This window comes from Mastigoproctus giganteus, chromosome 10 (assembly GCF_048544385.1).
Source record: "Mastigoproctus giganteus isolate SK-2022 chromosome 10, ASM4854438v1, whole genome shotgun sequence".
NCBI lineage: Eukaryota > Metazoa > Arthropoda > Arachnida > Uropygi > Thelyphonidae > Mastigoproctus > Mastigoproctus giganteus.
The window spans coordinates 182775099-183025305 of record NC_143584.1 but is presented as its reverse complement, the minus strand read 5'-3'; the positions used below and the strand labels follow the sequence as shown (position 1 = coordinate 183025305).

Genomic DNA, 250207 nt, shown 5'->3' with positions numbered 1-250207 from the left:
CTGTTCGTTCAAAATACCTGTCCAGCTGAGCCTTAAACTTATTTAGGCTATCAACCTCCACTACAAGGGATGGAAGTCTGTTCCACCAACCAACCACCCGCTGGCTAAAGGCAAATTTCCGCACGTCTATCCTACATCTGTCCTTCCTCAATTTGAATTTATGCCCTCTCAGGTGGTTATTCTGAGCTAGAGGAAGAATCCCATCAGCATTGAGCATGCTCAAACCATTCAAGGCTTTATACACCTCTATCAGATCACCTCGCTGGTGCCTAGTCTCCAGACACTGTAATTTGCAAAACTTAAGCCTTTCTTCGTAAGAGCACCCCTTTGTTCCATTCACTAATCTTGTTGCCCTTCTCTGTACTCGTTCCAGCAGCTCTACATCCTTCTTGAAATGAGGCCTCCAGACCTGTATACAGTACTCTAGGTGTGGCCTGACCATTGCCTTATACAAGGGAATAATCACCTCCTTATCCCTGCTGGAAAAATTCTTGTATATCATTGACAATACTCCATGAGCTACTCTTGCAGCCTGACTAAGCAAGTCAGATTCTGTTACCTTTAATTGAAAAAGCCTGTATAATGTGTACTGTAAGATTACCATAATTCCCCCCCCCCCATGAAATTTTGCAATATAATTTTCTTTTTAATCCACAAGAATTTCCATTTTACTTAATCTTAATTCACAATTCCCTGTTAAAGATCATATTTCATCAATCTGTTGGGAACTAGTAGTAGCTACAATAGGTGTTACTTATATTCGTATTGGGTTTACAAACATTTTTGTAACATTAACTGGAAATAATCTCTCAAATGTTTGTTTTTAATCCTTAGCAATTAAATTTTCAGTACATTCTTGCAAACTAACAAAATAATCGCACAAGACTTTCTTAGTTTATCACAATGTACACCATCAGGCACCTCTTGTATTGTGGAGTTATACTTTGTAACTGGGTTGGCATAATTGCAACACCAGGGTACCTACCTGCCCACCGATGATGGGCCAATAAGCCTGAAACCGTGCCATCTGGGTGGTGGTATCTGCCGAGAATATGTAACAATAGTCTTCTCTATTAGTGAAGCATTACTTATTCGAGGTATTTCAATATCATGGTAACACGTTGTGAAGGTAGTCACAATAAGAGATACAATTAAACCAATGCCATCCATTATGCTATGTTGTAGTTCACTATGAAAGAAATATTGCGAAGTATCACTGCCAGTTCTATGAATTCTTGTAAACTCTACAAGGGTGTGTACTCATCCTCACTTTCCCCTCCTTTTAAGTATGTATGCATTCTGTAATACTTCAAGAGATTTCTTTTGTTTCTTTCCAATATTAAATATAATAACTTTTAATTAATTTAAAAATTTTATTGAAAAAAAGCAAAAAAAACAAAACTTACTTGTTACACATACAGAATCACAAAGAACTCAAATACAGCTACCCTTATTGAAGGGGAGGGGGGGACTGTGCATGTGCAAGTCTCCCAACTCTCCATAGTGCTGCCAACTGAAATGTTCCATGTTCCACGATTCCTCATGGCAAAGAATAGCATGTCATGAGCAAAAAAAAATGCTTTGAAAACCATTGCTCCACAGGAAATTTTTCCAGTGCATGATGTTCATTTTTATTACAAACTCATGGCAGTTTCAACAGTTGCTCAAGCCTATTATTACTGGAATCAGTACATAAGCATACACAGAACACCTAGTACTCGCTTTTTTTTTTTTTTGATATCTCAAATTCCAATAAAATCAGGAATGCAAATCAAAAATATAACTAAAGGAATATTAAAATTCACACATTACTTTGATGGCATTGATTTTTTTTTTTTTTTTTTTGTGTTTTGCATATGCAGATATGGCCATTGCTGGGTTAAGACATCATGGCATATACAAACTCAACTTTCATTGATACATCAGCAGCCTCCATCCATACATCACCTTCCAAATTAATCAGAACAAAGTTGAGTACACTACTGTTTTTGGGCCTTCTCCTTACCAGAATAAACAGCACCATTGCAACAAAATTGTTATACGATACGTTATATCCCGTACTAGATAGCATAGTATAGTATAGTATATAATATTATCAATTAATCAGTAAAATTTATTGATATTATTATTAGCCATATGGTGCAAGGAAGCCTGAGGCTTATGCTGCACCAGCCAAAAATAAAAAAAAATTCCCGAGTTACCCTGAGAGAGAGAGAGAGAGAGAGAGAGAGAGAGAGAGAGAGAGAGAAGCAGAAAAGAATCACCAAGAAAGAAAAGAATGATGATATCCAGCTCAGGACCCTGGGTTTTCCAAGCCCATACTCACCAGATGTGAGCCCCTGGGGTTGTTAAACTTCACTGTCAATTAAATTGTACTTTAACTAAATACATATAACGACTTACATTTTACAAACGTTAACATTAATTAAAACATAACTTGATACGGAAGTTATATAGCAAAACTCTGAGATAATACTCTATACTGAAAAAATTTATATAGATACAGGTGACCCCCGCTTAACGCTGATAGTTCGTTCCGAAAAACAGAGTGCTAAGTGAATCCGCGCTAAGCGAGCGCCGTATTCCCATAAGGTAACATATGTATTTGTGAGTTGCGGTCTAATCAATAATAAATGGTAGTGAAAATATTCTACATTATATACACATATTAGTTAATTATCTCATAATTATATGAGGTAATTAACTAACAAAAATCATGAATTTATTAATTTGATGGCCCTGTGCTCTCGAGTTTTCGTATCTTTGGACTGAAAAATGTGTTGATTTTGGGTTGTGCTTTGGCCCTCTTCCTCTCATTGTACAACATCATGTAGGGATTCATTTCTTTCTTCAAATTTCTTATTACCTTGCCACTTCGTTCCATGTCAGGGTCGTTCTCCCGGAAATAATCACACATTTTTTCGAAGTGTTCAAAAGCTTCACTAAGTCCTTTTGCAGTCAGCGACTTCATCGGTTCTTCATCTATAGTATCTTGATCATCATCTCCCTCAATAGCAAGCTCTTGTTCTTTTATAATTTCCATTAGTTCTTCATTAGAGAGGCCATCCCTGTCATTGTCGATCATCTCTTGTACGATGTCTTCGTTAATTTTGTGTAATCCTGCTTCTTTTCCGAGCTCAACAATTTGCGTTTTAACATTTTCAACGGAATCATCAGGTCCCTGGTAATGCTTTATGCAATTTTTCCAAACTTTCCTCCACACTCCATTCATGGTTTTCTGAGTCACTTCATCCCAGGCACTTGAAATGTTGTAGATGGCAGTTTTAATGTTATAGGATTTCCAAAACTCCTTTAAGCTCAGTACATTTTCAGTGTTGATGGCTTTAATAGCTTGGGAAAAGGTGTTCCTTATGTAGTACGCTTTAAATGTGGCAATTACTCCTTGGTCCATTGGTTGGATCAGAGACGTAGTGTTTGGAGGCATGTAAAAAAACTTTTATGTGATTGTTCAAGTCTTCTAAGCTCTCTTTGCTTGGGTGTCCTGGCGCATTGTCCATGATTAGCATTGGTTATAAAGCAATTCTATTTTTTGCACAATATTTTTCCACTGCAGGACAGAAGAACTCAGCATACTAATCAATGAAAAGCGGCCTGGTTACCCAAGCTTTTTTATTAGCCTTCCAGATTACAGGTAGGTTTGATTTAGCTAAACCTTTAAGAGCCTTTGGATTTTCGGAATGGTAAACTAAAAGGGGTTTTAATTTGAAATCCCCCGCAGCATTACCACCCAACAACAAAGTTAATCGATCCTTCACCGCTTTGAAGCCTGGCATGTTTTTTTCTTCTTTCGATATGAAACTTCTTTTAGGCATTAGTTTCCAAAAAAGACCTGTTTCATCTATGTTAAAAACTTGAGCAGTATAACATCCCTCTTCAATAATTTTAACAAATTCTTTTTTGAAAGTTTGGGCTCCTTGTTGATCTGCACTTGCAGCTTCTCCCTGTATTGCTACGTTGTGCAGGTTATAGCGCTTTCTAAATCTATCAAACCAGCCCTTACTAGCGTTAAATGGTTCCACATTTTTTTCGGGGTGAGTTTCCTTCAAATCTTCATATAGGCTCTTCGCTTTTTCTTTAATAATAATTGAACTTAACAGAATTCTACGTTGAATGGTGTCTTCAATAAAATTATGTAGAAGTTTCTCCATTTCGATCATAATAGCCGGCCTAGCCTTAGTCAATTTAGTTGCCTGCAGGGGAACAGCTGTTTTTCAGGCTGCTAAAATTGATTATTTTTTTTATGATTGTTCTTACAGTTGAACCTGCCAGTCCTAAATTATTGCACACATCCACTTGTCTTTGACCGGAATCAATTCTCTTCAAAACATCTAATTTAATTTTCAAACTCAATGTTTTTCTTACCTTTCCAATCTTTGCACCGCGTCCAGACATTGTTGCTTTTTCATTCTTATCCGCCATAACTCTCTGCAAATGTAACTGCATTGCACTGATTGTGATACAATGTTCGAATACAGTAAACTGTCTGTATGTCTAACACTGTATGCACTGAATGATATCTAGAATTCCTCTGGCAAGTGAGCTGAAGACTGTGACAAATGTTTTATTTATCTGAAAAGTTCGATTTTACCGTGCAGTAAAATCAAATGGTTGTTTATTGCATGAAAAGTACTGTAATCAATTATGGTGTGAGTCATGGAGAATGTTTATGGAATTTCCAAAACAGTAAAACCGAAGTACAAATTTTATGTACTTCGGGTGACCACAAGGTCAGAAGAATTCAGAAGACAAGAGAATACTGTACAAGAAACAGCACCACATTTAGCACTCATGGGATTGATTGTGTGAAAAACATTTCGCAAGTTATAGTTCCCACAGTAAAACAAAAGAAGAGATAGGGAGTAAATCTATTTTTAGTATCTTTATTACAGGTCAGAACAGAAAATGCAGACTTCGTAACAGCATATGACACTGGATGGTAAATTTTTTCAGCTTGTGTACTAAAAAAGAATTTCTCCCTTGAAAATATCCACACCAAGAAAATAGAGCATATTGAAAGTTTCAGTTTTGTACATAGAGTAGAAATTATAAAAATAATTTCTACTCTATGTACTGTAGTTAATTTCATGATGGCTATTTTCTCCTTTTGCCAAAAAAAAAAAAAAAAAAAAAAGCTTAAAACAGACTGGACTGAAGACGGATTTGCGCCAAAAATTCAATCTGTATGCTAGTAAAATAGCATTACAGTAAGTTTTGACAGCGTTATAGCAAATCAGCGTAAAGCGAACTGCGTTATAACGGAGGCCTGCTGTATATAGTATTATAACTGCATTGGATATAAGTTTAGGGTTATAATTTTGTATTGACTCAGAGCAGCAAAGCAAAGGGCTCAAGCTAATGGGAGTGCTATGGCTCAGGGGAGAACTGAGGGGGGCAGTTTCCCTCTGAATCACAGCCTTTTAAAATGCACTGCTTGTTTGATGTTTTTGGAGCAATCAGGTATGGGACATATTGTCTGTGTTTGCACGATGTAAGGAGTGTGAGGAAATCAGGCAACAACTCAGCGTTGTTATGGGCCAATATGCAAGCTTGAAGGACAGGGTGGACGCCCTCGAAGGATCTAAATTGAGGGGCCCATCAAGCTCTTAGATGCCCACATCAACACCAGAGCGTGCACTTGATCATCACGCAACACAGTGGCAACCCCCAAGGCAGTGTGCGCTGGTCTCACAGGAACTAGTAGCTGTCGGTGACTATTGTCAGGGAAACTTGGTATGTAAAAAGGATAGGTGGAACAGGACATGTCTGCCAGGAGCAAAGGTTGATGACGTAGAGCAGATATCTTTTAAGGGCACAAAAGGTGATATTGTTGTACAAGTTGGCACTAATGATATTAAGAGTAGGAGATGAGCAGAATTACTTAACAAGTACAGGTGACTTGAAATAAGCCGTGAATTAGGGTTGAATTTGAAAGTGTTTGCAATTCTGCCCAGACATGATAGGAGGGAGTATATGATGAGAGTTTTGTCGATCAATTCGGCCCTGGAAAGATTGTACAAGGCTCAAGGGATAGAATTTTTTTCAGCCTAGTCTCTACTTGTTAACAGGAGAGACTGCTTCTACAGGGATGGGATACACTTAAATAGAAAGGGGGCAAAAATATTTGCTGATGCTATCGAGGCAGTGTTAGGTGGCTCGGAAAACTGCTAGCTTGGGGGGATACAAGGACTAATAGATTAACAGTAGCCACTGGCAGAGGTGAAAGTGATTCTTGCACTGCTTCTATTGGAATGAGCAGCAGCCTGGAAAACAAGAAGCCAGATATTTCAGAGACTGCTGGGAGTCATTGCAGTACAAGTAAACATATGGGCTTTGTTAGGTTAGCTAGGAATATGTATACTTGCGTATACACCAATGCTAGGAGTGGTAAACGAATTTGAGGTGTTGGTCAAAACATCAAAGGCAGATATTGTTGGGATATCAGAGACGTGGTGTCACACAGATATAAGGAATGCAGAACTGGAATTTGGGGAGTACAATGTGGGAATTGTACTCCCCAAATTTGGGAATACTTAAATCTTTCTATAAGAGCCAAATATAAAATTCCATAAAATTCATCCCTTGGGAGTAGAGTTATTACATGTGAATGTATATACAAATTATTTATTAATGTTGTTCCAACATTAATAAATGTGGGATGGATTAATCAAGCTTTCTAAAACAACTAAATGTAAAATTTTATCATTGGAAGTTATTATATGCAGATGGACATACATGAAGACAATAGGCACTTTATGCTAATGCACCTAAAAATAATGTCCTGAAGGCTCTCATAATCAAATCCCTCAGATATCACACATTTTTAAAAGCTTGTGGTTATCCCCAAAATTTTTTCTAAAGCAAAATTCTTCAACAATGCTCCATAATCTCTCAGAAGGAAAAACAATTCATAACCATTCCCTGTGTGCTACAAATTGGTGAAGAAATGGCACAAAAAGCTAAGAAAACATTTTTGTCAAATAGACCAAAACTACCATACTTAAAGATAGCTAAAATTTTCAATTCCAGTCACTTCTCTATCCAAGATCCTTGCCACTAAAGGTCCAATATCCCATTATATAATGTGTATATTGCCCAAAGCTTACATGCAACAGAGTAAAGGAATACTTTGTTAGAATTAATGAACACAAAAATAAAAGACATTGAAATCAGATCCAGCCTTTCACATTTGGGATGAATATCACAAATGGGTCTTTCAAAACTTTATTATTCGTATTAGATATCAATTACTGTGGCTTCATAAATAAGCCTTTTCATTAGGTAGTAGTAGTAGCATGTGATGCAAGAAAGCAAGTGTATGAGCTTATGCAGCATCAGCCAAAAAAAAAAAAATCACACCATTCCCTCCAAATGCCTGTCCAGTTCCTCCTTAAATTTATTCAACCTATCAACTTCCACAACGACAAATGGAAGTTTGTTCCAGCAATTAACCACCCGCTGACTAAAGGCAAATTTCCGCACATCTATTCTACATCTGTCTTTTCTTAATTTGAATTTATGCTCCCTTAGGTTCGTAATCTGAACAAGTGGAAGGATCCCATCAGAATTCAGCGTGCTCAACCCATTCAAGGCCTTATATACCTCAATCAGATCACCGTGCAGGTGCCTAGTCTCCAGCCACTGCAATTTGCAGAACTTAAGCCCCTCTTGGTAAGAGGGGCTTAAGACATCCCCCATGGCAATATCCTTATGTAGTAGAATCCTTATGTACAAAGACATCCCCCATGGCAATATCATGTTCCGTTCCAGAGAGTTCGGCAAACATTTCACAAGTTGCACATTTTTTTAGGCTGTGATGTGTTGGAGAATCACTCCCCTCAGTTCTTCCCCGAGTCACAGCACTCCTGCCACTTTGTGCCCGTTGCTTTGCTGCTCTAGTTGGGGCATGATACTTTAAATTAATAAAATCAATAAATTAAATTAATTAAATGTCAATACTACACTATCTAATAGAAACAGTGAAGCGTAATACTATAAATTATACGTTAGAGCTACGTAACTACCTTAATTAAAAATTTGAATTCCCTACCACTATATACAAAAACAATGGCTGCAAGATTCAAACGAAATAACGAATTAAGTATTACATATATCTACAAAAACTGTTTATCTAAATTAAAATAACCAGCGTAACTATAAGACTACATATTAAGTACAATATAAAATAACAATTATGTAAATAAAAAGGCAAACACTTATCGTTTTTTTTCAGAGCCTGCAACTGACAGCTCTAATTTTTAAAGAGAGTCAGCGCCCTCTTTGCAATTAACATTGGTGTCTTGGACAACAATGTTAATTGCAGCAAGGTAATACAAATCAAAAACAGCGATAGCCTCTGATAATGAAATTATAAAAATGACTAGTTTCCCAGGAACAACCTGGTAATGAGATTAAAAATGTGCTGTATATATATTCTTCAAAAATCATGTTAGCTATACCACATATATCAAACCTTTGGCCATTCTGATCTGCGTAACTGAAGTAGCAATGAAAAAGTTAAGATTTAATTCAAATATGGCATTAACTGATAATTTGACCATTTTTGCTGTCTTTGCAGTCACTGAAGTGGTAGGAATATACACAAAATATAAGATTTCCAACCAAGGGAATACAATAACAGCCATATCCAAAATAAACATATTTAGGTCTCATATGGTTAAAATGCTTCATTTTGCCATTTTAACATATTTACATTACCTACACATCACACTACTCAAGCAATATGTTGCTGCTGGGTGAAGATTTTTTTTTTTTTTAGTGCTTTTAAATTTTAATTGAAGGGCAGAGTAGTAAAACTAAATTCTGTTTTAAGTATATGTTTAACAGGTTTTTCCATTTGATTCACCCTTATGTGTGTGTATATATAATTATACAAAATGTATATATTGTAGTATACCAAAGTGTTCGATCTAAATCAAGCACATTTTTTCCCCATTTGGAAAAAAGGCTGCTTTCATATCAGCTATCCTTAACACTGGCAAGGATTGCTAAATGAGGAACTTTGGTTATCATCCAATAAAACCATTTGTGTGTACTGGCAGTAAAAGTGTTAAAAAAAAAATTCTCAAATTATGGATTTATTATGGTATGAATGTATTATTATTTAAAGTTAATTAAAACGAAATTATAAAAAACAAATTGTAATTCTTTCCTTTCAGTTATAATGAATGTTGTATTTAATAAAGGGAATATACATATTATTAAGAATTCTTAAATTGGTAATCAAACAGGTTACGTCTGTCCTTTTTTTCAATCCTTAAAATAGTATATACAAGTTTATCAATTCTAAGGCATAGCAGTACTGAAGACTGGCTTAAATATTTTCAGTTGGTAGGATGCATAACGTGTTATTAAATACAAGGTGTGATCAAAGAGTTGGGGAACTGAACTAATATTTGGGAAAAGAAATTAGCTATTCAAATTAGTCTCCTATAAAGTAGTCTCCTTGACACTGTACGTGCCCATTGCAATGCTTATGCAACTTGTGGCATTCCTGATAGGCTTTCTCTTGGAATTGCTAATAGTTCATGCATTGTATTCTAAATAATTTCATTTGTTGCAGACCTGTGATCTTTTGAGGGAACTTTAAGCGGAGAGGGGGAACACAGAGTTAAATCTAGTAAGTATGCTGGATGGGGGACCACAGTGTAACAAATGACCCTTGCACTTTTCCACAATGTCATTATCTAGATGTCTCTCACAGACCATAACAAAGAAAGTCTCCAGGATTACCAACACAAATCAGTTGGATTGCATTATAAGCTTGTAATCAAGCATTTCAGGGATATATAGAATACATTTTAGTAAAATAAGCAAATGCAAAACCTAACAATACAATTGTGTTTGTGATCAAGTTTATGATAACAAAACATCTGACCATAAATGGCTTGTATACAGATTTGAAGGGAATTTTCATACTACATAGCTGCTGACTTGCCATATTTATGACAGAATATTGTTTATTTGACTGGATTTGATCCCATTATACTAGAGTTAAAAAACTGGATATTCATCTTTTTGCAAAAACACCCTTTTGGGGAAGGAGGATTTTTAAATTCTGTGAATAGGTAGTGCAACACATTGCAGCACAGGAATGATACTCTAAATTTATAAAACAAAGATTAATAAAAGAACTTAAGTTTATTAAAAACTAATATAAACATTTAAAAAAAAACACATTTAACTCCTAACTTATGTCAATAATCTAGAAATAAGTCAAAGCACCACCTTCCCCCATCAATAAACTCAAGGCTACCTTCCTTGCCAATCAATTACAAGTTTAATGAGACAAGTACAGAAACAATATGGCATTAATGTCAAAGCAAGTTGATGCAGTAAAGCTTTAATATAAGCTGTTTTATACATGTGTATAAAAAAAGCATTAGTGCAAGTTTTACACACACCACTGAGGTGATTTATATGCTGATACAATCCAACAAAGTATTACAACTTTAAATATTTAATTACTCAGCAGAAGCTGTATGATTGGAAATAAATTTAGTAATTTGTGACCAACTGACTTTCTATCGAAAAAACTGCAGTTGAAAGCCTGCTAGCCTGATCCAAACAGAATTTATAGAAAAGAAAGTTTCCTGACTGGGTCATTGGAATTGTCAAGTTGAATATTATTTAAATTAAATATAATTGGTATTGGAGAACCAGTTTGTCATCCACTAACACTATTCAGAGTAGTTTATATATATATATATATATACACACACACACACACACACACACGTGTGTGTGTGTGTGTGTGTGTGTGCATGTGAGAATCTGCCTTGTAGAAGACAGAACTGATAATTGTACAAAGAACCGTGAACTTTAAAGTTATCCCTAGTCATTCTAACATTCCTCATAGAATTGCTTACCGTGTGCACGCACACACACACACACTTCTTCCAGTCACATAGCTGTTGTGGCTGCAACAAATTCCTCCAACTGCATCGATCATGTGCTCTGAGTGGCATCACAAAGTGTCATGCCCAGAAGTTTGCTGATCCCATCCTTCCACCTAGTTGCAGTTCTTCCTCTGCACCTCTTCCCCTCGATTTTTCCTTCCATTATATTCTTCAAAGTTTTCCCTTCTTACGACATGACCAAAAAACTTGAGTTTTCTGCTGTTGATGCTATGAAGAAGAATTTTAGGCCTGCCAATTTTATTCAATACCCACTCATTTCTTCTTTGATCCAAGTAAGAATACACAGTATTCTCCTGTAACACCACATTTCCAATGCCTCAGTTTTCTTCCTGTCAACTCTTTTCAGATTCCATCCTTCACATCCATAAGTGGCAACTAGAAAAATTAGCGAATCAGTAATTCTCTGTTTCGTCTTGAGGGGCAGATCTTGATCTCTCCATAATTTTGTCAGATCAGTGACCAATGTTTTAGCAATTGCTTGTTGTCTCTTTACATCATTTGAGCAGTCTATTTTTATTTATTCTTGACCCTAAGTAATCAAATTCATCAACTTCAGTATCTTGCCCATTAACATTCACTTTACTGGAACCGAGATTATCACCAATCACCATAATTTTAGTTTTACACACATTCAGAAACAATCCTTTTTTTCTTACTTGCTTCACATACTCTCCTCAGTTTCTTTAAGATGATCCTTAGAATTGCAAATAAGCACAGTATCATCTGCATAACGAAGTTGGTTTATCTTCACTTCTTCAACTTTGATGCCAGTCTAAATCTTCCAAAGCTTCACTCATATCTTCAGCATAAAGATTAAAAAGGTGAGGTGAAAAGATACAGCCCTGCCTGACACCAAAGATTAAAAAGGTGAGGTGACAAGATACAGTACTGCCTGACACAGTTACCTATTGTAAAAAGTCAGTGTTTCCCACGTTGGTTCTCACAGTTCCTTCCTGTTCCTGGTACAGTAGCTTAATCAGCTGAATTATGTGGATTGGGAAACCCATATTAGTCATCATTTCCCATAGTTTCTCATGTTGAACACAATCAAATGCTTTTCCATAATCTATAAAACACAAAATGACTGGAACATTGAATTCGTTGCATTTTTCAATAATCAGTCGTAGAACCAATCTGATCTTTTGTTCCTCTGCCCCTTCTGAAACCTGCTTGCTATTCTGGCATTTCTTCAAGTTTTCTTGAGATTCTGTTTAATATGATTTTAAGAAGAATCATGCTAGTGTGAGAAATTAGGCTGATAGCCCTGTAATTTGAGCAAATTTTCAGATTTTTTTTTTTTTTTTTGGTAAGGGAATGAAAATTGATTTCTTCCAATCTGATGGCCACCGTCCTGTTTCCCAAATTTTTACAATCATTTTATGATAAAACTCTGTGCCCTTCACACCCATAGCTTTAATCAATTCCGCTGGGATTTCATCAGTTCCAGGTGACTTGCCACACATCAGTTCTCTGATGGGTTTCTCGACTTCTTCCTTCAGTGGAACTGGTTCATGATATACACTCTTGAGAGGAGGATGGCAGATCATTAGTGTCAGCAGGTGCTCTGAAGAGTTTCTCACTATATTCTTTCCACCTTCCTTTAATTGTGTTCTCCTCTGTTAAAATTTCCCCTTTGGAGTCCAAGTTTTGGTTGGAACTTGTCTTAAGGACTTAGGACAAAATTGTAATGTTAGTGTGTGTGTGTGTGTGTGTACGTGCGCACACACACAAATTATAGTATTTTATTATTTCTTTATAGTTTTGTTGAGAATTAATTTGATTTCACATTTGACTATTTTTAATGACCACTGAATTTTTTTTTTTTTTTTTAAATCACTGATTACATCTGCAAACCACGACAAAATATAGAAAAAAAAAAAATAGAGAACAATTAAGTTGAGGAGGGAAAAAATTATAACTAAAAGAAAAGACTCACTCCCATGACAATTTTATAATCCTTTATTAAACAGTTTTGGTATGGAAAAAAAAAAAAAAGACTATCTTTTGTGTGAATTTGAAAAAGGAATACTTCAGAATGTGACCTTCATTAATTTGCTAAATAATTTTTTTTTCCTTTTTTTAAAAAATGGTCAATAAAATTGCTAAAAATTTTATATACAAAAAAATATTGCACATTGCAGTTCCTATTCGGGTACTTTTTTTTTTGTTTGTAGTCTGATCTAATTTATTAACATAACCCCGGGGATTATTTTACAAGGCACAATAACTGGCTTAGTTATAAAATATGAAAGTATACAAACAATTGTCTTCTTTCTTTCTCTTTTTTTTTTACCTAGACAACATATATTACATTTGTACAATAGTCATCTTTTCAGTATTTGATATAAATTAACACTTCACATACAGACTGCATAGCAGTTAGTCTTTAGTATATTCCGTTATGGCTTTAAAACATGCATATATATAATACTGTATTTACAACAACCTTTTTAAAAGTTATTCTTTAACAGCTTTTTTCCCCTAAAGCTGTAGGTTCTCTGACTAGCCAAAACTGTCAACATCTGGTATCCAAGGGTTCTCACAAAAGAAATGTAGAGTGGATACTAAAACTGTTCCACATATGTGGATGGAAACATTCCTATTTTGCCATTTAATTCGCCTTCCCACCATCCATCATCTGACTTCTTATAAATAGTAATTACATCTCCTAAAGAGGGAAAAAATAAAAAACACTATAAGGAGAATGCACAAATTAATTTTGAAATCAGTAGTCAGAATCTGCTACACTTACTAAAAATTGGAGGCCTCATTATGAGAAATGTTTATTCCTGAACTGTTTCAAAAGAATCATCTATTTAAATAAATGCTGTTGAACTTTCCTTAATATACAGAAATAGCAATTTCCAGTTTATTTTACTTACATATTGACTTTAAAATGAATAATAAATAAAATGACTAAATATGTATACTAGAAGAGTAGAAATATTTTGTTCATTTACATTTTAAAAAAATAACCTTTATTTTAATACACCTCACATTTGGTTTCATTATGGTGGTGGCTTTCCTACAGTGGTTGTGTGACAATTAGTCACATGGATGACAATGGTCGTCCATTTTAAATTCATTTTTGTGGGTGTAAATTTCTTAATTATCTCATAATAGGTGTTTTTGGTAATCTATTCAGAGATGTGATATGCAGCTTTTAAGTTTTTGGAACTAAATAATCGGATTGCTTTGTATACAATATTGATAGAAATTATTTTATTATTTCACTGATATTGAACAATGAATAAAAGGTTTAGTTTCCAGCTAATGCCTATAGCCATAAAGAAATGGCTCTTTAAAAATAGTAACTAAGTTATTATTTTAATGGCATAGTGCAAAGGTAAAGTGAAATCTATCTTTAATTTCTTAAAGGAATACAAGGTGATGCCTAGACATTTCATGGTACTATCTATACCACTTCAGTGAATAAATTGCTGTCTTTATTACACTTAACCACACGCACAATAATAAAGACGGCAATGGAGTCATTTCCAATTCAGAAATAATTAAACCAATATAGGGTTGAGTGCTTTATTACCTTCAAACAACAGTTTATCTATACACCCCATGCCACTCAAGGAATAATACCTAACGATAATAATCCAATCACTGAAGTAATACAAGAATCACGAAAACGTCTGACAATTATCTGTAATCCTTGTAGAAATTAAAGACAGATTTCACTCTACATAGGTTGAAGTGCTCAGATTTCCCCTATTCTCCAAAATAATAACTGCACTGCATTTCATTACAGTAAAATTATAGAAATGGTACTTAAGTCAAACAAGAAACAAAAAGGTGCAAATTTTATTTTAAGTTCTATATTATGAAATACTGTCATTATTGTAGACCATGTTTAGAAATATCATTTATGGTCTTTCAGTTGGAGAAAATTCACTAAAACCATTTTTGAATGTTGTCTGGGTATAACAAAATCATGGTCAGTACTGTCAACTTCAACAGTGTTGTCTCCATCTGAATTATTTAGTTTCAAGGGTGTCAAAATCAACATGGCCCTAGGACAAACAGCCCTCACTGAGCCCCTCCAATTTTTCTTTTCTGTGACTTGTGGCTATGGCCTAGGCTCCTACTCAATGTTCAGACCTAGGGTAGCTAAGTCTCCCAGTTCTCCTCTATCCCAATAACTCAAGCCAAGCCAATGTATCCATTTCATAATCTCTACATTAATTAATCCCACTAACAGTTCAAGTTTCAACCCAGCACTAAAATTCATATACATAATTCCTCTACAATGCTACATGGCCATGGCAACATTATTTACATATAAATGAAATAACTGTGATTGTGTAGCAAACAGGAACGACGGACTCTGGAATTGAAACTAATTCTGAAATAACGAGACCAGTATCATGTTGACACAATGGATAAAGAAAGCCATACTTTAGAATCAAAACTGGAATCATAACGAGATTGGTTGCGTGGATGGCTATTATCATCCACACAAGGTTAAGTTAAAATGGAGATATGAAGCACTTTAAATTAGCTATTTTGGGAATTTTTCTCCCCTGAAATAGGCCTTGGCCACATACACAACTACAGATTTGTACAGACACACCTGTGTAGAAGGCACTGCAAGTCTGTCTGTAATTTGGCAGGAATCAAGAACTTTCCTTTGGGAACAACAGTTAAAACAAATGAATGCACAGCTAAGTTCAATGTCTTAACATATTAGACAATGTTTTTCCTAAGACAAATACAGAGAAAGTGATCCTTGACTTGCAAAAAATAATGAAGATGAAGGAATTTCCTCCCATCTAAATCATATTTTTTGCAAGAAAATCTCATATCAATTCCATTCCAGCTTAAATCCTTTATCTTCATAGAAACAATTCATATTACAAGAGAAAATACAATATGTACCAAAAGATATAACGAAGTCTCTGATATTAATGATTATTGTAAAGCCAATGTTATGTTCTCATCACATGTAATTACCAAATTTAAAAATTGTTTTCCACATACTGTTAAAACCTTTACATCAAGGCATTCCCCTTTTGTATCATCGTATATTTAATAACCAATAATAGTTACATAGCAAAAATGACTTATCTAATATAACTTTAAGCAAAGTAACCCCCCCACACACACTTTTAAAACATTATTCATGTACAACACTTAACTATTCATGCAATATAAATGTCCGTAAGTGTGTTTTTACTAAAGCAACTAAAGTGAGAAACTGCATTATTTTAAGTTAATTTCAAGCATTAGTTCTTTTGATTTATTTAACAGTAATAATGACAAAGAATGCAAACAAGTTGGTGTTGCCTTATATGAACATGTTTGGGCATACAGTTTTAAAAAAAAAAACCTACTATATTAGTTCTAGTTATGTTTATAATAAATATCTTTCACTTACCAAGAACAAAAGAAAGTTCATCATCTAACTGTGCCTCATAATTATAAAGAGCTCTACACTGTAGTTGTGACTGGTGATTTAAAGGAGGAAGGTTGGCATAGAGAGAGTCTGTATCATCTGAAAAAAAAAATTGTATTAAATCATGAAGGAAAATTACTGAAGTATACAATAGGTAAACTATGCAGATAACAACATACCTGATTAAAGTAGAAATTCGTAAATATACCAATCCCAATAATAAATAAATATCAATATACAGTAATATCCTATTTGAATGAAAGCTTTTTTTTTTTTTTTTCTGTTAGTTATTGGCGCATTGGCTTCTGTGGCCATAATGCACCTCCCAAAGTTTTTGCATTTTACTCTGATCCAAGCCAGAGGCGGGATTTGAACCCGCGACCTTTGGGTTGCCAGGCAGGCATTTTCCCACCTGGCTAGCCCAGTCAGCTAATGAAAGCTCATTTCAATAAAACAGTTCTGGATATAAATTTAGCAGAACTCAAAGTCTACCTATACATAAAGCATATTGGTTTACGTTACCACAACTGTTAACGAGTTAATAAAATAGGTTAATCTGCTGCCTGTTTTTTGCACTGTTATGTGGGCCATCACTTAATAATTTCTCCAAGTACTTCAACGTAGGCAGTTGTCAATTTTGGAAGACATCCTCTGTAACAAAGCCTACTGGAAAGAACAGTGAGCCATGTGGCAAGTTTTGATGAAATCAAAAAAAAAAAAATTTTTTTTATTTATATGTGCAGACTCAAAACAAGTTCTAAGTCAACATTCCATTAGCTTCTGGTAAAAGTTTTGACTAACTTACAATAACAGGCAATTGTCAGCTACACAGAGATGCATATAGGCAGGTCCTGATTCAGCATTCCAGCAAATATGCCATTAAAAGGTCACTATACAAGTTAAGGTGATGTTGTATAAGAAAGCACTCAACTCCACATTGAAGAAAATTATTTAATTTTACGACAATTTCTTTGGATAATTGGCAGAATGTTCCAAATCAAAAGAATTTGGATTTTGTGAGTGATCTTATTTGGTAAATTATCATTTTAAATTGTTTTCTTCAAATGCAGAGCAAGTGCTTTCCAACCAATATACTAAGAATGGAACTGAAAGCAGATTCTAAATTCAAGTCACATCCTAATTATGTTATATGTTTGCAATCTTAGATATTTGAACAGTGGATTCTGATGTAGGTTACCACAATTAGTAGATAAGTTACCGTTTCATGATACAGATATGGGAGGGGAAAAAAGTGTTTGACTCTAAATGCAAAATAATGTTCCATAAAATTTCCTTGAGACATTTCAACTTGTTCTCATATCTTGAAGTTGCTAACTTCCAGCTGGCTTTCTAAAGAACAAAATTCATCCCTATTAAATGAATAATTTAATTTATATATTGACTTACAGCTTAACATTTTATTTCAAATAAAATGTTAAGTTGTAATAGTCCTGAGAAATAGTCAACAAGATATAACTTACTGTGATCCTGAGAGGTATGAAGACTATCACTGTCTGGTATATCACTGCCACCTGAACCACTGCTTTCTGAAAACCTCCTCTCCATTCTTACCCACTGTGGAACTTTAAGAACAGTTTGTGTAATGCCCTGAGGAAAAAATAAAACTTTGGGAATTAGCATAACTTTAGTGGACTACACTTGTTATAACAACAAAATTTCTCCGTATTTATAAATAATGTGTACTGAATTGCCAAAATATATTTCTGACAGTGAATTAATTTACAGTCTTATCTAATTATTTAAAAAAAAACTCATTCTGGTTTTACTTTAAATAAAATTTTTCTCCTAGTACAAAAAACTATAGCTTCTAAAATTTAAAACAAAATTGATAGAATAAGTTAAAAACCAAATAAACACTAGCCCACACTGGAAAAATACTGCAGGTTAAAACGAACTGTTTTAACTACATTATTTTTTCAGTGTGGGCTAGTGTAAAAAGGCACATGGATGACTGGATCCGGGGTATCCCAGCAGAACACTGTGTAAAAAGCTAGTGTAAATTGTCATAAGTATGAGAAGGAATTTGATGGAGTGGGAGCTTCAACATTAGGAGAAATGGTCCTTAACATTTGTGGCATGCCAAAAAAGAGAGGGAGATGACTGGTCTTATTTTTCTTTGGAATGTGGTAGGGGAAATCAAACATGATACCGTAATAGGTGATATTATTCCCAAGATTTTAAGGAATAAAAAACAGGCATGTGAAGAGTCAATTTCAGTATTTCATTAATGAATTTTCAAGTTCTACAGCAAAATTAAAAGCAAAACCTGTATAAGCAGTACTATATTTGAATGTATTCAGCATAAAGCTGAAATAATGTAAATCAGCTGCAGTGCTTATGTGGGAAGGGAGAAATTTAATTGAATTAAAATATTTTTAATTCAATTAAATGGGCCTGACAAAATATGCCTAACCTGGAAAGAGAAGATGTAGAAAGAATTTCTCTCAGCTAACATAATATATGAAATAAGGTAAAATACAATATATTATAGAAGCAATATGTAAGCAAAGAAAGTTTTTTCTATAGTTGAAAAAAAAAATTTTAAAAAATAGCAGAATCTATATTATACATTTACACCGATGAGCTAAACATTATAATCACTTACTTAATATGATGCTGATCCTCCACGTGCAGCCAAAATAGCTCGTACCCGGCGAGGTATAGATGCTACAAGATTTCTAAATGTGTCTTGTGGTATCTGGTACCAACACATAACTAGCAGATCCTTTAAATCCTGTAAGGTCCATGGTTGAGATGCCACAGATCAGCTGTTCAAACACAAACCACAGATGCTCAATGCGATTGATGTCTGAGGAATTTGGAGGCCAGGGCAATACCTGGAAGTCTTCCTCATGTTCCACGAACCAGTCTTGAACAATCCTGGCAGTGTGGCATGGCGCATTATCTTGCTGAAAGATGGCACCGCCAGAAGGGAAGACTGTTGCCGTGAAAGGGTGTACCTGGTCAGCAATGATGTTTAGATAGGTGGTAGACGTCAAAGTGGCCGGCAAATGGACGACTGGATCCAGGATATCCCAGCAGAACATCGCCCAAAGCATGACACCGCCTTGTTTTCGTACCATGTACCTGGCCATACACATGGTACAACAGGAAACCTGATTCATCGAACCAGACAACCTTCTTCCAATCATTCAAGGTCCAGTTTCCATGCTCACATGCCCATTGTAGGCACTGTCGCCGGTGAACCGTGGTTAGCATGGGCACTCTGGGTGGCCTGCAGGTACGCAGCCCCATTTTCAGCAGGGTTTGATGTACTGTGTGTAGACACATTACTCCTGTCACTAGCATTCTAATTACCAGCTAGTTGTGCCACAGTCGCCCTTCTGTTGCCACGTACCATCTGGGAAAGCCTTTGCTCACCACGAGCATAGATGAGCGGTGGTCGTCCAACACCTCACCGGCGGTTCGTGGGTTCCCCCCTCCTCGGACCACTTTTGGTAGGTACTAAACACAGCTGACCGTGAGCACCCCACCAGCCGTGCCATTTTGGATATGCTCTGACCCAGTTGTCTGGCCATTACAATTTGGCCTTTGTTAAACTCACTTAAGTCTGCTGCCTTTCCCATCTGAAGAAAAAAAAGTAACACTGATTAATGGAGCTCAGTATCAGGTGTTTTTTATACCATGTCTTGACCCGTGCATGCACCGTAGTTCACCTGCAGTTGCTTCAATTTTCATAATGACTCGCCGGTCATAATGTTTTGGCTCATTGGTGTATATATTATACACTAAAGAGAAAAATATAAGTTATTCAATAGAAAAAGATAAGTTCTGTAATTAGTTAAAGAAAAATGCATAAACTAACAGAATTTAACTAATTCCACTATCCCACTTGTAGAAATGGTATATGTACCTGCTTATCTTTATGATGTTCCAAATGACTATTCAAGGGGTGAGTTGGCTTTACACAACCATCAAGTTCAGACATTGCACACTGAAGTTTAAAACGAGTTGCTTCTAAGTATGTCAACATGGCACGCATCTAGAAAAAAATCATCAAAAATGTACACAAAAAATTATACTGAAGTGTCTCTATAAAAACCAAAAGGTACGCCAAATGTATTTATAAAAAAGGAAGTTGTAGAACAATATCAAAGTCATTAATTACCAATAATATTCATTCCACTTTGCACTTCAAAAATAATTTGATTCAAATTATAAGAATCAAAGTTTTGCTTTAATTTTTTTCTTAGCAAAAATTTAAAACTATTGAAAGTTTTTACACATCTTGTTTACATATTTTTTTACAGCTTCATGCCCCACAAAGGATAGTATTCCTTATCAGTAGAAATGCTCTTCAGATTCAGAGTTGCTTTTTTACTTCAGCAAAAAAATCATTTCTAACTTTTTGCCAATGAATGTCAGAAAGTTAGGGATGTACCTGCTTCATCACTCTTCAATGGACCAAAAAAAAAAAAAAAAAAAAAAATGGGAATTTGATGGAGTTGAGATCCAGGCTGTATGGAGCAAGTTTACCCCAGGGGCTCACATCTGGTGAGTATGGACTTGGCACACCCAGGATCCTGAGCTGGATATTATCATTCTTCTCTTTCTTGGTGATTCTCTCTCTCTCTCTCTCTCTCTCTCTCTCTCTCTCTCTCTCTCTCTCTCTCTCTCTCTCTCTCTCAGGGTAACTCGGGAATTTTTTTTTTTTTTTTTTTTTTGCTGGTGCAGCATAAGCTTCAGGCTTCCTTGCACCATGTGGTGTATTATTTTTATTTTATTTCTTTTTGGCTGATGCTATATAAGCTTGCTTTCTTCCAACACGTGCCCTTGCTAATGCTTAATGTTGCTAATAATAATGCAATTCAACAGTTTTGTGATTGCTTCCTTTATTGACAAGCTGATATGCAGTTTTGTACTACCATGCAAGAGAAGAATATCTTCCATGTCTTTTTCTGGTTCAGCCCTCTTAAATGGCACATAAATTTATTAAAGTTGATAATACAGTAAAGTTCTCAACCAACACGATTAATTGGTAATTCATTCTAGCAATTTCCGTACAAGTTGAAAAACTGCGTAAGTTGAATAGCACTTAAATACGATCTATTTTTAATTGTATATTCATTTGAAAGGAAAATTTACGCAAATCAACTTCTATTTATGAAAACTTTGTGGAAATAAAACTATTCAATATCCTATCGAGTACATAAATATCTAATTTAGCTGAAAATACCCATTCTATATTAACTGTTTAATATGTTCTAAGGCTGGAGATTTTGATGGAGTACTTGTCCAATGTGGTCTGCACTGTAGCTCATTTTTTTTCTCATCGTAAATCAGTTTGTAGCATTCAATTGCTACATGCACCACTCCAATCACTTTTTCAAACCATTTGGTGTCTGGATCCTGAACTTTTAAGCCAGCTAGTCCTTCATCGATCATTTTAAAGCATTTTGCCATTTCCTTAGTATCAAACTGTTTTGATGGTTCAACTTCTTGCACATCCTCCAAAACCTCATCTTCAATTTTATGGTCATCAAGCTCCATTTAATCTTCATTGCTTAATTCCTTTCTATGACTTTGCAACAATTCACAATAAAGCCATTTTCCTCAATTTAATTCCAATGTTCTGGTCATTTCCACAAGCTCTCTAATTACATATTCATTTTCTTCACCTCTCAAAGCATCTTGAACAAACTGGGGTTGAGCAAGTTTCTTCCAGATGGCATTCATGATTGATACTGTAATTTCACTCCAGGCAGTATCAATGTTTTTAACAGTTTTGTAAATGTTGAGTTCTTTCCAGAACTGCTTCAATGATCTGGCATTCTGTCCTTCAGTGGCCCTTACACTGCCTGTCTAAATGTTGTTTGTATTAGACCTTGATCCATGAGTTGAATGAGGGCGGTTGTATTTGCAGGCAAAAATATAACTTATGTTTTCGTGATAGTCACACAGTTGTTGGGTGACCAGGTGCATTATCAACTAGCAGTAATATCTTAAATGGTAGGTTGTTTTCTTGGCAATATTTTTAACTTCTTGCACAAAATGATGGGGAAACCAGTCCTGAAAAATTTGTGTCACCCATGCTTTTCAATTGGACTTCCACACAACAGGTAGCAATGTCTTTGAAATGTTTTTGAAGGCCCTTGGATTTTCACTATGGCAAACTAACAGTGGTTTGCAACCTCCAGCAGCATTTCCACCAATAAGAAAGGTTAATCTGTCCTTTGATACTTTAAATCCTTGCATAGTATTTTCCATCTTGCAATATGTAAGAACGATCTGGCATTTTTTTCCAATATAAACCAGTCTCGTCTACATTGAAGACCTGCTGTGGTAGGTAATCCTCATTTTTGATGATTTCTGCCAGTCTTGGGGAACTCCGTAGCTGCTACTATATCTGCACCAACAGCCTCACCTGTAACTTTGATGTTCTGTAGTTTAGCACAGCCTTAAATCTTTGAAACCATCCGTGGGTTTCAATGAATGTTTCACTAGCACGTTTACACTTTAGTTCTTCAAAAAGACTAGGCTTTTTCTTGTATGAGCATAAGACTTATCGGCATTCTTTGTTTCATGTCTTCTATCGAAATCAACAATTTTTCCATTTCTTCTATTAATAAGCCTCTTCTTTTGGATATGATCATAGATTGCATTGGCACAGAACTTTTTACGTGCTACATAATCCAAACTTTATCTTCTATAATGCTTCTAATAGTCGATTCATTCATTTCGTAAACATATGCAATCTCACAAATTTCTTGCCGTTTTCACGTTGTTCAATGATTTCGACTTTAGTCTCCATAGTTATAATGCACCTCTTCTTATCACTATCATTACTATTCTCACCATTTTTTCTTTTTGCAGACATATTTAGGGTTTATATTTATTTTGTTTACAAGTAAAAGCTCACAAGATACAACTTACACTTAAGTGGTTAAGGTGAAAATAAAGTACTGATGCCACTATCAATTCACATTAGCAGGCACTAACACAATGTATTATATTTAAAGTGGTGCTTAATGGATGCTGTGGCTAGTTGTAAGTAGAAGTAGCACAACAGTGTATCTACAAGTCTGCATAAGTCAAGGACCTACCGTATATGCCCCAGACATTAAGGTTTGCCCCTAGTCCATAATGTGCATCAAAATCATATCTTCCAAGTACCAGAAAATGGCAATCACTTTTCCTTTGAAGGAAACACTCTTGGTTTAGTTTTTTTAAAGTGCAGTAGCATCGTGGAACTACAGTGTACCAAGGTTACTCTATGGATTTGCATTTAATTTCTGGCTCAAAATAGTGTAGCTACTTTTCATTACCAATGAAAAAAAAGCTTTCTATTAAAAAAAGCTTCCCACCTACTTGACATCAATACCTCCAACTCAGAAACAATTTCCTTCCTCTGAAGTATTTGGTCATGTGTCAGTTGTGGAGCAAACCATTAAGACATTTTTGAATAACCCAGATGGTTAACTGCATTTACGTTTTCTTCATTAATTTTTCCATAATAAAATTATGCACAACATATGAACGATGTCATCCACATGATGCACGTTATCTAACATTACTGCTAAAGTTTGGTGGCTGATGCATGGTTAGTTATGGGGGGGGGTCAGCTTTTCTTTGTTTTAATATACTCCTGTTTAACTCAGCATCTGTGTTCCTATTGACAGTGTCATCCCTGTAGATATTCTGGTCCATCACAGTGTGCCTTGTTTATGAAGGAAGTATGATAAGTGCTTTTAATTAGAATTTTATTACATAAATTGTTTAGCTCAAGTTAATAGCATAGCTTAATTTTACGGTACTCACCTTTTGTATAATCCGCAGTTGATGCTTAAGATGGGATGGATACTAATTTGAATTTAAAATTGGGGTTAATATATAAATTTAAATTTTGAAACAGAGTTAAAATATGCCCAAGGAAATAGAAGTTCACATCTTCGTCCTTTGTTGTCATAGAATTTAAGGTTGAAAATGATTGAAACTATATCTGTAAACCGAGGAGGCCAATAGCCGTAATGAATTGGCTTTCGTTGTTAAAGTCTTCAGTTGCCGATAGCGAGAAGAAAGTGAAACGCTTGTATTTAAAGAACTATGTTCCCGTGATACTCTTTGATACATGTGGGAATCTCATGTGCGTGAGATTCCAAACCGGAGAGAGGTTATAGGGTAATTTGGCATTTATTACGTTAGAATTAGAATTATACAAAAGGTGAGTACCGTAAAATTAAGTTATGCTATTAACTTGAGTCAATCTAATCTAAATCAGTATCTTAAGAAATTCTACAAATCATTCAATAAATTGTTTAGATAGTAAACAAAATCTAATTTTATTTGCTTTTACTGTGTTTTACTTAGCAGCTTCTGTTTAATTATTGTATACAGCAAAATAGTTTATTTTACTGATTTGTATACTCTCATTTCATTCATGTTTAACTTGTTTACAAATATTCTTGGTTTTGACAAGAATATTTACAATTTTGTTGTAAAACAAGTTTTCAGTTTTAAATTTTCATCAAGAGGGAAAAAAAAAAAAAATTTTTGGGTTACTCATAATCAAAAATTTAATACACTTTACTGAAAATGACGATATAATTTAACTTTACAGATATCTATTACTAAATAATTTATTCTGTAGTTCATAACTATTCTTCAGAAAATTTAATCCATACAGGTGTGAAAAGGACTGTTCTTCCTCTAAGCACATGGGGTCCCTTAGATCCCATATGTCTACATTTGAAAAATAAGCAAAAAATAAATATTTCCTGCTCCCACTGTTAAAGAAATTCCATATTAGATGGCTCTTTCCCTACCCCACTCTCAAACTTAATATTATATTTGAAATGTTTGAAAATAATTTTAATTAAATTAATTTTAATTTCAATTAATTTTAATTGTTTGAAAGGGGGAACAATATATGTTTAGTCTATTAGTAGTTATTTCATTTAACTATTAATGCTTAATATTGATCTTATTTTTGTGAGGATATTAACTATCACCAAGAAACTGTGGGCAATAGTCTCTCAGTATGTAATTTAGTCATGTGTGCGCGCGCGCTCTCTCTCACTTCCTGCCATGTTTATATAATTTAATTATTATAAACCGCTGCCATTCAGAGCAAGTTGCAAGAAAATTATATATATATATATATTTTTGGAACCAGTAAATTGATATTTAACTGTCATTCATTTAAATTTAATGTTAATTTATCAGCTGGAAATATAAGATTAAACACTATTTCATGTAATTTAATTATGAAAAGAAACATGATTAAAAGGAAAAACTCATTCTCCTTGTAAGTATAGTTAGCCCCATCACAATGCCCCGTTCATGATGAGATATGATAGTCTGCAACTAGAAAGATTTTCATTACATAATTTGTTTAAACAGTGAACAATTTAAATTTGATTTTACTACTTCCAAATGCAAGAAACTTTCTTAGCAAGATTAGTATAGTTTTTAATTACACATTTAAGTTACATGTGATCAATGAGAAATATGGAATTAATTCCATTCTTAAGATACATTTTCATGCCCCAAGGGCTTTTACATCATAAAAGCATTCCAATTCTATGAATAAAATTGCTCACATGTTGCAGCTTTTCACTGACATCATTCTGGGCTTCAGCATCACCAAATTTTGGGGTTTCCTGAAATACCCGAGCCAAGTTTTCTACTCCTATAAAGCAATAAAAATACATTAAAGATTTCATATGTCACTTCTGAAAGTATTCTTACAGATATTCTCCCAATTTAAAATAAAAAATTGTTACTTGATATGACTTAATTATTTTTTTTTTGTACCAAACAATTAAGTTACTCTCAAATAATTTAAGTCCTACTTAATCTGAGCTTATCCCTAGCAAAAAAAAGGAAGTTATACTCATGCAATGACTTTCTGGATCACGCAGATATTAAAAAAATAATAATAAAAAACCCTGAAAACTAAACTGCTTTAAAAAATTGAAAGCACTAATTGTATAACCTGCTGTAGAATTAAAGTAATTAGGCTCTAAATTATGCATTTCTGTACTTTCTTTGCATGTGTATTTCATTAATTACATATATTTAATACACTATTTGCATTTTAGAGAAATACCTACAAATACAGTACAGTAGTTTCATGACTTATTTGGAAGGGGTTTAGGTTCACGTCCCATTGACAACTGGACAATTTCTAATCTCTAACTGAGGCTGAAGTTAGCAAAGTTTTCTCACATGAGTTATTCCAGGTTTTTCAACTTGCACAATATTCAAATCATTCAGTAAACATGGTCTAAGTCGTTTCTCCTAAGAATCAACAAGAACTATCACAACGTAGATGCCAGGGATTAATTATCATTTGTGTGTGTGTGTGTGTGTGTGTGTGTGTGTGTGTGTGAGAGAGAGAGAGAGAGAGAGAGAGATCAGCAAAGCCATATAGGATCAGGATTTTACAAAATAAAGAATACAAGTACATTACAGCAATTGATGGTCACATGGGCTCAAACTGCAGTTAATGCAAATGCCCTGATCACTGGGCTATGTCAGGTTTAAAAAGAGTTTAATTTAAGAAAATACTTTTTAATTTATTCCACATAATTCAAATTATCTGGTCCTGTTTGCCTTCAAACACTGAGATACCACAATTATGATGCTTTCTTTTAAAACCTAAACATTTGGTTACCTTGACCAAGTTTTCTGAATGTAATGTTACACTTGTATGGTAAAGGCCAAGGACAGGCAGACAACGCAGTGGAAACATCTGAACAAGCTGCCACTGCAAACTGTTTGGATCGACACTAGACACACTCACTGTAATATTCGTGTAACCTTTTTCATAAGTCTTACTTCGGTTGCACATGATGCTCAGAAATTGCATTTAACAAACTGGAATGCAAAAAACGTGATGCCAGGCTTTATTTATTTTAAGATAAAATTTCTACTTCTATAAACTTACAATGCATTTAATTCAAAAAGGAGTAGCACTAATCACATTCGTATCAGAGCTTCCAAATTTTGACTAATGGCAAAAAAAAAAAAAAAACAACAACGCTACCCCACTTCAGTAGCCATATAGGCTAAAACCATGGTCAACTCAAACATGTACTACTGCACCCTCATGTTTAACTGACCAGTCAAACCCAAGAGTAAAGGACATGCATACAAATTCTGCTTCCAGAATTTACTTTTAAGCAGAAATCTTAAAAACCAAACATCCATGCCATTTCAAAAATTTAATTTCTAGATGTCCATTTTTGGAAATTTTTCTAACGAAATCTTAAACAATGAAGCTGTTGAGTTTGGTTAGGTTAGTGAAATTGACTGACAAAAGGATTAAATGGGAAATCAAAGCCCTTCAAACACAACCATTGCACCCTGTAATAGAGAAATGCATACACACATGCATTTTCCAACTGTTTCTAATCATCATTTAAAATTAAAAATATTTGGGTTATCCTCCTTGGTTGCAGATCAAAATTTGAAGTGACATCCACATAATATTTATTCCTATAAAATTCAATCCACAGCAAAGAGGATACCCATACTTAGGAAAGAAAGAATTCATTCAGTAACCTTAAAATAGGTATTCATTTCCCTACTTCAGGCTTCTCGTTTCAAAAATTTCATTTCTAGCTACCTACTTTTGAAAATTTCTCTAACAAAATCTTAAACTGTTCATAGCAAAACTATTTGGTTCGTCATGTTAGCTAAATTGACTGATGCAAGTATTATATGAAAAATCAAAGGCCCTCATAAGAACTGTTGCACTCCATGATGAAGAAACAAGTACTACATATGTATCTGCCAATTGTTCATTATTTGACATTAAAAGTTTATTTGGGATGTCCCCTTGGACTGTTCATCGAAACTTAGAAGTTGAATTGAAACATTCTAAATTTATTTGAAGCAAAACTTATCTTAAAAATAAATAAAACCCCATATTATCTTAATTATCTTAAAATAAACCAGAAATTTATCTTAAAAATAAATGAAACCCCGTATACACAACTCTTGCACTCCAGTTTGTTTATATGCAGTTTCCAAGCATTATGTATGACCAAAGTGGCTGACAGTAAAATACTTTGGCAACACAGTTGGAACATCCTTGAGTAAGTGGCCTAGCAAATGACTGCCAATGGAGTTGGCTCCCAATGCATTCCACATATTGCTGCCAGGCTGTACTACCAAATTTGCCAAATGGATTGTCCATTTTATCATGTTTGTCCTTTGCCAAAATATTATATCAATAAATTTTGAAAAACAGGTAGACCTTAAATATACAGGCACTCCACGACTCATATACTTAATAGGTTTTTTTTTTTTTTATATGCATGTAAATGTTTTGTACGGAAGTCTAACTTCCGTCTTGTAGATACAAAATACATGTACAGTATATTACAACGCACTGGGATTATAACGTCCAACAAACGATAGGAGGGAGTATATGAGAGCCTTGTTAATCAATTCAGCCCTGGAGAGATTGTGCAAGGCTCAAGGTGTAGAATTTTTTTCAGCATGGTCTGTGCTTGTTGACAGGAGAGACTGCTTCTACAGGGATGGGGTACACTTAAATAGAAAGGGTGCAAGAATATTTGCTGATGCTATCGAGGCAGTGTTAGGTGGGTCGGAAAACTGCTAGCTTGGGGCATACACAGACTAAAAGGCTAACAGTGGCCATAGGCAGAGGCAAAAATGATTCTTGCACTGCATCTATTAGAATGAGCAGCAGCCTGGAAAACAAGGTAATGGAGATTTCCAATGGAGATTTCCAGGACTGTTGGGAGTCATAGTGGAACAAGTAAATATATGGGCTGTGTTAGGATAACTAAGAGTGAGAACAGGTGCATGTATACTTGCATGTACACCATTGCTAGGAGTATAGTTAATAAATTTGATGAGCTTGAAGTGCTAGTCAGGACATCAAAGGCAGATATTGTTGGGATATCAGATGTGGTGTCACATAAGCAGTGCAGAATTGGAATTTGGGGAGTACAATGCGTAGAGGAAGGACAGACGGGACAGGAAGGGAGGAGGGCTTATGCTGTTAGTTAAGAAACTAAAAAATATGGAAGTGCATCCAATTGATGTTGGTGAACAATGCAGAGTTGAATCTGTTTGGTGTGAATAAGCACTGAGAAAGGAAAAATGAGTAGGTGTGTGTTATAGGCCTAATGAATCTGATGAGTATAATGAGCAATTGTGCAGAGACATAGAGTGGGCCAGTAAATAAGAATGTCTTACAATGGGGGATTTTAACTTTCCAGATATTGACTGGAACTTGTAGATTGGTCACTCGCACACTAGCAAGACTTGTGGATTTATTGGATGACTGTTTTCTACAGCAACATGTTCGATAGGTAACCAGAGGGAGTAATACTCTTGATCTGATTATCAGCAGTGATAATGCATGCATTAAGAATTTGCAGATAAAGGAACCACTGGGTAACAGCAATCACAATTTACTGATGTGGGAATTACTTAAAGATGTAACTACCATTAAGGCTAAAGATGATGTTACCAACGTTGAATTCTAAATGGGAAGCCTTCGGGGACTTAATTTTGGAGGCTACTAGGATTTTTATTCCAACTAAGAAATACTGTTCAAGGTTTAGGCCTAAATGGATGTCAGATAAATTAATGAGGCTCGTGGTTGAGAAGAAAAATGTATGGTATGCATATAAAGTATCAGGTGTCACAGAGGTCTATGGCAGGTATAAACTAGTCTATAATAAAGTCACAAAGGAGGTTAGGCAAGTGAAGGCAGATTACAAGAAATCTTTGGCAAAGGAAAACAGCAAAGAGTTCTTTACTTATGTAAACTCTAGAAAGAAAGGGATGAATCTGATTAGACCACTGGGTTGACTATTGATGACCATGCTCAGGATAAACAATGAGTATTTTGCATCTACATTCACACATGAGGAGTTATTCAATGAGGGGAGTGCCAGAAGTTAAACGCTAACAGGGAGCAAGTGATTTTGCAATAACTGGGAGCAAAGTGGAGGAGATATTGTTGACGTTAAACATAAGGAAGGCTGCTAGGGTGGACGGGATCTATCCAGTTATATTAAAGGAGGCAGCAAAGGAAGTAAGCAAACCCTTAATAATTAAGAGAGCTTCCTTGGACTCAGGGAGAGGTCCCATGGACTGAAGGTGTACAAATGTATCACCAATTCACAAAGGGGGTTCAAAAGGTGACAAGTAACTATAGACTTGTTAGTTTAACTTGTCTTCCGGGGAAAATAATGGAATCACTGGTTAAAGCAGCATTGTAGGATCATCTAGACAAGACTGCAATAATAGTTAAGACAGCATGGGTTTGTTAAAGGGAGGTCCTTGTCTGACCAATTTGATTGGATATGATGATGTGGTCACAAAGGAATTGAATGCCAAAAATAATTTTGATATCATATACTTGGATTTCAGGAAAGGTTTTGATACTGTTGCACATGGAAGACTGCTGTACAAATTGGAGTCGTATGGCATTAAGGGTAAGTTGCTAAAATGGATAAAAGGATGGTTGAGTGGGAGATGACAGAGTGGTAATCAACGGACACTGCTCATCGTGGACAAATGATATTAGTGGAGTTCCCCAGGGTTCGGTGTTGGGCCCATTGTTGTTTTGTATATTTATCCATGATATTGACGAAGGTATATCAGGTTTAATGTCCAGGTTTGCAGATGATACAAAGGTTGGCAGAGTTGTTAACGACAGTAAAGACAGTATGCTACTCCAACTGGATCTAGATAGTTGGAAAAATGGGCTGAGAAGTGGCAACTGAAGTTTAACATTGACAAATGCAAAGTACTGCATATGGGTAGCAATAACCATAGAGAAACGTACCAACTGTGTGGTACTACACTCGGGGAAGTGGAAAGTGAAAAAGACCTGGGAGTAATTGTGCAGTCAAATATGAAGTTTGCTGAGCACTGCAGATGGGCTGGCAGGGCAGGTCATGGAGTCTTGTCAATGATATATAGGAATTTTGCTAGCAGGGACAGGGAGGTGATTATCCCCTTGTATAAGGCGATGGTCAGGCCACACCTTGAATACTGTATACAGGTCTGGAGGCCTCATTTTAAGAAGAATGCAGAGCTGTTGGAACGAGTAAAGAGAAGGGCAACAAGATTAGTGAATGGAACAAAGGGTTGCTTTTACGAAGAAAGGCTTAAGTTTTGCAGATTACAGTGTTTGGAGACTAGACACCTGCGAGGTGATCTGATCAAGGTGTATAAGGCCTTGAATGGTTTGAGCAGGCTAATGGGATACTTCCGCTTGCCCAGATTAAAAACCTGAGGGGGGCACAGACTGAAATTGAGGAAAGACAGTTGTAGAATATCTGTGCAGAAATTTGCCTTTAGCCAGTGAGTAGTTGATTGGTGGAACAGGCTTCCATCTTTTGTTGTGGAAGCTAATAGCCGAAATAAATTTAAGACTGAGCTGGAGAATCATTTGGAACGAATGGAGGTGAAATGGGAGGGTTGTTTTTTTTTTTTTTTTTGCTGATGCTGCATAAGCTTGCTTTCTTGCATCACATGCCTCTACTAATGCTAAACTTCATCATGTACAGCATTTTGCAATTTGTAATTGAGTTAAATGAGGCTGAAAAAACATACACTGAATACTATACTTTACACAATAATGTAGAGTATAGTATTTATTCAAAACTAATTTAATCTAAATACGATGTATAATTTAATCCATTAGCATTAGCATTAGTAGAGGCATTTGATGCAAGAAAGCAAGCTTATGCAGCATCAGCCAAAAAAAAAAATAAATAAATAAATAAAAAAAAATAATAAATAAATAAAAAAATTACTTCCCTTCACCCCTCTGTTCGTTCAAAATACCTGTCCAGCTGAGCCTTAAACTTATATAGGCTATCAACTTCCACGACAAGGGATGGAAGTCTATTCCACCAACCAACCACCCGCTGGCTAAAGGCAAATTTGCTCACGTTTATCCTACATCTGCCTTTCCTCAATTTGAATTAATACCCTCTCAGGTGATTATTCTGAGCAAGAGGAAGAAGCCCATCAGCATTGAGCATGCTCAAACCATTCAAGACTTTATACACCTCTATCAGATCGCCTCGCCGGTGCCTAGTCTCCAGACACTGTAATTTGCAAAACTTAAGCCTTTCTTCGTAAGAGCACCCCTTTGTTCCATTCACTAATCTTGTTGCCCTTCTCTGTACTCGTTCCAGCATCTCTACATCCTTCTTGAAATGAGGCCTCCAGACCTGTATACAGTACTCTAGGTGTGGCCTGACCATTGCCTTATACAAGGGAATAATCACCTCCTTATCCCTACTAGAAAAATTCCTATATATCATCGACAATACAACATGAGCTACTCTTGCAGCCCGTCTGCACTGCTCAGAAAACTTCATATCTGCCTGCACAACCACCCCCAGGTCCCTTTCATTCTCTACCACTGTCAGTGTAGTACCACAGAGTTGATACGTTGCTCTGGGATTGCTGTTTCCCATATGTAGTACTTTACATTTGTCAATGTTAAACTTCATTTGCCACCTCGAAGCCCATCTGCTCAACCTTTCCAGATCCTGCTGCAGTAGCATAGTGTTAGTAGTGTCCTTGACAACCCTGCCAACCTTCGTATCGTCTGCAAACTTGGACATTAAACCTGATATACCTTCGTCAATATCATTGATAAATACAGAAAACAATAATGGACCCAATACTGAACCCTGAGGGACTCCACTAATAACATTAGTCCACGATGATCCGTGTCCATTGATTGCCACTCTGTCTTCTCCCCCTCAACCACCCCTTTATCCATAGCAGCAATTTGCCTCCAATTTGTGCAGCAGTCTTCCATGTGCAACAGTATCAAAAGCCTTTCTGAGATCTAAGTATATAATATCAAAGTTATTCCCTGCATCCAGTTCTTTTGTGACTGCATCATAGTATCCAATCAAATTGGTCAGGCAAGACTTCCCCTTAACAAAACCATGCTGTGTCCAAGCTATAACTGAAGTCTTGTCTAGATGATCCTGCAGTGCTTCTTTAACCAGTGTCTCCATTAATTTTCCAGGAACAGAAGTTAAACTAACAGGTCTATAATTATTTGTGTCGCCCTTTGATCCTCCTTCGTGAATTGGGGTCACATTTGCACATCTCCAGTCCATGGGTACTTCCCCTGTGTCCAAGGAAGCTCTCATAATTATGGCTAAGGGTTTGCTTACTTCCTTTGCTGCCTCCTTTAATATAACTGGATAGATCCCATCCTCCCCAGGTGCCTTTCTTGTATTTACCTTCAACAATTTCTCCTCCACTTTGCTCTCAGTTATTACAAGATCCTCTAGCTTACTGCCAGAGTTGAATACACCTCTGGCATTCCCCTCGCTGAATAACTCCTCGTGTGTGAATGTCGATGCAAAATATTCATTCAGTTTGTTAGCTACTTGAGCAGGATCATCAACAGTTGACCCATCGATATCAAGTGGACCAATCTGATTCATCCCCTTCCTTCTAGAGTTTACATAAGTAAAGAACTCTATGCTGTTTTTCTTTGCATCCCTTGCCAAAGATTTCTCGTAATCGGCCTTCGCCTGCCTAACCTCCTTTGTAACTTGGTTACAGATCAACTTGTATCTATCATAGGCTTCTGTGTCACGTGTTAATTTGTATGTATCCCATGCATTTTTCTTCTCTGCCATATGTCTCATTAGTTCATCTGACATCCATTTAGGCCTAAACCTTGAACAATATTTCTTAGTTGGTATGTAAAGCCTAGTAGCTTCCAAGATAAATTCTTTGAATGCTTCCCATTTTGAATTTGCTGTTGGTAACATCATCAGTTGGTCCCACTGTATAGAATTTAAGTACTGTCTCAGTCCATCATAGTTGCCTTTACGAAAGCAATAACCCTTCCCTTTACCCCTAATGGTAGTTACCTCTTTGAGTAAATCCCACTTCAGCACACTGTGATCACTGCCACCTAGTGGTTCATTTACCTGCAGATTCTTAATGCATGAAGAATCACTACTGATAATCAAATCAAGAGTATTACTCCCTCTAGTTGCCTCCCGAACATGCTGATATAGAAAACAATCATCCAATAAATCCACAAAAGCCTTGCTAGTGTGTGAGTGACCAGCCCCCAAATTCCAGTCAATATCTGGGAAATTAAAATCCCCCAATTATTAGACTCTCTGATTTACTGGCCCACTATTTCCCCGTACAGTTTCTTATTATACTCAGAGTCATTAGGCCTATAGCACACTCCTACTCTCAATTTTGATCTCCCAATGCTTATGTCACACCAAACTGACTCGAGACTGCACTGTCCAGCAATGTCGACTGGCTTCACTTCCTTGGATTTTATGTATTTCTTAACTAATAGCATAACCCCTCCTCCCTTCCTACCCTGTCTATCCTTTCTGTAGACATTGTACTCCCCAAATTCCAGTTCTGCATTCCTTATATCTGTGTGACACCACGTCTCTGAAATCCCCACAATATCTGCCTTTGATGTTTTGAGCAATACCTCAAATTCATCAAATTTATTTACTAAACTCCTAGCATTGGTGTACACGCAAGTATACATGCACCTGTTCTTTTTCTTAGCTACCCTAACACAACCTATGTGTTTATTTGTACCCCAATGATTTCCAGCAGTCTCTGAACTATCCTGCATCTTCTTTTCCAGGCTGCGGCTCATTCCAATAGAAGCAGTGCAAGAATCACTTTCACCTCTGCCAGTGGCTACTGTTAATCTATTTGTCCTTGTATCCCCCCAATCTAGCAGTTTTCTGACCCACCTAACACTGCCTCGATAGCATCAGCAAACATTCTTGCACCCTTTCTATTTAAGTGTATCCCATCCCTGTAGAAGCAGTCTCTCCTGTTAACAAGCGCAGACCAGGCTGAAAAAAAATTCTACCCCTTGAACCCTGCACAATCCTTCCAGGGCCGAATTGATCGACAGGGCTCTCATCATATACTCCCTCCTATCATGTCTGGGCAGAATTGCAGATACTTTCAAATTCAACCCTAATTCACGGCTTTTTTTCAACAGTGACCTGTACTTGTTAAGTAATTCCGCCGGTCTCCTACTCTTAATATCATTAGTGCCAACGTGTACAACTATATCACCTTTTGTGCTCTTAAAAGATGATATCTGATCTACAACGTCATCAACCTTTGCCCCTGGCAGACATACCCTGGTCCTGTTCCACCTATCCTTTTTACAAAGCATGTTTCCCATTTCCCTGACAATAGGAGTCACCGACAACTACTAGTTCCTTTGGGACCAGCGCATTCTGCCTTGGGGGGCTGCCTCTGTGTTGCACAATGACCAAGTGCAAGCTCTGGCATTGGTGTGGGCAGCTGAGAGCTTGATGGGCCCCTCACTTTTATTGCTTCGAGGGCATCCACCCTGTCCTTCAAGCTCCCATAATGCTGAGTTTTCGCCTGATTTCCTTGCATCGCACGCACACACAAAGACATCCCCCATGGCAGTATCATGTCCCGTACCTGACTGCTCCACAAACATCAAGCAATTAGTGCATTTTAATAGGCTGTGATTCAGAGGGCAACTGCCCCCCTCAGTTCTCCCCTGAGCCACAGCACTCCCATTAGCTTGAGCTTTTGCTTTGCTGCTCTAGTCAGAGTCATGATTTCGATTTAATTTCAATAAAATTTCATTTTCAGTACAAAATTAAAACCCTAAACTCATATCTCAACACAGTTATAACTCTATATTTATGTTTCAGTATCGAGTGGTATCTACGAAATCCCTTTATATAACTTCCGTATCAAGTTAAGTATTAATTATTTATTTTTTACTAATTATTTATGTTACGTAACCCAAGTCGTTATATGTATAGTTAAAAGTGCAATTTAATTGACAATGAAGTTCAACAAGATTAATTATCTGATTAATTGACAATATTATGTACTATACTATCTATTTCGAGATATTTTGTATCGCGTAGCAATGGCGGCTATTTACGAATGGTAAACACGTGGATTTGATACCCTTTCCGATATTAAGTAATACCTACAAAATCTCTATCTAAGTTACTTTTTAGCATTAGCATTAGTAGAGGCATTTGATGCAAGAAAGCAAGCTTATGCCGCATCAGCCAAAAAAAAAAAAAAAAAAAAAACCCACTTCCACTTCACCCCTCTGTTCGTTCAAAATACCTGTCCAGCTGAGCCTTAAACTTATTTAGGCTATCAACCTCCACTAGAAGGGATGGAAGTCTGTTCCACCAACCAACCACCCGCTGGCTAAAGGCAAATTTCCGCACGTCTATCCTACATCTGTCTTTCCTCAATTTGAATTTATGCCCTCTCAGGTGATTTTTCTGAGCTAGAGGAAGAATCCCATCAGCATTGAGCATGCTTAAACCATTCAAGGCTTTATACACCTCTATCAGATCACCTCGCTGGTGCCTAGTCTCCAGACACTGTAATTTGAAAAACTTAAGCCTTTCTTCATAAGAGCACCCCTTTGTTCCATTCACTAATCTTGTTGCCCTTCTCTGTACTCGTTCCAGCAGCTCTACATCCTTCTTGAAATGAGGCCTCCAGACCTGTATACAGTACTCTAGGTGTGGCCTGACCATTGCCTTATACAATGGAATAATCACCTCCTTATCCCTGCTGGAAAAATTCCTGTATATCATTGACAATACTCCATGAGCTACTCTTGCAGCCCGTCTGCACTGCTCAGAGAACTTCATATCTGCCTGCACAATCACCCCCAAGTCCCTTTCATTCTCTACCACTGTCAGTGTAGTACCACAGAGTTGATACGTTGCTCTGGGGTTGCTGTTTCCCATGTGTAGTACTTTACATTTGTCAATGTTAAACTTCATTTGCCACCTCTCAGCCCATCTGCTCAACCTTTCCAGATCCTGTTGCAGCAGCATAGTGTCAGTAGTGTCCTTGACAACCCTGCCAACCTTTGTATCATCTGCAAACTTGGACATTAAGCTTGATATACCATCATCAATATCATTTATAAATACAGAAAACAATAATGGACCCAACACTGAGCCCTGAGGGACTCCACTAATAACATTAGTCCACGATGAGCAGTGTCCATTGATTACCACTCTCTGTCTTCTCCCCCTCAACCACCCCTTTATCCATAGCAGCAATTTGCCTCCAATGTCACACTGCTCCAATTTGTGTAGCAGTCTTCCATGTGCAACAGTATCAAAAGCCTTTCTCAGATCCAAGTATATAATATCAAAGTTATTCCCTGCATCCAGTTCTTTTGTGACTGCATCATAGTATCCAATCAAGTTGGTCAGGCAAGACTTCCCCTTAACAAAACCATGCTGTGTCTGAGCTATAACTGAAGTCTTGTCTAAATGATCCTGCAGTGCTTCTTTAACCAGTGCCTCCATTAATTTTCCTGGAACAGAAGTTAAGCTCACAGGTCTATAATTACTTGTGTCAGCCTTTGATCCTCCTTTGTGAATTGGGGTCACATTTGCACATTTCCAGTCTATGGGTACCTCCCCTGAGTCCAAGGAAGCTCTCATAATTATGGCTAAGGGTTTGCTTACTTCCTTTGCTGCCTCCTTTAATATAACTGGATAGATCCCATCCACCCTGGGTGCCTTTCTTGTGTTTATCTTCAACAGTTTCTCCTCCACTTTACTCCCAGTTATTTCAAGATTCTGTAGCTTACTGCTAGAGTTGAATACACCTCTGGCATTCCCCTTGCTGAATAACTCCTCATGTGTGAATGTCGATGCAAAATATTCATTTAGTTTGTTAGCTACCTGAGCAGGATCATCAACAGTTGACCCATCAATATCAAGTGGACCAATCTGATTCATCCCCTTCCTTCTAGAGTTTACATAAGTAAAGAACTCTGCTGTTTTTCTTTGCATCCCTTGCCAAGGATTTCTCGTAATCTGCCTTCGCCTGCCTAACCTCCTTTGTAACTTGGTTGCATATCAAGTTGTATCTATCATAGGCTTCTGTGTCATGTGTTAATTTGTAAGTATCCCATGCATTTTTCTTCTCTGCCATATGCCTCATTAGTTCATCTGACATCCATTTGGGCCTAAACCTTGAACAATATTTCTTAGTTGGTATGTAAAGCCTAGTAGCTTCCAAGATAAGTTCTTTGAATGCTTCCCATTTTGAATTTGCTGTTGGTAACATCATCAGTTGGTCCCACTGTATAGAATTTAAATACTGTCTCAGTCCATCGTAGTCGCCTTTACGGAAGCAATAACCCTTCCCTTTACCCCTAATGGTAGTTACCTCTTTCAGTAACTCCCACTTCAGCACACTGTGATCACTGCCACCTAGTGGTTCATTTATCTGCAGATTCTTAATGCATGAAGAATCACTGCTGATAATCAAATCAAGAGTATTACTCCCTCTAGTTGCCTCCCGAACATGCTGATGTAGAAAACAATCATCCAATAAATCCACAAAAGCCCTGCTAGTGTGTGAGTAACCAGCCCCCAAATTCCAGTCAATATCTGGGAAATTAAAATCTCCCATTATAAGACTCTCTGATTTACTGGCCCACTCTATTTCCCTGTACAGTTCCTTATTATACTCATCAGAGTCATTAGGCCTATAGCACACTCCTACTCTCAATTTTGATCTCCCAATGCTTATGTCACACCAAACTGACTCAACACTGCACTGTCCAGCGATGTCGACTGGCTTCACTTCCTTGGTTTTTATGTGTTTCTTTTCTTAACTAATAGCATAACCCCTCCCCCCTTCCTATCCTGTCTATCCTTTCTGTAGACGTTGTACTCTCCAAATTCCAGTTCTGCATCCCTTATATCTGTGTGACACCACGTCTCTGATATCCCAACAATATCTGCCTTTGATGTTTTGAGCAATACCATTTGAGCAAATTCATCAAATTTATTTACTAAACTCCTAGCATTGGTGTACACGCAAGTATACCTGCACCTGTGTCTATTCTTAGCTACCCTAACACAACCCATGTGTTTACGTGTACCGCAATGGCTCCCAGCAGTCTCTGAAATACCATGCATCTTGTTTTTCAGGATTCTGCTCATTCTAATAGAAGCAGTGCAAAAATCTCTTTCACCTCTGCCAGTTGCTACTGTCAATCTATTGGTCTTTGTCTCCCCCCAAGCTAGCAGTTTTCCGACCCACCTAACACTGCCTCGATAGCATCAGCAAATATTCTTGCACCCTTTCTATTTAAGTGTATTCCATCCCTGTAGAAGCAATCTCTCCTGTTAACAAGTACAGTCCCGGCTGAAAAAAATTCTACCCCTTGAGCCTTGCACAATCTTTCCAGGGCCGAATTGATCGACAAGGCTCTCATCATATACTCCCTCCTATCGTGTCTGGGCAGAATTGCAGACACTTTCAAATTCAACCCTAATTCTCTGCTTTTGTTCAACAGTGACCTGTACTTGTTAAGTAATTCTACCGGTCTCCTACTCTTATTATTAGTGCCAACGTGTACAACTATATCACCTTTTGTGCCCTTAAAAGATGATATTCGCTCTACAACGTCATCAACCTTTGCCCCTGGCAGACATACCCTGGTCCTGTTCCACCTATCTTTTTTACAAAGCATGTTCCCCGTTTCCCTGACAATAGAGTCACCAACAACTACTAGTTCCTTCGGGACCAGCGCATTCTGCCTTGGGGGTTGTCTCTGTGTCACGCGATGCCCAAGTGCAAGCTCTGGCGTTGATGTGGGCAGCTGAGAGCTTGATGGGCCCCTCAATTTAGTTCCTTCGAGGGCATCCACCCTGTCCTTCAAGCTCTCATATAGGCCCACAAGAACGCCGAGTTGTTGCCTGATATCGATACACTCCTTGCATCGCGCACACACAAAGACATCCCCCTTGGCAGTATCATGTCCCGTACCCGATTGCTCTGCAAACATCAAGCAAACAGTGCATTTTATAAGGCTGTGAGTCAGAGGACAACTGACCCCCTCAGTTCTGCTCTGAGCCACAGCGCTTCCATTAGCTTGAGCCTTTTGCTTTGCTGCTCTGGTCTGAGTCATACTGCTCTGGTCTGAGTCATACTTTAATCTAATATCGTAAATAAGAATATAAAACTACTCTTGAAAATAAGTTAATATTTTCTAGAGTAGTATGATCAAATCACTTTACGATGGACTCTCCAAAATAAAATACCATTCACTATGATATGTAGAAGCGCTGGTTATTGTGATCACGTTTATAAAATGAATTTTAATTGTATTAAATGGCTATTCTAATAAGCAAAAATAGGAGAAATATTATCCACAGGCTATGAAAGTAAAGATACAGGGCACAGATTTACACTTTACTTCCTCCAATTAACAAAATTAAATGATGCATGAAAATCAAAAAAATATTTCCCACAGGTTAGCAAAATAAAAATAAATTTACGCTTTATTAATAGTGTAATTAATTGATCTTGCTGTTCACTGACATTTTTTTTTTTTTTGTCATAAAATTTAAAACAGTAAGAAAATAAGCAATCAATAACAAAGAACATTGAATGCACAAATTGCAACTAACACGATATGCGCAAATGAGATACAGAGTAAAAACTTTACGAAGCTCAAAAAATAGAAATGAAGAGAAGATTCTGAAAATTTATGTTTATATGATTGAAGATTTCAGTGAAGGGGAACTCATTTCACCATAATACCATAACGTAAAAACCGTAACAGAATTCCAGAATTGGTATTATCGCAAATGCAATAAGATCAAGTTTGCTACCCATTTATAATAGATTGCACTAACAGAAAAGCCCAATAAACCAGAAACTAATTGTTTTATGGTAGTGACCTCCAGAAATCTGCTTTATAAAAATATCATGAAGGCATTCAAAATTGATTCTTATAACCAAACATAGCAACAGCTTTGTGATTTGTATGTATTTACGAGTTGTACATAAGTTGTTTGTACATAAGTGGAGGAGTGCTTGTACTGTCAAGCTTTATTTTGAATTTATTTAACAAAAGTAGTAGCAAATGATGCAAGGAAATTATACAGAATCACCATAAAAAAAAAAACTTCCCACACCACATCTGCCCATCCCCTCTAATAATGTGTCTAGTTTTTCCTTAAATTTATTCTAACCATTCACCTCCAACAACACACACCCAGATATGGAAGTTTATTCCAACAATCACTCTCTGGCTGAAATAAAGTTTCAGTGCATCTATCCTACAACCATCCTTTTTCAATTTAAATTTATGTCCCATTATGTATGTTGTCCAAGCAAGAGATAGAATGCCAGCCACATCTGATTTACTCAATCCACTTAAGGTCTTATGCACTTCAATTGCAGGTGTCTGTTTCCAGACACTGCAATTTTCAAAACTGAGGTCTTTCTTGGTAAGGGAACCTTTTGCATTCCTTACTAATTGTATTGTGCTTCTCTATACCTGTTCCAACAGATCCATATCCTTCCTAAAATGAGGCTTCTAGACCTGTACACAGTAATCAAGATGCGGCCTAACTATATGATGGGACATTCATCACCTCCTTGTCCCTGCTGGACAAGTTACTACATATTGTCCAAACCCCATTGACTCTTCTAGCATCTTGCCTATGCTGCTCATTTATAAGCATAAACCTCTTCTTTTTTTTTTTTCTTTTAAATGTCTACTTTCTATCCCTTCTGCCAAGAAGCAGAAGTCTTTTAAATGATGAATCTGGCTGTGAGAATCATAGCCAAATCCATCGTTCAAAAGACCAGAGTCCATCATTGATTCAATGAAGGATTAAAGTAAGATTACCTTGCCCACTATTCACCTTGCTTGTCCTAATTACTGGTACAGGATTCCATTCATTTTAAATGATATTCTTTGTGAATGTCTGCTCTAACATTCTTTGTTTAGACTTCCTAATCTAGAAGCTCCTCTTTCTGGACCTCTTTTGGTTCAATATCTCTTTACTCCATTTTTTCAATTCATTGTTATTTTATCACTCATGCTAAATGTACAAACTGCTCAAGATAAGCATATAAACGTCTGGCTTTCTTCAAAATTCCCAATTTTATTTTCAGCAGTTGCAAAACAAGTCAATAAGAATCCAAACTTGATTTTTTTTTAAAAGTCCAAAAGCAGAAAAACTAGTCCTGATGATACTTAAATGCTTTCAAGTCTTATACTAATCCCATCAATAATTGCATCTTATATTTATTTTCTTATTTCCACTTGTTTTACACCCTGATGGTTATACTGTAATTTCATAAAAAGATACAACTAATCTACTAGCATTCTGTTTTCCTTTAATTTCTTCACTGATAGTAAAAAATGTTCTCCTAACAAAAACAAGATATCCCACTCAATGCCACAGGATTTTTTCTTTCCCAGAGAGGGAAAGAAGGCAGAACTCAGGACAATCCTGCCACCTGTGAGTTTAAGTCCTGATAGTATTCACTCGAGTTTTTAAACTTATTCTGATGGTTCTCCCCACCCCCCCATATCATGGAAATCTGTTCATATCCATCTTATTCAAAAAAAAAAAGACAATTTTGTGATCTGATTATTATTCTGTTGCCTTTTAAACTTTTTTTTCAAGTAGTGGAGAAATGTATCAATTGTGTAATCCCTTTACACTATCTTAAAACAATCTGTCTAATTAATGATTGGCACTACTACTAATTACACTAAATTGGCTTGCATTACTATCTTGAACAATTTAAAATTAAAGTGGCATAAGTTTTCCATACAGCTTCCATCCTCTGATATATCTTTTGTATTGCAAAAAAGTAGATGTAGCAGATGTTGTATGGCCAATCCCCTCTATGGCTATTTATTCCTTTTGTGATATTGGCAGATGGCCAAATCAAGCCTTTCAACTAATACTGGATTACTTCAAAGATCTGTTCTTACATTTACTCTTTTCCTTTTGTATATATCAATGGCCTTCTTCCACTGACTTTAAATTCTATCTATAAATTTTTCTGATGACAGTACTTTGTCTGATAATACACACCACACCTTTGTCTGACAAACCTTTGTAATGCACAAACTACCAAATTCCTCAAACATCAACTACCAACTGCTTAAAGGTTTCTATACAACCACATCTCTATCTAGAGTAATCCTAATATTGAATGTTTCTTGGGTCAAATAACTTCAATAATTTTCTCTGAATCCTGAAACCTAACCCTATATAACTCCAAAATCTACATACCATGGAATACAGTTCTACATCTCACAAAGTCCTTCATCCTACTAAAATGGCAATAAAATTATTACCACTGTTACCACCAAGGAACTTACAAATACACATTGCAATGATAAGATAAATACCATACTGATATTCTCCAGAAAAATATTGATAAATACAAATCTATCATCCATAGCTCCGAACAAAATATTATATTTTACAGAAAACATTTATAAATATAAATTATCATCTAGAACTCCCAACACTGCTATTAGGAAAAAAAAATCATGAAATAAGTTTTTGTACCTTGCTTTCCTTTCCTTTCTAGCTCTAGATCATGTTTCAGTAGTTGTAGGAACTTTTCAAGAGATTCTTTTCTTCTGTCTTTACTCATTTTACTGTTTGCATCTTCAGCCTATGAATAATGAAATACAACTAATAAACTATAAAGTAACAGCATAAACAATACAGTACAATTATGGATAAAAATAATGAATTTTTTTGACAATGTAAGTTATTCAAGAACAGCTATAAAACATTTCCAATATTCATTATTACCAGAATCGATCCCAGGTCTATCAGCGCCCTGTGCAAGATTTTTTGATGTGCCTTCTCCAACTTCCTATTGAAGACTTTCAGAAGATCGTGACTTGAGATTTACAGCAAATCAGTGAATTTGTTGGGAATTTTGCATCCCCTAAATTTGTTTGTTTGTTATTTGGTTTTTAGGAGCATTAGCAACTAAGGCCATATTGCTCCGGGAATATGCGGTCATTCCCTGACCTTTCCGCATCCTCCGTATTTGGTGGTGACAGGCTCGAACCCCGGTCTAATCAAGAAGCGTGTGCTTCTTGATTAGACTGCTGCTCCTTCCCACCTGGCTATGGAGGCACCCCCTAAATTTGTGTACCATGTGTGGCTGCACAGCTCAATTGCCCCAAAGCCAGCCCTGATCATTACTTCTTGTCTCTTATCAGCCATACACACAAAACATTAAGATACTGTATGATGTATCTCAAATTTCAGCTATAGCTAAGAATATAACATTTAAAATGCTGTACTTTTAGACAGGACAGAAATAAAGTTTAAATTTTTTTAACATTCTAAATTTTTGATGAACTTACAGAATTAAGTATCTATACTGGTTTCTGCAGTTAAGTTGATTGTGGAATGTTTCCAGTAATGATATCTCAGCACAGTTTGACTCAAGTCAAAAACAACGATAGAGCAGGTCAAACGTGCGAGCAATATATATATATGATTTTAGTATCACTTAAGTAATCCTGGATATAAACCAGGATTTCACAGTCCTATCAGAGACATGAAACCTTGGTGTGATCCTCATCCACAAGAAATCCTTTTCAGCCACATAAAGGTTGAAAATAAATGCATAGTGTACTAGAGAATCAGTCGGGGTGTGATGCAACATGTTGAAATATGACATTTACATCCAAGAATTAGTGGATGTAGTAGATAATTCTCATGTAGTAGATAATTCTCATAGACAGCAAACACATACTTAACAGTTAAGTAATTCCGACGGGGGATTCTTCCTCTTGCTCAGAATAATCACCTGAGAGGGCATAAATTCAAATTGAGGAAAGACAGATGTAGGATAGACGTGAGGAAATTTGCCTTTAGCCAGCGGGTGGTTGGTTGGTGGAACAGACTTCCATCCCTTGTCGTCGAGGTTGATAGAGTTTAAGGCTCAGCTGGACAGGTATTTCGAACGAACAGAGGGGTGAAGTGGAAGTGGTTATTTATTTATTTTTTTTTTTTTTTGGCTGATGCTGCATAAGCTTGCTTTCTTGCATCAAATCCCTCTACTAATGCTAATTTCAGCCATTATAAAAATAACAGCAATTGCCCTCCAGATACCTACAAGCATTCCACGTTCAAGGATCTTGTGGATCCCTTGTTATAGTTTAAAATATCTTCTCCATAACTGCAGAGGCACTAACTTGAGATGCAGAGGAACTAACTTGAGATGCATAGTCATGTGTGTTATGTGTTACAATTATGATTTATCATGTCAATTTGCACATGACTGGGGTATACTTAATTAAGTGAACACAGTGTATATAAAAGTTTAAGTAGCTATTTCTACAATAGTTTGTATACTGAAAGTACATAGCAAACTTCATATGTATAAATAAAATTGATAATCTTTGAAAACATGCATAACACAGATATATCTCCAACGAGAAAAGTTCTTTTGTAACAGTTATATAATCATACAGTAATTCCTTCCCAATAGCAGATTTGAAATAACACAAAATGTGAAAATTTTATTATCTGTGTTAAGTATATGGATTCAGTTTAATCTCCTTTAACAAAAGGAAATGACAATTATTGTTTATGCTTCCCATAGATCATGGGGATGGATCTAATAGGCAATCCAGAGGGAGGGGCTATGTTTACACCCCACTCCAGTGGCTTTCAAAATTTTGTTCCTGGAAACAATGCCAATTGCACCTAAAGAGTGACTGCCACTGAACTTAATGAAGCTTTTCCACTCTTGTGGCACACTTGAAGGTTTCAGCACCTTTGTGTGCCATGATATTTTTCAAGTGACAGTTTGAGAACCATTCACCAATGAATGAATCACTGAGAGCTCTCAATAATTCACTCACTCCTCAGTACCATATACAGTGATGCACATGTGTAGCACTGTATATGGTACTGGCACTGGCAACTTTAATGTTTTGGAAACCAGTGCAATTCTTGATCCTGTTGCTTGCCATGAACTTTATTAATTCTTTTAATACAAAAAAATAATAATAAACAGTAATAATTTTGCTCATGAAGTTTAATAGCCTGCCAGAGCAGGTCATGGAGTCTTGTCAATGATATATAGGAATTTTTCTAGCAGGGACAAGGTGAATATCCCATTGAACAAGGCAACGGTCAGGCCACACCTTGAGTACTGTGTATAGTTCTGAAGGCCTAATTTTAGGATGGATGTAGAGTTGTTAGAATGAGTACAAAGAAGGACAACAAGATTGGTGAGGGGAACAAAGGGGTTCTCTTGCCAAGAAAGGATTAAGTTCTGCAAACTGCAGCATCCGGAGGCTAGGCACATGTTAGGTGATCTTATTGAGGTGTATAAGGCCTTGAATGGGTTAAGCAAGCACAATGTTTATGAGACTCTTCCTCTTGCTCAGATTAAGAACCTGAGAGGGCATAGATTCAAATTGAGGAAAGGCAGTTGTAGAATAGATGTGCAGAAATTTGCCTTTAGCCAGCAGGTAGTTGATTGCTGGAACAGACTTACCTCTCTTGTGGAAGTTGATAGTTCAAATAAATTTAAGGCTGAGCTGGACAGGCATTTGGAGTGAATGGATTGGCAAAATCGGAGGGTTTTTTTGACTGATGCTGCATAAGCTTGCTTTCTTGCATCTTATGCCTCAACTAATGCTAATAATCACATAAAATAACTCAATGTGAACACCATTTGCAGTCCTTCAAACAACCAGGCAGTAACAAGATTGCATTCTCACATGCATGCAGTAGAACATGTCTGGAGTGATTGTAGCCACAGCTGAAGAAATTTATGAGAAAAAAAAAATCTCTTCATATATACCCACATAAAAAACCAAATTGTGTGAGATTAGGATTTCTTGAAGGCCAGGCCTTTATGAATTCATTTATAAATTTTACCTAGACAAAAAAAAAAAAAAAAACATCTTATCCTGTAGGAAAACCACATGAAACAGACATTGAATTCTGAGGGTGTTGTGAACTTACTTTAGCATTAGCATTAGTAGAGGCATATGATGCAAGAAAGCAAGCTTATACAGCATCAGCCAAAAAACCACTTCCATTTCACCCTTCTGTTCGTTCGAAATACCTGTCCACCTCAGCCTTAAATTTATTTAGGCTATCAACTTCTACAACAAGGGATGGAAGTCTATTCCACCAACCAACTACCCGCTGGCTAAAGGCAAATTTCTGCACATCTATCATACATCTGTCTTTCCTCAATTTGAATTTATGCCCTCTCAGGTGATTATTCTGAGCAAGACAAAGAATCCCATCAGCATTGAGCATGCTCAAACCATTCAAGGCTTTATACACCTCTATCAGATCACCTCGCCAGTACCTAGTCTCCAGACACTATAATTTGCAAAACTTAAGCCTTTCTTCGTAAGAGCAATCCTTTGTTCCATTCACTAATCTTGAATCCAGCAGCTCTACATCCTTCTTGAAATGAGGATTCCACACCTGTATACAGTACTCAAGGTGTAGCCTGACCATTGCCTTATACAAGGGAATAATCACCTCCTTATCCCTGCTAGAAAAATTCCTATATATCATTGACAAGACACCTTGAGCTACTCTTGCAGCCCGTCTGCACTGCTCAGAGAACTTCATATCTGCCTGCACAATTACCCCCAGGTCCTTTTCATTCTCTACCACTGTCAGAGTAGTACCACAGAGTTGATACATTGCTCTGGGGTTGCTGTTTCCCGTATGTAGTACTTTACATTTGTCAATGTTAAACTTCATTTGCCACCTCGAAGCCCATCTGCTCAGCCTTTCCAGATCCTGTTGCAGCAGCATAGCATCAGTAGTGTCCTTAACAACCCTGCCAATCTTTGTATCGTCTGCAAACTTGGACATTAAGCTTGATATACCATCATCAATATTATTTATAAATACAGAAAACAATAATGGACCCAACACTGAACCCTGAGGGACTTCACTAATAACATTAGTCCACGATGAGAAGTTTTATGGTTAAATGGTTGTGCTTCCAACTTTTACAGTTATAACTGACACCAATTGGACTCATTTCAGGTAATCAGTCACTTAAATTTCATATCTATTTTGTAGGCATAATCTCAGATGCTTATATAAAGCAGTTTGGATAGTTGTTGTGGGTATACCTAATATCTACTGAAAGATTTCTTTGGGCTCCATATATGTATATGATATGTCAGATACATTTTAAAATTCACTTCTAGAGGTGTGTAAATATAAAAAAAAATTATAAAAATACAAGATCAGGTATGTAGTATACCATTGCATACTGACTTTTTTTGAGGGGGCAGAAGGAAAAAAGAAACAGCTTAAATGGGTGTACTTAAACTTTATTCTGACACTAGTAGTAGTAGTAGTAGTGGCATGTGATGCAAGAAAGCAAGTGTATGAGTTTATGCAGCATCAGCCAAAAAAAAAAAAAAAAAGTCACACCATTCCCTCCAAATGCCTGTCCAGTTCCTCCTTAAATTTATTCAACCTATCAACTTCCACGACAGATGGAAGTTTGTTCCAGCAATTAACCACCCACTGGCTAAAGGCAAATTTCCGCACATCTATTCTACATCTGTCTTTTCTTAATTTGAATTTATGCCCCCTTAGGTTCGTAATCTGAACAAGTGGAAGGATCCATCAGAATTCAGCGTGCTCAACCCATTCAAGGCCTTATACACCTCAATCAGATCACCGCGCAGGTGCCTAGTCTCCAGCCACTGCAATTTGCAGAACTTGAGCCTCTCTTGGTAAGAGGATCCCTTCATTCCCCTCACCAATCTTGTTGCCCTTCTCTATACACGCTCAAGTAAATCTACATCCTTCCTAAAATGAGGCCTCCAGACCTCTATGCAGTACTCAAGGCGTGGCCTGACCATTGCCTTATACAGAGGGATAATCACCTCCTTTTCCCTGCTAGCAAAATTCCTATATATCATTGACAAAACCCCATGACCTGCCCTGGCAGCCTGTCTGCATTGCTCAGAAAACTTCATATCTGACTGCACAATTACTCCCAGGTCTTTTTTTTTTTTTTCATTTTCTACCAACTTAAGTGTAGTACCACACAGTTGGTACGTTTCTCTGGGGTTACTTCTACCCATATGCAGTACTTTGCATTTGTCAAGGATAAACTTCAGTTGCCATTTCTTAGCCCATCTGCCCACTATACTGATAAAAAAAAAACAAGTATATTTAGTAAGAGAAGTCTTATTCAAAAACAAATAATAATAATAATAATAATTTCCACATACAGTCTGTCCTCGTATAGCACGATAGTTGCGTTCCTAGAAACCCTCGTGCAATGCAAAATCGTGCAATATAAACAACAGGCCCTATGGGAAAAGTAGGGTTAGGTGCCGACCACCCAAGATTGAACACACATTTGGAACCAAAACATTACCAAACACAATAAATAATCGGGTAATTTTAATCGTTATAAAATGCTTACGTATTTTATAACGATTAAAATACGTAATAAAAATAATATTATATTATAATAAAGTATTTTTAGTATTTTTTAATACTAAAAAAGTATTTTTTACGAATAAAATACGTATTTTATTCGTAAAAAAATTATTATATTAAATAAAATAGTCGTAATAAAATACTTACGTATTTTATAATACGTAAGTATAAATTATAATACGTAAGTCGTAATAAAATATTGCTAATGCTTTTGCTTCTATCGTAAGCAAACTTGTTTTTTGTTTGATTTTCTATCCAAACAGATGACAGCGGTTCCATCTCTTCCAATTCTTTGTGTCTTAATCTAATGGATTTTAATTACACTTTGAGTTGTTCCCGCTATGAAAGTTGTTTTTATTTTCTCCGCATTCTTTGTAATTCTCCGCGTTGCCTCATTTAGGTCTGTAGCACGTGCAATATCACATGGTCTTTCATTTCGCTCAAAGCGTTTCACAATTTCATATTTTTTCTCTATCGACAGAAGCGGACTGGCCATAAGCCTTACGGGGGAAACCACGGTGGGCCGGAGGCCGGTGTGATTTTGGCCATAAACCGTAGTATGAGGTCACTATAAATTTTCCCGGGTAAGAATTTTTGACCCAGTCCGCCTCTGTTTATCGATACATAATTGCTTTTCTTTTTTCTCTCTGAATCTGCAGTGTCTTAACCAGGACGCTTCCTTTTCACACCTTTTAAGTATTTTACTAATTTTTAGGGAATAAAGCACAATTACAAACGAGGTGGCACGCTTGATACACATAAACAAAGCTGCGCGCGTGTAGCAACTGAATGAATAACACCGTAAAGGCCGAGATACACTATTAATTAACACCTCACATTTTACTAAAGCACATTTCTGGGGGTTACTACCATAAAACAATAAAAACAATTTCCAGTTGAGTTTGTGCTAGTGGAATCTGTTATAAACTGGTAGTAAACTCCATCTAATTGCATTTGCGATTATACCGATAGCTGGAATTGTGTTGGTTTTTACGTTATTATGGTGAAATGTGTTTCCCCTTCACTGATATAAAACACATAAATACATTTTCAGAATCTTCTTCGTTCCTATCGTGTTGCGTTCAGTTGGGGTGATTCCGCATTCGACTGCCATTTCTTGTAAACACAAAGGCGAATCGTGTATAAGCGAATTCGGTTCGTGTTATATAAGATAACGTTCCCCTATTTATAAATCGTGTATGATCGAATTCGTGTAATACAAACACGTGTTATACGAGGACCGACTGTACCTCATTTCAATGCAGAGAGAGAGAGAAAAAGAGAGAGAGAAAGAAATCAAAGCCCACCAAACCTATGTAAAATCAATACAGAACAGGTGTGTGGCACATTCTGTACATCAAGATGGAACGCATAAAGAATTTTTGTTCCACCTTTGTGTACCTGAAAATAAACAATAATGCAGACCAAATTAGCATTCCTCCATATGGTATTCCAGAATACCATATGGAGGAATGCTAATTTTTTTTTTTTTTTTAAAAAAAAATAAGAAATAAGCCACAGTGCAGTTTCTTAAATGATGAATTTAAAAATAAATAAATAAAAATAGTGACTTGAACAAATGACTGACTTACTTTCAGTATTCCACACGATGCAATATGCTTTCTTCTGAATAGCCACCATGTTTCTAACTGTAACATACTATTACAGTTAGGCCATGTAATACATGCTATTATTGCACATGCATGGAAGCTTTTAAGGCATCACATTAAACTTAGTTTCTTAACATTTTCTCATAATACTGTTTTTCATTTTGTATTCAAAGATTTCATAAGGTTTGAAATGGTAGCATTCTTTTTTGATAGCCATGCATTTAAAAAAAATAACAAAATTACATAAATAATACCTACATAGAAATTGGGAAGAAGCTGTTCTGGGATATTCTGTCCTGTACCTTTCAACTGTATTGCAGTCTGGAGGTCACTGGCTACATCAACCAATGAAACACCTTTATTTAATTTTTCTGAGATCTGAAATTAAAGCAAATTATGAATTTTAAAATTTAAGGTAGCTATTTTATACTGAAAAATAAAATTAGTCTACCTGCTGAAGCTTAATTGTTCAGCTTGTCTCAGTTTAATTTCATGAAACTAATATACTGAAATAATCCTATTGTGGTTTGTGTAATTGATTCTATACCTATATTGCAAATTTTTCAGTTACTGCATATTCTATTGCTATACAGACACACTTTCCCACCTCCCACAGTGGGAGACCTGAGAGATGAAGTAGTTATGCCATAAGCCCCCATAACTTCACCCCCCAGTAAGTGTTTCAGCAATTTTGGCAAACACTCCATTCACACAAGTTTTATTCCAAGCATGCATTTAAAAATGTACTCATTTTCTCTTAAATTCACTTGGCTCAGCTTTCAATAAAACAAAGTTATTTAGCATCATTGACATGAGTCATGTTTTTGATTTCCACAACTAAAAAAAAGAATTAATCATGAAATTCCATAGTATTATTGTCACTTAATCCACCTTCAGAATAATCACCCCAAAATATAAACACTAAAGTTATATTTCAAGCTATGTTACACACTAACCTCGCAGTTTATAAGCATCCAATTTACAAACTCTCGATCACACAAACAAAAATTTGACACCAGACATTAAATTTATGAACTTTCACGATTTTGTACAGCATGATATCACCTTTGGAAACTGAAAGGAGTAAGAATGAAATTTTTTTGAACGATGCCTTTACACTATGTATGTAGTTACATTTATGGGTAAACTATGGTGTATTTACACCGATATTATATAACAAATTTACACTAAAGCATACTGCTTAAAGTATAATTTTGATGAAATTTATTAATCACCAACTGTATCTCTCATATAAAAGTAATTTCTGTTCAGAACAGGGCTCAGAATAAGTATAAGTGGGCCTGTTGTACTGGGATCCATGATACAATGAAATAAGATTAGTGTAAATCCAGTAAATATCTTTAATTATGAATACTTTGGAGCTTTCGAGACAATCATGTCTCTTCTTCAACAGAGTTTAAACTTATGCGTGCAGTGAGGCGTGTGAAGGCACATTATTCAGTCATTAAACTGGCATTCATTGTTGCTGCAGGGACATGCGCAGTTCTTCTCCAGCACTAGTCGAGGTATAAAACGGTTGTCTCCAAGATGGGGTGCAATCTCATGCCCTTGCAGCGGTTCATGGCTCTCGAATTGCTCAACATATTGAGTGACTCCAACCATAGACGGTGGAAGAAGTGCCTGGAGTGGTCTATTATTTCTTAGTCTCGTTTGGGATTGAGGTCGTGGTGGGTAGCCCAGAAGTGCTGTGCGATTATGGACTGGTCGGTCTCAGCAAGGCAGATTGCTCTGTCATGTTCCGCAAGGCGGTCTTGAAGACGTCTCGAAGTCTCTCCTACATAGCAGCTGTCACACTCTCTACAGGTTATGCGGTATATTCTACAGGGTAACTGTACACATTTTATGCGGTATTCTCTGAGGATTTTAGAGATCTGGCCCGACATGCCTGGATAGTAGGGAATGTAGGCGGTAGGTATATTGTCCTGGGTTGGTGGTCTTGGGTGGACTGTGAGCTCTTGTGCTTGCAATAGGCACTTGTCTAGTACGTGTATTGGGTAGCCACAACTGATTAAGTCTGTCCTCACACGAGAAATCTTGCTGCGCCTAGCTGCATCTGTGCTGGAATGGCTCCAAGCTCTGGAGAATAGTGTGGGCAATTCACAAACTACAGATCTGGCCATGCCCCAGTCATCTCAACAGCACTGCCCGCACTATTCTCCAGAGCTTGAAGCCATTCCAGCACAGATGCAGCTAGGCGCAGCGAGATTTCTCGTGTGAGGATAGACTTAATCAATTGTGGCAACCCAACACACATACTAGACAAGTGCCTATTGCTAGCACAAGAGCTCACAGTCCACCCACCTACGTTCCTACTATCCAGGCATGTCAAGCCGGATCTCTAAAATCCTCAGGGAATACCGCATAAAATGTGTACAGTTACCCTGTAGAAGCCTACGTTCTCTAGTCTCCAGTGTAAAGACCCCTGTCACCCCTCTCTTATGCAGCAGTGTAATATACCACATAACCTGTAGAGACTGTGACAGCTGCTATGTAGGAGAGACTTCGAGACGTCTTCAAGACCGCCTTGCAGAACACGACAGAGCAATCCGCCTTGCTGAGACCGACCAGTCCGTAATTGCACAGCACTTCTGGACTACCCAGCACGACCTCAATCCCAAACGAGACTACAAAATAATAGATCACTCCAGGCACTTCTGCCACCACCTATGGTTGGAGTCACTCAATATGTTGAGCAATTCGAGAGCTATGAACCACTGCAAGGGCATGAGACTGCACCCCATCTTGGAGACAACCGTTTTATACCTCGACAAGCACTGGAGAAGAACTGCGCATGTCCCTGCAGCAACAATGAACGCCAGTTTAATGACTGAATAATGTGCCTTCACACGCCTCACTGCACGCATAACTGTATCCGTTAAGTTTAAACTCTGTTGAAGAAGAGACAATTGTCTCGAAAGCTCCAAAGTATTCATAATTAAAGATATTTACTGGATTTACACTTATCTTATTTCATTGTACAGGGCTCAGAATAGACACAGGAATGACAGTTTGTCATACACATAAGTAATGTCATGTATCACAAACTGCCTTGTTTGTTTGTTATTTGGTTTTTAGGAGCATTAGCAACTAAGGCCATATTGCTCCATCACAAACTGCTTTCTGTACTTATTATCCAGATAAGCATTCTGTTTTATAAAAAGTTTTCATTTTGAGCCCTGGTTCAGAACATTAAATAAATTAATTTTGTTTAATTATTGTTTGTTATTCTTTGAGGTAATTTTACATTTCCAGTGAGTAATTATAACTTTCTGATTATTTTACTGCAGATGTAAAAGATGCAAAGGTTTCCATTCTATTAGTCATACTACAATTTGACTTGCAAAAGGCAAGCTGGGGATACGGGGTTAACCAAGCACAGTTTTAAACATGAGCCAGAAAAGAAAAAAAGAAAAAAAAAAAAACCATTACTTCGACAATTGTTTATTCCCATTTAAATTATACAGTAATAACCATTCACATTCACTGCAGTTTAACACAACTCCAAAGTCATTATGCTAAACTGCAGTGCTATGGCAATTTTTTAAGCAAAAACATTGCATTCTTATACTTCATTAACTTATAGACATGGCTCCTCTAGTGAAATCAGCCTCTACTGTATATTACAATAAATATATTATTATCTTAAAACTTTTTTTTAAAAACAGTTTTATATTTTATTGTTGGAACAGACTTACAGTAAATCCTACATAAACCTTATGACTATCCCACATTTGGGAGTGGACATTATTTTTTGGAATGCATCCTCTTGTTATACCACATATCTATGAAGGTAAAGAAAAAACTCCCAATTTGCAAACTTTTGCTTTATGAACTAATTTTCAGGAATGCATGGTGCTTGTAAATTGGGAAATTACTGTATTTATTACAAAATTAATACAGTAATTTCCCAATTTATGAAAAAGTTATTAAAAAATTTTAAATTATTTTATAAAGCAACACATATTTTTAACTGTAAACTTTAAAAAACCAAAACCATTTTTGTTACACAGTGTTGTTACTTACCTCTGCCATTTTAGGGCCAATTGTGCTCACATGATTGCAATACTTTTGAACAACTTCTAGAATATATGTTAGCCTTTCTTCTTCAAGCTGCTGGAATGATGAACTAGCCCGATAAACAGCACTTTCCCATTCTTGCCTTGCCCTTTCTGCTTTCAAACAGTTGCTGTAGTAGTCATGATCGGCCTTTATTACAGCTTCTTCTGCTTTCCTTCTCTTTGTTTCCAGCTGATATAAACAGAAAATTATTTAAAGTCATTGTTTTTCTATTACTGATATATTGTAAAACTATTTACCTTAACATTTTAAAGACTTACTGAAAACGTTTTTTTTTTTTTTTTTTTTGCTTATATTCTTTGGCTTCACACACACACACTTTAATATTGAAAAAAAAAAAAAAAAAAAAAAAAATCCAGATGAGATACTGTATCAGTTTATAATTTATAAACTATTATATCAAGAAGAAAAGTAAAAATAAAGTTCAGTAAACATTACTGAAAGGCCTTGCAACTGTAGAAAGCTGAAGTGCGTGTGTGTGCTTTAATGTGTGTTCATTAAAAGATAAACTTGAGTCAACAATTGATGACAGACTTAACTGTTCCTGCTAAAAAAGTTCAAAGCCTAAAAAACGTGGTTATAAAGGAAATAACATTTTTTGAAGATAAGTGAATAAGGGGATTAAACCTACAACTCTGCTATGACTATTTCAATATGATAGCACAATCTAGCATAGAATCCAAAAGGGTGTTTTCTGTCGATAATAAAATATGTACCAGAATTAGATCCAGTTTAAACCATAACACTATCGATTGCTTACATTTCTTAAGAGCTCACTTTATGTGGACAGGTAGTCTACATGTTTAAACATAACTAAATTTGCAGTATCAATATGTATATTTTTTTTCAGAATATTTATTATTGCAATAAAAGTTTGATTAAAAACATGAATTCAAGTAAATACTTGTTTTTTCCTTACTTTATTGCACCTAACTGTCATCAAAATTTAATGATCAAATCTAATGATTATTGAGAAAAATGTTTGTTTTTGGAATACCGGTATCCCGATTTCATAAATTAAAAATACTGAAATACCGGTATTAAGATTTTGACCGGTACTGTCAGCCCTACTTCCAACAATACAGTGGCTGAACAAGAGTCATTTGCAAGTGACCTTTCGTGTGACATGTAATTTAGTGGCTACAAAACAATCTTTAGAGTGGGTAAGTTAACTGAAAAGGAAAAAATGTGTATGAAAGGAGTAAATGAGTTTTTAGACATGTAAAATGAAAGCAGACTACTCAAATAAGTAGAATTGTTCCTAAGCATGACTGGCTGTTTCCAAGTTTGCCATTATTTCCAAAGCTGTGCTGGGCATAGATTCACAGAAATGTGGAATATGAGCAATTTCATTGAAATTGGTGCAGAAGTCAGTTGTGATCACATGTCCCTAATTATAATTATGTGAAGAAGAAATAATCAAATAAGAAATTATCTAGTCAATTCTACATATGATTAGCAATGCACTGGTCTATAATTTATTTTTCAAATTCAAAATAAAGGAAAATTTTGTCATTCTCAAAACCTTACCTTGCTAAGATCTTTTTCTGTTAGCACTTTCCCCCTTGCTGCCTTGCTATCCAGGGCCTGTTCCTTCATTCTTTCATTTTCCCTTGCACAGGCATAACTAATTTTTTTAGCTTTATATTCCTCATTCCGTCGATCTGTTAAATTTTTTGTGGCCTTATCTACTGAGTTTTCACACTTGAAATAAATAAACATAAATTTGGAATTTAATTAAATTAACTAAAATCTAAAACATATTTAAATGCAAAATTTTTCTCATCAAAAGGCTAAATTTTAATTTTGGTGATATTTAAGTCATATCTGAAAGCAGCACACTTCAAAATCCAGTTATTCTGTGTGTTAAAACACAAATCCTCTTTTACACTCCACACAAGTGGGCCTGTTGGTGATATCTGGGAAGTGAAAGGCATAAAAAGTCACTTTAAGTATCTAGTATGTTGGAGGAGATCAGGTGGGTATGAAGGCAGAATTTGAGATATGGGTGTATCTCATCCCCAGCCTACAAATTGATAACTTACAGAGGAAATGCTGAGCCCTGTATAGTATTAGGCAAATAAATATATATAAATGTATCATGTAGGCAAATATGTGGTGGCAAAGGGAGCAAAAATTTAAATTTAGGAAGGATGGTTGCAGGATAGATGTGCAGAAATTTGCTTTCAGCCAAAGGATAGTTGCTTGTTGGAACATCTAGTATTGTGGAAGTGGGTAGGTTCGATAAATTTAAGGAAGAATTGGACAAATTATTAAAGAAGATGGACAGATGGTGTAGGAAGGTTCCGCCCTTTCGCTAGTGCTATATAAGCTTGCTTCCTTGCATCATTTTCCTGTACTAATAAAGCAGTAATGAAAAAACAAAACCATAATCTACAGTACATGTTGTATCTGGCATCATGCAAGGGTTGGTTCCAACAGAAAGGATTGCAGATTTTGTAACAGCATAGTAGCAATAAAGATGAGTAAATGTATTGAAACTAATTCAAAAAAACAAAAGGCATACTGAAGTTTTGCATAATGAATAATAATATGAAAATTTAAAAAGTCAGATTATAATTTAGAGCAAGTGTTCTTGTTCTATATCTATAGAAGTGTTTCCCAAACTGGGGTCCATAAACCAGTTCCAGGGGGTCCGCGAAACGTTCAGAAGGTATCAAGTAATATGTGTTTATTTTCTTAAAAAATACAGTTAACCCCCGCGAAAAGCGGGGGTTACGTTCCTGAAAAATGTCGCGAATACCGAAAACTGAGTTATGGCTCCCATAGTAATAAAGGGGTTCTGTTCCAAAGTATGAAATATATAAGAAAAACTAGTCTAAAATTGTCTATGTATGTATTATATGTACCTTCATAATATGACTAGGTCGTAGACAGTACATAGTGAAATGTTAGCATATGGCATCCAAATGAAAATAAGAAACAATTTAATATTAAATGTAATATTTATTAGAAATTTCAAACGAATCTTTCAAACCAGCGTCTTTGCTAGCTAAAAAACTTATCCCGCCAGTGCTATCACCAGTTTCGCTAAAGTGTTGATAAAGGAGTTTTGCCTTTTCACGAATGATGAGTGAACTTAACGGAATTTTATTTTGAGTTCGGTCTTCTATCCACAGATTTAAAGCTTTTTCCATTTTTTCTAATTTAACATCACGAGTTACAGAGCAAATTTTTGAAGCAATTAGCGCATTTTCACGGACACTACGGCGGATTTTTTCTTCCGATTTCTTGATTGATCGTACCGTCGACTCATTGATTTTATAATGTTTTGCCACTGAGGAGACACTTTCACCATTAGAAATTTTATCTAATAACTCAATTTTATTCGCTAATGTTATCACCTTCTTTGATCTTTTCACATTTCCCTTGTTATTCGTAGCCATATTTTTGTACGGGTTAGAAAGAACTTGTCCACAATAAAGTCACTTTCTTCCATTAACACACTCGAAAAAGTCTGTTTTATACTGCAAAACGGGAGATTTATCACTTTTGTAAGCATATCAATTTATAAATTTATTCAATTTATAAGCGCATAAATTAAAAGCAAACGATGAAACCTTCCACGACAAGCGCACAACACACACTGAACAAGGATTAGCGAGAAACATCCACTCGCGATTTTGTCACCCCTCTCCCCTTGACCCACTGAGCGCTGTTTTGACCGAGAAAGATAATTTTAGCCACGCCCATGTTTTTATATGGCGGAAAATATTCACGGCGCTTAAAAATTCACATTTTTTTAGGTTTCATTTTATATTAAATCAGCGACCGCGAATAGCAGGGGTTTACTGTATACTGACAGAATCACAATGAACTTCACCATAGAATATTATTTATTTTCAATAAGATTAGTGTTTAAAATTATATACATATTTCAAATTATTCGTTCTTATGTATAGCAAATTGATGATAAATAAAGTTATGTATCTTTATAAAAATAAGAATAAAGTTGAGTTGTTTCACACATTAAACTTTGAATTTTCTCTTCAGAAAACCCAGTGCTCATACTGGGTTTTCTTTTTTAAGGGTGTCCGCAAACTTGTTTTGATTTTTGAAGGAGGTCCGTAAATCTTAGTAGTTTGGGAACCACTGTTCTATAGTATTATGTTTACTAAAAAGGCTAAACAAGATTGGAAATATGGAAAAAAAGAACTAAACAGATTTCTCTAGATTCTTCTCATTTCGCAAAAACATTTTATATTGCTTTTATTACACTAGCCAACAATTTTAAACTTTTTTCTGATAACATGAACGAAATCAACTGATTTTGACTAAATCGCATGTGCTGAAAACAAAAAATGACAGTAGAAAGTTTGTAGCATGTCACGTTTTCATGTTATGGCATCATGCTCCTTTTTTCCAAAAATTCTGAATTTTTCTAACTATACTTGACTACTTGTAAATTAATACTTGTAAATTAATTGCTTGAAATAGAAATGACAACTAGTAAACATTCCAAATGAATAAAAAATAACATATTTAAACTTTATAAACACCTATTTGGAATTAGGCAATTTAAATTAACCCACAAAAGTGGAGGCAAAAATAGGAAATCTTACTACTTAGTTATTTTTTACTCTTATGAGCAGAATGGTCCTCCCTTATCAGAAACCAGCAATGGTCACCCATCATTGATGGATCCCATCGTCTTTGCTACCTCTGCTCCATAGTGTAGATATCTTGGTGGAATCATTCCCCCTGCTCATCACTGACAGATCCCAAGTTGTACAGAAAGAATTCCATGTGCAAATGTAGGAAGTGTATCTTCAGCAACGTTTGACATCCGAACTTTTGATAGTTATGCAAAAATTCTATCAACTCTTTATAGTTCTCTACTTTTTAATTCCCTAAAATCCACTAACAGCTCTGAAGGATTTCCACGCAGCTAATTCAGTGGCATTAAGTTTAGTTTCAAAGATTTTTTTTCCTTTAAAAGACATCTAATTTGTGGACCTACGAATATATCATCCTTCAACTTTACATCAATAATTTTTGAAAACTGGCTTTTTAAGTACTTGAAACCTTCACTATTTTTGTCCAGAACTTTTACAAAATTTTTCAAGAGACCCAACTTAATGTGCAAAGGCAGGAGAAGCACCATTTCAAGTTTCACTAAAGGTGTGCATTTGATGTTGTTGAGTATCCCCAGAAAGTATTCTTCTCCAATGAGGCTTTCCTTCACAATATAATGATGTTCTACTGCTCAACTATCCCATAAACATAGGAAACAACAATACTTAGTAAAATCACCCTGTAGTCCAAGCAACAAAGCTATTACTTTTAAATCCACACAGATTTTCCAACAATATTTCTTATAGTTTAAGGGATTTAATAGCAATGATATGCTATCATAGGTTTCTTTCATAGACACTGAATCAGCCACTGGAACCAATGGTTTGATAATACCATTGTGTAGCAAAACTGCTTTTAAACTGAGTTTAGAAGAATCAATGAATAATCTCCATTCTTCAGGATTGTGTTCAAACCCTAGTTCTTCCATCAATCTGTTTACATCTTTGCAGACACAAAGAGAACCTTCCATTTGATAATAACCCACAAACTTTTCATTTTGATTTTTAAACACAGAAATCCTCATGATTTTTGCCAGCAAATTCCACTGTTGCAACCTAGATCCTAATAACTCAAAGGTGCCTTGGAAAGATTTAAATCCCTAACAAAATCATTAAGTTCACTTTGCTCAATTAAATGTGAGATTCTGTCATTTTCAGGATTGTAAAAGAGAGATCTGCAGACATTGAGGGGGTGGCCGGTATGGGCTATAGTGACTCTTGCTCTACTGGAATAGTGATTTTTCACAACAAGGTGAAGGAATAGGAATAGAGTTCCGGTGTGTGTAGCACTGGTCTTATTGCAGACAGAAGGTTGGGGCATTTTATTTTAACTCTTTTTCCTTGAAAACCCCTTAGTATTTGTGAGGCAGAAGTAACAATCTTCAAAGTGACTTGTTGGTTCTCTCCAGATCATTGGAACAGCAAAAGGCATTTTAGAATTTATCTCCTTCATCCAATCAGTCAGATTTACATAACACGTTATACAGCACATATGTGGTTCTGATCACCCACATGGCAACCAAAATAAAAATAAACTTGTTTCACTTTGTCTGTGATTGATCGACATTGCGACTTTACTATAAATTGTCCACAAACATAGCAAAAATTGTTTGGCAAATTAACGCATGCACTGTGTTTCTGCTCCATTTTCACAAGACCAAAACAGAACTTTAAAACACCACAACCTACCACTAGATCTTACCAAATTGAAACTAACCCCAAAATGTACATTTAAGGGCTAAAGACAGCTTGTAAACAAGTTGTCTTTCACAGAGGTGCCTGGTCTCCTGAAATATAGAGTTCAAACCTGCTACTGCATAATAATAAGGATTATAGCACTATAACTCAGAGCACCCACTCCTTGAAGAGGCCATAAAACTAAAAAGAAGGTACTAGTATACCTTTAAACTACACAGATATGTCTCTTTTGTTACAAAAAATTCAACAGGGAAAGGTACAGTGTGCACGATTTTTATGCTATTTTATGTTTTTATAAAATTGATTTTGCATTTTTCTAAAAAATGTGATGTGACAGAAACTTATTGTCATATTTGTAACCAGCACATACAAATTAACAAAAAATGCTTGCTTTTGCCCATGTAGCAAATCCTTGCTGACCAGTGTTATCAGAAGTACTTTGCACATTCATTGTATTACCACATGAATAGAAGCAGTCAACACTGGCTGCTGAACATTACAAGCTGTTAGGGGTCACACCTACTGGATAGATATATCTAATAGAAAGCATTTAAATTGCCCAAATGGGGGGAGGGGATCTTTTTAGCGGACAAAGCAGCACTCATCAGACAGCAGAAAAATGGCACAGTTTTAATTTCAGAGGAGTGTCTTGCCTGGAAAATGACACTCCATTACTTGTTTGTCATTAAGGACACTAATGACAGTACACTGCTGCAACAGGATCTAGAAAGGTTGAGCAGATGGGCTGAGAGGTGGCAAATGAAGTTTAACATTGACAAATGTAAAGTACTACATGTGGGAAGCAGTAACCAAAAGTGACGTATCAACTCTGTGGTACTACACTGACAGTGGTAGAGAACGAAAAGGACCTGGGGGTAATTGTGCAGGCAGATATGAAGTTTTCTGAGCAGTGCAAACGGTCTGCAAGAGTAGCTCAGTGTCTTGTCAATGATATACAGGAATTTTTCTAGCAGGGGTAAGGAGGTGATTATCCCCTTATATAAGGCAATGGTCAGGCCACACCTTGAGTACTGTATACAGGTCTGGAGGCCTCATTTTAAGAAGGATGTAGAGCTGTTGGAACAAGTACAGAGAAGGGCAACAAGATTATTGAATGGAACAAAGGGTTGCTCTTATGAAGAAAGGCTTAAATTTTGCAAATTACAGTGTCTGGAGACTAGGCACCTGCGAGGTGATCTGATTGAGGTGTATAAAGCCTTCAATGGTTTGAGCATGCTCAATTCTGATGTGATTCTTCCTCTTGCTCAGAATAATCACCTGAGAGGGCATAAATTCAAATTGAGGAAAGACAGATGTGCGGAAGTTTGCCTTTAGCCAGCGGGTAGTTGGTTGGTGGAACAGACTTCCATCCTTTGTTGCGGAAGTTGATAGCCTAAATAAATTTTAAGGCTGAGCTGGACAGGTATTTGGAACGAATGGAGGGGTGAAATGGGAGCGGGTTTTTTTTGGCTGATGCTGCATAAGCTTGCTTTCTTGCATCATATGCCTCTACTAATGATAATCTCACACCCATTTTAGAACTTAAAAGTCACACAGAACACCCCACACCAAACTAAAATTCAGTTCATAGAAACTATTACATTTATGTACAATCTCAAAATGATTGACATTATTTAAGGATTCTCATTAAAAATGATATTCAGTAGTTTACCAATAGCATGAAAAAACTTCTGTATGCTAGTAGAGATGCTTATGCAAAAGTGTACACTAGGCTACCGTTAAATCATAATTCATCCACTTAACCAGTTGTATTTTATTATTAAAATTTCCATTTTTCATAACTCTGCCTCTAATTTTAAAACAGCAACATAATGGAATGAATAGCTGAACTGTTAACAATTTTCCAATGTATATGAAGCTGATTCCTAGCATTCCCTCTGTAGACAGGCTTGAATTAATATGAATGCCTGGAAGCCACTGCATCTGGGTACCAGCTCTCGAGGGGCAAAACTAGTATTATGGAATTTTTTCATGTAGTGAGAGGGGTAGTATTTTCCTGTTTGCATCTAGGCCCTCACTGCTTGGCACAGTTCTGAGAATAGATAACTGCCAAGCTAGTTATCAGATTTCACAATGCCATGAAACTGTTTATGTATTTTGAACAACATCAAATAAAATCAGAGCTTTTTTTTTTTTTTTTTTATATTCACATCAAGTTATTCTATGCTCTTCAAAAAGTACTTTTTATTATTCTGGCAGATGAACATTATGTAATATTTATAGAACATTATGTATTATTTAAACTTTGCTATTAATAACTTTTTTTGAGGTTCAACAGATGTCCAATGGTCATTGAAGAATGCAAACACAATGGAAAAAAAGACATTGCTTTCAATAACAGAGTGGCTGAACATGAGTCATTTGCAATTGACCTTCCATGTGACATGCAATTTAGTGGCTATAAAACAATCCTTGCAGTGGGTGAGCTAACTGAGAGGGAAAAATGTGAATGAAAGGAGTGAATGAGTTTTTGCAAATGTAAAATGAAAGCAGACTACTCACAGAACAGAAATAAGTAGAACTGTTTATAAGCATGACTCAAGTTGTTTCAACTGGTCCTTTTGGCATTTCATAAGATTAATGTGGAGAACACTCCACCCTTTTCAGACAAATGAACTTTTAATTCTGCTCACCTATTGTCCTCTACTGGCATGATGCATTACTGTCTGTCACTCACTTCAAGAGTCTGGGTTTAATTCCCATTGATGACTGGAGGAATTTTTATAGTTCTCTTCAAACTGAGGCTGTAGTTAGTGGATCTCAGGCAAAACAAGCAGGGTTTCCCCCTGGAAAATTCTACTTGATACGGATATTAGTGTAAACCTTGATGCTATTAAAGTAGGAATTTTGAATTTTATCTTAAAATTAAAAAAAGAAATTGTTTAAATAGTTGCATAGAATAGAAATAACTGACCGATTTTCTTGTTTTATGTTGACCATCTACTACCACTCTGAGAGGTTTTACAATATCCTCCAGTAGTTCAGATCCCAAATCTCTGAAATAAATAGGAGAATGTCACTACAAACACATAACTAGCAATCCTCTATGAACATTAAACACTAGTTATTTGCACAGAATTAATAATTTGAGAATGATTATCATGGTTAAAAGTAATCTTGGTATTAAAAGTATTCAAATCTACTCTGAAATTTAATTACAAAATGTCTATTACCATTAGTTATATTAATAATAAGTAAAGCATATGGAAACAAGTGAATTACTTTACCAAATTACACTAATTAAAGAAGTTTATTATTTACTATTACGTATGGTTTTAAAGCATCATGTAATGAAATTGAATAAGTTGATATTTCCATTACAATTTATTATAAAAATAATCCTGAGAAATTATCCAGAAATGTATGTGAAATAAATATATTTATTACTACTGCCTTTAATAACATGTAAGCTGTGAAAAAAAGTGAATACATCAGCTGTACTTAGATTAGTATTAGATGCACAAACATGCAAGAACTACCTAGTCCAATTGAATGAGAGAATATTCAGAAAGTGCAATCCCAAGATAACTTTTGAAAGGTGAAGAAGTCTGCCAAGAATAAAAACTTTTATTTCAATAGTACAAAATTTCCTCTGCCTTTAGCTTTGATTTTTATCTAGCTAAATTTATCAATTTAAAATGTATGAAACAAAAAGCTGTTAAAAAAATGAAAACATATGCTGAGAGTGCAAGCATAATATTTATCAATCTTTCTGTACATATGGAAACTATGTATGTACGTTCTTGTATGTACTTTAATCTATTCTGTTTTGACTTTAGTATTAGTAGTGGCTAAGGTTTCTGAACTGGATGCATCTGAACTGAAACCATGGTTTTTTTCTTTTTTTTAACGAAAAACAGAAACGAAAATGGCTTATTTTATAAACCAAAAGAGCAGTTTTTGGTTTATAAAATAATATTAATAATGTAAATCTCTCTATACATTAAAAAAGTTTTCTTGTTAGTGATATTTATTCAAACCAACAGGAGAAGAGGGTGGGGCAATTACATCACTACAAATGTGCAGATAAATTACATTGTCTTCCATTGAAAGACAAATGCCTCCATAATGTTCACAAACCTCGTGCATGTGCCCCACTCTGTAATACATGACCACACATAGCATCATTTTGTATTCAGCTGACATTACAATGTGTTCCATTGTAATGTCAGCTGATGAAGGGACCCGATATAATGTTTGTATATTTGTAAATAGTTTAGTATTTTGTAAATATTTGTATAGTTTGTAAATGTTTTAGTCCTGCTCTTTCGAATGCAACAATATTCCTCATGCATTATGGAACCCAAAGCAAAAGGCCTTTTCCTAAGTGACCTATGTAAACACAGGTAAGTAATTACATAGTGATATTTATTCCACCTTGAGAATGCCATGTGGTTGTTGTTATTTGGTTTTTAGGAGCATTAGCAACTAAGGCCATATTGCTCCGGGATATGCAGTGGTCATTCCCTGACCTTTCCGCATCCTCCGTATTTGGTGGTGACGGGCTCGAACCCCGGTCTAATCAAGAAGTGTGTGCTACGCACTGCTGCTCCTTCCCACCTGGCTACGGAGGCGCCTACCATGTGGTGGGGTAGCCAATGGGAGAAGAGGGTGTAGGTCACATGGTACAAATGGGTGGGGAAATTACGTCACTACAAATGACAGGTAAATAATTACATAGGTCATTTCCTGATTAGATAACGATCATAGTGGCATAGTGTTTGGGTAAGGCACCACCTATGGTTTCCCACATCTGCACCATCAGTACTTGTGATGAATACAGAACCTCTGTAAAAGCCAGAAAAGTGTTGTGTTGCATGGGATCACCTGAGCTTCCTGATGAAGAACATAAGAAAAAAAAAAAAAAAAAAAAAAAGCATGAGCAAGGAAGATAGCTGAAGGATGGGAGAAAATGGGGAGGAAGAACATCAGTGCATTTCAAAAGGTGTCTTTAACGTTGAAAAGATTTGACTTATTCCGTTGAAAGAAAAGATTGGACTTGCTCTACATTTTACGTAAAAATGCGTGCATGGGGATGGCAAGCAAAGTGAGCAGGGGGCAAAGCCCCCTAGTATTACATTAAATATGCATATTTTGTTTTCTATTTAATTATTAATTTGCAATTTCAACTTTCAAATCACCATACATTGTGCCCCACCTTTGAGCGAAGTGTGTTCACTAACTGCACAAAAAAAAGAATTCTGAAAAAACTGTTTGACAAATACAAATAATTAAATGGTCAAGATTCTCATTAAAATTCTACTTTATTTAATTTAAAATTATAATAATGAATCTAAGGTAAGTCTGAAGTATTTTTATATAAAATATTAGATTGATATTTAATCAGTTAGTACATTAGTAATAAAGTAAAAAAGGAAATTGCAGCCATTATCAACCCACTGCAGGATGGAAGCCTCCTCAACAATTCATGTTGAGGGAAATGGACCATAATCTGCCACACTGGTCCAGTGCGAGTTGGCAGATCGACCGTATTTAGAAGTCAGGGGCTTGAACCCCGGTCTACTCAAAGACCGTGTGCCACTGCACTCCTGCTCCTGACCACTTGGCTATGGAGGCCATACATATATCACATCAACCTAAAAAAAAAAAAAAAAATCCAAGTTTGACAAGTTTTCATAATTTTTTATAATCACAGATGCCTTGAATGCGTATTTACCATTGAAAAAAAAAAAAAAAAAATACTCCACGAGGAGGGTTCCAAGTTGGATGAATAGTGAAGTTGCCACATTACTTGAGCAGAAAAAGGTGGCATGGAAAGGTTACAGAGCAATAAAAAGTACTGAAGCCTATAACAGCTACAAGATGATCTGTAATAGAGCCACAAAAGGTTCGACAGGCAAAGGCAGTTTATGAGAAATCACTAGCAAGCAGAGCAAAGAGGGGGGGGGGGAGATAAGGAATTCTTCACATATATAAATGTCAAGAAGAGCAGGACAAACCAGATCGGACCTTTACGTAAGGGAAAGGAGATAGTATTATATACACCAGCTGTTGTTGCAGATGAACTCAAGTTATTTTGCATCGATATTTACAAATGAAAAACCTTTTGCGGCAATGGGAAATTGTGGGAACGAAGTTGAAAAATATGTAATTAATGATATTGAAATTTCACAAGATTATTTAATGAAAAAAAAAACTTTCGAGTCTACAGACCAGTAAGGCTCCTGGAGTTGATGGAATATACCCTATAATCTTAAGGGAGGCAGCAAGTGAGTGCATTGAACCATTGAGGCTAATTATGCGAGCATCACTAGACTCTGGGAAAATTCCGTCAGATTGGAAAAGTGCCAATGTATCTCCCATACATAAGGGTGGCTCTAACAGTGAAGTGGGAAATTATCGACCTGTCAATTTGACTTCAGTGGTAAAGAAAATCATGGAGGCAATGATCAAGGGTGGAATTCAGGATCATTTGGATAGAATTGAAATTCTTAAGGGTTACTCAGCATGGTTTTGTAAAGGGAAAATCATGTTTAATAAATCTGGTTCGCTATTTTGAAAGGGTCACTCATGAGCTAGATTTAGGGAATAATTTCGACATTGTTTATTTAGATTTCAGCAAAGTTTTTGACTCAGTCCCACATGAGTGGTTGCTATATAAACTGGAACAGGTTGGAATCACTGGTAAAATCCTTAGATGGATAGCAGGATGGCTTCAGGGCAGGAGGCAGAGGGTTGTGATAAATGGCTATTCCTCAGATTGGGTTGATGTAAGAAGTGGGATTCCCCAAGGATCAGTATTAAGACCACTGTTGTTTTTAATTTTCATAAACGACATCGATGAAGGGATAGAGGGTGTGATGTCTAAATTTGCAGATGTTAAAATTGGTAGAGTAGTTAATGATCACTGTCAAGCTGAGCTTCTTCAGAGAGACCTAGATAGTGTTCAGGAATGGTCAGAAAAATGGCAGCTATGCTTTAATCCAGCAAAGTGTAAGGGGTATTGCACCTGGGGAACAGTAACCCCAAAATAACTTATACACTTGGCAGAGTTGAACTAAAGCCGGTAGTGGAGGAAAGGGACTTGGGTGTTACGATACAGTCAGACATGAAATTCTCTGAGTATTGTAAACAGGTTACAATGAAGGCCCATGGTGTCCTATCGATGATTTATCGAACTTTTGCAAGTAGAGATAGGGACGTGATAATCCCATTATATAAGGCTTTTGTTAGACCACACTTGGTATACTGTGTTCAAATATGGAGACCGCACCTAAAGAAAGACATCGAGCTTCTTGAAAGGGTGCAAAGCCGGGTAACTCACCTGGTGAGATCGGCAAAGGGGCGTCCTTATGAAGAAAGACTTCGAATATGTGGGTTGCAGAGTTTGGAAACTAGGCACCTTAGATGAGATTTGACTTAGGTGTTTAAGGCTCTGAGAGGCATTAGTAAAATGAATGGGGATGAAATTTTCAAGATTATAAATGATACTAGAACTAGGGAATATAAATTCAAGTTATGGGGGGAAATGTTTAGATGTTTAAGAATAAAACTAAAATAAAACTGCAGGAAGTTTTATTTTAGCCAGAGAGTTAAAAATTACTGGAATAAGTTGCCTGCATGGGTAGTAGAGGCTGACAGTTTGGGGAAATTCAAAGGTCATTTGGATAATACCTTCGGGTGAAGGAAGCACGTAGGATGATAGGTTTAATTTCCTTTTCTTTTATTTTTTTTTATCATTGTTCTATTCGGTTTTTTTTTTTTTTTTTTGGCTGGTGCAGCATAAGCCATAGGCTTCCTTGCACCATGTGGCCATTACTAATACTAATAAAAAGAATTCTGAAAAAACCGTTTGACAAATGATTAAATGGTCAAGATTTTCATTAAAATTATACGGTTAGTAAAATTCTACTTTATTTAATTTAAAATTATAATAATGAAACTAAGGTAAGTCTGAAGTAATTTTATATAATATATTAGATTGATATTTAATCGGTTAGTACATTAGTAATATATCACATCAACCTAAAAAAAAAAAAAATTCAAGTTTGACAAGTTTTCATATTTATCAATAATAATACTGTCTAATTTAAATACAGAGACTTAATTCTATATATACTGACCAATCTCATTATTTATGAAATTAGAAATTATAAAAAAAAAAAATTTTCTCCAGGGAATGACAGAAAAAGTGGTGTTTAAGTATTTCAATATAAAAAAAAAAAGAATCAAAAGCCAAATGTATAAAATGCGATGCAAAAATTACTAATTCTGAAGGATTCAAAGGTGCAATGCTGAATCACCTACAAAACATTCAAAACATTAATGCAAAAAAGGTTAAAGAATTTCCAGAAGACCCTTCACAGCACCCAAAAAACAGCAGCTGCCTATTTAGAATTTGCTGTTGGTAACATCAGTTGATCCCACTGCATAGAATTTAAAAACTGTAAGACTACTGAAAGCAAAAGCCCTTCCCTTTACTCTTGACAGTAGATATGTCTTAAGTATAATTCCACAAGTAACACAGTGATCACTACCAACACAGAGGGTATTTTACCTGCAGATTCTTAACGCATGAAAAATTGCTGCTGATAACATAATCAGATCAAAAATATTACTTCCTCTTATTGCCTCTCTAACATTCTGCTGTAGTAAACAGTCATCCAATAAATCCACAAATATCTTGCTAGTAGGCAAGTGACCAATCCACAAGTTGCAATCAACATATAGAAAGTCAAAATTCCTCATCATAAAACATTCTGATTTACTTGGCCACTATCTCTGTATAGCTGTTTGTTCTACTCATCACAACCAATAGGCCTATAACAGGCTCATTCTCATTTTCCTAGTGCTTAAGTCACACCAAACTATCTAAAGTTTGGTCAACCATGTAAACTAGGTGCACTGCCTAAGATTTAATATGCTTCTTAACTAAGACCAAAAGCACTCCCCTTTGTCTTCTTTCTCTACACATTGTACTCCATATTTAAATTGTGCATTCCTTATATCTGAGTGACAGCATTTCTCAAATATCCCTACAATGTCTGCATTTGATGATTTAATCAGTAATTTAAATGTATCTCATTTATAAAAAAAAATTTTTTATATATATATATATATTTTTTTTTTTTATGTAAACCCCAAACACGAGAGGTATTAGAACCTATAGTATTTGTTGACATTGGACTTTAACTTCTGTAGACTGTAATTTTTAGGAAATACGTATGAAGGAAGGTTGTTCCAGAAAACGGCAGTTGAATGAATAAACAAGGAAGACGAAAAGTTGGTTCTGTGAGTTTGAAGTTGGACAGTAAATGGATGTTGGCTTGTGTGGCACGTGTTCAGACTGTTTTGAAAGAGAGAGTGGGAATCATAGAAGCCAATTCAGAAGAACAGTGCCCATGGAAGTATCTGTAGAAGAGGCATGCAGCAGAAACAGTATGTCTATGAGACAGCAAGTGGAGAGACTCTGTTAGAGATGAATCATTAATTAACCTAACTGCCCTCTTCTGAATGGAATCAAGAAGCCTGAGAGGTTTTGGGGGCACAACCACAGATGCGGGAACAATATTCCATGGCAGGGCGGATTTGCGATTTATACAGAGTAAGCAGCTGTTTGGAAGAAAAGTAACGCCGAGAGCGAAAAAGAAAACCAAGTTTTTTAGATGCAGAGGAAGCAATATTTGTAATGTGCTTGTGCCAAGAGAGATTAGAAATCAGAGTAATCCCCAAAAGAGATATCGACTTGCCTAGAAATCAGAGTACAACCAAAGATACGCATAGGAGCAGAAGAATCTTTTTGCGAGATATAAGACAAGACTGAGTTTTAGAAGAATTTAAATCAACTAAGTTGTCTTTGCTCCACTGGAGAATTACCTGGAGATCAGCATTTAAGGAATTGGTAGAAGATATTTGAGAAGTTGAAGCTGATTGAACAGGAGAAGGTTTCTCAAAATGGAAAGTGGAACGCAATGTACTATCATCGGCAAAACTATGGATAGGATTTCTAGTCAATGGAAGAAGGTCATTAATATACAAGAGGAAAAGAGTGCGGGAAAGAACTGAACATTGGAGGACATCAGCATTAGTGGAGAAGTTAGAAGACAGAGAGCCATCTACCATCACCCCTCAGTGAGTGATCAGACAGAAAACTGGATAACCAATTAATAAAAACAGTTGGCAAACCATAAAATGGAAGCTTGTTTAGAAGACCTTTATGCCAAACACGATCGAAAGCCTTTGAGATATCAAGAGCAACTACTTGCGTTTCACCGAACTTTTCCATTGAATTAGTCCATAAATGGGTAACACATAAGCCAAAATATCACCAGTGGATCAACATTGACGGAATCCACACTGGTGATCATTGATCAGACGGAAGGTTTCTAGGTAGTTTAAGAGTTGGCGATTAATTGATTTCTCCATTACTTTAGAAAGAGTAGAAGTAATTGCAATTCAATGATAATTGGATGGGAGGGATTTGTCACCCTTTTTGGGAACCGGCTGGATATGAGCAAATTTCCAAGCAGAAGGAAAAACACCTTTGGAATAAGAAAGTGAAAAAAGCTGGCAAAGAATAGGAGTAAGTTCAGGAGCACAGGTTTTGAGAACAAGTGGAGAAATAACATCAGGACCTTGAATGAATTCTTAGCATCAAGATTCGTCAAAAGCCTTCTAACATCCTTTTGACGGAAGACCACAGGAGGCATTGAATGGAGCGTGTTGGGAATGGTGGGAGGTGTTTTACCAAGATCCTTAATACACGAGTTGGAAGAAAAATGGGATGCTAGCAGGTCAGCTTTATCCTTGGCTGAAGTGACAACAGAACCATCTGGTTTGGACAGAGGTGGGCAAAAGTTGCGGCCAATAGATTTGGCAAGAGACCAGAATGCTCGGCTACCATTAGGGCAAGAAGCAAGTTTTCTACTCTTAGCCTGTTCAAACTCTAGTTTGGACTGATTAATAACTGCTTTACAATTGTTGCAAGCTTTGGTTTAGGCAGAAAATGAAACTGGAGAATTAGAAACAAGCCAATTACGATATGCAACATTCTTCTCTTAAACAGCTTTAGCACATTTATTGGAAAACCAAGCTTTTGATAAAGGAAGAGATTTTAAATTGGAGTGTGGAATAAAGGATTCCATTCCAACAAGAATAATTTCACTGACACGATCTGAGCAAATGTTGACGTCAGAAGTTTTGAAACAGTAATCTGACCAAGGAAAAGAAGAAAAGAAATCTCGCAGGTCATCCCATTTTGCATTCTCTTGTAATGCCAAACAACATGAGGTTGGGAATAGCCATGAGATAAAGGTTCCATTGGAGAATAGACAATCACCAAGTTGTAATCAAAGGTGCCTAAAGGACCACTCAGAATGAGCGTGTACTTAGAAGGGTTGTTTGTGAGAAAAAGATGAAGCGTATTGGCTGTATGATTAGGATTGTCCGGTATTCTTGTAGGTAAATTAACAATCTGTGCAAGGTCATTAGTAATTGCAAAAGCCACAGCATCTCGACCAGCTGGATTGGTGTGACTAGAAAACCAAAGCCAGCTGGAGTTGTGAACATTAAAATCACCAAGGAAAATTACCTCACTGTTAGGAAAATTGGACTGGAGAAAGTCAAGTTGCAAAGAGAGGAAGTCAAAGAGCTCCAAGTGATTAGTGGAGTTGGGAGAACGATAGAGACAACAGATGAATTTGACACAATGAGGTAGAGGTATTTTAAGCTAGAGAAGATCGAAGAGAGGAGATTCCAAATTGCCAAGTCTCTAACAGGGAATATCAGAACGGACATATGCACAAGTACCACCTTTGAGGCGAAAGGAATCATACAGCGAATAATTTGGGCAACTGAGATGAGCAGTAGTTGAATCAACCAATAACTGAGATTCTGTCAGAAAAAGTACATGGGGTTTGGCCGACTGCAAGTGGAAATGGACATTGTTGAGATTAGAATTGAGACCATATATATTTGTGAAATTAATTAGGAAGTGCTTGGGAGGTTTAGATCTTTTCGCAGATAAGCTTGATCTATTAGTTCGACAATTCATGGTGTATTCAAAAGTAAGAAAAAGTGAATGGGACATGCTATATGAAGTAATGAAATTTTTGGATATGGCGTACACACAGTAAGAATATACCCAGATCCTTGCCATAACGTGGCCTCGACAATGCTCCCCGCATACATACTACTTGGACTCCCTCCAGTCACTATCTGGCAGAGTAGGGGTAGCAAGATGATACACTAGCTGATCCAGAAGCCTCTTAGAGAGTTACAAATAGGTTAGGTCCAGTGTACTAACTAGCAGCAGGCCTGCGAACATCGTTTTAGAGCTGTACCCTCGAAATGTAAGGAATATTGGATCTCGCCACAATGTTCATCATAACCTCAAAAGTCATCAATCATACTGCATGATGGAAGAGATAGGAAGTGTTTACCGGACCTTAGCTCTAGAGACTAAACATGGGTTCCACCACTTCAAGCCTCCAATAAGAAAAGTGGTGGTATTGCACCGGTTGATGAGAGTCATCTAATATATTTGGTCCTTTATGTTGGTTGTCACAGACATTCTCTCAGATATGCCAGACAAGCTGTACTTGCTACCTGGGAGTCTAAAACACTGATGGAACTGAGATTCGGGTGACATTCAAGTCAAGTAGACAATTTCGGCAAGTCCGGACTGTCTGTGACAGCCAAATCCTCTACTTGCACCTTCACGATGGTGGGACTGTTAGTAATCCTGGGTATAACCTCAATGCAGAGGCACACTGTGGATGACAACCCAGGAGTGAACCAACGTAAGCAGGAGTCAAGGTGTGGCACCCACACCACATGGAGGAATGCCACCTCTCTGTGTTACCAAGCAATACCAGGTGGTAGATGACTCATCAACCAGTGCAATACCACCACTATGCTTATTGGAGGCTTGAAGTGGTGGAACCCATGTTTAGTCTCCACAGCTAAGTTCCAGTCAACCCTTCCATCTCTTCCATCATGCAGTATGACTGATAACTTTTGAGGTTATGATGAACATCATGGCGAGATCCAATCTTTCTTACATTTCGAGGGTACAGCTCTAAAACGGTGTTAGCAGTCCGGCCGCTAGTTAGTACAATGGACGGAACCTATTGGTAACTCTTTAGAAAGCTTCCGGATCATCTAGTGTATAATCTTGCTACCTCTACTCTGCCAGATAGTGACTGGAGGGAGTCTGAGTAGTGTTCATGTGGGAAGGCATTGTTGAGGTCACATTATGTTAAAGATCTGGGTATATTCTTACCATGTGTACGCCATATCCAAAATTTTCATTACTTCTTACAGCATGTCCCCCCCCAATTTTTCTTACTATTGAATACACCTTGAATTGTCAAACTAATAGAGTTAGCTTATCTTTTAAAAGATCTAACTAAACCTCCCAAACACTTCTTAGTTCATTTCACAAATATATACATGTTCTCAATTCTAATCTCAACGATGTCCAATTCCACTTGCAGTCTGCAGAATCCCATGTACTTTTTCGGATGGAATCTCAGTTATTGGTTGATTCAACTACTGCTCCTCTCAGTTGCCCAAACTATTTACTGTATGATTTATTTCGCCTCAAAGGTGGTATTTGGTAATTTGAGACGTGGAAATTTGGAATCTCCTCTTTTCGATCTTATCTGGCTTACAATCTCTCTACCTCATTGTGTCAAATTCATCTGTTGTCTTTACCATTCTCCCAACTCCACTAATCACTTGGAGCTCTTTGACTTCCTCTCTTTGCAACTTGACTTTCTCCAGTCCAACTTTCCTAACAGTGAGGTAATTTTCCTTGGTGATTTTAATGTTCACAACTCCAGCTGGCTTCCGTTTTCCAGTCACACTGACCCAGCAAGTCGAGATGCTGAGGCTTTTGAAATTACTAGTGACCTTACACAGATTGTTCATTTACCTACAAGAATACCGGATAATCTAAACCATACAGCCAACATGTTTGATCTTTTTCTCACAAAAAACGCTTCTAATTACACGGTCGTTCTGAGTGGTCCTTTAGGCACCTTTGATTACAACTTGGTGAATGTCTCTTCTCCAATGGAACCTTTATCTAATGGCTATTCCCAACCTCATGTTGTCTGGCATTACAAGAGAATGCAAAATGGGTTGACCTGCGAGATTTCTTTTCCTTGGTCAGATTACTGTTTCAAAACTTCTGATGTCAACATTTGCTCAGATCGTGTCAGTGAAATTATTCTTGTTGGAATGGAATCCTTTATTCCACACTCCAATTTAAAATCTCGTCCTTTATCAAAAGCTTGGTTTTCCAATAAATGTGCTAAAGCTGTTTAAGAGAAGAATGTTGCATATCGTAATTGGCTTGTTTCTAATTCTCCAGTTTCATTTTCTGCCTAAACCAAAGCTTGCAACAATTGTAAAGCAGTTATTAATCAGTCCAAACTAGAGTTTGAACAGGCTAAGAGTAGAAAACTTGCTTCTTGCCCTAATGGTAGCCAAGCATTCTGGTCTCTTGCCAAATCTATTGGCCACAACCTTTGCCCATCTCTACTTCCACCTCTGTCAAAACCAGATGGTTCTGTTGTCACTTCAGCCAAGGATAAAGCTGACCAGCTAGCATTCGATTTTTCTTCCAACTCCTGTATTAGTGATCTTGGTAAAACACCTAACAAATTCCCAACATGCTCCATTCAATGTCTCCTGTGGTCTTCCGTCAAAAGGATGTTAGGAGGATTTTGACAAATCTTGATGCTAAGAACTCATTCAAGGTCCCAATGGTATTTCTCCACTTGTTCTCAAAACCTGCATATGGATAGAAGTAACCCCAGAGGAATGAACCAACTGTCTGGTACTAAACTTAGGGTTGTAGAAATTGAAAACGACCTGGGAGGAATTGTGCAGTCAAATATGAAGTTTCCTGAGCAATGCAGACAGGGTCCAAGAGCAGGTCATGGGGTTTTGTCAATGATATACAAGAATTTTGCTAGCAGGGAAAAGGTGATTGTCCCTCTGTATAAGGCAATGGTCAGGCCATGCCTTGAGTACTGCATACAGGTCTGGAGACTTCATTTTAGGAAGGATGTAGATTTGCTTGAGCATGTACAGAGAAGGGCAACAAGATTGGTGAGGGGAATGAAGGGATCCTCTTACCAAGAGGATTAGAGACTAGGCACCTGTGAGGCAATCTGATTGAGGTGTACAAGGTTTTGAATGGGTTGAGCACACTGAATTCTGCTGGGATTCTTCCACTTGTTCAGATTAAACCTAAGGAGGCAAATTCAAACTGAAGAAAGACAGTTGTAGAATAGATGTGCGAAAATTTGCCTTTAGCCAGTGGGTGGTTAATTGCTGGAACAAACTTCATCTGTCATTGTGGAAGTTGATAGGTTAAATAAATTTAAGGAGGAACTGGATAAACGTTTAGAGGGAATGGTTGTGTGAATTTTTTTGGCTGATGCTACATAAGCTTATACGCTTCCTTTCTTGCATCCCATGTCACTATTACTATTACCTGCACTCCTGAACTTACCCCTGTTCTTTGGTGCTTTTTTTCACTTTTTTATTCCAAAGGTGTTTTTCCTTCTATTTAAAATTTGCTCATATCCAGCCAGTTCTTAAAAAGAGTAACAAATCCCTCCCATCCAATTATCCTCCCATTGCAATTACTTCTACTTTTCTAAACTAATGGCGAAATCAATTAACCACCAACTCTTAAACTACCTAGAAACCTTCTGTCTGCTCAACAATCGCAGGATTCCATCAGTGTCGATCCACTGGTGATATTCTGGCTTATGTTACTCATTTATGGACAAATTCAAAGGAAAAGTTCAGTGAAACACAAGCAGTTGACATCTCAAAGGCTTTCAATTGTGTTTGGCATAAAGGTCTTCTAAACAAGATTCCATCTTATAGTTTGCCAACTGTTTTTTGTAAGTGGTTATCCAGTTTTCTCTCTGATCACTCACTGAGGGTGATGGTAGATGGCTCTCTGTCTTCTAACTTCTTCACTAATGCTGGTGTCCCCCAAGGTTCAGTTCTTACCCCCACTCTTTTCCTCTTGTATATTAATGACCTTCTTCCATTGACTGGAAATCCTATCCATAGTTTTGCTGATGATAGCACATTGCATTCCACTTTCCATTTTGAGAAACCTTGTCCTGCTCAATCAGCTTCAACTTCTTGAATATCCACTACCAATTCCTTAAATGCCGATCTCCAGGTAATTCTCCAGTGGGGCAAAGACAATTTAGTTGATTTCAATCCTTCTAAAACTCAGTCTTGTCTTATATCTCGCAAAAAGGATTCTTCTGCTCCTATGCTTATCTTTGGTGACACTCCGATTTCTAGGCAAAATGATATCTCTTTTGGGGATTACCCTGACTTCTAATCTCTCTTGGCACAAGCACTTTACAAATATTGCTTCCTCTGCATCAAAAAAACTTGGTTTTCTCTTTCGCTCTCGGCATTACTTTTCTTCCAAACAGCTGTTCACTCTGTACAAATTGCAAATCTGCCCTACCATGGAATATTGTTCCCACATCTGAGGCAGTGCACCCAAAACCTCTCTAAGGCTTCTAGATTCCATTCAGAAGAGGGCAGTTAGGTTAATCAATGACTCCTCTCTAACAGAGTCTCTCCACTTGCTGTCTCATAGACACTGTTTCTGCTGCATGCCTTTTCTACAGATACTTCCATGGGCACTGTTCTTCTGAATTGGCTTCTATAATTCCTGCTCTCTCTTTCAAAACAGTCCAAACACATGCTGCCTCCAGCCAACATCCATTTACTGTCCAACTTCAAACTCACAGAACCAACTTTTCATCTTTCTTGTTTATTCATTCAACTGCCATTTTCTGGAACAACCTTCCTTCATACGTATTTCCTGAAAATTAGTCTACAGAAGTTCAAGTCTAATGTCAACAAATATCTTCTTTCATCTCCAACCCAAGCACGGTACTAAGTACTATAGGTTCTAATACCTCATGTTTGGGGTTTTCATAAAAAAAAAAAAAAATAATAATATATATATATATAAAAATAATAATATATACATATAAAAATAATAATATATACACACACAGACACACACACTAAGGTAAACATAATCTTACCTATGTATTTCACTCTCATGTTCCATCTGCGTAGCAACTTCCTGCCATACATTGTGAGTTGTACTATAATAAAAACAAAATCATTCAACTTTTCTTTTTTTTTTTTTTCAAGGATGAGAAATAGCTATACTATAAAAACAATGCTTTGTTATTTTACAAAGAGAATTGCAAAAAAAAGCTACTGATTAGAATCCTTCAGATACTAGCCCGAATGGAAAACTGAACTTATGCAACTGATGTTCTAAATAAAATTTCTAGTAGATATTCATGTTTCATCCTTATCCACAATAAGAAAATTATTAAAGCACCACAAATTAACGTAATGTCTTCAAAACTTAACAAAATCAAATATCAACTTCAAGACAGTTAATAAAAGTAATTTTACACCTAAAACATTCTGTGAGTACTATTAATTTTTAATTATCTAATGTATATACAGTACTTATTTTCAACACACAAAAGAAAACTGATGCTAAATAAATATATATTTTTTTATTCTCAAAAAGGGCTATAATTAAGTTCTTTAACTAGGATTGAATACTACTACAATTGTGTTTCTAGTGACTGATTCTACATAAGTGCAGTATTCATTCAGAAACAAACAGAAGCTTGAGAGATGGTGTCAGAGTATAGAATAACACTAATAAAACACATTAAAATTAAATTAAAAGCTACAGAATTATGGATTGTCCTCATTATCCACATAACAGTCAAACAACTGAATACAACTAGAAAATGCTAAACATCCTTCATAATCATAATATCTATAAGATCTTAATGATCCTATTAGAGCTTAGAAAAGGAAAGTTGGGTTACTTTCAAATAAGTATTGAGGTAGCCAAGACTAAGGCATCGTCAAACAGTATATGTATATTGCGTGAGGAAATTTGAAATAAAGTTGAATATGGTGATGACTAATAACACACACACACACACAAAATTATTAGGGGTGTAAAATTTTTAAATTTTGCACCCCTAATAATTTTATAAATTGAAAAATGGAAGGAACTTAATACTTTTTTAAATAAAAAAGTCTTACTGAAAATGACAGGTAAAAAAAGAATTTTAACATTTTTGCTAACATAAAAATGCATAAGGAAATACTTTCCCAACTACCCTGTAATTAATAGTACAGACCATACAGAAAAAGTAATTGTTAAATGGCTTGTCAAAATATTCTTCATTTGTCTTCAAGAAAGGAGATTAAAAACCATAGATACAGAAACTTCAATACACCCAAGTACAATAGAGAGAAATAACTTAATTTTCACAGACTGCATTCAGTGCCCTTTTCATGTTCTTTTTTTAACATGCCAAAATCAACGAGAACAAGATGCATGACCAAAACCACACTGTGAAAACCAGACCATTAAACAGACAGTGAGATTTCTGTCTCACTGACACACCTCATAAGATTTGTCAGTAATGCAGACATACTTCTCATCCTTACTTTTTTTACATGGAAAAAGGGCCATACTTACTAAGCTCTTTATAATTTACTTAAAATAAAGCAAGGGATAAAAGAGGCCTCTTTTCTCAGGATTCATTATGACAAGGAATTTCAGCTTTTACTGAAAAGCAGTTTTAAGTATTGAGGTAGCCAAGACTAAGGCATCGTCACATTGAAAATAAGTTAAAATAAATATTACACCAAGAGCTTTCGGACATAAGTTGCTCTTGCTCAGTTGGAATATGCATTAATACAAAACTAATAAAGAATGCCATAGCCCAGTTGGTGGTCAAGCAAGGTGAACTGCATGACACAGGTGCAGACAACAATTAGCAGTTGGAAGTAGAGGCTTGTGGTTGTAACTGCAAAGCTTGGGTTTGCTGCATGTGCCAATGATTATCATTCAGAAGGATGGTTGGTTCAATAATGGGATGGACACGACCTCCTCTGTTCTGGTTAAAATAATCACAACAACATGAAATGTGGAATGATTCTAACCAGATGCGGCAATGGTACTGATGAGAATGGTCAATAATCTTAATGTCACGCCATGGGTCGATGTCATGCTGGGTCGACCAGAAGTGTTCCACGATCGCCGAGTACTCTAAATCAGTGGAGCAGATAGCTCTCTCTTGCTCTGAGACTATCTTTGAGCCTCTTTGCAGATTCACCAATGTAGCAGCCAGTGCAGTCATGGCAGGAAATGTGGTACACCAAACTGCTCTGCAAGAGGGAGAGGGGAAATCTGTGTCTTTACTCTCGAGACAAGGGACCGCAATTTCCTGCCAGAGGCTGCAAGCACTTTATCCCGTAACTCCATAAGACCTTTGAGAGTTGTGACAAGTTCGGGTAGTATAAAACAAAGGTCGAGGTGGGGTCACCATTATGCAAGGTCCTAGGGTTTGCTGCGTGGTCACGGGTCTGCAGGTCGCATTTATCTAATGCACTGGTAGGGTAACCGCACTTGGCCAGATCTGCCTTTACTCTAGTGATCTCAGCATGCCTCTCATCCACAGAACTGGAGTGGGTCCAGGCAAGGGTTACTAGGGCTTGCGGTGTACTAAGAAGCTGACTGTGAACATGTGCTGACCGATGGTAAATTGGCCAGCAGACACTGGTCTGCAATGGACTGAGGTCCTTAGATGCAGGCCCTCACACTGAACAAGGGTATCCAAAAATGGAATATATTTTTTTTTTAAATATCTTTTTTTATGATGCAAAAAAAGATTTTTGATTTTTTTTTTTTTTTTGATTTGGTAGTTGTTGGCGCATCGGCTTCTGTGGCCATATTGCACCTCCCAAGGTTTTTGCAGTACTTTGATCCAAGCCCGAGGCGGGAATCGAACCCGCGACCTTTGGGTTGCCGGGCAGGTACTTTACCCACTCGGCTAGCCCGGTCGGCAAAAAAAAAAAAAAAAAAAAAAAAGATAGTCAGGGCATTCAATACCTAGAGCCTTACAAGTGTACTGCAGTCAAAACATTGAAGAAATAAACAGTTGCCATCCTACCATAGAATATATATCCAACCAGATTCCCCACATAAAATCATAATTGAAAGAGAAACAAAATAAATTGCAATCTCCCCAACAGCCATTGCTGATAAATATAGAAAAATATAGTAAAGTCACTTAACCATGTCTATATTTTTAAAATTAACAAATCATTAAATATTTCAAATTAATTAGGTATTCATTCTAGATGGTATTTTTATGGCAATCGGTTAAAAAAAAAAAAAAAAAAAAAAAAAAAAAACTTTGCTCACCTATTATTGAGTTTAATAATGAATTAGCATTAGTAGAGGTATACGATGCAAGAAAGCATGTTTATGCAGCATTAGCCAAAAAAAAAAAAGCTCCGATTTCACCCCTCCATTCGTTCCAAACACCTGTCCAGCTCATCCATACATTTATTTAGGCTATCAACTTCCACAAAAAAAGATGGAAGTCTGTTCCACCTATCAACCAGCTGCTGGCTAAAGGCAAACTTCCACACATCTATCCTACAACTATCTTTCCTCAATTTGAATTTATGCCCTCTCAGGTGATTATTCTGAGCAAGAAGAACAATCCCATCATCATTGAGCATGCTCAAACCATTCAAGGCTTTATACACCTCAATCAGATCACATCACAGGTGCCTAATCTCCAGACACTGTAATTTGCAAAACTTAAGCCTTTCTCCGTTAAGAGCAACCCTTTGTCCCATTCACTAATCTTGTTGCCCTTCTCCATACTCATTCCAAGAGCTCTACATCCTTAAAATGAGACCTCCAGACCTATATACAGTAAAGGTGAAGCGTGACCATCGCCTTATACAAGAGGATAATCACCTCCTTCTCCCTGCTAGAAAAATTGCTGTATATCATTGACAAGACATTATGAGCTACTCTTGCAGACCATCTTCACTGCTCAGAAAACTTCATATCTGACTGCACAATTAACCCCAGGTCCTTTTCATTCTCTACCACTGTCAGTGTAGTACAATACAGTTGACACGTTATTCTGGGGTTACTGCTTCCCATATGTAGTACACTGGACTCCCGCTAGTCCGAACTATTTGGGACCGAGCCCTGTTCGGATTAGCAGAATTTCGGATTAGCCGAATAACGTACCCCAGATTTTAAAATGAATAAGGAGTGAGTGACGTTGATAACTTGAAGTAATGCTTCAGGAAATCACAAGCTACCTTTGATGATGATCATTAAATCAGCGAAGCCGAGAGCGCTTTTAAAAATATGAACATTAACAATCTTCCAGTTCATTACAAAAGTCAAAAAAAAAGCTTGGATGAACGGACAGCTTTTCATTGAGTGGTTTCATAATCAATGTCTCAGCAGTGAAACATTTCAGCAATGAAAATGATTTGCCACCTCGCGCCATTCTCCTCATAGACAATGCGCCATCCCACCCAGACGTTTCCGAGTTTACATCAAGGGATATAAAGGCAGCTTTCTTACCGCCTAATGTAACACCGTTATTACAGCCCATGGACCAGGGGGTGTTACAGTCTATCAAGCTTGCATACAGAAAGAAATATCTTAGGTCCTTGATAGAAGATAACACCAATTCACTTTCTTTACATGAGAAAATGAAACATGTGAACTTAAAAGATGTTGTATATTGGGTTGCTGAGCTGTGGGAGAGTGTAACCGGTGGCAAAACATAGAATCTTCTAATCGATTTTCATCGTTACGTCAAAAGAAACTAACAGAGTTTGTTACTTCTGAAAAATGGCTTTTGTTCCTGTTTTGGTGTATAAGTATTGATCTGTAGTTTTAATAGGCCATGTCAAACACTGATTTATTAATTTTGTATTAGTACAGTACTACAATAAAATACAAATTTTTTGTGGAATTCTAAATGTCTTTGTACCATTAATACCATTTAAATTTAACGTATTTAACATATATTTTGCGAACTAAAAAATTTCCTCTCCGCTGACCGAAACGTGTTCGGATTAGGCGGATGTTCGGATTACCGGGGTTCGGATTAGCGGGAGTGCACTGTACTTTATATTTGTCAATGTTACACTTCATTTCCCACTTCTCAGCTCAACTTTTCCAGATCCTGTTGCAGCAGCATACTGTCATTAAACACCCTGCCAACCTTTGTATCATCTGCAAACTTGGACATTAAGCCTGATATACCATCATCAATATCATTTATAAATACAGAAAACAACAATGGACCGAACACTGAACCCTGAGGGACTCCACTAATAACATTAGTCCACAAAGAGCAGTGTCCATTGATTACCACTGTCTTCTCCCACTCAACCATCCCTTTATCCATAGCAGCAATTTGCCTCCAATGCCACACTGCTCCAATTTGTGCAGCAGTCTTCCATGTGCAACAGTATCAAAATCCTTCTAAGATTCAAATATATGATATCAAAGTTATTCCCTGCACCCAGTTGCTTTGTGACCACATCAGAGTATCCAATAAAATTGGTCACAAAAGGCTTCCACTTAACAAACCCATGCTGTGTCCGAGCTATAACTGAAGTCTTGTCTAGATGATCCTGCAGTGCTTCTTTAACCAGTACCTCCATTAATTTTCCTGGAACAGAAGTTAAACTAACAGGTCTATAATTACTTGTGTCACCATTTGATCCTCCTTTGTGAATTGGGGTATTTCCACATCTCCAGTCCATGGGTACCTACCCCGAGTCCAGGGAAGCTCTCATTATTATGACTAAGGGTTTGCTTACTTCCTTCACTGCCTCCTTTAATATAACTAGATAGATCCCATCCACCCCAGGTGTCTTTCTTATGCTTATCTTCTACAATTTCTCCTCCACTTTACTCTCAGTTATTACAAAATCATTTAGATCAATGCCAGAGTTTAGATCACCTCTGGCATTCCCCTCCCTGAATAACTCCTCATGTGTGAATGTAGAGGCAAAATAATCATTTAGTTTGTTAGCCACCTGAGCAGGATCATCAACAGTTGAACCATCGATATCCAGTGGACCAAACTGATTCATCCCTTTCCTTCTAGAGTTTACATACATACATAAACTCGTTGCTGTTTTTTTTCTCTGCATCCTTTGCCAAAGATTTCTCATAATCTGCATTTGCCTGTCTGACCTCCTTTGTGACTTGGTTACAGACCAGCTTATATCTACTGTAGGCTTCCATGTCACACATTAATTTATATGTATCCCATGCATTTTTCTTCTCTACCACATGCCTCATTAGTTCATCTGACATCCATTTAGGTCTAACCTTGAACAATATTTCTTAGTTGGTATGTAAAGCCTAGTAGCTTCCAAGATTAATTCTTTGAATGATTCCCATTTTAAATTTGCTGTTGGTAACATCATCAGTTGGTTCAACCATATAGAATTTAAATACTGTCTCAGACCTCTGTAATCGCCTTTACGAAAGCAAAAACCCTTTCCTCTACCCTTGATGGTAGTTACCTCTGAGTAAATCCCACTTCAGCACACTGTGATCACTGCCACCTATTGGTTCCTTTATCTGCAGATTCTTAATGCATGAAGAATCACTACTGATAATCATTTCAAGAGTATTACTCCCTCTAGTTGCCTCCCAAACATGCTGCTATAGAAAACAATCATCCAATTAATCCATAAAAGCCTTGCTAATGTGCAAGTGACCAAACGCAAATTCAAGTCAATATCCGGGAAACCCAATTATAAGACTGATTTACTGGCCCACTATTTCCCTGTACAGTTTTTTATTATACTCAGGGTCATTAGGCTATAACACACTCCTACTCTCAATTTTGATTTCCCAGGGCTTATGTCACACCAAACTGACTTGACACTGCACTGTCCAGCCATGTCGACTAGCTGCACTTCCTTGGATTTTATGTTTCTCAACTAATAGCATAACCCCTCCTCCCTTCCTATCCTGTCTATCCTTCCTGTATACATTGTATTCCCCAAATTCCATTTCTGCATTCCTTATATCTGTGTGACACCACATTTCTGATATACCAACAATATCTGCCTTTGATGTTTTGACCAACACCTCAAATTCATTAAATTTATTTACCAAACTCCTAGCATTGGTGTACACGCAAGTATACATGCACTTGTTCCTATTCTTAGCTACCCTAACACAACACATGTGTTTCCTTGTACCACAAGGATTCCCAGTAGTCTCTGAAATCCCCTGCATCTTGTTTTCCAGGCTGCTACTCATTCCAATAGAAGCAGTACAAGAATCACTTTCACCTCTGCCAATGGCTACTGTAATCTTTTAATCCGGGTATCCACCCCCCCCCCCAAGCTAGCAGTTTTCCGGCCCACCTAGCACTGCCCCAATAGTATCAAGCAAATATTCTTGCCCCCTTTCTATTTAAGTGTATCCCATCCCTGTAGAAGCAGTCTCTACTGTTAACAAGCACAGACCAGGCTGAGAAAAATTCTACCCCTTGAACCTTGCACAATCGCTCCAGGGCCGAATTGATCGACATAGCTCTCATCATATACTCCCTCTTATAGTGTCTGGGCAGAATTGCAGACACTTTTAAATTCAACCCTAATTCACGGCTTTTTTCAACAGTGACCTGTATTTGTTAAGTAATTCCGCCAGTCTCCTACTCTTAATATCATTAGTGCCAAAGTGTACAACAATATCAACTTTTGTGCCGTTAAAAGATGATATCTGCTCTACAACATCATCAGCCTTTGCCCCTGGCAGACATACCCCGGTCCTATTCCACCTATCCTTTTTACACAATATGTTCCTCGAGGAAACTACTAGTTCTTGTGGGAACAGCACATTCTGCCTTGGGGATTGCCATTGTGTTATGTGATTTTCAAGTGCAAGCTCTGGCGTTGATGTGGGCAGCTGAGAGCTTGATGGGCCCCTCAATTTATATCCTTCAAGGGCATCCACCTTGTCCTTCAATTTTTCACATAGGCCCATAGCAATGCTAAGTTGTTACCTGATTTACTCACACTACTTACATCGCACGCACACAGACATTCCCCTTGGCAATATCACGTCCCGTACCTGATTGCTCCACAAACATCAAGCAAGCAGAGCATTTTAAAACGCTGTAATTCAGAGGGCAACTGTCTCTCTCAGTTCTGCCCTGAGCCACAGCACTCCCATTAGCTTGAGCCTTTTGCTTTGCTGCTCTGAGTCATGATTTCAATTCAATTGCAGTACAAAATTATAATCCTTAACTTATATCCCGATGCAGTTATAACACTATACAGCAAACCCCCGCTATTCGCGGGGGTTACGTTCCTGAGAAATGCTGCGAATACCGAAAACGCGAATACCGAGTTATGGCTCCCATAGTAATAAAGGGGTTCCGTTCCAAAGGATGAAATATATAAGAAAAACTAGTCTAAAATTTTGTCTATGTATGTATTATATGTACCTTCATAATATGACTATGTACACAGACAGTACATAGTGAAATGCAAGCATATGGCATCAAAATGAAAATAAGAAACAATTTAATATTAAATGTAATATTTATTAGAAATTTCAAACAAATCTTTCAAACCAGCGTCTTTGCTAGCTAAACAACTTATCCCGCCAGTGCTATCACCTGTTTCGCTAAAGTGTTGATAAAGGAGTTTTGCCATTTCACGAAAGATTAGTGAACTTAACGGAATTTTATTTTGAGTTCGGTCTTCTATCCACAGATTTAAAGCTTTTTCCATTTTTTCTAATTTAACATCACGAGTTACAGAGCAAATTTTTGAAGCAATTAGCGCATTTTCACGGACACTACGGCGGATTTTTTCTTCCGATTTCTTGATTGATCGTACCGTCGACTCATTGATTTTATAATGTTTTGCCACTGAGGAGACACTTTCATCATTAGAAATTTTATCTAATAACTCAATTTTATTCGCTAATGTTATCACCTTCTTTGATCTTTTCACATTTCCCTTGTTATTCGTAGCCATATTTTTGTACGGGTTAGAAAGAACTTGTCCACAATAAAGTCACTTTCTTCCATTAACACACTCGAAAAAGTGTTTTATACTGCAAAACGGTAGATTTATCACTTTTGTAAGCATATCAATTTATAAATTCATTCAATTTATAAGCATATAAATTAAAAGCAAACGACGAAACCTTCCATTAAAAGCACATAACACATACTAAACAAGGATTAGCGAGAAACATCCACGCTCGCGATTTTGTCACCCCTCTCCCCCCACCCACTGAGCGCTGTTTTTACCGGGAAAGATAATTTAGCCATGCCCATGTTTTTTTATGGTGGAAAATGTTCACGGCGCTTTAAAATTCACATTTTTTTAGGTTTCATTTTATATTAAATCAGTGACCGCGAATAGCAGGGGTTTACTGTATATATATATATATATATATATATATTTTTTTTTTTTTTTTTTTTTTTCAGTATCAAGTGTTATCTCAGAATTTCGTTATAACTTTTGTATAAAGTTATGTATTAATTAATAATGTTACATTGTAAAATCTAAGTCATTATATGTATTTAGTTAAAAAAGTACAATTTAATTAATAATGAAGTTCAACAAGATTAATAAATTTTACTGATTAATCGGTAATACTATATACTATACTAAGCTATCGCTATCTAGTACGGGATATAACGTTGTATTGTATAACAATGGCAGCAAGTTACGAACAGTAAATCTATGGACAATAAGTATTAATTAATTTCCAAAATCTCACTAACTAAATTCAGAATAAACCAAGGATCTTGACTAGGTCTATAAGCTACTTATAGAAAATAATATAATATAACAATTAAGTCAATAAAGCAGCTAAATATAGCTAAAAACTTCGCGTTCGCCAGTGCTGCAAAAACTTGTAAAACACGTGGATTGAATACCCTTACCGATACTAAGTAATAACCTACAAAATCTCTATCGAAGTTAAAAATTAAATTAAGTATCGTACTAGGAATACAAAGCTACTTCTAGAAAATAAATTAATGTCAATTTAAGTCAATAAAACAGCAAAAATATAAAAAAAAAACTTCTCTATTTTCTGGAGCTGTAAAAACTTTACCTGCAGAAGGCTACTCTCGTTCTAATCATCATACTAGAAAGTGGAAACTTTTACCACTTCTCTGTTGTCCAACGTCAAGTATAACAAACATTACTGGACATGCCTACAATGTTATATAGTTTGATGTTGATTGGCAAGTAATGTTCTAAAAATTTTAATTTCATTGACTATCAGAAGTTCATAGGACTTGTTAAAAAAAAAAAAAAAAAAAAAACCACAATGCAAACAAAATTTTGCTTATGTACAAAAAAGAAAGGTGGCAACTGAGGACAAAGTCATGGTCAAATTTCTCTCCAGGTCATTTTCACTCAACTTTTTTTTACAAGTTTAATTATATTCCCACAGTGAAGTGAATTGGCGCAGAAGTTATGCAACACTACTTATGCCAAATTACTGACAAAATTATGAGGTTTTGTAACTGTTTCCAAGCAAACTGTACACCACAGGAATAAAATTTAGCAGGAGATATTTTATCCCAAGACAACTACATATTTGAAAGAGTTGCAGTGCTCAAGCATTCTAGTATCATCTGGCAGTTGAAGTCAGATAACTGTAATCTGCCTCATGCTGAGACCCTTGGTTAACCTTAGGATTGTCTCCTAGAACTGCCTCCATATCAGGATATCACATTTTGGTATAATCAGGACCACAGTTACCTGTATGTGTGATTGGCCTACTTCCCTCCAGCTTGGCATGTGTACATAATTGAACTGAGTGACATATGCTTGTTTGAATCAATTACTTAATCTATGTGACAATATTTGTTCGGTTTACAATATACAAATATCAAATCATTGCTATGGTGCAACTTTTGTCCACAGGTGTATTAATTTATCAACTAAATCTCAGTGTTACTGAAATTGAAATGAACATGTATTCAGTGCTGTAGTCATAACATTAGAAGAGGGTATACTCTATGAATGTTACAAAAATCAGAGTATACTGTGCATATCAGGCTTATTAATTGAATTCACTTTGGTCGCATTGAATAAAACAAGCAATTTTTAAACATAATTTTCTGTATTTTGGTAATCAGCATATGAAAAACTTCTGATAGTTAATGAAATTAATTTTTAGAACATCACTTGCCAATCAACATCAAACTATACAACATTGTAGGCATGTCCAGTAATGTTTGATATACTTGATGTTGGACAACAGAGAAGTGGCAAAATTTTCCACTTTCTAGTATGAAGATATACTACTTCTTAGTCTCTCAACTTAGCTTTCCCATAAACAACATTCCCTGAGATGTTCCAGTAGAATTCTACACTGAAAAATCGCTTGGAGTAAAAATTAAATCACAAGGAAGTCAATTTGTTAGGGTAATAGTAATAAATTAACATTTATGTATAAATGTTATTTATTATATGAAATCTGTACTACATTAATATAATTTTAAAAATTCTTATTTGTTAAGAAGTAAATAATGAAAACTGACTGCATAGATGTTTACGTTTTTATTATTATTTAAAAATATTCCATAAAACCTCGTGTGATGCTTTTTCATCAGAGCAAACTCTTGATCTTGAATCAGTGGCCAAATGATAATTTATCAAACATACTTTTTGGATTGAATTGTTCAATAGGTGGTTAATAGACACGAGACAGGCCACATTTTAAATTAGCAATGATGCCCTTAAATCTGTTTTAATATTAGTCATTAAACTGTAGCCTCTCCCAAACACTCAGTTGTTGAGCAAGGCAACGTTGAAATTGTTTCAAAAACAGGTTTTAAAGTTTCTGGCATAACTCAAACATTTTCAGTGCAGTCTCTCAGTCCTCTAATTGCTCGTATTTTGTCTAGGTCAAAGCAAAGACAGATACATTTTATTTCTGCTTCTCCATAAAGCATGTCTTCTGTTTTTACATTTATTGGATCTAGCACAAAAATATCTAAGAAGTTGTTCATTCTCATTGTTATGTCTTAATTTCATTCTATCAATCATGCTTTGGATGAACTGTTTGTAATTAATAGATATGATTTTGTAATTATAAACTAAAGGTATATCTTTAAATAATAAATCATCATTTGATTTTAATGCTAATTCAGTTTTTTCATCAGGATGATCTTTGAAACTTTGACAGTTCTATTTATTAGATGTTCAGCTTTTGGTAGCAATGCTGTTCAAAACTGAAGTTCTATCAGTAAAATAGACAATTCTTGAAGAATGTCATACATAAGTCCCAAATCTAAAACAAATTCAGGACTTGCAAATCTTTTCAATAAGCCTGTTTAAGTATATTTTAAATTTGGATTGGCAGATGACTTTTTAAAATGGCAATGAAAAGATTCATGATTCCTATATGCTTTTCACAGTACTGAAACTGCTCAAAATCCAGCATACTCCAAGAATACTGTATGTCCACTTTTCTTAAACTTCATTCCTAATTTGTGACAAGCATTTTCAAGAGTCCAACAATTTTTAGTAGACTGGCCATATAAAATGAAAAGTATGTCCAAAAATGTTTTAAAATTATTTATTCTACTTATGTCTTTAATGACATCTGACAGACAATTTTAATCTATGATTAAGGAAGTGTGCCAAGTGAAAATGTTCGGATAGCTTTGTCAAAGCCAAAGCTACTACACCAGAATGTTTTCCTGCCATAACACTAGCTCTATCAGTAGCAAGCAATTAATTTTTTTTTTAAATAGTCTTAGTCTAAACCGTGGATTTTTAAAGTCTGAAAAGGGTTTTTTTTTTTTTTTCCTCTCAATGTGCTCAATCTTGAGATTCTAACTCACATATCAAGAAACATATGTTTCTTCTGGATTTTCTCCACTATATATGCTTTCAGATAAATTAATGTGGATTTGTTGCTTAAGCTTGTGGATTTGTCAATGAGTACACTTAATTTTGAAATTTAAGGAAACAATTCAGGAAATCATCTGTTCTCTCATTTCTTTTAAAATGATTTATTACATTCACTGCAGAATACTGAGAGTGAAAAATTGAACCAAGACCTAGACCATTTATCTTTTGTAATTTAATAACATCTTCTTGATCAGAAAATGGTAGATTTTTCTTCACTATATAGCAAGCAGTTCTAAATTTTTTACTGGGTTTTTCTGCTACAATAACCCTGCATTCACATTTACCTCCAAACATTTTTCTTGTCCTTCCTTAGGTATATTTTCAGCTATTTTGTGACCTTTGAAATTAATATGCTTCTTAATTTTACTTCAAAGATTAGACAGCTTACTGCTTCAATCTTTTCCAGCTGCTTCAATTAAATGGTTACTCTATTCTTCAGAAATTCATGTCTTTTTTTTTTTTTTTTTTTGAAGCACTTTTAATGTTAGTACAAATACTACATCCAAGTTTACCATTTGAACTTTCAAGCCATGTATATTTATTTTTAAACTCAGAATACTGGAAATTCACAATTCATCTGGCCATGTTCCTTCTTGCTGTACAGTTATGTTTGTGCCTGTTGAGTGTCTAATTTCCACATCCACTATCTTTTCTTTTTTATTACTTTTAAAATGTTTATCTTTAGGCACTGTATCAATCCTCAGATTTTCTTTTATTAAAACTTCCCGTTTTTAACCATTGATCCACGCTAAAAAAAGTAAATTTAAAAAATTTTAAAAAATACAAATCTATCAATTTTAATAGAAAAATGTGTCTATAAAAATAATTAATTGGTCGATAAGGGAAAAATTGAATTATAGAAAAACTGGAAAATTCTAAATTCCATAAATTAGCATTAGTAGAGGCACATGACATAAGAAAGCAAGCTTATACAGCATCAGCCAAAAAAAAAAAACCTTCTCATTTTGCTGATCCATTCATTCCAAATGTTTGTCTAGTTCTGCCTTGAATTTATTTAAGGCTCTATCGACTTCCACAACAACAGATGGAAGTTTCTTCAAGCAATCAACTACACGCTGGCTAAAGGCAAACTTCCACACATCTATTCTACAATCGTCTTTCCTCAGTTTGAACCTATGCCCCCTCAGGTTTGTAATCTGAGCAATTAAACCTGCTCAATCCATTCAAGGCCACCTCAATCAAATTGACTCGCAGGTGCTTAGTCTCCAGAAGCTGCAATTTGAACTTAAGCCTTTCTTCATAAGACCACCCCTTTGTTCCCTTCACCAGTCTTGTTGCCTTTCTCTGTACTAATTCTAGCAACTCTACATCCTTCCTAAAATGAGGCTTCCAGATCTGTACACAGTACTCAAGGTGTGGCCTGACTACTGCCTTATACAAGGGGATAATCACCTCCTTATCCCCTTGCAAAATTCCAGTATATCATTTACAAGATGCCATGACCTACTCTGGCAGCCTGTCTGCACTGTTCAGAAAACTTCATATCTGACTACACAATTACCCCAAGGTCTCTTTCATTCTCCACTACCCTGAGTGTAACACCACATAGTTGGTACATTTCTCTGGTGTTACTCCTACCCATATGCAGTTCTTTGCATTTGTCAATGTTAAACTTCAGTTGCCACTTCTCAGCCCATCTACCCAATTTTCCAGATCCTGTTGCAGCAGCATACTGTCATTACTGTTATTAACAACCCTGCCAACCTTTGTATCATCTGAAAACTATGACATTAAGCTTGATATACCTTCATCAATATCACTGATAAAAATATACAAAACAACAATGGGCCTAAACCGAATCCTGAGGGACACCACTAATAACATTAGTCCACGTAGAGCAGTATCCATTGACCACTACTGTCTTCTCCCACTCAACCATCCTTTTATCCATTGTAGCAACTCACCTTTAATTCCATACTGCTCCAATTTGTACAGTAGTCTTCCATGTGCAATAGTATCAAAAGCTTTCCTGAAATAGAAATATATGATATCAAAATTATTCTTTGCATCCAGTTCCTTTGTGACCACATCATAGTATCCAATCAAATTGGTCAGACAAGACTTCCCCTTGACAAACCCATGCTGTGTCTGAATTATTGCTGCAGTCTTGTCTAAATGATCCTGCAATGCTTCTTTAACCAGTGACTCCATTATTTTCCCTGGAACAGAAATCAACCTAACAAGTCTGTAATTACTTGTGTCACCCTTTGATCCTTCTTTGTGAATTAGAGATACATTTGCACATCTCCAGTCCGTGGGGGCTTCCCCCAAGTCCAAGGATGCTCTCATAATTATGGCTAACAGTTTGCTTACTTCCACTGCTTCCTCCTTTAATATAACTGGATAGATCCATCCACCCCAGGTGCCTTTCTTAGGTTTAACTTCAATTTCTCTTCCACTTTGCTCTCAGTTATTACAAAATCATTTGAATCCCTGTTAGAGTTTGATAAACATCTGGCCCTCTCCTCAAATAACTGCTCACTTGTGAATGTAGATGCAAAATACTCATTTAGTTCGACAGCTATCTGAGAATGATCACCTACAGTCAAACCATTGATATCAAGTGGACCAATCTGATTCATCCCCTTCCTTTTAGAGTTTATATAAGTAAAGAAATCTTGCTGTTTTTCTTATAATATAATAAATATATAGTTTTATAATAAAGATCAATTTTAAAATAAATATTAAAAAAATCTAATAATAAATCTTGAAATAAATTAAAATATTATTATAAAAAAATACAAAACATTTTACAATGATTTTTTTCTTTTACTTTTAAGATCAAGAATGAATTTTTACGTACAAATAAAAATTTGTAAAGAAAAAATTAAAATTAGTGAATAATTTCATAAAAGTATTCAAAAGAATGTCAAAGCATTCTGTAGCATTATTAACAACAATGAAAAAATATTTATAACAAAACAACCATCATTTCACTGCTGGCATCGGCCGACCGGGCTAGCCGAGTGGGTAAAGTACCTGCCCGGCAACCCAAAGGTCGCGGGTTCGATTCCCGCCTCGGGCTTGGATCAAAGTACTGCAAAAACCTTGGGAGGTGCAATATGGCCACAGAAGCCGATGCGCCAACAACTACCAAATCAAAAAAAAAAAAAAAAAAAAATGCTGGCATACCCCCACTGCTTCATTTATTGGGAGGTTTATTGTCAACTCATTACTTTATTAATATCATTTATTGGTGCATATTACTCAAGTACAGTATAACAATAGAATCTTTCAACACATTGATAATGTGTAATAATATTACGCAAATACAAAGAATAAAAATTAAAACAAAAAATATTTAAATGAACTTTAGTAAGAGTGATGTATTAGATTACTTATAAGTTTTTAATATATACTAGGGGGCTTCGCTCCCTGCTCATTGCACTTGCTTCTTTTGATAAAAGAAAATACTTATAGACTATAATAATTAATGATACACACCAGCCAAGAAATTAAACTGAAGATTTACTATAAAAGAAAATAAAATAATATACAGTAATGTAAAATAAAATACACTAAAGATTAAAATATAGTTACAATATAGTTAAAATATGGTTAAAAGCAGTAAAATTATCTAAAATAAACTGGGTTAAAAGCGATAAAACAATGAAACCTGGAGCTTTCGGAGACTGCCATCTCCTTCTTCAACAGCATACTACTAGTGCTAAGACACATCCTTAAGTAGCAGGTCCATGGCACTCATGCACGTAGTCATCAGACACATGATCTACATTCCCCATGTGCGTGTCGGAAACGGAAGTGGCTCGGGAGCGTGTCAAACAGAACCGGTTCTGAGGACAACTGCCTCAAACAGGGGGTGTAAACGGGTCCCCCTGTCCCTATTAATAGTATTGTGACTGGATGAACCGATTTGCAAGCTCTCGAGCCACTTGCATTCCCAAAATCCATGGGCGCGGTCATTACTGACCGCATCTTCAGGAGAGATCCGGTGCTGCTTTTCCCAGAAATGCTCTGCCACAGCAGACCTCGCATAGTTAGCAGTCTTGATAGCGGTCGCGTGTTCCCCCTAGACTGTCCTTTAAACGTCGCCCTGTTTCCCCCCACATAACTTAAGGATGTGTCTTAGCACTAGTAGTATGCTGTTGAAGAAGGAGACGGCAGTCTCCGAAAGCTCCAGGTTTCATCGCTTTTAACCCAGTTTATTTTAGATAATTTTACTGCTTTTAACCATATTTTAACCTTTAGTGTATTTTATTTTACATTACTGTATATTATTTTATTTTATTTTATAGTAAATCTTCAGTTTAATTTCTTGGCTGGTGTGTATCATTAATTATTATAGTATGGAATTTACCAGCCCCATAGGCCTGTTTGAAGAAATACTTATAGAAGCTTTCGACTGTGCGTCTCTCTTCCTCAGCTATGAATACATAACTATATCTCTATAATATTGGTGTAGATACATCATAGACAGCTCTTAAAGAAAAACTGCGATCGTAGTGCGAAAGGCATCATTTCATCTGTATCTTGTATTGTGATCATCCTTCACAACGAGTTACCATGTATTGCACTCCCTCCAATAAGTAATGCTTCACTAATAGAGAAGACTACTGTCACTTATTCTCGGTAGGCACCACCACCTAGAAGGCACCATTTCAAAACTAGTTGGGTTTTGATCGGTGGGTGCCTTTCACACTACAATCGTAGTTTTTCTTTAAGAGCTGTCTACAGTATATCTACACCAATATTATATACATATAGAATCTTAAAATAGTATGCCTCATTGCATTTAGTTTATTAAAATAAATACGTTATGGTTGGAAATCAAAAATGGTACCACATGGTCATGTTAGAGAAACATAGCGGGTAACCACACTTAAACAGAAGTTTGTTTTACCACAGTAAAAACAAGCCTCTGTTACGTATTACCACATAGCCCACATCTCTTCTCCCACTGGCTAAATAAATATCATTAGGAGGAAAATTATTTTAATGTATAGAAAAATAAATTATAACTGTACATAAAATTAGCAAAATTAATTACAAAACAATACAAGGTTTTAGTACCTAAGTAAATATAAGAAGATTGTCCTCATAACCACAACAAAATCTTACTTTTTTCATCTAACGAAACACGAGTTCAGGGAATCCCACAAGTACACTTACATTTAGGTAATAGTACTAACTGACTACAAACAAATCTCCAGGCATGAAATTAAAGAATATTACTAGTTTGTGTACACGTGTTAATGAACACATTTAAAAATAATAAAACTATAACTATTGCCTAGAAATCAAATTCTAATAAGTTTATATTTTAATTTTCAATAAATATTTTAATGATATTTGTTTTTTTCAAGTCAAATCTTCACCTAAAAAAATACAGAGGGTATACAGTGCATACCCTTCCACTATAGCCCTGCATGTATTAAATAAAATTTATATTATATTTAAATAATTATTTTTGTACATGAAATTTAAAAATTTTTCATACCCCAGGGAATCTCTGGATGCTTTGGCTATTTTATGTGATAGCTTGAGTAAACCTTTGGCATATGTGGCTTCTAATTCTGATCTATTTGAAAAAAATATATAATAATAATAAATAAATAAATATTACATGAGTTATATAGTATATGTTGATAATCATTAATATACTATACACAGAAATGCATATACACAGAATTTATGGGCTAGTGCCATTGCAGTGGAAATAGATACACTACGTCCATAATTCAGTATATTACATACCATATTAATGACATCAAAATTGATTTTGCCATAGTGCATAATGATCATTACAAAAACAGAGAACCCCCTAGTTGTTTTTTTTTCTTTTAATTTGGGTGGTTGACCCAGGAAGAAATCACCCAAGTTGTAGGTATACAGCAATAAGTTTTTGTATATTATCCTTTGTCTAAATGTAGCATACTTCACTTATGCGTTCTCCATAGATTTATCTAGATGTCTTTTATGATAATCTTTCCCATAAACTAATACACATACAGTATAACAAAATAATAAAGTACACACACACACAGTAAAATCATACAGGACACTATTTTAAAAAAATTCAATTTGGTACAAGTATTAGACATAGTGCAGAAAAGCCACAGGCTTTTAATGCCAGTCAAAAATTAATAAAAAGATAAAAAAATAATAATAATAAAAAGAAAACTATCCATGCATTTTCCACCTCATATAGGAAACAATCCAACTAACCTTTGCATTCCCCTAAGCCATCAGTAGCAACCTATACAGAAAGTTAACTTATCCCAGTAATTAACTTACTGGCCAAACAAATACTTCCTGCAATACAGTCCATACCCTGTAATTTGAATTTATGATCCATAGTTTTTGTATCATTTATAACCATGAAAATTTCACCTTCATTCATTTTACTCTCATGAGATCTACAGATCTCAATCAGATCCTCTCTAAGATGTCTTGTTGCCAAGCTAAGTAAGCCCACATATTCAGTCTTTCATCACATGGGCACCCTTCTATAGGTTTCACCCTTCGATAGGTTACCCATCTTTGGATCCTCCTTTTCAAGATCAGTTTTTTAGGTGCAATTTCCATGCTTAGCCACTATTCCAAGTGTGGGCTTACAACTGCCTTATACAGTGGATCTACAACCTCCCTCTCTCTACAAGTTAATGTTCATCAGATCATTAATAGAATTCCATGGGCTCTCCTAGCCACCTGTCGACACTGAATGGAGAACTTAATGTTCACCCATGTTATAACTCCTAAATCTTTTTTTTTCCCCTCTACTTTTATTAATTTAGCAACACACTAAGTGTACAAGTTATTTTGGGGTTGCTGTTCTCCAAGTGTAATATGAAAATCAATTAAGAATTGTTTTTAACACTAATTTCATAGTAATTATTCTGAATGTTACTTTTTGAAAATGCTAATTCCTGTTATAGATATCTTTTCACTTTTCATTTGTGAATTTCCCCACAGACTAATGGTTCAAGACTCATGAGATCTTAAAGGATAATCTAGAGGACAGTGATCTATCCAAAACAGAGTTCTCATACAAAGCTTGTTATTATTATTAGCTATATGGTGCAAGGAAGCCTGAAGCTTATGCTGCACCAGCAAAAAAAAAAAAAAAAAAAATTCTCCGAGTTACCCTGAGAAAGAGAGAGAGTCAAAAGTAGAAGGGAATTACCCAGAAGAGAAGAATGATGATGACCAGTAAGAAGACTGGAACAACTGTAGTTTGGTTCCCTCAAAAAAGATCACCAGAACTAAAAGGTTCAGAAATATGGCCATATGCAGGTTATCATTTCCATTCTAAGAATTACTACTGTTGCTGGTTTGCTATTATTCATGAAAGTATTACAGCTGTTTTAAATGATCTGATAAAAGAAAGGGGGGGGGAGTGTGTGTGTATATACATATATATACACACACACACACACACACACACAGGGTGATTCACTACCAGTGTGACAAACTTGCAGGAGGTGTAGGGGGCACAAAGATGAATCTGAATCACATAGCATTGCAGGCTCCAAAATGCCTTCGTCATGCGGTAGAGGATGTTGAACGGGAGGTCACGTGAACAGCGATCCTGCTGGAAGTCAGCATTTGCGAACCGTTTCTGTTGAAGAAACCAAGTAGCAAAAGTCCTCCGGAGTGGATAATCTGCAGACTCCAATGATTGGACGCGTTGCAGATGGTATGAACTCATTTGGTATGTTGACAGTATCCTCCATACATTGAATTGGGAAATACCCAATCGTTGGCCTATCACTCGAGTACTCTTACTCGGATTGCCTTCTGCAAGACATAGGACATTCTCCTCATTGTCTGGCATCCTTGTCGTTCGCTCTCGATTCATGGTACCTCTCGTGAAACAACCAGTCTCACGTAACCTTCTGTGCACACGTGCGAAAATCGTATGATGAGGAGCACGCCTGTGCGGGAAACGTTCCTGGTACAAGCGCAGAGCGGCACGCCCGTTACAGTCCGCAGCTCCATACGCGAGGTGCATGCCGGCCAGTTCAACGTTTGAATACTCGTCCATCCTACTGCCTTGGGAACCGGTTTGCAAATGCTGACTTCCAGGTGATCGCTGTTCACGCGACCTCCCATTCAACGTCCTCTACTGCATGACGAAGGCATTTCAGACCCTGCAATGCTATGTGATTCCGATTCGTCTTTGTGCCCCCTACACCTCCTGCAAGTTTGTTGCACTGGTAGTGAATCACCCTGTATATATAAAAAGCATGTAAGTGTAAATAAATCTGGAAAAAAAAAAGTGGCTAAGGAAAGAAAGCCTGCATGAGAAGCATGCAAAAGTTAAATGAAATTTACCGGTAAAAGTACTTTGCGGTAACAGCATTTGTATTGTTGCTAGCTCGGTAAACAGACAATGGGTGTTATCGGTCTGGAGTAGAAGTTTAATCCCACAGGAGCTTGAAAGCCTATCGAAGTGGGGGGGGGGGTTAACCTGACCTTTTTTCGTTAGAATCACTAATTGAATCATGAACAGAGTCATATTGGAAGTTCTGGCATAGTAAAAAAATGTTCGTAATGTAGTTTCCCCAGTAAACTTTTTCGAAGTTCGCTGTGCTTCTCGTGTGGACTTCCTTTGCCTTGTTTTTTCTCTTAATAAACAATTTATCCACTAGTCCACCAGTGATTCTAAAGAAAAAGGGTTAGATTGAAACCCTCCCGAGGCGGAAGGGGTAATCTCCCATGGGATTCAATTTCTACTACTAACTGATAACACCCACTGTATGTTTACTGAGTGAGCAACAATACAAATGCCGTTACGGCAAAGTACTTTCACCAGTAAATTTCGAACTTTTGCGTGCTTCTCGTGCAGGCTTTCTTTACCTTCGCCAAAAAAGTTTGTATAGATGGAGGTGAGAGTTAAAGTGCCAGGAACTAGATAATAGAAAAAAAAAAAAAGTAATGTAGATATGAAAAAAAGGCATGATGAATATGATGAATTAAGAAAACTATGGGCTGAATTTGCAAAGCCAATTCAGAGGTGAAGGAACTGTAAAGTAAAATTATTAATACAAATAAATAAACAAAATAAAATCAAATAAAATAAAAAGTGGTGGAGCTGTCATCAGATATGGGTGGGCAAATTTAGTTATAGGTTGAATAGAGGAAAGGAAAAAATGCAACGTCTAATGCCAGCAAAAGTAAATATTGATACATGGTTAGGTAATTTTCATATCATTGAAACTGCATTGGGACTACCTTGTCCGTACTGTAAAAGAATAGCACAATCTTTTTCTTTTATTTCACATTTCTTCTACTGTTATGGACAAGTATAGAAATGCAGTTCTTGATACGCGGTTGGGTGTAGTTCCCTGTTGAATTACATAACCATGTATCAATATTTACGTCTGCTGCCATTAGACTTTGCATTTTTGCCTTCCCTCAATTCAACCTATAACTAAATTTGCCCACCCATATCTAATAACAGCTCCACCACTTTTTATTTTATTTGATTTTACATTATTTTGTTTAATCATTTGTATTAATAATTTTACTTTACAGTTCCTTTACCACCAAATTGGCTTTGCAAATTCAGCCCATAATTTTCATAACTTTTAGGATATTAACATTCTTTTGCCTTTTTCATATCTACATTACTTTTTTTTTGACTACTATCCTTACCCTTCTAGTCCCTGGCACTTTGTGCAACTCTCACCTTAATCTATACAAACATTTTTCAGATTTATTTACACTTACATGCTTATATGCTTTTGCATCCCTTACTGCTGCTTTGCATGTTTTGATTCATTTTTCATACCTTGTTTAATTCATTTTTGTTTTTTATTGTTATTTTTCCATTAACTGTTACTTTGACTTTAAATAACATTTAATAGATAGATAATTTTTTTTTAATTTATTTATTTAAACATCAACAGTACATACATTTTCAGCAAAATCTATTTACATTCTATGTACAAAATCAGAAAAAAAAAATAAATAATAATAAAGCAAAAAGTAAAAAATAAAGAATTTTAGAAAGAACACAGAAAAAAGAAAAAAAAAATTTTTTTCACTCCAGGAATTAACAGTTTCTTGGCATTGAATCAGTCTCATAGTAAATGTCACATGTTGAAGGTGATGGACTCTTTGGTGATAGTGAAGAGGTGACCACCACTGTTCCATTCGCTGTTAAGATGATCAAAGTTTCTGGTCCTTTACAGAGGAATTTGAGCAGAAGTCTGCTCTGCAACTTCCTCCGTAGACTCCACTTGAGATTTTGCGTTGATATGTCGGCAGGAGGCACGTCGTCACTACTTCTCGTGTGATTCAAGTAGAAGTTGTAAATGACGGCCTTGGCAGCAATGAATAAGAAGTTACAAGTCGTGTGTTTTGTCTGCTCAGAATGGAGCAGGTACCATAGTCCTCCAAAGTGTGGGCATGGTTGCAGGCAAGCTTTGCTGCATCCAAAGTGTATCTGATCAGTTCCTTGTTCATAGGGCATGCCAGGTATGTTTGTTCCAGAGTACATGGAGTGGCACAGAAGAGGCAGTAGTTTGAGGTGTGTATCCCAAAGATTTGTAGCTTGACTGGGGTAGGAAGGATGTTGTGCCACAGTCTCCACTGGATGTCTGCATCCGATTTGGAACACTTAATTCTGTATGGAAGGTTCCACTGAAAGTTAGATGGTGGCTTGTGGTGAGTGGAGATGGGTACGGGGAGAGCTTGGCAGGTGGATGACGGGAAAATCGTGGCTGCATGGCGAGACACGATTAGTTGATACCTTTTTGGAGAGTGCAGGAGATGGGTACCGTATCTTCTGGTGATGTGATGACTAAGGTTAGTGCAGATGAGGATCTGGTGATATTTTCAATCCCTTTTGCTGTTGTGATGTCTGGAAGAGCTTGTGCAATGACTGATTTTAGAAGTTTGTGTTGCTGCTTTGCATTTGTAGTTTTAATGGGCAAGCCTTCTGATCTTTTCCATTCAAGATGTGGTGTCAGGAGGTCGCCTATGGTTCCAATTCCTGCCCAGTTCCACGCAGGATAAATGAGAGGATCACCAGTTGCAAGTTCTGTTAACATTTTATTATAGATGAGTGTTTCTGAGAGTATTGCAGAAAGTGATGTTCCCTCCAGAGTGAGGTGAAGGTTTAGCTTCTTCCGGCAGTGCAGTGCGTCTTTATAGAAGGAGGATAGTTTGAGTGGTGCTATGTCCATTCTTAATATTGTTGACAGAGATAGCCCTCTTGTGGCTGTTGCTAGTAACTTATCTGTGGTGGCTGAATATGGGTGTTTCATTAGCAGCATTTTCAGGAGAAAAGTGATCTGGAAGGCTGTGATTTTGTCTTCAAGATAAAGCAAACCCAGGCTGCTGTGAGTGAGCAGCTGACAGAGTTTAGAGCACGACATCCAATTAGTTTTATTTCATAGGAAGCTTTGGATAGATGCTTGGATTTGGTAAACAAAGCATTCTGTTTCTGCTGCATGCTTTTTTATAGATAGTTTCATGGGTACTGTTTATCTGAATTGGCTTCTGTAATTCACCCCTCTCTCTTCCAAACCATTCAAAGCACGTACCCAACTAGTCAACATCCACTTACTGACCAACTTCAATCTCACAGAACCAATTTTTCTTTTTCCTCATTTATCCCTTTAACTTCTGTTTTCTGGAACAACCTCTCTTCACACATATTTCCAGAAAATTACAATCTATAAAAATTCAAGCCTAATGTCAAGAAGGATTTTCTTTCATCTTCTCAGCATTCAACCCGTACATGGTACTAAGTACAACAGGTTCTAAAGCTTTCATGTTTGGGGGTTTTCATTAAAAAAAAAAAAAAAAAAAAAAAAAAAATAGAAACCATCAGAAAATTGTACATAAAATGTTATTTCTGCTACTGATATGGATCCCTTGGGATTTAGACCACACCTATATTTTAAATTGTCTAAACATTAAAATGGTCTCCACAAAAAATTGCCCTAAACAGTGTGAAACATGTATTGGCACATTATTTTCTTCCTTTGTGATTCAAAAAGGTTGGAGGGGGAGGAGGTTAACCTTTAAATTATCAAATATCATTTATTAAAATGTTAATTTAGATAAAATATCTACCAGCATTTCAGTTTTATTACTACAAGTATTAAGGAGATGAAGAATTTTATATTTCAGAGTCTAAATAAACATTTAAGGATAGCAATGCATTAAATAGTCACAGGTAATTCACAAAAGAAATAGATATTTAGTTGTGCATATGTTTCATCCTGTAAAATATGCATGCATTATATAGTGGACTTTTTTTCTTTTTTCTTTTTTTTAAAAAAAATGTAATTTACTCTGAAAATTTTAAATTTTCACCAAAAAGACTTCAAGACTTGAAGGACTCAGCAAGGCTTTTGAGGATTTTTTTTTTTCTGATCTAACATTTGCTTTTGACCCCAGCAGCAGTGAAGGTCAACAACAACAACCTATTCACCTGTAAATAGAAGGAATATTTTGCAGGGGCAAAATATACTTGAACAAAGATGGTCAGAGTGTCTGCTAGTATTATTGAGGATACCTTAATGGTTCATGGAAACTACCACTTTGGGGGAGGGGAATAATATAGATATTCATTTATCTGATGATATATAACTGCATATGATAAATAAATAACTGCAAGGGTTGTGTTAATGAAATAAACTATACAAGAACACTTAGTCTTAACCATGTATATAGTAAAGTCAAAAGAATCTTAAATAAAATGAGTGAATTCAAACTCCTGGTTAGTAACATGGATATGTGATGTCTCCCTGAAACAGGGGATGATGAGTTTCACTATGGTATATACAATGTATTCAAGAAAGATAGAAGGGGTTGTGATGTCATGCTTCTTATCAACAGTAGCCCGAGTGCAAAAAGAGCTTTTGCTGAGTCTGAAGTTACATCTGCCAGCATAAAATCTGTGTAATGTGAGATAGTTGGAAGCAAAAGGCATAATGAGAGTGGGGGTAATCTACAGACCAGAAGACTGAAAAGTATGAACTCTACATGCAGATGGAATGGGCAAGCAAATGCAAATGTCTTAATATGGGCAACTTCAATCTGCCTCAGATTGATTGGAATAAGTGGGAGGGAAACTCATCTTGGAGAAAAGTTTGGTTTTTTTACATAAACTAGATTATTATTGGTACTAGCATGTTAGGGAAAATACTAAGGGTGAGAATATTCCTGACCTCATCATTACTCATGAAATAGTTAGAGTGATGAAAAGGGCCAGAGCCTACAGTAGGTACAAGTTGATTTCTAACAGGACCATAGATAAGGTTAGAGAAACCAAGGCTTTGTATAAGAAAGCACTGGATAAGAGAGTAAAGAATGGGGCCCAGAAATTTCATATATATGAATACAAGGAAACTAAAAAAGCATATCAGATCTGACCCTTGTACACGGAGTGTGAGAGAGTTCTTAGACAACCCAGCTAACATCACAGATGAATTGAACAGATACTCTGCATCTGTCTTTACTGAAGAAAGGCCCTTCATGCTGAGAAGATTACAGATGACTGTTTATTAGTAAAAACTTTCTGGCATAAAGGCAAGTAAGGCTCCCAGAGTTGATGGCATATACCAAGAATTTTGAGGGAGACCACCGGGGAATGTATTGAACCATTGAAATTAATTATTTGGGCATCTTTGGACTTGGGAGAGAGAGAGTCTTTTGGATTGGAGAAATGCCAAAGTACCATCAATACATAAAGGTGGTTCTAAGAGCAAAGTTGGTAACTACAGACCAGTTATTATTATTATTAAGCTATATGGTACAAGGAAGCCTAAGGCTAATGCTGCACCAGACAAAAAAAAAATAAAAAATTCCCCGATTACCCTGAGAGAGAGAGAGAGAGAGAGAGAGAGAGAGAGAGAGGGAAGTAGAAGGGAATCACCAAGAAAGAGAAGGATGATGATATCCAGCTCAGGATCCTGGGTGTGCCAAGCCCAAACTCACCAAATGTGAGCCCCTGGGTTCATCTGACTTTAGTGGTAAGAAAAATCTTAGAGGCAATGATTAAGAATGCAATCCAGGGACAATTAGATAGATATGGCATTCTGAATAATACAAATGGTTTTGTTAAGGGAAAATCATTTTCCTAACTTAGCAGGCTATTCTGACACAGTTACTAGTGAGCTGGATGTAGAGAACAATTTCAACAGTTTATTTGAATTTTAGCAAGGCATTTGACTCAGTCCCTCACAAGAGGTTATTGCATAAGCTGGAACATGTTGGAATTACTGGAAAATTCTAAGATGTATTGCTGGGTGGCAGCAGGGAAAAAAGCAAAGAGTCGTGATTAATGTACAGGGTGATTCTGAATTATTGTCGGGATTTCCGTGGCCTATAATTTTCTAACCGGAAACAACAAAATAAAACTGCTTACATAATATGAAAGTGTATCTCAAAGTTTTATTACCTAGAATCAATACTGCAGAATGCTTAACTTCAAAATGCACGCCTTTCGTGGCACGTAAGATGTCCATGCGATATTGAAATTTCCCTCCAAGCATTCTCCAGCATTTGCAGTGTAACTGTTTCAATCGCAACAACAATTCTAAGCTTCAGTTCACTGAGGGAGGTCACAAGGGTCTTGTACGCAATGTCCTTCACGTATCCCCACAGGAAGAAATCAAGTGGCGCAAGATCAGGTGAGTGTGGAGACCACAGAATCGGTCCACCACTTCCAACCCAGTGCCCAGGAAAATGCATGTCAAGAAATTCTCGGACAATAAGAGCCCAATGTGGCAGAGCACCATTTTGCTGGAATATCACTTTTTTTTTATGAAACCCCCAAACACGAGAAGTATTAGAACCTATAGTACTTAGTACCGTGCTTGGGTTGGAGGTTGAGAAGACAAAAGAAAATATTTGTTGACATTAGACTAGAACTTCTGTAGACTGTAATTTTCAGGAAATACGTATGAAGGTTGTTCCAGAAAACGGTAGTTGAATAAATAAACAAGGAAGATGAAAAGTTGGTTCTGTGAGTTTGAAGTTGGACAGTAAATGAATGTTGGCTGGTGGCGGCATATGTTAGGACTGTTTTGAAAGAGCGAGCAGGAATTATAGAAGCCAATTCATAAGAACACTGGCCATGGAAGTATCTGGAGAAAAGGCATGCAGCAGAAACAGAAAGTCTATGAGACAGCGAGTGGAGAGAGACTGTTAGAGAGCAGTCATTGATTAACTACCTGCCCTCTTCTGAATGGAATCTAGAAGCCTGAGAGAGGTTTTGGGGGCACAGCCCAGGATGTGGGAACAATATTCCATGATAGGCCGAATTTGCGATTTGTACAGAGTGAACAGCAATTTGGAAGAAAAACGCCGAGAGCAAAAGAGAAAACCAAATTTTTTAGATGCAGAGGAAGCAATATTTGTAATGTGCTTGTGCCAAGAGATATTAGAAGTCAGGGTAATCCCCAAAAGAGATATCATTTTGTCTAGAAACCAGAGTGTCACCAAAGCTAAACATAGGAGCAGAAGAATCCTTTTTACAAGATATAAGACAAGACTTAGTTTTAGAAGGATTGAAATCAACTAATTTGTCTTTGCCCTACTGGAGAATACCTGGAGATAGGCATTTAAAGAACTGGTAGCGGATTTGAGAAGTTAACGCTGATTGAGCAGGGCAAAGTTTTTCAAAATGAAAAGTGGAATGCAATGTGCTATCATCGGAAAACCTATGGATAGGGTTTCCAGTCAATGGAAGAAGGTCATTAATATACAAGAGGAAAATAGTGGGGGAAAGAACTGAACCTTGGGGGAAACCAGCATTGGTGGAGAAGTTAGAAGACAGTCATCTACCATCACCCTCAGTGAGAGATCAGAGAGAAAATTGGATAGCCAATTAAAAAAAAAGTTGGCAAACCATAAGATGGAAGCTAGTTTAGAAGACCTTTATGCCAGACATGATCGAAAGGCCTTTGAGATGTCAAGAGCAATTGCTTGTGTTTCACCGAACTTTTCGATAAATGGGTAACATAAGTCAGAATATTGCCAGTGGATCAACATTGACGGAATCCATACTGGAGATCATTGATCAGAGAGAAGGTTTCTAGGTAGTTTAAGAGTTGGCGATTAATTGATTTCTCCATTACTTTAGAAAGAGTAGGAGTGATTGCAATGGGACGATAATTGGATGGGAAGGATTTGTCAACCCTTTTTAGGAACTGGCTGGATATGAGCAAATTTTCAAGCAGAAGGAAAACACCTTTGGAATTAGAAAGTGAAAAAAGGTAGCAAAGAACAGTAATGAGTTCAGGAGCACAGTTTTTGAGAACAAGTGTAGAAATACCATCAGGACCTGGAGCTTTCTTAGCATCAAGATTCATCAAAATTCTCCTGACATCCTTTTGACAGAAGATCACAGGAAGCATTGAATGGAGTGTGCTGGGAATGGTAGGGGATATTTTACCCTATAAAACATGAATTGGAAGAAAAATGGTATGCTAGCAGGTCTGCTTTATCCTTGGCTAAAGTGACAACAGAACCATCTGTTTTTGACAAAGGTGGGAGCAGAGATGGGCAAAATTTACGGCCAATAGCTTTGGCAAGAGACCAGAATGCTTGGCTACCATTAGGGCAAGAAGCAAGTTTTCTACTGTTAGTCTGTTCAAAATCTAGATTGGACTGATTAATAACTGCTTTACAATTGTTGCAAGCTTTGGTGTAGGCAAAAAATGAAACTAAAGAATTGGAAACAAGCCAATTACGATATGCAACATTCTTCTCTTGAACAGCCTTAGCATATTTATTGGAAAACCAAGTTTTAGATAAAGAATGAGATTCTAAAGTGGAGTGTGGAATAAAGGATTCCTTTCCTACAAGAATAATTTCACTGACCCGATCTGAGCAAACGTTGACATCAGAAGTTTTGAAACAGTAATCCAACCAGGGAAAAGAAATCATGCAGGTGATCCCATTTTGCATTCTTGTAAGGCCAAACAATGAGGTTGGGAATAGCCACGAGATAAAGGCTCCATTGGAGAAGAGACAATCACAAGTTGTGATCTGAGGTGCCTAATGGACCACTCACTTCGACCAGGTACTTAGAAGGGTTGTTTGTGAGAAAAAGATGAAGCGTGTTGGCTGAATGGTTAGGATTGTCCAGTATTCTTGTAGGTAAATGACAATCTGTGCGAGGTCATAGTAATTGCAAGTCTCAGCATCTTGACCAGCTGGGTCGGAGTGACTAGAAAACGGAAGCCAGCTGGAGTTGTGAACATTAAAATCACCTCACTGTTAGGAAAGTTGGACTGGAGAAAGTCAAGTTACAAAGAGAGGAAGTCAAAGAGCTCAAAGTGATTAGTGGAGTTGGGAGAACGGTAGAAACAACAGATGAATTTGACACAATGAGGTAGAGAGATTTTAAAGCCAGAGAAGATCGAAAAGAGGAGATTCCAAATGACCAAGTCTCTGACAGGGAATATCGGAATGGACATATGCACAAGTACCACCTTTGAGGCAAAAGGAATCATACAGCGAATAATTTGGGCAACTGAGATGAGCAGTAGTTGAATCAACCGATAACTGAGATTCTGTCAGAAAAAGTACATGGGGTTCTGCAGACTGCAAGTGGAAATCGTTGAGATTAGAATTGAGACCCTGTATATTTGTGAGATGAACTAGGAAGTGTTTGGGAGGTTTAGATCTTTTTGCAGATAAGCTTACTCTGTTAGTTTGACAATTCATGGTGTATTCAATAGTAAGAAAGTGTGGGGGGGACATGCCGTATGAAGTAATGAAATTTTTGGATATGGCGTACACATGGTAAGAATATACCCAGATCCTTGACATAGCGTGGCCTTGACAATGCCCCCCCCCCGCATACACTCTACTCAGACTCCCTCCAGTCACTATCTGGCAGAGTAGAGGTAGCAAGATTATACACTAGCTGATCCAGACGCCTCCTAAAGAGTTACAAATAGGTTTGGTCCAGCGTACTAACTAGCAGCCGGCCTACAACCACCATTTTAAAGATGTACCCTCGAAACGTAAGGAGGATTGGATCTCGCCATGATGTTCATCATAACCTCAAAAGTCATCAGCCATACTGCACATGATGGAAGAGATGGGAAAGGGTTGACCGGAACTTAGCTCTTGAGACTAAACATGGTTTCACCACTTCAAGCCTCCAATAATGCACCGGTTGATGAGTTATCTGCCACCTAGTATTGCCTGGTAACACAGAGGGGTGGGATTCCTCCATGTGGTGTGGGTGCCACACCTTGACCCTTGCTTACGTTGGTTCACACCTGTATGGTCACCCACAGTGTGCTTGTGCATGGAGGTTATACCCAGGATTACTAACAGTTCCACCATCGTGAAGGTGCAAGCAGAGGATTTAGCTGTCACAGACCATCTTCGCCGAAAGTGGGTCCACTTGACATGAATGTCACTCAAATATCAGTTCCATCAGTGTTTTAGACTCCCAGATAGCAAGTGCAACTTGTCTGGCATATCTGAGAGAATGTCTGACAACCTCAAGGACCATATTTGGATACCACATTTGGCTGATGATTTTCCAACTGGGGTAACAGATACAGCTGTAGCATGTCCAGATAGGTCACCGCTCACTTTTTTTCCGCAAAGAAAAAGGGCCCCAAAACTTCTGAACATGACAAAGCACACCAGACATTGACACCATCTCTTTTGAATTCTCAAATGGTGTGAGGGTTTTTCTGATCCCCATTTTCTGCAGTTATGATTTATCCTCCCTGATAAGTAAAATGTTGCTTCATCACTAAATCTCCATAGGTAATTTTCATCAGCTTTGACGTTTGAAAAAAATGTCTTGGACAAAATGGAAACAGTAGGATTTATCGTTTGGCTTTAAAGCCTGCAGAATCTGCAGTTTGTAGGCACGGAGGTGAAGGCAGTTATGAACAAACCTCCAAACAGTCATTTGTGGTATATCTAACTGCAAAGAAGCTCGTCTAGTTGATTTTGTGGGCTTTGAGAAAACACTTCATGAATTTGATGAACATCTTCCTGCTCCTTTTCAGTACAGAACACTACCAGTCTCTTGAAATTGCTTTAACCCACGTCAGATAGCATTATCTGAAGGTGGATCTTTTCCATACTGAGTTCTGTAATGGCGTTGCGTTGTGATAACGGACTTTGTTTTGAAAAACCAAAGTATGCACATTGCCTTCTCTTGAACAGTCGCCATTTTGAAGTAATGCCATCAATATCTCCCAGACATAAATGCGGCGAGTATAGAGTTGCCAAATAAAACCTTTTGAGTTATACTTTCATATTCCGTAAGCAGTTTTATTTTGTTGTTTCCAGTTTGAAAATTATAGGCCACGGAAACCCAGACAACAATTTAGAATCACCCTGTACATTCTTCAGATCGGTGTGTAAAGTCAGAAGTGGAGTTGCCCAAAAATTAGTTTTGGACCACGGTTTCAGACTTTCATAAGTGCCAGCAACAAAGGGATAGAAGGCGTGATATTAAAATTTGCAGACAATGTAAAGATTGGTAGATGAATTATTTGTAGCAGATAAACTAATTTGTAGCAGCATGTTAGGGAAAGTATTGGTGGAAAAAATATTCCAGACAGTCATCTCCCATTAACCAGATGACATTATAGCTGACACTAATACATGTATCATTAGCATGAGTGATCGTGGAGTTCTAATGAGGAGAGGGGTAGTAGTTGTTAAAGAAAAGAAATGGGTTTAAATTTCAGGAAAGGAGATTAACAACTTGTCACTATAGCTGCTATCAACTGGGAAGATGACTCACAAGATGCAAATACATTAAAATTAACTTTAGAGCCATATTCACTGCAGCTTTGGAAGTGTGCATACCACTAAAAATATAACACAAAAGTGATTCCACGATGAGTAAACAATGAAATAGCCAGTTTAAGAGGGCAGAAAAAATAATGGCACAGAAAATATACAGAACAATAAAACATACTGAAACCTATAACAGCTACTTTTCCGTGGTATTGTTACAGATCTAGCTGTAACAAAAACACAGAAAAGGTTGGGTGCAAAGACAGATTAAGGGAAATTGTTGGCCAAGACAGCAAATAACAGGGACAAAGAGTTTCTCTCATGTGAATATTAAGAAAGAGCAAATCAGAATGGACTCTTGCATAATGAATGCAGGAAAGTTATTGATAACCCTGCTGACATTGGAGATGAATTGAACAAGTACTTTGCATTGATATTCACACAAGAAAGACCCTTTATAATGAGGAGAAATGGAGGTGCAAGTGTGTAGGCAATACATAAAGGTGGCTCTAAGAGTGAAATGGGTATTGGATGAGTAAAGATGGAAAGCATGGAATTAGCAATAATGCAATTTCAGATTATTTATTGGAATCTTTTAGTAGTGGCAAATGATATAAGAAAACAAGTTTATATAGCATCAGCAAAAAAAAAAAAAAAAAAAACACCACATCACACGCTTCACCCATCCACACCTTCCAAGAATTTGTCTAGTTCTTCCTTGAATTTATTCAAACCATCCACTTCCACAACAGATGGAGGCCTGTTTCAACAAACAACCACTTGTCCAACTCTATCCTGAAACCACTTTCCTCAACTTGATTTACTTATTCCCCCCTCATCTGTGTAGTCTCGGCAAGAGGAAGAATGCCATTAACATTTTGCTTACTCAATCCATTCAAGATCTTAAACACCTTGATCAGATCTTCCCACAGGTACTGAGCCTTCAGATGCTGCAATTTGCAGAACTGAAGCCGTTCTAGGCAACAGCACCCTTTTGTTCCCTTCACCAGTTCTACATTCTTCCTAAAGTGAGGCCTCCAGAAATGTATACAGTAAAAACTTTCAAGCCTAACTTTTAATGCCATCAACTTCACTGGGCTTGTGGATTTGACGGCATATACCATATCCAGTAATTTTGGAGGGACAGCAGAGTGCATTGAACCACTGAGGTTAATTATAAGGTCATCACTACACTCAGGAGTCATTCCCTTGGATTGGAGAGCTGCAAATGTGTAGGCAATACAAAGGTGGCTCTAAGAGTGATGTGGGTAACTACAAACTAGTCAGTCTGACTTTAGTGGTAGGGAAAACCATGGAGGCAATGATAAAGAGCGCATTACAGGATCATTTAGATAAAAATTGAATTCTGAAGGTAAAAATCATATTTAACCAACCTGCTTAGCTATTTTGACAGAGTTGCTCATGAGCTGGACATAAGAAATAATTTATGAAAATGCAACCATTTTCACTTATGACGGGACGTTCATGAAGAGAACAAGCACCCCATACTTTTGTCACTGTGCTGTACTTCTAGAGCAACAACTGCTCACGGGGAGAAAGCGGAAATATTTCTGGTCCCCGCACGTGCAGTGGAAGTCACACCCATGGAGCGTCAGCCCTCCGCCGGTCGCCTGTTATCTAACAGCCGGAGGTAATTTGTCCGAGCGGAGCGGACAGACGTCCGGGTGCATTGTTGACAAAAACAGCAAAGGAACGTGACTCTCGTGTGAGGATACATCTTCCGAATGACACTTATAGGGTAAGCAGAATGAGACATCCATTGAATGTTTGTTATTTTGAAAGTCCCTTTTGAGGTAGTGGAAGAACTTGTGTCAGTCAGGACTTTGTCTAGTCTGAAGGCACAACCCTACCAAAATAAAGTTTCGTCCGTACGACCTCCATAAATCCAACGTTTTATATGAGCAGAGCTCGAAATCGACAGTCCCAAAGTTGTTGTTTGAACCGTCGAAATTAACCAGAACAGTACACAGGGGTAAGCAAAAGGGGAGAGGCAGATACATATACAGATCTAGGGGAAAAGCACAGTGAGTTCTGTTTCTGTGTTTGTTGGAGTGAAGTCTGAGAGTGGAAGAGAATAAAGAGCGAGAGAAAAAGTAAGAGAAGTTTTTTGCATCTCCTGAGTAAAAAAGGCACAGAGTCCCGATTCCAGAAAACGGAGAAAAATAGAAGGAGCAGATCGAGAAACAAAGACAAAAGAAGAAGAAATGGTCCTGATGGATGCTCTCCCCAGAGTTTCAACTTCGGAAGGGATGCAGACTGAGTCCGGTAAGTCAACCTTCTATGCCTAATTAGAAAACTGAACCAGACAGTGTAAAAAGCGAACCTATTTTCCTTTACATAGACTTCTCTCCTCCTAGTAACTTACCTTGTTAAATTTAGAGAATAATAATATCTTGAACTTAAGGAATATGCATCACATTATAATTTTAACATTATGATCGCTTTATAAGTGATCTACTACAAACGTCCATATTTACTTATATGAACCACTGAGATGTTACGACCTCGATGGGATGTACTTGGAGTTTCCTACAACAGACAGCAAGCACGAAACTACACGAAGAACAACACTACCATTACTAGTTAGCTGGTAAATTTACATTAAGAGGCTAATTGTATGTTAATCTAAAGAGGAGTAAGCCCAATGCTACGAGCCATATTCTAAAAACTGTATGTTTATTAACCTTTGCCTCATGATTACTCTCTGATGACACATGATTTCTTTGAAGGGATTACTAATAAAGAACCATAGTTAAGGCGGTGCTTTTGGTTCCAATCTAATAGAAAGGGAGCCGAAGGTGAAAATCACAACGCGATCCTTGATGTTGCAGGCTTGCTCAACGTCCATCTGAGTAAGTTTTCAGAACACAGGGTCTTTGTCCTAATTTAACTGCTAAACAATCACCTGAAAGCCAGGGTTCTCCAGATGTAAATGTTGTGTAACTCTTGCAAAGACCATTTAATTCCCAGCTAACCTTGACCAACTATCACATCACAACATAACTGAGAAGCTTTGGAACATTGGCAAGTATACGCTAAAACGGAGAATAAGCCTGCACAACAAATTTCTACATTGTTTACTTAGATTTCAGCAACGTATTTGACTCAGTCCCACATGATAGGTTACTGTATAAGTTGGAACATATTGGAATTTCAGGAAAAATCCTTAGATGGATTGAAGGACAGGAGGTAAGGGTCATGTTAAACTGTTATTTTATAGACTGGGCTAACATAAGAAGTGGGGTTCCCTAAGGGTCAGTACTGGGAACATTCTTGTGTTTGCTTTTTAAATTATATTAACAAAGGGACAGAGGGCATGAAATCAAAAGTTGAAGATGTTACGAAGATCTGCACAGTAGTTAACGATTAGTGCCAAGCACAGTTCATTCGGGATGACTTGGACTTCAGAGATGGTCAGAAAAGTGATAACTACCTTTTAATTCAGCAAAATCCAAGGTCTCAAATTTCTGGAATAACAACACCAAAATAACTTACACACTTGGCAAGGTTGAACTAAAAACAGTAGAGGAAGAAAGACATTTTAGAGTGATACAATCAGACACAGAAAAGTTGAGCAGATGGGCTGAGAGGTGGCACGTGAAGTTTAACATTTTCAAATGTAAAGTACTGTATATGGGTAGCAGTAACCCCAGAGTAATGTATCAATTGTGTGGTACTACACTCAGGGTGGTAGAGAATGAAAAAGATCTGGGGGTAATTGACCATCTGCACTGCTCAGAGTTTTCTGAGCAGTGCAGATGGTCTACAAGAGTAGCTCATGGTGTCTTGTCAATGATATACAGGAATTTTTTGAGCAGGGACAAGAAGGTGATTATCCCCTTGTATAAGGCAATGGTCAGGCCACACCTTGAGTACTGTATATACAAGTCTGGAGGCCTCATTTTAGGAAGGATGTAGAGCTGCTGTTGTTGTTGTTACTTGGTTTTTTAGGAGCATTAGCACCTAAAGCCATATTGCTCCCGGGATATTCAATAGTCATTCCCTGACCTTTCCCCATCCTCCGTATTTGATGGTCACGGGCTCGAACCCTGGTCTAATCAAGAAGCGTGTGCTACACACTGCTGTTCCTACCCACCTGGCTACAGAGACGGCAATGTAGAGCTGCATGAAAGAGTACAGAGAAGGTCAACGAGATTGGTGAATGGAACAAAGGGTTGCACTTACAAAGAAAGACTTAAGTTCTGCAAATTGCAGTGTCTGGAGACTAGGCACCTGTGAAGTGATCTGATTGAGGTGTATAGGGACTTTAATGGTTTGAGCAAGCTCAATGCTAATGGGATTCTTCTTCTTGCCCAGATGAATCGCTTGAGGGGACAAATTCAAATCGAGGAAAGACTGTTGTAGAATAGATGTATAGAAATTTGCCTTTAGCCAGCGGGTGGTTCACTGCTGGACCAACCGTCCATCTGTCGTCGTAGAGGTTGATAGCTTGAATAAATTCAAGGCAGAACTAGACAAACATTTGGAGCAAATGGATGGGTGAAATGAATTGGGAAGGGCTTTTTTTTTTTTTTTTTGACTAATGCTGTATAAGCTTGCTTTCTTGCATCATATGCCTGTACTAATACCAATGAAGCTCTTCGAGTAGTGTGGGTAGGTGGCAAGGAGGGTTCATGGTGCCCTCTTGATCAAGGATCCTTAAACTGTGGGTCTTGACCCCTCCAGGGGTCTCAAAAGATTTTGCGGTTTTCAGCAAACATTAAAAACTTGAGTAAATTAAATATTATAGAACTATTGAAATTATTATACACGTTCTTAAACTATGGTCATGACCCCTCGAGGGATCATGAAAAATATTCTGGAGTCGCTAATAATTTTGTCTTATGAAAAGGGGTCATGGATAAAAAAAGTTTAAGAACCTATGCTCCTGATGACTTATAAAAGATTTGCTTATAGAGACAGAAAAGTCATAATACCACTGTACAAGGCATTTGGAATACTGTGTCCAGATATGGAGTCGGCACCTAAAAAAAAAAAAATTCAACTTCTTTGAAATGTTTCAAAGGATATTGCACACGAGATTAGCAAAAAGGTGACTATGAGGGGACTTCATAGGCCCTCTTTGCTACCTGTCTGCACTACAAGAACTTTGTGTGTTCTCCTTTATTATAACTACCAAATCCCTTTCTCAGTCTACTTTTTAAATTCAACTCCATGAAGTGAGTAAGTTATTTTGGGGTTGGTTGCTATTCTCCAAGTGTAAAACCTTGTACAGTGGACCCCCACTTTATGATATTAATCCATTCCAGAGACACCGTGTCGTGAAAATAACACATTGATTTTTGGTAATTTGTTCCAAGACCTCAGAAGTTGAAATTCTTTCTATATAACTAAGCTATTTATCTCTCTAAAAGGCAATTTTTATAATGGAAGTTGTACTTATTGATTAAAAAATTTATTAAAACTAACGTATTGATTAAAGCATAATACAAAATCACTTCATCTAACAGATGCAAAAACAAAACACTCAGCCAAAACTTTTACAAATGCTGCTATTGGCTGAGAGGAGGGACCATGTGGTCCAGTCGGAGACAATCTTAAGCCCATCCATACCATCGCAAAGTGAAATAAGTACGGCGCCAGTTAACATAATCACTGGTTAGCAGAATCAGCCACTTTAAATTCAAAAAACCAATTTAAATCATTAAAATACAGTACACTTTCATATGTTCAGTTATAAGAATCAATTTTGAACGGCTTTTGTGATATTTTTCTAAAGCACATTTCTGGAGGTCACAACCATAAAACAAGTTGCTCAATGAAGATGGGATTCTTCCTCTTGCTCAGAATAATCACCTGAGAGGGCATAAATTCAGATTGAAGAAAGACAGATGTAGGATAGATGTGCGGAAATTTGTCTTTAGCCAGCAGGTAGTTGGTTGGTGGAACAGACTTCCATCCCTTGTTGTGGAAGTTGATAGCCTAAATAAATTTAAGGCTCAGCTGGACAGGTATTTCAAACGAACGGAGGGGCGAAATGGAAGTGTTTTTTTTTTTTTTTTTGGCTGATGCTGCATAAGCTTGCTTTCCTGCATCATATGCCTCTACTAATGCTGATGTTTCCAGTTTGAGTTTTTCTGTTAGTGCAATCTGTTATAAACAGTTATAATCTGTTAGTAAACTCAATATTATTGCATTTGCAATAATACGGATAGCTCGAATTCTGTGGGTTGTTACATTACGTGAAATGTGTTTTCCCTTCATAGAAATCTTCAATCATATTATAAAATTAAATTTTCAGAATCTTCTCTTCATTCCTATTTTTTAAGCTTCATAAACTTGTTACTCCGTATCTTACTTGTGTGTATCATGTCAGTTGCAATTTGTGCATGCCATATTCCTTGTTATTGATTGCTTATCTTTTTCACTGTTAAGATTTTAAAACAGTTTCCCCTCTCCCCCAAAAAGTCAGTGAACAGAAACATCAACTAGTTAATATGTACATATATTGCAGTACTTAAGCAAAAAAAATAAATTTACGTAAGCATAAATTTATTTTTATTTTGCTAATCTGTGAAAAATATTCTTCCGATTTTCTTGTATCATTTAATTTTGTTAATTGGTAATGTGATAAAGTGTAAATTTATGATCTTTACTTTTATAGCCTGTGGATAATATTTCTCTTATTTTTGCTTATTAGGGCTACACTAGACGAGTGCTTGAAGCCAGAGCATCGTGAAAGCCTCCAAAACAGCAAACTACATGTAGCGCTCCTAACATCAGATCGTTTCAAACTAGACATGGTGCTTTAACATTTCATTGGATATCACCAGTGACTCACTTTTTCTATTCCCAGTTTCAAAATGAATTTATTTATTATTATTAGCCATATGGTGCAAGGAAGCCTGAGGCTTGTGCTACACCAGCCAACACAAAAAAAAAAAAAAAATTCCTGAGTTACCCTGAGAGAAGTAGAAAGGAATCACACCAAGAAAGAGAAAAAATGATGATATCCAGCTCAGGACACTGGGTGTGCCAAGCCCACACTCACCAGATGTGAGCCCCTGGGTTAAATGTTGTTTAAGTTGGACGTATTGTGCATTTATGTATAGTGTTGATTGTGAGTGGGGGAGAAAAAAAAAACGAAGGTGTATTTATCCAGCAAATTCAAATAGGTTAAAAAAAAAAAAGTTTTCATATTGTTTGAAACAGTTTCCCGAAATTTTTTTTACTTTACAGAATATCGATACAGAGTTTTGATGAACTCTGTATCAATACAGAGTTCTAATGTTAAATAGTGAAAAAAATGCAAAATTTAATACCGTGATGCAGATATTAATATCAATGTTTACATCTATGCTTTATGTGCTGTACCAACAGGCCAACTCCCACTAATTGAAATATTTCTGAAACGTTGTTTCCTTTGTTTGTAAAATTATTTTTTTTCTACCTGCTATTATTATTCAGAGATTAAGGTATTTTTAAGACTGTCTTACAGAATTATTTTTGGTAACATAAAGGGTAACTTCCTGTTTGATTTTACAGCACAGAACTTCTCAGAATAAAATACCTGCAAAATGCCTGCATTTTACCTACATCCCTACACTTTTGTCCCTCTACTGTACTTTTTGGGAAAAAAAAGTGTTTGGTCATTTTATCGCATTAAGAAGAAACTGAAAACAGACTCTTACGGCATAACCCTAATCTGATAACTGCAGAGTAGACTGTACAATCAGTTCTTTTCGCAGAAACTGGATTCCAGAGTCCGGAGATTCTGAATCCACACCACGAACAAATAAGTTTCATTTTCACACGGTTGCAACTTCCCTTCCATTGCTGATTTGATCCCCCAGATATCAGTTCCTTTCAAAGAAATTAGATTCAAGAGTCCAGAAATTGTGAACCCTCACCCCAAACAAATGAATTTCGTTTTCATATGGCTGTAACTCCCTCTCTTTATTTTAATTTATTCTGATTTTGTTATCTTTCAGTAGTTCCATCAACCCCCTTTTTTGGTGATATTTCACGTCTTTTGGAACTGGTACCTCTCGGGGGGGGGGGGGGGGTACCGCTAAATTAACAAGTAATTGGCATTATTCTAAATTTTTGTCATGTTAATTGGATTTAAAGTTCGAAATTATATAGGGGTTTCTGGGCTATTATTGATGTCTAACTTTATTCTTTTTTCCGTTCGTTTGTTTATTTGATTATTTTTATGTTCATTTTCGCTCTACAGTTTTTGGCCATACTACTGGCTTATGTTTTATTTTATTTTATTTAAAATATATTTCGGCTTCATATGGAGGAATTGCAAGTCGCTGCCTCTAATGAATGCTCAATTATTTATTTATTTATTTATTTTATTATAATTTAACTTTTGTCAATATTTAATGATAGTATATATATATATATATATATATATATATATATATAAGGCAGTATAAGTTTAAAAATAAATGATCCAATTTATATATGTGTGTATATATTAATAGCTTGTAAAAACTTAAAAATTGCTGACACGTGGTCGTTGTCTGATAAAATCTGACTGAGTGTATAAGGCTCAGTCAGATGAGTAAAAGCGGTAAAATATATATTGCGAACATGGGTAAAATTAACGCAATCTATTAAAATATGCTTTATTGATAAAATGGTGTTGCAAGACTCACACATAGGAGGGTCATCCGCCCTCAGCAGAAAAGAATGTGTCAGATGACTGTCCTATGCGGAGTCGAGCAAGAACAACTTCCTCGCTCCGATTCCTGCGTAGACTAGACTGCCATGTTTCTATTACAGGCTTTATTTGGTATAATTTATTTGTTCTCTGTCTGTGCCATAGTTCTTGCCATTGGGAATATATCTTGTTGCGTATTATTTGCCTGTAGTCTGTATAGGGGACTGACAGGCAACGATTATTAGTGGGTGTTGCTGATTTGGCTGCAGTGTCAGCCAAATCATTTCCCTTTATCCCAATGTGGCTAGGAATCCAGCAGAAGCTGATATCAAACTTGTATTCATGAAGAGAATGTATCTTCTGCTGAACCCGACAAAGAACTGGATGAGAATTGTGTCTCAGAGATAATAAAGCCTGTAATACACTCAAAGAGTCAGAATATATTATTGACCTTTGGAATTGACAAGTTCGAATGTGATCCAAGGCTAGCTCTATAGCATACAGCTCTGCAGTGTATATGCTGGATTCAGGAAGAATCTGCTGAGATATTATAGTGTCCGGAAACACAACAGCAGATCCTACGCACGATTCAGACTTCGAGCCGTCTGTGTATATGCTGGATTCAGGAGGAATCTGCTGAGATATTATAGTGTCCGGAAACACAACAGCAGATCCTACGCACGATTCAGACTTCGAGCCGTCTGTGTAAACGGGCAGGAAGTCTGAGTACTCAGCTCGGTGTGCAGAATAGAGCTGCTGGTAGACAGATGAGGTCTCAGACTTTACCCATTTCTTAAGGGAAAAATCGCACGATGGGGTATGAGCATGCCAGGGTGGAAGAGTTTCTTTTGGTGTTTGTGCAACCTTGTCTACCATGATGTTAAACTCTCTGATTAGCTCTTGGACACAAATACCAAAAGGTCGGTTGGCAGTCTGACGGGTATTGTACAAGTTTTCCCAACGTGGCTCAAAAACGGATGTCCACGTAGGATGGTCTGGCAGGGATTTCAACTTTAAAGCATAGTTTAAAGACAACTGCTTACGTCGAAGGGATAACGATGGTTCGTTTGCTTCGACGTATAAGCTCTGGACAGGAGATGTTCGAAAAGCTCCAGTAGCGATACGGATAGCCTGATGGTGGACAGGGTCCAGCCATCGGAGGACACTATCTCTAGCTGAGGAGTATACCTGGGCCCCGTAGTCTAATTTGGATCGTACAAGTGCACGGTAAATACGTAGTAGGGTGCACCTGTCTGCTCCCCAACGCATGGAGGAGAGAGAGCGAAGAATATTTAGTCCCCTAGTGCATTTTGTATGAAGTTGACGAATACGTTCGAGAAAGGTCAACTTTTTATCAAACACAAGTCCCAAGAATTTTGTGTCTGACACTACTGGAATAGCATTTTGTCCGAGCCTTAATTCAGGTTCAGGATGAAGATTACGCTTACGACAAAAGTGTATGCAAACAGTCTTCTCCGGCGAGAACCTGAAGCCATTTGCAAGTGCCCAGGAATTAAGGCAATTGATGGCTTGTTGCAGTTGTCTTTCAATAACCCTCATGTTGCATGACTAACAAAATATGCTAAAGTCATCAACATAGAGGGCACTGTTTACAGTTGGAGGAAGTTGTTCAGTGATGGAATTTATTTTGATGGCAAAAAGCGTGACACTTAAAACTGATCCTTGCGGTACTCCCTCCTCTTGGCAGAAGGGACAAGAGAGTGAGGATCCCACACGAACTTGGAAAAATCGATTGGCTAAAAAGTTTTTTATAAAAATGGGGAGTTGCCCTCTAAGACCAAGGCTATGCAAATCTTTTAAAATGCCAAATCTCCAAGTTGTGTCATATGATATCATCTAATTTGTGGGCAATGATAATGTATAGACTATTCTTACCCCTAGTACTTTCCCTAACATACTGATACAAATCTAGCTTAAAAATTTTGCTCCCTACAATGAATTTCCCTCACACTTGCTCCAATCAAGGGAAAACTGAAATCATCCATTCTATCTGCATAGATGCTCTTGCAGTAGGAGAAATTTACAGACCATCTAGTTGCAAATTACTCCCACAGGATTGTATACTGTACTTCCACATAACTTCTGAATCTGCAAAGGCTTTTGTCATGCTCATTCTACTTTTAACAAGTTTAGCCCACTAACCCTTCTATCTTCTAAACAGATAACATATTGCAGGGGTGGCCAACTTAATTTGTGATGCGACCTACTTTTTTTCCTTCAAAATGTGCCGCGATCTACCATCTCAAGAATTTCATTGCATATGGTTAAAAAAGTTAAAAACACATTGAAATATGTTGTTTATAAATTTTAAAATTAAATACAATTAAGAATTTTTAAATTTTGTGACTTCATGTCATCTTCCAAGCTTTCAAAAATCAGGGATATACTGTGATAAGGTCAACCGTAAAGAATCTTCTGTATACAAGTCCATAAGAGTAGAGCAATTCTTCATCTTTCTTTGTTTCAAATACAAAAAGGCTGATTCACATAGATACGTGGAACCAAAACAGGAATTTAAAAGTTCACTGCATTTTTTTACATTTGGGTACTTTTCTCGGCAAACATATTTCCAAAAGTCCTTTTTTGATGATCTGGCTTTTAGGAAGATATCATTTTGCAATGTAATAATTTCATTTTCAAGTAATATTTTCTGCAATTTGTTTCATATCTAAGTCGACATTAAATATATTGAACAATGTCTTCAATTGTTTTAAAATCAATCAATCTGTTTTCAAAATCATCCATAACATTCTCAATTTCAGAAACATATTTCACTATTAAATTCAAAAACGGATTTTTGAAAATTACCATGCATATTTGTAAAACGACCGAATTTTTTTTCTTTGAAATCCTTAGTCGTTGCCAAAAATTGATATTTATATGCAGAAATACTATTAATCATGTCACCCACATTTTTATTTTTTCCTTGTAATTCCAAATTCAGACCACTTAATTTACTGGTAAAATCTGCCAAAAAATCCAGATCACACAACCACTCCATATCTTGTAGTTGCTCATAATCATCACCCTTTGATCAACAATTTTTTAATTTCATTCAGCAAATTTCGAAATCTCTGTAGAAACTTACTCCGACTCATCCACCTCACATCTGTGTGTAATATCAGATCTGGTTCATCGAGTTGCATTTTGAAAAGTCTCCTTTGAAGAGATTCTCCTCTGATGGAATTCACGATTTTGAAAGATATATCCATAACACTTTTAGTATTTAATCTTTTGCTGGCTAACACTTGGTGGATGATACAGTGGTAACTCAAAAAATCTGGTAATTCATCATCCTTTTGGCACAATGCGATGAATCCGTTAAGATGCCCCGTCATTATTTTAGCTCCATCTGTTGTTATTGATACGAGCTTAAATGGTGGCAATTTTATTTTTTCTAAAGTCACTATTAGGTGGAAAATCCGATTGGTATTTACCATAGAGTGCATTGAAGTGCACTTTCTAAATTTCCTTTTTTGGGTATAACCACGGAAGCATTGAAAATCAAACATTTTTCTTTTATCATTACAAAAAGTATTCTAGTTCCGACTCTTGATGAAAATGATACGTTTTACTATTTTTTGTAGTATTCATTTTAAATCAAAAAGGTATTAAATTAACGTATAAGTACTGTCCAGTTATTAATATTAAGTAAGCTAAATAAGAATTCGACACATACACCATGCTCTCCACAACATAACTGCCTGAATTTTCGCTACACAAGCCTAGCGGATGCAGGGTGGCAAAAGTAGTCACGTAGTTCAACAGATTTGAAATAAGCATATGCAGTGGGGCGCATAACAATAATAACCTTTAGATTTTGACTAATCTATTTTTTATAGATATTTAAAATTCGTCGTGATCAACCGAAATTAAAGCAGGGATTGACTTTTAGATCACGATTGACCTTTTGGCCACCCCTGCCATATTGCAACTCATTACCCCTATTTCTGAGTAACTTTCTGTTAGCATTTTCATGTCAGGTTATTTTTCGAAACCAAGAGTTCAAATTCAATCATTTTTATTGGCAACACTCCTGACATTACTATTAACACAATTAAAACAATGTTCTTGCATACATGAAGTGTACTTCCCTGACACACTCCTTGAAGTTAAACTTGTTTCCCATTCGTTTGAAAGATCACTATCCTTGGACTATCTTGCCAATATCAGCTGTTGTGGACACAAACAAACTCTGTTAATATACTCAGATATTTTGTTACTCTGTTAATGTACTCGGATATTACTTTTGGTTTACAAGTTAAACAAAAAACTTGATATATTTGAGTTTTTCGGATCTTTTGATATAGCAGGCTTTACCTCCCCTCCAACTGGTTGGGACTAAGTCACCGGGGAATGATTACAGCCAGTTAACAGAGCTGGTAAAGGGTATATCAGAAGATGCAAAAGAGGTGAATAAGTATTTCTGTGCTCTCCACTGGGCCTAATATGGGAGAAGTTACTGTTCTCCGTGATCAGTAATATGTTTCAGCAATGATTGTGAGAAAGAAACATGTTACACTCCCAAACATTGTTTTTAAATTGGTTCATATATCAATTTTTTTTTTTTTTTTTTTTTGACCAATGCTGTATAAGCTTGCTTTCTTGCATGCACTAATGCGATACCAATTTCACTAGCCACTGTGTATAGCTAAACATAAACTACTCCTAACCAGATCACAAACATGATTGATTGAATTGCTGGTTTTTGAAATTAAAGGACAGCCACAGCGAGAATCACCTAGGGGGGGGGGGGGAAACACCTTCTTTAAACTTTGCAAACCACTAAAAAAGTCTTTGAATATAACACGCATCCTCTCCAAAAGCTGTTTTTAAACACATGGATTTCTGCCACAATTTCCCTAATTTGAAACAAAATTTGATGCAAATTCACTGCTCAATAATATCAAGCAACTTTACTGAGCAGCAAGTTGTTGTTGTTATGTGGTTTTTAGGAGCATTAGCAACTAAGGCCATATTGCTCCGGGGATATGCGGTGGTCATTCCCTGACCTTTCCGCATCCTCCGTATTTGGTGGCTCCCGGGCTTGAACCCCGGTCTAATCAAGAAGCATGTGCTATGCATTGCTGCTCCTGCCCACCTGGCTACAAAGGTGCTGAGCAGCAAGTAATTCAATGTACAAACTGACTGCATATCAAAGGGCAAATGTTAAGCCGAGTCACTGAACCTGTTGCAAATTGTGACAATTTCAAGATATGAAGTCATTCCTTGAACTTTTTGATCATACCTCCCAACATTCAAGGCTACCTTAAAGCTCTCACAATGACTTCCATGTAAAAAAAACATGAAATTACTTGAAACTTTCCATAAGCCAAAAGCATTACGGTTATGGGCAACAAATGCAAAACAATATCATAGCCCACAAGAGTATAGCCATGGGATATGCACATACTTTGGCTTGTAAGGTCCTGGTGTAGAGTACACATTATCACTAGTATGCATGTTACTAGTTTTGCTCTATATGATACCATAAAAAAATAATAAAATAAAACAAGCAGCTTTCTTTAATTAGAATGCTGATATGTTGGCATCTATTAGCAATTACAACGAATGTGTAATAAATTCTTCTGGCTGCAGACAATTGTACTGAGTTTAAAATTAAATTTATTTACTAAATATGGAATGCTCCAAGCATATAAATTTACTAAGTAGAGCTTGTGATCGGATTTTTCTTTTTTGTTTTTTTCTTTCATTCAAAATTTTGAATTTATGCATAAATTTATCCATAATAAACAGGGTTGACAGCCATCTTAGGCATCACAGACCCTATTCAGATTAATAAAATTCCCTACCCTTATTGTTAACAACTGGGACCTCACTCATCATCAACCACTGTTATTATGGGTGATCAGATCCAGTTTATTATTGCCCCTGTACTTTACCTAAAATGCTGATAGATAATAATCAGCTGGTTGATTTAAAAACTTTCATCACCATGACAAGTTTTCTTTCCAATTCTCCAATCAGTAAGGAGCAGGTTAAAATCTCATCATGCTCTTCAGGCTTCTGGTCAGATGCATAACCCACTCATTTTTCCTTTGCTTCCTATTGTTAAATCCCTGTGTACTGAGTGGGTTAATAATAAAAACTAACTTTATGGAATATCAATACAGTAAACAATACCCTCACATCCCTTAAATAAATAAACAGTATCTCCAATTACCTGTAGTGCACAGGCTACTTTTGACAAGTAATACACTGCCATCCCATCTATTCTTCCATACATTGCACATCATAATGAAATTCCCATTCCCTATTTCTTGGCAACACAATGATTCAATTACCACTATTATATCAAAATGGGAAGTTCACTTCTCATTCTAATATAATAGTGGTAATTGAATCATTTTGACTCATTTTATTAACAACACCCCTGACCATTACAGGATCACAGAGTTAGCTTTTTACCTTGAACAGTTTGGGCTCGTTAAATCCCTGTAAATCTGAGATGATATTCTTTGAAGCCAACCAAAATTCTACCTTCTTTTATGCTACAAGCACAGTTCAGACCAAGTGTTCTTATACTGTTTACCACCTTGATATTCCCTAAAGTTATTCAGTCTGCTATTTTTTATTTATATACTTGATTATTTATTTTGTTAATTTAAGTTTATCTTTAATAGATAGTGGAGACGTCCTTAGATCTGGAAGAATGCAGATATCTCACCCATACATAAAGGGAACTCAAGAGTTATTTGGGCAACTATGTCTGAAACTGACTTCAGTGGCAAGAAAAATTATGGAATCTATGATTAAGATTTCAGTGATATCATCACTTTGATAGCAATCAGCAGCAGTCCCAGGATTTATTGGATGAAAGAGGGGGGGGGGGGGGTAGAGAAGTATTTGGGGAACCATTAAGCTTTAATCATCCTGCAGAAATTAAAAATCCCACATGATTTTGACCATAAGGGGGCTATAGCCCCTACCTAGGATTGCCACTGATAACAATGATATTATAAGTCAAAATATACACTAAAAGTTGCAATATCCATCACTAGATGATCTGGGAGGTTTATTAACTAGAAATGGACTGAGGCCAATAAAATAAAGAAAAGACTACAGTATTTAGAGGATAGCACTCCATAGCAGCCTAGTCAACACAATACATCACCATCTGCCACTTGTTTTAGAGGTCTGGATTCAATTCACATCAATGATTAGCAGAATACCACTTGTAGCTGCAGTTAACCCAACCTCAGGCAAAGAGTGTACAACCTAATACTGTACCTTTATAAAAAAAAAAAAAAAAAAAAAAAAAAAGTATTTACATTGTAAATTCACACAGAAATTTAATTCATTGTTGTGGATAAGATTATTAAAGAATGAAATACTGGTGTCTTGCTGAGTTTTTTTGAATATGCACACATGTTATGTAAGTAACAATGAAAAGAGAACATGAAGTGAACCAGGAATATATATATAGGTAAAACAGGAAAAATTACGATACGTGGAGAACCTTTGGTCCCCATAGATGCCAGATATCGCAACTTTTAATGTTAATAGAAGAATAACTTGCACTGGTCACTTGAGTGACCAGTGCAAGGTATGAGGCAGTCACAGTGAAACTGTGTGCAAGGAATAACTTTGACATCAACTTACTTAGATCTTAAAGATTTTTGATAGAGTCCTATACGAACATTTCATGCATAAGTTGAAGTGTCGAACTGGCATGGGTTGCTACAGTGTGTAAAAGGATTGATATCGCTTCCGACGAAACACTTAACTACCATTTCCATCTTATGCATTTCCCAAGTAAACATAAATCCAAGTCTAGTATCAAAGTTTCAACTAGCCTCTCAACTCAAATCAGAGTACTTAATATGTTCAATATTTTGGGTTGCTATAAAAATGTAAAGTAATAACATAACAAACAAAAAAGTAATCTAAGGCATTTAATTTTTGCTCATAGAGAAATATTACAACATGGTTCAAAATATATATTAAATAACTGATCACAGAAATATGCAAAAACTTTCAAACTCAAAGTCCTGATAATCATCAATTTCCTTTCCTTTTCATTCCCATTTGCCTTTTGCAGCAGTCAGAACAAACAAGTTCCATGTGCTTATGGCAAATATACTGGAAACATTTGCAACACATATGCTGAGCTTTTCTTTTTGCCTTCTTTGGACATATACTACACAGACGTACATTTGTTTTTGATGGCAAATCAAAGTGATTTGAAGAGTTATTTTCCTTCCCACTGTCTTTCAATTCAGATGAATGCTGATACGGTACAAAAGCCTCTGCTTCTTTGTCAGATAACACAGCTGTTTTCTCTACACATTTTGATAGTCTGCACTGATGTGGCTTCACCAAATTGAAACCAATCTCTTCTAAAAACTTTTTCTGCGAAATACGCAAGCCAGTATTACTATGGTACACAATTTGGGCATTGAGGCCAGCAATATCGAGGAATTTGCAAAATAAAACCAATGGCCATTTTTTGCCAGAAATGAAAATAGAGCAAGTGTTATACAGTTCAATTATGCTGTCCCCTACTTGTTTAGTTTTATTGTAGAATGAAACTATTTCTGGTATCTCACTGTCCTCAGTTTTGGAATCTGTAGTGTTATTGGAGTGCATTGTTGATATTAGGATTTCATTTCTGTTTTCCCTTGGCACATAAGAAACTATTGTCATCATTTCCTGAAATCCAAATAAACTACTCTTCGATTTCCGATCCTTCACTGTTACAAATTTTTTTGGCAGCTCCATTTGATTCTTTTGTAGCACACCAACAAACTTGAGCTTTTTATTTAGTAATTCTTTAGCCAAAGTTGTACTGCAAAACCAGCTGTCTGCTGTCACACTTCGATCAGATCCCACAATTGGTTCAACCAGCCGGTGAACCACGTCACTAGGAGAGTTCGAAACACAATATGGTCCTTGGGGCCGTCTCCCAACATAAATTTCCATATTCAGTGTATACGCTGTTTCTGCATCACATAAAGTAAAAATTTTCAAACCGTACTGAGACTTTTTCTTTGGTATGCGCTGTCTAAATGAACACTTTCCTCTGAATGGGACTAGCTGTTCATTAATTATTGTGTATTTTGAAACAATGTAGGTTTCTGAGCAATTTGCAACAGAGTTGAAAAATTTCCCTGATTGGAGCCAGTCGGTCCTTTCGTTTTCTTTGCCGTCTGTCACTAATATCATCAAAGCGCAGACACCGCAGTAAAAAATTAAAACGCTCCAAAGGTAATGTAGTGTAAAGTGGCTCACATTCAAGACATTTCTCCTTCCACAATCTTTCCAGAGAACTGGTGACACCCTCTAAAATAAGAAGTCCAATTAGTGCTTTTATTTCGATCTCATCAGTTAGTGTGACATTCCTGTCTGTTCCACATTCAGGTGCTAAAGTTCCTATGAAAATATTAGTGTTATCTACAATACTCTTTATCATCCGATCATCAATTAATAACGAAAAACATTCTAGTGGCAATTTGGCTTCCTTTGCTGAACACGATGTTCTTGGTTTGTGCTCTATGACGCGAATATCGGAGCTTACGTTTCTTAAAGGAATACTGCTCCATTTCGTTTCTTTGTCCCTACCAAGATAATATTTAGAATTGGAAAAATCAGAATCATCTTTATGTTCGTTTACACTCGAAGAATCAGTTTCTTCTCCCGAGGTTTCAGTGTCACTGTCATGATCGAGTTCCTCACAGAAATCAGATTCTTCACTATCTAAATGAAGCTGTTCGTAATCAGAAATGTCTTCTTCTGAATAATATGATATTGATGGCGGGATGAACGGGCCGGAAGCACTACTCATTTTTTTATGAGTATATAACTCTAAATAAAACACAATATAGTTGCAGCGCTCGCTCGCACACACAATAAATATAAAATACCGTTATTAACGCTCACAAAAGTAAATGTTACCAAACCACGTGTAGCTCCAAAACAGTCCAGGGCAAAGGCAACGAATCAGCGCTTCTGAAAGCTAGTGGCAGAAGGGTTTCGATTTTACCTCCAAAAATGAACTCTATACTTACAGTGACCTAATACACTGCGCGAAGAGGCAGTTGCGGTTAGAGCGCATGCGTACCATTTCCCAGCAGCTACGACGGAGATAAACAACGAACTACTGATATAAAAAGCTGTAGTCTTCCGCGATAGGTTTCCTGCCTATCGGGAATATTGTAAGAAAAGAAAAATGGGTTGGTCTTTACATTTTGGTTCAGGTTGATTACTGCGAATAGCGGTGATTGATATGCCTAGCCCGCTGTAGTAGAATTGGCTAGAGTTTTAACCCCTCCCCTGTTTTGAAAACGGCGGTAAGGAGGGGATAAACATCCTAAGACTACCCCACAGAGCGGACTAGGCATATCAGTCACTGCTACTTGCAACGATCAATCGGAAGGGGTATCAGATAGTAAAGACTAACCGAAAAATAAATTAATTTATAGGAACACAGCGGTATACTGAGTTGAACTTAAATTAAATATAGTTGTCACTTTTTATACACTATTTTGGGAAACAATACGACATTCGCAATTTAACGACAGAACCACTGACACGAGCGGATGTGCTAATACCCATGCGCGGAACTTACACAGAACGCATGGAGTCCATTGACAAACAATTTCAAAGAACCAGAAATGGGCTAACTATATAGAAAACTTTATATCAATAACGACTCCCAAACTCACGGATAATCCTTTGTTGTTCAGAAAAACTCCTCTAGTCAAAAATCAATTACAATCGTCCAAAACAAATTTCCACATTTTACTGTTTTCAAACTGATAGGAGTATGCTAAGTAATTTTATGGTTCGTTCCTGCTAACAAGTAAAGAGTAAACAACTCCAACCCAATAATGTTTGTATTGTTCATGTGGGAAAATATAGTTGTTACCACAAAAACGGACTACCACTTGGAAAGTTTGGCACGAAAAAAAATAATAAAATAATGGTGGGAACAGATTATAGCATGAAATGCTATTCCAAAATATAATGGAACTAAACTGTAATTTAATTCAAAATAATCTATAACTTTTAATTCAAATCAATTTTTTTCGCAGTTTTAATTCTGTTTGTAGAAAAATCATCTTTCACATCAAGTTACCAGTGCAATGTATTAGGTAGACACAGTGCAAAGAATAACTTTGACAACTTACTGAGATATTAAAGATTTTTGATAGAGTCCCACGTGAACATTTTATGCATAAGTTGGAGAAGTGTCGAACTGGTCATGGGTTGTTACGGTGTGTAAAAGGGCTGATAACCTTTTCTACAAAACATTGCCCATTTCCATCTTATGCTTTTCCCCAAGTTAACATAAATTCAAGTCTAGTGTCAGTTTCAAATAGCTTCTCAACTCAACTAAGAGTATTAGATTACTTAATATGTTCAATAATATTTTGGATTGCTATAAAAATATATAGTAATAGTATAACAAAAAAAAGTAATCCAAGGTATCATTTAATTTTGCTCATAGACAAATATACAGTATATTAAATAACTGATTGATAACTGATCTATCAAATAACTGATCTCAGCAATTTCCAAACTCTCAAAGTCCAGCTAATCACTGTCTATTTCCTTTCCGTTTAATTCCAACTTGCCTTTTGGAGCAGTCAAAACAAAGGGGTTCCATGTGCTTAGAGCAAATATACTGTAAACACATGCGACACGCATGTCGAGCTTTTCGATCCTTTCTTTTTGCCTTCTTTGGACACATACTACACAGACGTACATTTGGTTTTGATGGCAAATCAAAGTGATTTTCCTTCCCACTGTCTTTCAATTCAGATGAATGCTGATAAGGTGCAAAAGCCTCTGCTTCTTCATCAGATAGCACAGTTGTTTTCCCAAGTACACATTTTGATAGTCTACACTGCTGTGGCTTCACCAAATTGAAACCAATCGCTTCTAAAAACTTTTTCTGCGCAATACGCAAGCCAGTATTACTATGGTACACAATTTGGGCATTGAGGCCAGCAATATTGAGGAGTTTGCAAAATAAAACCAATGGCCATTTTTTACTAGAAATGGAAATAGAGTAAGTGTTACATAATTCGTTTATGTTGTTCCCTCCTTGTTTAGTTTTACTATAGAATGAGATTATTTCTGGTATATATTTGTCCTCAGTTTTGGAATCTATGCTGTTACTGGAGTGTATTGTTGATATTAGGATTTTATTTCTGTTTTTCCTTGGAACATAAGAAACTATGGTCATCATTTCCTGAAATCCAAATAAACTACTCTTAGATTTCCGATCCCTCACAGTAACAAAATTTTTTGGCAGCTCCATTTGGTTCTTTTGTAACACACCAACAAGCTTGAGCTTTTTATTTAGTAATTCTTTGGCCAAAGTTGTACTGCAAAACCAGCTGTCTGCTGTCACACTTCGATCAGATCCCGCAATTGGTTCAACCAGCCGGTGAACCACGTCATTAGGAGAGTTCAAAACACAATATGGTCCTTGGGGCTGTGTCCCAACATAAATTTCCATATTCAGTGCATACCCTGTTTTTGCATCACATAAAGTAAAAATTTTCAAACCGTACTGAGACTGTTTCCTTGGTATATACTGTCTAAATGAACACCTTCCTTTGAATGGAACTAGCTGTTCATCAATTATTGTGTGTTCGGAAACAATATAGGTGTCTAAGCAATTTGCAACAAAGAGTTGAAAAATTTCCCTGATTGGAGCTAATCGGTCCTTTTGCCTTCTTTGCTTTCTATCATTAATATCATCAAAGCACAGACAACGCAGTAAAAAAAGAAAACGCTCCAAAGGTATGGTAGTGTAAAATAGCTCACATCCAAGACCATCCTCCTCCCACAATTCTTCCAGAGGTCTCTCACTGGAAGTGGCGACACCATATAAAATCAAAAGTCCGATTACTGCTTTTATTTCTACCTCATCAGTTAGTGTGACATTCCTGTCTGTTCTACAATCAGGTGCTAAAGTTTCTATGAAAATATTAGTAGTGTCTACAATACTCTTTATCATCTGATCATCTATAAATAATGAAAAACATTCTGGTGGCAATTTGGCTTTCTTTGCTGAACACGAAGTTCTTGGTTTGTGCTCTCTGATGCTCATTTCGGAGCTTACGTTTCTTAAAGGAATACTGCTCCATTTCGTTTCTTTGTCCCTACCAAGATATTTAAAATTGGAAAAATCAGAATCATCTTCAGCCTCGTTTTCACTGGAAGAGTCAGTTTCTTCTCCCGAGGTTTCGGTATTACTGTAATGATCGAGTTCCTCACAGAAATCCGATTCGTCACCATCTGAATAATCAAACTGTTTTTGAAAGTCAGAAATGTCTTCTCCTAGAAGATATAGGCGGGAAGCACAACTCATTTTTTATGCTTATATAACTCTAAATAAAGCAAGATATAGTTGCAGCGCGCATGCACATATACACAATAAAAATAAAACCCACCGTACTAACACTCACAGAAGCAGTCTTACCAAAACACTTTTCACCAAAACATTCCCGCGCGAAGTCAACGACAGAAGGATTTCGATTTTACCCCCAAATTTTAGCGCGAAGAGGCAGCTGCAGCTAGAGCGCATGCATACGAGGGACACACCAAACAACGAACTACTGATATAAAAGAGTCTTCCGCGACAGCAATGAATTCGGCGGTCGGCTTATTGTAAAGAAAAGAATTAATTTATAGAACACGGCGATATATTAAGTTAAAAACTTAAATTAAATATAGTTGTAATCACGTTTTATACAATATTTTATGAAACAATGCGACTTTCCTTTTGAGAAACATTCAAAATTAACAACCACTCACATGAGCGGATATGCCAATACGCATGCGCCGGAACTGGCATAGTAGTACTCCTGGTGTCCATTGATAACTTCAAAGGAACCAGAAATGGCCTAATAACTGCTAATATATCAAACTTCCCATAATAAAATTCCTTATTCAAAAATTTTTTCAAGGATACAATTCCCGTTACAGGCATAGAGAGGAATCTAACAATCTAATTGGATACATATTTACTTACATACAAACTGCTAAAATAGAGAAAAACTGCATAGAACATCCATAAAATGCATACATCTTTCACTTGGAGTAAGTTTTAGTTTTAATGACAGTTACAGGAATGATGACGGCACGTGAATATGGATTTTCTCTCTTTTTTTTTTCGTATAGCAGAATCACTAGACCACAGATCAGAATCGATTACAACCATCCAAAACAAATTTCCAAATTGTAAAACTATTGTAGATAACTATTTACTGTTCTTTTTATTATTATTAGCTATATGGTGGAAGTAAGCCTGAGGCTTATGCTGCACCAGTCAAAAAAATTTTCTGAGTTACCCTGAGAGAGAGCTGTTTGTTTGTTATTTAGGAGCATTAGCAACTAAGGCCATATTGCTCCGGGGATATGCGGTGGTCACGGGCTCGACCGCGGGTCTAATCAAGAAGCGTTTGCTACGCACTGCTGCTCCTGCCCACGGAAGCGCCAGGAGAGAGAGAAAAAAAAGTTGAAGGGAATCACCAAGAAAGAGAAGAATAATGATATCCGGCTCAGGACCCTGGGTGTGCCAAGCCCATACTCACCAAATGTGAGCCCCTGGGTTTGGAGCGTGCTAAGCAATTTTATGGCGCGGCCTGTTAACAAGTAAGAGTAAATTACAGTACTCCAAAGCTGCCCCATTAGAACAAAGTTCTAAGGGTCGAGAAAAAAAAAACATAAAATGATAGGAGAAACTGGGAAGGGAAAAAAAGATAGTTACCGTTTGCCGTGAGTTTCGTTTTATTCGGTCCATACAGTTTTCGAAAACATATGTAGATTGAACTCACTTGGGGGGAAGGAAGATACGTTACAAAGAGCACCGATTTTTTAATCACCGAGTCACGCATTTTTTTTTTTTTTTATAAAAATTAAAAACAAAAGTTTACATTTGTTATACGTACATCTGTAAATTACAATGTTTGCGTTGTTTGTGGGAAAATGGTTAAGTATTGAACAGATGATTAACAAACGTTTAGCACAACCTTCCTTTAGGTAAAGGCCCGAGTGGTTTAGAAAGAGTGCAGTAGCACGCGCTCTTTTGGTGGACCGGGATTTAAACCCGTGACTGCTAAATACGATTAGTGTTTGTATTGATGATTTATTGTAAACTCTACTGGCCGAAGTATAAACAAGAACATATATATATAGGTAGGGACTTGGTATATATTTTATTTTTCACTATATAACGGAGTTTCACGTAATGAATTTTCGCACTTACGTAATTAATAAATTAAGGAACCAAGCGTGTTTCACATTTAAAAAATTTCTAGAGTCAAAATTTGGAAAGCTAGACGGTTGCCATTTTTTGGATGTGCAGTTGTCAAATTTATTTTTCAAAAATCTATAACATCGATGTTCTCAAAAATCATGTTTAAAATAAAATTGCAATGTCACTAGGGATATCATAACTAAAGACCAAAAAGAGTGCATCTTAAAATTTGTCAAAACTTTTAATCCAGCAGAAGTGTAAACACGTACGGTTGCCAGGTGACCAAAGAAACCGAACAGCTACAGTTTCACTTATCCACATCTTTTCAGTTCCGTTTATCCGCAATTTCCAGTTTCCAAGTAGCGTCAGCCAAAGGATGAGGGGGGGGGGGATTGTTTATACTCCGCGGCACGACCACTAGGTCAGTGGAGTTTACAATAACTCGATCAATACAAATCGTATTTACCAGTCACGAGCTTGAACCCCGGTCCACTCAAAGAGCGTGTGCTACTGCACTCACGCCTGACCACTCGGTTACGAAGCTTGTTGGACGGTACCCCTAAAAAATCGAACCACCTACCACGTGGCAAGTTTGGCATGAAAAAATTTTTAAAAAAATAATAAATAATAATAAATTAATGGTGGGTGCAGATCATAGTAAGAAATACTAATCCAAAATATTAATGGAACTAAACTAATTTAATTCAAAATAATATTCTACAACTTGTAATTTAAATAATTTTTTCCCAGTTTTCATTCTTTTTACAGAGAAATCATCTTCTCTGTAAAAGGTTATCCATTCATGGAGTAGCATATTAAAATGATGGCAAATCGTAGGAAAAGTAAAGTTTATTATCCTAAACTGTTGAAGATTTTGAAGAATTGGCAGAATAGAAGTGTCAGAAAAATATCAAGTAAAAAAGTAAAATAAATATTTCTCAATCGTTGTTGACTCAATTCCCGATTTCTCAAAAGAAGGTCGACTCTCCTTGGTAATCCAATACCGAAATGAAAACGAAGAACCAACATTGTAATTTAGGATTTATTTCTTTAGAAGAAAAGAACACTGGAAAACGTTTGTGTAATCCTATTTCAAAACACTGGGGGGGGGGGGATATATCGTATTATCAGACCGTGTGGGGCCGACTTGTGGTAATGATTTATCTGGTATGTATAATGGAGCTCAAAAGTTCTTTAGAGAGTATGCAAGCCATACATATATACACTGATGGGCCAAAACATTATGACCGGCGAGTCGTTATGCAAATCGAAGCAACTGCAGGTGAACTACGGCGCGTGTGCGGGTCGGGACACGGTATAAAAACCACCTGATACAGAGCTCCGTTAAACAAGCTATAGACGCATTATATTCGAATACTGGTTATAAGAAAGTAGTCTGTTTCTGGAATAGTATTAGTGGCATATCATGCAAAACAGCAAGCTTATAAAACATCAGTAAAAAAAAAAAAAAAAAATTCCATCCGCAAACTTAGACATTAAGCCTGATATACCAATATCATTAATAAGAATATTATCCTTCATCAATATCATTAATAAGAATATTTTTTCTGTAATTACTTTACCTAAACAGCTGTTTGAATTCACTCATTTTATTGACAACACTCTTAACATGAACTGTAGATACAGTGAAGAAGAAATGTTCTTTTATACTGTAGTTTACTATCCTGGCAAACCCTTTGAAGTTATTTAGTAATAGTAAATAATACAATCTAATACAGAATCATAAGTGGGGGATCTGCCCCCACTCCCATCTCTATATAGCCTCTAACAATCTGTCTAATTCTTCCCTAAATTTATTAAAACTACCCACTTCCACAACACCAGATGGAAGTTTCTTCCAGCATTCAATTACTCTCTGGCTGAAAGCAAATTTCTGCATACTATCCTGCAACTATCCTTTTTCAACTTAAATTTATGTCCTCTCAAGGGTAACAGAGTAAGAATATCATTAGAATTTAGTTTACTCTAAATTAATGAAAATATTAAAAATTGTGTATTACTTCAAAATCCAAAAGGTGGTGCACTTCCACCACCTTGCACCATACTGCCGGCGCGGCCATAGTCTAAAATTTAGATTAATCTAAACCATCCCTTTATAACTAAATAATAAAAAATAATAATAAATGTAGTGGAAGAAAAGAAATGTAAATACACTGAAACCTCGATATAACGCGCATCTTGATACAGAAATTCCGAATGTAGTGCAGATATGATCATGTCCCCATAACAAATTAAGAAAAAAAACAAAGTAGGTGTTCAAAGAACTAGTAGTACCATAATTGGACACTGGAAAAATGAATGACGTATCTACTGTATTTCCAAGAAGGTAAATTAACTAAAAATTGGTTGTTTATTCGCTTCGATATATCGTACTATTTTTTTTTATATGCATTCAGTAGCAGAGTAATTTTTGTAAACCGAACTCGTGTAGACGAATTACTATAGACACCCACTTTCTCCCCCCAGCTAGAGGTGCAGTTGAAGTGTCTCAGGGGAACGCTAATTACTACCTCTGGAGAGGAATTCAGCAACCACTCGTAAGTGTGTTACATTCCTTTTTGTAAACAACGGCACACGATATCCTTTCTTCGACAGCAGTTACACCGGAATAACAAAAATTGTAAGGGCTAAACTAGACAAAAATATAATGTAACCAAGTGACTTCACATCAGCACTATGATAGGCCGGACAGTTTGATTTAGTTTTCTCAAAACACAGTAAATTCATAGAAATGAATACACGGCAAAATTGGTAGTACTGAATGAAGTAACGGCCACCAAAAGAAAAAAAAAAATACAGTTAAGTACAATAGCCAGTCTTTCTTTTATTTTTATAGATAAACATATTTTCACTATAAAATACATTAATAAGGCTGTCTTGCAGCGCACTTCCCGGCACACCAATTTAATTAAAATAAAAACTTTGAAAATGGAAACGAATAATTTTATCTAAATATACATATATAGTAGAACCCGGATAAGAAGTTTTCAAAGGGAGGGGAGGTTTAGAACTTACGAGGGGAAACTTCTTAGAAGGGAAAATACCTTTAAGAGTATGAAATATTAACTACACAAAAATGAAAAGATACACATACATATGTTAAAGACGATTTTTAAGTACATGTATTTTACACTGCCTATGGGAAACATTTAAACTGAGCACTTCTAATGGCTTAACATTCTTATTATTAAATTCATTACTAAATACTCATTAGCAAGTTGGGAGGATTAGCTCCTTTGGAGTTTCAACATACCTGAATAGGTCACAATTACAAAGGACAGAGCAACAGTCCACTAAGTAATTCAGAACTGTCCAGAACCTAACCAGTAAATTCTTCATATGGTCGCACTATCCAGTTATGAATATCCATGAAACCAATTGCAATATGTCACTTCCATTATATCAAAATGTTTATACTAAAAAGGCTTTATGCAATGAAAGCCTCAGACTACGGAAAATTCACTAATCGAACAAGTTAGCGCATAGCATCATTTTAGTTCGTAGTAAATCACCAAAGTAGGTGAAATGATAGAGTTTTGTTATATTCCCATTGTGAATGTCTTCACAACGAGTTGCCCTGATATTGAACTAGCTCGAATAAGCAACGCTTCGACAGTGAATTCTCGAACAGTTCGCCAGTGGTATCAGCCGAGATAAGTAACTCTTAGTCTTCTCCATAGGCGAAGCGTTGCTTATTCCAGGTAGTGCAAAGCAGGCCAACCCGTTGTAAAGGCATTCATAATATGAGATGTAACAAAAACGATGCCATTTCACCACGAACTAAAATGATGCTATGCACTAGCTTGTTCGATTACCAAAATCATTATATTGTTTTTTTTTTTTTTTTTTTAAATATAAAATTAAAGAATTTCTATGATCGAAACACATTAAGTAGAAAAACGTCATTATAATAATACACCGTGTATTCTTCATCGCGAATTAAGCACAAATTTACTCTTTATTACCTTACCAATTAAAAAATACGTGAAAATCGGAAGAATTAATACGTACTGCAATAATGTGTACATACTAACTAAACTAGTTGACATTTCTGTTCACTGACATTTGTGGGTGGGGGTTAAAATTTAAAACAGTAAAAAGATAAGCAATCAATAACAAAGAACACGGCGCACACAAATTGCAAGTAACACAACATGCGCAAGTGAGAACGGAGTAACAAATTACGAAGTTTTAAAAATAGGAATGAAGAGAAGATCTGAAAATTAATTTTTTTATTTGATTGAAGATTTCATGGAAATGTAAACACATTTTACCATAATAACCCACAGAATTCCAGCTGTCGGTATTACCGCAAATTCAATAAGATCCGAGTTTACTGTCCGTTTATGATTGATTGCACTAACAGAAAAGCCCAATAAACAGGTGAGTGCTAATTGTTTTTATTGTTTTATGGTTGTGACCTCCAGAAATCCGACCGAACTACGTGGTACGGTCGGAGACAATCGTAGGGTAATCTCCAGTGCTGAGGTCTCCTGCCCTCAATTATTGGTTTTTGCTTTTTTAAGATTTGCCCCAAATAAATGGCTCCCCGATTAACCGGTGGCCCAAATAACCGGAATCCACTGTATTACAATACAGCACATAGAGTTGAAATTGGGAACCAAACCTAGTACACAGGAAAACTTCTTATCCGGGTTCTACTGTATGTTTAATTTTTTTTCTGTATTCATATGCACGGTACCAGAAATATGCGCTTGCACACGTTTAAAATTTCGCGCCTTTGACTGTTTTTAAACCTTGTCAAGGATTCATAATACATTTAGGGCAACAGCCTCAGGTTAAAGGTAAACTGCAGCCATTATCAACCTACTGCAGGATGGAAGCCTCCTCAACAATTCATGTTGAGGGAAACGAACCATAATCTGCCACGCTGGTCCAGTGTGGCTTGGCAGATCGACCGTATTTAGCAGTCAGGGGCTTGAACCCCGGCCTACTCAAGGAGCGTGTGCTGCTGCTGTTTTGTTGTTGTTGGGTTTTTAGGAGCATTAGCAACTAAGGCCATATTGCTCCGGGGATATGCGGTTGTCATTCCCTAACCTTTCCGCATCCTGCGTATTTGGTAGTCACGGGCTCGAACCCCGGTCTAATCAAGAAGCGTGTGTGCTACGCACTGCTGCTGCTCCTGCCCACTCGGCTACGAAGGCCCTTGTGACGATTTGACTTTATCCCCAACATCGGAGACAACTCGAAATCTTATTTAAAGATGGCTTATACAAGTAGTTTCTACAGAAGCGTAGCGAAAGAGTACCGATAAATTGGGTAATTTTGAAAGCACAGGCACTTAAATTTCATAAGCTACTTAGGGGACATTATGACACATTTAACTAAAGTGACCAGACGTCCCGAATTATGCGGGACAGTCCCGGATTTCAGTCGTTTGCCCCGCATAGCAAAACCGTCCGGGAAAAACACCGGGGGTTCACATCTGGTGAGTATGGGCTTGGCACACCCAGGGTCCTGAGCTGGATATCATCCTTCCTTCTCTCTCTCATTATGTTTGCCGGGAACAAATGGCACAACGGAAAGAGTTTTTTCGGTAGTAAATAAGTTGTGGACGTCAACAAAAGCACAATTGACCACAGAAACGATGAAAGCAATACTAAAAGTGCAATTTTGCTAATTATTGTGAAGAATTTTATGAATAAATGCAAATAATGAAGAAAAAATTCACTCAGCGGAAAAATATTTAATTTCTCTTCTTTTTATTGTTAAAAAAAGTATGTATTTTTACTAGTAGTATTATTTCACAGAAAAAAGCTAACTTTTTTTTCACTAAACACAGATGAAAGTCGATTAAAAACATAACCCCTCTAATAAGTGGTTTTTTTTCCCTTCTAATTATTTTTCTCAGTTCACATCCTTCCGTACGTTACGTAGCGTAACATGATGGCTACCGTATACTGAATTTCACCCTTTCTTTAAAAAAATTAAAAAAAAAAAAAATATATATATATATATATAGGCTATATTTGTTTTTTTTTTTTTTTAAGAAGTGCGATTTTTTTGTTTAGTTCATAGAAGTATGTGTATTTAATTTATATTTTGTATGTGAATATTTTTTATCAAAAAAATGTGTATATTGTTTATAGGGGTTGTAAAATTCCCCTCCTAGTTGTCCCTCATTGAAATACTAAGGATCTGGTCACTTTACATTTAACGCTTCCAAAAGGTGGCTTTGAAGATGGAAGGCTCGTTATGGGCTATCCCAGGTTAACCTTGTGGGAAAATCTGCATTTGGTGACATTACAGCAGCGTTTCCTAAATTTCTGCATAATGTGATTCAAGATGGTAAACCAGGTGATTACTGATTATTGATCACCTGATTATTGTATCAGTTGAATTCAGAAATTTCTAGAATATCTGAAAACACTGAAACAAGTTGCATACAATATTGGATTAGAATGGGAGAAAGTACAGCCGTGAAGAAACAGCGCTATTGTCAAATTTCTCCCCAACAAGTCACTGGATATTAAAAAGGCACCATGAAAACTAACGTAGAGAATTATGGTGTTACTGCGCGCGAACAAGACTGGTAATCACAAGCTAAATCCATTGTGCATCGGTACAATAAGTAAAAGTTTCCGGTGTTTTCAGCACGTCAACACGAAATCTCTATCTGGGATTTATAAAAAAAAAAAAAAAAAAAAAAAGCTCCAGTGAGTGATATTTTTGCTCCATGGTTTGGAAATGAGTTTATGCCATCAGTGCGACGCCACTTGCTTTCCAAAAACTTGAAGAATAGGCACTTTGACATCACTGCCCAACTCATCTTTCGGCTGATGTCCTGAAATCGAAAGATTTCAAAATCAGAATTGCTTTTCTACCATGGAACACAACTGCACTAACACAGCCCATGGATCAGGGCATTATTTCAGCCTTCGAAGCCTACTATCGTGTTAAGCTACTTGCTGGTGTTGTGAACTCAGAAATTTCTAGAATATCTGAAAACACTGAAACAAGTTGCATACAATATTGGATTAGAATGGGAGAAAGTAAGCTCAAGAGCAAAAGAAAAATTCACGATCAAATGTCAAAATGTTGCTGTAACTGCTAGAAAAGTCTGTATTATTTGTCCTTATCTACCAAAATAAATATTTTATTGAAAAACAGATTTAAAAATTTGGGATCTGCTTCGCCTTCACTACAGAAACAGGTTGTTCGCACGTGAATACTTGACCCGGAAATGGGCCACTAATAAGCACTGTCGACCTCTTCAACTGAGAACCACTGACATGTCTGAAGAGCTTAAGTTTAATGAGTACTGTAAAAATATTCACAGGAGTGGTATCAGGGTGCCATCACATTGCCAGTGAGCGATATCGCTTTGAAGCCGATTCTTATTTTAGAATCAGCTTTTAGAATCTTTTAGCGATTATTCCAGCGAGAAACGTTTTGCGATTGTGCGGTGGACTTCCCTCTCCCTGCCTTGTACAAGTGTTGCTCTTTTGAAGGATGCCAAAATTAAACAAATAAATTTTAATTAGCGAGGGGCAGTCTCAACCTGTAGTTTGAAGAGAATATGAAGTCAATTTTAGGTGAAAATATATTTCAGACAAGTTGTAGAATAGTGAAATTTTTGGATCTTTTAGAAAAAAATTTGTGGAGTCATTCCAAAATTTCACTAAAACCAGGCTAATATAGGAACTTGTCAGTCAACGTGTCAGAAACCACTTGTATTTGTCTACATCACGGTTTTCACGAAGTCCAATGCCCTTTCTTTGGTGGCCTATTCCCAGGGGCTCACCACTGGTGACTATGGGCTTGGCACACCCAGGGTCCTAAGCTGGATATAATCATTCTTCTCTTTCTTGGTGATTCCCCTCTCTCTCTCTCTCTCTCTCTCTCTCTCTCTCTCTCTCTCTCTCTCAGGGTAACTTGGGAATTTTTTTTTTTTTTTTTTTGGCTGGTGCAGCATAAGCCTCGGCCTTCGTTGCACCATATAGCTAATAATAATCTTCCTCGGAGTCTAAATGAATGCCATTTATCTTTCTCTCTCATCCAACCGCGGATCGTTCCTTCTGAAATTCCGCACTGGCGAAATATGCCGTGTTTGTTTCGCCACTCTTAATTCTTTCGATAAATTTCAACTTTTCTAAGAAAAACACGGTTTGCTGCTATGATTTTTCGTCTCTGTCTTCGGCGCTCCCTCGAATTCTATGAAAAATCAAGTGTAGCGAATAAATGTTAGGATTAAGTTTTGGGAATAAACAAATAACAAAAGGCGGAGCGGAGAACTTTGAAATCTTAAAAGTGAGAAGAATAAGACTAAGTAGAAAGAATGGGCAATTTTAAATGGCACTTAAGGAGGTTAGGCAGCGGGACATCTTAATGTATAGCATACACCGCTACTTTAGGATGCCGCCACTTAAGGTGTTTTGGGTGGGGCGTCGGAATTCGGCCGTTTCAAAGACGCCGTTCCTTTTGTAATTTATGGCTGATTCGTTGTACTAGAAAGTCAAATGTCACCAACGATATTCTCACGTATGAAAAAAAAAAAAAAAAAAAAACTGAGTGACTGCCGGTAAAGATGATGGAATTAGTAATAGTACATAGACCGCTCTGGCTTGGTTTATTGGGTAGACACCACATCTTGATTTCTATTTCTTCCAACGTTTGTAACGAAAATAAGAATTATCCAGAAAAATTGCATACTCTAGTTGCTTCGACAATGCCATTTTTAAAACTGTCGCTCGCCAATGTGAAAGCACCCTTAGTGGGACAACCTTCCGCCATCCTTGATGTCTAACCCCATACTTATCCTGAAATACAATTGTCTGAAACTATGCAATTGTTTCTTAGCTGCCCAAAAATACTCCTGCGTCTTAGAATTAACCTGCAGGAAATGGCTAGCAATAAGAAATGCAGTTTCCTTGAGACTGCATTTCTTATCGGTAGCCATCCAGCTGGAGTGGCTCGCATCTGTTCAACTATAACAACTCTTTCCTAATCTTGTTGTTTAAACTGTACCACATTACCAAATGATGAAATCGGCCATCCACACGCCTATTCGTGCCTCGCTGTGAATTTGAGTTGCAACATCAATTGTTTTCTCATGCGTTGTTTGTTAGATCAAAATCCTCAATTTGATTTACCTTTCCTCTCATTGTTTTCAGTTGTAATGTGCAACGATGTTCATATTTGTTCTCTTTATGTATTTTATATGCATTTTTTTCATATTGTGACAATTTCTTATGTAACGTTTACGTTTTCCCAATTTTATTTAATCACGTTTATCATTCTACCTAAGTGTAAAACTTCTGGCCATATCGCTGGGAGTATCATTGTTTCTAGTACCGTGTACCTTACTTAGCAGCAATAAAGATTAGATCCCCTTTGGGAATATTGGTACTTACCATCTATAAAAGTAGAAGACACTAGTTTTCTACCTTAACGAATTACTTCCGGTACAATAAAGGGTTGCGACTACAGTATTTGATTAAAGCGAGAACATCAACATCTGGTCAGGCAAAACGACCTTTGCATTACAAAAAAAAATAATAATAAATAAATAAATAAATAAATACATTTGAAACACTGGTGCTTGAAATTCATAACCGTAGCTTCCAATAGCTAAACTGCTTTGAATTTTTCTTAATTGTTTTTAAGAAAGCAATTGGTACAGCATTCTTCCTGGATGTATATTTGATCTTCTAATGAATTTCAAGAAAATATATATTTCTATTGTTTCAAGAAAATATATTTCTATTGCCAGCTGTGTTATAAACTTCTGAAAAGCGTCTTGCCTTGTGTGCAAAAAAAAAAAAAAAAAAAAGCACAACTATTGCCATAATCTATTTATCGTTACCAAATTTGCATATAATCGATAATTTCGATTATGCCAACCAATAGTGGACAAATTGTGACTTCTTGAGCCAAAAGGGAAAATCACCATCGAAATTAATTCATTCAGCTCTGAAAGAAAACTAAGGTGACAAAACAAAAGCAACACACAAAACGTAGCATTACTTGGGGGGGGGGGGAGAAAAGAGGGAAAAAAGTGAAACTTCATTAGAATTTTCTCCAAAACTGTCTGTACACCACGAGAAAACCAACGCCATATTAACGATCTGGACAAATTCATAAATAACTGGCTGCAGCTTTCATTTGAGACAAATTTAAATAAATACAAAATCTAGAACTGGAAAATCAGTACAGAAATAAAGACAGCCAAGTTGTAAAATGGGTGCGTTATTTGGTTTTTCTTTTTAACTTTACCTGAAATAAAAAAAACTATTTCATCTTTAATTTCGGGGAATTCATCCCAAAGGTGAAGATATAAAGAAACTGGTCGATTACTTTGTTAGACTATATAGCCGAAATGAAAGTATTTCTTCCTGGTATCTTAGCCGCAGCAAGTTTTTGGATGTGGAAATTTTCATTCACGATTTAATGTCAGCTTCTATATCATTATATTATTCATAATATTTATAGCATTGTGGTCCTTAGTGCTTCAATGGAACTGTTTCCTAAAACATTAGCAACAATTGTCAGAGCGGACAATACCAAAGTGATGGGTATACGAGATAGGGAGGGAGGTTGAAGAGTTTAGTTCAATATAGATCGCAAAGAATTTCGTGAGAGACAATATTGCCAATTCGCACTGGCAATATTGTATTGCCAGTACGAATTGGGATACAGTCAACAACTGGATTGATTCAAAATCTTCAGAATTTTATTTGAGCGGATTACAGAAGCTAGTGGATCGTGTGAGAAAGCTTGTTGACTTATGGGGGGACTATGTTAAAAAAAAACAAATGTTTTCGCAGCTTTCCAGTATTCCTTCTGTGAGGCTAGAAACTTTTCAACCTCCTCTCGTATACAGAGAAAGTAATAAGTAAATGGAGTGGCATATAAAATAAAGATTACAAATATAAAAGAATGTTTTAAAGAAAATATTTCCCCCACTGAACAGCACAGCATTTGTAGAGGTGCGTAACAATAATGGAGTCAGTGGTTAAAGATGCATTGCAGAATCATCTAGACAAGACTGCAGCAATAATTCCGACATAGCATGGATTTGTTAATTAAGGGAAAGTCTTGTCTGACAAATCTGATTGGATACCATGATGTGGTTACAAAGGAACTGGATGCAAAAAAAAAAATAAATTTTGATATCATATACTTGGATTTCAAGAAAGCTTTTGACACCGTTGCGCATGGAAGACTACTGTACAAATTGGAGCAGTATGGTATTAAGGGTAAGTTCCTACAATGGATAAAAGGGTGGTTGAGTGGAAGAAGAATGAGGGTAGTAATCAATGGACGCTGCTCTTCGTGGACTAATGTTATTAGTGGAGTCCCACAGAGTTCGGTGTTGGGTCCACTGTTGTTTTTTTTTTTTATTTATCAATGATATTGATGAAGGTATATCAGGCTTAGTATCGAAGTTTGCAGATAATACGAAGGTTGGCAGGGTTGTTAATGACAGTAATGGCAGTGTGCTACTGAAACAGAATCTAGAAAATTTGGGCAGATAGGCTGAGAAGTGGCAACTGAAGTTTAACCTTGACAAATTCAAAGTGCGACATATGGGTAGAAGTAACCCCAGAGAAACGTACCAACTGTGTGGTACTACACTTAGGGTGGTAGAAAATGAAAAAAGACCTGGGAGTAGTTGTGTAGTCAGATATGAAGTTTTCTGAGCAATGCAGACAGGCTGCAAGTACAGGTCATGGGGTTTTGTCAATGATATACAGGAATTTTGCTAGCAGGGAAAAGGAGGTGATTATCCCTTTGTATAAGGCAATGGTCAGGCCACGCTTTGAGTATAGGTCTGGAGGCCTCATTTTAGGAAGATGTAGATTTGCTTGAGCATGTACAGAAAAGCAACAAGATTGGTGAGGGGAATGAAGGGATCCTCTTACCAAGAGAGGCTTAAGTTCTGCAAATTGCAGCGGCTGGAGACTAGGCACCTGCGAGGTGATCTTATTGAGGTGTATAAGACCTTGAATGGGTTGAGCACGCTGAATTCTGATGGGATTCTTCCACTTCTTCAGATTACGAACCTAAGGAGGGCATAAATTCAAATTGAGGAAAGACAGTTGTAGAATAGATGTGCGGAAATTTGCCTTTAGCCAACGGGTGGTTAATTGCTGGAACAAACTTCCATCTGTCGTTGTGGATGTTTTTATAGGTTAAATAAATTCAAGGAGGAACTGGACAAACATTTAGAGGGAATGGTTGTGTGAATTTTTTTTTTTTTTTTTTTTGGCTGATGCTACATAAGCTCATACGCTTGCTTTCTTCCATCACGTGCCACTATTACAAGAGAGAATAAAGTTTATTTTGAAAAAATTTCCTTGCACCAAAAGCATTAGTGCCACTGATGAATATCTTCAGAGAGCTACACCAAATATATTAGAAACAATAAATGTATGTCCGCATCCAGCAACATTTTGAAACAATTTCAATTAAATTAAATTCTGTATTTGTTTTAATAAAATGTGTTGTACTACAAAATAGGTTGCAGTTTAATTGAATAACAGTTCATAAGCTATATATGTCATCCAATTACCGTTACGACACACAATTCAGTTTATACAAATCTATTTATCACAAAAAAAAAACAGACCGACAGCGTACAAAGCATCAAGAAGCCTTATGCTACCAGCTGATGTCCGAGTTCCTGTTCAGACTACAGTTTTGAAAGATTCTCCAACTATAAAAACGTGGTAATATGAAATGTGAACAGTACATTTAGAACATCGTGTGGCATTTCCTTACACATCACTACAAAGTTTCACACGGAAAAGAAAAGAGAGAGAGAGAGAGAGATTAGAGAGGGGGGGGGGGGGCAAACAGGGGCAGACGTAAAATTCCAGGATACGAACTATGATGACAGAGCATCCGGGTCAATGACTGAAAAACAACCATGATTACTGACATATGTTTACGTATTTACATATATTTACTGTTAAAACAACTGCTATGAAAATGTTCCCAGAAGTTTATTAACTAGTTTAAAAATAAATAAATAATAATAACTGGCCATGTAAAAAGAGGGTTACAGAATTTCATACATTTACATTTTTAAACGCATAATCAAAAATTGTACATTGAATAGAAACAGGCCTTTTTTTCCATATATGTTGAAATAATTGAAAACAAAAGAACAATAAATAAATATATATATATAAATATAAAAAAAAAAAAATTCCATTGGTATTCAGGTCAGATTTATAAATAAATACAATAGAAAACTTTACGGTGAATAGAAAATGCAAAACCGTCATGGTCACACGTTTCGTCCAGTGTTCAGGAAAGGAATCCTGAATCGGATGGCTTCAGACAAGGATACGATGTCACTGGCAATTTTTAATTATTAAGCATCAACAGTGTCTCGTGAACAAATTATGTAGACCATGACAAAACGTATAAAAGGGACGATATGAACTTTCATAGAAAGAAGATACAAAGAAATCACGGACATAATAGTTGAATTCCAGACAATTAGAGTATAACCTTAATTCAGACGCTTGTATGTAAAACATAAAAAAAGGCAGTTGGCGACAAATGACAAGTTGTTTAAGTTAATGGTCGCTTAAGAAGAAAGAGATAAAATATTCAAGTGAACTTCAAGAACCAAGCTTGCGTGAGAAAATTAACACACACACACACACACACACACACACACACACACACACACACACACACACACACACACACACACACACACACACTAGAAAGAGTAAAAAAAAATAAAAAATAAATAAAATAATGCCAGCAGTATGGCAAGACAAGAGCGAAAAAGTCTAAATTAAACTTAAGAATCAAACGAAACAGGTAGGGAAGAGAGGAGTAACAAGAGTAAAAATATTGCAGCAGAAAATCTAAGATAATTTAGAACATTAATTATAAGAATAATAATTCATTAAATTTTGAAAGCCAATTAAAACAAATTTAACGGCGCCCCCTCTGACGGGCACCAGGTCCAAATTTATGTGAAATATCACCAAAAGAGATCTAGACCACTATAGTAAAATAAAACAAAAATAAACCAAAAAATAGACTGACCATTATGCCCCATCTCAACAGAGGACCACAAGGCCAATAATGGTCAGGGAATCGCTGCATTTCGATCGCTAGACAAATCGCCGCAAAGGCGAGTCGATCGGAAGACAGTCCACCACCCGATCCATAGATCGAACCGCCAATGCAGAGGATTTGAATAGCGGTGGTCCTGATGCAGCGAAAACTAAAAATAGAACAGATACGAGCACTCCAGTGCAAAGCCACACTGCTGACAGAATTAATCTTAACCAGTTTATATAGACGAAAATTGAACTATAAAAATAGAACAGATACTATGCACTGGAGTGAATAGGTATCTGGTCTCCCGACATCGCAATTTTCAGAACTGAAGACTCTCCTGGTACAACCTTTATTCCCCTCACTAATCTTGCTGATCTTCTCTGCACTCCACTCCAACTGAGCCATATCCTTCCACCAATGAGATTTCCTGACCTGTATGCAGTATTCAAGATGCAGCCTAACCACTGCTTTGGACAATGGGATAATCACCTCCTTATCCCTACTGGCAAAATTCCTGTATATCACTGACAAAATCCCATGAGCTGTCCAGGCAGCCTGTCTGCACTGCTCACACAACTGCATATCTCACTGCACAATTATCCACAGGTCTTTCATTTTCCACTAAGCTGAGTGTATTACCATGGAGTCTGTACATTAATCTTGAACTGTTACCCATAGGCAGTACCTTGCATTTGTCAATATGCAACCACAGCATACCTTTATTCAGTGCCAGATTAAGATACGGCCTAGCAAGGCTTCTACCCAGGGCACCATTTTTTAAGGGGCGCCAAAAACAGAAGAACAATTTGGTAAAAAATATATATCCTCAGTAAAGGGTGCCGAAAAATCATTGTCTGGAGAACGGGAATACCTTGGTCCGGCACTGCCTTTTTTTAATATACAGAAAACAAACCCTGTGGGATTCCACTAATAACATTAGTCCATAAAGAGCAGTGTCTATTGATAACCACTGTCTTCTCACATTCAACTTCTATCTATAACCTCTAATTTAATCTGCAGCAGTTAATGCCAACAATACACCAATCTTTTATGTGTAACAGTATCAAAAGATTTCCTAAAATTCAAGTATATGATATCAAAATTATTTTTTGCATCCAGTTCCTTTGTGACTGCATCAAAGTATCCAATGAAATTGGTGGGAGAATATTTCCCCTTAACAAACCCACATTGTGAGTGAAAAGTAACTGCACTCCTGATTAGATGGTCCTGCATTACTTATTTAACCAGTGACTCCATTTTTCCCCTGAAAAAGAAGGTATATACTTATTCCTATCACCCTTTGATTCCCCTCTGTGAATGGCAGATACATTCCTACATCTCCAATCCACTGGAACTTCCTCTACATCCAAGGATGCTCTCATAATTATGGCTATGGGTTTGCTTACCTCCTTTAACTTCTCCTCTTAATATAATTGGGTAGATCCATCCACTCCAGGTGCCTTATGTTTAATACATTTTTTTTATTTTCTTCTTGAGTCATTACAAAATCATCTAGCTCCGTGTTAGAGTTTGATAAACTTTTGGCATCCACTTCCCTAAAGAAGTCCTCACGTGTGAATGTAGATGCACAATATATATTCAGTGTCAGCAACCTGAGCCTGGTATTCAACAGTTGAAATATCAGCATGAAGTAGAACAATGTGATCCTTCTAGTATATATACTAGTCTGATGTTTTCTTCACATCCTTTGCCAAAGATTTCTCATAATCTGATTTTGCTTACCTAATTTTTTGGCTTGATTACGGATTAGTTTATATCGACCATAGGCTTCAGTATCACTTTGATAATTCATATGCCTACCACGAGTCTGATTAATTCATCTGACATCCCTTTAGGTCAACGCCTTTAACAGTATTTCCACCATATAGAATTTAAAAATTGTCTGTGACCATTGCAGTCACCTTTAAAAAATCAAAAACCTCCTCTTTACCCTTGCATTGTTTTACCTTTAAAGTTTTATCTTTAAGTATATCTACAGAAAACAACATTAATACACTGAGATCATTGCCACATCTAGTTCTTTAAGGTGCAGAGTAAAAATGCATGAAAAATCACTGCTGATAATCAAATCAAGAATATTGTGCTCGCTCGCTCTCTCTTTAGAAAACAGTCATCCAATAAATCAACAAAAATACTGCTACTGTGTGAATGACCAACCCACAAGTTTCAATCAATATCTGGAAAGTTAAATATCCCACCATTATAATACATTCTGATTTACTATCCCACTTTGTTGAACTAGCCCCATTTGTAGTTGATAAGGAATAGTGTAACATACATATCGAACTAATAGCACAAGAACATAACTAGATAGCGTAATGGGAAACACTGTATTAGGAATCTGTTAGCTCATAGTATTATCAATAATCAAAAATATTAATTTTATTAAATTTCATTGTTAATTAAATTGTATTTAAATGGAAATCATGACCAGACTAGACCTGTGAAGTAAAGATCACAGACTAGCAAGAGTACTGTGACTCAGGGAAGAAACAAAGGGGGCAATTCTCCAACACATCACTCTCAAAAAGTGTGCGAAATGTGAAATGTTTGCGAACTTTTCTAAAAGGATATAGTCTAGACAAGGAGGATGCCTTTGTGTGTGCTAGGTGTCTAGAGTGTCAAGAAATTAGGCGCCAATTCAGCATTCTGATGAGCATCTACGAGAGCTGAGGTGTAGGGTAAATGCCCTCGAAAAAATTAATGAGGGGCCCCATCAAACTCTCAGCTGCCCAGCTCAATGGCAGAGCTCACTATTGTGCATCGGGAGTGGGCAACACAGAGGCAATCTCCAAGGCAGAATGCACTGGTCCCACAGGAACTAGTACTTGTTGGTGACTATTGTCAGGGAGACTGAGAATGTACTATGCAAAAAGCATAGGTGGAACAGGACCAGGGTATGTTATTTGGTTTTTTTTTAGGAGCATTAGCAACTAAGGCTATATTGCTCCGGGGCTATGCGGTGGTCATTCCCTGACCTTTCCGCACCCTCCGTATTTGGTAGCCAAGGGCTCGAACCCCGATCTAATCAAGAAGCGTGTGTTACACATTGCTGCTCCTGCCCACATGGCTATGGAGGCACCTTCCAAGGTATGTCTGCCAGGGGCAAAAGTTCATGTTGTAGAGCAGATATCATCTTTTAAGGGCACAAAAGGTGATATTATTATACACGTTGGAACTAATGACATTAAGAGTAAGAGATGTGCAAATGTGAATGCGAAAGAAAGTGTTGGCAATTCTGCTCAGACAGAATAGGAGGGAGTATATGATTAGAGCCTTGTCGATCAATTTGGCCCTGGAGAGATTGTGCAAAGCTCAAGGATTAGATTTGCTTACTTCCTTTGCTGCCTCCTTTAATATAACTGGATAGATCCCTTGTGTTTATCTTCAACAATTTCTCCTCCACTTTACTCTCAGTTATTACAAGATTCTCTAGCTTACTGCCAGAATTTGAATACACCTCTGGCATTCCCCTCGCTGAATAACTCCTCATGTGTGAATGTCGATGCAAAATATTCATTTAATTTGTTAGCTACCTGAGCAGGATCATCAACAGTTGACCCATCGATATCAAGTGGACCAATCTGATTCATCCCCTTCCTTCTAGAGTTTACATAAGTAAAGAATTCTTTGCTGTTTTTCTTTGCATCCCTTGCCAAAGATTTCTCGTAATCTGCCTTCGCCTGCCTAACCTCCTTTGTAACTTGGTTACAGATCAACTTGTATCTATCATAGGCTTCTGTGTCATGTGTTAATTTGTATGTATCCCATGCATTTTTCTTCTCTGCCATATATCTCATTAGTTCATCTGACATCCATTTAGGCCTAAACCTTGAACAATATTTCTTAGTTGGTATGTAAAGCCTAGTAGCTTCCAAGATAAGTTCTTTGAATGCTTCCCATTTTGAATTTGCTGTTGGTAACATCATCAGTTGGTCCCACTGTATAGAATTTAAATACTGTCTCAGTCCATTGTAGTCGCCTTTACGAAAGCAATACCCCTTCCCTTTACCCCTAATGGTAGTTACCTCTTTGAGTAAATCCCACTTCAGCACACTGATCACTGCCACTTAGTGGTTCATTTATCTGCAGATTCTTAATGCATGAAGAATCACTACTGATAATCAAATCAAGAGTATTACTCGAACATGCTGATGTAGAAAACAATCATCCAATAAATCCACAAAAGCCTTGTTGTGTGCGAGTGACCAGCCCCCAAATTCCAGTCAATATCTGAGAAATTAAAAATCCCCCATCATAAGACTCTCTGATTTACTGGCCCACTATTTCCCTATACAGTTTATTATTATACTTATCAGAGTCATTAGGCCTATAGCACACTTCTACTCTCAATTTTGATCTCCCAATGCTTATGTCACACCAAACTGACTCGACACTGCACTGTCCAGCGATGTCGACTGGCTTCACTTCCTTGGATTTTATGTATTTCTTAACTAATAGCATAACCCGTCCTCCCTTCCTATCCTTTCTGTAGACATTGTACTCCCCAAATTCCAGTTCTACATTCCTTATATCTGTGTGATACCACGTCTCAGAAATCCCAACAATATCTGCCTTTGATGTTTTGAGCAATACCTCAAATTCATCAAATTTATTTACAAAACTCCTAGCATTGGTATACACACAAGTATACAGGCACCTGTTCTTTTTCTTAGCTACCCTAACACAACCCATATGTTTACTTGTACCCCAATGATTCCCAGCAGTCTCTGAAATATCTTGCATCTTATTTTCCAGGCTGCTGCTCATTCCAATAGAAGCAGTGCAAGAATCACTTTCACCTCTGCCAGTGGCTACTGTTAATCTGTTAGTCCTTGTATCCCCCCAATCTAGCAGTTTTCGGACCCACCTAACACTGCCTCGATAGCATCAGCAAACATTCTTGCACCCTTTCTATTTAAGTGTATCCCATCCCTGTAGAAGCAGTCTCTCCTGTTAACAAGTACAGATAAAGAAAATTGATAGAAAAAAAAATAAATCAGCATGTTGAGGACTAATAGCAAGCATTGTAAGGTATATAGAGCACGTATACATGCAATGCAACCACAAAACCACCTCCATTAAGTACAAAGGAGGGATCTAAGCTATTTCAACAGAAGAAGAAATTACAGCGTGCGATGAAGTTGAACAAAGAAGCCGAACAAAGTCCATCCATATCTTCAGCACATTACATCTCCCCAAAAATGAATTTGGAAGGAGTCATGGAAGTTGATACTGCAAATGAAAACAATGAAGAGTCATCGAAGCCCAGTTGTAAACGTAAAGAGAAGAAGCCAAAACCAACCACCAGAACTAATCTATCAAATCATTCAACAAGTAGCGGGCATAATACACAGCAGGAGAAGCAACAGGATTTTAAGAAACACCAAAACATCCATGCACAGTTTAAAGATACATTTCTGGATAATGATTTCTGTCCAGTCTGTTGTGTGTGTGTTATCGGCTTTGGTTCAAGCACAAGGTGAACATTGTAGCAGCTTGAGATGACGCTCTTCTTCAAACAGCATTTCCAAATGACGATGCAAGTCAAATGTTGGCTTGTAACAGCTGTTGTGGCTCTCTCAAGAACAAAGTGATTCCGGCTCCATCGAAGTCAAATGGTTTTAAATATCATCCGATGCCACAGCACTTGCCGAAACTAGATTTGGTAACGGACTGTCTCATGTCTCAGAGGCTCATTCATGCATATTTGTCACCTGCAGAATTCATATGGTCAATACAGGATCCTCAATCAAGAGATAAATGCTTGCCTAAAGACATTTCACTTAGCTTCCACTATGCGTGTTTGGCACACACATTTTTTTTTTTTTTTTTTTTTGGTTGTGTTGGGCAAAACGTATTCAAAATGATCACTAAAATGATATTTTACTCTGAAATAAAAATAATTATGTTATTTAAAAATAAACATGTTAAGAAGAATAATGTTATTCGTAACTTACGAATAGTTTTGTTTGTAGCGTTATTCAAAATAATTAATTAATGAGCATGACAGTTGCAAACTAATTGAAAAAAATATGTATATTTACCAATTTACAATTTGAGGAAATAGAATTTGTTTTAAGTCCAGTACACAAATCACACATATCTGTTGCTGCATCTAATCCATCTTCTGTAAATTCATCTTTAGCACAACCTTTCCCCAAAAATTTCATCACTAAGTTTAGTGATTTAGGCATAGTGATCGTGGTAATAAGGTAGTACTCAGCAGAACGTGTTAATGGTATATTCTACTTTTGTATTTATTATTTCGGATATTTTTAAAGATTAGTTAATTCCTGACCTTTGTAATAATGAAATTTAAAATTATATACAGGATGATTCACTACCAGTACGACAAACTTGCAGGAGGTGTAGGGGCACAAAGACGAATCGGAATCACATAGCAATGCAGGGTCCGAAATGCCTTTGTCATGCGGTAGAGGACGTTGAACGGGAGGTTGCGTGAACAGCGATCCCGCTGGAAGTCAGCATTTGCGAACCGGTTCTCGAAGCAGTAGGATGGACGAGTATTCAAACGTTGAACTGGCCGACATGCACCTCGCGTATGGAGCTGCGGACTGTAACGGGCGCGCCGCTCTGAGCTTGTACCAGGAACGTTTCCCGCACAGGCGTGCTCCTCATCATATGATTTTCGCACGTGTAGAGAAGGTTACGTGAGACTGGTTGTTTCACGAGAGGTACCATGAATCGAGAGCGAACGACGAGGACGCCAGACAATGAGGAGAATGTCCTACGTCTTGCAGAAGGCAATCCGAGTACGAGTACGCGAGCGATAGGCCAACGATTGGGTATTTCCCAATCCACTGTATGGAGGATACTGTCAACAAACCAAATGAGTTCATACCATCTGCAACGCGTCCAATCATTGGAGCCTGCGGATTATCCACTCCGGAGGACTTTTGCTACTTGGTTTCTTCAACAGAAACGGTTCTCAAATGCTGACTTCCAGCGGGATCGCTGTTCACGCGACCTCCCGTTCAACGTCCTCTACCACATGACGAAGGCATTTCGACAGTGCAATGCTATGTGATTCCGATTCGTCTTTGTGCCCCCTACACCTCCTGCAAGTTTGTCGCACTGGTAGTGAATCACCCTGTATATATAAAAAATGCAAAAAGAAAGAAAACGATATTCATTCTCACTGCATTCGTTATTCTTGTATGACTGCATTCTCAGTCATACAAGAATAACGAATTAACGGAAGACTGAAGTTAAACCATGTTGCACGTGGCATATACTACATGTTATAACTAGTCTTTAAAAAAACCCTTGTATTTCAAATAAAAACCGGTTTGTTCGTACATAATTTTTTTCACTTCATGCACGATCCTCCAAAAGAAGGAAGGCAGAAGTATTACGTCATCTAGTGCGCGGTCAAGAAAAAAAACTGCTGTATTCATCATCTACTGTCATCTGCCACACACGAAGCACAACTCATCGGATGCAGTAGACAACAGCGATCAACTGTAATAATTTGTTCTAATAAAAAAAAAAAAAAAAAAAAAAAACACGAGTAATGCCTTCTCCAAGGAATAATAATTAACCTGAATAACAAATAATAATACCAACAAACTGTGTGGAGGTCATTTTTCAAAAATGCTGCAAGGGCCGGATCCAGATGTTGTTGAATATCAATTTCCATTGCATATACTATATAAATACTGTACTGCTACACCTTTTAAAGTGAGTGACTTGGGGGTGTAGCTTTGATGAAGCAACTGGTGCGATATATGATGAAACGAAACATGAATGTCAATCTGTCATACCCTGCGTCATGTTATGATGACTTGGCAAAAAAAAGAATGAGGAAAGGCGAAAAGCAGGTGAACCAGTAGAGACCTCGAAGTATAAGGCTTTCCTCTTGATCATCGCTAAACATTAAGAAAAAAATAAAACCCTCAAGATAAAGTACCGGTAGTGTTATTCCTGTTTACTCTAGAGCAAGGTATAAGTTTCTCTGCATTTTGAAGCACGTCAGCAAAAAGAATGAAGGCCAAGAGACAATACTCTTCTACATCAAAGAAGACGCAAAATCAACAATTGTGAATATCGCATTAAAAACAAATTACGGTTCAATGGCACTATTTTTCCATGGGTGCTCGGAAGTTCATGAGATGTCTGTAGTTACATTTGTAAAATTCACCTGGCCCAGTATTATCATACGCCACAAGTGTTGGAGGAGGGGAGAAAAGCGATTTGAATTTTTATAACACTTGTCCAATATTGTAGGTCAGTGTAATACCTGTTGCAGTCACGTTATGGTTGAAAGTCTTCTACCACGGAAATATGATGTTCAAAGAACATCTTAAAAACATTCCAAAAATATCAACGGGAACAGATTTGAATATACGAGTCTCGTTTGTAGTGGAATATCAGGAAGAGTATTTGAGAAAACCAGATAAGGCTTTCAATACTAATCAATCTTTGACAAAAACCTCCGATTTTGACGATAATAACTGGAACCCGATTTGTTCGTGCATATTTTTTTTCGTTTTATGCACGATCCCACTGAATGAAGAAAGCCAAAAGTCGAAATATTACATCATCTAGTAGGCAGTCATGAAAATAAAACTGCTACATTTATTCATCAATCTACTGTTGTCTGACACATACGAAGAACAAGTCTTACACGCGACCAACAACTGTTCCAAGCACGCGATTTATCACAGTTCAGACATTAAAAAACAAGGTCGTCAGGAATAACAAGTTTATTTCATGAAGTCATTCCGCAATTCCTGCTGGTACTAGGAAGAGATCATGGTATAAATGCGAAAATGAGTCCAAATGAATTAATAAACATTTTGCCAACATTTAGGAACAAAAGCAGTAGTTTAGGAAACAGGAACGTTCTGCATAATGCTGGGTGTTAAAAAATATTATATACATAATAACATGACCTTGGGAGTCAAACAGAACAAGGAAGTTCAAGTAACTGGCAAATGTCGAATCGTTAATTGCTCTGCATAATTATCACTGACACACTTTCTACATCTTAAAAATGAACCACATTTTTTAAGTTTACCAGAACAAAATTCTTCGATCATAATTATTGTTACAACTGGACAGCTACCGGGGCCGGTCCTAGAATCCAAGTGACCCTGATGAGAGAATTAATGTTGGGGAAAAGAACAAGAAGAATTCTCTCTCTCTGAACTGAAGTGGGTCCCCTTTTCAGTTTGGGTCCGGATGCATTTCGCTCTTTGTACCCTCTCTAACAACCGGTCCTGTCAATTTTTACATATTTCCATTTACATTTAATAATTAAAAATCTGAAGATTTTTAATTAATGTTAGAAAATCACCCCAGAGGGCGTTGCAATTGTAATACTGAGTTGTATACTCACGTTAAACAAATTGCGGTTAAGAATAGACGTAAGAATAGATATCAGAGGGGTGGGGAGGAAACGAGAGGGACTGTAGCTTATATTTAATGAATAAAAGTAAAGAGAATAAAAAAAATATTAAAATAAACCACGTTTGTGAAGATCGCAGAAAATGTTTCAAAGAGTACTGAACAACAAAAAGGTCAAAAATAAGTTGACATTATCAAACAATAAAACATCTCTTAAGTCTCAGCGCTGCTTAAAAGTTAGATTAATTAATTGTATTAATTAGCGAAACTTATTGGGAATATTTTTAATATTGAAGATACAATATTATAGATCAGTCAAACGTTTTTTTTTTTTTTTTTTTAATTACCTAATGAAAATTTAAACTTCCGGGAAATCACATGGTGCAGATTTAAAACAAGTAAAAAAAAAAAAAAAAAAAACACTTCTGCCAATCTGTACGACAAGGAAAAGCGAGCCAAGTTCCACATCACTAGTTCTTTACTCCCGGTTGACTGACTTGGCTAGGATACCGTACAACTTCTGATATGCATGCAAGGCAACGTATGCTTCAGGAAGCAAGGATGATGTTATGGGGAAGATATAACTAATAACAGGCATCATGTGTGGTATATTTGCAGCCATGCGTAATGGTTAGTGATGTGAGAATGACCTCGACAACATCTGGGCGCACAAAATATTTATAACAAAAATAAATTCGATCTCAGCATTACTCACTGTAAAAATGTCAACGGAAACGTTGTCACATAAATGGGGTCAACGTGGCGTTGGGTTCAGTCTTTCTTCAAAATCAGAGCGTCCATGCCTCCCGATCGGAACTCCCACTGAACTGTATAATTACTGACGGGCTATGTAATTAAGAGTCATATCATAAGTATATGACTACTTTACTTGCCCTAATCACTTGTTTCTAGCCTAATAAGAACATTTCATCCCAATTAGCAAATTAATGAATCACACGTGTGTCAAACTTCGGATCAAAAGGATTCGTCAGACAACTGGGTTTTTCCCGAAAAAAATAAAATAAAAATGTGGCAGGCTTCATTTCATCTATTTTCTAACAATTTGCAATACTATTTAACTTGTATTTTGCAACACGCCAAGTAATGACTGAAATGGTAAAACGTCATAAGGAAGAAATTAATGATACGAGTATTTCTCGTCCAAACTTGGAGGGGTGGGAGATGTTAATCGATACGGCCAACGAACGTATTGTAGCAGTAAAGTTCTCAGACTGGTGCAATAAAAAGAACACAAAGTGAAGGGTGTCAAAAATGGTTAATTTTTATTCAAAATAATTACAACTTGATTAATATCATCATTCTTCTTCTCTTTCTTGGTGATTCTCTTCTACTTTTGACTCTCTCTCAGGGTAACTCGGGAATTTTTTTTTTTTTTTTTTTTTCTCCCCCTGGTGCAGCATAAGCCTCAGGCTTCCTTGCACCAATATGGTTATTAATAATAATATTATTTCTGAAAATAGTCAACGAAGGCATCCAAAGAGATGATGTACAGTTTGGCAGCCACATTTTTCCTTATGTCCTCAACATCCTGAACTCTTTGCTTTGAGGGCAGTTTTTACCATGGGAAACAAGAAAAAGTTTGCTGGTGCTAGATCGGAAGAGCAGGGTGGACGGTTGATCAATGTCATGTTTCGTCAGAAATGTCTTCACAAGAAGAGCGGAATGGGGGGGGGAGAAGAATTGTCGTGCAACAAGAACCAGCTACCTTTATCTGAAATTGCGGCCTCACCAGGAAAGGTTCTTCAATAGTCTGAAGCAACTGTACGTAGAACGCAGCATTCAACTCACCCCTTCAGGTGCAAACACCTGAAGAGGAGAGACTCAATGCTGCATTATGACAAATTCCTTGGGAATCACACCCTGTTTGTCGAAAAACATCAGCATCATCTTCGACTACTGTAAACGATAATTTTTGGACCTTGATGATTTTGAAGTCCACTGCATGCTCAGATGCTTCGTCTCTGAGTCGTATAGAAAAACCCAACATTTCTAGTGACAATACAGTTGAGGAAATCAGGCTTGTCTTGACAAGCCTGGATGGCTTCTTCGCATTATGATACGCTTCATTGTTCTTTCTCATCCGTGAGGCACAAATTTCCCACAGACCATCCTTTTCCTTAAATATTCATGCAGAATTTGACGAATCGTCTTCTGATTCATATCCAACTCATCAGCAATCATTCTAAGGTTAAAACGACGATTTCTTGCCACAATTTCCAGAAATTTGACGGACGCCCTCTCCTTGGGTCGTCGAAGATTCCCAGATCCGTCTTTGAACCGCTTATACCATTCAAACACACTGGTAAGACTTAACATTTCATCACCATAAACATATTTTAACATTTCATACATTTCTGTTGAAGATTTTTTCCAGTTTAAAACAAATTTGACATTCGTTCATTACTCCATTGCAAAATCGTGATACCGGTTATGAATAGTAACCACTCACCTTTCTTGTAAGATAGCAGCTATATCCTTGCAGAAGTCGCCGCCCTGTTTGATAAATCGGCGAAGCTCTTCGAAACCGCTCGGACCCTAAAAACCAACATTGAAATGGATTTAAACGCAAAGTTCGAACATTTTGCTTTGTTAAATTAATTAAATATTTTAATTATTAATTAAAAATGATTGAAATGCGTTATGCATTGAAGTTAAGTTTTAATGGCTCGTGTGTTATTCAGTTCAAAGGAGTCCTTTTCCTGGGGATGAAAAAAGCAGCATTGAGGAAGGTTCGGCCTTCATCCAAAAAATAAACACTTGGTACTTAATAGAACCATGCAAGGCTGTTATTGTTAGGTTTTAAAAGCGCATCAGTGACTTGGACCACTGTGGTATTTTGCCTGTACAAGGGTGTTTCAAAGATCAATTTATATGTTGTACAGGATGAAAAACCTTGAATGACTGAGAGGGGGGGGCATTCCTTCTGCCTGAGATCGGCTGACTAAAGTCTCGATTAAAGAGGACCCAGACCTCCCCAAATTAGTGATCAGTATAATCGAGAGCTATCAAAATAATGGATTAAGCAAATAATTCGATTATGAAATTGAAAATAAAAGTTAAAAAAAAAAAAAAATTTACAGTGCAGGGATTCGAACTGATATCAAAACTAAAGCTAAAATTACGCAGTCTTCTGCCAATGCAATTAGTCTTCTCCTATATATACTTGTATATATTATTTATTTCATGGCCATTTCATAAACGGTCATATGAGTACATATTGAGTTGAATAGCACAATACAATATATCAACATTAAGTCAAATAAACATGTCCCCCCGAGCGAGAAGCTTCCTTAAGCACCGCTGGTATCGACTGGTCTCCCCCCCCAACTGCACGTCCCGAAATTGTACTACAAAGCGTAGGCACGCCCAGCAAATGCGCAGGGCGCCTGCATTTAATGCCGGTCCTGCTACCGCTATCCGTTTAATTCGATAAAATCAAAAAAAAAAAGATTTGCGCAATGTCACTAACAGACATTGGAACGTCGAGCGCCTTGTTGCTGAAAGTCTTATGAAAAACCATTTTTAATTTATAGCAGTTACTGAAAGGTTTCGAACTTCTCTGTAGGGCTTCAAAGGATTGAATAGATGAAAGGCTCAGCAATTACTGTCACCAAAACAGCATGTAAGGTTTCAGAGTGAACGGTTATTAACCCACTTTCCCCCTCCCCTGAAGGCTAAGATGAAAGCTATCATGTTTGATACCAGATCTGAAACCTCCAACGAAGCGACAATTATAGCTTCACTCTTAAAGCGTATACTTGCTTATAAGTAGTACAAGAGCTGATGGTTTAACTGACAGCGACGAGCATCTTGAAATTCATGTAGAGCAGAGGGCAGGTAGCATACAGTCCCAGGGATTAGCTTTGACCCTTTGCGCGCTGCAAGCACATTAATCCCGGCTGACAGTTAAAGCTGAACGCAACTTTGGAAAAGCACTGACTATTCTCTGCCCACATGTGTAGGTACTGCGGGTACTTTTTATTTTATTATTTTATATTTTTTTTGAAAAGGGAATACTTTGCACAAAAAGGTTGAGAAACATTGCTTTACGCGATGTCCACTTTATGGAAGTTTAGAATAAGAACAAACACGCCTTCAAAACACCACAATGTTATCCTTATTGAAGACCGCATTAAGAATCTATAAATTATATAAATCAGAGAATAATACTCAAAAAAGTTATATACGTATACCCAAAAACAAACATAATATATACAGCACAATTTAAAAAAAAAAATTAATGCGCAGTGCGTTACTATTGAGGCGGGTTAGCAAATACACGTAGTAATACGGTACGTCATGATTTATAACAAAAAAAAAAAAAAAAAAGCGCAACGACTTTTATACACGAATCGAGAATAGCTCGTTTCTGCGCATTCGCCACATTTTCCAATTTTGATGAAATTTGGGAAGGCTCGACAAATCGTCCTATTTTTATTTCTAAGGGAGAAATTTTCTCCACCGGGAGTCGAGTCGTTACATGCAGATGGACAGAGTAAGAAATAATTGTCGATTTTTTATTGGTTCGATATTAATGAAATTTGGAATAGCTCGACAAATTTTTTTTTAAAAGGCCTAAATATAAAATTTCATAAAAATACGTCTACTGGGAATAGTTGTTACATGTGGGCGGGCGGACGGACGAACATTGTGATTTATAGCCATATTAAAAATCTGTAATATAACGCTAATTATTATCCAACTCTTGGGAATTTCTGTTTCTATGTGAAAGCAACACCTCAGTAAAGAAATGTTATGGCCTTGACTGGTACGACTCGGTAAGTGTTCGAAAATTATTTTATTTAGATACAAGCTTCGTAAGAAGCAAATTACACTCAATCAAATTATATAGAACTTCCTGTCGGCTGCTTCCTGTTCACGGTTAAACAGCAACATAAGAGTACCAATGATACCGATATTACTGCATCGATATGCAAAATAAATTCGCCATAGTCGTTCACTTTATTTTCTCAAATTCCAAAATTTAGTGTTTATTAGTGAAAGTCATTCTTAGTAAATTCATATTCTCGCCTGATGTCGGTAAACTCAGCATCCCAGCTCTTCGTTTTCATATAAAATTGGTTTTCATGTATTTTTGTAGCTAGCAAGATTTAAACTGCTTCGATAATGCAATGGTCTTAATGCTCAGAACAACACACAAATTGACTTTGCCTTGGTATCCCAGAAAGGTTAACTGGCAACTTCTTTACATCTCTCCTGTCTAGATTTGTCACTAAAGACCACCTGCTATCTGATGTAGGGAATAGGGAGTCCTGAAACACGCTATCATAGTTGTCTTATCTTTTAACCCAGTGGTTTCCAAACTTTTTCGGCCTCCGCCCCCTTCGTTTCATAAACTCATCCCCAGTTTCCCCCTACCCCATAAAAAGCATTATTCAGAATATAACAACACCATAAAATTCAAAACATAATTAATTGTGCATTTATTCAAAATCCAATTAATTCAAGAAAATTGATGATGAACTTGATCCAATGATACCATTTTTTCAGTCTGATAGTCATTTAGGAAGAGTCTTAGATACCACATTTAGTAACTACTTCAAAGTTCAATAAATTCTTAACGCGATAGATAGGCTTGATGAAGTGATACCAGTTTCCCAATGTCTGGTTTAAAGTCACTTACCGGGAGTCTTAAATTACCACATTTAGTAATCTGGAGTTGATTTCTTCGCTTGGAGAGAAAAGTTGGATGAAAACACTAAAACCACGTTCCACCAAATATGATGTTTGAATTGCAACAAGGAGCTCATTTCCATCGCAAATACAAAGTGATCAAACGAAATAGCTTTGAAAGCGATGAGTAGTAAATTTTAATTACGACTCTAGGACGGTGTTTCACCGTAGGCTCTAGCCTAGTCAATCGTAAATAAGCGATCAACTGTGTGCTCGGAGGGCCCCCTCCTCCAGCACACCCCTGCCTCCCGCTAGGTAATTCCACCGCCATTTTGGGAACCACGATTTTAAACAGATAACCAATTAACCTTTCGATGAGGCTATCTATTTGACAGTACAGTTTATTCTGGTTTTAGCATTGAGACCATTACATTTTAAGTTGTATATATCATTCTTCCTGCAAAAGCACATGCAAGGAAGTCTTACAATTTCTTTGAAGACATACAGCATTAGCTATATTACAACTTTTAATCCGGGATTGTTTGGTGTTCGAATCGCAACATCGTGACAAACCCAGTATGAAAATACCTCACCCAGACGAAGAGCCTGCAGGCAAAAAAGAATTTAAAATTAGTTTCATGTCCTGAATCTATCCTGAAAGATACAGTTCATACATAATGAAGCCTATATTATATTCATACACACAAATATAATAATAAAATTGGAAATTAAAGAAATATGCATTAAAAAGAATAATATAGTAAGCAGATGCTATATAGAGGGTATTTCACTTAAAACGTACCGGAGTCTATCTCGTTTATTTTTAGTTGTACGCAGTTTGTCATCAGGACTCTCATATTTGAGCTGAAATTTTTGAATTTGATGTTAACATTAAAGTATTTACACAAAATGTTAAACTAACTGTTACATTTTTTACGATTTTTAAATCAATTTTGCCTAATAAACTTTTTTTCCCCCTCTCAATGGGAAAGTTGTTCCACGTCCTCGGTTTAGTCGAAAAACACCATCCGTGTACTTCTGAAAAAAGCGTAAACCATTTTATTTGAATGAAATCAAAATAAATATAATATAACGATCGTAGAGTGCAGAGACTCGACCGACAAACTCCTAAACGCCAGTGTACTGAAGAGCTAATATCACATACAGCCATATGTTTTTGTTTTTTTTTCAAATAAATTTGGTTTACATTGGTTTCAGAATTACAGCGATGACGTTTTTAGACTAAACCAATGGGAAAGTTTACCCCCGTTTTCAAAAAGGGGGTAAACTTTCCCATTGAGAAAGCAGTCAAAATTGTAATCTACACGGTTATACTCAATCCAGTTTTAACACCAAATTCAAAAATTTCAGTCCAAATATGACTAAAAAAAAAGACGACAAATAGACTACACCTAAAAACAAGCGAGATAGACCTACCGGGTGCGTTTCAAGTGAAAAACTGTGTGGGAGAGAGAGCAACGAACTACCAGTACGTCTCCACATGTCCAAACACAGCATCCTTTGCGGCTATTGCTAAAGTTCAGAAGTTTTGACACTAGTACGTATATCGAAAGAGTTTTCAATCCACTACTGGCCATATTGTAAACCGATATTAAACAGTCAGCAAACTGAGCAGTACGTTGAATAATTACTGCACACCAATGCTATCTTTAAATCTCTTCACAAATACACTAGGGTTTCAAAGATTAGCAATCATTGCTGCTTTCACGGAAAAGCTAAAGAGCCTGCACTACTGAACTAAATAAACAATCTGCGAAAGGATCTTGTATCTATGTTGTAATGTATATTACGTAGTAACTGACAAATCATACATTATAATGAGATATTTTTTTTATTCTTTTTAATAGTGTCATCAGCATCTTAGGCCATACTGTGCTAATGTATTAATATACGTACAAGTGTATATCGATCAGAGGTATTGTGAATCATCATAAGACTTGTTTGTGCGTCTGGTATCCATTGCTTACCAAGTAAATATTGGAATTGCATATCCACTGAAGAAAGAAAAAATTGAATGCTGAAAAATGCGAAATCTAAGCAAGGTCTAACAGAAATATGAAAACAGTTTGCTGCTGATCGGGACAAAATTTATATTCCTAATGTTGTAGTAGGGTTTTTAGGAGCATCGAAGACTAAGGCCATATTGCTCCGTATATATTGTCAGTAAATTGAGTGTGTTCTGATGTCGATTTTCTGTTTGCTGGACGAAAAACCATGCTACCCTCGCCTGAGACCAACTAACTCAGCCACGTTGTGAAAAAGGCCAATAAAAACTCGTGTCATCGACGAGAATCGAACTCGGCTCTTTTCCACCCAATATGGGGAGGAAGACGTCCTACCCACGAGGGCCCTATTCCTAATGATGAATTCAGAGCTACATTGTAAATTTATAAGCTAGAGTTTACTAACCTAGATCTCTGGATTTAGTATCACTTCGCATCTTTTATTAGAAACACTGGTTTTCATAGCATAGCCAACCTCTAACAGCCACAAAAATCTTTGGTAACATTCATAAATAGCTAACAAAAAAAGCAGTAGCGTGTATTTCATCCAGTTAGTTTTTAAACTGGCCCATTAGAATTCGTACTTGGCGAAGGTAACCATCGAAAATCCGGTTTCACGACCTCCAAGGTTGCAAAATAAACTCAATGCTTAGTTATCAATCACTACAGCTACATATACACTGAACCTTCAGACACGCTTATTTTGCACCACTGAAATTATCTATTTACAATCATTAATCATTTTATTACCAATGACACTATAATTTATGCATGCGAATGTCTCCGTACTCGTTGCAAACAAGTAATTAAAACAAGGGCAACGCAATAAAAAAAAATAATAATAAATAAAAAAAAATTTTAAAACGTTCATCTTTTCCCAAGTTGGCACGCTAAATGACAAATGAGGGGAAAACATGGATCAGAAACATTATCCTTTTTAACAGAAGTTAAAACTTGGGGGTGGGGGCAATGCAGCATTTTAAAAACAATGAAAAAACGCATAATTTTAACATTACCTACAGATTTTAAACTTAATAACTGTGATAAACATGGCGGCTACTTTTAATCAATTTATTTTATTTTTTGAAGTTTCAAAGGCCCAGAAAGTTAAGAGGAAGAAAATCTAACGTGTGGTAGATTAATTTGCAAAGATTGTCATCTTTGATAATATTTGCAAACTCTGTAAAAATTGGTAGTCAAGTTTTAAAATAATAAAAATAAGTCTATTATATTATCCCAGGGGCTCACATCGGATGAGTTTGGGCTTGGCACACCCAGGATCCTGAGCTGGACATCATCATCCTTCTCTTTCTTGGTTATTCCAGTTAATCCTCCACATTGTTGCACATTAAAACAGATAAATGGTTTATTGTGTGTTGCTAGGAGGGGGCGTTAAAGAGGAGTAATTTTTTTAATTACTATAACTTATTGAATGATAAAAAGTGATATTTTTTAAATTAAATTTCCTAACTCTGTACAGCAACCAAACAAACTGATACGGTGTTTCTGACCTCTACATCAAATCAAAAACCAGTATTCCGTTTGTAACTTCTTGGTTTTCAACTCCTGGTCGGAATCCAGAAACAGTTGCCCGCAATTAATCTTATCTTTTACTAAGTGGTTGAACAAAAAAGGATCCAGGCTCCGGATCTAGTGAATTTCACCAAGTGTGTCAGCTAAGCAGTTCTATTACCTCCCACCTCCACGGGAAACACGCAAATAAAATGCTGCTGGTATACAGGCGCTGTAAGTACGAAGTGATAGGTATTAAAGAATGGAAAGGATACATTTTAAAAAATAAAATTAAAAAGGGCGGTTAACGACCTACAGTTTTTCAGATTGCGGATAACAAATATAACCTGAGGCAAACGATCTGGAAAACGAATGTAGACAGGTAAAACCACTTCAACTTCGCATTCCGATTTGTACCAACTACTTCTAGTTAAGCTGGAAAAGCACTTGATATGACAAGTTGCATTTCCCCCTAAAAAGAACGTCTGATGAATTAAATACTTTAATTGACATTCAAATCACCTTGTTTCATTTTAATTGTTCAAGGTAGTACCAGCTTTCTACGTATACTTTTACTTTTGGTCCAGAAACCAAGGTATGTAACCATCTACATAATATCGGTGTAGATAAAACTACGAAGGTAGTGTGGGAGGCATCATTTGCTTTGTGTCTCATTGTGCTCTTCCTTCACGAGTTGCCATGGTATTGCACTACATCGAATAAGTAACGCTTCACTAATAGAGAAGACTATTGTTACTTATTCTCAGTGAGTACCACCACCCAGACGGGGACATTATATATATATATATATATTTTTATGGCAATATAAAGCAGTCGCCTAGCTGTTCACTGCGATTCCTTTCACTTCAAACGAGGTACTTGCGCATATGACCGCACTGATATTCCTTGTCAGAGACGTCTAATTTTAAATTCCTCTTTTTGATCGCCTTAAACTAAATATCTCTCTGCCACATCCATTCTGTCAAGTTCATATGAATCCTTTATCGTTCTCCCAACTCCACTAATCCAACGAAACTCGAATTCCCTTCTCATAACCAGTCTACAACTATCCTCTAGTTTGTATTACCTACCAAAGGAAAAAATATATATCCCCATTATTTAACGAATTCAAGCCTTGCATATCAAGCCCCCCCCCCAATCCCCATAAATCATGGTCGCATGATTTTAAAACTACGAAACTAAAATCTCACTCAATAGAAACACTTTTTAATATCATTAACCTTTTAATATACCTCTGCCAGCAGATCCACATTCTACTGAAATGGGATTCCAACCTGTATATAATACTCAAGATGTAGTCTAACAAAAGTTTTAATACAATTAAAATGATTACCTCTTTTTGTTTACTAGAAAATTCCTGCACATCATACATAATAAAAACATCTGTTCTAGCAGTGTACACTTCTGAGAGAAGTTCCGGTAGGACTGAAATCACTCCTAAGCCTTTTTCATTACTTCAGGTATCATACACTCATGAGCCAAAACATTATGAACACCCCTATATCCACGAGTGGATGCATCCTACAGCACCTAGGAGTAACGTCACAGCATATAGAGTAAAGGCATGGGTAGTGCCTGTCAGTACGAAGTCTCTAATGGGTAGGATGGAATGGTCCGAAGAAGGGCACAATCACCCAACGCGCCAGGACGGGGAGACTACCACTTGTTGACAAGACGGCGAGTAGGTTAACAGCTAGCTGCAACCAGACAGCATGGTTGGACGAAAATGGATCAGCGGCGGTGGTACCATGATTCGAGAGATGTTTTCATGGACATCGCTGGGTCCCCTCATCTCCATTGAGCACACCCTCACTTTCACATCTTACCTCGGCATTGTTTCGAACCAGACTTTACATGGTGGCTGTGTATCCAGATGACACTACTCCATCAACAAGGCAACGTCCTATGTCACAAGGCCGAATTGTGCAGGAATGGTTCGGGGTTCATGTCCAAACATTAGGTTGCTCCCCTGGCCGCAAAATTGCTCCAACATCAATCCCATTGAAAATTTGCGGGATGCAGTGGAACGCAGCATTCTCCAGTGCCATCGTGGGTAATCATCGTCCTATCCACACAGTGAAAAAAAACCGCGTTCCAATATCGTTAATAACGCGAGGAATTTGTAATTTATTTATTTATTTTACCCACCACGTGGCCTAGTTAGTCGGTCTCAGGCGAATGGTATGGTTTTGCCCTGGAAATTTGATTCAGCAAACAGAAAATCAACAAAACGCACAATTTACAGACATAATATACACAGATGAGCTAAAACATTATGACTACCTACCTAATATGATGTTGGTCCTCTACATGCAGTCAAAACAGCTCATACCCAGCAAGGCATGGATGCTCCAAGATTTCTAAATGTGCCTTGTGGTATCTGGTACCAACATGTAACCAGAAGATCCTTTAACTCGTGTAAGATCCGTGGTTAAGATGCCACACAGATTCTGTTTAAACACAAACCACAGATGCTGGATGGGATTGATGTCTGGGGAATTTGGAGACCAGGGCAATACCTGGAAATCTTCACGTTCCGCAAACCAGTCTCGAACAATCCGGGTGGTATGGCATGGTGCATTATCCTGCTGAAAGAGCACCGCCAGAGGGGAAGGCCGTTGCCATGAAAGAGTGTACCTGGTCAGCAATGATTTTTAGGTATAGAGTATTTTCAGGTCTAACGGCGCCAGGGATTTACCCCATCTCCGCGTATGTTCTTTGTATTGAGGATAGTACTCTGTCAAAGCCAGAGATTATGGTTCATGTGCTATGTGGCGTGTTGTGCCCTTTTTTTTCATCCAGCCTAATAGCCGCCAGGCCCCTGGCGGGACCTGACGTTTCCATACCCTGCCACGTGGAGGCTGGACAGGTGTACCTAATGAGACTATTTTACTCTGGCTGGTCCTGCCACTTACTTTCCTGAGATTTCAGTGGCTAGGACCTAAAAATAAAAATAAATAAATTGGATAAGTCGCGAGCGTAGTTTACTTAGTTAAGGTTCTTTTAAACATCGTTTGGGGTTTACGCTGAAAGTCTGCAAGGTATTTTATTATTTTTTATTTACATAAATATATAACACTATTAACAACCATTTGAACCTGCGTAAGAAACTCCAGCAGAAAGTGGAGCTTGTCTTACAAAATTGTAAAACACAACAAAACTCAAGTAACAGAAATGCATGTATGCACACCCAATAACATTTATGTATTCGTGTATGTATGTTGCCTGTTTCTGGCGGCTCGAGGACCTGGGTCCATCTCCGCAAATTGTCTATCTTGACTACAGAATCTGTGTAATGCGGGATTGAAATGTGAGCAGCCAACACCTGAGAAACTGCTGCCTGATGCCTGTCCCAAGGCACGTGGAGCCGGACATAATCAGCTATCTACGCTTCAGTAGTGCGCTAAAATCCCGCATCCACTGGAAGTAATGCAATACCACTGGATGCCAGCGATCCCGTACTCAGGATGCCCAGTCCTGAGTACCAGCAGGGGAAAAAAAAATAAATAAAAATAAAATAACTAAAATATATCAATTAATAATAATAAATAAATAAATCTGTAAGGTAGGTGGTAAACATCAGAGTGACCGGCAGATGGATGACTGGACCCAGGATATCCCAGCAGAACATCGCCCAAAGCATGACACCGGCTTGGGTATGTCCTACGGTGCATCCAGGCGCCATCACTTCCCCAGGTAAATGATGCACACGTACCTGGCTGTCCACGTGGTTCAACAGGAACCGTGATTCATCGGACCAGACGACCTTCTTCCAATCATTCAAGGTCAAGTTTCGATGCTCGCATGCCCATTCTAGTCGCCGGTGAACCGTGGTTAGCTTGGGCACTCGGAGCGGCCTGCGGCTACGCAGCCCCATTTTCAGCAGGTGAACTACAGCGCACGGGCCGTAGTTCACCTGCAGTTGCTTCGATTTGCATAACGACTCGCTGGTCAATGTTTTGACTCATCGGTGCATACGGCACAATATGGTCTAAGCAGCTGACGGGTCTAAAACCCCACAACCAACCAAACATTCTCCAATAGATGCCATTGACTCGCTCCGTTCCTGAACTCCGAACGTCCAGCTGGTCCAGGTCACCTTCCACGGTTTGGTAGAGTCGATGCCACGCTGGGTACAAGCAAAAAAGAAAGGCGACCCAACACTAGTGGCAGATGGTCAATGTTTTGGCTCATGAGTGTATGCAATAGCCTGTTTCTTGATGGCATCCATATCTTTATGGAAGATATAAAATATACAAAATGGAAACTGTTTCCTAATTATAAGCCCCCTGGCTAAACAGCCGTCAGGTGCACTTGTACTAATATGCTGTTGTACAAATAAAGATTCAATATAATATTTACGTAATTTTTTTTTTTTTTTTTTTTTTATTAACCACTACCATAATAAAAAGATAAGAAATACAGGGTGTCTCAAAAATATTGGTACACACGTTTAAGGGAGTTAGGTAACATAAGGGAATGTGAATCGCATAGGAACCCATAACCGGAAACGTCACGGGAAAGTAATAGCAGAGGCACAAGAAGCAGAAATGACACACGACAGTAATTAGTGGCAAACATTTATTTGACATAATATTAACAATGGAGTACGAGATGGATGCATTTCATGATGTTACAACAGATGCTCGAAGGTTCCGCCATGAGACGCGATGCATGCGTGACACCGACGCAGCATGGATTGGCGGACACGGTCGCACACACCTGGAGTTTCTTTGACAGTAGCAGCAGCGCAGAGGAGTCTCTCCACGAGATCCATTTCCGTCTCCACAGGTGATTCATACATGATAGATTTGAGAACCCCCCCACAGATAAATCAGGTGAGCGTGGGGGCCAGGCAACAGGTCCACCACGGCCAATCCATCGACGGCCAAAACGCCTGTTCAAATGGTCACGAACACACCTTCCATAATGGGCAGGCGCCCCGTCACATTGAAACCAAATGTTGCGTCCCATATTTGCTGGAACATCGTCAAGTAACCCTGGCAGAACTTGTTCAAGAAAGATCCGATATTTAGCGGAGTTCATGCGGGATGGTAACAGGTACGGACCGACAAAGCAGTCACCGACCAGACCTGCCCACACATTTATTGCGAAGCGATGTTGTGCCGCAGGGGGAGCACACCGTGTGGGTTGTCGTGATCCCACACATGAGCATTGTGCTGATTGAATAAGCCTTCCCGAGTGAAATAAGCCTCATCCGTGACCAAAACATAGGCTGGAAAATTCAAGTCTTGAACACTTTCTTGGAGAAAACACTGCACAAAAGCCACACATGCAGGATGATCTTGGGGGAGCAGTAACTGAACCCTTTGAAGATGAAAGGGGTGTAAGGAATCGTCGTGCCAGACACGCTGTATACTGCAACGAGACTCTCCTAAGGCAGAGGCACGTTGCTGGTAGTAGGTTATTCTGGACGGCATTCAACACACTTTCTTCCATGGCGGGAGTTCGCGTCGAACGTGGTCTGCTCGCACTACTCCTGTTACCTCTAAATGACCCATAAACGCACAAATCTTGATGCACACGCGCAAACAAACGGTGGTCCGGTACATGTCTGTCTGGGAAGCGTTCTCCATAAATTCGTTGAGCAGCTTGTCCATTGTCCTCTGCTAATCCATACACTAGGTGCATGTCTGCCAGCTCACAGTTCGTATATCGATGCATGCTCTTCGTGCGGCTTGAATGAGTAAACCAGAAAATTTCCCTCTAGCGAACTGATGAACAGCGCCGTCTACCGACTTACGGTGACGTTTCCGGTTATGGGTTCCTATGCGATTCACATTCCTTTAGATGTTACCTACCTCCCCTAAACGTTTGTACCAATATTTTTGAGACACCCTGTATATTCGAAAAAGCAGGAGAAAGAAAACTGCCCTGTTCCAAGGCACTACTTCTGGCCTTCTTAACAACATACGATAATCGGACGAAACATAATTCACACTTTCTTTAAAAACAAAGTCAGTTTGAAACATAATTCAAACTGACCTTTTGCTTTATTTCGGTGGGTTTTACAGCGTGAAATTTAGAACAAATTTATACTAAAATTTATACTAAATATTTTAAATAAACTTTAAAATTTAAATTAATCACTTAAAATAAAGCTCAGTTTGTTATGCAAATCTACAAAAGTTCAATTAGTATATGAAAGAAACTGGAAAAATTGATTTCCATTCGAAAAATAGAAAAACCTTGCCATCAAAATCATTAGCTGATTGAACCTAATTTTAACGGTGGAGTATCCAGTTAACGGGGACATGGCGACCAGGTTTTGATTTTTTTTTTCCTTTAGAACGCCTCCTGCGGTTTTTTCTTAAATTTCAAATTTTTAGTTAAGAGGGGCATATGCCCTCTCTGCCCACCCCTAAATTTAAGAATGGATCTTCGTAAATCCTTGTTTGCGATGCTAAAATTGTCTGCTCGAAGCTGACCTTTAAAGCGTGCAAAAACCTGTTTACACTAACGGTAGAAGCTATCTGTACAATAAGAGTCTGCCCTAGTTTTTTCTGGAAACAGAAGTCACCCTAAGGGGCCGAATAAACCTGTGCCATACAAAGGCCAGCAAACGCAACCCTCCCCCCTTTTTTCCATCTTAAAATTCACAGAAGAGCAAACTACTATGTAGCTCTTATCACACTTGATATAACGTGACTTGGTTATATATACAAGATGGTTAAAACTCCTTTCATGGAATTTATTCACAACTTGAAATTTTGAATTTAATAACCGACATGTCGAACTCCATGTCGGCGATTAAAGTTCGACAATCTTTTCTCTTGTTTCTGGAGCCGAACTCAGTTGATGTAATTCTGAACAGATGTAAAGTGTTAATGTGGTTATGGCAAAAAAAGAAGAAAAAAAAAGAGTAAGCCGAAAGCCACTGCACGGCCCTAGATATAAAGTCGTGTGTGTGTGATAGACAGACGCTTAAAACTAGTTTAAACAGGCTGGTTTTAAGATTTCGTTTTATTATTTGGAAAGAGTGGAAACTTGTGAATAAAATACTCTTTTTTTTTTCACATTTCAGGAATGTAATAACAGTTCACATACCTGTTGAGGTTAAGCTACCTTGAAGCGTCAACTGAAATCTGTGTTGCATACATCTTCCTTCCACACCTCTAAAACGACTTGCATCAGTAATTAACTCTCTAGGTCACAGTTTTGCAGACAGCTTCCAGTCATTCTCCCGTGACGGCAACGTGCCTTCAGAAGGTTGCAAGAAAATTAGTTCGTCCTGCTGAAACTTAAATTACCACTGCATCTGCTTCGGTCGTGTGTAGATTTAAGGGCTCCTTTTGTATGTACAATTCTTTGTAATTTTAAAGGCAGTGAAGGAACTCCTTTATACATGTCAGATATGTTAGTTTAGGGTCATTATTCAGTGCTGCCCGCTGGTTACTGAACTGGAAAAAGAAATGACCTCAAACACCACGAACTCGGCATCTGCATTTGGTGCATGCACGCCTTGAGTCCAGGTGTTGCTTCTACTTTGCATTTGATCTAATATTTAAATACTGCTCGATTATTGACCTTGAATACTCAAGGTGCAATTCATGTCGAAACACTGCTCCAGCTAACCTTCCATGGGGAAAGAGAGGAAAAGATGGACCGATTCGATCTATAACTTCCTTCCTCATACTGATGATGGCTGCCTAAACAAATGAAAAGGGTGTAAACAGAAGAATGCAGCCCTCTATAAAGATAGCTTGGAGGCAATAACTGAGCTGGCAATAATGCCAAGAGAATTAAGTTTCTTCCACGGTTTCCTGTTCTGTATGCTTTCAGGACCGACATTCCGAGTTCACTACCTGAATAAATTGCCAGATAATCGCGAAATCTTACTTGCTCAAGGCTGTCACTTTGAATCTCATGTAAAGCTCCAGTGATATCGTAGAAAACAAAGATACGGTACATTGGATTCTTTAAAGCCGTTACAGTAATCTTTATAAAACTGTAAGCAAGTCCATTAAAATAAAGTTCAGTTAATGGCAGGGAAGCTTTCCTCATGCCTCAAATATTTCAAAATTTTTTTAACTAGCTGTTAAAAAGTACCTAAGAATATTTTTATTATTAATCTAAGTTCGGCGTTTTGCTTTAATCCTCAATTTCTGGATTCTCCACGATTTTGTTTCAATCTAAAAAAAAAAAAAAAATTCCCACTTTAAAATTGTTTCGCTTAATACTCCGGGATATCTAAGCAAAATAAGGTTACAATTTCATTCTTATAGCAGTTAATACGAGTCCCTACAACAGCACTTACGTAGTGTTCTTGATAAATAATAACCTTAGAAAAATTTTGGATGAAATTTTTCCTGGCGTGTTGAAAAGGAGATGGACACAATTCATAATCAACACCGCTTAAAAGTTTGGAAACTCAATACTATGTACTTTAAGAGGTCTGAATTAAGCTGAAATTCAAGCAATGCTAAGTCAAGGTTTTGTGTCTGTAAATAGCGTTCATCTGTTTGACTACGGGCTGAAATCTCCTCGAACGTCATCAGGAACAAAACTCACACGTCACAAGCTAGGTTTTTTTTCAATACAAAATAGTTTATCTACAGAAACACCGGTAACTTTTGTCCCTATAACTGAACTAAGTTCACACCTCTCTAGATGGGTAAAATATTCTGAGTTCGATGTAACTGGAACCCGACTAACAAACAGTCCAAATTTAAACCAATTAAAATATATATTTTTTTTATTAAGAAATTAAAAAAGATATTAGTGCCTGTATCATATACAAGCCACCACATCCCATTTATTAGAGTAACCTAATCAGTATTAATAAATGCACTATATAATTTAAGTTATTACTTGACATCCTATTATGTCTGGCATTCTAGTCTACAGGAAACTATCTTGTAAAAATGCAAATGTCATTTTTTTTCCTAAAACAATTCCATTGTCAAAAAAAAAAACTTAACGATTCACGTAGTTATTTTATTATTTATTTTTTTGGGAGGACTGGTAAATATCACTTATGTTCTTAGGATGATACCTCCATTAAGCCACAATACAATTAGCCCAAATATCCTACTCCTCCTTGCAGGGAATCTATATCTATTCTGGGAGTGACTATAATTAGAAAAGTAAACTAGAAATTACCCCAATGTCGTATAAGAAAAAAGCAACTCGAGCATTACTTCAACGGAAGATCACTAGGACTATTTCTATAAATATAAAACTTTCAACCCCCAACCTTTCACAACCATTTTAACAATGTATCAAGGCTAAGATTTGATTCGAAACTTTTGAATGGAAGCTTCGTGATATTAGAAAGAGACCAAAGATCAAACCGAGGTGAAAATGTACATGAAAATATAAACTGAATATTTCTCATAGTTAAATGTAGCATAAAAAGTGTGACAATTCATTCAGGTCTATTTACAGCAATAATTCTTTCTACCAAAAGAGGTCCTCTTACAACATTTAAGAGTTATTTATATAATCTGGCCTTCTACATTTAGACGGAATTCTAATTTTGGATAAGATGGCGCTGCATTTGGACGCTAAAATTTAAATCCGTTGCCAATGTCAACATCATTCATTCGTTACCGCTGAATCTGTTTAGAAGCAGAAAAGATAGGATACTATTATCAAAATAAAATACTATACATGTAGCAAATGGTAACAACAAATCAAGGTATATGCTTTTAATTAATGTAAGTTGCACGTTATTCCTGACTGAAAGTCTGGCCGCTATTCTTGAGACTTTTAGCTTTCTCAATTTGACTTGAGTTGTTGCGTTTGGATACAGAAGTAAGACGTATGATTTTAAGTGAAATTTAAAAAAAGTTATTAAAAAGGATTAGGCGCTATCTATCAATCAATATGTTAATAAACAAGTCACTGATCGCATACTCAGCCTAGAAGAATCCTCGGAAGGAATAGGACTTCGACTGAATTACGATACGAGTGAACAGATTACTTTCATTAAATAAAATAAAATTACACAGTTGGGTGAAAGGCATCCTTCCAATGCCACTTAGGTATAGTGTGCATAATGTTAGAGTCGGCGCCACCTGTTGTTTCCCACATCTGCGCTGTGAAGGAATACAGTACTACTGTAAATGCCAGAAAAGTGTTGTGTGTTGTATATGACATATTGCGTTAGGTTCTGTTGTGTGTCCTGGCATTTGGCCGCAGGGTTCCTGGTGGGACTCCACGTTGCCCGCACACACCACTAGGAGGTAGCCAGGCTGCTCATTATTCTCGGGCTTGTCTCTGCCAGGGTCGCCAGAGCTTCCTGGACGGAGACAAAAAAAAGGTAGAGTCGGGGAAGTACAGAGTGTACGCAAGAAAGGAGGGTATAGCTAGAAATATGGAGGATGTAGGCGAAGACATCCTCCACGTTATCAATGGAGCAATAAGCGCCATCAGTTGAAAGCGGAACCCGGGAAGGACGATAAATAAGACACAGCAAGAGCTGCGTGCAAGTTGCCACTGAGGAATCAGGTGGCCCGTACGCCAGTTGATCCTATCCAGGTTAAGATCGGTTGGCCAGTTAGGTAAGGATCAGATGTTTGGGTTGTTCCTATTTTGTGTTGGCAATAAAGTGCTCCGTCTTGTGAAGAGGGCTTGTTGAAACTTGGTAAACTCATAGTAGTAGTTTTCTTCTGTAATGAAGAAGTGTTCATTTCCTTGAGGGTTATCTTGTATACGAGTAAACAGGATGCTGCGGAGGTCCTCATAGTGTTGACAGGTATATACTAGATGGTTCCAGTCTTCTATTTCACCATATGCACAGTAGGGGTTGTCAGTGATTCCCATGGATGTTGGTTTGTGGTTTATTGATCCGTATCCGGTAATGAGGTAGGTGGAATAAAGACCAGGAGAAAACCAATTTGGAGATTTGGGAAATACTGCATTCACATAAGGTATAAATTTCTTGGTGATGGGCCCTTGTCGGTAGCAGTCCATCTGTCCTGTCAAGTCTGAAGTAGTAGGATGGCAATTTGTTTCTTTTCCTGCCTGATTTCATTCAGGTTATTGATGGAGTGTCCAAGGATAGTTGCTGGTATACCCCTGGATAGACAGTAGTGAGGTCCCTTCGAATAACCTCCAGATCAAGCGGAAGGACGCCCGCAAGAACCTGAAGGGCTGGGTTGCTAACTGTGCAGCATGCCCTTGAACTGCCGCCGTAGCCTAGTGGTCAGGCGCGCGGGTGCATAAGTACACGTGCCTTGAGTGACCGGGGTTCAAGCCCGTGACTACTGAATACGGTGCTGTTTCTTGTATTCTATCTATCTTGTGAACTCATCTGACCGTTTGGTCGTCCCGGAGTATAAACAGAAAATTTATTTATTTATAGATGTGCCGCTGTAGCCTAGTGGTCAGGCGAGCGGGTGCAATAAGTACACGTGCCTTGAGTGACCGGGGTTCAAGCCCGTGACTGCTGAATACGGTGCTGTTTCTTGTATTCTGTCTATCTTGTGAATTCCTCTGACCGTTTGGTCGTCCCGGAGTATAAACAGATTATTTATTTATTTATTAATTAATAGTAAGAAGGATGGTGACTTAGGCCACTTAGGTATATGGGATGAAAGACTCACCCTTACTGATCACTTAAACATCAGAAGAAAATATAGCGAGTTATTACTTTATCCGTGTTTAAATTAAGCGAATTTAAAATAACGCAACCATATTTACGGAAAGCGCAACTGGGGATTACACACCCAAACCGATATTCAACCTCGATGAAACAGGTTTATATTGGGGGGGGGGGGGGATGCCTGATCGAACTTATATTTCCATTGCTGAAAACACTGCGCCTGACGGCGAAAGATCGGCTAACACTTCTGTTTGGTGCTAATATGGAGGATCAAACTGAAACCTGTGTGCATTTACCAGTGTCAAAACTCTCGTGCCCTAATTAAGTTACAAGTCGTACATGACCGTGTAATAGTACTCAAACCCTAAAGGCCGGATGACTGCTGTTATTTTCAGAAGTTATCTTGGATCTCAGTTACGACTAGAATCAGAAGTGCAGTGCAAGGCAGAAGGAATTCCGTTCAACATCTTACTTATTCTTGATAATGCCACAAGCCACTCACCCAGTACTGTTGTCTGTTCCAATATCAAGGTTGTTTTTTTTTTCCTGGCAAATACAACCTCAATACTCCAGCCTATGGACCAATATATGATTAAAGCTTTTAAGGCTCAGTATTTAAAGTAAATTCTAGCTGATCTAATTGACAAAACTGACTACGACCAGATGGGTGTGCAGCAATATCGGAGAGCCTTCAATAAAAGAGATGCTTTAAAATTCATTGATGCTGCAATGGCGTGAAGTTCCGCATAAATGTATTCAAAGACCGTGACATAAGTTATGTCCAGATCTTAGCAAATCGTTCAAAGGCTATGATATCAATGAAGATCATGTACAAACGCGTGAAACTCGCTAAAAAGACAGTTTACTGAAGAGGAGGCAACTGATGTTGATGATTTAATTGATTCGCATCATCAGGAATGTCAAATGAAGATCTGTTTGCACTGGAGCAGCATCCCAATTCAAGAGGAGGCGGCGGCAGCGAGCGAAAGCCCAGAGGTTAAAGAAGAACTGAACCAAACAGTGAAAGGAATATCGAAAACATTAAATCTTACGATGAAGACCCTAATCTTGAACGAAGCTCTAAAGTTCAACGTAAAGTTGGTTGCTACTATGAGTTGTTACGTGAAAAGAGGCAACTGCAAAGCAACTAACTCTGGATTCCTTTTCAAGCGCTCAAGGGAGCAGTCGAGTAAACCCACCAACTCCCGGGTTAGCGTAACACTCCCAACCCCCACCTATCTGGTCCTAATCAAAGAGAACGAAAACTGACCATGACGATCCCTCTCATCAACCTGCCTAAGGCACAATCTCTCTCCCAATTGTTTTGTATATGTTGGTTATAGTAAACATACTGTTTCTTACTGTACAAAAATATAAAATAAATAAATCAATAAATATGAATGAATTGTAACGTAGCTAGATGCGAGGGTTATTCTCATAGGCCTATTATCGCATTTTTTGGTGATTATTTACATTAAGCGTGAATTGACGTACAAGTTAGTGCAATTGCATCATTTCTGTACGTAGCCAACTACTTAAGTAGTTATAAATTGGCATCAAGTATATCTCATATTGTGAATACCTTCACAACGAGTTGCCATGATATTGCACTACCTCGAATAAGTAACGCTTCACCACAGGAGAAGACTAGTTATTTATTCTCAGCAGATCCCATACGGCACCGTTTCGGAGCTTACTGGCTCCTCATCCTATTCTGTAACCTAAATTACTCCACACCATCAGGCATCTCTCATTGTGGAGTTATACTTCGCAACTGAGTTGTCATCATTGCAACACCAGGGTACCTGACCACCCACTGATGAGGAGCCAATAAGCTCTGAAACGGTGCCGTATGGGTGATAGTGTAAGAACTATTCTTACATATATTTTTAGGAATTTATAATTTACAATATCTAATGTTTTTAACAGATAAGCACTCAGCAGATTTGCTTGTGCGGTGCACCTTTCAATACTGAGAGATTAGCTTAACAGCAGGGGGAGCGCTGACCGAATGGTGATACAATGGGTAGGCCAGTTTGACACAGTTCTTGTGTACAGAAAAAGGGCTGTGGCCTGCTGACGGTAACGGGGGACAAAAGAACGCCCACACCCCTAAAGTGGTTTCGGTACTCCATCCAAAGGGAAGACCCAGATCAGAGAGCTCACCGTGTCCGTGCTGTAAACAAAGTACAAACAGGCCGACACGAGAGGCACTCTCACAAATTTCACAGGCGGTGTCTTGGAAGGAAGCGTGACGGAAGAGGTAAGTGGTAGCGGGCATCCCAAAGATAGTTCTACAGATTGCTTAGTGCCCGGATGTTCTCGACACAAAGAAGGGAGCTCGACCTACAGACGCGGGTCCGGACGACGAGGAAAAAAAAAAAAAATAAGCGAATGAAATTAAAGATGAAGAGAGAGAGAAAACTATGATTGGACGAAAAATAAGGAAGAGTTGGAAACAAAAACTCGGATGCAGGAAGAAGACGGGGGGAGAGCCAGAAAGTCAGAGTCCCGAAGCCTGGAAGGAGGATCCGGAGGAAATTCCGGGGAGAGGTGTGAGAGTGGCGGAAAGATATTTTTGGGAGTGCGGGAAGCGCATATAGAAAGTTCCGAAAAAAATGGAAGTATAGTGGGTAGAATAATAGCAAAAAAAGGCGGAAGGGTCAGAGTAAGGAAGGTCGTTCGAGTTATCCACCGAGAAAAAAAAAAGCAACAGTGCTGGAGGAAGATCCTGTGCGCAATAGGAACGTCTGAGGTCGAGCCGGGAGCACATCTAGCGAGTTTGCGGTGGCCAAGTCCAGCGAGGAAATAGCTGAAGAAAACTCATCCAGGTGGTAGAAAAGGAAAGCAAGTAAGTTTATGTAGAATATTTATTAACAGAAACGGTGTTATAAAGAAATAAACGAAAGAAAAAGTAATGGACAGGACAGTCAGTAAAGAACTGAAACCAGATGAACACTATCGTAAGTGATAGAAATTAGAGTCACTAACTAGGGAAAAGAGAGAAAGAAAGTGTGTGAGTGTTACTCATCTGTGATTAGAAGTATCTGGAAAAATAAGGAAAGTTGTTAAACCTGAAAAGGGTCAAGTTTATGGAATGTATAACTAGTAATAACAGTGTATAATATTTATTCTGTAGAACATTCCTCTCTAGAGGATATAGGATGAAGGTGAAACTTAATTGAATCACCCCTTGTATATTAATAAGTACTGTAGTAGTAAGAAATTGGATATTATGAATTATATAGTGTGTGTAAATATCTTGTATAAACAAGTAAATAAATCTAGTTTGTTTTATCATGAGCTTTATGTGTGATATTGACACTAAGCATTAACTGTAAGTCACGGGAACTATTCTAGCACGGGGAGATAATAACACAAATAAGAGAAAATTAGTATTTCCTCCAACTTGGATCTTCTGATACAAAAAAAAAAAAAAACCTTAATGACAAAGGAGTGAGTAAGAAGGGTGCCGATTAACTGCGCAGCAGATAGCTTGTGGGTCTTGGAAGGGAAGTGAGGACCCCCTGTTTAAAGGAATAAAGAAAATAACAACAACAGCCTTTATGGTTCCAAGGAAAAGGGGGAAAGAAATAGCTAAGGGATAGATTAAAATAAGGTCTAAAATAATAATAAAAAAATATAAGAAGTAATAATAATAAAATAACCCCCCCCCCCCACAATAGTATCCGCTGAGAATAAGTAACAATAGTCTTCTCCTATGGTGAAGCGTTACTTATTCGAGGTAGTGCAATATCATGTCAACTCGTTGTGAAGGTATTCACAATATGAGATATACTTAATGATGCAAATTTATAACTACTTAAGTAGTTGGCTACGTACAGAAATGATGCAATTGCACTAATTTGTACGTCAGTTAACTCCCTACGTAACCTGAGGTTTTAGCCCTAAACTATTCTGTAATCGAAAAAAATAAAATAAATATTGCTATTAGCCGCCCCCCAGCGTGCGCTAATAACCGCGAGTGCATTATGTTGGTAGAAGTGTTCACGGGCCGAAAAACCTGTTATAACTTATGGGGGAACACTACACCCTTCGCCTAATTTCTGCCAACTACAGTCTCAAACGAATAGCTACTTTAGAAATTCCTCCAGTCAAAGACGGTAATCGAAACCAGACATCTCCAAACGAGTGGCAGATGGTGATGTATCATACCAACTAGGCTGCCACACAGGGCTCAAATACACGCGAATGATTTCGAATACAGTAGTTCGAAAGCACATACGAAGCAGAGGTGTCTAACCCACATCTCTCTCATACTTGCGACATCTTGTCATCACAGTGACGAAACTAGCATAAGGCCAAGTCTGCCACCGCTAGACAGCCCGAATAATGGGGAGAGGAGGGGCACGACGGTTGGTTTCAACTAATTATTAGGCCACATGGACCAGTCAACCTCGAGGAGAACCTGGAATTTTCAGTTTCGGGGGGGGGGGGATAGCCGGAGCTTTATTTTGAAGACTTAACATGGATTCCACCAATTCAAGCCTCCAATAAGCAAACTGGTAGTATGGCACCGGTTGATAGTAATCTACCACCATCTATTACCTAAGTCCTGTCTGATATCTCGCAAAAAGGATTCTTCTGCTCATCTTCGATGGAACTCAGATTTCTAGACAAGATCACATATCTCTATGTGATCTTTACTGGCAGTTAATCACCCAGACAGTTTTGTTGTTTTTTTTTTTTTTTTTTATTCCCATACGGGAGAATATCAGTGGGGTCATTTGATTTTCTACAGTAAAGAATGAGCCACAGACTACAAAAGGAAGTTTCGAAACAGCAAAATTCCGATGCCCTACCCAAAACACTTTAAGATGCTAAACTGCCTAACCACTCCTTAAATGCCCTTTTAAAGTTGGCTATTCTTTCTACCCACTCATATTCTTCACGTCTTATTCTTCCCACTTTTAAAATTTCAAAGTTCTCTGCTCCGATTTTTGTTAGTTGTTTATTCCAAAAACTTAATTCTTACCTTACTTCCCAACACCTGCCCATACAGAGTTTCTCTTTTTTTTTTTTTTTTTTTTTTTTTTAAGTACAATACAGTATAGCCAATCTTTCCTTTATTTTTATTGATAAACATATTTTTACTATAAGATATATTTGTAAGCCTGTTTTAATAGTGCCTTCCCGGCACAACAATTTAAAATAAATTATGAAAAAAAAAAATTTTAAATGGAAGTAAATAATAATAAAAACATACATGTTTAATTTTTTTAAAAACTATTCATACGCACAGTACGCATAAATCTATTTTCTTGGACACGTTTCAAATTTCGCGCCTTTAACGATTTTTTAAACCTTGTCAGAGACTAATAGAACGTAAGCTGAAAGTGATGATCTGACTTTTTGTCCGAAAATCGGAAACACTTCCATTTATTTAAGAGAACTCGAAATTTTATTTTAAACTGACAAGTTCCCATTGCTCCTTTAAGTTTTTCGGTAATTTCTTTACGGGTAAAACATATGAATAGGTCTATACAAAGAAATGCATACAAACATTTTACATAGCGCCTATTTTATTTAAATAAGCGCTATGTACAATGTGTCTGCAGGCAACTGCCACTTCAACCCAGAAATTGTCTGCAACTCTTCTCTAAAGAACAGAACGAGACTGCGCCTCGCTCATTAAAATTTTTGTTAAATTTTGGCATGTTTCACAAGATCAACACTTGCTGAAGGGATGGAGGAAAAGTCCAGCGCGCATGCGGAAAACGTTTCTCGCTAGAGAATTTCTTGTGTTTTTAAACAAAACCAGCTTCAGAGCGACATCGCTCTGCAGATTCTCCAAATTATTATTATTAGCCATATGGTGCAAGGAAGCCTGAGGCTTATGCTGCACCAGCCAAAGAAAATTCCCGAGTTACCCCGAGTGAGTGAGAGAGAGGGAAGTAGAAAGGAATCATCAAGAAAGAGAAGAATGATGATATTCAGCTCAGGACCCTCCTGGGTGTGCCAAGCCCATACTCACCAGATGAGTCTCTGGGGTGAAATTTGAAGGGTTTCACTTAAACCAACGTGTAGCAAGACATTGCTCGCTAAGATGAAGACACCCTAAGAGTGGTTATTCAGAGAGAAAAATTATGCAAAATCACCACGTAAAGTCAATCCTAATCACTACTCCCATTTTCAGAATATTACCGTACTTAACTACCTGAGGGGGGGGGGGATATTATCCATATATGCCCTTGTCTACAATTCAATGGGTATGGGTGAGCGCAGAAGGGCCAGGCAGATATTGCTTTTAAAATAAAATTAAATGATTACACACTTCAGTACAGTTATTTTTATTATAAAAATTTCGAATTGGAGTAAGGCCATAAAGAGATACGTGCCCATATACAGGGCATAATACAATTTGTATTTGTTGTTATGAGAGTTTAATAGTTGCATTTAGTAAATCGGAAATTTATTTTTCACGTTAAAGCTCTCCTAACCTTCTGATATTTTAAATTTGTTTTGTAGAATTTGCTTAGCTTATTATTTCAAATGGCTTATCCATTATAATTAATTTTTTTTTTTTTTTTTTTTTAAGATTATTGGACAACATTCAGATATCGACTTTTTCAATTTGTAAATATTCAGTCGTAGGTTATTTCATAGTTCTTATTTAATGCAATATCATTAAGTTCTCGGGCATCTTCCAGACAATTTTCATTCCAGACAATTTTCATTTCAATATACTATTAATTACGAGACATTAAATTTTTGTTTCTTGTTTAAGAGATGAGCAAAACCGCATTCCCACGCTGTCTGTGAGACGCCAGCGACGAATGTCCAACCTTGCCGTACAGCTTTGAATTCGACATCTAAACGCGAACAGGGAACATGGTCGGGAACCCTACTCCATCCACCTGAGATCAGACAGGGCTCCCCAAATGAAGTCACTGGGAATTTCTCCAATGGAACTTGAACTCTCCCAATAAATAACAGGTGGCCCATACACTGACGAACAGCAACGCATATTGTAGGTACAGAATACCATTAGATATTTATGAAACTGATAATCACGTTCCAGTATGCGCTCGCTGAAAGATGCTTTTAAAAAGGACTGTAATTTAATACTTCATCGATGCGGGCAAAGTAGAACGGATATTACTGAATTGTACGACCCAAGCACCTAGAAAAAAAACAGACTTCCAATGATCACGGTGAATTTGGAAATCAGATGTGACATTTAAATTGAAAACTGTTACTCATCAGCATTTGAAAGTGTCCCCATTACAGTCAAATACTTAACGATGAAACGGTAAATTCGTTCATGAAAATATGTGGAATTATTTGGTCTGTTAGACTGAATATGGAACAGAACTGGCCCAAAAAAAAAAAAAAAAAGAGTAGGGGGTAAGGGGGTTGGAAGGTGCTCTTTTTTTTTTTTTTTTTTTTTTTTTTTTTTACGCACGATTAATTTTAACGATTTAAACCCAAAATGAAATCTTGGAGAGCTTTGTTTTTGAAACCCTTGAAAAATTTTCTAGTACAATCCCCAGCATACTGTGAATACACAGCATGCTTTGCTACATCGAGCCCGGCGTATAATTACCAATAAAAGTTACATGCTTTTAGAACAGCTTTTTGGCACGTGGCGTATCTATTCCCACTCATTCCCTCCTGCTATGACCTGAAGATCTGACCACTAACACGGAAAAATTACAGATATCACGCAGATCCCTATTTAGCTAAATTCATTTTCCTTACAAACTTAAGATTTTTAGCTTTTTTTGAAATATCATAAAAATAGAAATTTTCCTTAAACGTACGGTTTCGTTAAAATAAATAGAATATTTTGTTTATTATTGCAGAGACAATTCAATATTGAGAAGTAAAAAAAAAAAAAAAAAAAAAAAAAAAGATTTAAACGTATTTGTGCTTCGCTGAGCATAAACACTCATGCTTATCGTACCAGAAAATCGAATAACTTGAGAACAAAATTAAAAAAAGAACTGTGTAAAAGGTCGAATGCTCTGAAAGTTGATTACGTAATTTTTCAGTAATATTTAAAATAGTACTGAGGACAAGAAAGCAATAAGTTGGCTTATGGCCTCAATCTAGTAAAAATTTAACAAAAAGATCGTTCGCAACTTCAAACAGCTCCTCAAGTAAATAACAGAATGTATCTACTATAAGTTTGTAGATATACTTGATATCGGTTTCTTCGTATAAAAAGGGGAAAAAAAATGCAGCTAAAATTCAAACAGTATTACGTGAACCACATCTGGTTATGCAAATTAATTAGAACCAGAAAACAAACGCTGATCACAATTTAATTTTTGATACGATATATGTATATTTTAATAGTAAACATACCTTAGTACGTCGATTTAAAACCACTTTTTTTTTCTCGAAGGATATGTGAACTAACTTAGTGCAACCGCATTTCAGCTTGCTAACGTCGATCCCCATAGTAGATAAATAAGTTAAATAACTACAGAACGGTTTACACCAACTCCGGTATGCTCACTAGATTATACACTAACCACTTTGAAGAGAAATAGTGTTTGCTATTGAGGTTATGTGATAGATCTGTCGCTGTGTACTAGACCATACTTGGAATACCCAATATTTTGCAACCACCAATAATATTAACTGGGATGTATTAATACGTAATGAAGGGAGGGGGAGAAAATAGTGCCGAATCTTTTTTGGAACAAAACGATCGACAAGAAGAAGCTGCCATATGCACCATACCTAAATCGTTTCCATTTAACTCTAAAATTACAAAGGATGGGAGATTATTTTTATTATTTTTTTATGGCCGTAGCAGATTAGAAGATACATCACAGTCTGCTACTCGTCTGGAGAGGTCTGGGTTCGATAACTGGAGGAATTTCTAATCCTCTTCAATACAGGCTGTAGTTTACCGATCTCAGGAGAGAGTACGATCCTCAGTGAGTTAAGTAAAACGCGTGATTCTGCGTTTTACAGCCCACACAACATGCAACTCAGTCCTTGAACATATTTCGACAAATACATGATACGGAAATGAGCGACGAACTCAGGTGCCATTAAAATTGCTTTCTCATGTGGCACAGTGGACAATCGTCATCTACCCCCAGGTGGGAGAAACCCGAGTTTGAATCCCATAAACGACGCAAGGAATTTTTATGGGCTTGCTTTTTTCACAATGTGGCCGAGTTTGTCTCGGGCGAGGATTTCACATCCCCCCCCCCCTTTCCCGGAAAATCGGGTTTTTCATCCAGAAAAATGCTAGTCGACCACGGAATACACAGTTTACTGACACGATATACTGGTGCCGCACAGCCTTAGTTGCTTGTCGTGTCTGTAAGCAACGAAGAGTCTATTTTCGAAATGAAAACATTACTATACAGCTTTTATTCCTGATACCAATCAACTCAGTACTGCTTGAACTCGAGTCGCTTCAGAAGAATGGTAATTGATATAGCTGTCATCCTGTCTCAAAAGATTCTCTTGGAGGAATACAGCCAAAGACACAAAGCTTTTTGAAAAAAAGTAGTTACAGTGTAAAAAACTGCTGACGACAAGAAAGATTCATGCCAGTATCAAAGAGTTGCACTTATTCAGGAAAGAATATTCTGCCAAATACGAAGTATCTTCAAACTATACGGATTGTCACAATATAGTGAACTGGCATGCTTACATCTTTCAGGCAGGAGGAAAGATTCCCAGAGTTACTAACAAGCCTACCAGCATGAAGGTATAAGCAGAAAATTTGGTTACTGCAAACTAATCGGATTTTGCCAAAATTTTGTACAAACGCATTTCAAAAGAAATTGGTGACGTGAAATCGCTGGAACAGTATTTTAGACTTTCCAGTTGGAGCTGGGGGCGGCAATGCAATGTGCACACCTCTTTGGAAAGGAGGCATATGTACGCTGCAGTCAAAGTATTCCATGGATGGTAGCTCTACCCCCGCTACATAAAGCAATTTTCTTCTCCGTCCATAACAAAATGAAAAAAAAAAAAAAAAAAAATAGTTTTACCTAACTGAGAAACACACACAAGACTTACTGTACTTCGAAAAAAACCAAACAACAAATTTTGATGAAGTTGAGTCGCAGTTTCGGACTCGAAAACATGCTATCACTCAAGAGAAAAACTGGATTTGAGCCAAGACATGTTTACCACCCATTGTTATAACTGGTCAAGTTCTGCCCGGGCTTTGCGACACACTTACACTGATATCTCGCGTGTATTATTGTAAGACCATTTGTTCTAATTCTTCTGTCTGCTGACTACAAGTGCAGATCTTTGATCACCCTTTCTGTCAACAATTTCAAATCTGTCAACTTGCACGAGCACCATAAGATGTTCCATATCACGATGTTCATCTTGTAGAGTGACCACACGCATCATTGTTTTGCATCCATTTATGCTAGTAAAGATATCAAATAGAACGTTCGTGTGCATGGATGCCTGTAAAACAATAAAATAACAATAGACCGTAATCACGTAACACACAGTTAGAAGTGTGTCCCGATCAAATAAATATAGGTTATGATAAGACCATGGAATGAAATGGGACAACTAGGAAAAGGAAACAAAAAACATCACTAATAAACAATATTAGTTTGCATTTATACATTTTATTATAGAGAATGATTCGTAAATACCTTTCTAGATAGTAAATCAGTCGAGCAGAGCATAGATAGGCTGAGTGCCACAGACGCATGTCGTGATAAAACTGAATGGGTAGGTCAGCTATCACCCAAAACTTTGGGTGACATACTGAAAAATTACACTAACTACTTAACTGTCCTGAAAAGTAAATGCATCACGAAAGTCAAGAAATTTGCAGTAATAAACGATTTTATCACAAACAGGAATTTTATTTTATCGCACTGGGAATTTAGCATTCACAAAAGACAAAAACAGATTTTGTCTTTTATGAATAGCACATTTTGTCAATAGAGTGCGTCATCTATTTGTTCACGGTGCCATAAATTATGTAACGCTTGAAAGAGGGTTAGAATTTGTATCAGTTGTTAAAAGGTATTTACTTTGCTCTATGCGTCACATTTATCGTAAATAATCCTAAATCACCTACAGATCAAACAAAATGGCAAGACAGGATATCAGAAAAAAGATTAAATGCAACAAGATTAAAAAAGCCACAATTCTTGAATACCGATAGTTGTCAAGACTTGAAAGCAGAAAAATAACTTCCTGTACGCTTAAAAATATTCAGATTACAGTATTTTCAAGAAAATTAACTTTTATTTTATTTATTTTAAATGAAATGAAAGCATCACGCACTCTTTCCAAATGCCATTATTCATGTTCAATGTCATCAGTGTTGGAAAAATTCTTGTTCTCACTGAGGTTTTCAATTTAGGAAAGAAAAAAAATCAGACAGTGTTGGAAAAATAAAATAAATAACAAAAAACCATGCAAAAGGAATTATAAAGTGGCGCAACACGATAAAGATATGTTCGATGGGTAATAGATGTGGTGAACGTGCAGGTGAAGGAAGCATGTTCACATCGCATAGGCATTGTTGGAATATGAAACTGTACCTACAGTGGTGCTCAAAAAATTGAGTCACTTGCAAAATTCACCGAATTTCTGTGAAATCTGACAATATGCAGTGAGTGATCACTGAATTATGACCACCTACCAAATACTTCGTAGGTCCTCCTTTTGCCCTCAGTACAGCAGCTATCCGACGTGGCATTGATTCAACAAGACGTCGGAAGCGTTCGGGAGGTATGGCCAATTAAGCTGTGTAATGCGGTCAGCAATGCAGGTATGGAGGTGATTGGTGTATCCAGACGCCTGATATGCCATTCCAGTGTCCCACAAGTGCTCTATGGGACTGATATCGAGGGAATTCGGAGGCCAATCGATATGCTGGAAGTCAGAACTGTGGTCCTCAAACCATTCCTGCACAACAAGTGCCAGATAGCTCGGCGCATTATCATCTTGGAAGACACCATCGCCATTCGAGAAAAAGTGTAACATAGCGGGGTGTACACAGTCAGCAAGCAGTTGACGATAGCGGAGACCACTGATACGTTGTTTCACATGCACCAGGGGTCCAAGTTCCTGCCAGTGAAACATGCCCCACACCATAAAACCACCTCCACCGGCCTGCACTTTTGATACCATGCATGATGGATGTTGTCGCCATGTTGTTGACAGCCTCATGTTGTTGACGCCAAATCCGTACACGACCATCCACGGTGTGGAGTAAATAACGTGACTCATTCGACCAGCACACCTTCTTCCAGTCTTCTAATGTCCAACTTGCATGCTCTTTGCACCAGGCGAGTCTTTTACGCCGATGAACCTTGGTTAGGAGAGGATGCCGTACGCGTCATCTGCTGGTATGGCCCATACGTGCGAGCGTGCGACGCATGGTCATGCCAGATATTGTTTCGGGTTGGCCCATGTTGTATTGGGTAGTCAACTCTTCAACAGTGCTGCGCCTGTTCGCCTGTACGAATCGTCGGACCCGGAGCTCACATCTAACATCAACCTTTGCATTTTGCTGTCGGGTCGTTGTTTGACCATTTTGACGCCAGTCCTGGTACACTTTAACTACGAAGGCTCTCTAACACCCGACCAGTTCAGCCGTTTGGAAAATCGAGGCACCAGCTCGTCGAGCACTCACAATCTGTCCTTTATCAAAGTCTGATAAATCCTTCCTTTTACCCATCACGCTCGGAATTTTACTACCTACTGAACCACAGACACCTTATCTATGCTACGTAGGTCGACTAACTCCGCACTCTTGTACCTCACGTGGTCAACGGGTCGCATTCAGTTTTCATAGGGGTGGTCACAATTCAGTGATCACTCAGTGTATATTAGGGCTTACAATGTCAGTCAAAATCGTAATACCGGTATTTCAGTATTTTTAATTTATGAAACCGGGATACCGCTATTCCAAAAACAAACATTTTTCTCAAATTTTGATGACAATTAGGTGCAATAAAGTAAGGAAAAAACAAGTACTGTAATTACTTGGATTCATGTTTTAAATGAACTTATTGCAATAATATTCTGAAAAAAATTATTAAAAATACAGTTATTTTAATAACAAAAAAATATATATTGATACTGCAAAGTTTAGTTATGTTTACGCATCCATACTACCTGTCCGAATAAAGTGAGCTCTTAAGAAACATAAGCATATAGTGTTATCGTTTAAAACTGGATCTAATTCTGGTACAATATTTGATTAGCAGCAGAAAACGTCCTTTCGGATTCTATGCTGGATGATGCTATTGTACTGAGATAGTCGTAGACAATCTCAATCTGTATATTCTAGGCTTTGAACTTTTTTAGAAGTAATATTTAAAAAGTATTTCATTAATTTCCCACTCAAGTTTATCTTTTAAAATCTCATTAGAGTCGGGCAATATCTTATTTTGGAAAGAATTTGCGAAACACTGATGTTCTGTCCCATGTTGGTCTTCCAAGGTTGAATTCTCTTCATTATTTTCTAAAGGAGAAAGACATTTTATAAAGCGAAGTATAATTTTCACTATAGTATCTTTACTGAGTCTGGCAGAGAGCAAAGAGTCGGGATAAGGAATAAAGAAGAGAGCAAAGAGTGCAGTTAAGGAATTCTTCACATATATGAATAGAAAGAGAAGGACAAATCAGATCGGACCCATATGTAATTGCATGGGATAATATTAGATACCTCCAAATGATGTTGCAGATGAACTCAACAGTTACTTTGCATCGATATTTACAAAAGAAAAGCCCTTTATGTAAATGGGAACATATGGGAGTGAAGTGGAAAAATATGTAATTAATGATATTGAAATTTCACATGATTATTTAATAAAAAAAAAACTTTAGCGCCTACAGGTGAGTAAGGCTCCTGGGTTGATGGCATATACCCTATAATTTTAAGGGAGGCGGCAAGTGAGTGCATTACACCACTAAAGCTAATTATGAGAGCATCACTGGACTCAGGAGAGATTCCATTGGATTGTAAAAGTGCCAATGTATCGCCAATACATAAGGGCGGTTCTAAGAGTGTAGTGGGAAATTACCGACTCCTCAGTCTAACTTCAGTGGTAGAGAAAATCATGGAGGCAATGATCAAGGATGGAATTCAGGATCATTTAGATAGAAATGGAATTCTGAAGGATATGCAGCATGGTTTTGTAAAGGGACAACTGTGTTTAACTAATCTGTTTAGCTATTTTGACAGGGTCACTCGTGAGCAAGATTTAGGGAATAATTTCGACATTGTTTATTTAGATTTCAGCAAAGCATTTGACTCAGTCCCAGATGAGCAGTTAATTTATAAGCTGGAACAGGTTCGAATCACTGGGAAAATCCTTAGATGGATAGCAGGATGGCTTGAGGGCACCAGGAAGAGGGTTGTGATAAATGGTTATTCCTCAGACTGGATTAATGTAAGAAGTGGGGTTCCCAAAGGATCATTATTGGGACCACTGTTGTTTTTGATTATCTTAAATGACATCCATGAAGGGATGGGGAGCGTGATGTCTACACTTGCAGGTGATGTAAAGATCGGTAGAGTAGTTAATGATCACCACCGCCAAGCAGAGCTTCTTCAGAGTGACCTAGATAGACTTCCGGATGGTCAGAAAAGTGGCAACTATGCTTTAATTCAGCAAAATGTAAGGTGTTACACCTTGGGAACAGCAACCCCAAAATAACTTTAACACTTGGTGGAGTTGAACTAAAAGGTAGCACTGGAGAAAAGGGACTTTGCATCTACCGCTAACTTTCTACGTATTAATATAGATAGAGCCGCAGATAATAAATTAAATTCATCCTCACAGAAATAAATACTTGAAGCTAAATAAATTAAAGCTTTCTGCATACAATATCTCAACTCAAAAAAGCTTTCAAGCATGGACAATAAACTGTTCCAATGAGTCTTGAAATCTAATTGCATGACAAATTATTTTGCCAAATTCTGCTGCAGTATACTTTTGTATATATTTATCATCTTTGGTTGGTGGTTATAGAATCATAAAATCACATAAAGGTGATTTTATAACCTTTATGTGATTAAATCATAAACAATTATTTTTTATATTAGTACCCAAAAACCGATATTTTTTTGTATCAATACCAGTATTTGATAACCGGAAAAAAAATGACCAGGATTCCGGTATTGTAAACCCTAGTATATATCATATATGTTTTGTAATAGCATTAGGCTATTGTGTCATCCATCTCTAGCAAGCTCTCTTAGATGATGTTACGTGCCATACATGATTGCATCACCCTAGCAGCAGTATAAATACTGTGCATATGCCACGAACCCTGTATTTTGTGCTACTGCACTGACTATAAGTTTTCACAATTAACACCACGTAAGAAACGTGTTGCTGGGGCATTCTAGGCATGAAATAGTTAAAAATATTCACTGTAATCAGTCAACAGGTACGCGTACGAAAATTATCATAAACCAGCAGTCTAAACAGAAAAAAAGGATGTAGATACCCACGAATATCTTCTGCAGCGTAGAACAGGTCTGTCTATGTGTCCGAAAAGAGAAGAACCTCGTCAACAAATCTCAAAACAGCATGGTAGGATGATACAGGAATAAAGACAAGTACTGCTACAGTACGTAGAAGCCTTGTCTCATAGGGATTAGAGCACGTACTCCCCCCCCCCCCAAAAGCCACTTTTGACACTAAATAGAAAGCCCAGGGTCTAAAGTGAGCAAAAGAGTGCAAGTTGGTCTGAGGATCTGTGGGAATATGTTATTTTCTCTTTCGCTCCAAAAGTGGTTTTTAGATGCAGAGGAAGCAATATTTGTAGTGTGCTTATTCCAAGAGAGATTAGAAATCAGGATAATCTCAATAGAGATATACAGGGTCCAGTCACATTATGATGACCACCTACCTAGTATCCAGAATATGCGCATTTCGCAGCATGCACCACAGGCCAGCCGCCGTGGGAGGGTCTCAATTAGCCCACGGAAGGTTGCTACGGGTAACTGTGACCATGTAGACTGCAGTGCACCCGGGAGTTTCTGCAGGTTCCTTGTTGGATGATCCATCCGTCTGATGTGTCGATCGAGGCGGTCCCATAGATTTTCAATTGGGTTAAGATCCGAGGAATTCGGTGGTCAAGGGAGTAGCTTGAAGTCTTCGTCGTGCTCCTCAAACCACTCACGGACAATTCTGGCGACATGGTATAGCGCATTGTCTTGTTGATAGATACCATCGCCCACAGGGAATGCGGTCAACATGTACAGGCGTACCTGATCGGCGACGATAGGTAACCATTTGCGTTCAGGGTGCCCTCCAGAGGTATCAGTAGACCCAAGCCATGCCATGCCATGAAAACATTCCCCAGACCAAAACGCTGCCCCCACCAGTCTGCCTTCTGTCAACAATCATGTCCGGGTGTCTGTTCTTGGAGGTTTCACGCCTAATACGCCACCGTCCATCCACTCAGTGGAGAAAAAAACCGTGACTCATCGGAGAAGGCCACTCGGCCGGGGTCCAGTGTCGGCATTGCTATGCAAATCGACGGTGTTGTTTGTGATGAACGGCCGTCAGCATGGGTGCTGTCACCAAGCGTCTGCTCCGGAGTCCACATAACCAAATAACTGGAAATTGGACTCATCGGACCAGGAGACCCATCTCCAATCATCCAAGGTCCAGTGCCGATGTTCTTTCGCCCAGCTGAGGCGTAGAGTCCTATGTCCTGGTGTTAGCAATGGGACTCTGGTGGATCGGCGGTTCCCATAACCTATTGCGGCTAATTATGATCGCCTGATGTGGTCTTGGCGGAGACATTTCTGGCAACTCCCTCGTTGAAGTTAAGCGGTGATTTGTGCCACTATCGCTCTCCGGTTGGTTGTGAGCGAAACAGACGTCGACGGCCACGTTCATCCACTACTGTTCTTCGCCCACAGCGCTGTCTAGGATGAGATGATATTATTATTATTAGCCATACAGTGCAAGGAACCATACAGAGAATTTTGATAACTATTGTCAAACTTTGTATATATTGTTTTAAAAATGTCTCATTAAAGAATTTGTATAGATTTGTGAATTATTGTTCATCTGCTCAATTACGTACTTAACGAAGGGAATCTTCTAGCAGTCAGCTAACTGGTGAGCTTGGGTTTATTATATAAAATACGATTGTTTAACCCAACTCTTAAGGTAGGACTTGGACTCCCGCGAATTGAAGCGGGAAGGAGCATCTGGAAGTATTAGCCAGAGTAAAGGATACCGCCTACAAATAACAAGGCGATATTTCAATGAATGTGTTTAATGAATTATTGTTCTACGCAAACTCAATACAATGCAATTTGTTCTGGAGGCCGATTTGAAAAATATGTATTTACAGATTCATAATGAGAACACGAATACTGAGAATACATTTTTAATACTTAAATTATTTTCATGGTGCCTATTAATTGAAGGAATTCCACATTCTCAATAACACAAACAATGTTAAAGTATCCATGTATTTGCAGCATATTTTTATATTATCTGTGCTATATCATTTGCGTTAGTTAATCAAACATTTAGATTCCACCCCGATAACTTTTTTCAGAGGAAAAAAAAAATTGCCTTTACAGTTTCAAAGGACGTTGGATAATACCCAGATAGATCGACAGCGGAGTTAGTACTTTTGCAACCCCTAGCAAAAAAACACTTTTTGGGGCCCACGTAGTACAATTATATCCATCTACTTCAACTTCGTGAATGAAACATCCGTTATATTTTCTAGCGCACGTTTATTTTTTGTGCATGAATTATACACTGTGCTGCCACTTTATTACGTACACCCACTGCTGAGCACACAAATGGTTTGTCTGTTTGTCTCCCAACGTTGCAAGTCACATGACCACAGTTGTGGATATAAATACGGCAAAACAATCTTTCTAGTATCAGTTAAGCGTACAAACCGTAGGAAGAATGGGGAAAAGGAGTGATCTAACGGACTTCGAACGTGGCATGGTAGTAGGTGAAAGACGTGCTGGACAAAGCATCTCTGAAAGGGCAGTTCTCTTGAACTTTTCACGCACCACAGTTTCAAGGATGTATCGAGAATGGTGCAACGAACAGAAAACATCCTCTCAACAGCACTACTGTGGAAGAAAATCGCTTGTTGATGAGAGAGGTCAGAGGAGGATGGCTAGAATTGTGCAAGCAAACAGACGGACCACAATGTCGCACATCACGTCAGAATACAACCTTGGTGCGCAGAACAAAATATCGCAACGGACCACTAGTCACACTTTTCGCGAATGGGCTACAACAGCCGACGGCCAACTCGCGTACCTTTGTTATCAACGAAGAACAAGAGGGTACGCCTCCTGTGGGCATAGCAACACCAGCACTGGACTATCGAGGATTGGAAAACAGTAGCTTGGTCAGACGAGTCGAAGTTCCTGGTGCATCATGTTGATGGAAGGTTCAGAATTTGGCGAAAACAACATGAATCCATGGACCCGTCACGTCTGACGACTACTGTGCAAGGTGGTGGGGGAAGTGTTATGGTGTGGGGAATGTTTTCCTGGCACACGTTGGGTCCATTGATACCCATAGATTCATGCCTTAATGGCACATCGTACCTAAACATCGCTGCTGACCAAGTGCGTCCGTTCATGTTGACAGTTATCTTCAGTCAGATGGTCACTTCCAGCAGGATAATGCGCCGGTGCACAAAGCCCGATTCACTATTTTTTCATGTAAACCCAAAACACGAGAGGTATTAGAACCTATAGTACTGAGTACCGTGCTTGGGTTGGAGGTTGAGAAGACGAAAGAAGATATTTGTTGACATTGGACTTGAACTTCTGTAGACTGTAATTTTCAGAAAATACGTATGTAGGAAGGTTATTTGGTTTTTTTTTTTTTTTTAGGAGCATTAGCAGCTAAGGGCATATTGCGTATGCCCTTAGCTGTGGGCATATTGCGTATGCCCATCATCCTCCGTATTTGGTGGTGATGGGCTCGAACCCCGGTCTAAATCAAGAAGCATGTGCTACGCACTGCTGCTCCTTCCCACCTGGCTACGGAGGCGCCCGTATGTAGGAAGGTTTTTCCAGAAAACGGCAGTTGAATGAATAAACGAGGAAGATGAAAAGCTGGTTCTGTGAGTTTGAAGTTGGACAGTAAATGGATGTTGGCTGGTGGCGGCACGTGTTCGGACTGTTCTGAAAGAGAGAGCGGGAATTATAGAAGCGAATTCAGAATAACAGTGCCCATGGAAATATCTGTAGAAGAGGCATGCAGCAGAAACAGTACGTCTATGAGACAGCGAGTGGAGAGACTGTTAGAGATGAATCATTAATTAACTTAACTGCCCTCTTCTGAACGGAATCAAGAAGCCTGAGAGAGGTTTTGGGAGCACCGCCTCAGCTGTGGGAACAATATTCCATGGTGGGGCGGATTTACGATTTGTAAAGAGTGAACAGCTGTTTGGAAGAAAAGTATCGCAGAGAGCGAAAGAGAAAACCAAGTTTTTTAGATGCAGAGGAAGCAATATTTGTAATGTTCTTGTGACTAGAAGAGATTAGAAGTCAGGGTAATCCCCAAAAGAGATATATGTAATTTTGCCTAGAAATCGGAGTGTCACCAAAGATCAGCATGGGTGCAGAAGAATACTTTTTGCGAGATATAAGACAAGACTGAGTTTTAGAAGGATTGAAATTAACTAAGTTGTCTTTGCCCCACTGGAGAATTACCTGGAGATCACATTTAAGGAATTGGTAGCAGATTTTCGAGAAGTTGAAGCTGATTGAGCAGGACAAGGTTTCTCAAAATGGAAAGTGGAATGCAATGTGCTATCATCGGCAAAACTATGGATAGGATTTCCAATCAATGGAAGAAGGTCATTAATATACAAGAGGAAAAGAGTGGGGGAAAGAACTGAACCTTGGAGGGGACACTGGCATTAGTGGAGAAGTTAAAAGACAAAGAGCCATCTACCATCACCTTCAGTGAGCGATCAGAAAAAAAATTGGATAACCAATTACAAAAAACAGTTGGCAAACCATAAGATGGAAGTTTGTTTAGAGGACCTTTATGCCAAACACGATCGAAAGCCTTTGAGATGTCAAGAGCATCTGCTTGTGTTTCACCGAACTTTTCCATTGAATTAGTCCATAAATGGGTAACATAAGCCAGAATATCACCAGTGGATCGACACTGACGGATTCCATACTGGCAATCGTCGATCAGACGGAAGGTTTCTAGGTAGTTTAAGAGTTGGCGATTAACTGATTTCTCCATTACTTTAGAAAGAATAGAAGTAATTGCAATGGGACGATAATTGGATGGGAGGGATTTGTCACCCTTTTTAGGAACTGGCTGGATATGAGCAAATTTCCAAGTAGAAGGAAAAACACCTTTGGAACAAGAAAGTGAAAAAAGGCGGCAAAGAACAGGAGTAAGTTCAGAAGCACAGGTTTTGAGAACAAGTGGAGAAATACCATCAGGACCTGGAGCTTTCTTAGCATCAAGATTCGTCAAAATCCTTCTGACATCCTTTTGATGGAAGACCACAGGAGGCATTGAATGGAGCATGCTGGGAATGGTGGGAGGTGTTTTACCAAGATCATTAATACATGAGTTGGAAGAAAAATGGGATGCTATGGAATGGTTCCAGGAACATGACAGTGACTTTTCTTTGCTGCAGTGGCCCGCTCAGTCCACGGATCTCAATCCTATTGAACATCTTTGGGATGAGCTGGAAAGGGCTGTTCGCTCCAAGCCTACACCTCCGTCGAATCTCAAGGAACTGCGTGACACACTCATGTCTACATGAGTGTGTCACGTTGTGCAGGAATACTCCATTCCTGCACAACGTTTTCAGCATCTTGTTCAATCCATGACTAGACGAATTCAAGCTGTTTTGAAGGGTAAAGGAGATTCAACACACTACTAGATAGGTGTACCTAATAAAGTGGCAGCACAGTGTATGTACATATCTAACACTAACATAAGCTAACGCGATTTTAGAGCTCTCGTGGATAGCACAGTTGGTAGAAACGCAGTTCTTCCCAAACCGGGTGGAAAAGGTCCGAAGTTCAACTCTCGTCGATAACGTAAGGAATTTCTATGGGCCTTTTTAACAACTTGGCTCAGTTAGCTGGCCTCAGGCAAGGGAAGCATGGTTTTTCTCACAGACCAACCGCAATTTACAGACAGTATATACGGAGCAATATGGCCTTAGTCGCTGATGCTTCTAAAAACAACAACAATTTAAGATTTATGCAACGAAAAGTGAAGTTTACAACCAGAAATCGATAATGAGCAATGATTTTTCAAAAATTTCTCAGACTTCATTTCCAGGTTTGGTGACATTAACTGGGCATCAAGGTCGCCCGCCCGACTTAAGAGTCCCAGTTTTCCTCCTTTGAGGTTATTTGAAAGACTGTGGGTCTGCAAATAAGCCACGAAATTTTGAAACATTGGAACACGTCATCAGCGAAGAAACTGGGAAAACTGATGCGGCAACATTTGTCCTGATTATGGAAAATGCCTTCGGGATACAGAAATGTCTGCAGCAAAAGGGAGGCCCCTCTTAGGGACACTTTTCCCCATTTATAATTTCAAATTTTAAAAGCCGTTCTCCATTTAATACCCAAAACACAAAAGTTATAGTTACACGGAACCCTCCAAGACTTTTGTGACACCCTTCTAATGTATTTTTATTTTTATTTATTTATTTTTTAATTCTTACAGAATTTACTATTTTTTTTCTCTCTCTGTGAACGGACCCTCCCCCAACATAATTTGCACATGGTCTCACGATTTTCAAAGATTGAGCTAATTTCATAAAAAATCGGAACTAATCTTGAACTAGCTGATACAAATCCCTTACTGTACTACATAATGTTTTTATGGTACAAGTTTGAAATCTACCTTTGCTTTTATCAAGAAGTTGCTGAATTTGAAAAAGAAACACTCATGCACTGTAACACACTTATACTTTCCATTCATTCAAAAGTATCATTAAAACTCATGAAGTTGTAAAAATCCTTATGAAAATACAAACTTCTATAACAAGCTAACTTATAGTATTAAAGCAAATCAACAAAGAGAGGATCCTTACCATGCCAAGCTGCTTCTCTCGCATACTTCCTCAGTTAAATACACATACATACACACACAGATTCACCACAGCTCTTCTTATCCAATGTGTCTCTAATCAGCCACGGCCGTCTGTTCCAGTTCTACCGCAATTCTACTAGCCCAGAGTCGAGTCGTACGGTTGGCGGCACATGCCCATTGGCCCACATGCGTGTCGACTACTACCGATCCGGGTTTGTGTACTTGCTACATGTCCGGACGTAAAATGTCACCTCGCTGAACCAGTGACCGGTCAAGGGGCAGCCAAGTATTGCAGTTGCCTCATCCAGAATCAGGTGTGTCGGAGTGAGAGCAAGTGCCTCTTCTGCGTGCAATGATCAGGAAACAATACAAGGACGAACACACAACGTGACCAACCGGTGCAAATAAACAAAATCTTTTATTAAAAAAAAAAAAAAAAAAAGAGCTATGTCAGCGTTATAATAAATATCTTTTCTTTTTTTTTTTTTTTTTTTTTTTGCAGCTAATAGTTGTTAGTATACAATGACCTATTTTTCTTAGCTCTGTTTTCAATTATTATAATGCTGCTAGCATAGAGAAACTGTTTTGGGGAATTACGCATGTTTTTAGAATATTTTTCTTTTATTACAGTAATTATTTAACTAAAAAAACAAACAAACAAGTTCTCTTGTTTTTTATATAATTTTCCTCTTGGCAGTCAACCAAGAGACGCAACAGACAGACGAGTGCACCTGAAACAGGTAAAAGAATGGAATATCATTTGGATGCTCGTATGTATAAAATAAAATAAAAATCGGTACAGGGCTGTTCACAAAATAAATAACGCAATTGTTTAACTTTGATTTCCCTTCCCTACCCAGCATAATGCGATAAACAAATGAAACACATTTTTAAGAGAAACTATTTTATTAAACACACAGAACTACATACTTTAAAAGACAATTGATGTATTTAAAATATGAGAAATGAATTCTTATAAACCATTTTAAATAAACGGGGATCCATTTTACACTTGTAATAGAAAACAAACAACAAATTTCATGTTATTCAAATTGTATGCACTTCATTTATTAGCGCGCGGTAACTGGATAAGTTAGAAATAAATCTTTAAAAAGTTTTCAAAGTAGCCCAAGAAAGGACAGACATTTTAAGAGGTCGCCAAAGGCCACAAATTACGGTTGAAAGAAAGCTAAATACAGTATAAGAATTGAGAATGAGGGAAATCCCACACTTTAAGCGTATGCAACTGGGTATTTTATTCTAAGAGCACGGAAGAGGGTTGGGTACGGGATAAATAGTTTTTTGGGACTCGCGAACTAACAGAGCCGAATTCCCCAACTCACATTATTTAATTATTATTTTGTTGTTTTGTTTCCACGCCCCCCTTTTCGTGAACAATACTGGCACGTCACATTCGTGCGACTGCCTACCCCTCCCACATAATTACAGAAAATGGCAAAATTAATTTCATTTTAATTAATTAATATGTATATGAGGGGCAACAGTTTCGACAGAATTACTCTATAACAGAACGCCAAATTGGAACCTTGAACAAAAACTGCTTAAGGAGATGAAGAAATAAATTAAAATAAAACACTGCACTGTGCTTGCAGATTTAATTTTCTTTTGTAAAATGAAATTGGGAACACAGGGTCATCCAACCAAGAAACAAAAATAGCGTCAACTTTTTCTTTCCAAGATGAGCAGCAATTGAGTGAACAACTGTCAACAACCTGTATTGTGACAGTGAATGAATAGTTTCCCCCTTTTAGTCTTTCGGTACCATGAAATACAAAAATGTAACATTGTTTTAACTCATGTAAAGTTCTGACAAGGGTGCATCCAGTTGGAGTAATTTTCTCCCCTTCCCCCAAGATTATTCCAAAAGCACGTTTTTGCGTGTCCTCCTTTTGTGTTACCTTTACGTAAACAGAAGATTTTTCCTTTGCTGTTATACAAGCACGACGACCGGATCTGGCTTTGGGTTCTTTTTTGATTTGGTAGTTGTTGGCGCATCGGCTTCTGTGGCCATATTGCACCTCCCAAGGTTTTTGCAGTACTTTGATCCAAGCCCGAGGCGAGAATCGAACCCGCGACCTTTGGGTTGCCGGGCAGGTACTTTACCCACTCGGCTAGCCCGGTCGGCGCTTTGGGTTCTAAGGGCTCTTATAATAGTTAATCAGTTTGCTGTCTTAAATTGTTGTAATTCTAATGAAAATTTATTTTGTAATCCCTTTATATTCTACTAACTGAGTTGTGCAGCGAACACTTATTTAATATGTACAATATATACGCATTGCAATATTACAATAACGATTAACGAGTTATGTTGTTGTTATTTGCTTTTCCTGGGCCTGAAAAAGCGCAATTTTAAGCCAGTCCCCATTATATATATAACGCGCCTATTGTCTTTACTCTGTTCGTCCTTCCATCCGTCCGTCCGCATGTAAAAACTCGAGTCCCAGTGGACGGATTTTGATGAACTTTTATATTTGTCTCTCCAAAATATTTCACTATCCATCACAAATTTCATTAAAATCCGATTAACAAAAATTGTGATATATATATATATTTTTTTTAATATAAAATTTTAAATAATCTGTAGTATGCAAGATGTTTCGTAATATGTGGATCGTAGTTTCAGGATTGATTTTGCAACTGGAGGGGGAAAAAAAGGAAGGGAAGGGAAGAAGAAGAAAGTTCATATAAACATGTGAGCATTCTGAACGGCTACAGAGCAATGGTTGTTTGAATTTTAACCAAGTTAGTTAACATATGAAATGAGTTGCATTTCAGGAGAGTTCGATTTTTATCTCTTAAATTCACTTTTATTTATTTATTGTGATTAATAGAAGTGAAAAGTAAATCGCTAATAAATTCAGCTTCAGCTACAATAAATAGCATAAGGATAGTCTACGTAAAAGGAGATAGAGAGAGAAAATTTTTTTTTTTTTTTGGCGGAGCTGTTCGATTTTAATGAAATTTGGAATGGCTCGACAAATCTTGCTAAAAGACCCAAATATAAAATTTCATAAAAATGCGTCCATTGTGAGTCAAGTACAGAGCGGACGGATGGAGCGAAAGATGGACGTGGTGAAAACAAGGCGATTTACGCATTTTTTTTTTTTTTTTTTTTATGAAAACCCCAAACATGAAAGGTAACAAAACCTATAGTACTTAGTACCGTGCATGGGTTGAAGGAAAAGTATGGGGGGTGGGGGATGCCGGAAACTTTGCTCTAGAGACTAAACATGGGTTTCACCACTTCAAGCCTCCAATAAGCAAAGTGGTGGTATTTCACCGGTTGATGAAAGTCATCTACAACGTGCTTAAAAATAGCTAGTTTTCAATGGTAAAAAAAAAATAATAATAAAATAAGTATTAATAAACATTTTGCTAGGTATGTGTCTTACTTACTTATTTTTTACCACTGAAAACTCCAGAGCAATTTCTTAAAATTCAATCGTAACCATTCAAAATCTGAACCATATTGAACTTTTTTCATTGTTTTCAGGACCTAAATCGATCCTGAAAGTAGGGCTCACACGTTATAAAGCATCTTGTATAAGTGGGTGGATGTTTCGGATGTTTGGTTATTAATCAATAAGGTCACTTAATCTGATATGGTCGATTAGTATCAGTAGTAGCAAATGATGCAAGAAAGCAAATTTTCAGAGCATCAGCAAAATGCTCTGAAAATTTCAGAACTTTCAAAAACTCAACTTTCCATCTCCTCAAAGAATTTGTCTAGTTCTTCCATGAATTTACTCAAACTACCTACTTCCACAACAGCAGATGTAAGTTTGTTCTGACAATCAATCACCCATTGGATTAAGTCAGATCGATCCTACATTTCACGAATGTTCTGTTCTTCCCCGGAAAGGTTTTAGGATCAATTCCGATTCGACATGAAAATTGTTGTCGATATCTGGTCGATATCTTTTCATGCTAGAAAGAAAAATCGGATCGGCACCAAATTTTTAGTTTGGATATAAAACCCTGAAGAGGTTTTACATCCAATTTCGATTCCACAGCTTTCCTCCCCGACACCCAACTCCTCACAGAAACATTGCGTTAAGTTTGAAATATAGCCCCGATCCTTTTCAGCATATGGAATATTCTTAGCGGATCTTTTCTTATCAAATTGCATGCCGATAAATTAACACATGTCGTCAGTGCTCTCCCCCCCCCCCCGAAAAAAAGAACTGCTAAAGAAATCCCACCTCACGGCTACCCATCGCATGCATGGTGCTGTTTTGGTAAACACTTCCTTTTATCATTTTTTATCATCTGCAATCATTTAAAATAAATCAATCATTTATCACCTTCTTATCATTTAAAACTCTACAAGTATGTCATTTATTTAACCACGGGGGCTCACATCTGGTGAGTATGGGCTTGGCACACCCAGGGTCCTGAGCTGGATATCAACATTCTTCTCTTTCTTGGTGATTCCCTTCTACTTTTCTCTCTCTCTCTAGGTAACTCGGGAATTTTTTTTTTTTTTTTTTTTTTTTGGCTGGTGCAGCATAAGCCTCAGGCTTCCTTGCACCATATAGCTAATAATAATAATGATAATAATAATAATAAATAATAATAATAATTTATCGTATTATAAAAAAACTAAATAAATTAAAATAAATTCAGGAGTAATAATAATTCGAATATTTCGACCGATCTCATTGAACAAGAGAATAAGGCGACCAAGAAACTGCGGGATTACTTCCAAGAAAATACATACATCGCCAATCAACCAAACCATTAAAAAAAAGAGAAGCAAAAAAAAAAAAAAAAGACAGACAGGCCGCACATACCACTCAACCTTAACAAGGAGGCCGCCCTCATACAGACAGAAGAAATAAAGGCAAAAAGATGGGCGAAGAAGGCATCCCATAGCAGACACCACCTTATCTTGACCTTCATCAAGATAAGGTGGCTTACAAAGCATGGCTGATGAGCGGGAGGCTCTTTCAGAGACCGAAGGATTTGTTTGCCATCCAAAATCAAGTAATCAACATCATGTGGACATGTGTTGTGTCTTACGCAAGGCGGCCCTAAACGTTAGTTCATCTCCGCCATGGTTCTCTGTGATGGTATACAAGACTCTGTACAATGACCAGAAATGAGTGTAGTGTTATGTTTGCGTAGTGTGTGTGTTGTCTAGCTGTTTCTGGTCTGGCCGCTTTGCTACCAGGAAGCAGCGACCACCACGAAGGCTGCTTCCCAGTACCTGTCCACGCCACGAGGAGGCGGGCCCAACTATGCACGTACTAAACTAAATGTAATATTTCCAGAACCCATTGGAAAAACCGTGAGTCCTATAGGTGCAGCAGTCTCCTATAATCACGTACGGTGGTGAATACCACAAAGAATCCCGCTCCACTGGAGAAAGTGTAATAGCAATGGATGCTAGCAGTTACCGTACCCAGGAGGCCCAAACCTGGGTACAAGCAGTTTAAAATCTCGTCTCTGATAAAATGGAAACCAGCGAATCCTGCCCTCCTATGGGACTAACATATATATATAAAAAAAACAAAAAACTGTTCCCAAGGGACTAACATATTTAACAATTTTAGGAAAAAATAATAAAATTAATGGACAAAATATTATTACGTTTCAAAAAAAAAAAATTAATAATAATAAATAAATAAATAATAATAAATAATAAAAATAAATAAATAACAAAAATAATCAACACCAGTAACTACATCGCATAGGCCCCAGAGTAAGAAATGACATATGTCGACGACGTCACCTGGCCTCAGAAACGATCCAACACATCATCGCGGGATGCAAGGTGACCACAAAGACAAAGTACACTCACAGACAAGACAAGATTGCCAGGATAATACATCAGAAGCTTGGCTAAAGATACCGGTTGATCAAGTTGTAACAGGGTTTTTAAGGAGCATCGTCAACTGAAGCCATATTGCTCCGAATATATTGTCTGTAAATTGCGTGTGTTCTATGGTCAATTTTTTGTTTGATGGACGAAAAACCCGAGTTTCCGGGAGAAAAAACCACGCTGTCCTCGCCTGAGACCGACTAATTGAAATTCCTCACGTCATTGACCGGGACTCGAACTCAGATCTTTTCCACCCGGTGTGGGGAGGACGGCTATTCTACCAACTGTGCTACCCACGAGGGCCCAGTTGATCAAAGAAAGTTTACCGTATTACAAAAGTAGGCACCTCAGGCCGTACTAGAGACCCTACTAATAAAATGTACTGAGACCATGGCATAATAATGGACAAGACGATCCCGAACAGACAAGACATAATCCTCACCAACAAGAAGGAAATGCTACCTACCGGATCGACATAACAACCTTGAAGCAATAGGCCTCGCAGAGAACATTTACGTGTTGCTGTAGGGCTTTTAAGCGCACCAGCAACTTAGGCCATATTGTGCTGCATATAATATGTCTGTAAATTGCGTGTGTTCTCTGGTCGATTTGCTGTTTGCTGGACATAAAACCAGAGTTTCCAGGAGAAAAAAAACATACTATCCTTGCATGAGACAAACCAACTTAGCCACGTTGTGAAACAGGCCCATAAAAATTCCTCGCGTCATTGACGGGATTCGAACGAAGTCTTTTTCACTCGTTGTGGAGAAGACGGTGATTACACCAACTGTGCTACCCACGAGGGCAGAACACTTACGTGGAACTCCAGAAAGCCACAATACTGAACACCTTGGCGCACTATGGCCACAGATACCGATGCATTTAATAAATCCCCAAACAAACTAACTGAACACCTGTAAGATAGTCACAGTTCCTCGACCAACAGTAATAATAATTATTATTATTAGTAACCGGACACAACCAACCACCCCATACACTTGGTGCAATAACCGTCACGGACTGGAAAAAATCTCATAAGGAGAAAAAGTAACAATACAGTGGTGTGCAAAACTTAAGGACCAACACTATTTCTAAAGGTTACAACCACAAAATCTTTACTTAAGGTACTCTTTACTGATGAGAGTAGATTCAGTCTCAGCAGCGATTCTGGACGTCAGCTAATCTGGCGAGAGGTTGACACACGGTATCCCTGCAAACATCACTGAAAGGGATCGATATGGCGGTCGAGGTTTCTCGTCTGGGGAGGTGTTATCTTGGACGGACGTACACAACTCGAGATACTGGAAGGCGGTACTGTAACCGGTGCACGCTACTGTACTGAGGTAATCCTTCCCCATGTGCGTCTATTCCGAGGGCCATTGGCCCAGAGTTCGTGTTTATGGATGATAACGCCACCCATCGCACTGCAGCTGTTGATATGCTTTTGGAAAGTGAGGACATTGTTCGTATGGATTGGCTTGCCCGTTCCACCGATCTAAATCCCATTGAACACATATGGGACGCTCTGGGGAGTTGTTTCCTTCATCATTTCTGTACCTCACGAGGTTCCTTTGGTATGCTTTTCCCATATCCAGGCCACTCCTATGAGAAGCTACAGGTGAAAATCTGACTGGTCCTTAAATTTTGCACACCAGTGTAATAATAAATAAACGAAAATATAAACGAAAAAATAAACTAAATAAATTCTATCTAATCTAACTTCAGACTTTCCGGATGTCATTATTTGGCAACCACATCACCGTGTCGGCATAGCGTTTTATCCATCCACATCCAGAAATTGTACAGCTAAAAATTTCGCAGTACCCTCCTGCGTATTTCACAGTTCCCTATATTTAAAATGTAAATACAGTATTATTGTTATTAGCCATATGGTGGAAGGAATTGGTTGGTGCAGCATAAGCCTTGAGGCTTATGCTGCACCTGCCAAAAAAATTTTTGAGTTACCCAGAGAGAGAGAGGGGGGGGGGAATAACCAAGAAAGAGAAGAATGATGATATCCAGCTCAGGACCCTGGGTGTGCCAAGCCCATACTCACCAAATGTGAGCCCCTGGGGTTATAGTTTAATTAAAAATGACATATTTCAATGTGTCATTTTAAATTAAACTTTTACTGTTTGAGGCAGAAGGATAGCGTCTATACAATTGTCCAATTAGTTTTTCAGGTTAACAATTTCATTTTAAAATAAAATACTGATGACTTAATCGACCAAGTTTTTCTCCAAACAACTTCGTGTATTTCATATATATGAAATTCAGTCTTCAGTGCTGTTCTTTTTCATGGTGGATGACCACAATTTCCAGCTTCTTCGGCAAAATTACTTTCTGCGGAAAGGAGAGTCAAAAGTTATTGAGATGGACTATACGTGGCTAAACTGCCTCATTTATTCAAATAAAAAAAAATGCTTACATTTCCACCAGTGGTATAGTTCCGTGACTATCGATGGTTACCAAAGGACATTGCCATCGGTGATCATAAACATGTCCCATACCCAGAGTGAAACCAATGGGACACCGTGTTGCATGTCGATACGCTTAGCCAAGCAGCACTGTATACTTTCGCAAACTCAGTCGGATGCAGTCAAGTTAAAATTTAAACTCAAACAGAAAGGTTATTAGGCTGTGAAACGGCCCTTTCATTTTAAACCGCATAATGCATTAATGTGGGATATAAAGGGTTGTTTGAAAACCATTGTCTTTTATCTGAAGATGAAAATCGCTCTTCAGAATTCTTAATAATCACAATAAACCAGATCCAGAGAATACATGTCAAAATTTGACGGAAGAATTGTTGGCTTCAGTTATCATCTTATTTTATCAAAATAAAATATCAGAAAAATACACCTAACCATCACCAGGGGAATCCAACTATAGACGACTACAGTAAAATGTTTCTGACAATGCAAGTAAATACAGTCCCATCCCCGCCTAACTGATTGAGGCCTACCCTTAGGAAAGAAAAAAGGTATATTCTTAACTTTAAGCAGAATGTATTATTTGAATTTCAGTACAACTGCACGACATCTCTTAAAATTTCTTCACCAGTTTCCCAACTGCGCTGTGCATTATTCGATTCCGTTCAGGTTGTCTGGCATTAAACTCGTCCGCCACTTCCTTCTGGGTCCATCCCTGACGACCACTGAGAAGGACTATCATCCAGTGTTAGTGCCATTTTTCATTTGTAAATAAAAACATATTTTTACCATTGGTTCCAGACTTTATGGACACCCTGTATAATAAGATTACCATATTTTGTGGTATTACGGTGTATTCGAACCAGCAGCTTGTATAACTCTGTAGTTTGGTTCAACCACTCGGCTGCCTTTATGGCTTGACAACCACGCGATATTATAATCCCCAATGCATCGGCTGGGTGCTAGGAAGAATAAAATATAAACTCCTCTCATTAACATCGTGATCACTGAGGGAAGTAGTGCATGCGATCAAGGGACTGACAGAGGCTCAGGAACGTGATGATGTTAACAAAAGTAATAATCGCAATGAAACAGTGTATTAATTTGTAGTTATCTCTTAATGGAAATAACCAGCGAAATACGACTCTTTTAAAGTAATGATTAAAAGCCTTTTATTTCATTTCATGACTAGTAAAAGGGCTATCGTTTCAACATCATAAAAATACAGAAATTACAAGAAATGTTGATTTGGTCGAAATAAATGCTGTAACAATTGTTCCAGCACAAACAAGACAAGTGCTGCAACACGATTGTTTTGTTTTCGTTGTTTTCGAGCGCAAATCTATCAATGCCATCTACAGTCGTAGAAGGAAAATTTTATTTACAGTTCAACAACTTTCTTACTGAAGGCCAGATTTACTGGGGTGCAGAGAGCAGCTGTTCCAAATTCCAAAGAACCCTGGATCAACACAGTTATTATTGGTCCACCAGCCATCGTGTAGGACTTAAACCATATGTACACCAGGAATTCAGACTACCTCTAAATTCGGTATTGTTCTCACTTCGTTCATCAGAAGGGGTTGCTCCAGAGCAGTAGCGAGACTACCAAACCAACTGGTCCACCACCCAGAGAGGAGGGAGAGACGGGTGGTTTCGCATAGTTATAAGAGTATGGGGAAGGGATGGGGGGAAGAATTCGTAGTTTTGCCACTGATCCGGAGAATTCCAGATAAAAAAGTCTTCTACTGTACTTAGGGCATTTATAAAATATTATCTTTAATTCAACATTATGCATGAGTCTGAAATTTTTTCCAACACTATTAACCTACATTAATGGTTCCCAACATTTTAATCTCTTAGCGAAACCCTTCCACCATATGATCTACTTTAAAAATAAGCCAGGTCTAGAAATTGACCAATTACGATTTTTACGAGTATCTCTCTTAAATAAAACACGCTAGTTGCAGAATTATTTTTTTTATTACAAAAAACACATACACTCAGTGATCACTGAATTATGACCACCCCATCCATAAATAGACTATGCCGCACAGCAGTATGAAAAGCCGAACGGCTTCGTACACTAGAGGCCTAGAGCAGTGGTAATTTGCATCTTGCCGTGCAAGTCAAAGTGATAAAGTAGCAAAGATATCACGGAGTTTCAAAGAGGCGTCGGTAGTTCCATATCGGAAACGGCACGTCTTGTCGGTTGCGCACGGCCCACTGTCGTTAAGGTGTACAAAGAATGGCGTCGAACGGCTCAAACACCTCCTGCCGACAGAACTGTAAAGGATTATGCAAGGTGGATGTTGGTGGCGAGCGAAGGGTGCAGCGCGTTGTATGGGCTCAACGGCAGGTCAGTGTGCTACAGTTGACATCGCAATAGAATGAGGAATGCAAGAACAATATCCCACAACGACAATGTGCTGCAAGCTCAGACGTATGGGTTCCACAGCAGACAGCCCAAGAGACATCCTCTCCTCACCGCTGATCATCGTCGATGGCGAATGCTGTGGTGTCAACAGGATGCTGATTGGACACTGGAGGACTGGAACGTGTATGCTAGTCGAATGAGTCAAAATACTTGATGCAACACGCCGATGGACGCCTTCGTGTGTGGAACAAGCAACACGAGTCAATGAACCTGTCATACATAGTGCTATCTAGGCAAGTGGTGGTGGTTGCTTAATATGGGGATTCTTTTGCTGGTAAGGACTAGAACCCCCTGGTGCGTATGGACCAACGTTTTCACTGGTGATGTCTGCCGGCAGATTTTAGGAGACAATGTCACCTGCCATGTTGAATTTTTTTCCTGGAGAGAAATGGGATCTTCCAAGACGATAATGCACGAGTGGTTCGAGGAACACAGTGAAGATATCGCCCATTTTGATTGGCTTTCAAATTCTCCAGACCTTAATCCAATTGAACACCTGTGGGATGGTTTGGAACGGGAAGCGAACCGTGTGGACACGCAATCGTCATCTACTCTAACATTGGAAAGCCTTGTAGACAGCATGGCTGCAGATCCTTATGAACATTTCCAGACATTTAGTGGAACTGATACCCAGGCGAATAATGGCTGTTATCTGTGCTAACGGTGGCACAACATGGTATTAATTAGGTAGATGGTAATAATTCAGTGATCACTGAGTGTATGTCAGGTACATAAATATTTGAAGAAACTTAGACTAAATCAGGCAAGTATTTAATGAGATTTCTGGCATTATGTTTTACAGCAGCGTTTCCCAAACTGGGGTCCGCGGATCACTGGGAGTCCGTAGACCAGTTCCAGGGGGTTCGCGAAACGGTGGTCGACCATATATATATATATATATATATATATATATATATATATATATATATATATATATATATATATATATATGCATATGTTATTTATAGGGATCCGCAAACTTTTTTTGAAAGGGTCCGTAGATCTCAGTAGTTTGGGAACCACTGTTTTACAGAATTCATATTTTATTACTTCTGCGCTCCGCAATCCACCAACAAGTGCTTTGCAGTCGCCCATTTGTCGTCCCCTGCCCTAAAATAATAACAGTTTTTGCTGCGAACCTCTTAAGTAATAAATAGCATTAGTAGCGAGCTTCGAATAGTTAATAATCACCATCCTCCCACGAGTAAAAGGATGGAAATTGTACTACCTCTAGGTACTACAACTGTACTACCTAGAGGGCGCTGTTTACGTTACATTTCATTGTTTCTCATATTGCCTTTACGAATGCTAGCCCAATGGTTATAGTCTCTACCCTTACAACCATGTGGAAAAGGACTGGGTTCGAATCTCATCGAGAAGAACCCTTTTATTAGTTTTTTTTTTTTTTCCCCCCACACTGACTGAGTATTAGGGACAGTTAAGAAATTACAGTCATTTGGTTTTTCATACCGATAACGTAGGCGGTACACAGAACTCAACATTGTAAATTGTAAACTGAGTAATCACATCAAACTCTGGGTCTCATTACAATTGCTTGTTTAAAATAAATATAATCATATTACATATATAATTATTTCATTTATGCATATTTATATTATAAATAAATATCGCGATCGTTTTAAATAGTAGGAGCCCATGAAAATGCAAATAACTTTGGGTAAAAGAGTATACATGAAATTTAAATTTAATCCATTCGCTGACATCACTTAATTTTGGAACAAGAATGTTCCAAAAATGGTCCACCGTGATTCGTGATCACAATTTAGTAAGATGAAGCATATTCAAAAACACTGCCTGTCAAATGTCAATGTGCGAACACGACTGATAATCATTCTCAGAAATTTTCATAAGTTCCATGTCACAGTTTTTTTATGTTGTCTTACAACATCGAAATTTCCTATAAAAAACATGTCGAATAGTTTTAAACATCTGTTTCGGGCTGCAAGAAGGGAAACGAGATTGGTGAAGGAAACAAAAGGGTGCTCTTACCAAGAAAGGCTTCAGTTCTGCAAACTGCAGCATTGGAGACTAGGCACCTGAGGAGATCTGATTGAGGTGTTTAAGGCCTTGAATGGTTGAGCTCACAATGTTGATGGCATTCTTCCTCTTGCAGAGACTACGCACATGAGAGAACATAAATTCAAATTAAGGAAGGATGGACGTGAAGAAGTTTGCATTCAGACAGCGGATAGTTGATTGTCAGAACAAACTTCCATCTGTTGTTGGAGAAGTGGGTAGTTCGAATAAATTCAAGGAAGAACTCGACAAATCCTTGGAGGGGATGAAAAGGTGAGGTAGGTAGGTTTTTTTTTTTTTTTTTTTTTGTGCTCTAAAAGCTGCTTTCTTGCATATTTGCCACGACTAATACAGTACAGTACTAAAATGTTCCACCCTGAACACATACTCCTCTATGCTGAACGTCACATTTATTTACTGCTTGCACTGCGCATGCACATTCGTAGTTTTACGGATTGTCAGCAGGCAGTAACACCATACAGACTAAACAATACTGCTTATAAATTTCATGTTTCTAGCACTCTTTTAGTCGAAGTTTTTCACATTCTCATTTAAAACGATTACCCAGGTAACTATTGACAGAGCACATATGGAGTGAGATATTTTCGGATGGCAGGCAGAATGCAGTTTCATTGTAATAGCTGCAGTATTTGAGAGGCCGAACAGCATTACTTAATGCGGTGCGAAAATGGATTTTTATCGAGTGGAACATTACATATATGTTGTATACAAATATTTTCTGCAATGCCAAGGGATATTCAGTAATAAACAACCAAGCAGGCCTGTAACAAATAAGACAACCATTCATTGCATGCATGCCACTGATGTGTATATTCTTCGCAGAGTTAAATCAAACACGAAAAATAGTGGAATGCATATACAAGAGCACTGTAGACATCACTTCCAGCACATTCTGTAACAGTTTTAATTCATTTATGTATTCGATTTTAATAAAATATTTTTGGGAGGGGGGCCACGTATGTTTATTTATTTATTAAATCTGTTTATTGCTCTGCTCAAGAGCCACCCTCAGGACAGCAGTAAGCTAGAGGGGTGATATTTACATTCAGAGGTTAAGACAGGGACATGTGTCCAGCGGTTACATGGAGCACATGTATGCTTAACCTGAAAGGTACAGAACTTGGTGTTTATTATTTTACATACTTGAAAGTTGTGGAATACCGAAGTGTCCCAAATTAAAGGATATTATTTTACCAAAAGTGCTGAAAATTACAAATCATGAGAAATATGTACAAAAATATAAAGGATTAAGGCAGTCCATCACCGGTTGTTGCTGATGGTATTCGTTCAATGTTGACTGTGCTAGTGCTCACATAGGCGCACCGTAGCCAGGTGGGAAGGAGCAGCAGTGCGTAGCACACGCTTCTTGATTAGACCGGGGTTCCAGCCCGTCACCACCAAATACGGAGGATGCGGAAAGGTCAGGGAATGACCACCGCACATCCCGGAGCAATATGGCCTTAGTTGCTAATGCTCCTAAAAACCAAATAACAAACAACAACAACAAACAGCTAGTGCTCACAGCCAGGCGTCTTTGGAGTAAGAGATGCCAAGAGAGGGGGACAGTGATGGCTTCACTTTATTTTAAATTTATCGTGTCATGGGAAGCATTGTTGTGGCAATTTTCCTTCTGGTGGTTTGTCATAACTGTAAGCTTGTATATGTGTCCGTTAGCTTCTGGATGTACATGTGCTGCTGGCAGAATTTATCCAGGTCGTTGGCCAGATTGTTGATCAAATCTACCGTGTTTCCTAGGGAGATGCGTCTCAAGCCTTTCAGGTTGCTGAAACTGATTCTGAGTGGGAACCTTGAGTACACTTGATTTCTTCCGGCAATACGGGAAGTTTTTATCAGATCAATTATGTCAGGGGTGTCGAGTTCTCCTGTGACTAGTCTGGCAAGTGTAAGAAGGTTTGCTGCCACAATCTGTTGTTTCCATGAGGTGACTTCGAGATTTATGTAGAGTTGGGCCATAGAAATAGTGTACTGGTTACCAGCCCGCAAGTTGAGCCATTTCAAGAACTAGTATTCCAAGTAGTGTCCAGTATTCCAGTCAGTATGTCATGAAGTCCAATGTCTTTCTTCTCCCTGATGTCACCTGTGTCTTTAAGATATAGATGCTGGAATAGTCTCAAATAATTTATTATACTGACCAAAAAAAATCTAGTAAGTTAACCCAAATTGATGCCATATCATGACACTTTTCTTCCTCCCTTTGTTTTTGTTCTGTCGATAGATGCATTGCAAAGAATAATTAATCCCCTTCCATAACTTGAACGACAGTTTTTTTTTTTTTTTTTCTCTCTTTACTCTCTTGAATTAGCAGTTTAACTAAAGTAAATGTTTTCATAATAAAGCTGCCATGTGCTAGGAAACCAGGAAATTGGCACTGTAATAATCGCAATAGGACTGAAATTTTTCCTATTACCTGTTGCCTTGGAAACTGCAACTTGAGGTGCTCTCCGATTTCAAAATGTTAACCAACGCATGTAGACAGTAGTTGTTCGGTGTTCCTTGTACAAAACACCTATGTATTCAAAGATCAACAGTATAATTTACTACTACTACCCCGTCCTTGTTCGGTTTCAAAGACACAATATCTCGCAATAGAGTGGTGAACGTGCGCACGAAATCGTGCAATATAATAATGTCGAATTTATTATCTGAAGGAACACAGCCATGACATTCTCAAGTAGGATGACTGACAATGTGGATGGTGGGGGGGGGGGAGAAGTAACAGACGACAGTTAAGAACGTGTTTAAAATGAGAAAAAATGATAAACATTAAAATTATCTTTATTCAAAGTTTGTAATTAGAACAATCGTAATAACATTAAGTCTCAGTATATGTATGTACACAAATCTATGTAGAGGAGGCTATCAACTGTCTTTTACTACAGTCAAATGGGCGATGGCGAATAATGGCATTCATGTTATGCATAGGAAAATATACTGATTAATTACATATTACATTATACAATTAAAACAAAAATATTTGAAGACAAATTTTATTTATGCTGTATCGACCACGCCTAGGGCGTAAATTGTAATTGTAACTGTGCAAAATTATGCAGCAACAAAATGCACATTAGAAACTTTCAAGTATGAAACCTCTTATAATCTAATCTTTTTGTAATACTAATTTCTAATTCACTAATTTTAGCCAGTTTTTTTTTTCCCCCTCTTTTGCTTCAGCTAGCCTAGAATATCAGAAATGCGTCTGTATTCACAAATTTAATTCAATTATAATTACAGTATAAAATTATTATTAAATTATTGTCCATAAAATGATATTTTTATATACAAGCGACAAGTTTTTATAATACTTGATTTTAATAATAACCACATTTTAAAAATAAATTATAGACTTTATTTAAACTCCATACGGCGCCTGTGGCCATCCTGCACAAACATGGGGAAAATTCCCCGACTTACGTAGGGTTCCGCGGAATGCAACCCTTACGTAAGTCTGGGAGTTCCTGTATTCCCTCACCTTTATTTTTTTTTTCTACTGTGTATCCAATCCAAAGGTTAATACAAGTACGTTGATTCCTACACCGTTTTCTAATTTCTTAACTTTTTACATTTTTAACATTTTATAAGTTATTTCCCTTAGCACTTTCATTTTTATAGCTTCGTTTATTTTTTTATTTTTGCTGTTTTATCCCTTGTTTCAGCTGTGATTATGTCTTACAATAGTTTTATATATTTTAACTGCTTCTTAATTAATACTTAAGATTATTAAGATTATTAAAGATAAACTACAAAATAAATTAACCTCCATTACTTGTTCTATCATCTTCCGTTCTAATTTATTGTCTCGCGAGAGCTCGTCTTAAGCAGGTGAATAACAGTAGCAGACGATCAAAAAACCAGACGGAAAACCAGACGAAAGTCTGGTTTCTTGGTGAAATAAACGGGAAACCAGACTTTCGTCTGGTTTCCCGTTTATTTCACCAAGAACGAAAACATTATTTCCCCAAGAACGGAAAACCAGATAAAAGTCTGGTTTTCCGTTCTTCGTGAAATAAATGTTTTCCAAAATTCATGAGGACGCTTAACAAAGAACATTCCATTTCCTTCAAACCTAGACTAGTACCATACTGTACTAAAAATGCTTTAAGTTTGTCATGATTCATGCCACCTTGAAACAGGTTTAGAGAATGCGTAAACCGATTCTTACACACCTCATTTACAGAGTGACGGGTGGTAGGTTGGAAAAAACAGAATAATAGTTACGTAACACACAGTAGCAAGCCAGTGATTACCTTCGGTTGAACTATTGGCGCACATCCCAGACACCCACGTCACTATGCCTATATCTGCAGAGCATTGGAGCAGAATATTAAGTAACGCAGTGAAATTTAAAAAATAAAATAAAGAAAGAAAAGAAACGTGATAATTTCGGAATTACTGATGGTTTCCCCCTCTCAGAAACTTGGGTGTTTTATCAAACCAAAGAGACATGCAATACAATTTGCAGATAACGTTTAACTGTTGCCTGTTTTATCCGAGCAAATAATACAAACCCGAAATAAGAATTTATGTTAAAACATGAAAATCTCACAATTAATGTAACCCTACTTTAAAAGTGTTTCAACAGCATTCGTTATTGTTATTATTAGCCATAAGGTGCAAGGAAGCCTGAGGCTTATGCTGCACCAGCCAAAAAAAAAATTCCTGAGTTACCCTGAGAAGAGAGAGAAGTAGAAAGAAATCAGCAAGAAAGAGAAGAATGATGATGAGGACCCTGGGTTTGCCAAGCCCATACTCACCAGATGTGAGCCCCTGGGGTTGATAAGTTGTTTTAGTATTTTTCTCCAGACAACAAAGAGCATCATTTGGTTGTTGTTATCTGATTTTGAAAAAGGCAACTGAGGCATCAGTATACTGCATCTATTCTATGGTCAGTTGGCATATTTCTTGGATCAGAAACTAGCTGTCATAGAAAAAAAATCACGTGACCCCCACCTGAGACTAACTTGGCCATGGTATGAAAAAGATTAATAAAAATTCTTGTCTAGATGAAATTGAAATCTTCATCTTTGCCTCAGGATGTGAAAGATCAGGGATCACAACTACCAGGAATGACGGAAGCGGGCCTGCATTGCAGGCGGGCGCCACTACAAGGTGGTCGCCTTTTCGAAGTGTTAGTATAAAGTTTAGTATGTTTGGGGGCACCTGCCTTGCAATGCAGGTTGCCCATTTCAGCTTTGCAGGGGGGCGATGTCCAGCCTAGCGCTTTCAACTACTATGCTAGATGCAAGTATTTTGTTATGTTTACCATATTCTCCTTACCGTAGTGATATGAAATTCTATCATTTTTATTTAATTTATTTTAAAAAAAAAATCCTTTTGAATACTAATTGCAGACCCTGCACAGTTATATTGTGCTCAGCTGTACAAACCAATAGGTTTATCTCTGTTCTGATTTTTCAAATTTCATTTTGTATTCAAATGAGATTTAATAGAAATTGACAGTTAGATTTTAAGAACAAAATAAAATACAATTCTTTTGGTGTATACAGTATATAGGAATAGTTTTTTGGGCTCAATTATAGCCAATGTGAAAATGCTTAAAGGACACTCACTAGTATAATAGGGTTTTATCTTCAATGTAAAAACCCAGGTTTTCTATACGCTCATTACAAGTGCAAAGCCAGGTGAAATGAATTTCTCACAACTACCTGGAGCCATCATTGTCAGAATAATGTTATAACTAGGCTCAGGAGCAATGAGAGCCAGCAAAGTCCCCAGGGCAAACAGCCTCGCCAGACCCACTGTTCATCCATTCCAATTCCTCTTTCCTCTCCAGATTTGGGACCCCCTACATGATGTTTGTGCTTGAGGTAGCTGACCAGCCTACACTCCTCTCCCTGACTATACCATTCTGTGTACACAATAACTTGCATACATCTATATAATTAAAGTTGTTGAGATGAGTACATTCAGGTGGATGAACTGTTTAGAATTAGCATCAGGGTGAATAAAGCTACAAGGCATTAAAATACCATATCTATAAACTGTGTGTATTCTGTGTTTGGTTTGAATGTCAGTCACAAAGCAATCTTCACTGTGCTATCTCAACAATGGTGCAAAAAAAAAAAAAGAAGTCTATTTTCCTGTAGAGATTTGAACCTAGGCCATCTCTACTATACGAGAGAGAGAGAGAGAGAGAGAGAGAGAGAGAGAGAGAGAGAGAGAGAGAGAGAGAGAGAAGATACTGTGCATTACTTTCAATTGTTAGGTGTAACCATAACATGCTACTAAGAATAAAAATTGATTTTCAGAATTAGGCAGTGGCACATGTAGATCAGTTCAAGGTACCAGGGCAGGGGCAGGCTGTCCCGAAGGTGCAAGGGGTACACTGCACTCAGGTGCCAACATTCAAGGGGCACCCGAAAACCCGAAGCTTACATATGAAGAAAATTTTAAATTTTGCACATTTTTACATGTGCAAATTTCAATTGGCACACGGATTCCACATACCCTAGAAATGCCCCTGCACCAGGGTTCCTGGGGCCCCTACTACTAGAAAATATTGTATATCTGGTTGTATATTACAACATTTTTTGGGCCTCAGATGCACATCTAGTGTGCCTATGTGAAAATGTGCCACTGCAACTAGCTGGACATTTTGTTACATAATTCTAGGAAGACATCCTAGACCATCCTAGACACCTGAACCATAAATTCTCCAGGATCTCAACTATGAGGGTGGGTATTTACAAACTAGAAGTATCCAAGTAAAAAACTATATAGCTTTTCTTCTTTTTTGTTATTCTAATACAAATCTCTCCTATTTGTTTTTTTTTTCCCCCACAACCCCAAAACAGCCCAATAGTATTCACCAATTTCCTATATAACTGTTGGCTCACTCTTGATCTTAATTACACATCCTAGTGTGTGTAATACCAACCTTTGTTTGTATTAAGACAATCACAGACAGAAGAAATTCAAATAAATGCAAAGAAAACTGTGATGTGGGGTGAAGATGTTGCCTCGTTGAGTATAAAGACTGCACAGCTGTTTTACTACAGTAATATGAAGCCAAACAGGAAAATGTGAGATCTATCAAACTCTGAAAAAGGTGTTATCGAGGGTGAACATTTAGCAGGAGTCATGATTCAAGAAACGAAAGACATAACTGTCTTTCTTTAACACATAGACTTAACACATCTATCTCAAATGTTTTTAATGACTGGAAAGCAAGTGGCTCTTCTACATCTCAAAGGCATAAATGTGGCAGAAAAACAATACTTCAAGAGCAAAGTCACTATATTCTAAGGATGACTGTACAGAAAAATTGGCTATCCAGTGTGTGGCAAATAACATTTGAATTCAACCAAGCCCAGAACTGCCCTATTTCAACCCATACCATGTGCAAGGAATTGAAGAAGTTGTGTATTGCCAATCGCCTGCCTATTCAAAACCACTTGTTTCAGAGGAAAACCGAAAAATCCGCTTACAGTGGTGCCAAGAACATTGTGATTAGATGATGGAACAATGGAAGAAAGTTGTGTTCAGGAAAATCGCGATACTTTGTTTTGCATTGATGGTAGGCAGATTATGGCAAGAACCTCACAAAGCAATGGATCTGCTTGTTTTGTTATGACAACCCAAGCATCTGGAGGTGGTATCATAGTATGGGTAACGTTTTGTTGGCATGGACTGGGTCCGCTGCATTGGTGGAAAGACGAATTTCATCCATGGATACCTGAATTTTGTATCAGATCTACTGCACCCTGCAATGTTGAACTTTTTTCCTGAAGGTGATGGTCACTTTATGGATGACAATGAGCTAGGTTTCGAGAACAAGGCACAGATTTCCACCATCTTCCCTGATTTCAATCCTATTTCGAATGTGTGGGATATGCTGGAGAGAGCTATCCAGGAATGAAGTCCTCTTCCTTCAACTTTGTCGCAGCTGTGCAATATTTTGCTGCAAGGAAGGTTACAATTAGATCAAAATGCACTAAAACACCTTACAGAATTCACACTGTTATTTGAAACAAAGTCAGCCTGATTCAATACTGAATAAAGGTCAGTATATTTTTGCCCAGCGTATGTAGTTTTTAATAATGACAAAAAACTGACTTTTTCACATGGCTGGTTTAATAGAAAAGCCAGCTCTGAGGTAAAAAAAAAAAAAAAAAAAGGTCAGGCCCATCAAAAACCAACCACACGGAAACCCTTAAATTAGAAATATTGTTGTTCAGGGTTCCACAGTACAAAGCAAATCTACACACCACAAGAAACACTATTTGACTGGCTGTCAACAATCTGTGTCGAATAAAACAGATTCAACCAGCATAAGGTGTTCAGCAGCCCAATTTTTTACTAAAACTAGTTAACTAAAACAATGTTTTACTAAAAACGGGTTACTAGAAAAACATTATTTTTTTCTACAGGAATTATGAGCACTTACTTACTAATAATCCATACTGTAGTGTATAACTCGAGTTTGTGTTCAACCATGCAGCAAGTACATGCCTCGAGTTTTTTTTTGTACAGCAAACTAGGCAAACTGACCGGAATACACACCAATTTACAGACATAATACACATGGATGTATGAGTTTATTCTCTCAGTTAATCATAATATAAAATATTTATTAATATTATTCTTATAAAAATTCTCTGCAAGCTTGGACATATGCAAAACATTAGAAAACGGCTTTTAAAAAAATATATATCAGGGTTGCAGACTGGGTAAATCTGGACCTGCATGCACCCACTTGTGTAATTTTCCTAAAGTTTGTTTCTGCTTTGATTTCGTTTACTCCACAACAATGCCATACATTGGAAGAAAAGTAGTTGAGAAATAGAATACAAGACTGTTGTTACTGAAGGTATTATTTATCATTATTATTCAATATAATGTCAGAATAAAAAACAGAACTTTAAAATAAACTACTTAAAACTATTTCTTGTCTTTTTTTCTCAAAAACATCGAGCAGCACATGCAATGTAATAGCATGCCTGCTCATATAAAACTTGTTCAGAGCATAGCGTTCAAGATTACCTACATCTTCTCATGCCACGCGTCCATCAGCCAAGTAAGCAATCATATCAGCTGATTGTTTAGTTCATCTGTGAGCAGGAAGTGGTGTCAAGAACTAGCATATTCCCCCTCCATAACTTTTAAATAACAGCTAAAACCTAGGGAGGGATTGACTGCCTAAAGCAGTTGATCAGCCCCCTCCCAGTGATCCTAAACTGCACAATTACTCCCAGGTGTTTTTTTGTTCTCCGTCACCCTGAGTGTGGTGGAGAACAAATAAAATACAAACCATATGGTTCGTATTTTATTTTGGGATTACTGCTATCCATATGCAGTACCTTGCATTTGTAAATGTTAAACTTCGATCACCACTTCTCAGTCCATCTGCCTAATTTTTTGATCTTCCTGCAGTAGCATATCTTTATTACTGTCATTAACCACCTTGTCAATCTTTGTATCATCTGCAAACTTAAAACATTAAGCCTGATATACCTTTGTCAACATCATTAATAAATATAAAAAAAACAACAATGAACTGAGCACAGAACTCTGGGGAACTACACTAGTCCACAAAGAGCAGTGCAACAGTATCAAAAGCTTTCCTAAAATCCAAGTATATGAGATCTAAATTATTTTTTGCATCCAGTTCCTTTATCACTGAATCATAGTATTCAATCAGATTGGTCAGACAAGACTGCCCCTTAACATCATGTGGCTGCCATATACTGCATTCCTGTCTAGAAGATCCTGTATTACTTCTTTAACCAGTGACCCCATTATTTTCCCTAGTAGAGAAGTGAAGCTTACAGGTCTGCAATTACTCACTTTACCCTTTGATTTTTATTTGTGAATTTGAGTTTATGGATCTCCCCTAAATCCAAAGATACCTTCAAAATTATAGCTAGGAGTTTGTTTACCTTTTTTGCTGCTTATTTTAATATAATTGGATATATTCCATCTGCCTCGAGGAGCCTTATTTACTTTTAGCCTCAACAATTGCTCTTCTACTTTCTTCCCAGTTATCACAAAATAATTTAACTATAAATAGTGATAACTGGGAAGTTATAACTCAGTGTACTGGTGTTCTCATCCCTAAAAACTTCTTCATGGATGAATGTGATACAAATTATTTATTCAGTTTGTCAGCAACCTGAACAAGGTCATCAATAGTTATTCCATTCATATCTGGTGGGCCAATGTGGTTCATCCATCTCCTTCTAGCATTAACATAAACAAATAATTCTTTGCTACTTTACTTTGCATTCTTAGCCAAACACTTCTCATAATCTGCCTTAGCTTGCCTAACCTTCCTTAGTGTATTGATTGCAGACTAGTTTGTACCTAATATAGGTTTCTTTGTCTCCTGCTAATTTATAATCATCCCATTCATTTTTCTTCTCTACCACTACTCTCATCAACTTTTCTGATGGATTCTTCAGAAGAATGATGGATATCTCATCAAATGATATCCTTATCATCTCTAGAAGAATCATTTCCTGAATGGATGAAATCCATTTTGGTCTTAGTACCAACTAAGAGATGTTGTTCCAATGCTGGAACAACACTTCTTAGTTGATACCAGAAGCTTAGAAGCTTCTATGATTACTTCTCAGAATGGTTCCCCCTTTAGAATATATAGAATAATATTGACTGGCCCACTCAATTTGCCTATAAAGTTATTCATTATACATGTCACAGTTGGTTTGGCCTATAACACATTCCTACTCTCATTTTTGTCTTTGCAGAGTCTACATCACTCTATTACATCAGCCAAACTAACTCAACATTGCAATGGCCACCTATATCAACCGAGGGCACTGTCAAGACTCTAAGTGCTTAACCAAGAGCATAACTTCCCCCACTCTTCATCTTTACAGAGTACTGTACGTGTCTCAAGGTACCAATTGCAGTACCTTGAGACATAGTTAGGCAAACTACACTATACGCTATCCTTTCTATGCATATTTTGTACTCACCATATTCAAATTCGACATCCCTTATGTCTGAGTGGCACAATGTTTCTGATAACCCTACAGGTCCTTATGAAATTTACAGGTCATGAGACAAGGATCTTGTCTGATGGGGTGCCTCCGTAGCCAGGTGGGAAGGAGCAGCAGTGCGTAGCACACGCTTCTCGATTAGAACGGGGTTCGAGCCCGTCACCACCAAATATGGAGGATGCGGAAAGGTCAGGGAATGACCACCACATATCCCGGAGCAATATGGCCTTGTTACTAATGCTCCTAAAAACCAACTAACAAACAAACAAAGAAACAAGCCTTGTCTGATGACCTAACCAGTACTTCAAATTCAAATTTGTTTGCTATACTCCTAGCATTAGTGTACACACAATTGTACATGTACCTGTTTCTGCTTTCAGAAACCTTAAAAATAGTGGACCATGTATATGCTTCTCTCATGGCGCCTCTGTAGCCAGGTGGGCAGGAGCAGCAGTGCGTAGCACACGCTTCTTGATTAGACCGGGGTTCGAACCTGTGACAACCAAATACGGAAAGGTCAGGGAATGACCACGGCATATCCCTGGAGCAATATGGCCTTAGTTGCTAATGCTCGTAAAAACCAAATAACAAACAAACAAGCTTCTCTCGTGAAGAACTTGTAATCCCAACACCTTGCTTTCCAGGCTGCTGAATCGTCCTAATAGAAGCAGTTCAGAATAATTTTAACCTCTTCCTGCAGCTGCTGTTAATCCATTAGTCTGTGTCCCCCCCACCAAACTAGCCATTTTTCAACCCACCCTACACTACTTCAATAGTATCAGCAAAATTCCTGCACCACTCTATTCAAGTGTCCCATCTCTGTGAAAACACTCTCTCCTGTTAACAAGTACAGACAATACTGAGAAAAATTCTATCCCATGAGTCTTGCACAGTCTCTCCAGAGCCAAATTGATTGACAGAGCTCTCGTTGTGTATTTGCTACTATCCAAGTCTAGGCAGAATTGCACACACTTTCAAATTTAATACTAACTCATGACCTTTTTTTTTCCAACATTGTCCTGTATTTGTTAAATAAGTCCTCAGATTGCCTGACCTTAATAGTTTCTAGTATGTTACTAATATGTTACTTAATATGTTACAACCACATACAATAATATCACCTTTTGTGCCCTTAAAATGTGACAGCTACGCTACAGCATCATCAACTTTTGTACCTGGCAGGCATACCCTTGCCTATCTTATTCCATCTATCCTTTTTACAAAATATATTTCCCAATTTCCTGACAATAGCTATTTCCTGTGGAATCCAGCACATTTTTCTAGTAGGATATCATTGTGTCGTGTGATGCTTGAATGGAGTGTCCCATGTTGTGCTGGGTGCTTGAGTAGTTTATTCCCTTGAAGGTATCGATCTTGTTCCTCAAGCTTTCATTAAACCCAATAGAATGATGAATTTGTACTTAATTTCCTCATACTCACTCTCTGCAGCAAAAGCACAAAAAGATATGCCCTGTGACCATATTAGCATTACCATTAGAAGAGGCATACGATGCAAGAAAGCAAGCTTATACAGCATCGACCAAAAAAAAAAAAAAAAACTCTTCCCATTTCACCCATCCATTCACTTCAAAAGTTTGTCCACTTCTTTGAATTTATTTAAGCTATCAACTTCCACAATGGCAGATGGAAGTTTGCTCCAGCAATCAACTACCCACTGGCTAAAGGCAAATTTCCACACATCTATTCAACAACTGCTTTCCTTAACTTGAGTTTATTCTCCCTCAGAATACCATCTTATCGCAGATAATTTGGCAAGAAGCACTCAGTACAGAGCTTTTATTTGCAAGGGAACTGCCATCAACAGTTCTATCCTGAACCAAAGCATTCCTACTACTTACAGCCTTCTGCTTTGTGACTCCTGTTTGAGACATGATTTCAGTCTAATTTTAATTGAAAAATACTATATGCACTAAGAGTTAAGAGTATAAAAACACACAGTATTCCCAGCAACAGCAGTACATACTTATGTTATTACATTTCTAGATAATGCTATTGACTTTCTAAATGCTTAGCTAAATACAAAAATAACTTAGCCTATGTGATTAAGACCTTCAAACTATTTATTTACTACAATTTAAAACACTGTTTAAAACTACTATGATGTATGACACTGCATTACTATTTACAAGACATCATGTTCATGTCAAAATTACTCAAAACAAACAAATTCTCTATGAATAACTTTAGTTGTAACTTATGAAATCCTTAGCTGTATTCAAAAATAAGTTAATATACTTAATTAGGACATTTAAAACTATTTATTAAACAATCTATTATGTTAATTTAGTAAAAAATAATAATTTTCCAAAAATTGTACACTCCGATATGAAGTTCTCTGAGCAGTGCAAACAGGCTGCAATGACAGCTCATGGGGTTTTGTTAATGACATACAGGAACCTTACTAGAAGGAATAAGGAGATATTTGTTATTTAGTTTTTAGGAGCATTAGCAACTAAGGCCATATTGCTCTGGGATATGCGGTGGTCATTCCCTGACCTTTCCGCATCCTCTGTATTTGGTGGTGACGGGCTCGAACCCTGGTCTAATCAAGAAGTGTGTGCTACGCACTGCTGCTCCTTCCCACCTGGCTATGGAGGCGCCTATAAGGAGATAATTATCCCACTGTACAAGGCAATGGGCAATGGTAAAGCTACATTTTGAGTACTGCATAAAAGTCTACAGCATCAATGTAGGAAGGATGTAGATCTGCTGGACCAGGTGCAGAGAAGGGTAATATGATCAGTGAAGGGAACAAAAGGGTGATCTTACCAAGAAAGGCTCAAATTGTAGCATCTGAAGACTAGGCACCTGTGAGGAGATCTGATTAAGGTGTGTAAAGGCATTTAATTGATTGACTAAATTAAATGTTGATGGCATCCTTCCTCTTGCACAGACTACACTTATGAGGGGGCATAAATTCAAATTGAGGAAGGATGGTTGCAGGATAGATGTGTGGAAGTTTGCCTTCAGCCAGCATGTGGTTGATCGTTAGAACTAACTTCCATCTGTTGTGGAGGTGAGCAACTTGAATAAATTCAGGAAGAACTAGACAAATTATTGGAGGGGATGGACAGGTGATGTGAGAAGTTTATTTATTTTTTGGCTGATGCTTTATAAGATGCTTTATAATTTGGCTGATGCTCCACCTCATGCGATTAGTTTTCGTTGAAACAGTAGCAAAATCATATTGTGTTTCTACTCTGTGTGGATCTTTTTGTTATGAACTGTTAACTAAATGCATGTGTACCATTTTACATTGATAGAAAATAATTTTTATTATTAGTAGTAGTAGTACGAGGCACATGATGCAAGGAAGCAAGTTTATACAACATTAGAAAAAAAAAAAAAAAAAAACTCTACCCATTTCATCTGTCCATTCCTTCTAATAATGTTTACTTCTTCCTTAAATTTATTCAAACTACTCACTTTCACAACACCAGATAGTAGTTTGTTGCAATGATCATTTACTCTCTGGCTGAAAGCAAATTTTTACATCTATCCTGCAGCCATCCTTTTTCAGTTATGTCCCTTTCTGTGCATTGTCCAAAAAAGAAAAAAATTAGAACCAATATACATGAAAACAGTTAAAAAAATAATAATAATAACTAATATATCATATTACTTTTCATTGTTAATTTTATCTTCTGTTTCTATTTTACATTTTTTATGTTTTAATTTTAATAAGTTTTTTTTTTATCAATTATGCAAAAAAGTACTTGGTTCACATATAGCTGTACTGCCCAGAAATGTGAATAAATTGTATGTTTTGATTAACTGCCATCCTGCTCCTTGCCATTAGCACAGATAATCCAAGTACTACAGTATAGTGCTATTTATTTGTAAAACTTTGTTTTGCCTAAATGGCTGTTTTGGCAATTAGTATCCCTTCCCAAATGGATAGCTAAACCCACAGTGCAGGACCTGAAATTCAAGTGATGAAATATTTCCATTCTGTGAAATGGTATGATATTCAAACTCAGGTAAATCTGGAGCAAACATTTTAGGCATATGAAAGTAAAATACAGGGTAAACCATATGTCAGTTTACTGAGAAGAGATGCAATTAATTGAGAAATATATTATTGGAAACAGATTGGATAATTCATTTAAATATCATTAATAAGATCATATAAATATAATATTAAAATGAACAAAGTAATATGGACAGTAAATTAACTCCATCCTGTGCATTAATGCACTTGAAGTGGCAAAAGTATCATTTCTGCACGTAGCCAAAAAACAAACAAGTTTTACAAAAAATACACTGATAATCTATCCTCTCATGCAGTGATTTTATTTATTTTTTTATTTTCAAAAAACAAGCAGATGAGGGAGAAACTATCCTGATAGATCAAACCTAACAAGTTTAAGCAGCAGTATCTTTGAGAAATCATGTTTTCTTTTATCTTATTTTTTTTTTTTTTTTAAACACAATCCTCAAATTCTCCAGCTTGAATCCAACCTCATAGCCATTCAGCTGCATAGCAGCACCCTTACTAACCACACCATAGTATCAGAAACTTAGCTGACATTTCCTTGTTCACTAATATTTAATCAATCTTAATTTAAAGCCATGGTATGTTTCCATGGGTCCCAATTCCCTTGTCCAAATAGTCAAGAGATAAGAAACAATTTAAGTAGTTGAAGATTTCTAAAAACTTAAGAATTATTAGCATTAGTATAGGCATATGATGCAAGAAAGCAAGCTTATACAGCATCAGCCAAGAAAAAAAAAAAACAAAAAAACTGCCCATTTCACCCATCCATTTGCTCCAAAAAGTTTCTCCAGTTCTTCCTTCAATTTATTTAAGTTAAGAACTTTCACAACAGCAGAGAGAAGTTTGTGCTAGCAATCAACTACCTGCTGGCTAAAGACAAATTTTCATACGCCTATTCTACAACTGTCTTTCCTCAATTTGAATTTATGCCCCCTCGGGTTTGTAATCTGAGCAAGAGGAAGAATCCAATCAGCATTGAGCTTGCTCAAACCATTCAAGGACTTATACACCTCAATCAGATCACCTCATAGGTGCCTAGTCTCCAGATGCTGAAATTTGCAGAACGTAAGCCAATCTTGGGTGGCGCTGGTGGCACCAGCTGTATGCTAGCTAAATTAGTGCGCTCTTAAAAATTAATAAATAAAGAAGGTTTTCGGGAGTGTTACTCAAAAAGAAGTTATATTTTAGATAAAATAAGTGTGGGTGAGTGATAGGTTAAGATTTGAGACCTAAACGTGGTTTTATTTTTCGGACTGAACTTTTTAAAATGGTTATCATTGTTATGTTCGGACATAGGAAATTTCAAGGTCATTAAATTTTTAAGGAACTATAATCAGTCACTGGGAATTCTTAGTAGAATAGTTGTGCTACATGATAGCTTTGATGTAGAAGTTTTCAGGATACCAAATTGTATTTAAAAATACTCACGTTTTGCTGAGTTATACATTATTGGTATTTTCAAGGTCACGGTAATTTTACCGAGTCAGCCATTTGGATGTTCCAGGAGATAAAACTACAGCAGTGCCATCTGCTTGGTCAGTGATGACTAGAAATTCGGCATAAATTGCGTAAAATTATGACATCACGAGGCAGCTTCATCACTGAATAAGAGCTACTCCATTTATATGGCTGCGGCAGGTTTAGTAGTTTAATTTGTTAATTTGTTAAACTACTAAAGCACCGAAAGATATATGCTCCCAGAAGGGCCTTCCATGGCGGAAAGGTTTCAGTGGAGACGTCAGACGAAACCCGTTTCAAAAGGTCCACACACGACCTTTTCAACTAAATTGTGATCCAAGAAAGCAACGGGAAACTACTTGGATTATCCTTCCCTTGAAAACTTCAATGATAGCAAGCAAAATAAACCACGGCCCCGAGTCTCGGCGTCCCTTGAATGGGGCAGGGGTGCTAAGAATCTCCGAGCTTGCGTCGAAGAATTTTCTGAAACTAGCTACATGGAACGTTAGAAGCCTACTACAACCAGGAAAACTAGCCAATGCTTTACAAGAAATGGAACGCATTAACATCAACATACTTGGGTTAAGTGAAACCAAATGGCCTGGAACAAAGAAGTTTATATCAAACGACCACCACGTCTTCTGTTCCGGAGGAGAAGAGAACACCAAGCAGACGTACGGCGTCGCTTTCGTTGTCCACAAACAACTGGCCAACAAAGTCACCAGTTTCACCCCAATATCGGAACGAATCGCACTACTACAGCTAGCAGGCAACAAGATCAACCTGAATGTGCTCCAGGTCTACGCACCAACAGCGGACAAAGACGATCAAGAAATTGAATTGTTCTACGACAAGCTAAGCAACACTTTAAAGTCGCTGAAGAAGCACGACATGACGGTCATCCTCGGTGACTTTAATGCCAAAATCGGTCAAGGAAAGCTACAAAACATAGTCGGAGAACATGGCTTGGGGACACGGAATGAACGAGGCGACAGACTCGTCCAGTTCTGCCAAGAAGAAAAATTTAGCATTGCCAACACTTGGTTCAAACTACCACCTCGACGACTATACACCTGGACCTCACCACAAGACTCTGACAACAATATCGTCAGGAATCAAATTGACTACATCTTAATCAACATCAGATATAAGTCAAGTGTCCTCAATGCAAAAACTTACCCCGGAGCTGACATATCATCAGACCATAACCCAGTAACAGCAACACTACGTCTCAAATTACGAGCAGTCAAACGCACAAGCACAACAAAAAGAATCGACCTGGAGAAACTGAAGAACACCGCCAACAGACGACAAGTACAGCTTCATCTCAACACTACAATCCGATCGATCGAAGCAGTAACAACAGACGTGCAAGCATTCGGGCGTTCACTCAAACAGTGCATCAATGAAACAGCAGAAACCCTGCTAGGACATCAGGCGTCGAAAAAGAAACAACGGTGGATGACCCAGCACATACTAGACCTAATGGATGAACGGAGAATATTCAAAAACAACAACAACCGGGAAAAATACAAAGAAATACAACAAAAGATCAAACAGGAAATCCGGAAGGCGAAGGAAAAATGGATGGAAGATCAGTGTGCAGAAATCGAAGACCTAATCAAGAAAAATGACAACTATAACCTGCACAAGAAGCTTAAAGAAGCTGGAAACATCTACAAACCGGCTCCTATCCCAAGTTTATATACGGACAACAATCAACCTATACTAAGCAAACAAGCCAAACTCGACACCTGGAAGAGCTATATATACAATCTGTTCGGCACCAACAGAAAACCGGCAGAAACGCAACAACAAACACAGGAAGACAATCTCCACATATTAACATCTGAAGTGGAACATGCCATCCGAATAACAAAGCCAGGCAAGGCCTGTGGACCTGATCAGATTCATGTGGAACTGCTGAAACAACTAGACTACAGCAACATCCAACAACTAACGAAATGGTTCAATCAAATCTACAACAACAACGACATTCCATCCGAATGGCTCCAATCCATCTTTGTGGCCCTACCAAAAAAGGCTACCAGCCGGAAATGCGAAGACTTCAGGCTGATCAGTCTAATGAGCCAGGTGCTAAAAGTCTTCCTCAAGGTGATTCAGCAAAGGATAAGATGTAAGTGCGAAAGTGCACTAGGAAACACACAGTTCGGATTCTGCAGGGGACTAGGCACCAGAGAAGCAATTTTCTGTTTACAAATATTGCTACAAAGGTGCTATGAACATCAAAAAGACGTGTATATATGTTTTATTGACTACGAGAAAGCCTTCGATTCAGTAGACCACGACCGCCTAATTGACCGACTGAGAAAACTTGGGCTTGAAAACAATGATATCAACTTTATTACAACTCTCTACTGGAATCAAACAGCCCGGCTTCGCTATGACAACGATCTGACAGACCCAATTCCAATAAAAAAAGGCGTCCGGCAAGGCTGTCCATTATCTCCCATTCTTTTTAACATCTATTCGGAAATGATCTTCGACCAAACACTGGCTGACAAGAACATCGGCATAAAAGTTAATGGACACTACATCAATAACTTAAGATATGCCGATGACACAGCACTAATAGCGGATTCAGAACAAGATTTACAGACCATCTTGAACGAAGTGGACATAGAAAGCCAAGCATGGGGGCTACGAATCAACAAAAAGAAAACAAAGGTGATGAAGGTCAGCAGGACTGCAAGCAAAATCACGATCAAACTAAACAACGAAAAATTAGAGCAAATACACCGCTTCAAGTATCTCGGAGTGCTCATTGATGACCAGCTGAACCATGAGGCCGAAATCAAAAGCAGAATTGAACAAGCCAGGCAGGCATTCACCAAATGGAGAACCCTCCTCACCGACAGAAGCTTGAACATCGTGCTCAAATTACGCACATTGAAATGCTACATCTGGCCAATACTGCTCTACGGTGTAGAAACCTGGACTCTAACATCAGCCACTACAAAAAAGCTCCAGGCCTTCGAAATGTGGCTCTACCGAAGAATGCTGAAAATTCCGTGGACAGCCAAGATAACCAACGCACAGGTCCTGCAGGACATGCACACGGAACGGGACCTGCTCAAAACCATCATCAGCAGGAAATGCAAATACCTAGGTCACATCGCTAGGAACCAACAAAAATATCACCTACTACCACTCATCCTGGAGGGAAAGATCGAAGGCAAGAAACGCCCAGGCAGACCGAAAATGGCATGGCTAGATAACATCAACACCTGGCTTCATATGACAACAGCACAAATTCTACACGTAGCGCTAGACAGAGAACAATATCAAAACGAAGTCGCAAACGCCATTCGGCAGCATTAAAGAAGAAGAAGAAGAAGCCAATCTTAGTAAAAGCAACTCTCTGTTCTCCTCACCAATCTCATTGCCCTTCTCTGTACTTGTTCCAGAAGGATGTAGAACTTGTTCTACATCCTTCCTAAAATGAGGCCCAGACCTGTATGGTCATTCTCGAGGTGTGGTCTGACCATTACCTTATACAAGGGGATAATCACCTCCTTATCCCTGCTAGCAAAGTCCTGTATATCACTGACAAGATCTCACGAGCTGTTCTGGCAGCCTGTCTGCCCTGGTCAGAAAACTATATCTGACTGCACAATTACCCGAGGTCTTTTACATTATCCACTATCCTGAGTGTAGTACCGCACAATTGGTAAGTTACTCTGGAGTTACTGCTACCCACATGCAGTATTTTGCATTTGTCAATGTTAAACTTCAGTTGCCACCTCTCAGCCCATAACTTCTAGATCCTGTTGCAGTAGCGTATGTCACTATTGTTATTAACAACCCTGCGAAACTTCGTATCATCTGCAAACTTGGACATTAAGTCTGATATACCTTCATCAATATCATTGATAAATATAGAAAACAACAATGGGCCCAACACCAAACCCTGGAGAGACTCCACTAGTAATATTAGTCCATGAAGAGCAATGTACATTGAGTACTACACTCTTTATTACATACTCTCTGTCTTCTTACACTCAACCATCCCATTACCCATAGCAGCAACTTGCCCTTAATGCCATACTGTTCCAATTTGCACAGCAGTCTTCCACGTGCAAGAGTGTCAAAAGCTTTCCTGAAATCCATGTATATGATATCAAAATTATTTTTTGCATCCAGTTCCTTGTGATCCCATCAATCAAACTTGTCAGAAAAGACTTTCCCTTAACAAAGCAATGCTGTGTCTGAACTATAACTGTAGTCTTGTCTAAATGATCCTGCAGTGCCTCTTTAAACAGTGACTTCATTATATTCCCCAGAACAGAAGTTAAAATAACAGGTCTGTAATTACTTGTGTCACCCTTTGATCCCCCTTTATGAATTATGGACACATTTGCACATCTCCAGTCCATGGGGACTCCCCCTGAATCCAAGGATGCTTTCATATTCCACTTTCTCTATGTTATTCTCTCTCTTGCATAAAATAGATCCCTGTTTATGATGGATCAATCCTGTATGAAGAAAATATTCTTTCTTTCTCACAGAAAAAAATTAGATATATGGGAGAAATTTCCTCCTTATAAATAAATTAGCTACAGCAAAGCTTAAACCAAGGTTTCCGGTGGTTTGCTATACCAATAAAAAAAATGTAGAGGTATACTTTGAAACTTACTAGTGTAAACTGGAGTAAAGATAAAAATCATATGATACTTAAAACCATTAAGGATCCAAAAATTTAAGATATTTCTGGGAGGGAAAAAAATGGCATAAGAATGAGTAATGCCAAGAACTCTCTGTTTACAAGATAAGCAGTGCTTAGAGTAGTAAACATGAAATGTGATGCTTTATGAAGCTTTTCATGCTGAAAAAAAAAAAAAAAAAAAGTGGCAGGTTTTTTGACTTTCTTTACTAAGTTCTGCAAACCAAACTAATGGGATGATTTTCATAAGTGCTGAAAACAAGTGGATGATATGCCATCTCATCCTTCCCACTTCAAGCACTAGGTCAGAGGTTCCCAAACTTTCTCAGTTCACACCGCCCCTAGTGTCTCAGTAATTTTTTCACGGTGCCCCTAGGCCAAAAGTTCCTAACAGTTCTGTTTATTAAGTAGTTAGGTCCAAAAAACTTAATAAGTATTTATGTCCTAACAACTTAGTAGCCATTTTAAAAATAATACACATAAATAATATGTGAAAGAAAAAATAATATTTTTATTTCATTCTTAAATAACCACAATTACTTACTAATTTTTTCCCTCGAAAATTTAACATATCCCGCGGCACTCAGCTTGGGAACCATGGCACTAAGTATAATAATAACATCTGTCTAACAAAAATTAATGTTACTATTTTAAAAATTTTATTACAAAGTTGAAAGAAAAAACCTCTTTGAATTCACAAAATCAAATAAATATATAACCCTGATCCATAACAGAGAAATATATACGCACCCAGAAATTATCTCGAAACTGTATCATTATCTGTTTTTTAGATATCCTCTGTTAAAAGGGCAAGGTTTTGATTATTATCACTTCCATCAATGTTTCCATCATCGACATTATCTCATTATGTGCTCACATAACAAAAGATTTTGATATCCAAACAGAAAAATAATCTGAAAGAAAAATTTATATTATTAATTTGAATGATGGGATTAATACTAAATTAATAAAAACATTTAATGAATAACAAAATTTGTTTAGTCAATATTACAGTACTAAATTACAGTTATTTCTCTGCATTTTTTTTTTCTTCTTCTTTTTTTACAAATGCAAGGTGAGTGGTTGATTTGGAGACCTCTGATAGCCTCTACTGTTGTTCCAAAACATTGAGACTATAAATTGGAGATGACGAATTTGAAAAAAAAATTTTTTTAAATGTTATTTTCTTTTTGAATTAAATGGAAATATTGTAGTAGTACTGCAAGGTGCTTTGTTATGTTGGCAGATACTAAGAGAGTAGTGTATTAGAGCTGGCAATAAACCAATGTATAAATGACAGCACACATTTTGGCATTTTTTTTTTGTTTTTAAACACAATCCTCAAATTCTCCAGCTTGAATTCATAGTCATTCAGTTGCATAGCAGCACTCTTTCTCATCACACCATAGTATCAGAAACTTAGTTGGCATTTCTTTGTTCACTAATATTTAATCAACCTTAATTTAAAGCCATGGCATGTTCCCATGGGTACCAATTCCCTTCTCCAAATAGTCAAGAGATAAGAAACACACAATCTAAGTGACTAAAGACTTCTAAAAACTTAAGAATTATTCCACTTTTCCTATATTATTCTCTCCCTTTCATAAAACAGGTCAGATCCTTGTTTTATGACATATCAATCAAGTTCAACATTCTTTCTCACAAAAAAAAAAAAAAAAAAAAAAAAAAAAATGGTTATATAGGAGAAATTTCCTCCAGATAAATAAATTTTCTATGGCAAAGCTTAAACCAAGTTTCCCAGTAGATGAACTTGGCTCATGCTATGGCACTACTTCCAACAACTTCACTATTGAGAAACAGTCATATTCATAGTTTTCACCCATCTGAAACCAAGTCCAGAGTCATTATTTACTGTATGCAAATAAAGCATATCACAATCCCACATTCCATAATTTTTTTTAATACTTTAGTATATACATTATAGTGCATTACAATTGTTAAAAACAGGGCCCTTGGCAACTTTCAAGCAGTTCAAGAAAAAAAGTTTTGGAACCACTGACTTAAGAGTATGTTTATAAATCTTTCTTAGGTGATTGTTTAATGACTGATATTCAGTCATTAAAAAACATGAAACTTATGTTAAGGTTCTCTACTCCTTGATCCATCAATAGTGTTGTCGTACATCTCCTGTTCTCTACATTAACACAACTTGTAGTCTTCCATTTCTCAAAACATTGCTCAGATTGACTTGGCAATGCCAAGTCAGTCTGAAGTGCCTTCAAAATTAGATTGGAACAGTGCAGTATATGCTGTCCAGCATCCACTACACTGTTCCAATCTAATTTTAAAGGCACTCTCTCAAAGTGGGAGAAATCCTACACACTATATAGCAGCCAATAAACATTCCACATACACATGTGTTTTATAATCTCTTTAGTGTAATGGTTTCAGCTGACTGTATCTCTCTTTCACACACTTTTATGAAATGTGGTCATACAAATATTTTTTGGTAATATGACATTCGATAAAATTCATCATTGTTCTATAAAATATGATGTACATTTATATTAACAAATATGTGGATTTTCATGATTCCAATAATTTGGAGATTCCCTAAGAAAATATGTATTTTGAGTGCAAAAGGAAGGGAAGATATTTTTATTCAGATTATTGTTATCAGTATCCTCTCCCTACCAAAGTTCAAAATCATAAAGTAATAATCATAAATCTTCCTTTTATTTTGGAAATTATCAGTTTAGTTATGATATCAGAACTCCAGTTTTCATCATCGTCATGAACTTGGTCCGGCTTAGGTCTTTTAAGACCTGTTCCGTTGTAACTCTTGGAGGTGGTCTTGATCTTGCCATCGTTGTCTTGGTCGACCAACATCTCTCTTGCCTGTAGGTTTGTAGTTAAAGGCTAATTTTGGGATCCGGTCTGGGTTCATTCTTTCTATGTGGCTGATCCATTTTTCCTGATACCATTTCATGAACAGAAACTGTTGAAGATAAACACAAGAAAGGCACCCGGGGTGGATGGGATCTATCCAGTTATATTAAAGGAGGCAGCAAAGGAAGTAAGCAAACCCTTAGCCATAATTATGAGAGCTTCCTTGGACTCAGGGGAGGTACCCATAGACTGGAAATGTGAAAATGTGACCCCAATTCACAAAGGAGGATCAAAGGCTGACACAAGTAATTATAGACCTGTCAGCTTAACTTCTGTTCCAGGAAAATTAATGGAGGCACTGGTTAAAGAAGCACTGCAGGGTCATTTAGACAAGACTTCAGTTATAGCTCGGACACAGCATGGTTTTGTTAAGGGGAAGTCTTGCCTGACCAATTTGATTGGATACTATGATGCAGTCACAAAAGAACTGGATGCAGGGAATAGCTTTGATATTATATACTTGGATCTTAGAAAGGCTTTTGATACTGTTGCACATGGAAGACTGCTACAAAAATTGGAGCAGTGTGACATTGGAGGCAAATTGCTGCTATGGATAAAGGGGTGGTTGAGGGGGAGAAGACAGAGAGTGGTAATCAATGGACACTGCTCATCGTGGACTAATGTTATTAGTAGAGTCCCTCAGGGCTCAGTGTTGGGTCCATTATTGTTTTCTGTATTTATAAATGATATTGATGATGGTATATCAAGCTTAATGTCCAAGTTTGCAGACGATAAAGGTTGGCAGGGTTGTCAAGGACACTACTGACACTATGCTGCTGCAACAGGATCTGGAAAGGTTGAGCAGATGGGCTGAGAGGTGGCAAATGAAGTTTAACATTGACAAATGTAAAGTACTACACATGGGAAACAGCAACCCCAGAGCAACGTATCAACTCTGTGGTACTACACTGACAGTGGTTGAGAATGAAAGGGACTTGGGGGTGGTTGTGCAGGAAGATATGAAGTTCTCTGAGCAGTGCAGATGGGCTGCAAGAGTAGCTCATGGAGTATTGTCAATGATATACAGGAATTTTTCCAGCAGGGATAAGGAGGTGATTATTCCCTTGTATAAGGCAATGGTCAGGCCACACCTAGAGTACTGTATACAGGTCTGGAGGCCTCATTTCAAGAAGGATGTAGAGCTGCTGGAACGAGTACAGAGAAGGGCAACAAGATTAGTGAATGGAACAAAGGGGTGCTCTTACGAAGAAAGGCTTAAGTTTTGCAAATTACAGTGTCTGGAGACTAGGCACCAGCGAGGTGATCTGATAGAGGTGTATAAAGCCTTGAAGGGTTTGAGCATGCTCAATGCTGATGGGATTCTTCCTCTAGCTCAGAAAAATCACCTGAGAGAGCATAAATTCAAATTGAGGAAAGACAGATGTAGGATAGACGTGGGGAAATTTGCCTTTAGCCAGCGGGTGGTTGGTTGGTTGAACAGACTTCCATCCCTTGTAGTGGAGGTTGATAGCCTAAATAAGTTTAAGGCTCAGCTGGACAGGTATTTTGAACGAACAGAGGGGTGAAGTGGAAGTGGGTGTTTTTTTTTTTTTTTTTGGCTGATGCTGCATAAGCTTTCTTTCTTTTATCAAATGCCTCTACTAATGCTAATGCTAATGTCATCTACTTTTAATTTCTCGCGAATATCTAAATTTCTTTGGTGGTCTAGTCTTGTAAAGCCTAATAATGGTCTTAAAAATCTCATTTGTGCTGCTTCTAGTTTGTGTGCATATTTCTTATTTATGATCCAAGTCTCACATCTGTAGAAGAGGGCTGGTTTTGAAGTGATTTTGTGCAGTCGTAATTTTGTTTCAGTTATCATTTGTTTTCCGAAGTGGCATTTAATCATTCCATTCATTTTATTATATTTTTGTAGTTTAGTGTGGATGTCTTTCCCTTCATTTGATATTAAATTTCCCAAATAGGTGAAGTCAGATATTTGTTCTATTATTTTATAATCAATAACAATTTTGACTCTTTGTATGTTTTTTACACATAATCCCATTGATTTTGTTTTTGAGGTGGAGATTTTCATCTCGTACTTTTTTACCTATTTTATTAAGTTCATTTGCTGCTATCTGTAGTTCATCTTCGGATTTTGCAATTATAACTTGATCATCAGCATATAATATAGGGCGCCTCCGTAGCCAGGTGGGAAGGAGCAGCAGTACATAGCACACGCTTCTTGATTAGACCGGCGTTCGAGCCTGTCACCACCAAATACAGAGGATGCGGAAAGGTCAGGGAATGACCACCGCATTTCCCGGAGCAATATGGCCTTAGTTGCTAATGCTCTTAAAAAACCAAATAACAAACACAAACATATAATATAGTTTTGATTTTATTCCTGTTGTTCAACTGTATTCCATTGTTAATTGTTTGTTTCCATTCTTTAAGAATTTTATTGATGTAGATATTAAATAAATTTGGTGATAGTCCACATCCTTGTTTCACTTCTTTATTGGTGTTAATTGGGTCTGATAGTTGGCCATTAGAATATTTTATACAGACTTTTGAGTTTTTATATAGGCTTTGGATCGTTTTCCGGAGTTGGGTTGGGATATTTTCTTCACGTAGAATCTGCCAAAGTTTTTCCGGGTTTACATTGTCATATGCTTTTTCATAATCAATAAAGAGTAGAAATGTTGGTAGAGTGAATTCTCTTCTTTTCTCCAAAAATTGTTGAAAAAATGGCATCTATTGTGCTTCTCCCTTTTCTGAACCCACATTGTTCTTCTTCTCAGAATTGTTCACTGTATTGCAGCAGTTGACAGCAGTGTTATCCCTCTGTAGTTGTTAGGGTTATTTCTGGAGCCTTTTTTGTGTAAATTGATTACTATTCCTGTTTCCCAATCTTTGGGTATCTGTTGCTTATGCCATATGATGTTAAATAATTTTAGTAGTGCATTTTTTAGTAAGGTGCCCCCATATTTAAATAGTTCACATTCAAATTGTCTATGCCTGGGCTTTTTTGGTTTTTTTGATTTTTGTAATAACTCTAATTCTTCCATTGTTATATTTTCATCTTTGGTTATCACAGATTCATCTTCCAATTCCCTAGTGCCTGGATTATACCATAGTTTGGAATAGTGTTGCTTCGATTCTGCTTGGGAGATGGAGTTGGTTTTTATTTGATCATTTGTGTCTAGTTGTAATTTCTTAAAAATTTTAAAACCTCTTCCCTGTGGGCCCGTGATATCACATTCTAAAGATTTAACAAATTTATCCCAGTCATCTCGTCGGATTCTTCTGGTTAGTTTTCTGACTTCTGCTCTAAGCTTTTATATTTTGTGTGTAGATGTAGGTCTTTAGTTTGTAGGAACAGTTTATAGGTCTTTTTTTCTCATTGATTGTTTGTTTCAATTCTTCATTCCAAGTTTTTAGCCAGTTTTTATTTTTTATAGGTTTATATCCAAGACTTTCTTCAGCAGCTCCCAGAATTGATTTTTTCATGTTTGACCAGATTTCCTCAACATTATCACTTTCATCTGATTTGAGTTTATCTTTCAATCGACTTTCATACAGGAATTTAGTGCGTTTGTCTTCCAACAAATGTATTTTTAATTTCTTAGTAGTTTTTGTTGGTATTTTCTTTTTATTAAGATAATTTCTTTTTATTTTGAAAGTGCTTTCTACTAGGTAGTGATCACTGTCAATTTCACTGCCTCTGAATACTATAGGGTCTCTAATTTTGTCATTTAAATTTTCATTAATGATAATATAATCTATTATAGACTTTGTGTTTCTTGCTTCCCATGCGAATTAATGGATATTCTTTTGTCTGAAAAAAGTATTTGTAATTTTAAATTTATTAAAAATGCAGAAGTCTATCAGGCATCTTCCATTATTGTTGACCACAGGTTCACCTTCTGATCCTATACATTTGTCTACCGATTGAGCACCAACCCTTGCATTAAAATCTCCTGCTAGTATGAGATACTAATTTTTGTTAAAATAAAATTCCAGTTTTATTTTATTTTATCTGTTGTTGTTACAACAGATTGATTACCAACAGAAAGATAAGCCTCAGTTAAAAAAAAACTTAGCAGATAATGCTGAATTTCATTAGAAAATTCTTATTTTTTAATAATTCCAAGCAACAGGCAATGATAAAAGTTCTAAACAGATGATTTTTATTTATGAATTTTTCACTTTCATTTTTTGTTTGAATTGTAAACAAATTATGATTAGTTTTCTAATTTTGATTTAATTAAATCCAAAGTGAAAGAGAAAGATAAGTTTGAGCTAAAATAAGTTTATAGCAGATATTGCTGAACCCCATAACAAAATTATAAATTTTTAATATTTTGAGCACGATTATTTCATAATAATTAGCCAAATATTTTGAGTATTATTAGTGCAAACTATCAGTGCATCTTTATATAATTTGATGACACTTTCAATACTGCTGCTGATGCTATTATGTGAATGGAAAAAAAAAAAAAATATATATATATATATATATATATGCTGAAGAAAAATTGAGAACCTGTTATGCAGTGTAATTATGTTCTACTGGTCAGTCTTCATTCAAATCCTCTGATCGAAGTTAATAATTGCTTAGTAATATTTTCTATTTTTGCTTCCTACATCTAGGACCATGCAATGGTATTCTGGTAAATGAGTGCATGGTTGGTTTTGAAATACTACTGCCTTCCGTTATAATTATGGTGTAATCATTTAACAAATGTTTTGAATATCCCCTTTCTGTATCAAGGCGGCTGTTTTGCGTCCAGTGCAGTTCCCTCCCCATCTTTTCCATATCCCTGCCTGCATCCTGTCAACTCAAACATATTGGCTTTACAAAAAAAAAAAAAAATCATCATTTTACCATTCAATATAATCATCAGTGAATATATATAAATAAATAAATGCACAACACTTTAAATTGTATCATATCGTATATAATATACTATTTAATACGCTAATATTCCATGAATATGTTTGGTATAAACAATTTTCGTCAAAAGAAACTTGAAATGTCAAAAAAATTTTATTTACCTAGAATTATAGAGAAAGGCAGTTACTATGGTTGAATTAATTTGCAAATGAAGACTTATTAAATGTATAAAGTAATTTGGCCAAAAAAAATGTACTCTAAAATATTTTTATGTTGAAATTTATTCTAATACTAAATACATTTTTCCCCTCTACAAACAGAACTTAAATTTTATGCGATTTAAATTTTTATACTGAAATTAAGTTCGATTTCAATACAATCCTCGCAACACTGATACATTTAAATTGCCAGTTTTGTTTTCAGTCAACACGACAGCAGATGTTAATGTTACCCCCAACAGCGTGTGTGCCCAATGTGCAAAGGCAGATGTTGAAAATGTAATAGAACGACCAGAAAAATCTAATAAGCTATTAGATTTTTCTAATCTAATAATGTATGCCGGGTTTTGGCATGAGATGATTTGGAGAGCCGACTGCTTCAGACTTTTTCTATTGGGACATTTAGTTTTAGGAGACATTCCTTTTCTTCCCTCAAGTAAAAAAATTCTGAGTCACGACCCTGGGTGCGTGTGTATAGATATTATATATTAACATTCTAATTATACACTTGCTTCAGTTCAAAATAATTTCATCCAATATATGACACTTGTTAGTTGACAGGATAAAAAAATCATAATCATAAAATTGAAGAGCAGTAAATGCTACTTACCCTCTCTAAGAATGGATTATTGATGTATAAATAATTTTATTTGATCTACTCTATACAAGAACCACGAACAAGCATGCTTTCGGGCATCGTCATTTATCATGACTAACATTTCCTGTAGTAATCACCTGTTGTAATACTCACTGATGTTTCATGAAACGTGCACACATTTTTATAAAACGTTCCGTATTGTGTTACAGCCAAACTTTTATATTAACTGCTAACGAAATGCTTTAATAACTTGCTCTAATTAACTCGCTTATAAATGAACTTTTATACGACTACCCGCGTACTTCCACAAGCGCATCCAGCAACAGCTCAGTGGGATGTTTATTAAATATCAAAAATTACGCTCTTCATAATTTAATACCTCTGACGTCACTGAAGATTGCGTTATGATTGGTTAGCAAATGTGAAGATTGGCCAACCGTGCAAGGCTGCGAGTGTATGCGTTTTTCTTTTTGAACTATCAGCAGTTTAATGTGAATATTGTACTAGTAGATAGAAAGGATACTGTCAGGACTAAAGGACTGGACTTATCGAAATTGCTAAGCACATTTATTTGGCAAACGTTATGTTATAAAACTTACGCCAAACAAACCCAGTTTAATCCTCCCATTTCCCCCTATAGTTTTTTTTTTTTTTTTTTTTTTTTCGGTTACCCTGCTTACAACCAAAACTGCCTCCGTTGTAGATTAGATAGACTAGGGTTCTAATCTTATCGATGCTTAAGGCCTTTTCAAGACAGATTGAGGAAACTGGTATCAGATAGTGGTATAACGACCTGTTCATTCACTTCCGATCATTATAATTTCACGCCAAAAATGAATCATCTGGTCGTAGAACAACCACATAACTCATAGACAAGAAACAATCAAGATGACCTCAGTTACCTTGGTGGTAATTCCAAACTAACTGACGTACTAAGTACAATTCAGGACCGTGTCAACTTTTCTAAACGTCTAGAAAAAGACAAGAAGATACTGTTCTCCCAGGCGACTCCGTAGCCAGGTGGGAAGGAGCAGCAGTGCATAGCACACGCTTCTTGAGTAGACCGGGGTTCGAACCCGTCACCACCAAATACGGAGGATGCGGAAAGGTCAGGGAATGACCACCGCATATCCCGGAGCAATATGGCCTTAGTTGCTAATGCTCCTAAAAACCAAACAACAACAACACACTGTTCTCCCACCAATGGAAAAGGTCTCGTTGTAATACTACAAATTTACAATTTTGCATGGAAGCACAAAAAGTGGCTTCCATGTTAACATAGCCCTGACGGTATCCTTTACATCTGCCGGTATTCACAATAAATTGCGGTAGTTCAAAAAGAATACACACAACCTTGTACGGTTGGCCAATCTTGATATTTAACCAATCATGATGCAATAGTCGGTGACGTCATGTAGGAATTAAATTATGAGGAGCGTAATTTTTGCTAAACAGTATAAACATTCTACTGGGTGTGATTGTTAATTATTATTATTATTCATACGGTGAAAGGAAGCCTGAGGCTTTTGCTGCAGCAGCCAAAAAAAAAAAAAAAAAAAATTGTTACCTTGAGATAGAGAGAGAGTCATTGAGAAACAGAGAATGATGATATTGAGCTCTCAGGACCCTGGGTGCGCCAAGCCCATATTCACCAGATGTGGGCTCCTGGGGGTTATTGGTCATCCAGTAACAGCTCATTGGGATATTTATAACAAAGACTATACTCTTCATAATTTAGTACAATTGGCATAATTTAATGGCCTGGGTGTATTAAATTTTGAAGATCATTTTTTTTTTTTTTCTTGTAACCAGGAAAAAAAAAAAAACCTGTTGGAAAAAAATGGTAGGAAAAGTTGTGGAAAAACTTATACTGGTTTTGTTACGACATTGGTTTTGTAAAACATTTCTTGTCAAATTAATGCGTTTAGTAAGTTTTTAGTTTCTAAAAAATTGTTATAATATTTTAAATTAATAATGTTTTAATTAATTTTATTTCACATTGTTTTTTTTTTAAATTTATTCCAACATACAGACAGAGCGGTCACCTGATTTTCTAAAGGGGAGAGGGGGGGGAAGCCTAAAGCAGTGTTACGCGGAATCATCGTGTAGCAATATAAAAGTACGCAATATTTTGATTATATGGGAATATAGCTTCGCTCATTGGCATCAATTCTTCAAAGTATTCCAACTTGCTGGATTGTTCCATAAAAAATACCAGACACACAACTGAAGTTTCATTGTAAGAAATAATGATCTAAAATATAATGGAATTAAAAGGAAACTCTATTAAAAATAATGATCTACAACGTATAATTTAACATTTATTTGAGCAGGTTTCATAATTTTTTATGGACAAAACATTTATCACATCTAAATAATTGGGAGGTATATTAAAAAAAGGAAACAACAACAAAAAAGTTTTTAATGATTTCATACAGAAACTGCCATGCTCGTCTATCCACATAAATCGAAATTTCATTGAAATAGTTGAAACTTTATTATTCTGACTGCGTGAGAAGAATAAAAATTTTAAAAATGCATTCTATCTGAACACCTACAATACTTGCAAAATTCACATGTTACAAAATTTACACAAAAAGAATCGAGAAAATACTGGACATTTACATGTCCGGTATTTGTTCAATTTCTTTAGTGAACAGGTAAGCGAACCCTTGGCAAACAGGGCAATGTTAAGATGGAAGCTTTGTGCGTGTGTGTTTTTTAAAAACAGCTGATTTTTCGATTGTCCAATTTTACGCATAAACACTCCACCTGAAAGTTTGGAAACACAGTGTATGAAAACAGTATTCGCAGAGCCAAATTTACACATAAGCTAAACAAGCTACAGCCTAGGGCCTCATATACAAGGGGCCTCGCTCCACCTTAAAAATTCACTTTTAATATTGTCACAGTGAGGTGAAGGATCTCCTACGTGTTATAGCTTAGGGTTACAACAAGTTTAAATCCGTCTCTGAGTATTCGTTAATGTAAGATTTAATATTAAAAAAAAAACATACTGCAAAATATTTTAAGATTTTTTATTCAGCACAGAAAAATTTACAGAAAAAAATATTGAAACGAACAATACTAACAACTATACTGATTTTTCACCAAAATATCCTCCACTAGATTCTACATCTCGGCTTTACACAGATGTGGCATTCTAGCGATTAATTTTATAATTATAGTGTCTTGGCTAACGTTGTTCCAAGCAATCTGCAAGGTTTCCCATAAATTTTGTGAGGATGGGCTTGACGATCTAGATGATCTCATAAAAGCTCTACCGGGTTTAAGTCAGGCAACTGGGGGTGGCTACAGCATAATTTTCAATCCCACCTCCTGTTCTTTAGTTGTTAAAAAGTCCCTGCACATCTTGGAGCTGTGCTTGGGTCACTGTCTTGTGATATAAATTTTCTTCCACAAAGTCGAAGTATAGCAGATATTGCATTATGTTGAAGAATGTTTTCTAGTCTTCTTTCTTAAAATCCATTCAATTCTACCCATATGCAAAGTACTGCATATGGGTAGAAGTAACCCCAGAGAAACGTACCAACTGTGTGGTACTACACTTAAGGTGGTAGAAAATGAAAAAGACCTGGGAGTAATGGTGCAGTCAGATATGAAGTTTTCTGAGCAATCCAGACAGGCTGCCAGGGCAGGTCATGGGGTTTTGTCAATGATATATAGGAATTTTGCTAGCAGGGAAAGGAGGTGATTGTCCCTCTGTATAAGGCAATGGTCAGGCCACGCCTTGAGTACTGCATACTGGTCTGGAGGCCTCATTTTAGGAAGGATGTAGATTTACTTGAGCGTGTACAGAGAAGGGCAACAAGATTGATGAGGGGAATGAAGGGATCCTCTTACAAAGAGAGGCTTAAGTTCTGCAAATTGCAGTGGCTGGAGACTAGGCACCTCTGCGGTGATCTGATTGAGGTGTATAAGGCCTTGAATGGGTTGAGCACGCTGAATTCTGATGGGATCCTTCCACTTGTTCAGATTACGAACCTTAAGGGGGCATAAATTCAAATTAAGAAAGGACAGATATAGAATAGATGTGCGGAAATTTGCCTTTAGCCAGCGGGTAGTTAATTGCTGGAACAAACTTCCATCTGTCGTTGTGGAAGTTGATAGGTTGAATAAATTTAAGGAGGAACTGGACAGGCATTTGGAGGGAATGGTGTGATTTTTTTTTTTTTTTTTTTTTTTGGCTGATGCTGCATAAGTTCATACACTTGCTTTCTTGCATCACATGCCACTACTACTACTAATTCTGACGATATAACCGCTCCATAAAAATAGAATCAACCCCACGTGCTGAACGTAATCCAACAATAATTTTCAGAAAATCGGGAAGCTCACCTGTTTTTCCCACGACCGCATCGACCAAGAAGCTCCAGGAAGTATAGTGTATTTATCTGATATGAAGGAAATTGTGGTCATACCATGTGAGAATTTATATTTGCATATACTATACGTTAAATTATCTGTTGACACCACATGCAAAAGGTTTCTTTTGCACATATTCTCACTGGACAATTTTTTGTCCAGTGAGAATATGTGTTTTTTTTTTTTTTTTTTTTTGAAGGGATGTATTATACAGAACTTGAACTTTCTTAATTTAAACTGTATGTTAGGTATCGAACTACAGTATACGTTGTTGAATTTGAATCTGATTTGTTCTTTTGATGTCTTGATGATCTCCATGACATTCTTTTTTATACCTCGGGAGTCTAGCTCTCCCCCCTCCTTTTATCCTTTTTGCTGTGTTTTTTCCTTCTCTCTCTCTGTTTGGTTACACTTTAGATAAGGGTGGTCATCCAACTCAGATTGGACTACTAAGAACGATAGTTCTTACCTTGACACGCCGTGAGTGGACTGGCCCCACTTGCAACGGATGGAAACCAGAGGCGTACAGTATTCTGTAGACTTCTGGACTAAGAGGCCAATCATAACAACATATTTTAACTTTACACTACCATACACGAACACCACGACATTGGTTGGCCTTTACCATTGATGGTACAGTGACACTTATAAGGAGAGTTCTCCTATGTGCCAGAACCTCTGTATTAAAGAGATAAGTACAGTAAATAAATAAATAAAACGGTCGAAACGTCTAGTCAAAAGTTCAAATGTTCAAAACACTGACAATAGTGCAATTCACAATTCGCGCCAGCAACACTGAAAGTGCTATTTATTTAATTTTGGTAACCATAACAATTTCTACTAAACTAGTCCACATGCAGAACAATGGTTTTTCTTCAGTTGATCGTATCACATAAACTCTATACTTGGATGCAAAAATTTAAAATTTGGATTCATCTGTCGACAGTACCTTTTCATTCTTCAGTTGTCCGAAGCATACTTTTTCTTTGATTTTCCGGTTTTAATAAGGGTTTTTGGACTGCTACACTACCATGAAGTCCTGCTTGCTTAAGACGAAACCTTACAGTGGATATCGACACGGGGGTTTCTTTATTCTTTTTGAACTCAGCTCGGATTTCAGATGCAGCAAGTCGTCAATTACGTTTAGAAATCAGTGTGATGACCATATTTTGTGCTTCCATTCTTACGCGCGGTGGTCATGATTCTAGTTGGTCCTTTAAATTGCAAGTTTCCTTGAATCATCGAATGGTATTTTGAACTCCTTTTAATGAAATACCTACACTGCTCGACAAAATTAACAGAACAGGCAGAAAACGTGGTGTAACTCGTGTAGCTTGCAATTTTGTCGAGTAGTGCAGTTTTTTGCCAATACTTCTCATGGTATAACATTATACAGAATTTTTATAGCACTTTATTTATTTTCAGCGTTCAGTTCCTTATTTCTTGCCATGCTTATCTCGAAACACACAAAACTTGGTATGGTGGTTTACCATAGAATAAAGATAAAATGTGGAGACAGTGAGAAACTTTGGACAGGTATAAAGGACATTGATAGGGATTTGTATAAAATTACATAAAAGGTCACATTACAGAACTCGATACAAGATAAAATAAAAATATAAACACATGACATCAGTATATTGTATGATCCCCTCCAAAGCCTGACAGCAGTGAACCATACTCAATATAAGGGTGTCTATAAGTTTCTCTTGGCAACGATTCCCATTCTTCCACCAGCGCAGAACTTATCTCACCAAGTGACCGAGAAGTTCGTCTTCGGCGTGCAGTGCGCGCCCAAGGGTACCCCACACATTTTCGATTGGGTCTGGTGATCGTGCTTGCCACGGCAGTCGTTGGATATCTTCAGTT

The 250207-nt window shown here is 37.3% G+C and overlaps 1 protein-coding gene across 4 annotated transcripts; it reads right to left on the bottom strand.

Annotated features, from left to right (window-relative positions):
- Positions 1-13279: 13279 nt before the first annotated feature.
- On the bottom strand, positions 13280-244515 carry Nost (Nostrin). Of its 4 annotated transcripts, XM_090384071.1 has the most exons (15): positions 243965-244515; positions 236137-236300; positions 161113-161198; positions 97016-97096; positions 78774-78836; positions 64619-64700; positions 56921-57094; positions 55337-55561; positions 51551-51670; positions 43767-43875; positions 25944-26032; positions 20258-20386; positions 17844-17970; positions 16345-16461; positions 13282-13626 (listed from the first exon to the last, which is right to left on the bottom strand). In XM_090384071.1, the coding sequence occupies exons 2-15, from the start codon at positions 236161-236163 to the stop codon at positions 13523-13525; spliced, it is 1533 nt and encodes a 510-aa protein (XP_090240197.1). In that variant the 5' UTR covers positions 236164-236300; positions 243965-244515; the 3' UTR covers positions 13282-13522. The 4 variants fall into 4 exon arrangements, with proteins under 4 accessions (XP_090240196.1, XP_090240197.1, XP_090240198.1 ...); XM_090384070.1 differs by lacking the exons at positions 236137-236300; positions 243965-244515 and adding an exon at positions 187755-187929 and having other exon boundaries at positions 13280-13626; XM_090384072.1 differs by lacking the exons at positions 236137-236300; positions 243965-244515 and adding an exon at positions 201456-201561.
- Between the last annotated feature and the right edge of the window lie 5692 nt (positions 244516-250207).

Bases quoted from the DNA above. Each gene is read 5' to 3' on its own strand.
- Nost (XM_090384070.1), bottom strand. From the start codon at position 187,850: ATGGGGATCGACGTTAGCAAGCTGAAATGCGGTTGCACTAAGTTAGTT. The intron at 64,701-78,773 runs GTAAGATTATGT...TATTTATTTCAG, and splicing joins CATGAGAGTGAAATACATAG to AGATTTGGGATCTGAACTAC. The intron at 57,095-64,618 runs GTCAGTTATTTC...ATTTATTTCAAG, and splicing joins AACATAAAACAAGAAAATCG to TGTGAAAACTCAGTAGATAA.